This window comes from Chiloscyllium punctatum, chromosome 14 (genome assembly GCF_047496795.1).
Source record: "Chiloscyllium punctatum isolate Juve2018m chromosome 14, sChiPun1.3, whole genome shotgun sequence".
In the NCBI taxonomy this organism is placed as follows: domain Eukaryota; kingdom Metazoa; phylum Chordata; class Chondrichthyes; order Orectolobiformes; family Hemiscylliidae; genus Chiloscyllium; species Chiloscyllium punctatum.
This window is the reverse complement of record NC_092752.1, coordinates 1,647,269-1,858,699: the sequence shown is the minus strand read 5'-3', so window position 1 is coordinate 1,858,699 and position 211,431 is coordinate 1,647,269. Positions and strand designations below refer to the sequence as shown.

The 211,431-nt window shown below is 41.6% G+C and overlaps 1 protein-coding gene across 6 annotated transcripts; it reads right to left on the bottom strand.

Annotated features, from left to right (window-relative positions):
* Positions 1-4,177: 4,177 nt before the first annotated feature.
* Positions 4,178-196,032, bottom strand: LOC140485532 (sodium/hydrogen exchanger 9B2-like). Of its 6 annotated transcripts, none has more exons than XM_072583729.1 (17): positions 195,893-196,026; positions 176,094-176,169; positions 163,505-163,603; positions 162,832-162,994; positions 144,431-144,512; positions 105,350-105,446; positions 100,245-100,422; positions 97,704-97,874; positions 96,535-96,677; positions 80,244-80,371; positions 76,906-77,081; positions 47,882-47,988; positions 40,400-40,549; positions 35,725-35,833; positions 28,273-28,409; positions 16,995-17,190; positions 4,178-7,157 (listed from the first exon to the last, which is right to left on the bottom strand). In XM_072583729.1, the coding sequence occupies exons 6-17, from the start codon at positions 105,434-105,436 to the stop codon at positions 7,090-7,092; spliced, it is 1,650 nt and encodes a 549-aa protein (XP_072439830.1). In that variant the 5' UTR covers positions 105,437-105,446; positions 144,431-144,512; positions 162,832-162,994; positions 163,505-163,603; positions 176,094-176,169; positions 195,893-196,026; the 3' UTR covers positions 4,178-7,089. The 6 variants fall into 6 exon arrangements, with proteins under 6 accessions (XP_072439830.1, XP_072439829.1, XP_072439828.1 ...); XM_072583728.1 differs by lacking the exon at positions 144,431-144,512 and adding an exon at positions 106,245-106,382; XM_072583727.1 differs by lacking the exon at positions 144,431-144,512.
* Positions 196,033-211,431: the final 15,399 nt, after the last annotated feature.

Below are 211,431 nucleotides of genomic sequence, written 5' to 3'. Positions count from 1 at the left end.
AGACCTATTACAGACAAGCTGGAGCTAGGGCGCTGCGTACAAATTAAGATTTGGCTGGCAACAGGTAGAGCATTGGTCTGTGGATTAATGATCAATTATTGATAACAAACACCTGCTCCTTGGCAGAATCTGTGATTGGCTCCCAGGTAGTTGACCAGCTTGAGGATGTGAATGTTTGGGAGAAGTCACCAGATCTCTGCAGATCTCTTTTATCTGTCGTAATAAAAACACCTTAAACCTGAAGAAAGCGAGTATTTTCCATCACTAGTTGCTTTACTGTACTTTACCTGTATGGGTACATTAGATGAGGAACTTGTACTGTAAATTCCTTAAAGATTACTCTGCAAGCAAGAAACAACTAGCCTGTTTTCTTCACTAAAGCTTTCCTGGTTTTGCTTTGCAAATTATTTAACCTAGAAATGCACTTTTCTCTGCATGTGTGACACAGTATTTAAAAATTTTATTGTTCTTTTCAAGTAACAGTCGTTCTCTGGAACCTCATTCTGGCTTTAACATTGTGAAGCATTGTTTCTCAAAGGAATTAAAATCACTATTTTCAGGAATACAACCCTGACTTTACTGCAATCTTGTTCAGGAACCATGTCTTTCTAATGGCTACCAGATCATATTCATTCATTCATTTCTATTTGTGTTCAGTTCATTTGCATAAAGTGCTGTGTGCATTCAAATAGTAGTTTTTATCTGTTAATTTACTCTTAGATGAGTACTCTCATATCCTTTCCTGGACAATTTATCATTTCCTGTATTAGTACGTTTCTCTTTTGCCCTGTCTCAATTCTGATCTTCCCAAATTTGATCCCTGTTCCCCATTAAGAAGTTTAAAATCTGTCTACTTTTCTAGTTGTGTGGCCTGCAAGAACACCAGCCCCAGCTGCAGAGTTGAGCGGAAGCCATCTCATCAGTACACATCGAACTTTCCTCAGTATTGTTGCCAGTACTCCATGAATTGGAACCTATTAATCTTATTTGCCATGTGCCAATATCAGGTAATAATTCGGAAAGCCGCAGCTTTGAGATTCTGCTTCTTAATTTGATGCTTAGCTCCAAATACTGACAATGCAGAACTATCCACATGCACTTGGGTAGTTTTTGCTGATTTCATGAATTATAATATTTCTCACTTAAGATGAAATCAGGGTTCAATTACTTCAGTTTGTTCTAATATAAAATCCATCCTAAAGAAAAAAAATTACAATCATCCTGTAAGACATTGAGATTTCACACTTACTGTTTACCATAGACCACATTAGAGAGTAAGCAGAAACCTACAGTAAATACTACTTATAATATTCAGATAATATAAATTTTTTTTGTGTGCCTGTTTTTTTAACAAGACTACTTAAGTTGGCATGTCACCATTAACTTTACTCTTCATTAAGTCTATGATTCTGATCTCAATGAGATATAATGTTGCCTTGAAGTCAAGAACCTTTTTCTTTGTTGAAACTATGCCATGAGCAAACGTGTTGGCAACACAGCAGTAGTTACCTATTAAACTAGTACTAGAAGGATCTGGGAGAAAGTGAGGACTGCAGGTGCTGGAGATCAGAGTCAAAAAGTGAGGTGCTGAAAAAACACAGGCAGCATCTGAGGAGCAGAAGAATCGACATTTCGAGCATAAGTTCTTCATCAGAAAAGAAGGGTGGCCCAAGGGGACAATAAAAGGGGTGTGGGGGTGGGAAGAAGGTAGCTGGGAATGCAATAGGTAGATGAAAGTGAGGGTGAAAGTGATAGGTTGGAGAGGAGGATGGAGCGGATAGTTGGGAAGGAAGATGGACAGGTAGGGCAGATCAAGAGGACAGTGCCGAGTTGGAAGGTTGTATCTGGAATAAGGTGGGTAGAGGGAAAATGAGGAAACTGGTGAAATCCACATAGATCCAGTCGGGTTGGAGGGTCCCAAGGCAGAAGATGAGGCGTTCTCCTTCCAGGCGTAGGGTGGCTTGAGTTTGGCGGTGGAGGAAGAACCTCTTGTTCTATATCCACCTCTTGTACCTGTACACTGACCTCTGTGACATCAAGCAGCAACGTTCTTGAATGATTAATGGTTGTTATTCATTCATCAGTTTCATGCCAATGCAGCCATTTTAGCTCCTTGGCAGGAATGGTAAGAGAAGCAGGTATCCTGTCATATTAACAAAGAAAAACCTGGGATGGTCTCAAAAGCTGCACTGCCTTTCCTGTGTTTGTCATTTTACATCATCTAAATGAATTGTAATGAAAATTCAAGGAGTAGCATCTCTTTCAATTATCATAGCATTCAACAACAACAGATTAATGATAAACAGTCCTACCTTTTCAAACAGTAGCGGTCAGTAATGATTCTGCTGTTCCTATTTGTGTATCATCAAGACCTTTTCCTAATCACTTGTTCCATTAGCATTTCACTTCACCTTGCATCATGATTTCTTTTTCCACTTAATTTCCTCTACCCAATCAAAGATCTTCCTTCACATTCTATTATAGCCCTTTCCCACTTTTTATTTGCTTAAAATGTATAGCAATCCTAACTATTCCCAGTTCCGATGCCAGAGTTAATGTTCCAGGCTGATACTCAGTTTCTCCTTCTATAGCTGATTCCTAATCTTTAAATATGATCAGCGTTTCTTATTTTCAATCACCCCCACAAACTTATAAGAATGTTGTGGAGCACAAACGCTGCATTATGCCAGTAATGAACATATCGAACTTGTGCTAGAGATTTCTGCATGGATAGTCCAGCATCAGAGTCTATTAAGCTAATTATAAACTCCATGATGCACTGCACATTGTCAATGTCCTGTACAAGCAGGACATTCAAACCTGTGTATAGGAACTAAGAGAAGGAGGCCGTTTAGTCTGTTAGATTGATTTGGGACCAGACTATTCAGCCTAGAGCCTACTTCATTGGAGCAGGAGCAAGTGCCATTGCAGTCATTCAGAACCTGTTCCACGACCACTGAATTAAATCTCAGCTGATCTATGTCTCACCCATCTTTGTTCCAGGTTCAGAAATATTCTTAAGCAACAAAAATATCTCAGTCTTCTAAATTTTAATTAGCCTTCAGCTTTTCAGGGGGAATGAGTTCTGGGTTTTCACTACCATTCGTGAGGAAAAACATTTCCTAATTTCACTGCTAAATGATCAACTCTAATTTTGAGATTATTCATTCTTGTTCTGTTTTCCCAAACAAAGGAAACAATTCCTCTACATGGACTGTATCATATCAATTTTAAATAACCAACTGTCTTAAGCAAAGGGACCTTGCTCCTTCGATTCTTCCAGGATACCGTTGCAAACTTGAAGACTTTTGCCAGTCAACATCTGCTTGAACAGAAGAAACAATCCCAATGTCAAGATGTGCAAGCAACCTGTCAGATTTCACACCCTTCCAATAGGTGCAACAATGGATTAGGAACAATCTAAATACTATTTTGCAGATTGCACCCAAATCATTAGGCAGATAACCATGACATTAAAAACAAAGAGCTGTAGAAACTCAGCAATTCTGGCAGCATGTGTGAACAGAGAAATAGATGTAATGTTGAGTACAACATTTTTAGTCTCCAGCATTTTGCAGTATTTGCCTTTGTTTGGGGGAGGTAGTGGTTTAGTGGTAATATCACAAGACGAGCAATCCGGAATCTTGGGCTAATGTTCTGGGGACATGGGTTTGAATCCCTCTGTGACAGATGGTAAAATTTGAATTCAATAAAAATTAAGAATAAAAAAGAAAGCCAGTCTAATGGTGACCATGTAACCATTATCAATTGTTATAAAAAACAAATCACTAATGCACTTAGGAAAAGAAATCTGCTACCCTTTTCTGTTCTGGTCTACATATGACTTCAGAACCAAAGCAATGGAGTTGACACTTAACTGTAAGGGATAGGCAATACATGCTGGTCCAGCCAGAGACAACCAGATGTTATGAATAAATATTTTAAAAAGTCTTCTCACCCACTAGTTATAATCATTTCACTTGGCAAAACAGCACAAAATTAGGTTTAAAGAAATCTTAACATGAAAATGCACTAAGTCTGAATTTTGTAATGAGATATTTTAATTTAAAAAATAAAACACTTGGACAAACGCAGGCTATGCTCCAATTGAAAACAGTTTGGTAGTTTCTTTCTAATATTTTATTGGTGTTGTCAAAATAACCACAAATTGAAAATGTTGAACTTGGTGGAATTTTTACTTTAAAAATGTTGACCATATTTATGCAAAAGATATATGTAAAGCACAAATTAGCACATATCTTAACTTTAAATTAATTTTAGATTGACACGTAAGCCAGCACCAAGCACATAATTTTGAGGAACAGAAAAAATCCACCAGCTTCTAACAGCATTGTAAACAAATACAATTGGCTGAGTCCAATTAGAATCAAAGAGTCATAGAGATGTACAGCACGGAAACAGATCCTTCAGTCCAACCTGTCCATGCCAACCTAATATCTTAACCTAATCTAGTCCCATTTGCCAGCTCCTGTCACTTCCTATTCATGTACCCATCTAGATGCCTTTTAAATGTTGCAATTGTATTAGCCTCCACTACTTCCTCTGGCAGCTCATTCCATACACACACCACCCTCTGCATGAAAAAGTTGTCCCTTAGGTCCCTTTTAAATGTTTCCCCTCTCACCCTAAATCTACACCTTCTAGTTCTGGACTGCCCCCATCCCAGGGAAAGACCTTGTCTATTTACCCTATCCATGCCCCTCATGATTTTATAAACCTCCATGAGGTCACCCCTTAGCCTCTGACATTCCAGGGAAAACAGCCCTAGCCTATTCAGTCTCTCCCTATAGCTCAAATCCTCCAACACTGGCAACATCCTTATAAGTATTTTCTGAACTGTTTTAAGTTTCACAACATCCTTCCGATAGGAAGGAAACCAGAATTGCACACGATATTCCAAAATTGGCATAACCAATGTCTTGTACAGCCGCAACATGACCTCCCAACTCCTGTACTCAATACTCTGACCAATAAAGGAAAGCATACCAAACGCTTACTTCGCTATCCTATCTACCTGCGACTCCACTTTCAAAGAGTTATGAACCTGCACTCCAAGGTCTGTTTGTTCAGCAACACTCCTTAGGACCTTACCATTAAGTGTATAAGTCCCACGACTCTACTTTCAATTGATTGTATAATTCGCTATTCTTCATTCCAAAGATTTAGCAGCATTAAGACAGCATTCTACTTGGCTTCTGTTTTATTTCTATCTGCCATGTCTTCTGACCCTCGAAATTTTGCTTTACACATTGATATCCCAACAAATTTTAGCAACCTCTTTATAAATGGTACCTTTAAGGCTTCTTTTTTCCAGAGAAAACAAGCTTATCTTATGGAACTTGTCCTGACAAGTTACTACCCAGAATCATGTTTTACTGCTTTATTGTATTCTATGATATCTAGAAGGTACAGCATACAAGACAATTTCATTTGATAAATATTCTCATGTCAGATATGTACAGAATGAAGATCCAATACGCTGAAAAAGCATTGCTTTCTTTTAACGTTCAAGTATGGCAAGTTCTATTTCCCATGTCAGTCAAAGTGGCTTTTTGAGTGCAGCTACTAGTTTACTGGTAAATGTGGGGCAATTTTGATTTTGTAATGCACTAAGAAGTAAGTTAATGCCATTTAATTCTAATCCAGTGGTGTTTTCATGCCTGTGGTTAGAGCTACATGGTTGCCCCATTGCACTCTTTACCATTTTCTGCATCTCTTGTATTCTTAACTTTAGGCTGAAGCTGGAAGAGAAAGACTTGAGAACTTTTCATAAAACTCTAAAATTTCTAGTGTTTCTGTGGAAAGTTGTATTTAAAGGTAATTCGTAAAGAAAATTAGTTCCATCACAGATTGCTAAAGATAAACATCTGGTGATGTGTTCTGAACTGCTGCATGCATGCCAGTTTATTTTGGTTGGGAAAAGGTTGGAGAAACAAAACAACATGAACTATGGCTGTACACTCAAACTGCCCAGTGCAAAAAAAAATAATTCTATCACAACAGCTATAATCATTTTATACTCAAGTTTCCCTAATGAATCCTCAAATTCATTTGGTTACTAAGACAGGGAGATACACCAAGACGTGTTTCAACCTGGATTGCGTTGGTACAACAGTAATGAATTATTATTGCATTAATTGGGCTAAGGGTAGATCTGCTGTGCCCTTTCAGCCATAGAATTCTGATTGGGACTCCAGAACAGAAAAACAGAAAGCTAAATTTTTTTTAAAGCACGAGGGAAAAGCTAGGATTACAATATTCATCAAGAGTTTACCCATGGTTTCTTAGACCTGGCTCCCAGCAGCAGCAGTGTAAAACACAAAGCTCTTTCAGAACAGTTTCAGTTCAGGACCCAGTAGATACTTTACAGAACACAGAAGGGGGACTGTTGTCACAGCACAACATAAAAATTGGGATTCCGATTTTCCATGTTCCAGAAGCCTGTGGTGACAAATGGGACTAATTATTCTGTTAGACTTTACACAAATAATAGATATAAACTGTGATCATGGCCTGAATCAAAAACAGAAGTTGCTGGAGAAATTCAGCAAGTCTGCCAACATCTGTAGGAGGAAAGCAGAGTTAATGGTTTGACTCCAATGGCACTGATTTCTTCCCACAGATTTTGCCAGAGATGCTGAGTTTCTTCAGCAATTTTTGTTTATGTTTCGGATCTCTAGCATCCACAGTTTTTATTATTTTATATTATCATCATTACCTCTTGGGCTTCTGGGGTACAACACAATTTAATAGCTAAGGTCTTTCTGCTATTTTGAATACAATCCTAGTAATATTGATCTAAGGATAATTGCATAAATACTTTCATAATGTCAAGCAAATGTTTAAAATGCTCACGTTGATTTCTACACAAATAACAATTCCAAACAAATAGGTATTTAAGTAAATCTGGACAGTTTCTTTTAAAAAATAAATCTACATAATGTACAATTGTTAATAAAACAGTTTAAAACCATTTCCTCTGTTATGTGCAGAGATATTCAAGAATCACATGTCTGTTGAAATTCAATAGAGATCCTTCTGAAATTTAATATAGATCCATAGAACATCTTAGACTTCAATTTCATTTTCCACTCCTTGATGATGTTCATATGATGTCCTGGTCTTGCTTTCCAAGCCTATAGAACAAAACACACATCAACCATACAAATATATGAAGAAAGACCAGAAAGGCTGTCTTAGCTATTCATGTAGAGATTGAGCATCATGATCCAAGTGTTTCCACTCATGCTAGCAGCCACTCGAGATTTTGTAACATACATACGAAGCCAATGATTGAGAAGATTCTTCTCCAACACTTGAAGGCAACCGAATGAGCTCCAGGAACTCAAACTGGCAAAATGGTTCATTAAGCAACGTCCCACCTACTGTGTGTGCAGCAGGATCAGCTGTAGTGAGGAACCCTCAATCTAAATCCCTTTGATGTGGATTCAGGGACTTTGCAATCTCTGCACAAGTAGGCAACTTATTCCAGAGGCCCCTAATCCTCTATAATAAACAGAAACCTGTGTTTAATCTTGTTCTGTACATATGCAAGCATGGAACTAGATGTCATATAAATGCAGTTATCAAGGCATAGTCATACGGCATATAAGCAGGCCCTTCAGCCTACCATTCCTATGCTAACCAACAAACACCCACCAAATTAATCCCATTTGGTGATTTCAATTACCCCAGGGTAGACTGAGAAATCGCTAGAGTATAGGGCATAGAAGGGGAGAAATTCCTGCAACACTTGCAGGAGAATTTTCTGGAACAGTACATTTCCAGTCTTACCAGGCAGGGATCTCTGGAATGGTAGGTCTAACATATGATGAACAGCTGAGGATCCTGGGATTGTATTCATTAGAGTTTAGAAGGTTGAGGGGAGGTCTAGTAGAAACTTACAAAATAATGCATGGCTTAGAAAGGGTGGAGGAGAAAGTGAGGACTGCAGATGCTGGAGATCAAAGCTGAAAATGTGTTGCTGGAAAAGCGCAGCAGGTCAGGATTCCTGAAGAAGGGCTTATGCCCGAAACGTCGATTCTCCTGTTCCTTGGATGCTGCCTGACCTGCTGCGCTTTTCCAGCAACACATTTTCAGCTTAGAAAGGGTGGACACTGGGAATTTGTTTCCGTCAGGCGGGGAGCCTAGGGCCCGTGGGCACAGCCTTAGAATCAATTTAAAACGGAAATGAGGAGATAATCCTTCAGCCAGAGAGTGATGGACCTGTGGATACATTGCCACGGAGCGCAGTGGAGGCCGGGACATTAAATGTCTTCAAGGCAGAGATTGATAAATTCTTAATCTAGCAAGGAATTAAGGGATACAGGGAGAGTGCAAGTAAGTGGCTTTGAAATGCCCATCACCCATTTATTGAATGGCAGAGTGGACTTGATGGGCTGAATGGCCTTACTTCCATTCCTATGTCTTATAGTCTAATGGTCTTATGGAGCTGTGCTGGATCTGGTCCTAGAAATTGAGGCAAGCCAAGTGGAGAACAGAAGAGTGGGAAAGATTCGGGAAAAGGCAATTATAATGTAACAATGTTCAATATTAATGTGGAAAAGGATAAAAAGCAGTCAAGGATTAAGATCAAAACTGGAAGAGGGCAATTTTAGGGGTCTAAAATTTGAACTAAAACACATATATTAATATCAAACATTTAGTGAAGGGGTTCATAAGGAACCAAGCAGGGTAAACTGCTCACTGAAGCAAAGGATATGGCAGAAGTACTACATTAATACTTTGCTTCTGTCTTTTCCAAATTAGAAAATGGTGACAATGGCCCAGTTGAGCAACTGAGCAGTACAGTAACAGAGAAAGGAAAGGATCTTCAAGGCTGGCAACACTCCAGGTAGAGAAGTCGCCAGGCCTAGCTGGGATGTATCCAAGAATTCCAGGGAACAAATCGCAAAGCTGTTGACAGAAATTTGCCAGGCTTTTCTGAACAAGAATTCGTTACTCAGGACTGGAGGGTTGCAAATGTGACACTCTCATTTAAGAGAGAGGCAAAGGATAACCCAGGAAACTACAGACCCATCAGCTTGACATCAAAAGTGGGAAAATTGATGGAGGCAATACTACAGAATAAGGTAAATATACATGTATTTTTCTCCAAATTAATACTAGATTGTCAAGTTTTGTCAAAGGCAGGTCACGTCTGACAAATTCAGTTAGGTTTTGACAAGGTGACACAGGCAGTGGTGAGGGTAGGGCCATGGATGTTATATATTTGGACTTTCAGAAAGCATTTGAAATGCTACCACCTGGCAGGTTGGTCAGCAAATTAGAAATATTTGGGTTTGATGGGTCCTTGACCGCATCAATTAGAAATTGGTTAAAAGATAGGAAACAGAGTGTGAGTATAGTTGGGTATTTCTCAGATTGGAGATGAGTTGAAAGAGATTGGTGTTGAAACCCTTACTTTTTCTGATTTAAATAAATGATCTGGAGGCAGGTGTTGAGGGCAAAATCTCTGAAGTTTCACATGCTTCTAAGCTGGGGAGAATGATAAATTGTGAGGATGACACTGAGAGATTTTAGAGGGACATTATCCAAATGGGCAGACACCTGACGGATGAGTTTCAATGGAGAGAAATGGAAGGTAATGCATTTTGTTAGAAGAAACACAGGGACAGACAATACACACTCAATGGTACAACTTGTGAGGGGAGTTCAGGAGCAGAGAGACCTCGAGGTTCATATACTTAATTCTCTGAAGATGGCCAGGAAAGTTAAAAAGGCTCAAAAATAGAAATTGCTGGAAAAACACAACTTGTCTATGAAGATAAAGCAGAATTAGTGTTTCGGGCCCAGTGACCCTTCTTCAGACCATTTCCAGCAATTTCTGTTTTTGTTTCTGATTTCCAGCATCCGCAGTCCTTTTTTTTTGTTTAAGTTAAGGTGACTTACAGGATCCTTGGTTTTATAAATACAGGCATTGAGTATAGAAGCAATGAAGTGAAGCTATACTTCTACAGATTGTTAGTCAAACCACATTTGGAGAATTTTGTTCAATTCAAGGAAGGATGTTGCAAGGCCTGGAGATAGTGCAAAGGAGAGTTACAATAATGTTAACCAGGAATGAGGCATCCTAGACACAAGGAAAGATTTAAGAAATTGAGTTTAGTCTTGGAGCAGAGAAAATTAAGGAAGTGACCTTACTGAGGTGTTCAAAATTCTGATCAATTTTGACAAGGTAAAAAATAATATTCTGTTTCCACGAGTTGGTATATCAGTTAGGGGTCACAGTTTCAAGACCAGGAATGAGATGAGGACCATAAGACATAGAAGTGGAAGTAAGGCCATTCGGCCCATCAAGTCCACTCCACCATTCAATCACGGCTGATAGGCAATTCAACACCACTTACCCGCACTCTCCCTGTATCCCTTAATTCCTTGCAAGATCAAGAATTTATCAATCTCTGCCTTAAAGACATTCAACGTCCCGGCCTCCACTGCGCTCCATGGCAATGAATTCCACAGACCCACCACTCTCTGGCTGGAGAAATGTCACCTCATTTCTGTTTTAAATTGACCCCCTCTAGTTCTAAGGCTGTGCCCACGGGCCCTAGTATCCCCGCCTGATGGAAACAACTTGGCAGCGTCCACCCTTTCTTGTAACTTTCTATTAGATCTCCCCTCAACCTTCTATACTGTAATGAATACAATCCCAGGATCCTTAGCCGATCATCATATGTTAGGCCTGCCATTCCAGGATCATCCATGTGAATCTCCGTTGGACGCGCTCCATTGCCAGTAAGTCCTTCCTGAGGTGTGGGGCCCAATCCGGACACAGTATTCAAAATGGGGCCTAACTAGAGCTTTATAAAGTCTCAGTAGCACATCGCTGCTTTTACATTCCAACCCTCTTGAGATAAATGACAATATTACATTTGTTTTCTTAACCATGGACTCAACTTGCAAGTCAACCTTTAGAGAATCCTGGACTAACACTCCCAGATCTCTTTGTACTTTAGCTTCATGAATTTTCTCACTGTTTAGAAAATAGTCTGTCCCGTTTCGAAAATAGACCTCGCATTTGCTCACATTAAATTTCATCAACCATTTCTTAGACCAATCTCCTGAACTATCTAAATCTTTCTGCAGCCTCCCCACCTCCTCAGTACTACTTGCCTATCCGCCTAACTTCACATCATTGGCAAACTTTGCCAGAATGCCCCCAATCCCTTCATTCAGATCATTAATATATAAAGTGAACAGCTGCAGCCCCAACACTGAACCCTGCAGGACACCACTTGTCACTGGCTACCATTCCGAAAAAGAACCTTTTCTCCCAAATCTCTGCCTTCTGTCAGACAACCAATCCTCAATCCATGCCAGTAGCTCACCTCAAACACCATGGGCCCTCACCTTACTCAGCAGCCTCCCGTGAGGTACCTTCTCAAAGGTCTTTTGGAAGTCTAGATAGATAACATCCACTGGGTTTCCCTGGTCTATCCTACTTGTTACCTCTTCAAAGAACTCTACAGGTTTGTCAGGCACGACCTCCCTTTACTAAATCCATGCTAACTTGTTCTAATCCAACCCTGCACCTCATCCTTAATGATGGATTCTAGAATTTTAATTTTAGAATTATAGGCTAATCGGCCTGTAATTTTCCATCCTTTGTCTTGATCCTCTATTGAACAAGGGGGTTACAACAGCGATTTTCCAATAATCTGGCACTTTCCCTGACTCCAGTGATTTTTGAAAGATCACAACCAACGCCTCCACTATTTCCTCAGCCACCTCCCTCAGAACTCTAGGATGTTGCCCACCGGGGTCAGGAGACTTATCAATTTTTAGACCTTTTAACTTTTCTAGCATTTTCTGTTTTGTATTGGCTACCATACTCAACTTTGCTCCTTGACACTCCTTAATTGTTGGGATATTACTCATGTCTTCCACAGTGAAGACTGATGCAAAGTATTTATTAAGTTCTTCAGCTATTTCCTTATCTCCCATCACTAGTCTTCCTGCATCAATTTGGAGTGGCCCAATGTCTACTTTTGCCTCTCGTTTGTTTCTTAAGTATTGAAAGAAACTTTTACTATCCTTTCTAATATTACTGGCTAGCTTACCTTCATATTTGATCCTCTCATTTCTTATTTCTCTCTTTGTTATCCTTTGTTTGCCTTCCCAATCTCCTGATTTCCCAGTGCTCTTAGCCACTCTTTAGTCTCTTTTTCTTTGATACATTCCCTGACTTCCTTTGTCAGCCATGGCTGCCTAATCCCCCCTCTCTGGATAATCTTTCTTTTCTCCCAATTACACCCAGAAACTCCTGCCATTGTTGCTCTACTGTCTTCCCCACCTGGCTCTGCTTCCAGTTGATTTTTATCAGTTCCTCTCTCATGCCCCTGTAATTACTTTTATTTAACTGCAACACCATTGCATCCGATTTTGTCTTCTCTCTTTCAAACTGCAGACTGAACTCTACCATATTACGATCACTGTATCCTAAGTTTTGCCTTACTTTAAGATCTTTTATGAAGTCTGGCTCATTACATAGCACTAAGTCCAGAATAGCCTGCTCCCTTGTGGGATCCATCACAAACTGTTCCAAAAAGCTATCCTGTTAGCATTCCATGAATTCCCTTTCTTTGGATCCACCGGCAACATTATTCACCCAGTCGATTTGCATACTGAAGTCTCCCATGATTACCGTGATCTTGCCTTTCTGACATACCCTTATCTATTTCCTGGTACATCTTGCGTCCCTGGTCCTGACCATTGTTGGGAGGTCAGTACATAACTCCCATTATGGTTTTTTTTGCCTTTGTGGTTCCTCAACTCCACCCACACAGACTCCACATCATCTGACCCTATGTCATTCAGTGCCATAGATTTAATTTCATTCTTAACTAACAAGGCAACCCTGCCTCCCTGTCTTTTCGATAAGGTGTAAATCTGCTAGTCCTGAGCTCCCTGGAAAGAGGACTGTGTGATGCCTACCACATCATAATCATTCACGATGATTTCTGCTGTTAATTCATCTACTTTGTTACAAACACTACGAGCATTCAGGTAAAGTGCCTTAATGCTAATTTTCGTATCCTCATGATTTCCATCATCCCTAGTAATATGTCCTAAGTTATCCTTCCTTTTTGCTTCATTCCTAATCTGCCTTGAACTTAAACCCTGCACACTTGCTAACCTGCTGTTTATTTTCTACTTGACTCCATACTCCCTGTTGCTTTCGCTTTCCTTCCCCCTGATTCATAAGTTCAAATCCTAGTGACCACCCTGTTTATCCTTTTCACTCGAACACTGGTTCCGGATCTGTTCAGATAGAGACCGTCCCAAAGGTACAGATCTCTCTGGTTCCGAAACTGATGCCAATGTCCCATGAAATGGAATCCCTCTTTCCCACACCAATCCCTTAGCCACATGTTTACTTCCCTAATTTTCTTATTCCTATGCCAATTAGCAAATGGCTCGGGCAGTAATCCAGAAATAATGACCTTCGAGGACCTGTTCTTCAATTTCCTTCCTACTGCTTTATACTCCCCAAACATGTCCTCCTTCCTAGCCTTGCCTATGTTGTTAGTCCCAACGTGGACCACAACAACTGGATCCTCTCCCTCCTGCTCCAATATCTTTTCAAGTCGGTTGGAGATGTCCTGCACCCTGGCACTGGGCAGGCAACACACCATGTGGGACTCCCAATCCGGCTCACAAAGGATACTATCTGTCCCCCGAATTATAGAATCCCCTAAACTAACTAGTTGTCCTTTTGCTCCCCTCCCCCCCTTGAATGGCCTTCAGAACCATGGTGCCATGGTCAGCTGGCTCATCCTGTCCACAGCCCTTTCCCTCATCCATACAGGGAGCAAAGATTTCATACCTGTTGGACAAGGTCAAGGACTGAGGCTCCTCCATTCCTGAGCTCAGAAAGCAACAGGGAGTATGGAGTCAAGTAGAAAGATAAACAGCAGGTTAGCAAGTGTGCAGGGTTTAAGTTCAAGGCAGACTAGGAATGAAGCAAAAAGGAAGGATAACTTAGGACATAATACTAGGGATGATGGAAATCTTGAGGATATGAAAATTAGCATTAAGGCACTTTACCCTGTTGTCCCTGATCACTAACTGAATTTGAATTACTTAACCTAGCGAGTGTGACTGCCTCCTAAAACAAAGCATCCAGGAAGCTCTCCCCCTCTCGGAGAAACGTCTTTACTCAAAGTTTATAAGATTTGGAATACCATGTTTGGGAGAGTGGTAGATTGAAAGTGATGAGGGCTGGAGAATGGGATTAGCAGGAGATGTGACAGATATGATAGGATGAATAGCCTCCCCCTCCTGTACTGTAAAATACCATGATTCTAAAAATAATGGAAAAGAAGGTTTCCTTTATTTTGAGAATCAAATATTTGCGATCAAATCTAATTATGCTTTTACATAAATCAGATGTTTTTCTTATGTGCACTCATACTTTCAAAAGGAAACACTTTGAATTGTCTTCCTTTTTGCACTATTCAACATTCAAGACAACCGGTAAGCAAGTTGTTATTGGACCAACAGAGTTTTGGGAGACTTGTAAGAAAGTATATCATATTAACAAAGCAGAATTGTTTAATCTCATTCCTACACAATATGTTCACTGAAGATTATCTTGATCTGCTATTCAGATTCTTAAAGGAGGCAAAGTACAACTGCCATGAGTGGATCCAATATTGAGACAGTACGGGAACATTACCCATATCTTTCATCATATAGAGATAATTATCTGCCTTCCTGTTTTTGCTACCAAAGTGGATAACTTCACTTCATCTGCTATGTATTTGCCCACTTACTCAGCTTGTTCAAATCACACTGAAGATTCTCTGCATCCTCCTCACATCCCACCTTCCCACCCAGCTTTGTCACATTTCACTTGGCTCCCTCATCTAAATCATTAACATACATTGTGAATAGCTGGGGTGACTGGCTCCCACTCTGTGACAGACTTGTCTATTCCTATTGTTTCCGGTCTGCCAGCTAGCTCTCTATCCATGTCAGCACACTACCCTGATCCCATGTGTTTTAGTTTTACACACTAATCTGTTACATGGACTTTAACAAAAGCCTTCTGAAAGTCCAAATAATCCACATCCACTGACTTTCCCCCATAACCCTACAGGCTACATCCTTGAAAAGAATCCAGTAAAGTTGTCAGCATGATTTCCCGTTCATAAATCCATGTTGACTGGTCAATTCTGTCATTGTTTTCCAACTGCTATTGAATCTTTTATAATGGCCCCTACATTTTCCCAATTATTGATGTCAGACTAACCAGTAATTTAAATCTGAGATAAATAAAGTTTTGCTAAGCAAAGGTGTTCAGGGATATGGACAAAAGGCAGTGATCGAGTTAGGCCACAATCAGCCATGATCTCATTCAATGACAGAACAGGCTCAAGCGGCTGAATGGCCTATTCCTGTTCCTACGATCCCTGTTTTCTTGCTTTCTCCTTTTTTAATAGTGGAATTACATTAGCAACTGTCCAATCCTTAGGAACTGTTCCAGAGTCTATAGAATCTTGAAAAAAGACCACCAATGCATCCACTATTTCTCGAGCAACATCCTTGAGTACTCTGGGATGTAGATTATCGAGGCCTCTGGATTTATTAACTTCAATCCTATCAATCTGCCCAACACTAGTTCCCTACTAATACTGATTTCCTTGAGCTCCTCCATCTCATAAAACCCTGTATTCCTCAACTTTTTTAGGACATGTGCAGGCAGAACTAAAACATGTATTTAATTGTTCTATTGTCTCTTTGTTCCCCATTATAACCTCTCCTGGTTCTGAATATATTGGACCTGCATGTATATACTAACCCTTTTCTCTTTATACACCTATTGAAGCTTTTATAATCAGTTTGTTTGTTTCCTGCAAGCTTTTCTTCGTACTCTATTTTCCCTTCTTAATCCTTTCCTGTATCTTGGTTTGCTGCAATATAAAGTACTCCCAATCTTCAAGTCTGCTGCTCTTTTCAGCCAATTTGTATGCTCCTTCCTTGATTCTAATATTATCCCGAATTTCCCTTCTTTGTCACAGCTGGTTCACCTTTCCAGTTTTAATTTTATGCCAGACAGGAATGAATAACTACTGCAAGCACTCTTTAAATGTTTGCTATTGCCTAACCACCATCATCCCTTTAAGTAATGTTCCCAATTTATCGTAGCCAGATCATGCCTTGTATCATCGTATTTCCCTTCATTTAAATTTAGGAGCCTAGACTCAGAATGAACTGTGTCACACTCCATCTTAATAGTCACTCTTCCCGAAGTGGCCTTACACTAGATTGCCAATTATTCCTTTCTCATTACACAATGCCCAGTCTAGGATGACCTGTCCTCCAGCTGATTCCTCAACATATTGATGCAGAAAACAATTTCAGACACATTCCAAGAACTCCTCCTCTATGTTGTTGTTACTGATTTGATTTGCCCAATCTATAAGTGAATTCAAGTCATTTATAATTACAATTGTAGTTTATTGTTTGCGTCTCTAATTTCCTTTTAATGCCTTCTCCAACATTATCACTATTGTTTGGTGATCTATTGATTCCTGTCCTTGAATTCACTGCCCATCACTTATTTCCCATTCTGTCTTTTGTTTTTGCTTTCATTTCCATCTCGGATAGGTTCCCATACCCCTGCTAATTTTAGTTTAAAGTCTCCCTACCGCACTTGCAAATACGTCCTCCAGAACATTAGCTCCTGTTCCCATGATCCCTGTTTTCTCTCTCTCTCCTTTTTAAAATAGTGGCAATACATTAGTGACTCTCCAATCCATAGGAACTGTTCCAGAGTCTACAGTGTCCTGAAAAATGACCACCAAGTGCATTCACTATTTCTCGAGCAACTTCTAGGAGCCCAGATGCTCCAACCCATGCACTGGTTCCACAGAACATACCAGCTTTAGATTATTCCAGTAAACATATTAAATTGAAAGATTTTTCTGGATTTTTAAAAGACTAACCTTCTCCATGGTCTGAATCCTGCTGATTTGATTTATGTAGCAGCTTTGGCCCTAGCAAGCCAATAATAACTGCTCCGATGGGAGCCGTGATCAGGATCCCCAGAAAGGCCACAGTGAGAACACTCAACCCGTACTCTGTTGCAGTCTTGTCATTTCGAATTCGTGCCATGTCCAAAGCTACAGAGCCAATGGCAGCCTAATTCAGCACAAAGAAACAAGGTTTTCTGTGATACATTCAGCTCCTTCAATTATGCAACATATTATGAAAAACTTGAAAAGAGATCACACACCTATGACAAAGCTTAATTTGAACACTTAACATGTCCACTGAGCAACAAACAGACAACAGTTTAATAACTGTCCAAACTGAAAATGATAAGTTAAATATTAGAGATACTATACAATAATGCTAAGAAAGCATATGGTGTTATGGCTTTCATTAACAGGGGGATCGAGTTTAAGAGCCACGAGTTTTACTACAGCTTTACAAGTCCCTGGTGAGACCATACTTGGAATATTGTGTCCAGTTCTGGTCGCCCTACTATAGGAAAGATACAGAAGCTTTGGAGAGGGTGCAAAGAAGGTTTACCGGGATGCTGCCTGGACTGGAGGGTTTGTCTTATGAACAGAGGTTGACGAAGCTTGGACTTTTCTCTCTGGAGAGGAGGAAGAAGAGAGGTGACCTGATCAAGGAATACAAGGTAATCAGAGGCATGGATAGAGACAGTAGCCAGAGACTTTTCCCCAAGGCAGGATTGACTGGCACAAGGGGGGTCACAGTTTTAAGATATTAGGAAGAAATATAGAGGAGACATCCACGGTTCTTTATGCAGAGAGTTGTGAATGCATGAAATGCGTTGCCAGCGGTGGTGGTGGAAGCAGAGCCATTAGGGACATTTAAGCGACTGTTGGACATGCACATGGACAGCAGTGAATTGAGGGGTGGTGCATAGGTTAGGTTATTTTATTTTACCTAAAAATTAATCCTCAGTACAACATCGTAGGCCGAAGGGCCTGTTCAGTGCTGTACTTTTCTATATTATAATGCTTCACATTTATGGTAAGTACAGACATAGATTTAAGTTTCATCACATTTTTTTCTTTTAAAAGTTTACAAGAGTTGCTGCTCTGACACAGAAGCAATCCTTTCCCTGCTATTTCCCGAGGATGAGATCTCTCTCATACCATCACTTAAAGAACACTTGATACTTCTTTCCATGGTAGTCTTTCCTTTGTAACCTTTGCTTCTTGTGACCAATCTATGCTCCTTTTATCAGTCTCTATTAAACGCTTCGATTTTCCCAACATACGCTAACCTTATATGCTATCAGTATTTCTCCATATGCAATTCCAACCAGATACTAACTACATGTCTGACTTCAGCACACATTGTTAATGCACTGGATGTCAGTACCCTCTCCTTCAACAGCTTTGACTTGCAAACATTGCTCAGGCCAGATGTTTGAACTCAGCTGTGACAAATGTCAATGCAAACCTATTGTCATAAACACAGGGCACAACTCTATTTCACCTTTCATTCCCAAACCAAAATGCATCAACAGCCTTCAGTCCTCAATTTATTAGTAAATTGCCCTTTGAACACATTTTTAATATCAGGTTTTCGAGGTACAGAATATGGACTAAATGACCTTTGACTGTGTAACACATAACAATATGAGAAGTTGTAGAAACTGAACTGGACTGGCCATATAAATTCAATGGTTTCAAGAACAAATCAGAGGCAAGGACTCCTGCATCAAATAACTATCTTCAAGGCACAAGTCAGGATTGTGATGGTATAGTTTTCTGTTGACATAAAATGGCCACCAAGGCATTTTAGCTGACAAAAAATGGCCAAAAAGGGATTATCAGCTACAGAAAGCAGTCTTTCATAGCCAGACATGTAATCTCCATACAGAGTTACACAGGATAAGATCATGAAAGGTCCCATGAAAATCATAGTAGGGTTCTGGTGAGAAAAGACAGGGGTATTTAATAATTAAATTTCTCTAGACAAGCAGCTTTAAACACATAAGCATTGTTGATAAGGAGCATCCTTGAGAAATCTAGACAGCAGTGACCTGGGCACTAACCACAGTCCCTAGTTTGTTATTTAATAAAATATGGAAGGAAAAGTCTGACCCCATAGTATTCTGAACTTTTTAAGCAATTGTAAATTAGAAATGCAAAAATACAAACTAACACGAAGAGATTTAGCTAAATTCCTATGAACAGTCAACCTGACACAGTAAAGAGATGATTTGGAGATGCCGGTGTTGGACTGGGCTGTACAAAGTTAAAAATCTCAGAACACCTGTTCTTATAGTCCAACAGGTGTATTTGGAAGCACTAGCTTTCGGAGCATTGCTCCTTCCTCAGGTGGTTGTGGAGTACAAGATCCTAAGACACAGAACTTATAGCAAATGTTTACAGTGTGATGTAACTGAAATTATATATTGAAAAAAGACTTGGATTGTTTATTAAGTCTCTCATCTTTTAGAATGACTATGTTGGTTTCAGTTCTTTCATGTGTAAATCCCAGAACATTTTTTTTAAAAGTTACATTCTCAAGTGAACTTTAACAATAGGTGCCATTTTGGCCCAGATAGTGTATTGAAAGGTGTGAGGTGCTCTGTGTGAGGCTATCCGTGCCCTAATGTTCAGACTGATTCTATTTCTAAACAAGGGATTTACAAAATCTTACATGGATTCATGCAATTTTTGGACAAAATAAAATGTAATTCTGCAAGTACAAATTCACCCCACAAACTTGTGTGTGTGTGTCTGTATAGGAGTGTCTGTGAGAGAGAGTGTGTATGTGTATGTTTGTGTAAACTGCTAGACGTCTGTAAGAGGATGCATATGTGGGTGTGGATGTGAGTCTGAAGGTGTGTGTGTGTGTGTGTGTGTGTGAGAGAGAGAGAGAGAGAGAAAGAAAGAGTGTGTAGTGCAGTGGGGTCATCCTTGGTGTGACATGAACCCAAGGTCCTGGTTGAGACCAGTTCCATGGGTACCGAACTTGGCTATCAGCTTTTGCTTGGCCACAGTGAGTTATAGAGACATAGAGATGTACAGGATGGAAACAGACCCGTCGGTCCAACTGTCCATACTGACCAGATATCCCAACCCAATCTAGTCCCACCTGCCAGCACCCGGCCCATATCCCTCCAAACCCTTCCTATTCATATACCCATCCAAATGCCTCTTAAAATGTTGTAATTGTACCAGCCTCCACCACTTCCTGTGGCAGCTCATTCCATACATGTACCACCCTCTGTGTGAAAAAATTGCCCCTTAGGTCTCTCTTATATCTTTCCCCTCTCACCCTAAACCTATGCCCTCTAGTTCTGGACTCCCCGACCCCAGTGAAAAGACTTTGCCTATTTACCCTATCCATGTCCCTCATAATTTTGTAAACCTGTATAAGGTCACCCCTCAGCCTCCGACGCTCCAGGGAAAACAGCCCCAGCCTGTTCAGCCTCTCCCTGAAGCTCAGATCCTCCAATCCTGGCAACATCCTTGTAAATCTTTTCTGAACCCTTTCAAGTTTCACAACATCTTTCCGATAGGAAGGAGACCAGAATCGCACGCGATATTCCAAAAGTGGCCTAACCAATGTTCTGTACAGCCGCAACATGACCTCCCAACTCCTGTACTCAATACTCTGACCAATAAAGGAAAGCATACCAAATGCCTTCTTCACTATCCTACCTACCTGCGACTCCACTTTCAAGGAGCTATGAACCTGCACTCCAAGGTCTCTTTGTTCAGCAACACTCCCTAGGACCTTACCATTAAGTGTATAAGTCCTGCTAAGATTTGCTTTCCCCAAATGCAGCACCTTGCATTTATCTGAATTAAACTCCATCTGCCACTTCTCAGCCCATTGGCCCATCTGTTGTAATCTGAGGTAACCCTCTTCGCTGTCCACTACACCTCCAATTTTGGTGTCATCTGCAAACTTACCAACTGTACCTCTTATGTTCACATCCAGATCATTTATGTAAATGTCAAAAAGTAGAGGACCCAGCACTGATCCTTGTGGCACTCCACTGGTCACAGGCCTCCAGTCTGAAAAACAACCCTCTACCACCACCCTCTGTCTTCTACCTTTGAGCCAGTTCTGTATCCAAATGGCTAGTTCTCCCTGTATTCCATGAGATCTAACCTTGCTAATCAGTCTTCCATGGGGAACCTTGTCGAACGCCTCACTGACGTCCATATAGATCACATCTACTGCTCTGCCCTCATCAATCTTCTTCATTACTTCTTCAAAGAACTCAATCAAGTTTGTGAGACCTGATTTCCCACGCACAAAGTCATGTTGACTATCCCTAATCAATCCTTGCCTTTCTAAATACATGTACATCCTGTCCCTCAGGATTCCCTCCAACAACTTGCCCACCACTGAGGTCAGGCTCACCGGTCTATAGTTCCCTGGCTTGTCCTTACCATCCTTCTTAAACAGTGGCACCACGTTTGCCAACCTCCAGTCTTCCGGCACTTCGCCTGTGACTATCGATGATACAAATTTCTCAGCAAGAGGCCCAGCAATCACTTCCCTAGCTTCCCACAGAGTTCTCGTGTACACCTGATCAGGTCCTGGGGATTTATCCACCTTTAACCGTTTCAAGACATCCAGCACTTTCTCCTCTGTAATATGGACATTTTGCAAGATGTCACCGTCTGTTTGTCTATAGTCTATATCTTCCATATTCTTTTCCACAGTAAATGCTGATGCAAAATACTCATTTAGTATGTCCCCCATTTTCTGCGGTTCCACACAAAGGCCGCCTTGCTGATCTTTGAGGGGCCCTATTCTCTCCCTAGTTACCCTTTTGTCCTGAATGTATTTGTAAAAACTCTTTGGATTCTCCTTAATTCTATTTGCCAAAGCTATCTCATGTCCCCTTTTTGCCCTCCTGATTTCCCTCTTAAATATACATTGTTGCCTGTCCCATAGGTCCAAGGTCAAATGTACCGGACCGCTGAGGTGCTCTCTGACTGTGAGGGAACACTCCTGTCTGTTAATTGTTGTGGATTCATCCATTGCCGTAGCCTCTGCTTGGTCTTGCCAATGTACCATGCCCCAGGGCATCCTTGCCTGCAGTGTATGAGATAGACAACATTGGCCGAGTCACATGAGTACCTGCCACGTACATGGTGGGTGGTGTCCCTGCATGTAATGGTGATATCTGTGTCAAAACTCTGGTGCGTCTTGCAGCGTCTACCGTGACAGGGTTGTATGGTGTTGTCCTGAAAGCCGGGCTGTTTGCTGCGAACAATGATCTGTTTGAGGTTTGGAGGTTGTTTAAAGGTGAGAAGTGGTACAGTGGGGAGGGTCTTGGTGAGGTGTTCATCCTCACTGATAATGTGTTGCAGGCTGCAAAGACCATGGTGTAGTTTCTTGGATCCTGGGAAGTACTGGATAACAAACGGTACCCTGTCGGTTACAGCTCGTGTCCTGAGGAGGTCATTACGTTTTTTCGCTGTGGCACGTCGGAACTGGCAGTTGATGAGTTGAGCATCGTACCCTGTTCTTATGAAGACTTCCTTGAGTACTTCCAAGAGCCCATCACATTCCTCCTCATCTGAACAGATCCTGTGTATGCGCAGGCTTGTCCGTAGGGGATGGCTGTTTTAATGTTTCAGGTGGAAGCTGGAGAAGGGTAGCATCATGAGGTTATCCGTGGGTTTGCAGGAGAGAGAGGTGTTGAGGTGCCCATCCTTGATGGAGATGCATGTGTCCAAGAATTAGACAGTAAAGAGAAACTCACATCATTAGCAGCAGAAAGCAAGGACTGCAGATGCTGAAGATCAGAGTCAAAAAGTGTGGCACTGGAAAAGCACAGCAGGTCAGGCAGCATCCGAGGAGCAGAAGAATCAACATTTTGGGCATAAGCCCTTCTTCAGGAATTAGCAGGAAAAGTGAAGCAACAAATGGTGTAAACGGATAACCTCTAAAAGAGCACCGAGAGACAGTTAGCATGGTATAAGGAGATTGTAAAACATGGTCTATGTGACTTCAAGAGAATAAACAATTGTAGCTTCACAGTTTAGCAAACACCCTAGTTCAGACGTAGATAATTTGAGCAGATCCTTGCATCCAAAGATCAAGGGAGGGAATGACAAAGACCAATTATAAGATAAGGGTGGGAGTGAAGTCATATCCTGTTGTACACTGAGGATCCAAATTGGTATCTTTTAACAACTTGGCAAAGTTGAGGAAGTGATTGAATTTCTGTCATCAGTAGAATTCAAGTAGATCCTCTCTTATTTAGTAAAGAAAACTAGTTTAGCATAGAACAAAAACAGAACATGATGGTGTGTTGAAGTGGCAGAGTCAGAAATCACACAACACCAGGTTATAGTCCAATTGGTTTCTTTGAAATTATAAGCTTTCACAGCATAGCCCTTTGTCAGGTGAAGTGACATTTCACCTGATGAAGGGGCTACGCTCTGAAAGCTTGTGATTTCAAATAAACCTATTGGACTATAACTTGGTGTTGTGTGATTTCTGACTTTGTCCACCCCAATCCAACATCGGCACCTCCACACCTTGAAGGGACAAGCAACAGGAAGCTCAGGGTCATTTTTATGTATACAGAACAGTGGGTGGCACGGTGGCACAGTGGTTAGCACTGCTGCCTCACAGCGCCAGAGACCTGCGTTCAATTCCCACCTCAGCCAACTGTCTGTGTGGAGTTTGCACATTCTTCCCATGTCTGCGTGGGTTTCCTCCGGGTCCTTCGGTTTCCTCCCACAGTCCAAAGATGTGCAGGTTAGGTGAATTGGCCATGCTAAATTGCTCGTAGTGTTAGGTGAAGGGGTAAATGTAGGGGTTGCTCTTCAGAGGGTCGGTATGGACTTGTTGGGCCAAAGGGCCTGTTTCTACACTGTAAGTAATTTAATTTACTTTTAAGAACATATGTGTTCAGATTCATCCCGTGTGTTCCTTGGGCTCCATTTCCACCTCTCATTTACTGTCCACCTCCCTCACCTCACCCCATTTTCAGTATAAAAAACATCCTTTTCCTGCATACCATCAGTTATTAAGAAGGGTCACGGGACCCAAAACATTAACTCTCCACAGATGCTACCAGATCTGCTAAGATTTTCCAGCAATTTCTGTTTTTGTTCAGATTTTCAGCATCCCCAGTTCCTTGTTTTATTCTTGTGTTTAACTCACTGCTGCACCTCTTCCAGGTATATGAACCTTAAAGAAGTTCTGCTCCTCTCTCCAATAGGATTTCCGTTCCAATATTTTTTCTCTTTCTTGTTCACCATAATTACTTTCGCTGTCACTCCTGGTGTTTGCCAAACTCACATTCCTTAGTGACTACGTCCAGTTCAGACTCATCCACATGAATCCCAGCTCAAATTTCATCCTATTTTGAATCCACCCAGGATTATAGGCATCTCTGTGATGTTCAACACTCCTCAGGCACCTGTTCCCGCCTCATCCTGAGATCCACGCTCAGTGTCATGTGTTGCCACATGCACACTCCCAACCTCGCACTGCCTCACACTGGCTCAAAGCTGCACTCCCCCCAAGTTCCACTTCATCATCTGGCTCACTCAACATTCTAACAAGAAACGTATTGTTTTCCTTTCAGACATCAAGGATAGACCCTCACAAGATGCAACAACTCAGATTCCCATGCCCCTCTAGAACTTTCCAACCCTCCACTTCTCTCACGCCATCCCATTCTGAACCCCACCTCCTCTAGTGCATTTACTATCCCTCCTGACCCTCCGCTCTCTGAAGCTGAACATTCTGTACTTGGCAAAGGGCTCAGTTTTATCCCTCCGAGACCCAACCTCAATGAACATGATGTTTAACTCTTCTTCAATCACTTTTGCCTCTGTGACCACTTCTTTGGACAAGAGTCCTCAACCATCCCACAGACCCCTTCATCCTCGTCCAAAACTCTTCCTCCACCTGGACCCCTCCCCCTGGCCTTTACCAGCACTCCACCTGTTCAATGAGAACTGCTGATGTGAATTTCTCTGCACTCCCACCTTCCCCCGCCTTTCCCCTCCCACCCCACTTCCAAACTCTGAACTGACTGCACGCTGTGCTCTCAGATCCAACCCTGACTTTGTAATCAAGCTTCCTGACCAGGGTGGTCGTGTTGTCATCTGGTGTACTGACTTCTATATTGCAGAGGCTGAGCGGCAACTCTCAAATACCTCCTCCTATTTCCCCCAGACCATGACCCTATCATGGAACATCACGCCATTGTGTCCACAACGTTACTATTCATCACATTTTATCTAGTGATCTCCCCACGACTGCCTCCAAGCTCACAGTCTTCCAACCCCTGGTCTACCCCCTTTCCAACATCCACAAAAAGGATTGCCCTGGCAGACTCATTGTTTCTGGTTGCTCCTGCTCCACAGAACTCATCACTTCTACCTCGACTCAATTATTTTCTCCCCTTGTCCAGTCCCTTCCAACTTGCACCACGATTCCTCTGATGCTTTACATCAGTTTCACAATTTCCAGTTTGTGGGCTCCAGTCTCCATCCTTTCACGATGGACATTTACACGTCCATCCCCCATCAGGATTGTCTCAGGGCTCTAACTCTTTCCTGAAAAAAGGCTTTAATCCATTCTGAATAAGGATCACTGGTCCTGATTGATGACTGTCCCCATCAATCACCACCTTCCTCTGCTGAGCTCATCCTGACCCTGAACACCTTCTCCATTAACTCCTCCCACTTTCTTCAGGTCAGAGGGGTGACCATGGGTACCCACATGATCTCCAGTTATGTTGACATCTTTGTGGGGTATGTGGAACATCCCTACTTCCAATCCTACTCTGGCCCCCACCCACAACTCTTTCTCCAGTATATCGATGCCATCATCGGTGCTGCTTCCCTCTGTCATCTGGAAATAGAAAGGTTTATTAATTTTGCTTCCAAATTCTCCCCAATCCTCACCTTCATCTCGTCCATCTCTGACTCCTCCCTTCCTTGACATCTTCGTTTCCATTTCTGGGGATAGGTGGCTGCCAAATATCCACTACAAACCCATTGACTCCTACAGTTATCTATTATATATCCTCTTACCCTGCTTCCTGTAAAGATTCTATTCTATTCTCCTAGTTCCTCCACCTCGGTCATATCTGCTTTGCTAATTAGGGGGCGAGCAAAATGTCCACCCATCTCCCACACTTGGGCCCTTATTCCTTCTCTTTCCTCCAAAAGCAATAGGATCCCCATTGTCCTCATACCACCCTACCAACATTGATATCCAGAGTATCGTTAGTCCTTATTTCTGTCACCTCCAACAGGAGCCACCACCAGACACATATTCCCCTCCCCTTCCCTGTCAGACTTCTGCAAGGACCGTTCCCTCCAGGACACCCTGGTCCACTCCTCCTTCACTCTCAACACATCCCCACAGCCTCACTATACCTTCTCCTGCAACCATGTAAGGTGTAAAACCTGCCCATTTACTTCCTCCCTCCTCAGTATCCAGGACTCCAAACACACCTTCCAAGTAAAGCACTTGACCAAGCTTCCAGATGCCTGCCACTTTAACACACCATTCTGCTCCCTGGCCAACATCTCTGTCTCAGGCTTGCTGCAGTGCTCCAACAAAGCTCAGCGCAATCTGGAAGAACAACATCTCATTTTCCACTTGGGAACCCTGCAGCCTTCAAGACTCAATATTGAGTTCAATAGGGTTTAGGGTTTAAGCACCTTGCCCCCGCTCCCACACACTTGACTTTTTCATCACATTGGCTAGTACCACACTCTACCCATTCTTAGCTATAATAGTCCCCATCAGCAGCTATTCATTCTGCCAGACTGACTTTTAACTACCCCTTTGTGTTCAGTTGTTTTCTCTCTCCTCCCCCCTGCCTCCCCTAAACCCTAACTTGACCCCCAAACCTCCCTTCCCTCCTTCCTCTGTATAAATAAAACATCCTTTTCCTGGCTTTAATCCATTCTGAATAAGGGTCACTGGTCCTGAAACATTAACTCAGATTTCTCTCCTCAGATGCTGCCAGACCTGCTGAAATTTTCCAGCAATTTCTGTTTTTGTTCCAGATTTTCAGCATCTGTATTTCTTTTGGTTGTTAGTTTACAATGGAGACTGTAAAGTTCACCCAAGAATCAAACTTCAGTTTAAAATGAATGTACATCACGCAAATAGCAGAGCTCAAAATTGCAGCTTTTTGATCTCCCAAGGAGAGGGAGAGAGAACGGAAGTTGGGGGGGGGCGGGGGGGGGGTGGCGGTGAGGGGAGCTGCTCCCCAGTTTGTTAGCTTTGTCAAAGAATTATAATATTATGTGTGACTTTTTAATTTTAATTAGAACTAAAATAACAAATTTTACAACAATTGGTAGAAATTAGCACCTTTTTGTATCTCTTGTAATGAGATTAGTATGGAATATAAATTGTAAAATAGAAATTCAAGAAGTCATTACTGATAAGCAAGTTTCTAGTTGATTGGTAATTAACTGGCAAATGTCTGGGAAGGAATACGACTGTCAGTATTGGAATTTAACTGAATGAGATGTAAGATCAAAAAGTAAGTGATAGCAGTTATCTGGTAAACATCATGAAATCATGGGAGGACCTAGGACTGTCCGTTGAATTGTCCATCATTGATCGTGTGTTTACAGGATTGGATGTGTAGATTAGGGAGAGTGTGGCTAACAATTACAACAATGTTGCATGTAATTATTGTAATCCAGAATGTAATCCAAAAATGCTGCAGAAAGGCCAACTGTCTAGTGGAAATTATTTCCAGGGACCTCTCCTGTGCTGCGTTGGTAAGGAGCTCTGAACAAAAATTGATTTGTGCTTCTGCACATAGGACTCAAGACTCCTCTTTAAAATCTCTCCAACATCCTCACTTGCCAGAAATTCATCTAAGCTCCTTAAACAACAACTTCCAAAGCCATAGCCACATAAGAAGGACAAGAGCAGCAGATAAATGGAAAAGCCACCATTTGCAAGTTCCCTTCTTGATTTGGAAATATGTTGCTGTTCCTTCAGTGTCACTGGATCCTGAAATTCCCTCCTGAACAACATTATGGGGGTGCCTACACCAAATGGACTCCAGTAGTTAAGAAGGCAGCTCACCACCCCCTCTCAAGAGCAACTAGAGACCGGCAATAAATGCTGGTCCAGCCAGTGACCCCTGTATCCCGTGAATGAATACAGAAGGTCCATCAATATTAGCAAGAGTCAAATCTCCATTTGTTTTACAGACAGATAATACTGACCGGTAAAGCTACTTAATCATTAGACACCAACCTGAACTGTGGCTTTAGGGATCCAGGCCAAAGAAATAAATACTCTTTCCTTCATGTTAAATCCTGAGAAGTGTACCATGAGGAATGTTACCAAGATTCTGACTACAAGAGCAATGCTCAGAGTTGCAATCCCAAGTCCTAGAATAAAAACATGGTATTTAGTTTCAAGAAATGTGATACAAAGGTATAAGTGAAAATGAACAGGCACTTAAAATAATTTTCAGGCTGATCCCCAAGTTAACAGCCATAAAGAATTTGACTCCATCTCAAAACTACCATATTCTATACCCACCTCAAAGCTCCTGGAAACTTAAGTCAGAGGTACTATGAGCTGAGACTCCCCCCTGATCGTACCTTGATCGTCTTGGTGGCCAGGTTTGCTAGTGCTGCAAGGGAGGGTTTAAACTAGATTGGCCGGGAGCTGGGATAGTAAACAGCAGGAGACAGGTACGAGGCTCGAAGGAGATACAATAATCAGAAATAGTAAGTCGAAGAGACAGGTCAGGCCAATATGACAGAAAGTGAGGAATGCCTGTTGGATTAAATTGCAATTATTTCAATGCTAGCGGTCTACAGGTGAGGCTGATAAACCCAGGGTGTGGATAGGCACTTGGGACTGGGATAGTATAGCCATTACAGAAACATGGCGAAGGAAGGGACAGGATTGGCAGCTTAACATGCCAGGGTACAGGTGCTTTAGGCAGGACTGAGGTGGTGGAGGGAGGGGAGGGGGAGTTGCATTTTTATTAAGGCGAGTGTCACAGCAGTAATCAGAGATGAAATAACTGAAGGGTCATCCAGGAAGGCTTTGTGGGTGGAGCTAAGAAATAAGAAGGGGATGGTGACGTTACTATAGGCTGTATTAGGGGTCGTACTATAGGCCCCCAAATAGTTAACGGGAATTAGAGGAACAAATATGCAAGGAGATTGGGGAGACTTGCTGGAGCAATAGGGTTGTCATAGTGGGGGATTTTAATTTTCCTGACATAGAGTGGGACTGCCATATGGTTAAGGGCTTAGCTGGGGTGATGTTTGTTAAGTGCATTCAGGAAAGTTTCCTCAAGCAGTATATAGAGTATCTGACTTGGGAAGGGGCAACACATGACCTACTCTTGGGAAATAGGGCAGGACAGGTGACAGAGGTGGCAGTGGGGGAGCACTTTGAGACCAGTGATTATAGTTCTATTAATTTTACAACAGTTATGGAGAGGGTCCACAGGTTCAAGTTCTAAATTGGGGCAAGGTGAATTTTGATGGAATTAGAGAGGAGCTTGCAGAGATTGATTGGAGTAGTTTGCAGGCAAAGGGACCTCCAGCAAGTGGGTGGCCTTTAAAAGTGAGATAGCTAGAGTTCAAGGTCTTTATGTTCCTGTGAGGGTGAGGACAAGAAAAAGAATAACTAGAGAGAGAATAGGGCCGCTCAAGGTCCAAAGTGTACATGAATATGTTGAACCGTAGGAGATGGGCGAGGTTCTCAATAAATATTTCTCCCCTGTGTTTACCGTGGAGAAAGACTTGAAGACTTAGGAACTTGGGGAAGTTAGTGGTGATATCTTGGGGACAGTCCATATCGCAGTAGAGGAGGTGTTGGATGTAATAGAATGCATGATGGTGGATAAATCTCCTGGTCTTGACCAGATATATCCAAGAACACTGCAAGAGAAGAAATTGCAGGAGCCTATGGCTGATATTTTTTTCATAATCATTAGCCACGGGTGAGGTCCCAGAAGTAGCAAATGTTGCGCCATAATTTAAGAAGGGCTGCAAAGAAAAACCTGGGAACTATGGACCAGTAAGCTTAACATCTGTGGTAGGTAAGTTACTTAAGAAGATTCTGGAATGACAGGTTTTGTTTAGGAATAGTCAATATGGCTTTGTGCATGGAAGATCATGCCTCACAAATTTGCTAGACTTCTTTGAAGAAGTGACCAGGAAGATTGACAAGGGCAGGGCGGTAGACGTAGTCTATATGGATTTCAGTAAGGCCTTTGATAAAGTTCCATATGATAGGCTGCTCCGGAAGGTTAGATCACAAGGAATCCAGGGCGAGCTGGGAAACTGGATATAAAATTGACTTAATGGTATGAAGCAAAGTGTAATAGTGGAAGGATGCTTGTCAGACTGGAGCCTGTGACTAGTGGAGTGCCTCAGGGGTTGGTGCTGGGCCCATTGCTGTTTGCTGTCTATATCAATGATTTAGATGAGAATGTACAAGGCATGATTAGTAAATTCACTGATGATATTAAAATAGGAGGTATCGTGGACAGTGAGAACGGTTATCAGAAACTGCAGCAAGACCTTGATCAGCTGGGGAGGTGGGTCGAGAAATGGCAAATGGAGGTTAATATAGATAAGTGTAAGATCTTGCATTTTGGAAAGTCAAATCAAGGTAGGAGTTTCATGGTGGGGTACCCTGGAGTTTCAGGGTAGGGCCTTAAGGAGTGTCGTGGAACAGAGGGACCTTGGAGTTCAGGTGGAAGGTTCTCTGAAAGTGGAGTCACAGGTAGACAGGGCAGTGAAAAGACTTTTGGCACACTGGCCTTCATCAGTCAGGGCATTGAGTATAGAAGTTGGGAAGTTATGATGCAGTTGTACAGGACTTTGGTGAGGCCGCACTTGGGGTACTGTGTTCAGTTTTGGTCACCTTGCTATAGGAAAGATGTTATTAAACTGGAAAGAGTTCAGAAGAAATTTACAAGAATGTTGCCTGGATTCAACTGTCTGAGTTATCGGGAAAGGTTTGGACAAGCTGGAACGTTTTTTCTTTAGATCGTAGAAGACTGGAGGGGGGATTTTATAAAGGGCATAAGATCATGAGAGGCATGGATAGGGTGAATGCACTCAGTCTTTTTCCCAGGCTTGGTAAATTGAGGACTAGAGGGCATCAACTTAAGGTTAGAGGGGCAACCTTTTACCCAGAGGGTGGTACGCATATGGAATGAGCTGCCAGTGGAGGTGGTTGAGGTGGGTACATTAACAACATTTAAAAGGCATTTGGACAAATATATGGATAGGAAAGGATCTGAAGGATATGGGCCATGTGCAGGGAAATGGGGTTAGTGTCAACAAAGAACAAAGACAATTTACATCCCAGGAACAGACCCTTCGGCCCTCCAAACCTGAGTCGATCCAAATGTACTGTCTAAACCTGTCAGTCAATTCCTAAGCATCTGTATCCCTCTGCTCCCCACCTATTCATGCATCTGTCCAGACGCATCTTAAATGAATCTACCATGCCTGCCTCTACCACCTCTGCTGGCAACGCGTTCCAAATGCCCACCACCCTCTGTGTGAAGTACTTGCCGCATGTATCCCCCTTAAACTTTCCACCTCTCACCTTGAAAGCATGACCTCTCGTTATTGAATCCCTCACCCTGGGAAAAAGCTTGTCTTTAGCCACCCTGTCTATACCCTTCATGATTTTGTAAACCTCAATCAGGTCCCCCTCAATCTCCTAACCTATTCAACCTCTCTTCACAGCTAGCACCTTTCCATACCAGTCAACATCCTCGTAAACCTTCTCTGCACCCTTTCGAACGCGTCCACATCCTTTTGGTAATGTGGCGCCCATAACTGTAACAGTATTCTAAATGCGGCCGAACCAATGTCTTGTACAATTTTAACATGACTTGCCAGCTCTAATACTCAATAGCCCGTCCAATGAAGGCAAGCATATTATATGCCTGGTTGATCACTCTGTCCACTTGTGCAGCAACCTTCAGGGTACAATGGACCTGCACTTCCAGATCTCTCTGCCTATCAACATTTCCCAAGGCTCTTCCATTCATTGTATAATTCGCTCTAGAATTAGTCTTGCCTAAATGTATCACCTCACATTTGTCTGGATTGAAATCCATCTGCCACTCTTCCGCCCAACTCTCCAGTCTATGTATATCCTCCTGTATTCTCTGACAGTCCCTTATGCTTTCTGCTACTCCACCAATCTTCATGTCATTTGCAAACTTGCTGATCATACCAACAGTGCCCTCTTCTAGATCATTTATGTATATTACAAACAACAGTGGCCCCAATACTGACCCCTGTGGAACACCACTGGTCACCTTCCGACATTTCGAGAAACTCCCTTCAACTACTACTCTCTGTCTCCTGTTGCACAACCAGTTCTTTATCCACTAGCTAGAACACCCTGCACAACATGTGATTTCACTTCCTCCATTAGTCTACCATGGGGAACCTTACTGAAGTCCATGTACATGACATCAACAGCCCTTCCTTCATCTAACAACTTGGTCACTTCCTCAAGAACTCTATTACATTGGTAAGGCACGATCTCCCCCACATAAAACCATGTTGCCTATCACTGATAAGCCCATTCTTTTCTAAATATAAATATATCCTATCCTTCAGTACCCTCTCCAGCAACTTTCCCACCAGATGTCAGGCTCACTGGTCTGTAGTTACCCAGAATGTCCCTCCTACCTTTCTTGTATAGGGGGACAAATGAGCAACCTTCCAGTCCTCCGGCATCTCACTTGTATTTAAGGATGCCACAAAGATATCTGTCAGGGCCCCAGCTATTTCCTCTCTCGCCTCCCTCAGCAACCTGGGATAGATTCCATCCGGTCCTGGGGATTTGTCCACTTTAATAACCTCTAGCCTACCCAACACATCTTCCCTACTTATGCCAACGTGATCCAGACTAACCAAACGTCTTTCTCTAATCTCAAGATTCATCATGTTCCTCTCCTCAGTGAACACTGATGCAAAGTAATCATTCGGAATCTCACCCATTCTCTCAGGTTTGACACACAGCCTTCCTTCATTATCCTTTAGTGGACCAATCCTTTCCCTAGTTACCCGCTTGCTTCTTATAGAAGAATAAAATGTTTTGGGATTCTCCTTAATCGTGCTTGCTAAAGCTATTTCATGACCCCTTTTAGCCCGCTTGATTCCTTGTTTAAGACTTGTCCTACTCTTCCGATATTCCTCCAGGGCCCGTTCTGTTCTTAGCTGCCTTGACCTTATGTACGCTTATCTTTTCCTTTTGGCTAGTCGTACAATTTCTCCTGTCATCCACAGTTCACAAATCATGACCTTCCTATCCTTTGCCTTCAGCAGGACATGGCTATCCTGCACTATCTTTAATCTATCTTTGAAAGCCTCCCACATCTTAAATGTGGATGGATATTTTGGTGGGCATGAACCAAAGGGCCTGTCTCCATGCTGTAGGACCCTGTGACTCCATGCCAATCTACAAGTACAGCAAGTAATTAGGAGAGCTAATAGTGGGTTCATGCTTATTATGAGGGGAATTGAATAAAGTAAGGAGGTTATGCTTCAGTTATACAGGGGATTGATGAAACTACATTTGGAGTACTTTGCCCAGTAAACTGCACACTGCTTATTTATTATCTTATTTAAGAAAAGGATGGAAATGCTTTGGAAACTAGACTAATACTGAGAATGAGAGTATATCTCATGAGGAAAGGTTGGACAGGCTAGGTTTGTATCCACTGGAGCTTAGATAATTAAAACATACAGGCTCCTGAAGAGTTCAGATAAAATGAATGTGAAAAGAATATTTCCTCATTTGGGAGAATCTAAAGCTAGAGTCACTATTTATAATCAAGGGCTTGCCTGTTTAGGACAGAGGTAAGGAGTAATTTCCTCCCCCAGAGGGTCGTGATTCTTTGGAACATTCTTCATGAAAAGGCAGTGGAAGCGCAGCTTTTAAATATCTTTAAGACAGAGGTGGATGGGATTCTTGATTAGAAGGAAGAGAAAGGACAGTATAACTAAGTGGGAATACAGAATTTTCAGATCAACCATGGTCTTAGTGAATTGTGGAGGAGTTTCAAGGGGCTGAGTGGCCTATTCCTGTTCCTAATTCATACGCTTATATTGACCCACAGAGTTTCTCATGTGCTAGCAGACTCCAGAAGCCTCTGGTCAGTTCCTAGAGATCCTGTCACTCCTTCAGTGCTATCAAACCCTGGAAGACTTGTGTCCCCAGTACTGAAATATCCTGTGTCCTTGGGTCTAAGTGCCTGTAGAGGATGTTTCTTCAATGGCATTTTAAGGTGTGACCCTGCTTTAAATGGAACATCAGCTGTCTATCTCAAACAAAACCCAGTTATAGGACGGAATGGACTTCCATTATGTAGCAACTTGTGGCTGCTCAAATCATCCCAAGTACTTTAAATTAAAACCTTTGAAAACTCGTCATTGTTATCTGTAGGTAAAATTGACAGTCATTTGGCACCTGGTATCACCACAACTCAGTCAGTAACATTCATTTCTGGGTCACATGGTTCAGGGTTCAAGGTCTACATTCCAGGGATTGAGAAAAAACAAATCAAAGTTGACACAAGAGTTCTGTAATGAGGGAGGGCAATGTCAGAGATGCAGTTTTGTTTGGATAAAACAAACATCCTTTGTACTTTGAAGAAAAGCTGGAAGATCTCCCGGGTGACTTAGGGACAGTAATGATTCATCAATCAAAATAACAAATTATCCAGGCATCATCACATTGTTGTTTGGAGGATCCCACAACTAACTGATTGCTATGCTTCCCACATGAAAACAGTGATTACATTTAATTGATTGTAAAATGCTTTGAGACATCCAGTGCTTACAGAAAGTACATCTTTTCACAGCAAGGCCCCACAATGACGCAAACAATGTCAGTCTTGAGTATTGCTGAAAAAAGGCACATTTTGTCGAAACTTTTCTGCTTGTACTCATCAGGACAATTTGAAGAATACCAATTTATATTCTATGAGAGGAACATGCTGATTGGTTAACAAGTGGAATCTGATTGGTGGAGGTGCTGCCATGGGTAGTGCACCAGTCACTGATAATTGAAAGCATTTTAAACAAGACAGGCTGCCTCTGATTAGTCAAGGCACTTCCCTGAGAAATGAACCACAGAATAGCTGTCACCCATTTAGTTGATTCGAAATAGATGTTAATTTTTTTTTGTGTGGTATTGGTTATGGGGTAGTGATGGCCAGGACACATTCAGTTCTTTAAGATTGAGCTTTAGGATCTTTTAACTTCATATAATATGGCAATCGGGGCCTCATTTAATTCCAACTTAAATTAATCACTTCTGATTATACATAGTACTTAGTGCAAGTAGATTAGTTGTTACATTTAGGCCTAGATTCTACGCTCATGTTTCTAGAGTGGGGTTGAACCATGATTTTCCTACTCAGAGGTGAGTGTGAAATCTACTGAGCCAAAGCTGATAACAGATCAAATGATCATGAAAAAGTGACGATATTGAATATTACTGAAGAGAGATGTGTTGCCAATGCCATTCTTGATTGAGGGACCGCTTAAGAAGAATTATTCAGAAATAGAAAATAAAGCAAAACTCTGTCATTCCTCCCTTCCTAAATTACCTGCAATATTCAATCTCAATGATCATCTTACTTAGTTGGAACCCAACAGTAATATATACTCTTTAATCAAATTTGAAATCTCTTACCAACAGTATATGAGTTTAGTGAACTAACGGATATTTCTGCCCCAATCAATCCAAACAGTAATGGCTGGAAGATGGCCCAGGCGTTGGCTGTGATACCCTCTGCTCCACCCTACAAGCCAGAGAGTAGAAAGAAAATTGACATTTGTTTGCAAATATTAAAAGAAGATAGATTACAATAAATGATGGCCTTAAAGCACAACATAAACCTTGAAATCTAAGTTAAAGTCTTTCCACACACTATTGAATTCATGTCCTGCAGAGATCAAGTACATAATGTTAACTATCCGTGCATGAGTATAACAACCAATTCAACCTCTTTATATTCTGTTAGCCCACAAATATATCCAATATCATCAGAATGACTTTCTGGCAAAATCTCAAATGGCAGTTTTACTTACAATTGATCTTTGGGAAGGCTTAAACTTTGTTTTTAATGTTCTTATCACATCCAAAACAAATTCCACACCTTTGACTCGATCGTCATTCCACTGCTTGTTGCTCAGATGTTCCATAACAAATGAATATACTGTGCATTATCATCACCTAATTTCAGCTGTGAAACATTACTTAGGAGAAAGTGAGGACTGCAAATGCTGGAGATTAGTGTCGAACAGTGTGGAGCTGGAAAAGCACAGCTGGTCAAGCAGCATCTGAGGAGCAGGACAGTCGACGTTTCAAGCATAAGGTCTTCATCATCTTAACGTCGACTCTCCTGCTCCTTGAATGCTGCCTGACTGACTGTGTTTTTCTAACACCACACTCTGTAAAACATTACTTGCCCAGGATTCTACTTTATTCATACCAATACCAAAATTAGAATCTACATAATTATCACATCTGGATTGCTTATCTTGCAAGTCAGATGATCTACCATTCAAAAACTCCACATTCAACAATTTTAACCATCATTTACAAATCTCTATATAGTCCACCCCACTTTGGTAACTCAAGGGGTCAGACATACAAGTGTTCAGTTGCAAGTTGCAACAGGTAATGAAGAAGTGGTAAGCTCATTAAAACATGATTTAAACATGAGGATGAGAATTTAGTTTGAAAATACTGGAAGCAAAAGATGATTAAGACAGCTAACAAAATCCAATCTCTAGCTATCAATTCCAATCTTTTCCTTGGCCACAGTCCAAAGCTGAACAAAATTGATGGCATAGTTAACCAGATCAGAGCTCAAAAGTCACCAAGATCATCCATTTCCATTTCTGTAATATTATTTAACTCAACTTCATCTGTCTCAGTTCATCTGTTGCTGAAATCTTCATAAGAACACAAGAACTAGAAGCAGGAGCTGGCAATTCAGCCCCAATTCATCTCAAATTTACTCAAGCTCCCAGCATACAGTGCCCGCTGGTGTAATGAATTCCACAGGTTCGTGACTTTATGAGAGAATAATTCTTCCACATCTTGGTTTTAAATCTGGTATCCCTTGTTCTAATAATATGCCTCTCATTCTAGATTGCCCCATAAGAGAAAGAATCCTCTCTATTGAAAGCATGGGCCTAAACTGCTTAGTGTCTCTTCACAAGACAAACCCTTAATCTCTGGAAATAATCTAGTGAGCCTCCTCTGAATTGACTCCAAAACAATTCCAAATCTCCTCAAATAAGAAGACCAAAATTGTACATACTACTCCAGTTGCAGACCCATTAATGACTTATACAGTTTCAGCAACACTTTCCTATATTTATACTCAATACCTTTTGCAATAAATGCTAAAATTCCATTTGCCTTCCCTACTGCCTGCAGTACTCAAATACTGGCTTTTGGTAATCGAAAGCACTCGAGAGTTTATCTCCATTTAGATAATAAGCTGTCTTTCTATTCCTGTGATCAAAATGGATAACCTCACATTTAAACATTTTAAACTCAATTTGCCAAATCTTAGCCCATAAAAATACCTATACCCACTTGTAGTTTTCTTATTTCTTTACAGCATCTTATATTCCATTTATTTTAGTGTCACCTGCAAATTTGGCCATTCTATTCCTACATCCAAGTCACTAATATAGATTGGAAATTGATGGGGCCTAAGGACTAAATCCTGTGGAACCTCAGTAGTTATACCTTGCCAACCAAAAAAAGCCAATTTATCCCAGCGCTCAAGCTTTCTATCCAAGCTAATGAATTACCCCACCCCAAATGATTGTCCCATATGTATTAATCTTTTGTATGGCACCTCATCAAGTGTTTTCTAGAAGTCCAGATACACAACATCTAGAGGATCACCATTCTATGTCTACAGGATTCCCCATTATCCACTTTGCTCATTACATCTTCGAAGAACTCCAACAAATTAGTCAAACATGATTTTACCTTCATAAAACCATGTTCATTCTGAAGGATTTCATTTTGACTTTCCAGATAACCTGTTACTATAAACATTTCCCAATGACAGATGTTAAACTAACTAGTCTATAGTGTCCTTCTTTCTGCTTCTATCCCTTTTTGAATAAGAATGTTATATTAACATTTTTGCAATCTACTGGCACCTCTCCCGATCCAGGGAATTCTGGAATATTATAATCAACCCTAGAATGCAGACAATCACACTGTATGGACTTGTCTGCATCAATCCCAGTAGTTTGCTCAGTACTTTTTCCCTAGTGATGACAATTGTTTAAGTTCCTCCCTTTCTATAATCTCTAATTCTATAGTCCTAATAACCTGTTACTATTAGGAAGGTACTCATGTTATCCATTGTGAAAACTGAAGGAAAATATTGATTTAGTGACTGCCATTTCTGTGTTCCCCACTATTAACTCCTCAGTCTCATCCTCCAGTAGACCAACATTCACTTTTGTTATTCTCTTCCATTTTATATTCTTATGGAAGCGTTTGCTATTGTTTCTATATTTTGTTGATCCTTAAAAGTTTCCCAATCTTGCAGTCTGCCATTGTTCTTTGCAAGTGACATCCACATCCCATGAAGAAATTTTAAAAAAGCATGCTTTACTTTTTGTCTTTATAAAATTATAGAACATGGAAACAGAACCTTTGGTCCAACTCATCCATGTTGACCAAGTTTCCTAAAACTAAGCTCGTCCCACTTGCCAGCATTTCACCCATATCCTTCTAAACCTTTCCTATTCATGTATCTATCCAAATGTCTTTTAAGTGTATCTTATCTTTAACTTTATTGTTTAAACATGGATTTTTCCCCCTTCCAACAAATTTTCTTGCTCTGGAATATACTTTAGTTGGAAGGAATTGAACGTCTCCTTAAATATCTACCACTACTCACTGACTGTCCTACCTTTTAGTCTTCCTGACCAGTCCACTAGGGCGAAATCTATCCTCATGCCTATGTAATTACTTTTAACTTCAGAACCTAGTGTGGGAATTGAATTTCTTGCCCTCAAACTGAATTTGGTATTCTAGCATGCTATGAATTTGGTATTCTAGCACGCTATGAATTTGGTATTCTAGCACGCTATGAATTTGGTATTCTAGCACGCTATGAATTTGGTATTCTAGCATGCTATGAATTTGGTATTCTAGCACGCTATGAATTTGGTATTCTAGCATGCTATGAATTTGGTATTCTAGCACGCTATGAACACTCTTCCCTTGAGGATCCCTACCCAGTAGCTCTAGATTTGGCTATATCCCAAGGCACTCCTGACTGGTCTCCCACATTCTACTTCGGGTAAACTGAAATCATCCAAATCTTTGCCACTGCATACTGACTCACCATTACCCACTGTGCTGGCAGAGCAACACTAACTCCCAATTAAAGAATGCCTCAGTTTTAAAATACCATTGTGTTCAGATTTATACATGGCTCTGTCCCTGCCTAGCTTTATAATCTTTTCCAATTCCATAAGCTACCAAGATATTTACGCTCCTCTGATCCTGATCTTTTTATCATCACTGATTTAATCCCTCTACAAATATAGTGCCTTCAGCTGCACAGCCTTAAACACAAACCCCCTCCAAAACCTTTCTGCCTCACAACTTCTCTTTCCTCCTAAATGTTCTCCTTAAAGCCTATCCAATGTAAATTTTCTTTTTATCAAACTATGAAATGCTTTTGGAAGTTGTGCTCTGTTAAGAATGCAAGATGAATAGACGTTTTTTGTTTGGGATAGGATTAGGACAACAGAGTTTGGATCTGCTAATGTTTAGAGGGTAGAGATTCAGGGTTTCGAATAACAGATATTTGATCTTGTTTGCTGAGGGAGGAACATTGCCCTGCTCATGTCTGATGATGTCACTCTAAAATCCCATCTTGAAGACTGTAAAATCAAAACTCCAGTACTACCTTGGAGTGTTAGCCACACTACATAATACAATTTTGAGCACATAGATCTTTTACATACTTGCATTCATCATTCCTAGAACCATTGCTTTCAGCACTCTTGTGATTCCCTTTATTATATCAAAGCATGTTGAGAGTAGGGCCTATAACAGCACAGAATACTCCAAATATGGCTCCATTAATGAGATATTAGAATAACTGTTTTACTTTATAATCACATTCTGTAAATGCAAGATGAATCACTCTACTTCCAAAGTTTATTACTTCGTACTGACTGGAATTTTTCAATAAATGACTACACGCCATCACTATAGGTCACATGTTGAATCTTGTTTCGACAAGAAAGGGTTCAATTAATTAATGAATCAGCCTCCAAAAGGCTGAATTGGAAAACTGTTACACTACCTTGCCGTCAACCCATCCGACCCCAGCAAGAAAAGCCATGACAATTGTGCATAGTCCTCCAGAACCAGGAAAACCAAAGACTCCTGTAGCAAAAATAGCAAACACTGCAAGACCCAGCAGGAGGTAAGAGCGCTTCATCACAAGATCCTCCTGCAAAGAAAGAATAAAGTTTATTACACACTTGTTTTTATTTGACAATACAGACAAAGGTGCACATACTTCTGCTAAAAGATCAAACATGTAAAAAGTTGCCAGAGTAATGATTGTTAGCTTGTGTTTTGTGCTGGGCGTTTTACAAATGTTTGAATTCAGCAGTTACAATTTTTATTTGGGGATTCCAAATCTTTACTGTTCTTAACATGCTAGATTTTGGATACATGCAATTTATACTCATGGAAGAGATGTGTTCTCTACAATGAAAATATGAACTCCTTCACACTGATATCTCAGCATCTTGTTGCAGAGACTCAAATATGGTGTTGGTTTTCTGTGTTTCAGATTTTATTGACCAAATAAAAATCATCAACTATCAGTTTTAAAATTCTGTTGCTACATCAGTTCAGTTTGGAATTCACTCCTAGAAAGACATCATTTCAATGGTCACCCTTCTTAAAGTACTAATCTCGCTGGCATAGTGTCACCAGAATGAAGGAAACTCTGTGACCATCCCCAGTTTTACTCAAACCCCAAATGTAGATAAGAATTAGAATTTACTCATTGTACATTTAAAAAATAACATGTCAATGTGTCCAAATCTTTCAATTACCAAACTATTTCTTGAACTTTTATAATTTGCTACCTATATATACATAGACACACCTTATATATATTATAACAATAGCTATGACAGTCAGTGAATTGAAGTATAGTAGCTGTTATGATTTAATTTGACAGTTGCTTCCAGCACAAAAATAGCCAAAATTGGTCAAAGCACCTAGTAACAGTTCCTGTAAAAAGGTGGCACACTAATTCCAAGCTGGTGATTTGAACTCAAGGCCCAGATAGGATTTCAAATCCATTCGTGTGTTGCCCGTAGCGTTCAGTAAATCACCCAAAGCTCCAGATTAGAGTTCGATAATTTTATCTAGTTATCCATTGTTAATCAATTTAAAAATCTCACAATACTTATGCAAAAGTTGACAAAGGGTTTGAACAAATCCATATTCAAAATAAAGTTAAAAATCACATAACCACCATGTTATAGTCCAACAGGTTTATTTGGAAGCACCAGCTTTCGGAGCACTGCTCCTTCATCAGGTGGTTGTAGAGTACAACACAGAATTTATAGCAAAAGATTACAGTGTGATGCCACTGAAATGATATATTGAGAAAACCTGGATTGTTAAGTCTTTTAGAATGACCATGTTAGTTTTAGTTCTTTCATACTTAAATTCCAAAACTTTTTAAAAGTTACATTCTCAAGATAGCTTTAACAGTAGGTGCCATCTCAGCTCAGATACTGCATTGAAGTTAAAGTCTGTCTGTGTCCCAATCTTCAGACTGATTTTATTTCTAAAGTGGGATTCAAAGAATCTTACATTAATTTATGCAGCTTTTGAGCAAAATAAAATGTAAGTCTGCAAGTACAAGTTCACCCCACAAACTATATGTGTGTGCATGCAGGGGAGACAGAGTGAGTGTGAGCATGTGGGTGTGTGGGGGCGGATGCGCGTGTCTGTGAGAGAGTGTGAGTGTAATGAGGTATAAGTCTGTGAGAGGGTGCATTTGTGGGTGAGAGTGTGGGGGATGTATGTGTGAGTGTATGACAGAGGGTCTGCATGAGTGTGTTGTTCTGTAGGAGCTTTTTAAAAAGTTCTGGAATTTACATATGAAAGAATGAAAACTAACATGGTCATTCTAAAAGATGAAAGACCAAACAAATAATCCAGGTTTTCTCAATATATCACTTCAGTGGCATCTCATGTAATCTTTTGCTATAAATTCTGTGTCATATGACTTTAGATTCCACAACCACCTGATGAAGAACTGCTTCCGAAAAAACCTGTTGGACTATAATCTGGGGTTGCGTGATTGTTAACTTTGTCCACCTCAGACCAACACTGGCACCTCCAAATCATATTAAAAATACAAGGAGCTAATGAGCAGTTTATTCCCAAAATAAAAGTAACAAGATAAATACAAGTTTTAACACACCTAGGTTAATCATACAAGTCTGTCCACTGATTTGAACAAGAAGCAAATCAGTTGATACATGTTATAGTCCAACAGGTTTATTTGGAAGCACCAGCTTTCGGAGCACTGCCCCTTCATCAGGTGGTTGTAGAGTACAACACAGAATTTATAGCAAAAGATTACAGTATGATGCCACTGAAATGATATATTGAGAAAACCTGGATTGTTAAGTCTTTTAGAATGACCATGTTAGTTTTGGTTCTTTCATCCTTAAATTCCAAAACTTTTTAAAAGTTACATTCTCAAGATAGCTTTACTATCTTGAGAATGATACTCTTGATCCAGAAATTGAATAATGTTTCACCAAACAACCAAAGTTGTATGGTGAATTCAACTTGAGTATTGCTGAAGAAAAGACATTTTGTCAAAGCTTTTCATCTTGCACCCATAAGGATAATCTAAGAAATAGTGTATGATAGGAGCGTACTAATCAAGTAGACTTTGATTGCTAGAGGCATTGCCATGAAGAATGGTTCAGTTAAATGACTGGCGGTTAACTGCCAAGCTTTTTTTAAAATTCTAAACCAGGCAGGTTGGCTCTGATTGGTTAGGGCAATGCCCTGAGAAATGAACTAGAGTGTGCCTGTTACCTATTTTGTTGAGTTGAAACAGATGCAGTCCATGTACATGATCTTTCAGCCTGCAATGAACATGGTTCTGTATATTAATGTATAAAGTCTCCAGCATACACACGTATACAACACTGCGAGCTCAAATGACAATCTGAAATTGGTTCAGCAAAACTCTTCACTGACTCGGGATTATTTAGCAATTGTTGTCCAATCGCAGAATCATCGCTAGTATTGGATATGTTGTTCTGAGTTTTATAAGCATGGCTGCTTGGGTATGGTCAGCTTTGCAAAAATATGTCTTTTTCAGCAATGTTCAAATTGAACAACCTTCTTGTTCTGATGGTGCTGTGAATTTTACAAACAATAAGGAATAGGTATCTGTTTTAATTGCAAACTACTCCTTTGGCATATACATGGTGATCTGCTAAACTGAAATAAGTAGGGTCATTGCGACTGTAGTAGAGCATACATAGCCTCAGTTTGTTCACCATATTCATGTCTGGACATTCTATTTAGACAACACTGACAATGTAGTTACCATCCAATCTAAGAAAATTTGTATTGGGATTATATCAAGGAGTTATAGACTATTTCTAAATATCAACATTGCTCACTAACTCACCAGGTAGGAAGACTAAATCTGGACACAATATTCTAAACTGAACCTAGCCAAAAACTTGTACAGGAAAGAGTAGCATAGTTAATTACATACTGAATGAATGGGCTTAAAAATCCACAATAATTTAGTTGTTGCTTCACAACATTGGTTAAGAACCATTCGATAATAATGCACTAAAATGTCCCTCTGACTTCAGTTCTTTTCTTTGAAGAACGTTCACATGTTAAACATTTGTCCTGTCTAGGTACGTGACACTCCACTTGCCAATGAACAGGCCCAATCATCTAGTGCATTTGGATCTAACTGTAGTACTAAATCATCTGCCACAATTCTGTTACAATTTTAAAAAGTTTTCAAATCTGCAGTAATTTCTCCAAGACATATATCTAGATTGTTACCAAAAATACTAAACTGTAAAGATCCTAATACTAGTCCCACAGGTTACTTGTCCCCGGATAGATCCAAATCAACCACTCTCTGCAGTGAAGTACACTTGTGTGGACACTGAAGGATTCACGGTACCTCCTCCATTGTTCAACGGTCAACAAATACTCAAAGATGCTGGAAACCAGAGTTTAGATCAGAGTGGTGCTGGAAAAGTACAGCAGGTCAGACAGCATCCGAGGAGCAGGAAAATCGGCGTCTCGGGCAAAAGCCCTTCATCAGGCTCCCATTCCTGATGAAGGGCTTTTGCCCAAAATGTCGATTTTCTTGCTCCTTGGATGCTGTCTGACCTGCTGCGCTTTTCCAGCACCACTCTGATCTAAATACTCAAATAAAGATTAGAAACTGTAAAGTATTAAAGGACAAAACACATATATTAAATTGAGCACCAACATCAAACGAGGTTACAAAAGTGTATTACAAGTGATGCTTTGCTCCCAGAAAGGTGGCTCTATGAAACATTTCCAAAGCAAATTAATGAATGTGTATGTATTTCTTGACTCTTCCACCTTGGTGAAATAATCTACTATCTGAAAGAAAATAACTACCGGCAGACAGGTTTTTTTTGTTGCTTTTCACCTCTCAAGTCCAGAATTGTTAAGTGTAATCAAAATTATCATGCTTGGTGGTACAGCCTGCTGCCAGTACCATCACCTTCAGGAGGATTAGATCAAGTGCACACTTTTTGCATTAGGTCTGATTACATTTTAAAAATTGAATGCAGAAAATTGCAGCTTGTCTTAGTTTACTCAGTACTAATACCTAATTATTTGGCTAATTGCACTTTAGTCATCATACATTAATCTATTTCAGGTATGCTTCGTACAGTGCTGACTGGCAATTATGGTTAAACTCACAAACATATATAGCGCCATACTACAATAAACTGTAGGTGTATCATTACTTTACTGCATACAAGGCAACTCCTGCTTGGATTCATCTGTTTATCACACACAGACTCTTTTCAACTTGTTTGTTGACAAAATAGCATCCAAACCACTGGTATACTGTTGAACCAAATGAGTAAAAGTAGTCAGTAAGTACACATGATCTCTGATACACATTATTTAGGGATGAGTCATGAAAATCAACTTCAGGGCACTGTCACTACATTTGCAGAATACAATAGTCTAAAATCAGTTAGTACTTAGGAATATATTGCTCTCATGATTCACAAACTACAAGTTGGAGAGTTGATACAGAAGGGAAACAACAGGAAGGCGAGATAGTATATAATGAAAACAGGCAGTGGAATGACATATGCACTGAAACAATAATGTAACTCATTATATGTTGACTAATATAGCAGGATAGTGCGATGCATCTTGAGTGTTTTAATTTTTTTCTGTAATTTTCAGTGTAAAAACAACTTACTTTGGAACTTGTTAAAATGTTGAACTGGTAACAACACTGCAAAGGTATCAGGGAATCTGGGACCTTGCCACCATCTTTCCAACTCCTCCATTACTGATAAATTATCAGGCTACCTATGTGTTAGCTGGTACTGGATGAGCATAAATTTACTCCAATTAAATGTAACTGGAGAGGCCATTGACTTCCTCATTTTTTTCTTTTGTGGCCAACATCTTTGGTAAAAGCACCTGGCTATCTATCCTAGTGCCATCCTGTAGGGCTTAGTCCCAACGTTTTCTCAACATACCTCCTTAATAAAGGAGAATCAGACATTGAAAGAAAAAGAAACAAAGAAAAAGGAAATCAGATGAATTGGAGTCAAATCAGGTTCAGAAAGAAAACTGAAGAGAAGAAAACATTAATGAAGAGTGAATAAGAGAGACAGAACGGAAAAGCCTTTGATTCAAAATTTCCCATGAAGCATCTTGGGATGCTCTATTACATTAAAGCTGCAATATTTATGTAAGTTGTTGTTGAAGTTAACTGTAATACTTCGAAATGGACATTTTCAAATTTAACAATTAACTACATGAAAGAATGTGATTGAGTGGGCTAGGAATTGATTGGCATTAAGCTAATAAATGTGATGCAGTTAAAAAGGGGAAAATTATGATGCAATGGAAACGTCAATACAATAGTAATCCTGAGGCCTGGGCTAACACTCTGTGAACATGGGTTCAAATCTTTGTCCTTTAGAGGAGAAAATGTACCATCCTTACCTCGTCTGGCTTACACTCAACTCTAGACCAACAGCAAAGTGGCTGATTCACTTCGAAATGGCCCCGCAAGACAGTCAGTTTAAGGGAAATTAAGGATGAACAACAAATACTGACTACCAGCGGCACTCGCATCCCATGAAACAATAAAAGACTAAAGCTGCCTCCCTTCTTAGCAGCACTGTAGATGTAACTACAATAGACTGATTGCAGCAGTTTGAGAAAGTGGTTCACTATTCACCACTTTCTCAAGGGCAACAATGCTGGCTTTGCTAGTGAGTCTCACATCCTACTAATGGATTTAAAAATCCTAATATCCTATGGCAATTTTAATAAGTGATTAATATTGCAATTCAGTAAGTACATAAAATTAACGACAAGTCTAAACGCAAGATGTCATTTATGCGAAATAAACAGTGGAGTAACGTAAGTCAACTAGCACATTTTAGATATTCACAACTCTCAGTGCATTTCTTAAATGCCTGAGTATGTTTGCCAAACTATTTATTATTAAGAGCATAATAATTATTAAAAGCATAATAAGAGCCATTTACACATTAGTTTTCAAGCAAAATACCATTTATCATGCAATTATATCTTTATACAATTCAGTAGCCATAATATTTGAACACGCAAAGTTGGCTTTTAAAATTAATCATGTTATTTCTCTAAAATATATATAGCAAGACATCTTGGATGGTAGATTGAAAAATGTGGTGCTGGAAAAACACAGCAGGCCAGGCAGCATCCGAGGAGCAGGAGCAGAAGGGTTTATGGCCAAAATGTCGATTCTCCTGCTCCTTGGATGCTGCCTGGCCTGCTGTGCTTTTCCAGCACCACATTTTTCAACTCTGGTACTCCAGCATCTGCAGTCCTCACTTTCTCCATCTTGGATGGTGGAGGCTAGTTTGAAATAGGCAGCCAATTTTGATGTCAATCTTATGTTTACCTATTACAACATAGGAATCAGAAAGGGCAAGCCAACAACTTCAACAGTTTAAAGAGAAGGCAAGACTAAGGTCTCAAACTTGTAGCTTATAAACAGTTTTTGTGAGCAGATAGATATTCCAGAACTAAGGTAGCATGCATTGAGAAAATTTGAAGGTTGTTAATATTCCTCTGTATCTGCAGAAGAACTGTCTTATCATGATAAGAATAAAAGCAAAACACAATGAATGTTAAAGGTCTGAAATAAAAATAAAAACAACTGCCAGCAAAACTCAGTGGGTCTGGCAGCATTTATGCAGCGTCAGAAACAGAATCAGTGTTTTGAGTCTGGTCTGACACTTCTTCAGAACTGCCTTATCATGATGGTTGCTGAAGAGCTTCAGAACAGCTAGACTGTAAATGCTTATTCTAATTGTTTTAAAGCATGGGTAAAGTAACAGAATAGTTCCATATTAAATTTACTTTCATCATTAATTTGATCTTATTTCCTTTTATTAAAATGACTAACATAATGAAAGTTATATTCTTATTTTACAACATTTTCAGAAATATTAAGAACTGAACCATTTCTCCTCACCTGATCCCTGCTAGGAAAGTATCGAAGGAACAATCCAATAGCAGCTCCTGCTGCTATTCCAATTAGAACTTCAAGGAAACCTCTGAGTATATTGGAAACCATTGAACCTTTAGAAAGAAGTGACATTTAATTAATTCTATTCTCAATAAATTAGAAACTAAGAAGGCAACAAAAATAAAAGCAAAAAGACACGAGCCACATAGTATTTATAGTCCTGAAAGCACCAACCATGTTTCACATTATATTCCATACATGATTTTCTTTAAAAGACTTAATTTATGATTTAATTCAATATAATTTATTTTTTATTCATAGGATACTGCCATTCTTAGTTAAGGAGCCCTGTGGGTCTAGAGTCACCATATATAGGTGCCTCCACATCGGCAAAAATAAAGATGTCCGATATCTAACTCTAAACAATATTTGTAAACCATGTGAACTTTTATGACACTCAGTAATGATTACATGGTCTTCAGACTTCCTTTTAATTCTAGACTTTACAGAATACAAACTTCACCATCTGCTCTGGTGGGATTTGTACCCATGTACCCAAAACATTAGTCTGAGTTGATGGATGAATAGTCCAGTGATATGACCACTACACCACCGCATGTTCCAATACCATGCCTTTACGAAACATTATTTGACAAATGGAGGATGTGAGGAGCCCAAGCTTTTGGATTGAAATACCATGGAATTCAATGAGAAATGACAGTCATACTATTTTCTCTATATATTAAATAAAATGTTAATTTTTTGGAGGATAATCTTACCCTACCTTACACTGAAGTCCTTGGGCCTTAACACAACCAGTTAACATTACAGGTTTCATAATGTACGATGCCAAAATATTTCACACCAAAGCCAATATGAGGTTTGAATGTGCCTTTTTTATCATAGAATCATAAAATCCCTACAGTATGGAAATAGGCCCGTCAGCCCAACAAGTCCACACCAACCCTCCGAGGAGTAACCCACTCAGACCCATTCCCCTACCCTATATTACCCCTGACTAATACACATAACCTAAACATCCCTGAACACTATGGGCAACTTAGCATGACCAATTCACCTAACCTGCACATTTTTGGATTGTGGGACGAAACCAGAGCACCCAGAGGAAACCCACGCAAACACAGGGAGAATGTGCAAGCTCCACACAGTCAGTCACCAGAGGCTGGAATCAAACCTGGGTCGCTGGCGCTGTGAGGCAGCAGTGTTAACCATTGAGCCACTGTGCCATCCCCTTAGCAAACTGCAGATGCTTCAAAATGGAGAAAAGGACAATAAAGATTTTCTGGTAATCATAAAACAGACCTACTGTTAAAAGATGTACTTACAGCTAGAAGATGTGAATATGTAATGATATTGTTGGATAATATAGTCATGTTTACTGACCTGGAATGTAGGCAATGGGAACACTGATGGATAGAATAATAGGTGAATAAATATGTAAGGTTTTGATGGAAATTCTCTGTGGAAATAGTTGTTTGGAACCTTGTTATTGATTGAATTAGTATAAAGCCTTTGCTTGTGTAAAAAAGTTGGAGATGTATGCCATCTTATGGTATGTACATCTCCCATTAATGCATGAGTAAATGTTTAAATAACAAAAACTAAATCTCCTCTGTTCTAAAGAGGAGATAAAGACTTAAAATCACCCTTTCAGTGCCTTGACAAATGTTTTGGCACTATGGGAATCATGGAATAGGAAAAGAAAATACAGTCGATTTAGGTGTTTAGCCACGATCATATTAAATGGAGCAAAATGAAAGGCTATATGGCTTATTCACACTCCTATTTCTTATGCTATGTAAGAGAAATCCATCCAAGAAATAGCAAATGATGGTCATCCACTCCACAGTGCTTTTTTCCCCCTACTTAAGTAATCTATCATATATGTAATGTCATAGTATCATGCTGCAACTGTACAAAACAGTAGTGTGGCCACACTTGGGAAAAAGTGTGCAGTTCTGGTCACCCCATTACAGAAAGGATGTGAAATCATTTGAAAAGGTGAAGAGGAGATTTACCAGGATGTTGTCTGGTCTGGTGGGAAGGTCTTATGAGAAAAGGCTGAGAGACTTGAATCTGTTCTCATTGGAAAGAAGAAGGGTAAGAGGGGTTTTCATAGAGACATACAAGATGATCAGAGGATTAGATAGGGTAGACAGGTGAAAGCTTTTTTCCTAGGATGATGACATCAGCTTGTACGAGGGGGCATATCTACAAACTGAGGGATGATAGATTTAAAACAGGTGTCAGAGGCAGATTCTTTACTCAGAGAGTAGTAAGGATGTGGAATGCCCTGCCTGCCAATGTAGTTAATTCAGCCACATTAGGGAGATTTAAACAATCCTTAGATAAGCACATGGATGATGATGGGATAGTGTGGGGGAATGGGCTTAGATTAGTTCACAGGTCAGTGCAACATCGAGGGCTGAAGGGCCTGTTCTGCGCTGTACTGTTCTATGTTTTATGTTCTAACTTTCATGTTTAATATTAGGCTTTTTTTGAGAGAGAATCAACTTATTTTTCCCTTTTCCTTCCACAGTTCATACAAAAACTACATTTCTTGATGGCCTGACCAACATTTATCTCCCATCTAACACCACCAAAAACATCTGAGATGTTTTTTCTGCAATCAAAATGTTGATATTTCAGTTATGCTTCAAAAATAAATAATTTAGATTAGAATCCCTACAGTGTGGAAACAGGCCGTTCGGCCCAACCAGTCCACACCGACCCTCTGAAGATTAACCCACCCAGACCCATTTCCCCTCTGACTAATGCACCTAATACTATGGGCAATTTAGCATTGCCAATTCACTTGACTTGCACATCTTTGGACTGTGGAAGGAAACCGGAGCACCCGGAGGAAACCCACGAATACACGGGGAGAAGGTGCAAACTCCACACAGACAGTCGCCCGAGGCTGGAATCGAACCTGGGACCCTGGTGCTGTGAGGCAGCAGTGCTAACCACTGAGCCACCGTGCCACTTCCAAAACTTTGGCTCCTCCCAAAGACAAAAAGCTGTAGCATAAATATAAGACATTTGGGTCAATTTCCTAACTATCAGAAAAGAAGAGCTATGATCTACTCTTGACACCAAAAACTGTCTCTTTTTGTTTGTGGAATGACCACCATGCAATAGAAGATGTCTGTCGGATCTACTTGAGGTACCTCTTTTACAGAAGAATGCCTGGGGTACTGAAGGAAGGAAACATTACCACTTTTGGTGTCAAGGGAAACCTTCCCCACATTCTCCCAAAATACAGCTAATGATAAACAAGCAGCAATTGACTGGTAGTGTGTCTCATGTCCATAATGAGGGAGCAAATGAGAAATGATAACTGGGCTGAGGAAGAGTGCCAATGTACTGTTCTGCAAATACAAAACATTACCCTTACTTCCACTTCTGATGTTCTTGTCCACAGTAAAACACTTACTCTCTCCCATTTTGGTTATTCCCTTGCAACGGTCCACATCTTCACTTCCCCAAACCCAAGAAGACCCGAGTGCTCTGGTTTAGCCATCCAATGCCACATTTGACTGAAGCACATTAAGCAGTAATCATGTCTTGCTCTCTTCTGTATCACTCTTGGATTATCCTTGAAAAAGCAAAGAATGCTGCTGGCTTTCTTGTCAACTATAAATTGTCTCTGTAAACATAATTTCCTTGACTCAGCTATCCTCATTTCCAACAATAACTGGGAGAAACTTCCTAACTTCATACTTACTAGATGACATAATCCAGAAATCCAACCACCTGATGAAGGAACAGCACTCCAAAAGCTAATGCTTCCAATTAAACCTATTGGACTATAACTTGGTGTTGTGTGATTTTTAACTTTGTACACCCCAGTCCAACACCGGCATCTCCAAATCAGATATTCGTATGTTTACAATGGAAGCTGAGTTGATTGAATAGTTCAAAGAGATGACATAGTCATGCTGGGAAGAATGCCTTCCTTTCATACTAATGATTTCTTTGTCCATTCTCTGTCTCCTACTTACTAAACACACTGGTTTGATCACTCTAATCCTATCTCTCTGCACGGCCTCACCGAGCTCATCTTGTCTACATTAATCACCTATTGTTTTCAAGCCAATTTCTACCAAACCCCTCCTTACTTAACAACTTCTTTTCTTGATCCTGATGCTGTCACTTAACAGATCCTCAGTTAGTGTTTCCCCTCCTTTTCAAAACTTATATCATCATTCCCGTTTTCAAAGAATAAACCTTTCTGACCTTGCCAAAATTGAAACGGCCCCAGTGCCAAAATTAAATTTGCTTACACTGATGTTCAAATGAACTCATTGTCATGAGCCTCCTTATTCCTCTATTCCTGTGGCCTTTCTAGATAGTTTGTTCTTCTAAATCTAGCTCTTTGATCACATCTGCCATAGCTTGGCATAGATTTCTGACCGATTCCAGTTCTGTGAAGCATCTTCAGATATATTTCTATATCAAAAAAACAAGTACTTTCTGCCTGTCTTTCTTCTATCTGAAGTTCTCTTGTCCTTCAAATCGAAGTTGTGCAGACTTGCTTCTGCCGACTTCATCTGCAGGAAATGCAGTCAGCTCCTTCTCCTCACAGACCGCGTTAGGGAACTGGAGCTGGAGTTGGATGAACTGAGGATTATTCGAGAGGCTGAGAGGGTGATAGATAGAAGCTACAGGGACATAGTTACGCCAGAGAACAGAGGTAGCTGGGTAACAGTTAGAGATGGGAAGGGGAGGAAGCAGGCAGTGCAGGGATCCCCTGTGGTCATTCCCCTCAACAATAAGTATACCGCTTTGGATACTGTTGGGGGGGGAAGGCCGAGCAGGGGTAAGCTGCAGTGACCGGGTCTCTGGCATGAGGTCCGGCTCTGAGGCTCAGAAGGGAAAGGGGGAAAGGAGGAGAGCGCTAGTTATAGGAGACTCTATAGTTAGAGGGAAAGACAGCCGGTTCTGTGGACATGGGCGAGACTCTCGGATGGTTAGTTGCCTCCCGGGTGCCAGGGTCCGAGACGTCTCGGACTGTGTCTTCAGAATCCTTAAGGGGGAGGGTGTGCAGCCAGAAGTCGTGATGCACGTTGGCACCCAACGACATAGGTAGGAAGAGGGTTGGGGAGGTCATTCAGGAGCTTAGGCAGTTAGGCTGGAAGCTAAAAGCTAGGATGGACAGAGTCGTCATCTCTGGGTTGTTGCCGGTGCCACGTGACAGTGAGGCAAGGAATAGGGAGAGAGTGCAGTTGAACACGTGGCTGTAAGGATGGTGTAGGAGGGAGGGCTTCAGGTATTTGGACAATTGGACTGCATTCTGGGGAATGTGGGACCTGTACAAACAGGACGGGTTGCACCTGAACCAGAAGGGCACCAATATCCTGGGAGGTAGGTTTACTAGCACTCTTCGGGGGGGGGGTTAAACTAATTTGGCAGGGGGGTGGGATCCGGACTTGTAGTCCAGCAAGTAGGCTAGCTGTTTGTCAGGATGTCCAAGAATGTAGGGAGGCTGTGGAGAAGGTAGCACTGACAGGGAATACTTGCAGACACAGAGATGGGTTCAAGTGTGTATACTTCAACACAAGGAGTATCAGAAATAAGGTGGTTGAACTTAAGGTGTGGATTGGTACTTGGGAATACGATGTTATGGCCATCACGGAAACGCGGATAGAAGAGGGACAGGAATGGTTGTTAGAGGTTCCTGTTTCAATAAGATTAGGGAGGGTGGTAAAAAAGGAGGGGGAGTGGCATTGCTAATTAGAAATGGTATAATGGCTGTAGAAAGGCAGTTCGAGGGGGATCTGCCTTTGGAGGTAGTATGGGCTGAAGTCAGAAATAGGAAAGGAGCAGTCACCTTGTTGGGTGTTTACTATAGGCCCCCCAATAGCAGCAGAGATGTGGAGAAACAGATTGGGAAACAGATTTTGGAAAGGTGCAGAAGCCACAGGGTAGTAGTCATGGGCGATTTCAACTTCCCAAATATTGATTGGAAGCTCTTTAGATCAAGTAGATTGGATGGGGCGGTGTTTGTGCAGTGTGTCCAGGAAGCTTTTCTAACTCAGTGTTAGATTGTCCGACCAGAGGGGAGGCCATATTGGATTTGGTACTCGGTAACGAACCAGGACAAGTGATGGGCTTGTTAGTGGGTGAACATTTTGGTGATGGTGACCACAATTCTGTGACTTTCACCTTGGTTATGGAGAGAGATAGGTGCGTGCAACAGGGCAGGTTTTACAACTGGGGGAAGGGTAAATACGATGCTGTAAGACAGGATCTGAGGAGCATAGGTTGGGAGCATAGGCTGTCAGGGAAGGATGTCGTTGAAATGTGGAACTTTTTCAAGGAACAGATACGACGTGTCCTTGATATGTATGTACCTGTCAGGCAGGAAAGAGATGGTCGTATGAGGGAACCTTGGTTGACGAGGGAGGTTGAATGTCTTGTAAAGAGGAAGAAGGAGGCTTACATAAGGTTGAGGAAACAAGGTTCATACAGAGCATTGGAGGGATACAGGATAGCCAGAAGGGATCTGAAGAAAGGGATTAGGAGAGCTAAGAGAGGGCATGAAAAATCTTTGGCGAATAGGATCAAGGATAACCCCAAGCCATTTTATGCGTATGTGAGAAACATGAGAATGAGGGTAGGTCCGATCAAGGACAGTAGTGGGAGACTGTGTATTGAGTCGGAAGAGATAGGAAAGGTCTTGAATGAGTACTTTTCTTCAGTATTTACAAACGAGAGGGACCATATTGTTGAAGAGGAGAGTGTGACACGGACTGGTAAGCTAGAAGAGATACTTGTTAAGATGTGTTGGGCATTTTGAACAACTTGAGGATAGACAAGTCCCCCGGGCCTGACGGGATATATCCTAGGATTATGTGGGAATCAAGAGAGGAAACTGCAGAGCCGTTGGCAATGATCTTTTCATCTTCACTGTCAACGGGGGTGGTACCAGGGGACTGGAGAGTGGTGAATGTTGTGCCCCTGTTCAAAAAGGGAATAGGGATAACCCCGGGAATTACAGGCCAGTTAGTCTTACTTCGGTGGTAGTCAAAGTAATGGAAAGGGTACTGAGGGATAGGATTTATAAGTATCTGGAAAGACACTGCTTGATTACGGACAGCCAGCACGGATTTGTGAAGGGTAGGTCTTGCCTTACAAGTCTTATTGAATTCTTTGAGGAGGTGACCAAGCATGTGGATGAGGGTAGAGCAGTAGATGTAGTGTACATGGATTTTAGTAAGGCATTTGATAAGGTTCCCCATGGTAGGCTTATGAGGAAAGTCAGGAGGCATGGGATAGAGAGAAATTTGGCCAGTTGGATAGAGAACTGGTTAACCGGTCGAAGTCAGAGAGTGGTGGTAGATGGTAAATATTCAGCCTGGAGCCTAGTTACAAGTGGAGTTCCGCAGGGATCAGTTCTGGGTCCTCTGCTGTTTGTAATTTTTATTAATGACTTGGAAGAGGGAGTCGAAGGGTGGGTCAGTAAATTTGCAGACGATACGAAGATTGTGGAGTTGTGGATAGTGAGGAGGGCTGTTGTCGGCTGCAAAGAGACTTAGATATGCAGAGCTGGTCTGAGGAGTGGCAGATGGAGTTCAACCCTGTCAAGTGTGAGGTTGTCCATTTTGGAAGGACAAATAAGAATGCGGAATACAGGGTTCACGGTAGGGTTCTTAGTAAGGTGGAGGAGGAGAGGGATCTTGGGGTCTATGTTCATAGATCTTTGAAAGTTGCCACTCAGGTGGATAGAGCTTGTAAGAAGGCCTATGGTGTATTAGCGTTCATTCGCAGAGGGATTAAATTCAAGAGTCGTGAGGTGATGTTGCAGCTGTACAGTACCTTGGTAAGGCCACATTTGGAGTACTGTGTGCAGTTCTGGTCACCTCACTTTAGGAAAGTTGTGGAAGCTTTGGAGAGGGTGCAGAGAAGATTTACCAGGATGTTGCCTGGAATGGAGAATAGGTCGTACGAGGATAGGTTGAGAGTGCTAGGCCTTTTCTCATTGGAACGGCAAAGGATGAGGGGTGACTTGATAGAGGTTTATAAGATGATCAGAGGAATAGATAGAGTAGACAGTCAGAGACTTTTTCCCCAGGTATAACAGAGTGTTACAAGGGGACATAAATTTAAGTGTGGAAGGTATAGGGGGGATGTCAGGGGTAGTTTCTTTACCCAGAGAGTGGTGGGGGCATGGAATGCGCTGCCTGTAGGAGTGGCAGAGTCAGAATCATTGGTGACCTTTAAGCGGCAATTGGATAGGTACATGGATAGGTGCTTAAACTAGGACAAATGTTCGGCACAACATAGTGGGCCGAAGGGCCTGTTCTGTGCTGTATTATTCTATGTTTTATGTTCTAAGGACTTGATCAAATCAATTTTAGCCCAGGTTGACAGCAACACCTTACTGAGGTCTACACTTAAGCATTGCTATATTACAGTCAGCAACAAAACATTTCAGACATTGTGGACCGATATATAACACCTGTACATGAGCTACAAGAACCATTTCCTAATATCTGTTTTGGCTTGAATGGTGTTTAGATTGGTCAGTTTCTCTTTTAGAGTAAAACAAGTTGAGATGTCTTGGATGTTTGTTTTTATGTATTTTAAGTGGGAGTAGTACATTGACAGTTGATTTCCTCCCATTCAGCCATTATTCTGAAACCAACATGATACTCAGGATGAGCTTAGTAAGCAGGCATGCACTCAAGAGAAAGACAGATAACTCTTGATTAGTAAGGGGATCAAAAGTTATGGGGAAAAGACAGGAGAATTGGATTGAGTCTATATCAACTATTATGCTACACCTTACATTTAATTTGCTCAGTTATATCATTAATTTTTAATAAATCTGACTGATATTTGCAGCCTAAGCTAATGCTCAATTGGAGTGGTTATTTTGCCAATCACGTCCAGGACATAACTACAGAGATTAAGGTTACCTGCTTGACCAAAAACTTAAATTTTGTTTGGAAATCAGAACAGTACAGACAAATTAAAGTGTTGGCTAGCTTATGGAAGTGATTTAAGATGCTGAAAATGAGCAAAGTATCTAGTATTGAGCAAACAAAGAACAATATAACACAGGAATAGATCCTTTAGCTCACCAAGCTTGCACTGACATAACATCTTTCTAAATTAAAACCTTTTGCCTCTACATGATCCTCTATTCCCTGCTTATTCATGTATCTGTTAAGATTCCTCTTAAACATTGCTATTGTATCTGCTTCTACCACCTCCTCCAGCAGCATATTCCAGGCACTTACCACCCTTCATGTAAAAATCTTGTCTCTTACATCTCCTTTAAACTTTCGATAAAAGCAAATTACTGCGGATGCTGGAATCTGAAACCAAAAGAGAAAATGCTGGAAAATATCAGCAGGTCTGACAGCATCTGTAAGGAGAGAAAAGAGCTGAAGTTTCGAGTCTAACTGACCCTTTGTCAAAGCAAAGCTTTGATTTTAGCTTTGACAAAGGGTCAGTTAGACTCGAAACATCAGCTGTTTTCTCTCCTTACAGATGCTGCCAGACCTGCTGAGATTTTCCAGCATTTTCTCTTTTGGGTCCTTTAAACTTCCCCCCTTTTACCTTACATCTATGTTCGTGAGTAATTGACTTTCCTCCTGGGTAAAAGCCTTTCGTTGTCCGTCCATGCCTCTCATAATTTTGTAAACCTCTCAGGTCGCCCCTCAGCCTCCATATGTTCAAGTGAATACAGACAGAGTTTGTCCAATCTCTCCTCATAGTTAATACCCTCCAAACCAGGCAACATCCTGGTTAATGTTTTCTATAGGAGAAAGTGAGGACTGCAGATGCTGGAGATCAGAGCTGAAAAATGTGTTGCTGGAAAAGCACAGCAGGTCAGGCAACATCCAAGGAGCAGGGGAATTGACATTTCGGGCATAAGCCCTTCTTCAGGAATGAGGAAGGTGTGCCAAGCAGGCTAAGATAAAAGGTAGGGAGGAGGGACTTGGGGGACGGGCGTTGGAAATGCGATAGGTGGAAGGGGGTTAAGGTGAGGGTGATAGGCCGAAGAGGGGGTGGGGGCGGAGAGGTCAGGAAAAAGATTGCAGGTCAAGAAGGCGGTGCTTAGTCTGAGGGTTGGGACTGAGATAAGGTGGGGGGAGGGGAAATGAGGAAGGTGGAGAAATCTGCATTCATCCCTTGTGGTTGGAGGGTTCCTAGGCGGAAGATGAGGCGCTCTTCCTCCAGGCGTCGTGTTGCCATGGTCTGGCGATGGAGGAGGCCAAGGACCTGCATGACCTTGGCGGAGTGGGAGGGGGAGTTAAAGTGTTCAGCCACGGGGCGGTTGGGTTGGTTGGTGCGGGTGTCCCAGAGGAGGCCACATCGGGTGCAGCAGATGCAGTAAATGATGTGTGTGTAGGTGCAGGCGGATTTGTGACGGATGTGGAAGGACCCCTTGGGGCCTTGGAGGGAAGTGAGGGGGGAGGTGTGGGCGCAAGTTTTGCATTTCTTGCGGTTGCAGGGGAAGGTGCCGGGAGTGGAGGTTGGGTTGGTGGGGGATGTGGACCTGACGAGGGAGTCGTGGAGGGAGTGGTCTTTCCGGAACTCTGATAGGGGAGAGGAGGGAAATATATCCTTGGTAGTGGGGTCTGTTTGGAGATACCGGAAATGACGAAGGATGATTCGATGTATCTGGAGGTTGGTGGGGTGGTAGGTGAGGACCAGTCGGGTTCTGTCCTGGTGGCGATTGGAGGGGCGGGGTTCAAGGACGGAGGAGCAGGAAGTGGAGGAGATGCGGTGGAGAGCATCGTCAACCACGTCTAAGGGGAAATTGCGGTCTTTGAAGAAGGAGGCCATTGGGGTTGTTCGGTATTGGAATTGGTCCTCCTGGGAGCAGATGCAGCAGAGGCGAAGGAATTGGGAATATGGGATTGCGTTTTTACAGGGGGCAGGGTGGGAGGAGGTGTAATCTAGGTAGCTGTGGGAGTCGGTCGGTTTGTAGTAAATGTCCGTGTTGAGTCGGTCGCCCGAGATAGAAATGGAGAGGTCTAAGAAGGGGAGGGAGGAGTCTGAGACGATCCAGGTAAATTTGAGGTCGGGATGGAAGGTGTTAGTAAAGTGGATGAACTGTTCAATCTCCTCGTGGGAGCACAAGGCAGCGCCGATACAGTCATCGATGTAGCGGAGGAAAAGGTGGGGGGTGGTGCCAGTGTAGCTGCGGAAGATGGACTGTTCCACATATCCTATGAAGAGGTAGGCATAGCTGGGGCCCCTGCGGGTACCCATCGCTGCTTCTTTGGTTTGGAGGAAGTGGGAGGATTGGAAAGAGAAGTTGTTCAGAGTGAGGACCAGTTCAGTCAGTCGAAGGAGGGTGTCAGTGGAAGGGTACTGGTTGGTTCGGCAGGAAAGCAAGAAGCAGAGGGCTTTGAGGCCTTCATGATGGGGGATGGAGGTGTATAGGGACTGGATGTCAATGGTGAAGATAAGGCATGGGGACCGGGGAAGCGAAAATCATGGAGGAGGTGGAGGGCGTGGGTGGTGTCCCGAACGTAGGTGGGGAGTTCTTGGACTAAGGGGGACAGGACTGTGTCGAGGTATGCAGAGATGAGTTCGGTGGGGTAGGAGCAGGCTGAGACAATGGGTCGGCTGGGGCAGTCAGGTTTGTGGATTTTGGGCAGGAGGTAGAAACGGGCGGTGCGGGGTTGTGGGACTATGAGGTTGGAGGTGGTGGATGGGAGATTCCCTGAGGTAATGTTTTCTGTACCCTCTTCAAAGACACCATATCCTGTGGGAGAAAGTGAGGACTGCAGATGCTGGAGAAGAGAGTTAAGAGTATGGTGCTGGAAAAGCACAGCAGGTCATGCAGCATCTGAGGAGCAGGAGAATGAATGATGAAGGGCTTATGCTCAAAACATTGTCTCTCCTGCTCCTTGGATTCTGCCTGACCGGATGTGCTTTCCACACCACACTCTCCAACACATATCCTTCTGCTCGTGTGGCGACCAGAACTATACACAATATTCCAAATGTCATCTAACTAAAGTTCTATACAGCTGGAATTAGACTTGCCAATTTTTATAAGCTATGTCCTGACCAATGAAGGTAAGCATACCATATTGCCTTCTTGACCACCTTATCCATTTGCATTGCTACTTTAGAGGAGCTGTGGACCTGTAGGCCTACATCCCTCTGTATGTTGATGCTTCTAAGGGTTTTGCCATTTACTGGATACTTCTCACCTGAATTGGACCTACTAAAATACATCACCTCACATGTGACTGGATTATATTCTATCTGCCATTTCTCCTCCCAACTCTCCAGCCTATCCATATCCTGCTATAGTCTCTGGCAATCCTCCGCAGCTCCCTTAATTCTTTGTGCCATTTACAAATTTACTAATCTGGTCACCTGCATTCTCTTCCAAATCATTACATATATACAAACATCAGGAATTCCAGCACTGATCCCTATGGGAACGCCACTGGTCACAGATGTCCAGTATGAAAAATATTCTTCCACGGCTCCTCTCTGTTTTTTATGACCAAGCCAGTTCTGTATCTATCTTTCCAAGTCAGTACAGATCCCATATGACTTCACCTTGTTTCAGCCACGAGGGACCTTGTCAAAGGCCTTGCTAAATTCCATACAGACAACATCTACCACTTTGGCCTCATCAATCATCTTTGTAATTTCCTCAAAACAACTCAATTAAGTTTGTGAGATATGACCTCTCCCACAGAAAGACATGCTACCTATAGCTAATAAGTCCATTTTTTCCCCCAAATATCAGTAAATCCTGTCTCCAAGAATCTTCTCCAATAAATTCCCTACCCCAACATAAGGCTCACCGACCTGTAATTTTCAGGATTATCCCTGTTGTCCTTCTTAAACAAAGGAACAACATTGGCTATTCTCCAGCCCTCTGGGACCTCACCTGTAATGAAAGAGGATACAAAGATTTTGTACAAGGCCCCAGCAATTTCCTTCCTCATCTCCCTCAGTATTCTTGGATAGATTCCATCAGGACCTGGGAACTTATTTACCTTAATGCTAAGAAAGACTAATATCAAATCATGAACTTCTTGAAAACAAGTAACTAATCCCAGGTGTCTAATGTCGCTGACCTTCAGTAAATTGCTGGAAGGGACAGGACATTGGTTTGACTCAATTCTTATTATTTATTGTTAGTTTTTTATTATTATTAATTTGGGTGCCTTTTTTTAAGGAGGGGTCATGGAGACAAAATTATATCAGGGATGAGTCAGGCAAAAGAGTAGAGAAACTAGAACTTTTTAAATCAAGAATAAAAGGTTAGGAAAATAACTGACTGCAGTGTTTACAATTACATCTGTAATCTGGAAATACTAAATGTACTGATAGGTAAAAAAGTGTAAATTAAAGGAAAAATTAAAAAAGGCATAAATTTAAGATAATTGCCAAAAGAAATCTACTTTATTTAAATCTACTGGATAAAAAGATCTAATGTGAAATGAGCCTGAGCTTAATTTGTTCATAACAAATATAGAATAAAATGGAACTAAAAATTAGCATTGTCACTGAAATGGGATTGGCTGGTGTGGGACTTAAGAATGTCATTGTGTAGATTGGAAAACTCAGCTGAAATTTGCATTCAGACATGTAATTGTAGAGCAATAGAGTTCCGTTTTAGTCTGCAACTGTCTATATCTAGCTGAATAATACTTGGCGTTGACATTAATTACTGTCTATGGAAGGAAATAGTTCCATTCTCTAGCTCCAATAAAATCAGCCAAACAAAAAATAGAAACTGCAAAATTGGCGTGAATTCCTTAGGTCTGACCAAGATAATCAGGACATTTTTTAACAGTTGCAATTACACAAATTTACAAGACACCTTTCCAGTATTTGAGGAAATTAAAACAATTCACGGTATTTCAAGGTTGTTCTACATTGCAGTACTTGTTTCTGGTGATGCAGTGTGCCATTCATTCAGAAACACTGACAACCCCCAAAACATCGGACAGATTTGCAGAAGCTGCTAATACTTTATCAAGATGATAATTAAAACAAAAAGTTAAGTCAGTTTACCAGCCTTGTCTCCAACATCATCCAAAAAATAAAGAACATTAAAGTAAGTTTGAGAATGAATCAACATCAAAATACGTTAGGAATATTAAACGTAACCATTAACAAAATAAATACAAAAGACTGTGTAAATCAATATGTGGAACACAAGAAAATAAAACAAAGAACTGCAGCTGCTGAAGATCTGAAATTCAGATCTTGGCAGCACGGTGGCTCAGTGGTTAGCACTGCTGCCTCACAGCACCAGGGACCCAGGTTTGATTCGAGCCTCGTGCAATTGTCTGTGTGGAGTTTCCACATACTCCCTGTGTCTGCGTGGATTTCCTCCGGATGCTCCGGTTTCCTCCCACTGTCCAAAGATGTGCAGGCCAGGAGAATTGGCCATGCTAAAGTGCCCATAGTGTTAGATGCATTAGTCAGAGGGGAATGGGTCTGCGTGGGTCACTCTTCGGAGGGTCAGTGTGGACTTGATGGGCCAAAGGGCCTGTTTCCACACTGTACAGAATCTAATCTAAAAGTATCACTGGACTCAAAATGTTAATTATCTTTCTACAGATACTGCCAAACCTGTTGAATTTCTCCAGCAATTTCTGTTTGTGTGTTAATCAAGAGATTTTCAGAAATTTTAACACAATCATTGAAAGTATTGTTCATCACAATAAATTAGAAGTTCTTTCAGTTATGTTCCAGAGCATGTGAATACCATAGAATCCCATCAAGGCACAAAGTTGAGAGATGAGAAATCAATCTATACTCCCTCTCCTTTTGTTCTGCTGACTTGTGCAACCAATGCAACACTCTAACAGGAAAAGGGAACATGAGGGAAAGTCCCCTGCATATACTTGAAGGCTGTGAATCATTGTTATCCAACATTACCCAACCCAACCCAAATGGCTGATGTAATGCCAGCATATCAAACTTGGACCATGCAGGTACTGGCAAGGTATTCATACATCATTTTGTAAACAACAGGCAGAATTATAAGAACAAAGAAAATTATAGCATAGAAACAGGCCTTTCAGCCCTCCAAGCCTGTGCCAATCCAGATCCTCTATCTAAACCTGTCGCCTATTATCTAAGGGTCCGTAACTGTCTGCTCCCTGCCCATTTGTGTACCTGTCTAGATACATCTTAAATAACGCTATTGTGCCCCCCCACCACTTCCGATGGCAACATGTTCCAGGCACCCATCACCCTCAGCGTAAAGAACTTTCCATGCATATCTCCCTTAAACTTCTCTCCTCTCACTTTGAACTTGTGACCCCTAGTAATTGAGTCTCCCACTCTGAGAAAAAGCTTCTTGATATCCACCCTGTCTATACCTCTCATGATTTTGTAGACCTCAGTCAGGTTCCCCCCCCAACCCCCCCCCCAAACCTCCATCTTTCTAAGGAAAATAACCCTAATTACTCATGCCTCTCTTCACAGCTACCATTCTCCATACCAGGCAACATCCTGATGAACCTCCTCTACACCCTCTCCAAAGCACCCCCATCCTTTTGGTAATGTGGCAACCAGACCTGTATGCAAAGTTAAAAATCACACAACGCCAAGTTATAATCCAACAGGTTTATTTGGAAGCACTAGCTTTTGGTGCAGGACTCTTTCATCAGGTGGTTGTGGAGGTTAAGATCATGTTCACAGAATTTATAGCCAAAGGAGTCCAGTGTCATGGAGATGTGATACAGTAAACACTCTTAGATTAAAACTTTCATCGTTTACAAAGGTATATGCTTGTTTCTGTACTTTGATATGTAAATCCCAGAACTACTTTTAAATTACATTTTCAAGATAGATCAGCTTTTAAACAATAGGTGTGAAGTCTGTCTGTGCCCCAAAGCGATGTCAGACTGACAAACCCTCTGTATAGTTTTACAGAGTTTTAGATAGATTCATGCGATTTTTGAGCAAAATAAAATGTAATTCTGCAAAATCAAATTCACCCCAAAAGCTTTTCGGAGCATAGCTCTAAACGCTAGTGCTTCCAAATAATCCTGTTAGACTATAACCTGCTATTGTGTGATTTTAAAACTTTGCCCACCCCAGTCCAACACTGGCACCTCCAAGTCAGAGCTGAATGCAGTATTCCAAATCTGGCCAAATCAAAGTCTTATACAACTGTAACATGACCTGCCAACACTTGTACTCAATATCCCTTCCAATAACGGAAAGTATTCCCTCTTGACCACTCAATTGCCAACTTCAGGGTACAATGGACCTGAACACCCACCTCTCTCTGTACATCAATTTTCCCCAGGGCTTTTCCATTTACTATATAGTTCACTCTTGAACTAGATATTCCAAAATGCATCACCTCGCATTTGTCCGATTGAACTCCATCTGCCATTTCTCTGCCCAGCTCTCCAATCTATCTGTATTCTCTGACAGTCCCCTTCATTATCTGCTACTCCATCAATCTTAGTGTCATCTGCAAACTTGCTAATCAGACCACCTATACCTTCCACCAGATTATTTATGTATATCACAAACAACAGTGGTCCCGACACAGATCCCTGTGGAACACCACCGGTCACAGTTCTCCATGTTGAGAAACTCCCTTCCACCACTACTCTGTTTCCTGTTGCTCAGCCAATTCTCTATCCATCTAGCTAGTACACCTTGGACCCATACACCTTCACTTTCTCCATCAGCCTACCATGGCGAACCTAATCAAACACTTTAGTGAAGTCCATGTTTATGACATCTATAGCCCTTCCCTCATCAATCAACTTTGTCACTTCCTCAAAGAATTCTATTAAGTTGGCAAGCCATGACCTTCCTTGCACAAAACTATATTGTCTATCACGGATAAGCCCATTTTCTTCAAAATGTAAAATAAATCCTCTCACTCAGTATTTTCTCCAGAGCTTCCCTACCACTGACGTCAGGCTCACCTGTCTATAATTACCTGGATTATCCTTGCAAACCTTCTTAAACAAAGGGACAACATTCGCAATTGTCCACTCCTCTGGGACCTCATCCATGTTCAAGGATGCTGCAAAGAAACCTGTTAATGCTCCACTATTTCCTCTCTCGCTTCTGTCACTAATCTGGGATAGATCCCATCTTGACCTGGGGACTTGTCTACCTCAATGCCTTTTAGAATACCCAACACTTCCTCTCTCCTTATGCTGACTTGACCGAGAGTAATCAAACGTCTATCAATAACCTCAAAATCTGTCACGTCCCTCTGCTCGGTGAATACCAATGCAAAGTACTCATGAAGGATGTCACTCATTTTCTCTGACTCCATGCATAACTTTCCTCCTTTGTCCCCGAGTAGGCCCACCCTTTCTCTAGTTACCCACTTGCTCCTTGTATATAATTTTCCTTAACCCTGTTTATTAAAGATATTTCATGACCCCTTTTAGTCCTCTTAATTCCTAATTTCAGATTGGTCCTACTTTCCTGATATTCTTCCAAAACATCGTCTGTTTTCAGTTGCCTAGATGTTATGTATACTTCCTTTTTCCCCTTAGCTAGTCTCTCAATTTCACCTGTCATCCATGGTTCCCTAATCTTGCCATTTCTATCCCTCATTTTAACAGGGACATGTCAGTCCTGCACTCCAATCAATCTCTCTTTCAGAGCCTCCCACATATCAAACATGGATTTACATTCAAACAGCTGCTCCCAATCCATATTCCCCAGCTCCTGCTGAATTTTGGTATAGTTGACCTTTCCCCTTCATTTAGCCCTCTTCCTTTAGGACCACTCTCATCTTTGTCCATAAGTATTCTAAAACTTACAGAATTATGATCACAATTCCCAAAGTAATCCCCTATTTAAACTTCAACCACCTAGCCAGGCTCATTCCCCAACTCCAGGTCCAGTATGGCCCCTTCCTGAGTTGAACTATTTACATAATGCTCTATGAAACCCTCCTGGATGCTCCTTACAAATTCTGCTCCATCTAGACCTCTAACACTAAGTGAATCCCAGTCAATGTTGGGAAAATTAAAAACTCCTATCACCACCACCCTGTCTCTCCTACGCTTCCATAATCTGTTTACATATTTGTACCTCATTTTCACACCCGCTGTTGGGAGGCCTGCAGAACAGCCCTAATATTATTACCTCACCCTTCCTATTTCTCAGCTCTACCCATATTGCCTCACTACTCAAGTCCTCCAAGGTATTCTCCTTCAGCACAGCTGTGATATCCTCTCTGACCAGTAATGCAACTCCTCCACCCCTTTTACTTCCCTCTCTATCCCACCCAAAGCATCCTGGGATATTTAGTTGCTAATCATGCCCTTTCCTCAACCAAGTCTCAGTAATAGTAATAACATCATACTCACAAGTACTAATCCAAGCCCTCTGCCTTAAATTCATCTGCCTTACCCTCTACACTTCTCGCATTAAAATAAATGCATTTCAGACCACCTGTCCTTTTGCGTTCATTATCTGCTCCCTGCCTACTCTTCCCCTCAGTCATTATGACTTCATGATCTGGTTCCTTACAGGTTTTTGTTACTACTCCTTACTGTCCACTAACCTCCTCATTTGGTTCCTATCCTCTTGCCACATTAGTTTAAACCCTTCTCAACAACATTAGCAAAAGTACCCCCAACAACATTGATTCCAGTTCTGCCCAAGTGTAGACTGTCCAATTTGTAATAGTCCCACCTCCCACAGAACTGGTCCCAATGTCCCAAAAATCTGAACCCCTCCCTCCTGCACCATCTCTCAATAAATCCCCAGGACCTGATCAGGTGTACCCTAGAACTCTGTGGGAAACTAGGGAAGTGATTGCTGGGCCTCTACCTGAGATATTTGTATCATCAATAGATTAGATTACTTACAGTGTGGAAACAGGCCCTTCGGCCCAACAAGTCCACACTGACCCGCCAAAGCGCAACGCACCCAGACCCATTCCCCAACATTTACCTCTTCACCTAACACTACGGGCAATTTAGTATGGCCAATTCACCTAACCTGCACATTTTTGGATTATGGGAGGAAACCGGAGCACACGGAGGAAACCCACGCAGACACGGGGAGAATATGCAAACTCTACACAAAGAGTCGCCTGAGGCAGGAATTGAACCCATGTCTCTGGCGCTGTGAGGCAGCAGTGCTAACGACTGTGTCACCGTGCCGCCCACAAACAGTCACAGGGGAGGTGCCGGAAAACTGAAGGTTGGCTAATGTGGTGCCATTATTTCAGAAAAGTGGCCAGGGAACTATAGACAAGTGAGCCTGATGTCGGTGGTGGGCAAGTTGTTGAAGGGAATCCTGAGGGACAGGATGTACACGTATTTGGAAAGGCAAGGACTGATTAAGGATAGTCAACGTGGCTTTGTGCCTGGGAAATCATGTCTCACAAAAAAAATTGAGTTTTTTGAAGAAGTAACAAAGAGGATTGAAGAGAGCAAAGCGGTAGGTGTGATCTATATGGACTTCAGTAAGGCGTTCGACAAGGTTCCCCATGGGAGACTGATTAGCAAGGTTAGATATGGTGGAATACAGGGAGAACTCACCATTTGGAACTGGCTCAAAGGTATGAGACAGGGAGTGGTGGTGGAGAGTTGTTTTTCAGACTGGAAGCCTGTGACCAGTGGAGTGCCACATGGATCGATGTTGGGTCCACCAGTTTTCGTCATTTATATAAATGATTTGGATGCGAGCATAAGAGGTATAGTTAGTAAGTTTGCAGATGACACCAAAATTGGAGGTGTCGTGGACAGCAAAGAAGGTTACCTCAGATTACAACGTGATCTGGACCAGATGGGCCAATGGGCTGAGAAGTGACAGATGGAGTTTAATTCAGATAAATACAAGGTGCTGCATTTTGGGAAAGCAAATCTTAGCAGGACGTATACGCTTAATGGTAAGGTCCTAGGGAATGTTGCTGAACAAAGAGACCTTGGAGTGCAGGTTCATAGCTCCTTGAAAGTGGAGTCACAGGTAGATAGGATAGTGAAGAAGGCGCTTGGTATGCTTTCCTTTATTGGTCAGAGTATTGAGTACAGGAGTTGGAAGGTCATGTTACGGCTGTACAGGACATTGTTAGGCCCTGTTGGAATATTGCGTGCAATTCTGGTCTCCTTCCTATCAGAAAGATGTTGTGAAACTTGAAAGGGCTCAGAAAAGATTTACAAGGATGTTGCCAGGGTTGGAGGATCTGAGCTATAGGTAGAGGTTGAACAAGCTGAGACTGTTTTCCCTGGAGTGTTTGAGGCTGACGGGTGACCTTATGGAGGTTTGTAAAATCATGAGGGGCATGGATAGGATAAATAGACAAAATCTTTTCACTGGGGTCGGGGAGTCCAGAACTAGAGGGCATAGGTGTAGGGTGAGAGGGGAAAGATACAAAAGAGACCTAAGGGGCAACTTTTTCACGCAAAGGGTTGTACGTGAATGGAATGAGCTGCCAGAGGAAGTGGTGGTGGCTGGTACAATTGCAACTTTTAAAAGGCATCTGGATGGGTATATAAATAGGAAGGGTTTGGAAGGATATGGGCCGGGTGCCGGCAGGTGGAACTAAATTGGGTTGGGATATCTGGTCGGCATGGACAAGTTGGACCCAAGGGTCTGTTTCCATGCTGTACATTTCAATGGCTATCGGAAAGATGTTGTGAAACTTGAAAGGGTTCAGAAAAGGTTTACAAGGATGTTGCCAGGGTTGGAGGAGTTGAGCTATAGAGAGATGCTGAACAGGCTGGGGCTGTTTATTCCTGGACTGTCGGAGGCTGAGGGGTGACCTTATAGAGGTTTACAAAATTATGAGGGGCATGGATAGGATAAATGGACAAAGTCTTTTCCCTGCAGTCCAGGAGTCCAGAACTAGAGGGCATAGGTTTAGGGTAAGAGGGGAAAGATATAAAAGAGACCTAAGGGGCAACTTTTTCACACAGAGGGTGATACGTGTATGGAATGAGCTGCCAGAGGAAGTGGTGGAGGCTGGTACAATTGCAACATTTAAAAGGCATTTGGATGGGTATATGAATAGGAAGGGTTTGGAGGGACATGGGCCGGGTGCTGCCAGGTGGGACTAGATTGGGTTGGAATAGCTAGTCAGCATGGACGGGTTGGACCGAAGGGTCTGTTTCCACGCTGTACATCTCTATGACTCTATGACTACAACCATTCGGGAGTCTTGTTTTCAACCACAGAAATGCCTTTCTACTCTCCAAAGATGGGCATTATGTTTGTTTCCTTAAAGGGCTAGACATTCCTATTGCACATAAGGTGTTTTTAAGAACTTATATCATTGTAAAATGTCTGAAGGTACTCTGAACTGTTTTGGAGCTGCTGTTGTTAATGATTCAGAATGTCAGAAAATGATGCTGCATCCTGACAAGGAAGTCAGTGGATTTGGTGATCAGTTTACACAAAGGCTGTAACAGGTACCATGGCAATATCTTTAGGTTAACAGCCAACAGGATGCAGAAAGGAAAAATTCTGCATCATGTTCTCTGTTAACTTGGAGCCACACTCTTCCATTGCTTATGACAAACAACAGGTAGTTGTGGAAGATTAGGTCAGCCAAGCATGTCAACCTATAAATGTCTTCATTCCTGAGAGCGCTGCAGCAGAACAGGTCCACATTCTCATCTCTATGGTGATAACAAATTAACAATCCCATAAGCTGGCTTGATTAAAGTAATTTGTGCTGGTATGACATGCGATATGTTGATTCCAACTCCATTCTTAGCTCCACAGTGCATGTATCTCTTTATTAGTGCTGTACTTTTGCTTTGTTACTGGCTTGCACCTTATGCCAGAAAGCAAGATGTGAGTGAGGCATAGGAACAGGTCCTTTGTTCCATCATGTATTTGCCAAATTTTGAACCATACTCATCCCATTTGCCTGCATTTGGTCAATACCCTGCAATGCCCTGGCTTTTAAATGTTCATCCAAACGTTTCTTAAATCTTGCAAGAGTACCTGCCTCCACTTGCCTCTCAAGCAGCACATTCTATACTTTTATCACCCTCTGGGTGAAAACATTTTTCCTCAGATCCCCTCTAAACCACTGATTCCTCACCTTAAACCTGTGCTCCCTGGTTTCAAATATGTTTGCCATGGGGAAAAGATTGCATACCTCAATCAGATCCACCCTCAGCCTTGACTGCTCCAAGGAAAACAACACTGGCCTATTCAGTCTCACATCATAACTGAGACTTCTCATCCCAGGCAACATCCTAGTGAACTTCCTTTGCACCCTCCTCTCCAATGCAAACATATCCTTCTGATAGTATGGCGATCAGAACTGCATTCCATCTGAGTCTAAACAATGTTTTATAACTGCCACTGTGACATCAACCGCCTCAATCTGTCCAGCTTTCTCACCCACTCCAACCTCCCGCCCTCACAAAGCACAGCAATCCACTCCATCTGCTCCAACCCCAACATCACCATCAAACCACAGACAAGGTGGTGGAGGGGGGGAAACGCACTGACCTCTACACCACTGAAGGCAGACGTCAACTCGCATTCACCTCCTCCCACTGCTCCCTCGAACACGACCTCAGCTCCTATCACCAAACCATCATCTCCCAGACCATCCACAACCTCATCACCTCAGGAGACCTCCCATCCACAGCCTACAACCTCATTGTCCGTGAACCCTGCACCGCACATTTCTACCTCCTACCAAAGATTCACAAACCTGACTTTCCCAGTCAACCCATTGTCTCAGCCTACTCTTATCCCACTGAACTCATTTCTGCATACCTTGACGCCACCCTGTCCCCCTTAGTCCAGGAACTCCCTACCTACCTTCAGGATACTACCCACGCCCTTCACCTCCTCCAAGATTTTCGTTTTCCCAGCCCTCAATGCTTTATCTTTACCATGGACATCCACTCCCTGTAAACATCCATCCACCACAACAAAGGCCTTCAAGCCCTCTGTTTCTTCCTCCTTCGCCATCCCAACCAGTACCCTTCCATCGACACCCTCATCCACCTGGCTGAACTAGTCCTCACCCTTAACAACTTCTCCTTCCAATCCTCCCTCTCTCTCCAAACCAAAGGGGTAGCCATGGGCACCTGCAGGGGACCCAGCTATACCTGCCTCTTTGTCAGGCACGTGGTACAATCCATCTTCCGCAGTTACGCTGGCACCATTCCCCACCTGTTTCTCTGCTACATCAATGACTGTATCAGCACTACCGCGTGGTCCCAGTTCATCAACTTCACCAACACCTTCCACTCTGACCTCAAATTCGCCTGGACCATCTTGGACACCTCCCTTCCCTTCCTGGACCTCTCCACCTCCATCTCCGGCAACCGACTAACCATAGACATCTATTACAAGCACACTGATTCCCACAGCCACCTACACCACACCTCCTCCTGCACTACCTCCTGTAAAAATGCCATCCTTTATTCCTAATTCCTCCGCCTTCGCCACATCTGTTCCCAGGATGACCAATTCTACCATAGAAAATCGCAGATGGACTCCTTCTTCCAAGATCATAATTTTGACGATGCTCTCCAGTGCATCTCCTCCACTTCCTGCACCGCCACCCTTGAACCCCATTTGTCCCAACACAACAAGGATAGAAGCCCCCAATCCTCACCTTCCACTCCACCAACCTCAGCATACATCGCATCATCCTCTACCACTTCCACCATCTACAAACAGACCCCACCAGAGATATATTTCCCTCCCCACCCCTAACAGCATTCCAGAGAGACCATTCCCTCTGCGACTCCCTCTTCAGGTCTACCCCTCCCAACAGTCCACCCTCCACTCCCAGCACCTTCCCCTGCCCACACCACTCCCCTCACCTCCATCCAAGACCTTAAAAGGATCCTTCCACATCCGACAGACATTTACCTGTACTGCCACAATGTCATCTACTGTATCCTTTACACCCGATGTGGTCTCCTCTACACTGGGGAGACAGGATGCCTCCTTGCGGATCATTTCAGAGAACATTTCTGGGACAGCCACACCAACCAACCCCACCACTCCGTGGCTGAACACTTCAATTCCCCCTCCCAATCCGTCAAGGTCCTGGGCCTCCTCCATTGCGAAACCCTTACCACCCAATGCCTGGGGAAGAATGCCTCATATTCCACTTTGGGACCCTGCAACCACACAGGATCAATGTGGATTTCACCAGTTTCCTCATTTCCCCAACTCCTACATTATCCCAGTCCCAAACCTCCAATCTGGCATCGCCCTCTTGACCTGTCCATCACCATTCCCATTTATCTGCTCCACCCTCCTCTCTGACCTATTACCTTCTCGCTCACCTTCAGCTACCTATTGCATTCTCAGCTACCTTCCCTCTAGCCCCACCCCCCTCCCATTTATCTCTCAGCTCCCTGGCCTAGAAGCCTCATTTCTGATGAAGGGCTTATGCCCAAAACATCTATTCTCCTGCTCCTCCGATGCTGCCTGACCTTCTGTGCTTTTCCAGCACCACATTCTCAACTCTGATCTTCAGCATCTGCAGTCCTCACTTTCTACTAATGTTCTATAACTTCCTATTTTCTATGCCCCAGCAAATGAATGCAAATATTCCGTACGCTTTCTTCACCACCCTGTCTATCTGTGCTGACACCTTTAAGGGTTCTGTGGTCTTGTGCACCAAGTCTCTTTGTTCCACAGTACTCCCTAGGGGCCCACCATTCATTGTGTGTATCCTCACCTTAATGCTCCTCTCAAAATGCATCACCTTACATTTATCAGAATTAAAAATCCAAGTGCCATTGTTGAGCTCAGTTTGCCAGTTTGTTAGACTATAGCCTGAGACCATCCTTCTCACTAAAAACAACACCAATGTTTGTGCCTCTGCAAATTCACTAATTATACCTTTTACGTTCACATCCAAGTTACATAACATACAGCAAGGGTCCGAGACCCTACACCTGGGCAGCACAGTGGCTCAGTGGTTAGCACTGCTGCCTCACAGCACCAGGGTCCCAGATTTGATTCCAGCCTTGGGCAACTATCTGTGGAGTTTGCACATTCTCCCTGTGTCTGTGTGGGTTTCCTCTGGGTGCTCCGGTTTCCTCCCACAATCCAAAGATGTGCAGGTCAGGTGAATTGGCCGTGGTAAATTGCCCACAGTGATAGGTGCATTAGTCAGAGGGAAATGGGTCTGGGTGGGTTACTCTTCAGAGGGTCGGTGTGGACAGGTTGGGCCGAAGGGCCCATTCCCACACCCTAGGTAATCTAATCTAATCATTAAGCCTGTGGTACTGTGCTGGTCACAAGCTTCCTATCACAAAAACAACCCTCCACCATCACCCTTTGTGAACCATTCTGGATCCAGTTTACCAACTTGCCTTGGATCCGAGGGGCTCTTAGTTTTTGGACCAGCATTCCATGTAGCACAGCTTAAAAATACAGGGTAGGCCATTTAGGACAGAGATGAGGAGAAACTTCTTCACCCAGAGAGTGGTGGCTGTGTGGAATGCTCTGCCCCAGAGGGCAGTGGAGGCCCAGTCTCTGGATTCATTTAAGAAAGAGTTGGATAGAGCTCTCAAAGATAGTGGAATCAAAGGTTATGGAGATAAGGCAGGAACAGGATACTGATTAAGGATGATCAGCCACGATCATATTGAATGGCGGTGCAGGCTCGAAGGGCTGAATGGCCTACTCCTGCACCTATTGTCTATTGTCTAGGACTTTGTCAAAGGCCTTACTGAAGGCCATAAACCACATCAACTGCACTACCCTCATCAAAATATTTAATATGCTTTTCAAAAACCTCAATTAAATTAGTCAGACTGGATCTCATTCTTACAAATCTGTGCTGACTATCCTTGTCTTTCCAAGCATTGATTAATCCTGTCCCTCAGCATTATTTTCAAGTTTCCCTTCCACTTACATCAAACTAACTGGTCTATAATTACCTGGCTTATTCCTGCTGTCTTTTCTGAACAAAGGAACCACATTAGGTATCCTCCAGTCAAATGGCACTTTACACATGGCTAATGAAGTATTAAATATCTCTGCCAGGGCTCCAGCAATCTCCTCCTTTGACTCCAATTGCAGCTTACGATATATTTCATCAGGCCCAGGGATTTATACACCTTTATGCCTGCTGAAACATCTAATATCTTTTTAATCTTTATATGCTCTCGAACTTTACCATCCCAAGTGAAACCTCCAGCTATAACATTTTTCTCCTTTGTGAGTACAGATGAGAAATATTCATTTAGGACCTCATCCATATGGATTGGCTCCACCCACACATTGCACCTTTGGTCTTTAATAGGTCCCACTCTTTCCCTAGTAATCCTCGTTCTCTTAACATACTTACAAAATGCCTTGGGGTTTTCCTTAATTCTATTTGTCAAAGATATTTCATGGTCACTCTTTGCCCTCCTGATTCCCTTTTAAGCACCCCCTACACTCTCTACACTTCTGAAGGGCTTCCATCGTTTTTGATACTCTGTATCTAACAAATGCTTTCTTCTTTTTCTTTGTCATACTCACAATATCCTTTGACAACCAGGTTCCTGGACTTGCTGTCTTTGCCTTTTACTCTTACAGGAACATGCTGGCCCTGAACTTTACCTTTAAAAGATTTCCACTTTCCAAATGTAGATTTACCTACAAGTAGCTGCTCCCAGTCTAGGTTTGCCAGACCTTGTCTTGTGATATTGAAATTGGCCATCCCCCAATTAAGACAGTTATCAATTTCCATAGTGACAATGAAACTTAGAGTTATGATCACTATCCCCAAAGTTCTCGCCCACTATCACTTCAACCACTCGACTGACTTCATTCCTCAGATTAGGTTTAGCAATACCCCTCTCTAGGAGGACTATCTACAATCTGGATGAATTGGGAGTTGAGAAGAGATATATTGCAGGAACATATCATCATCATCGACAGTCTCAATGACACTAGATGACACGGGTTTTGTTTCAATCAGCCCCACGAAGTTGACACATCTCCTCATTGGACTTAACAATTGCAGATCTCCATGACTCTGCCAGTTCTGCCACCCTGTCTTGCAACAGAAGGAAGAATATCATTGTGTTACACTGAGTTTGGGTGCCTGCTGTATCTGAACAGTGGAAGGAGTAGCGAGAGAATAGCTGGAGGTGGAATATATGTACACTCATTCAGAATAACAGGAAGTATTGCTTGGTGAATGATGGGAGTGTACTGCATAATGTGGTGTGGTGGCTAAGATCTATCATATGATGATGCACCCACTGACTTGGAATACCAGCAATGAATCAATCATCTTCTTATGGCACCATGGGATTGAGGGTAATTTAGCAGTTCGGATTAGAAACTGGCTTTCTGAAACAAGGCAGCGAGCGGTGGTTGATGGAAAATATTCAGCCTGGAGACCGGTTACTAGTGATGTGGCACAAGGATCTGTTTTGGGACCATTGCTGTTGTCATTTTTATAAATGACTTAGACGCAGGCATAGGTGTGGTGGATTAGTAAATTTGCAGATGACACTAAAGTCGGTGGAGTAGTGGACAGTTTGGAAGAATTTTACAGATTGCAGGGAGACTTGGATAAACTGCAGGTTTCGGCTGAGAGATGGCAAATTGAGTTCAATGCAGCTAAATGTGAGGTGATGCACTTTCGGAAGAATAACAGGAAGGCAGAGTATGGGTCAATGGAAAGATTCTTGGTAGTGTGGATGTGCAGAGGAATCTTGGAGTCCATGTACATAGATCCCTGAAAGTTGCCACCCAGGTGGATAGTGCTGTTAAGAAGGCATACAGTGTGTTAGGTTTCATTTGTGGAGGGATTGCATTCCAGAGCCGCAATGTTATGCTGCAACTATACAAAACGCTAGTGCGGCCACACTTGGAATATTGTATACAGTTCTGGTTGCCATATTTCGGGAAGGATGTGAAAGAATTGGAAAAGGTGCAGAGGAGATTTACGAGAATGTTGCCTGGTCTGGAGGGAAGGTCTTATGAGGAAAGGCTGAGAGACTTGGGTCTGTTCTCATTGCAAAGAAGAAGGCTAAGAGGGGATTTGATAGAGACATACAAGATGATCAGAGGATTAGATTGGGTAGACTGTGAAAGTCGTTTTCCTAGGATGATGACATCAGCTTGCACGAGGGAGCATATCTACAAATTGAGGGATGACAGATTTAAGACAGATGTCATAGGCAGATTCTTTAGTCAGAGAGTGGTAAGGGCATGGAATGCCCTACCTGCTAATGTAGTTAATTCAGCCACATTAGGGAGATTTAAACATCCTTGGATAAGCACATGGATGATGATGAGATAGTATAGTGGGACTAGCTGAGAACAGTTCACAGGTTGGTGCAACATTGAGGGCCGAAGGGCCTATTCTGCGCTATATTGTTCTATGTTCTATGGCACAGCTGCCGAACTTTCATATCTTGATACTGGGCACTGACCTCCCTGACAGCTGCACCCGCTCTCACCTCGGTGTGATCCATGAAGGTCTCCTGAGCAACTTCACCAATACTGCCTCCAGAATCACCACAGTTATCCTAGAATCTTACTTTGCGCCTTGGTGTTACTCTTCCATAATTTAAATTCCTTCAATATTATTAAGTTCAGTTTCTCTTTTGTGAAATAACCTTCCTTTAAGCATACATTTCTGGCTACAACAGCTGATATCTGCATAATACCGCCTGATCCACCAGTAAGCACAGAAGCAACAGACAGATAATGTGAGGCAACAGTGTGAGCTACAAACAACGATCATGTAAATGAGATGGGATACACCAAATTTGCATACTGACCAAATCAAAGGGAACCAACTTAGGCAAGACGATAATGATGGCTTATCCAGAAACAGAGCATGTGAGCTTCTAGCCTTAAATCAGTGCCTGCATTTATTTACATACGTCGTAAATTGCTAAGAAGAATCTGTGGTTTGATTTTTAAAATATCCACCAATTAAGTGACAATGTTAGAAACAACAATTCCAATTACTAGTTTCAAAAAAACTTGCATAAAGGTTATACTAGCAAATCAAAAAAAAATCATAAATACTTGATATGCTTGGGTTTTGAGAGCCAGACTGCTTGAGTTTGGGGCAGCAGTATATACATTTCAATACTAAAGCTCACCTGATGAAAAGGCTATCCCAAGACATGTATTGAAACCTGTAATAGACAAGATATCATCAAAGCTGCCTGCAGCCATTAGTAGTGTTGGGATTCCTTTGTCAACACCATAGCATTCCTTCTGAAGCATCAACATGCATGGGACAACTACAGCAGGTGACACAGCTCCCATCACAAACCTGGTAACAGAAATTATAGAACATGGAGGAATAACAAGATATAAATACACAGACTGTGAATATTAAATTTATTTGGAATTACAGTAACACAAATATTTTTGATAAATTGACAATTTTAGTAGGGCTGTACATATTTCATTGCTCTATCATATGCATACATGGTTATCTTAAAAGAGGATTTTAAGATAATGAAAAAGACTACTGAATGTTCCTACATTCAATAACGATCAGTATGTACCTAGTGCCTTTACAAAAAAGCACTTCATAGGAGCATTATGAATCAAAATATAGTACCAGATCATATAAGGAGACTCGGCAGTGTGTTAAATGAACTCCTTCACACCTTTGTAAAAAATGTTTTATCACATCTATCTCTCCATCTTTTTCAGATACTATAGGAAGGAGAGAAAGAGAGGCAAAAGAGGTGAGGGAATGGTATTTTTGGTTAAGGAAAACATTACTGCTGTAAGTAGAGAACATATTTCTGGAAAATTGTCTAGTGAAAATACCTGGGTTGAAATTAGAAATAAAAAAGGAATGAGTACTTTGATGGGACCATACTATTGACACCCTAATAGTCAGATGAAAATTAAGGAACAAATATGTGGAGAGGTCTCAGATATGTGTAAGAACAATAATAGTAGGGGATTTTAATTTTCCAAACATTGACTGGGACTGCCATAGTGTTAAAGGCTTGGATGGTGAAACATTTGTTAAACATGTTCAAGAAAATTTTCTTTATTAATATGTACATGTTCCTACCAGAGAAGGAGCAAAACTTAGGGCAAGAGATTGAAGTGATAGTAGGGGAATACTTCGGGTCTACTGATCATAATTCTATTTGTTTTAAAATCATTATGGAAAAGGACAAGCCTTCCATAAACGATAAAGTTTTTAATTGGAGTATGGCAAACTTTAATGGTATGAGACAAGAACTTTCAACATTGATTGAAGTAAACTATTCGCAGGTAAATGAACATCTGATAAGTGCGAGGCTTTCAAATTGTGGTTACAAGAGTTCAGAGTCATTATGTTCCTGTTAGTGAAAGGTAAGGCTGGTAGGATTAGAGGGAGAACTAGCTATTTGGATAGAGAACTGACTCGAAGGTAGAAGACAGAGGGTGGCTCTTCAGACTTGTACACTTAATGGTAAGGTCCTGGGGAATATTGCTGAACAAAAAGACCTTGGAGTGCAGGTTCACAGTGCCTTAAAAGTTGAGTTGCTGGTAGATAGGATAGAAAAGGCGGCGTTTGGTATGCTTGCCTTTATTGGTCAGTGCATTTAGTATAGGAGTTAGGAGGTCATGTTGCAGCTGTATAGGACATTGGTAAAAGCCACTGGAATAATGGGTACAATTCTGTTCTCTCTGCTATAGAAAAGATGTTGTGAAACTTGAAAGGGTTCAGAAAAGATTTACAAGAATGTTGCCACAGTTGGAGGGTTTGAACTATAGACAAAGGCTGAATAGATCAGGGCTATTTTCCCTGGAGCTTTAGAGGCTGAGGGGTGACCTTATAAAATCATGAGGGGCTCGGAGAGGGTAAATAGACAAGATCTTTGCCCAGGGCTGGGGTAGTCCAGAACTAGAGGGCATAAGCTTAGGGTGAGAGAGGAAATGTTTAAAAGGGACCTCAGGGGCAACTTTTCCACGCAGAGTGTGGTACACATATGGAATGAGCTGCCAGAAGTAGTGGTGGAGGCTGGTAAAACTACAACATTTAAAAGGCATCTGGACAAGTATATGAATAGAAAGGGTTTAGAGGGATATGGGCCAAATGCTGGCAAATGGGACTAGATTAATTTAGGATATCTGGTCGGCATGGACAAATTGGACCGAAGAAGCTGTTTCCATCGAGAGGCAAAGAATGATTAGGGATAGTCAGCATGGTTTTGTGTGAGGGTAATTGTATCTCACAAACTTGATTGAGTTTTTTGAGGATGTAACCAAGATAATGGTAGAGCTGCAGACATTGTCTATTTGGACTTCAGTAAAGCCATTCCGCATGGTCGATTAATTATTAAAGTTAGATCACATGGGATTCAGAGTGAGCTTGCCAATTGTATACATAATTGACTTAATGATAAGAGACAAAGAGTGATGGTGAAGGGTTGTTATTTGGACAGGAGGCCTACTACCAGCAGTGTTCCACAGGGATAGGTATTGGGTCCATTTTTGATTGCCATTTATATAAATGATCTGGATGAGAATGTAGAAGGCATAATTAGTAAGTTTACAGATGACACCAAAATTAGTATAGTGGACAGCGAGAAAGGTCATATAAGGTTACAATGAGATCTTGCTCAATTGGGTCAATGGGCTGAAGAATGCAAGCTGGAGCTTAAGTTGAATAAATGTAAGGTAATACATTTGGGTAAAACAAACAACAGCAGGACTTACACAGTCAAAATTTTGGCCTTGGGTAGTCTTGCAGAATAGAGAGAACTACGGGTTCAGTTACATAATTATTTGAAGTTTATATCACATATAGATAAGGTGATTAAGAAGGCATTTAGCACGCTTGCCTTCATTGTTCAGAACTTTGAGTATTGGGAGATGGGTCTCCATATTGAGGTTGTACAGGTTGCTGGTGAGGCCTCTTCTGGAGTACTGTGTCCAGTTCTGGTCGCCCTATCATAGGAAGGATATTATTTGGCTGGAGAGGGTTTCGAAAAGATTTACCAGGATGTTGCCAAGAATGGAGGGTTTCAGCTATAAGTAGAGGCTAGACAGGCTGGGACTTTCATCACTGGAGCATAGGAGGTTGAGGGGTGATCTTATAGAGATTTATTAAATAATGAGAGATATAGTTAAGGTGAATGGCAGATCTTTTCCCTAAGGTGGGGAGATTTCAAGATTGGGGGAATATTTATAACATGAGAGGAGAAAGATTTAAAAGGGCCCTGAGGGCCAACTTTCTCACACAGAGAAAGTTTGTATGTGGAATGAACCACCTGAGGAAATGGTAGATGCAGGTACAGTTAAAACATTTAAAATACACTTGAACATGTACATGAACAGGAAAGGTTTGGAGGGATATGGGCCTCTAACTTGTAAAATAAAGTAAAAAAACCATCAAATTATATTTATTCAAAGATCCAAAAGATTCTAAAATCTACATATATTTATGTGTAGTTAATGTTCTTTTAATAAATGCACTTACCCCAAGATAAAACTCCATGACCAGGGCAGATGCAGTAGATAGTGTCCAAGAACTGCACAAACACAAGCTTCACTAAGACAAGGGCCAAATGCTAGCCTAAGACACACAGCCTTCAGTTTCCGAAGAGCCTAAGAATCAAAGTTTCTTGTGTTACCTTAAAAGGAGTAAAAATTAACACAAAACTATAGCAAAGACAATGATTTCCCCTCAGGTTAAAAAGTGATTTCACTCTGAAAATGTGTTCGATGGTGGAGTATTGACAACCCCATGGCTAGAGAAGTCTAAGGATTCACAACCCTGAAAACTCTAATTTCGTTTTTAAACGAATGACCCCTTATCCTGAGACTGTGCCTGGTGTTCCGAATGTTCCATTAAGCCCTTCAGAATCTTGTATTTTTCAATGGATCACCTCTCACAATTCTATACTTCAAAGAACATAGGATTGACTTGGTCAATCTCTTATCTTTGGACTACCTCCTCATTCCAGGAACTAAATTAGCAAACTTGCATTGCATTTTTCCAATGTATGCCTATCCCTCCTTAAATATGACATCAAATTGTAAAGTATCCCAGATGTGACTCCACAAAACCATGTACAATTTAACAAGACTTGCTTATTCTTATACTCTAATTCCCTTGCCATAAAGACTAACATGACATTTGTCTTCCTGACAGTACATAGGTAGAGCAGACAAACTTTATGTTCTTTGGACAAGTACCCCCGAGCCTCTTTGAACATCTACTTTTACAAGTTTTATGTCTTATAAAATATATTCTGTTTTTCTATTCTTACTGCCAAGTGCATAATCTCACACTTCCCAACTTTATGAAAAGTAACTAAATGAAAATGTAGGTGGTCCAATTAAGAGGGTTGGCAGATGACATGAAATTGGTGGATTTGTGGATAATGAGCAAGGTTATGAAAGGATACAGCTGGATATAGATCAGTTGGAAAGTCGGGCAGAGAGTCAGAAGATGGAGTTTAATCCGGATAAGTGTGAGGTGAATCATTTTGGGAGGTCAACATGGAAGATGAAAAATACAGTAAATGGCAGGAACCTTCCATAACTCCCTGGAAGTCACAAGTCAATAAAGTGGTAAAGAAGGCATACAGCATGCTTGCCTTCAACTGATTGGAGCATCGAGTATAAAAGTTAGCAGGGCATGTTGTAGCTGTCTAAAACTTTAATTCAGCCACATTTGGAGTACTGTGAGCAGTGCTGGTCACTACGCTATAAGAAGAATGTGGAGGCTTTGTGAGGTTGTAAAAGAGATTTACCTGGATGCCGGCTGGATTGGAGTGTTTTAACTATAAGGACAGGCTGGACAAACTTGAATTGTTTTCACTCCTATTGGAGGCTGAGAGGTGACCTGATAGAAGTATATAAAATTATGAGAGGCATAGGTAGGATGGATTGTCAAATCTTTTTTCAACGATTAAAAATCTAATACTAGGGAGAATAAGTTTAAGGTGAGAAGAGAAAAGTTTAAGGGAGATGAGCAAGGAAAGTTTTTTTTTAAAAAATAGAGGATGGTAGGTACATGGAATGTTTTGAAAATGAGTTTCTGGAAAAGTGCAACAGGTCAGGCAGCATCTAAGGAGCAGAAGAATCGACATTTCGGGCATGAGCCCTTCTTCAGGAATCAGGCTGCGCTTTTCCAGCAACACATTTTCGGCTCTGATCTCCGCCATCTGCATCCTCACTTTCTCCAACATGGAATGTTTTGCCAGGGCAGTTAGTAAAAGCAAATACACTACCAATGTTTAAGAGGCATTTAGACAGACACATGAACAGGCAGGGAATAGAGGGGTATGGATCATGTGTTAGGTGGATAAGTTTAGAATGGCATCATGGTGGGCACAGACATGACGTGCTGAAGGGCCTGTTCCCATGCTGCACTGTTCTACATTCTATATTAATACTCCATTTGCCACATTATTGACCATTCACTTAACTGTTCAAATATGTGCAGGCTCCTTTTGCAGTCCACACAGCTTAGATACTCACCTAGCTTTGTATTCATCAGTAAACTTAAATTATTTTATGTCCCTTAGAGTCACAGAGTCCTACTGCACAAGACAGGCCTTTTGGCCCAAACTGGTCCATGCCAACCAAAATGTCCATCCACGCTAACCCCATTTCTCTGCACTTGGCTCACATCCTTCTAAGGGAAAAAGTGAGGACTGCAGATGCTGGAGATCAGAGTCGAGAGTGTGGTGTCGGAAAAGCACAGCAGGCCAGGCAGCATCTGAGGAGCAGAAGAATCGACATCTCAGGCATAAGCCCTCCATCAGGAATGAGGATTGTGAGCCGGGGGAGGGGGGGAGGCGTGGTGCTGAGAGATAAATGGGAGGGGGGTGGGGTTGGGGGCAAGGTACCTGAGAATGCGATAGGTAGATGAAGGTGAGGGAGAAGGTGATAGGTCAGAGAGGAAGGTGGAGCGAATAGATGGGAAAGGTGATGGACAGGTCAGGAGGGCGGGTTGGAGGCTTGGGACTGGGATATGGTGGGGGTAAGAGAAATGAGGAAACTGTTGAAATCTACATTGATCCCGTGTGGTTGCAGGGTCCCTTTCCCTCCCATTCCACCAAGGACATGCAGGTCCTGGGTCTCTTCCATCACCAAACTCTCACCACCCATCGCCTGGAGGAAGAGCGCCTCATATTCCGTCCTGGGACCCTGTAACCCACACGGGATCAATGTGGATCTCACCAGTTTCCTCATTTCCCCTAACCCTACATTATCCCAATCTGAAGCCTCCAACTCAGCACCATCCTCCCGACCTATCCATCACCTTTCCCATCTATTTACTCCACCCTCTTCTCCGACCTATCACCTTCTCCCTCACCTTCATCCATCTATCGCATTCTCAGCTACCTTCCCCACAATCTCATCCCTTCCCATTTATCTCTCAGTCCCCGAGCCCACAAGCCGCATTCCTGATGGAGAGCTTATGCCCGAAACGTTGATTCTCCTGCTCCTCAGATGCTGCCTGACCTCCTGCGGTTTTCCAGCACCACACTCTCAAATATATCCTTCTAAACCTTTCCTATCTATGTATTTGTCCAAATGCCTTTTAAAAATGTTGTTAATGTACCTGCCTCAACCACTTCTGCTGGCAGCTCATTCCATACGCATACCACCCTCTGTGTAAAAAAGTTGCCCCTCAGGTTCCCTTTTAGTCTTTCCCCTCTGACCTTAAACTGATGCCCTTTAGCCCCCAATTCCCCAATCCTGGGAAAAAGATTGAGTGCATTCACCCTATCCATGCCTCTCATGACCTTATACACTTCTGTAAGATACCCCCTCAGTTCCTATACTCGAAATAAAAAAGTCCTAGCTTGTCCAACCTCGCTCTATAACTCAGACCATTGACTCCCAGCAACATCCTTGTAAATTTCTTCTGCACTCTTTCCAGTTTAATCACATCTTTCCTATAGCAAGGTGCCTAATTCTGAAAACAATACTCCAAGTATTGCCTCACCAACATCTTGTATAACAGCAACATACTTCCCATCTTCTATACTCAATGCCCTGACTGATGAAGGCCAGTGTGCCAAGCCTTCTTCACTGCCCTGTCGACCTGTGACTCCACTTTCAGAGAACTTTGCACCTGAACTCCAAGGTCCCTCCATTCCACTACATTCCTTAAGGCCCTACCATTCACCATGAAACCCCTGCCTTGATTTGACTTTCCAAAATGCAAGATCTCACACCTTCATTAATTTTTTAAAAATTAGCTTTTTTTTAATCAACCTATTCAGAGGTGTTTGCTGGAGTAGGTGGGACTTGAACCCAGGGCTCCTGATTCAGAGTAGGGACACTACCATTGCATCACAAGGTGGTCCTTAGTCCCTTCATTACAGTTACTAATATAGATTGGAAACAGCTGTAGTCCCAGTAATGATCCTTATAGCTTTCCATTCATCACAACCTTCCAAATTGAAAATGTTTTCTTTATTCCTACTTTTGCTTTCTGCTCATTAATAAATTTTCTAATCATGCTAGCATACTAATTATTTATTAATATATTAACCTCAACACCACATTATTAACATTTTCTGGCATTTTATCAAATGCCATTTGGAAATCCAAACATACTACATTCACTGGTTTCTTTCCCCTTAATATGCCCTACTATAAAAATCTAAAATATGTCAAACAAGATTCTGTTTTGTAAAAACACGTTGATTTAGAAAATCAGAAGGCTTCCTGACCTGCTAACCGACAACACACTAATTGGCCTGCAGCTATTTTCTGACTTCCTCCTTTCTTGAATAGCCAAGCCACACGTACTAAGTTTCAATCTGCTGGAAAGTTGAAAAATTACAACTAGTGCATTCACCAACTCTACAGCTACCTTTTTTGAACCTTTGAGTGTAAACCATTCAGATCCTGGGGATTGTTGTTCCTCTTTTCAACAAGGGTAATAGAGAAATCCCTGGCAATGACAGACTAGTCAGTCTTATGTCTGTGGTCAGCAAAGTTTTGGAAAGAATTCTGAGGGATAGGATTTATGAGTATTTGGCAAAGCATAGTGCGATAAAAGGCAGTCAGCATGGCTTTGTTAGGGACAGGTCATGCCTCACAAATCTTATTCAGTTCTTTGAGGAGGTGTCAAGACAGGTTGATGACGGTCGAGCAGTGGATGTGGTGTATATAGACTTCAGCAAGGCACTTGATAGGGTTCCCCATGGTAGGCTCATTCATAAAGTCAGGAAGTATGGGATACAAGGAGAATTGGCTATCTGGATTCAGAATTGGTTGGCTGACAGAAGGCAGAGAATGGTTGTAGATGGAAATTATTCTCCCTGGGGATCAGTGTTGAGTGGGGTCCCGCAGGGCTCTGTTCTTGGGCCTCTGCTCTTTGTAGCTTTTATAAATGACTTGGATTGGGTTGAGGGGTGGGTTAATAAATTTGCAGATGGGGGATCCAAGATGGCGGCGACCCAGCAAGTCTGAGTCTATAGTGCTCTTCCCAAGACTTGGGCAAAGTGGGTCACCCACCCCCACCACACTCACCAAATCATTCATAATAGCTGTTAAATTTAATTAGTTGCTTAGTATTATATTTAAATAGTCTAATATTCAGTAAAAATGACCAAAGGGAAGGGAGCCCACAGTTCTCAGCAAGCAGGATCCCCTCCCCCACCCTCTCCCTCTTCAGCTGCAGCAGAGACGAGCACAGCCGCCCCGGGGGACTTACCGACAGTGACAAGCCTTGTGGAGCTGATCTCCAAGCTGGATGCGAAGATCGACGCCTTTATTGAGGAGTCCCGAAATCGATGGGACTCACTCTCGGCCGCGCTGCAGAAGCACGACCGAGACATTAAGGAAATCGAGCGCCGAGTTGGAGGGGCGGAGTTAAAGGCCGCGACCTCTGAAACTACAGCGCAATCGGCCGTGGATTAGGTCCGGACTCTCGAACAGCGAGTCCGGTCCTTAGACAATTACATTGACGACCTCGATACTCGAGGTCGACGAAAAAATATTCGTTTGCTGGACCTTCCCGAATGGGAAGAGGAAGGCCAGCTTACAGCATTCCTGGAGCAGTGGCTGCCAAAGCTTTTAAATCTGGAGGCTGGATCAAGCCAGGTAAGGGTGGAATGGGCCTACCGGGTCGCAATACGCGGGCCCGGCTCGAACCAGCGCCCACGCCCAGTCCTGATCCGGCTGCAGAGCTATAGGGAGAGGCAGATACTCCTAGAAGCTTCTAGAAATCTTGGAAAAGACCCCCAAGCTATGATCTATAAAGGATCCAAGATCATGTTATTCCAGGACTTTTCCTCAGCTCTGGTCCAAAAGAGGAAGGCATTCGATGAGGCGAAGAAGCGTTTAAGGGACTTAAATATTCAGTACTCCTTACGCTACCCAGCGACGCTACACTTTAACCATGAAGGATCCGTGTTTCACCAGAAAAGGCTAAGGAATTCTTGGACTCTCTTAGATAAACTGTAAGAGATAATGGATGTTGGTTTGCTTTTCCCCCCACTTTGGTCTATATCCCCCCTTTTTTTCTTCTTTTTTGTTACCTTACTGTTTAACATTATCATGGGGGATGGGGAGAGGGATGTGATCCCCCCCCCCCACCCCCGCGGTTGTTTTCTTTTATTACTTTATGTATATATGTGGGTAGATGTGTGTGTAATATATATAATATATATATATAAGCTGGGGGGTTTGGTTAATGTTGGTGGGGGGAGGTGGTTATCTTATTATATTTTACCTCTGTCTTTAGGAGCGGGGTTGTTTCTCCCTTGTTATTTTGTATTATTATATTTAATTATTATTTATTGAGGTTGTAATTTTATAGTTATATATGGTATTAACATTACCAAATATATCCAGGTGTTGGTGTGGGTGGGGGTAGGGTGCTCACTGTTAACTCGAGCTTTGTATTATATCTGAATTCTCCTCATTTTATTGAGGAGCGGCTGGTCAAGGGTGGGGCATTGGTTGGGAGAGGATATGATGGACTTTTGGAGAGGAAGTGACACCCCCTGGGAACAAGGGGGAAAACCTCCACTTAAGTACGTTTTATATTTTTTTATTTAGAAATAGTTTTTATTATCCTGTTGTGAGTGTATTAGAGAGCCTTTATTTTTGTAAATTTTATATGCTCTATGCTCGGGATGTTCTAGATAAGGTTTCCCCTCCCGAGGGGTCTCGGATTTGCCCAGATGATTATGGTTGATTAGTCAGTTAAGTGGTGCACCTGGAATGTCAAGGGGAGTAATTCGCCAGTCAAAAGGAAGAAAATATTATCAAATCTTAAGAAAGAAAGAGTCGATATAGCTCTCCTACAGGAGACACACCTGTCGGATAAAGAACACTTGAAATTACGACAGGGTGGATTTGATCAGGCCTTTTTTTCTTCTTTTAGCTCAAAACGCAGGGGAGTTGTTATTCTTGTTCGGAAGAATTTCCCTTTCAAAATCCTAAATCAGATAAAAGACGAATCTGGACGATATATTTTGATCAAAGCCCTCATAAATGGAGAGGAATATGGGATTTTAAATTTGTATTGCCCCCCGGCACACCCCTTTAAATTTATAACGGAAGCCTTTTCAAAATTGATGGCTTTTGGTGCCCATCATACAATTATAGGGGGAGACTTTAATTGTAATATGGATCCGGAAATAGATAGGATTCCCAAGAGTGCTGTAGGAGTATCTCCCAGATCTAGACAATTGGTGGATCTAAACAAAGAATTAGGATTAGTAGATGTATGGAGATGTCTTCATCCACAGGGCAGAGATTTTTCTTTTTATTCCAATCCACATAAATGCCATACCAGAATTGAGATGTTTTTTGCCCCCTCGATTTTTTAAAATTCCATATCATCCTGTAAAATAGGTAGTATAGCAATTTCCGACCAAGCTGCTGTATATATGGAAACTAAGGCGAGGAACAATGGGACACCCCCTCGGCATTGGCGTATGGACCCCTTCCTAATGAAAGACAGTAAATTTGTAAAGTACTTCTCGCACAAACTTAAAACTTTTTTAGAAATTAATTCAGGTACGGCTAGCAACCCATCAATGATTTGGGAGACTATCAAAACGTACACGCGAGGTTTGATCATCTCCTACTCAGCGACCCAGAAAAATTGAAGGGAGAACAACAGCGTCTGCTCAAAGCTCGCTTAAAAGCAGCTGAAACAGCATATGCTGATAGACCTTCTATTATTAAATTGCAAAGGATTACGGCTCTTAGGACAGCTCTAAACACTATGCTTACTCAAACGGCTAAGAGGGAAATATTATTTGCAAAACAAAGGTTATATGAATATGGCGACAAACCGGGTAGATACTTAGCATTTCTTGCAAAGAAAAAGAAGGCCCCTCAGACTATCACGTCTATCAAGGAAAGTACGGGTATTTTGAATCATGATCATAAAAAGATTAATGCGATCTTTAGAGAATTTTATTCTGAGTCATATAAATCGCAGGATTGTGAAGATAGGACTAGGAGGATGCAGTCATTTTTAAAAAATTTGACCTTTCCGGGCCTAACTCCGGAACAGGTATCGGTCCTAAATGCTCCTAGAAATACTTGATGCAATTAGGCAACTTCAGAGCAGGAAGGCACCGGGCCCAGATGGTTTTCAAGCTGAATTCTATAAAGAATTTACAGAAATATTGGCTGGTCCACTTATGGACATGTATAACTATATATATAGTCAGGGCTGTCTCCCGCCTTCGCTGAAAGAGGCAAATATCTCTCTTATCCTTAAAAAAGGAAAGGATCCAGAAGATTGTACGTCATACAGACCAATATCTTTGCTAAATGTAGATTTTAAAATCCTTTCTAAAACGTTAGCACTGAGACTAGAAAGGGTACTGCCACATATTATAAAGGAGGATCAGACGGGGTTTATTAAGGGCCGTCTGATACTACCAGGAGTAGTAGTTTCATTAGACGCGGAAAAGGCATTTGATAGGAGAAATGGTCATATTTATTTTACACATTGGAAAGGTTTGGCATTGGAAAGGTGTTTACCAAATGGGTCTCAACATTGTATAGTGATCCCAAAGCAGTTATGGTTACCAATGGATTAGGCTCAGATAGCTTCAGTGTGGGTAGGGGCTGCCTTCAGGGATGTCCTCTCTCACCATTGTTATTTACGCTAATAATTGAACCACTAGCAGAAGCTATACGAGCTGATCCTAATATAACGACCCCGAGGATTGGTACAGGCAAACATAAAATTACCCTTTATGGAGATGATGTTCTTTTATTCCTCAGTAATCCTCTGATATCTGTACCTCGCCTAATCCAAGTTATTAATACATTTAGTGCATTCTCAGGTTATAAAAGTAATTTCTCAAAATCGGAGGCTATGCCAATGGGTGGCCTTGCTATGACACCCCACTTAGTGGACGGATCCCACTTTCCCTTTCGTTGGTCCCTGGAGGGCTTCTTATATTTAGGTATTTTTATTACTCCAGTATTTGGTCAGTTGTATAAGGCTAATTTTGTGCATTTACTGGAAAGGATAAGGCAGACCTCCGGCAATGGGGCGACCTTCCAATTTCCTGGTTGGGTAGAATAGCGCTAATTAAAATGAATGTCCTGCCCCGTCTCCTATATCCTATGAGAATGCTTCGGGTGATGCTGCCGAGGATGGCTCTACATAAATTATATGGCTGGTTGGGTTCCTTTATCTGGAATCATAGACGGCCACTCATTAAGCTGAAGAAGCTACAGCTTCCACAGGCAAGGGGAGGATTGGACTTCCCAGATTTTAGGAATTATCAGTTAAGTTCCCTATTAAGTTACATAGCTGATTGGGTCTTGTCTGATCCACAATCAATCTGGTTGGACATCGAGGCTTCTCAAGTAAAATACCCACTTATTAACCTCTTATTTTCAGACAAGAGAAAAATCATTACAGATCACTGTAAAAACCCTATAATACTAAACACAATTAAGGCTTGGAATATAATGCGGCAAAATGAGGGTAATTCACATAAAACATCCCCCTATGCACCGATAGTGGGAGCATGGGGATTCCAACCGGGGTTTACAGATGCCACTCTGGAGATCCAGGGGTATCTCATGTCTAGGGGACCTATTTAAAGATGGGGTCCTGATGTCTTTTGAACAGCTGCGTCAGAAATTCGGATTACCTAATGGAGACCTGTTTCGATACTTCCAAATTCGAGATTATATACAGAAGAAGACGACGTTATTAGATAGTCTTTATAAATCAGACAGAGAATGTAATGTTCTACGACCAGTGGGGGCATCTTCCGTCAGCACTATTTATCATCTACTACATGATGAAGTATCGGGAGATATGGACAATCTGCTTAAAACATGGGCTCAGGAATTGGGACTAGAAATCTCTATAGAAACGTGGAATGATATTTGGGAAAATGCTAGAAGAATTACTATCTGTAACAGAACTCAGGCCATCCAGCTGAAGATACTTCATAGGGCCCATATAGCACCGGATCGATTGGCAAACTTTAAGGCAGGAGCATCTTCAATGTGTCCCAAATGCAAAATAGAGGTGGGCACTCTTGTACATTGTCTATGGACCTGTCATAAGATCCATAGATACTGGACTAAAGTAGCAAGTACCCTGACAGAAATTTTAGGAACGGAAATTAAAGTGGACCCTGTATCTCTCCTTTTGGGCTTTTCGAACTTTCCCTCCCTGGACATGTACGGGAAGAGACTATTTTCTATTCTCTCTTTCTGTGCAAGGAAAAATATTTTCATGAACTGGGCGGCTGAGGGCCCCCTGGACTTTCAAATTGGTACAGATTAATTATGGAATGTATTCCCCTTGACTTCCTTACAAATATGGTGCACCGAAAGACCGAATTATTTTATAAAATATGGCAGCCCTTCTTGAATTACATAAATACAGATATTTCGACTATCCTAACAAGAGATTTTATTTAATTGAGATTAAAACCTGGCTGGTCCGGGGCCCCTTAAGAGAGGAATCCCGCACGAATACGGGTTTTATTACATTTGATGTTAACACATTCTGAGCATGTAAGAGACTTAAATGTACACTCTGGTTAGTTGTATTAGTAGAAAGTTGAGTTTTGTTTTTTTTTCTTTCTTTTTCGGTATTTTTTTTTCTTTTGTTAAATTTTGGCTATTGTATATTTGATTTAATTGTATATCAGTGTTTGTATATGAGAGTTTTGTTTATTTTTGTAAACTTATAAAAATGTTAAATTTCTAATAAAAATATCTATAAAAAAATATAAATTTGCAGATGACACAAAGATTGGAGGTGTCGTCAATAGTATAGAGGGCTACTGCAGGCTGCAGCATGACATAGACAGGATGCAGAGCTGGGCTGAGAAATGGCAGATGGAGTTCAACCTGGATAAATGTGAAGTGATGCATTTTGGAAGGTCGAACTCGAATGCTGAATATAGGATTAAAGGCAGGATTCTTGGTAGTGTGGAGGAACAGAGGGATCTGGGTGTGCAAGTATATAGATCCCTCAAAGTTGCCATCCAAGTGGATAGGGTTGTTAAGAAAGCATATGGTGTTTTGGCTTTCATTAACAGGGGATTGAGTTTAAGAGCCGCGAGGTTTTGCTACAGCTCTACAAGTCCCTGGTGAGGCCACACTTGGAATATTGTGTCCAATTCTGGTTGTCCTACTATAGGAAAGATACAGAGGCTTTGGAGAGGGTGCAAAGAAGGTTTACCGGGATGCTGCCTGGATTGAAGGGCTTGCCTTATGAAGAAAGGTTGAATAAGTTTGGACTTCTTTCTCTGGAGAGAAGGAGGGAGAGAGGAGACCTGATCAAAATAATGAGTGAAATGGATAGAGTCAATAGCCAGACACTTTTCCACAGGGCAAGATTGACTGGTACGAGGAGTCATAGTTTGAAGACATTGGGAGGAAGGTATAAAGGAGACGTCAGAGGTAGGATCTTTACACATAGAGTTGTGAATCCATGGAATGCGTTGCCAGCTGTGGTGGTGGAAGCAGAGTCATTGGGGACATTTAAGCGACTGCTGGACATACACATGGATAGCAGTGAGTTGAGTAGTGTGTAGATTAAGTTACTATATTTTACATTAAGATTAAACCTCGGCACAACATTGTGGGCCAAAGGACCTGTTCTGTGCTGTACTTTTCTATGTTCTATTTATTGGATTTTCATCCTGAAGATTTCCCCTTTTCTTTTGACGATATTAATTACTAAAATTCTTCACTGTTTTAGTCCCTTGGTTTTTGTTACCATCTATCTCTGGTATGTAACTTGTGCCTTCTAATGTTTAGAAAGAAAACATTATTTCAATATTTCATTCAAAGGTACAGCATTGATAGGGAATACTAGCATTTAAAAAATGAAGACATAGTTTACAACTTTGTGTCCTTTGGACGCAAAAATACAACAAGAAAAATGATCCAAACATAGTTAACAGGGGAGGGTAAAGGTTGCATTAGATGAAAGAAAGAGGCTTATAAATTTGTCAAAAAAGTAGTAAGCTTGAGGGTTGGGCACATTTCAGAATTCAGTAAAGGAGGATCAAGGAACTGGTGAAGAAATGGAAAACAGAATATGAAAGTAAACATAGCAAGAAACAAACGTAACACTGTGCTATAAAAGTTTCTGTAAGTATATAAAAAGGAAGTGAAAGTTTGGAGGATTCTTGTGGTGCAATGGTAGTGCCCCCCTCTCTGGACCAGGAGGTCCAGGTTCAAATCCTACCTTCTCAAGAGGTGTGTAATGACATCTCTGAAAAGACTGATTAGAGAGTATTTACTAAAAGGAAATAGCAAAGACAAATATGGACATGCATAGACAGGAGAATTTATAATGTGTAATAAAGAAATGGTAGAGAAACTAAACAAATACATTGTATCTGTCTTCACCATGGAACATAAAAATCAAAAACTTCAAAAGTACTAGAGAAGCAAGGAATTAATAAAAATTAGGAACTGAAAGGAATTAGTATTAAATATTACAGTACAAATATTCTCCTTTTGAGCTGTAAACACCCTTGAATTTGTGGGTAGTAATAGAAGCTGGTAAGCTGGTAAATGACCTGGATCTAATGGCCAACATCTGAGAGGGTTAAAAGAAGTGGCTGTAGACATAATGGACGCTTTGGTAAGTCTACAGATCCTGGAACATTTCCTGCAGATTGGAAGGTTGCAAATATAACTCCACTTTTCAAGAAAGGAGGGAGGGAGAAAACTAGGAACTACAGACATGTTAGCTTGATATCAGTAGTAAGGAAAATGCAAGAGTCTATTATAAAACATGCGACAACTGGACAGTGAGAAAATAATGGCAAGTTGGACAGAAGCAACATGGTTTTTTTAAAAAGGGTAATTATGTTTGACAAATCTGTTGGATTTTTTTGACAATGTAATGAACAGAATAGATGAGGGCGATGGGAGGGTGGCCTGTTTAGATTTTCAGAACTCTTTTGATGAGGTCTCACATTGCTTCGTAAAAAAATTAGAACACATGAGCTACAGTATTATATGCTAGTATTGATGGACAATTAGCTAATGGACAGAAAACAGAGTAAGAATAAATGGGATTTCATCTGGTTGGCTGACTGTGAACTGGTTGGGCACCACAAGGATTGTTGTTTGGACCCCAGCTATTCACAATCCATAGCAATGATTTGGAGACCTAACATAATACCTTTATGATAACCATTGACAAAATTAGTTGGTAATGTTTTTGTGAGGAAGATGCAAAAATACTTTAGGGGTATTTAGACAGACTAGCTGAGTGGACAAAGGTATGGCAGATGGCATATCATGTGGAAAGATGTGATGTTATACACTGACAGGAAAGCAGAGATGCAGAGTGTTGAGAGATTGGAAAGTGTTGATTGTCCAAAGGGACCTGGATAACTTTTGTTCACAAATAACTGAAAACTAACATGCTGTTGCAGCAAGCAATTAGGAAGGCAAAAATTATGTTAGTTGCTACTGCAAGAAGATTTGAATACAGAGTAAAGAAGTTTTGCTGTAATTATACAGAACCTTGAACAGACTGCACCTGGAATAACGTGTAGTTTTGATCTCCTACCTTGATATGTGAGATTGCAGGATACAGGGATTGCATTGAAATTTAACCACATTAATTCTTAGGATGTCTGAGCCGTCCCACAAAGACACATCAAGGAGATTGAGCTTGTACTCTAGAATTTTAGAAGCATAAGAAGTGATCTCATTGCAACATGATCTGGAATGGTCTAGAATCAGAATAAAGGATGGGCCATTGAGGAGCAAAATGAGGAGCAATTTATCTTACGCACAGGATGGTACATCTTTGGAATTTTCTACCCCAGGCCCTGAACCATCAAGACAGAGGTTGATGGTTTCCAGATATCACAGACATCAAAGGATATGGAAACAGTGGAGGTAATGGATTTGAGATTGATCAGCAAGATGTAGTTGAATGGTGAAGTGGTGTTGAAATGGCCTACTGCTGATCTTACTTCATGAGCAGCATAGATAAGATGAATAGCAAAGTTATTTTCCCAAGGGTGAAGGAATTCAAAACGAGAGGGCATTTTTTAAGATGAGAGGAGAAATGTGAAAAAAAGAGACCTGAGGGGCAACTTTTTCACACAGAGGGTGGTTCATATGTGGAATGAACTGACAGAGGAAATGGTAGACACAGGCACAGTTACAACATTTGAAAGACTTTTGAATAAATACATGAATAGGAAAGGTTTAAAGGGGTATGGGCCAAACACAGGTAAATGAGATTAGTTTAGTTTGAGAAGCTTGGTCAGCATGGACAAATTTTACCAAAGTATCTGTTTCTATGCTGCTTGACTCTATGACTCGACAACATTTAAGAAATTTGACATCATCCAGGGTAAAGTAACCTGCTTGATTGACACTGCAGCCACAAGCATTAACTCTCTCCACCACAGATGCTCAGAAGCAGTTGTGTCTATTATCTACAAGAGGCAGTGCAGAAATTCAAAGATCCTACACAGTTCCTTCCAAATCCGTGACCACCACCATCTAGAAGGACAAGGGCAGCAGATACATAGGCGCAACAGGACCTGCAAGTTCCCTTCTCAGCCACTTACCACCCTGACTTGGAAACATATTACTCTTCCTTCATTGTCAAGGGGTCAAAATCCTGGAACTCCCTCCATAAGGGCATTAAGAGTCTATCTACAGCACATGGACTTAAAGCCATCAATTTAAGAAAAACTTTAGTTCTGGATTATTAGTCCAGTAACATTATCACTACTCCACCATCAGATATATTGATCTTGCCAGTAAACTGGAGCATTGTCTATATAACATTACTATTCAAGAAAGAACCATAGGATCAATTGAACAACTACAAGGCAGCACTTGGATAATCAAGATCAGTGCGTATTTCTTAAAGGAATTATATCTATCAAATCTAATGAAATTTTTTTTCAGAAATAACTGATTGGATGGATAAAATACATTAGATAATTTATACATGGCATATGATAAGGTGATTTACAAGAGTCTATTACTAAACACCAGGGTCAATTCAGACATGAAACAGAATTAATGTCTGTTGTTTGGATTGCTAAAGGGCTAGAAATGGTCTATAGAAAAGTACAGCACAGAACAGGCCCTTTGGCCTACGATGTTATGCCGAGATTTAATCCTAATGTAAAATATAATAACAACCTACGCACCCCTTAACTCACTGCTATCCACGTGCCTGTCCAGCAGTTACTTAAATATCCCCAATGACTCTGCTTCCACCACCACAGCTGGCAATGCATTCCATGCATTCACAACTCTATGCATAAAGAACCTACCTCTGACATCTCCTTTATACCTTTCCCCATATATCTTAAAACTATGACCCCTCGTAACCATCAATCCTGCCCTGAGGAAGAGTCTCTGGCTATTTACTCTATCTATTCCACTCATTATCTTGTATAACTTGATCAGGTCTTCTCTCTTCCTCCTTCTCTCCAGAGAGAAAAGTCCGGGTTTATTCAATCTTTCTTCATAAGGCAAGTCCTTCAGTCTAGGCAGCATCCTAGATAAACCTTCTTTGCACCCTCTCCAAAGCCTCTGTATCTTTCCTATAGTAGGGCGACCAGAACTGGACACAATCTTCCAAGTGTAGAGCTGTAGCAAAACCTCGCGGCTCTTAAACTCGATCCCGTTAATGAAAGCCAAATCACCATATGCTTTCTTAACAACCCTATCCACTTGGATGGCAACTTTGAGGGATCTATGTACTTGCACACCCAGATCCCTCTGTTCCTCCACAGGATTCTGTGGAGGACCAAGAATCCTGTCTTTAAACCTATATTCAGCATTAAGTTCGACCTTCCAAAATACATCACTTCACATTTATCCAGGTTGAACTCCATCTGCCATTGGTTTACTCTATGCATCAATGCTGGGTCCACCTCAATCCCAATCTACTGAGATGATCTGGACAAGGGAATTAGGAGGATATCATCAAGATCTGCCAACATCATGAAAATAGAAAAAGGTTAAATTTGCTCAAAGGACTGCGCTTCATATGTGAGCTCAAGGAATGAACAGACAGAAAATTATTAGCCATCACAACTAAATTTGATTAGTTATTTAAGTCCTAGTCTTGTATTTCCCTCTTCTCAGACTAGAAATGCCAAGGTTGGTCTGTTTAAGATCATCTAATTTTGCACAGATCAAGGATCAAACCTACAGCCTATATGTGTTGACCATCACATAATTATAGTTCATTTAGCTTTTATTGTTTCACTGTCGAAATGAACTTGACTGTCAATATATAAACAAACAATATTTGAACAAATAAACATAATTTGTACCTTTGCGTCCAGCCCAAGTCCTGCTCGGGTCAGGATAATTGCAAGTGCTATACTTCTCAAGGATGAGGACCACTTGTAATCAATGTAAATAGCATCACTGACAACAGGTATATTTCGGAGAACAAAACCAGCTAGAAGCATTCCTAATACACAAATACAAAGAAAATATATTACAGACTAAACTGCTACTGGATAACTTAAATACAAATGCACCACTAAAGGGTAAACATTTCACTCTAGTTCAATGTTTAGAAAAAAATTGGCCAACAAAAGAGACAAAAATGTGTATAAACTGAACAGCTAAATGCAATATAAATGAAACCCCTTATTTTCAAATAAGTATTTCTTTCCAATGTTCTAAGCACCATCATGATTCAGATAAAGGCTTTGAAACTACATAAAAGATTTGAAATTGTGCAATAACAATCACACATAAAATATTTTAACAATTTTATGATAATATTTTCATCAATAGCTGGACAGAATCTTTTTTGTTCAAATGAAGGATGGAGAAAAATATTGCAATATGGATTTAATTAATACAAACACAAATACAATGTTAATGTAGACTCAAAATGTGTAAGTCAGTGTCATGGAAATTGGTCTGCAATGTGAAGATAAAAAGTCTTGAATTTATACTGTACATTTAGCTATTTTAAGACATTCTAAAGCACTTTACAGATAGTTATGTATTACTGTTGTAATGTAGGAAGCAGAGCAGTCAAGAACACAGAGGAGAATGCCCTACTCTTCTTCAAAACAGTTAACTGAAATATTTTATATTCACCTTCGATAAAAAGTAGTTAATATTACATTACAACACTCCTTCAAGCAAGGACTTATTTGTCTGCTCAAGGGAAATCAAAAATTCTTATCAATATTTAGATCACAGTTGGTCGTTCCTTGGGTGGGCCAACATTTCTTTCCTTTACAACATCCTGCAATATGGATCACCTTTTAATTAATTAATTTCCTGCTTATGGTACCACACTGAAAATTCGCTTCTGCTTTTGCCAACTGCAAAGTTATTACACTTTCAATTTGATCCATTGGTTTAAAGTGTTTCAGAAAATGATAAATATTAGTTAAAAACAAATCTTTTACTTGTTATACTTCAATATAGTCATGCAATGTTAATATTTTCATCACTATCTCTTTCATTTTCTTACCTAGAAGACCAGGTAATGGAGGTAAGTTAGGAAGTTTGATCATTCCAACAATCTTCCCTCCCAGAACTGCGCACACAAACAGAATCAGATTTCCAAACAAATTACCACCGGGAAGGCACTCTGGACCTGTAATTGACCAGACAACTGCCCACAGAAGGATCACCATAATCACTAGAAAACAAGGTAAAAACTGATTAATACAAAGAATCTGAAGTTAGTCTTTGCATCCATCGAGAAACACTCAACAGGAGTTTTCTTTTCTTTTATCCAATTTCTTTACTTATTTAAAAGGGGAAATATACAAAAAGAAAGGTAACTATAGACCAGTTAGCTTAACACCTGTCATTGAGAAAATGTTAGAATCTATTATAAAGAATGTAATAGCATAATATTCAGAAATACATGTGATCAAGTAGAGTCAGCATGGCTTCATGAAAGGGAAATCATGCCTGATAAATTTACTAGAATTCTTTGAGCGGGTAACAAGCAGGATAAAGGGGAAGTAGTAGATGTAATATATTTGGAGTTTTAGAAAGTGTTTGATAAGGTACCACACATTAGAAACACAGAAAGTAGGAACAGGAGTGGTCAGTCAGTCTTTCAAGCCTCCTCCACCATTCAAAATGGTCACAGCTGATCATCCAATTCGGTACCCCATTCCAGCTTTTACCCCATACCTTTAATTCCTTTAGCCCTAAGAATTATATCTAATCCTTCTTAAAAGCATTTTGGCCTCAACCACTTTCTGTAGGCAATAATTCCACAGGGCCACCACTCTGAGTGAAAACATTTCTTCTCATCGCAGTCCTAAATGGCATACCCCATATCCTTAGAGTGTGATCCTAGTTCTGCGATCCCTGGTCATTGGGAATATCCTTCCTCTGTTTACCCTTTCTAGTCCTGCTCGAATTTTATAAGTTTCTATGCGATTCCTCCGCCTCATTCTTCTAAAGTCCAATTAATATAGTCCAGTCTCTCTTCACACATCAGTCCTGCCACTCCAGGAATCAGTCTGGTTCTTAAGACTTAATAAGACAAGAGCTCATTGTATTGAAGATGATATGTTAGCATGGATATAGGATCAGCTCGCTAAAAGACAGAGTTGGGATAACAGGAAATGTTTAGAATGGCAACCTGTAACTAGTAGAGTACAATATAGTTCAATGATGGGGCCACAACAATTTGCAATATATATTAATAACTTTGATGAGAAATACGAACATACTGTTTACGAATGATACAAAATCAGCTAGGAAGGCAAATGATGAGGATGATATAGAATCTGCAGAGGGATACTGACAAGTTAACTGAGTAGACAAAACATTTGGTAGATAGAATATAATGTGAGAAAATGTGAGGTTGTGCACTTTGGCAGGAAGAATAAAGGAGGTAAATATTATTTGCCATGATATCTTTAAGAGACAAATCTCAAGAACCACTTCAGCCAGTGTGAGGTAAAAACTGCGCTGGGAGAAAGTGAGGTCTGCAGATGCTGGAATCGAGAGTGTGGTGCTGGAAAAGCACAGCAGGTCAGGCAGCATGCGAGGAGCAGCAGAATCAATACTTTGGACATAGAACATAGAACAATACAGCATAGAACAGGCCCTTTGGCCCACAATGTTGTGCCGAACATTTGCCCTAGTTTAAGCACCTATCCATGTACCTAGCCAATTGCCGCTTCAAGGTCACCAATGATTCTGACTCTGCCACTCCCACAGGCAGCGCATTCCATGCCCCCACCACTCTCTGGGTAAAGAACCTACCCCTGATATCCCCCCTATACCTTCCACCCTTCACCTTAAATTTATGTCCCCTTGTAATACTTTGTTGTACCCGGGGAAAAAGTCTCTGACTGTCTACTCTATCTATTCCTCTGATCATCTTATAAATCTCTATCAAGTCACCCCTCATCCTTTGCCGTTCCAATGAGAAAAGGCCTAGCACTCTCAACCTATCCTCGTACGACCTATTCTCCATTCCAGGCAACATCCTGGTAAATCTCCTCTGCACCCTCTCCAAAGCTTCCACATCTTTCCTAAAGTGAGGCGACCAGAATTGCACACAGTACTCCAAATGTGGCCTTACCAAGGTACTGTACAGCTGCAACATCACCTCACGACTCTTGAATTCAATCCCTCTGCTAATGAACGCTAATACACTATAGGCCTTCTTACAAACTCTATCCACCTGAGTGGCAACTTTCAAAGATCTATGAACATAGACCCCAAGATCCCTCTGCTCCTCCACCTTACTAAGAACCCTACCGTTAACCCTGTATTCCGCATTCTTATTTGTCCTTCCAAAATGGACAACCTCACACTTGACAGGGTTGAACTCCATCTGCCACTCCTCAGCCCAGCTCTGCATCATATCTAAGTCCCTTTACAGCTGACAACAGCCACTGGAATGAGAATGAAATCAGAAGAATTATGTAACACAGCAAAGATAGAGGCCTCTCATTGGCATATAAATATAAAATATGAACCTAATAATAATTCTATTATTAAGATAATTCATTTTTAAATTAAATTGCTGTCTAACCCTTTGTGAGGACACTAGCAATGATCCCTTGAGGTGGACAGGCAAACATTCGCCATAGCTTGCCATGATGGTGAGATTTAGGATTCTCGTTATGGCTGATTTTATTCAAAAGGGTTGTTTCATCTACTTCCACTGGTGCATCTGAATGATCTGTAGAACTTATTTTCTCCATAACAGCCTGGAACAGGAAGACAGAACAAAACACATTTATTAGTTATTTTCTTTGGTAAGGAAAATCTTGAGATATTATTTATTATAATTAAAGGGATTGTAGTTTCCATATTCCAAATAATATAAACAATAATTAGAGACATTGTAACACTCCTCCCTTTCTCCAACTTCAACAACCCTTTTGTTTTTTGCACTGGGCTTCTGCCTCTATCAAAAGCATATATTTTAAAAAATTCCAACACCTTTTAGTTCAGAAGAAGAGTCCACCGAATTTGCAACATTAACTCGGTTTCTCTCCCCACAGATGCTGCCAGACCTGCTGGTTTCTCAGCATTCTCTGTGTTTGTTTCAGTGTTCCAGCATCTGCAGTATTTTGCTTTTACAGAAATACAAAATTTCCATGAAACATGTTTGCATTCATGCAAAAACTGATTTATATGCAGAAATTACTTTCTTCAAGGTTAGCTCTGAATCAATGAACACTTAACACAGAGTAAGGTGGTTATCTGGCTTGAAATAGGATTGAAGGTCAGACATAAAATTCAGGCATTGACAATTGATTTATGGACTGCTAAGAGCCATGGAACATAACTATGTGGATGAAGTTCAGACATTTATTTTGTTGGAATGTTACCTTGTTTCAGTACTGTCCTGGAAGTTAAAAGATATTGCAATGCAATTCAAATGACAAAAAGCATTGTGGTCCAATAGAGGGCTGGGAGCACCAAATGGCCTTTTCCCATTGCAAGAATTATATTGTCCATCATTCCACATACTGTTCCTTCAGATCTTGTTTAGTTTATATATTTTGCATTTGACAGCATGTACCTTATCAACATTATTGTAAAATATAAACCACTTAAACTGTATGTGCTGATCCCAACATAATCAGACATACCATGAAGATTCAACATTTCTACAATGGCCAGTCCAATCAGCAAATCAAATCTGAAAAGATTTCTAGACATAAAGTATCAGTGCTGAAATAACGTGTACTGCATCGAGTTTAATATAAGAAAGCTGTAAATATAAGTCAGGATGGGTTGCAAGATGACGTTAGCACGTGAAAGCCTGGTCTGCATAAACCAAATAAATCATGCACACTTGTTATTGAATTTGATATTGGCAGATACGTTTATGCTGAAAAATCAGATGTAAATGAAGTTCATCATATTCAATTCTGGGTCATATCAAGGTCATATCTTGTTTGTCAAATAGAATGACATTAGATATGTTGAGCTAATCAGATCTGCAGAAACAAGCAACCTTATAAGCTTAGGTAAAAACAATGACTGCAGATGCTGGAAACCGGATTCTGGATTAGTGGTGCTGGAAGAGCACAGCAGTTCAGGCAGCATCCAAGGAGTTTCGAAATCGACGTTTTGGGCAAAAGCCCTTCATCAGGAATAAAGGCAGAGAGCCTGAAGCGTGGAGAGATAAGCTAGAGGAAGGTGGGTGTGGGGCAGAAAGTAGCATAGAGCACAATGGGTGAGTGGGGGAGGGGATGAAGGTGATAGGTCAGGGAGGAGAGGGTGGAGTGGATAGGTGGAAAAGGAGATAGGCAGGTAGGACAAGTCCAGACAAGTCATGGGGACAGTGCTGAGCTGGACGTTTGGAAATAGGGTGAGGTGGGGGAAGGGGAAATGAGGAAACTGTTGAAGTCCACATTGATGCCCTGGGGTTGAAGTGTTCCGAGGCGGAAGATGAGGCGTTCTTCCTCCAGGTGTCTGGTGGTGAGGGAGCGGAGGTGACGGAGGCCCAGGACCTCCATGGCCTCGGCAGAGTGGGAGGGGGAGTTGAAATGTTGGGCCACAGGGCGGTGTGGTTGATTGGTGCAGGTGTCCCGGAGATGTTCCTGCTAGAAGGCGCCCAGTCTCCCCAATGTAGAGGAGACCGCATCGGGAGCAACGGATATAATAAATAATATTAGTGGATGTGCAAGTAAAACTTTGATGGATGTGGAAGGCTCCTTTAGGGCCTTGGATGGAGGTGAGGGAGGAGGTGTGGGCGCAGGTTTTACAGTTCCTGCAGTGGCAGGGGAAAGTGCCAGGATGGGAGGGTGGGTTACAGGGCGTGGACCTGACCAGGTAGTCACGGAGGGAATGGTCTTTGCGGAAGGCGGAAAGGGGTGGGGTCTGTTTGGAGGTGGCGGAAATGTCGGCGGATGATTTGGTTTATGCGAAGGTTGGAAGGGTGGAAGGTGAGCACCAGGGACATTCTGTCCTTGTTACGGTTGGAGGGGTGGGGTCTGAGGGCGGAGGTGCGGGATGTGGACGAGATGCGTTGGAGGGCATCTTTAACCACGTGGGAAGGGAAATTGCGGTCTCTAAAGAAGGAGGCCACCTGGTGTGTTCTGTGGTGGAACTGGTCCTTCTGGGAGCAGATACGGCGGAGGCGGAGGAATTGGGAATACGGGTAACCTTATAAGCTTACCCTTCTTATAATATTTTCTGAGTGTACACAGTTCACCTATACAAGGAAAAGGTGCTGGTGATTTAATTTTTTGAGTCTTTAACAATGTTCTACAACCAAATAGGATTAAAAAAAAAATAAAAAACGAACAGTATTCTTGTACTTAGAAAGGTATCCTGGAGATCACTCAAAATATACACAAATACTGACCTCTGACAGTGGCAGAGTATTATCAGTAAATTAATACTCTGATAATTATGAGAAATGAATATTGGCAATAATATTAACATACTTAGCAAAATCAGGTTTCTAGTGCAAGTAGGGATTTGCTTTTTTGACATTCACAGGTTTTTAGATTAGATTCCCTACAGTGTGGAAACAGGCCCTTCGGCCCAACAAGTCCACACCAACCCTCCGAAGAGTAACCCACCTCCCTCTGACTAATGCACCTAGCACTATGAACAATTTAGCATGGTCAATTCACCTGACCTGCACATCTTTGGATTGTGGGAGGAAACCAGAGCACACAGAGGAAACCCACGCAAACACGGGGAGAATGTGCAAACCCCACACAGACAGTTGCTCGAGGCTAGAATCGAACCTGGGACCCCCTGGTGCTGTGAGGCAGCAGTGCTAACCACTGAGCCACCGTGCCACCCTGGTGCTGTGTTCTTTGCTAAAATAACTAAGAATGTACAGCATTACAACATTCAATTGCCTTAAACATATTACTAGGAATAATAACTTTTAAGGGTCTAACTCTTATGTGTTGATGCTATGTAGATGTAAAGTTCTTAAGAATATTGTATTGGTTCTGTTCCTAACAGAAAGAAACACCTTTTCTGAGATATTAATTGCATTCTTAGATGTCTTTGTGAAGTTAATTTAGTACAGTGAAGCTTACTGAATCAGTACCCTAAAGGTTTTATATACAGATGTACAGAAATTGGATTTAATGTAACCAATGAGAATTGTGTCATTCACAAATCCAGTGATCATTAGCAAAAGAGAAAGCCTACAAAACCAGAAATTGCTGGAAAGCTCAGCAGATCTGGCAGCATCTGTGAAGAGAAATCAGAGTTAATATTTTGGGTCTGGTGACCCTTCCTCAGAATCTGAAACATTAACTCTGATTTATCTTCACAGATGTTTCTTTTCCAGCAATTTCTATTTTTGTTTCTGATTTAAAACATCCACAGTTCTTTTGGTTTTTATTTAAGAGAAAGCCTACTTTGCTATGCAGGCCTGTTTGTGTTGATGGTTTGCAAGGTCGAGAGTGTGTCACTAGTTTGGGCAAAGGATGCAACAAATCCTATGAACTGAGTGTAATAAAAAGAGTCAGAAAACTGAGCACTTGTAAAGAGAGAAACAGAATTAACATTTTGAGCTGCATGACTCGTTTTCAGAAACATGAATTGAGTGACTGTGGTTCTACCTGTTTAGCAGACATATAATATTAGAAGCATGTTAAAACTTAAAGTGATAAAAGTGAGGATAATTTATCTATTTGGTAAACAGATGTTCAGCTGTAGACTTCAAAACAATAATTAAACCAGTTGCTATAAATACCAAGGCACTTAATACCAGCAAACCAGAAAAATTAACAGTCATTTGGTCGTACAGAACTCGAGTCTTGTTGCAAAAAGAAACTTTGCATCTTGCACTCATTAGGACAGTTCATAAGAATACTTTATAAGGGGGAAAAGTAACCCTTCACATTGTATGAGAGCAGACTGTTGATTGGTTGACAAGTGGACTTTGATTGACAGAGATATTGTTGTGGAGAATGTAGTTGATGTTGATTGATAGTTAACTGTCAGGCTTTGTTTAGATTTCACACCCAAGCGAGTTAACTGATATTTCTCAGGACAGTGTCCAACATTAGGTGTGATTCTGTAAGTGGACACTATTTGCTGAACATTGAGCAGAGAGTTATGTTGACAATTAATTTAGAATTGGGGTCACTGTGTAGCACACTTGTGTCTACTGCAAGCTACATATATTAATACATAGAGCCCTGTTCTTTGAAAACAGAAAGAATGTGCACACGCACTATGCTTGTTCTAACTCAACAAAATTTGGTGGTTCATTTTGCAGGGGCAATTCCCCAACCAGAGTCAACGTCCACTTTTAAAATTTAAACATGCATACAAACAAGGAGCAGGAGGCCATTCAGCCATTCAAGTCTGCTTCAATATTCACTAAGGTCAGAGAGTATTCTTGACTCCAATTCCTATCTACCGCAGATAACTTTTCACCTCCGTTTATCAAAACTCTAGCTACCTCTGTCTTAAACAAATAGTTTCTTCCAAATCAACTATTGCACTTTAGGATCACTATTTTTATAGGCAGAACTAAGAGAATTGCGGACCACTAAGTACATTTCTAAAATAATTTTAAAACAATTAAGATTACTTGAAGTATATCCAATAACATAAAGCTTATGAACAGACTTCAAAATTACTGAATAATTATACCCTACAGTCAAATATTTTTACATAGACAGAGCTGTTTGAACATACCTGAGATTCTGATATAATTTTCAGAGTTGCCTGATTTCTCTCTTCATTTGTAGCATTATTTAGGTGTTCAATATTTTTGTTTGCCATGTTGAATAAACTGGAAGAAGAAGAAAAGGATGTGAAATAGGTACCAAATTACCACAACTGCAGCATTTGAAGACTACTATCAGAAGTCAGTCAGAATAGAAATTTCTGCCATTAACTTGAGAGCTATCCTGTATTTGTCAATGTGCACATATATCCTGAAATTATGAAGGAACAGGCTCTTCTTAGGTTTTAAGCGAACACCCTTCATTTTTGTTATGGGGAAAAAAAGCATGGAAAGCATAGTGATGGATTTAGAGACGGTTGAAGGGATTTGGAGTTCTGATCAGGATAACCAGTAACCATGTCCACCCTAAGCAACTGTGATCTATTTGACATTCTGTAGAAGTTTTTCTCACTTCTGTAAATAGATTATGCAGTTACAACTCACAATTAAGCCATGCTTTTTCACTGAAGATAATACTTAAGTAAATTACAACATCCAAGCAGATGAGCACGTAATATGAGAACACAAGCCATATGAGTAAGAGTAGATCATATAGCCTGTTGAACCAGCTCTGTCATTCAATTCAATCAAAGCACTTTCCTTCCTACCCTCTATATACCTTGATTCCAAAACTAAAAATATGTTTATCCTACCAAATAATGGAGCATACACAATCTTCTGGGATAGAAAATTTCAAAGATTCACAACACTTTGAGTTAAGAAATAGTCCGCATTCCAGTCCCAAAACATCCCTTATACTGAGACCTTACCCTGGTGTTTTTGACCCCGTCAGCATATAACCTTTCAGCATTTACCCAGTCAAACCCCTTCAGAGTCTTGATGTTTCAGTAAGATCAATCTCACTTTTCTAAACTCCAGACAGTGTTGTCCCAATTGACTCAGTTCCTCATCCATTTGGCCAATCTTCTGATCTGCTGACATAGCACCGCCAATGCATATATATCCTTTCTTAAATATGGATACCAAAATTGCAGACAGTACCTAAGGTTTGAATAATAATAGTGGGCTTACTTACAAAATAATATTGAAATAGATGAGCACAATAGATTTTTAAAACTAAATAATGTAATAATGCTGTGTACATTTATTGTCCTTCAAATGCAAGACTTTATATTGCACTTATAGTCAATACCTATGGAAAAGGACATTAACTAAACTTTTAAATGTTTTCATATTATTGACTGCCTCATCCAATGCATGTTCCACACATCCCTAGTCACAAAGTCACTGCCTACAGATCCGATTCACAGGCACCAGCACCTCATCCAACTCCCCACCATTTCACACATGCAATGAACTCCATATAACTCTCCACCCATACTCAACGCCAGACTCCCGCTCCCTGTCGCACACATGCAAACAGAAGTACCTATCTAAATCTCTACCAATTCATATGTTGTGCTCCATTCAACTTCCGCCTCCTTTCACATTAACAGTGTATCCCATCATCACCCTACCCTTTTAGAGAAACCTTATCTTAACTCATAGTTCACACTGGCAACTATTATACATACCTTGGCAACCTACCTCAGCAAGTATGCTCAATTAAACTTGACATTGTCAATGCACCACTCTTCTTCCTTCCTTTCGTTACTTCCACTTTTCATTATCCTGACCCTGATTACTGTCGACTTTTCTCTCTTTTGTCCATTCATTTTCCTCATTGCCATTTACTCTTAGTCTTCTCAGATTCACCACTACACAAATCCCTGTCTATTCCCTAACTAATGAATCACCTAGAACTATCACTCCTCTTTAAACATGGCCGCCATGTAATTCTCATCCTTGCAGATATGACACAGTGCCTCTATTCATTGTTCAAACTCAGAAACTTAGTGATCAGGTTTCTGCAGTGTAAACACTCTCTGTATCTTTGGTTATCTAGGACCCCAGTGGGATGACTGATTTCCCATTTATCACAGGCCACATATTTCACTTGACTTGTGCAGCCATCTCTTAAACTTACTTAGTGTTTCTTGCTTTGTCTTAAACTTACTTCCCTTATCCTATTTTGCATAATAAATTATTTTATCACATTGACTCTGATTTTAATTTATTCCTGTTATTTCTCAGTTAATCCCTTCTTTCAAAACCTCACTTTTTAAATCATGAATCAATCAATCCACCATTTGACTTTTCATCTGTTGGGGTCCTCATCCTGGGCCTCAGTATACCCTCTCGCTGCTGTATTGAAGCCGAAGTACTGGACCTCTGATCCTGGGCCTCAATATATCCTTTCACCCTAAACACTGTTTTCACAAACTGGTGAGGTTACAGCTAATTTATTTCATTCGCCTAAGCCCTTGTATCTGTTGAGTTTACCTGAGAAGGCCCTGGTTTATTAATTCCACATCTGAAATGCTTCACTATTTTCTATTGGTTTTGCAAGTTACTTGCATTTTGCAACATTCCTTAAGTATTTACATTGCATGTTGTCCTGCAAAAATGCAGCAATGCCAAGGTACTGGATTTGTGAAAGTCCAGTGGAGTTAGTAAAACTCATTGCAATATCAATGTGTTCTTAAGATGAAGTGTCAAAAGAGACCTTAAATAACAGAATCATGGTTATTTTCATGAATTAAAAAGCAATACAAAAATTTCTTATCATGATTTTTTTTAAATTCTGACAAGCTGAATACCCAAGTAGCTTTACAGCCTGGAGGGAAGGAAAGGAATGGTGACTTCTGGGCAGTCCAAGAGAAACAGACAAGTAGTGTAGGAGTCTCTTGATGTTCAATTCACAAATCAGTTTTCCAATTTGGAAACTGATGAGAGCATAGATACCTGAACAGAGTGTAGTCAGAGCTATGTTTGTGGCACTACAAGTGGTTTAGGAGGGAGGAAGGAGGCGTGATAGTTATAGGTGATTTAGTTAGAGAACAGGCAGGCATTTCTGTGGCCATCAATGTGATTCCAATGTATATGCCAATGACTCACACAAGGAAGAGGATATGATCCTGCAATCAGAATTTCGGAAGCTATGTAGAATGTTAGCAAGCAGGACCTCAGATGTAGTAATCTGCAGATTACTCTCAGTGCCACATGCAAGTGAGTACAGAAACAGTAGGATAAGGCAGATGAAATCAAGACTGGCACAGAAAGATGATAAGGAGGGAAAGCTTTAGATTCCTGGGACACTGAAACTAGCTCTAAGGACTTTGGGACCAGTACAAGCCACATGGGCTGCACCTGAACAGAGTTGGGATTGAGTTCCTTGCAAGATGTTCTCCTGGTGCCATTGGGAAGGCTTTAAAATAACTTGATAGAGGGAGGGAAACTAACAGAGAATAGTAGAGGAGAAGACCAGGGTTCACATGATAGTTGAGAGATATCAAATTAGTAGGTCAAGTCAGAGTAAGTAAGAAAAAAAATGAAGTCCAAATTAGGGTTACTGAACATTTATGTGAATACATGGAGTATAGTAAATAAGGCTGAGGAGTCATAGGCTCAGATTGCCATGTGCAATTTTAAGATTGTGGAGGAGTAAATTAGCAGGGAAATTCTGGAAAGGTGCAGAAGTAACAGGGTTGTTGTCATGGGTGACTTCAACTTTCCTCATATTATTAGAACCTCCTTATTCCAAATAGTTTGGATGGAGCAGAAATTGTCAGGAATTGAAGGATTCCTGACACAATATGTAGATAAACTGACTAGAGGGGAGGCCATATTGGATTTGGTGCTTGGCAACGAACCAGGTCAGGTGTCAGATCTCTCGGTGGGACAGTATTTCGGTGATAGTGATCACAAATCCCTGATCTTTACTATAGTCATGGAGAGGGATATAAGCATACTGTATGGGAAAGTATTTAACTGAGGAAGGGGAAATTATAATGCTGTTAGGCAGGAACTGTGGGGCATAAATTGGGAACAGATATTCTCAGGGAAATGCACGGCAGAAATGTGGAGGTTGTTTAGGGAACACTTGCTGCAAGTACTGAATAGGTTTGTCCCACTGAGGCAAAGAATATTTGGTAGGGTAAAGGATCCTTGGAATGACAAGAGATGTGGAACATCTAGTCAAGAGGAAGAAGGAAGCTTAAGGTTGAGGATACAAGGATCAGACAGGGCTCGAGAGGGTTATAAGGTAGCCAGGAAAAAGCTGAAGAATGGACTTGAACAGCTAGAAAGGTGCATTAAAAAGCGGTTGGGATTAAGGAAAACCCCAAAGCATTCTACACTTATGCAAGGAAGAATAGGATGGCCAGAGTGAGGGTAGAGTAGAAAAATGTGATGCTGGAAAAGCACAGCAGGTCAGGATCCAAGGAGCAGGAGAATCAACATATCAGGCATAAGCTCTTCATCAGGAACATTCCAGCATCTGCAGTCCTCACTTTCTCCTAGAGTGTACAGCTGATAGGTATAATGGAGAGAACTTGTTCCTGGATTCGAGGAGATAGGGAAGGTCCTTAATGAATACATTGCTTTAGTATTCACTAGTGAGAAGGACCTTGTTGTTTGACAGGACAGTGTGAAACAGACTGATACGTTTGAAAATGTTGAAGTTAAGAAGGAGGATGTGCTGGAAACTTTGAAAAACAAGGATAAGTAAGTCCCCTGAGTCAGATGGGATATACCCAAGGTTATTACAGGAAGTGAGGGAAGAGACTGCTGTGCCTCTGGCAATGATCTTTGCATTCTCACTGTCTACTGGAGTAGTACCAAATGATTGGAGGTTGACAAATGTTATTCCCTTGTTCAGGGGAATAGGGATAACTCTGGGAATTACAGACCAGTCAGTCTTACATAGGTGGTGAGCATATTATTGGAGACGATTCGGAGAGACAGGATTTATGATTATTTGGAAAAGCATAACTTGATTAGAGATAGTCAGCAATTCTTTGTGAGTAGCAATTCATGCCTCAAATCTTATTGAATTCTTCGAGGACGTGATAAAACATATTAATGAAGGTACAGCAGTGGATGTGGTGTACATGGATTTTAGCAAGGTGTTTGATCAGGTTCCCCATGGTAGACTCATTCAGAAAGTAAGGAAGCAAGGAATACAGGGAAGTTTGGCTGTCTGGATACAGAATTGGCTGGCCCAGAGAAGACATGGGGGGGTTTTAGTTGATTGAAGGTATTCAGTCTGGGGCTTGGTGACCAATGGTGTTCCACAGGGATCTGTTCCGGGACCTCTGCTCTTACAGATCTTTATAAACAACTTGGATGAGGAAGTACAAGGGTGGGTTAATAAGTTTGCTAATGACGCAAAGGTTGGTGGAGTTGTGGACAGTGTAGAGGGCTGTTGTAGGTTGCAGTGCGATATTGACAGAATGCAGAACTGGGCTGAGAAGGGGCAGATGGAGTTAAATCTGGAAAAGTGTGAAGTAATTCATTTTGGAAGGTTGAATGTGAGTGCGGAATACAGGGTTAAAGGCAGGTTTCTTGGCAGTGTGGAAGAACAGAGTGATCTTGGGGTCCCTGTCCATAGATCCCTCAAAATTGCCACCCAAGTTGATAGGGTTGTTAAGAACGCGTAGAGTAGAATAGAGTAGAGTAGCGTTTATTTGTCAATTCTACCATATACAACTAATACAGTAAAAATTAGATGGCATCCCTGTAGGACCAAGGGTGATACATGGACAGCACAAACTACACATTCATAAGTGGCATACAGGGCAGAAAAAGTGCAAAACATGCAAAATACAGTGAAATAAAAGAATGATAAATAATAGACATTTTTCTAGCAGCAATTCAAAGTCATGCAAAGAATTTCAGATGGAATAGAGTCTGATTATATAGTGTTAAGGAGTCTGATGGCTTGGGGGAAGAAACTGTTGCACAGTCTGGCTGTGAGAGACCAAATGCTCTAGTATCTTCTGCCAGATGGCAGGAGGGAGAAGAGTTTGAGCGAGGGGTGTGTGGGGTCTTCCACAATGCTCTTAGCCTTTCTGATGTAGAATGAAGTGTAAATGTCTATAATGGAGGGAAGAGAGACCCCAATTATCTTCTCAGCCGTCCTCACTATCCGTTGTAGGGTCTTACAGTCCAAGACGGTGCAATTCCCAAACCACACAGTGATGCAGCAGCTCAGGATACTCTCAATGAACCCTCTGTAGAATGTGGTGAGGATGGGGGTGGGAGGTGGTCTTTCTCAACCTGCGTAGAAAGTAGAGATGCTGCTGGGCTTTCTTAGCTATGGAGCTGGTGTTGAGGGTCCAGGTGAGATTCTCCACCAGGTGGATGCCTCAAAATTTGGTGCTCTTCATGATTTCCATGGGTGAGCTGTCAACGTTCTGCAGAAAATGATCACTCCATGCCCTCCTGAAGTCAACAACTATCTCTTCTGTTTCCTACAATGTAATTGGCTTTCATTAACAGAGGAATTGAGTTTAAAAGCCACGAGGTTATGCCACAACTCTATAAAGACCTGGTTAGACCACACTTGCAATACAGTGTTCAGTTCTGGTTGCCTCATTATAAGAAGGATGCTGAAGCTCTAGAGAGGGTGCAGAGGACATTTAGCAGGATGCTGCCTGGACTGGATGGTAGGTCTTATGAATAAAGGTTGAGGTAGCTAGGGCTTTTCTCACTGGAGCGAACAAGGATTAGAAGTGACTTGACAGAGGTGTACAAGATGATGAGAAGCATAGATAAGAGTGGATAGCCAGATACTTTTCTCCAGGGTGGAAATGGCTATCATGAGGAGGCATAATTTTAAGGTGATTAGAGAAAGGTTTAGGGGAGATGTCAGAGGTTGGTTCTTCACACAGTGAATAGTGGGTGTGTAGAATGCACTGCCAGCGGTGGGAGTAGAATCAGAAATATCAGTGATATTTAAGCGAAACTTGGATAGGCACATGGATGATAGTAAAATGAAGATAGTCTGATCTTAGAGTAGGATTAAAGGTCGGCACAGCATAAAGGGCCAAAGGTCCTGTATTGTGCTGTAGCATTCTATGTTCTATGTATAACAGAGACCTGGTTCAGGAAAAGGCAAGACTGGGTGTTAAATATTCTAGGTACGACATATTCAGAAAAGATTAAAAAGGAAGGAAAGGAGGAGTAGCAGTATTGGTTAAGAAGTCAATTGCAGTGCTGAAGAAAGATGTCTCAGAAGTCTAAGCACATAATCAATTTGGCTAGAACTAAGAAACAAAAGGATATAGTTATATTACTAGGTGTAGTCTGTAGATCATCAACTAGTGGAAAGGATGAAAACGAACAATTTAACAGGGAGATTACAGAGAAATGTCAAAATTACAGAGCAGTTAAAACAGGAGACTTCAATTACCCAAATATAGACTGGGGTACTTGTAGTGTATGGAGCAGCAAGGGACACCTGTTCCTCGTTTGCATGCAGAACAGCTTCCATATATTTCTCATCCAGTAAGAAAGTATTCACTGTCAGCTATCATTCTTGAAAATGAGCCAAATAAATGGAGATAGGTTAAGATAAAAGGGAGTAAGTTCAAAAGAGATATGAGGCAAGTTATTTTTTTCCAGTGTCTGGAAAGCACTGTCAGAGGTGATGGGAGAGGCAGATGAAATAGCAAAGAAATAAAGGCATCTTGACAGATATATCAATGACAAAGGAATAGAGGGGTACAAACCATGTACAGGCAAAAGGTTTTTAATTTAGAAAGGCATCATGTGTCAGCAGTCTTGTTGGGCTGAAGGGCCTGTTCCTGTGCTGTTCTGTTCTGCTCTTTGATTTGATTTGATCAAGTGTCAGCTGGGGAATATTTCACAAACAGTGATCATTATATTGTAAAGTTCAGGACAATGATGGAGAATTAAATCCCGAGAGAGAAATATGAATGGATACACTTCAATAGGGCAAGAACAGAGCTGGGCAGGGTTGACAAGTTCATAGTTAAAACAGCAATGAACAATGAACCAACTTAAAAGAGGAGATGGTTCCATTTCGGTCAAGGAATATCGCCTCAACTAGAAAAGGCAGAACAAAAATTCAGGAATCCCTGAAAGACAAACAAGATAGGAATTAAGAATTTTTAAAAAATCATTCTTGGGACATCAACATCACTGGCTGGCTGACTGGCCAGCATCGATTGCTTGTCTCTAAAGATGAAGAGAAGATAAAGAAAAAAAATGTGTTTATGACAAGTGTTAAGTAGAAAGTAAAACTGAGAACCAAAAGAAATATCAAAGGTTCAGAGGGGAATTAAAAAGCAAATAAGTGAAGTAATGAAGAATTATTAGAAAACACAGACAGCCAATATGAAGTATCCTAGAGTCTTCTATAGCCATATAAATTATAAAATAGAGGTAAAAGGAGCAGTAGGACAGATTAGAGACCAAGAAGAAGATTTACATATAGGTCAGGGAGCATATGTATTTAACAAAGACATTGACACCACCTGGGCCATGGTGACAAAGGAGGGAACTCAGTCACTAGAAGGGTTCAAAGTTAATTGAGCAGAATGGTTGAACAGCCTGTTGGTACTTAATGTTGACAAGGCACCAGGACTAGATGAGATGCACCCAAGGATCTTGAAGTCAGAAGTCACACGACACCAGGCTATAGTCCAACAGGTTTATTTAAAATCATAAACTTTTGAAGCACTCCTTGGTCAGGTGAAGTTCAGGTGAAGAGACTAGGATTGACTGGGACTCTCTTAGAATTTGTTAGGAACTCCAGGAGGGCTTCTTGAAACAGTGTGTAGGTAATCCAAATAGGGAAGGAGGTGTACTTGACCTTGTATTGAAGAGTGAATCTGGCCAAGTGATTGAAGTTTTGGTGGGGGAGCATTTTGGGAAGAGTGATCATAATGCTGTAAGTTTTAAAATAGTTATGGAGTGGATAAAACTGGTCCTCGGGTGAAATCATTAATTTGAAAGTTTGAAAGACTGGAGAATATGTTCAAAAGGACAACAGGGATAATCCAGGAAATTATAGGTTGGTGAGCCTTATATTAGCAGTGGGGAAATTACTCAAGAAGATTCTTAAGAACAGGAATTATTTACATTAGGAATATTCAGCTTAAGAGACAAAAATAGAAAATGTTGGAAAAGCTCAGCTGGTCTGGCAGCAGCTGTGGAGAGAAATCAGAGTTAACATTTCAAGTGACCATCCTCAGAACTGATAGTAGCAAGGAAAATGTCAGTTGATATGCAGAAGGGAAATCGTCTGATTAGTAAGTTTGCAGATGACAAAAAACGATGGAGGTGGGGAGAGGGGGTAAGGAGTAAACAACAGATTGGGATAAAGCCCAAAGAGAGAAAACAGCAGCTGGACAGACAAAGCAGTGGATAACAATCTAGCAAAGAGGTTACATAGCTATTAATTGGCACTCTTACTGGCTAACAATTGGTTGGCAGACTGTATGATAACACGGCTTGGTTGTGGGGATTTGGGATAAGGACGTGGGAGAGCTCAAGCCATAAAATTATTCTATTTTATACTGAATCAGGAAGGATGCAGAGTCTCCAAGTGGAAAATAAGATGCTGTTCTTCCAGCTTATGCTGAACCTTGCTGGAGCACCGCAGGAAGCCTGAGACAGAGATATTGGCCAGGGAACGACATCTCCAGGATGGTGTACTGAAGTGGCAGACAATTGGAAGTTCAGGGTCTTTTTTGTGAATATAATGCAAGTATTTTGCAAAGCGGTCACCTAGGCTATACTTCATTTCCCCAATGTAGAAAAGACCACAATGTGAGCAGCAAATGCATTAGACTAGATTGCGTGAAATTCAGGTAAAGGGCTGCTTTACCTGGAACGTGTGATTGGGCCCTTGGATACTGAGGCACGAGGAGGTAAACAGAGAGGTGTAACACCTTCTGCAGTTGCAGTGGAAGGTGCCTTGAGACGTTTTTGGGGAGGGTGGGGGGAGGAAGTGAAAAAAAGAGTGGACCAGAGTGTCTCTGAGGAAACAGTTCCTGCGGAAGGCTGATAACCGAGACGAGGGGAATATGCGTCTAGTGGTGACATCATGCTGGAGGCCAGGCCTCGATATCACATCGTCTATTATTACACACCACATATTGTTAGCAACTAACAGCCCCCATTAACACATATTCATCCTCTTAGCCAGATCATTATCCACTCCATTGTCTGCCTACCTACTGTTCTCTCTCGTTGGGGTCTATTCCCACCTACCGTTTATTCCTTATCCCCTCCCAGTTAACTGATATCTCTCTACAGATGCTGCCAGACCTGCTAAGCTTTTTCAGCAATTTCTATTTTTGTCTTTGATTTACAGTATCCGCAGTTCTTTTGGTTTATATACAACTTGGATTTGTGTGCATGAGGTCATGCCTCACCAATATGATTGAGTTTTCAGAGGAAGCCACCAAGATGATTGATGAGAGTCAGACAGTAGATGTTATCCACATGGACTCTACAAACACATTTGATAAGGTCCCTCATGGTAGGCTGGTTGAGAAAATTAAGTCATATGGGATCCATAGTGAGTAGTAAGTTGGATAGAAAATTGGCTTTGTCAGAGAAAACAGAGGGTAGTTTGGAGGGATGTTTTTTCTGACTTGAGGTCTGTGACCTTTTTTCTATATAAAATAAAACAATTTAGTTGAAAATGTCAATGGTCTGATTAATAAGTTTGCAGATGACACAAAAATTGATGGAGTTGTGGATAATGAGGAAGGTTATCAAAGGATACAGCAGGATATAGATCAATGTAAAATACAGCAGGGAAATGGAAGGTGGAGTTTAATTTGGACAAGCGTGAGGTGATGCAATTTGGCAGATCAACTACAAGAGGGAAATATACAGTAAACAGCAAGACCCTGAAGAGCATTTGTATACAGAGGGATCTCGGGGTGTAAGCAGATAGTTCCCTGAAAGTGGGTAAGGTGGTAAAGGAGGCGTGCAGCATGATTGAGTACAAAAGTTGGCAAGTTATGTTACAGCTGTATAAAACTTTAGTTAGGCCCACATAGAACGTTGCATACAGTTCTGGTCGCCACAGTAAAGGAAGGATGTGAAGGCTTTGGAGAGAGAGCAAAAGAGGTTTACTAAGATGTGGCCTGGATGGAGTGTATTAGCCTTAAGGAGAGGTTGGATAAACTTGGATTTATTTTTGTTAGAATATCAGAGGCTGGGAGGTGATATAATAGAAGTATATGAAATTATTGATAGAGTGGATAATTAATCTTTTGGCCCTGAGTGGAAATATTAAGTGCTAGAAGGCACAGGTTTAAGGTGAAAGGGGAATGTTTAAAAATGATATATGAGGCTAGGGTGGTAGGTGCCCAGAACAGGCTGCCAGAGGAGGTGGTAGAAGTAGACATGAAGCAATGTTTGAGAGGCATTGAGAAAGATATACGAACATGCAGGGAATAGGGGGGATATTGACCACGTGCAGGCAAATGAAATGAGTTAAGAATGGCATCATGGTCAGCACAGACATGGTGGGTCCAAGGTACTGTTCCTGTACTGTGCTGTACCACTTTCTAAGTGCCATAACTAGGATACCAACTGTTTAGAATATTGTTTTGTGCCAGAATAGGGGCGTTGAATAGAACACCTTAATCAGCAAGATACTTCAAAATATCTTTGACAATTGTAAAAAAAATTGACATTTAAATGATGTACCCTTGCGTTAATTAACTAATTAACACTTCAGACTATTACTGCGTGGGCCATAACAAAACATGCATCATGTGGAAATCTTTTCCAGACAACTCATCTTTTCTAAGCCAGTAGTTTAATGCTGACAATATGCTTTTGTGATTTTGGATATTACTCTTATACATGCTGATTTTACAAAAAAAAACCCACAAAATATTCAACATTGACAAAACATACCTTTACCAAAAGATTTTTGTCATGAAGAGCAGAATGGCCATTACATATATTTAATGACACAGTGAGAAGTTTAAAAATAATAATTGCTAATACATGCTAAAGAGTGCATAAAAACTGCTTCACAGAAATGATGTGGAAGAAATTACAACATGCAGACAGATTGATTGCAAAAAGAAATGACATTTCAAAAATAGAAGAATGAATAATACAAAGAGTGTTACCCAATAACAGAATAAGTGAAGACAAAGGCGTTTAGTTGAACAACAAGAACACTTAGCTGAATATCTTTCAGGTGTGACGGAAAGGGATGTAAAGGAGATGTGGGAGTTGCATTATTGATTCAGGAGAATATCACAGCTGAACTAAGAGTGAACATCTTGGAGAGCTCATCCAGCAAGGCCATACGGGTAGAAATCTGGAGTACGAAAGGGACAATCATTTTAAGGGGATATACTATATTGTTCTGCAAAGTGCTGGGACCTCTGTTGTTTGTAATATATATATAAATGATTTGATTGAAAATGTCAGTAGTCTGATTAGTAAGGTTGTAGATGTCATAAAAATTAGTGGCATCGTAGATAGTGAAGAAGGTTGACAAAGGATACAGAATGTAGATCAATTGGAAAGTTGAACAAAGAAATGGCAGATGAAGTTTTATCCAGACAAATATAAAATGGTACAATTTGAGAGTCAATTGCAAGAGGAAAGTAAACAGTAAATGGCAGAACTCTTTGGAGCATTGATATACAGAGAGATCTTGGGTAACATAAGTGAATAAGGTGATAAAGAAGGTGTATAACATGCTTGCTTTCAGCAGTCAGGTCGTGGAGTATAAAATTTGGCAAGTCATGTTGCAGCTGTATAAAACTTCGGTTAGGCAACATTTGGAATATTGTGTGCAGTTCTGGTCGCCGTACTATGTGTAAAAGGAATGTGTGCAAAAGAGGTTTGCCAGGATTTTGCCTGGATTAGAGTTTACGAGCTATAAGGGGAGTTGGACAAACTTGGACTGTTCTTGCTTGTGCAGAGGCCAATGGACAACCTGGTCGAAGTATATACAATTTTGAGAGGCATAGATAGGGTGGATAGTCAGAATCTTTGTCCCAGGATGGAAATGTCAAATAGAAGTGGAAAGTTTAAAAGGGTGTGAGGTAGGTTTCTGTTACACAGAGAATAGTAGGTGACTGGAATGCATTACTGGGGAGGTGGTAGAAGCATCAACAACAGCAACTTTAACAGGCATTTTGTGGGACACATGAACAGACAGGAAATAGAAGGATATGATCCATGTGTAGGCAGATAAGATTTGCTTTGAAGAGAGTTATGGTCAGCACAGATGAAGTGGCGCAAAGCGCATATTTCAGTACTGTACCGGTCTTTGTTCTATGTTCTATGTTCTACAACAGAAGTTCATAGTGTACATAGGAATCAAACATTCTATCATCTAGGGGAATGAGAGTAGAATGTAGGAGCAAATTACCACAGATGCTGGAATCTGTACTGAAAACAGAAAATGCTGGAGATGACAGCAGGTCAAGCAGCGTCAATAGAGAGAGCAAGCTAATGTTTTGAGTCCAGATGACTCTTCATCAGAACTGACCTGAAGTGAAAGGGACAGCATTTATGCAATAGTGGAGTGAGGTGGGGTGGGGGGATGGAGTGCTGGAGGAGAAAGAGTATTGATAGTTCAGATTAAGTTACCAGAATGTGGGAATGGCTGAAAAATGGTGTGTCTGACTGCCAGACTGGAAAGAACAGACAGTCCCCACTGGGGTCCCAGAGGGCTGGGCTCAATATTGAGTTCAACACCTTCAGACTCTGAATCCACTCCCATTCCTTCCCTTTTTTTAAAAGCTTTACTTGTTACATTCTCTGTCACCATGTTCTCTTTTCCCTCCCCTCACCCCAGTGGGACTGTCTATTCTTTTGGACATAGCATCATTCTAGAAAGCACAGTAGGTCAGGCAGCATCTGAGGACCAGGAAAATCAAACTTTTGGGCATAAGCCCTTCATCAGGAATGTGGGGGTGGGGCCCAGGAGGCTGAGAGATAAATGGGAGAGGGTGGGTTAGGTAGCTAGGAAGGCAATAGGTAGATGAAGGTGGGGGGGTGATTGTGATCGGTTGGAGCGGAGAGTGGAGTGGATAGGTGGGAAGGAAGATGGACAGGTGGGACAGTTCAAGAGGGTGGTGCCGAGTTGGAGGGTTGGATCTGGGAATAAGGTGGGGGAAGAGGAGACAAGAAAACTAGTGAAATCAACATTAATGTCATGTGCTTGGAGGGCGCAAGGTGGGAGGTGAGGCGTTCTACCTCCAGTCGTCGGGTGACTAGGTTTTGGCAGCGGAGGAGGCCCAGGACTTGCACGTCCTTGGCGGAGTGCGAGGGGGAGTTGAAGTGGTCAGCCACAGGGCAGTGGGGTTGTTTACGTTCTGAAACGTTCTGCAAGTTGGCGTCCTGTCTCCCCAATGTAGAGCATCTGCAATCCTCACTTTCTCCGACACCATTGTTCTGCCACTCTCACATTCCAACCACTTAATCTGAACTATTAACATCCTTTCCCACCACCCTATTGTATAAATGCTGTCCCCTCCTCGCTTCATCTCAGCGCTGAAGAAGAGTCACCTGGACTTGAAACGTCAGCTTGCTTTCTCTCTATGGATGCTGCCTGACCTGCTGTGATCTCCAACATTTTTTGTTTTCAGTCAAGAGTACAATGTAAAATGGAAACACCACCACCTGCAACATCCAGTGAAAGTATCACAACACCCTGATGGAACATATTACTGTTTCTTCTACACTAAATGGATCAGAAACTTGAAACTTCATCCCTAACAGCACTGTAGATATATTTCATGAACTTTAGTGGAGAAAAAAAAGTGGATTACCATCCCCTTCCCAGGAAATAAACTTTGTTCTTGCAGTGATGTTCCCATCCCATGAACAATTAATTTAAAAACGAATTGCAAAGAAGCAATCAGCAATACTCAAAAAAGATGGCTTAGATATGTTTGAAAATACAAAAATTAGAACTTTAATACCGCAATCTCTCCAGATTATTCAGTCATTGTATGCAAAGTAAAATAAAAACTTCAGCCGAAATGAAAAGCTCAAGTCAGTCTGTGAAAACCAATTGTTGTGGAATGTTCTGGCAGTAAATTACACATTTAAAGTAACAATTAGCATTCAGACTGTGAATTAGATAAGACTTTTTAATTGTGAGGAACACAACATGTAATGCACAGTTTGTTCATATTAACTAGCTTAAACATGGCTTCATAAGACCATTTAAAAGTAAGAGAAGTAGGACTGAGCCTATAAAGTCTTCCTCGCCATTCAATAAGATCACAGCTGATCTGATCATTTTCAATTCTACTTTCCTGCCTTTTACCTGTAAATCTTGATTTCCTTACTGATTAAAAATCCATCCGAAAAATTTCACAGATAAATGACCCTCAGAGAAGTCTTCATCCTCTCTATTGTAAATCGGTGATTCCTTATTCTGACATTATACTCTCTACTCCCAAAATCTCTTGCAAAGGGCAACAGTCTTTCCAAATCTACCCTATCAACTCCCCTAAGAGTCTTCTATGTTCCAATAATATCACCTTTCATTCTTCTAAATTCAATGAGCACACACCAAACTTACTCAGCCTGTATTTGGAAAGGCAAGGACTGATTCAGGTTTGTCAATATGGCTTTGTGTGTGGGAAATCATGTCTCACTAACTTGGAGTTTTTTGAAGAAGTGACAAAGATGATTGTTGAAGGAAGAGCGATGGATGTGATTTATATGGACTTCAAGAAGGTCTTTGACAAGGTATCACATGGTAGACTGGTTAACAAAATTAGATCACACGGAATACAGGCAGAACTAGCCATTTGGATATATAACTGGCTCAAAGATAGGAGACAGAAAATGGTGGTGGACTTTTCAGCCTGGAGGCCTATGACCAGCAGTGTGCTGCAAGAATTGGTGCTGAGTCTCCTCTTTTTTTGTCAGTTAAATAAATGATTTGGATGGGAATATAGGAGGTATGGTTAGTAAGTTTGCAGACAACACCAAAATTGCTTGTGTAGTGGACAGAGATGAGTACAACAGGACCTTGATCAGATAAGCCAGTGGGCTGAGGAGAGACAGATGGAGTTTAATGCGAGATGCTGCATTTTGGCAAGACATGTCAGAGCAGGATTTGTACGCTTAATGCTAAGGTCCTGGGGTATGTGACTAAACAAAGAGACATTGGAATGCACAATCATAGTTCCTTGAAAATGGAGTCACAGGTTGACAGATAATGAATGAATGTATTGGCTTTATTGTCAAATGTACTCAAATGAGTACAGAAAAAAGTTTACAAGTTGAGACTTATAGGACCATCTCACATACAGAAGTACACTTGCCTTTATTGGTCGGTGCATTGCATATAAGAATTGGGAGGTCCTGTACAGGACATTGGTTAATCCACTTTTGGTTTCAATTTTGGTTTCCCTGCTATAGGAAATATGTTGTGAAACTTGAAAGGGTTCAGAAAAGATTTACAAGGATGTTGCCAGAGTTGGAGGGTTTGGGGAGGCTGAATAGGCTGGGGTTATTTTCCCTAGAGCGCGGGAAGCTGAGGGGTGAACTCATAGAAGCTTATAAAATCATGAGGGATATAGATAGGGTGAATGGTCAAAGCCTTTTCCACAGGGTACAGGAGTCCAAAACTATCAGGTACAGATTTAAGATGAGAGAAGAAAGATTTAAAAAGCGTCCTAAAGGCCACTTTTTCATACAGAGGGTCATGCACGTACAGAATGAACAGCTAGAAGAAGTGGTTGAAGCTGGTACAATTACAATATTTAAAGAGCAACTCGATGGATATATGAATAGGAGGGGTTGAGACAGATATGGGCCAAATGGGTCTAGACTAATTTTAGGATATCTGGTCAGCATGGACAAGTGGGACCGAAGGATCTGTTTCTGTGCTGTACGTCTCTATGACTCTTCTGAGGAGACTCATAAGATGGTCCCTCCATACTTTGAATCAGCTGTTTCCATTGCCAGTATATCTTTCCTTAGATAAAAGAACTAAAACTGTTCAGTGCCTCATATAGTTTTAGCAAAACCTTCCTACTTTTATACTCCATTTGCTTTACCTATTTTCAATGCAGGTTAGAAAGTCTGCTTATTAAGTAATGTTGTTCCCTTGTTTTAGGAGGGAAATCAGGACAACCCTGATAATTATAGGGCAGTGAGCCTTACTTCAGTTGTGAGTAATGTGTTGGAAAAGGTTATAAAAGATAGGATTTATAATAATCTAGAAAGGAATAATTTGATTAGGGATAGTCAACACGGTTTTGTGAAGGGTAGGTCATGCCTCACTAACCTTATTGAGTTATTCGAGATGGCGACAAAACAGGTGGATGAAGGTAAATTGGTTGATGTGGTGTATAAGGACTTCAGTAAGACGTTTGATAAGGTTCCACACACTAGGCTATTGCACAAAGTACGGAATTTTGGGATTGAAGGTGATTTCGTGGTTTGGATCAGAAATTGGCTAGCTGAAAGAAGACAGAGTGGTGATTGAAGGGAAATGTTCATCCTAAAGCTTAGTTCTAATGGTGTGCTGCAAGGATCTGTTTTGGGGCCACTGCTGTTTGACATTTTTATAAATGATCTGGATGTGGGTGTAGAAGGATGGGTTAGTAAATTTGCGGATGACACGAAGGTAGGCAGAGTTGTGGATAGTGCCAAAGGATGTTGTGGGTTACAGAGGGACGTGGATATGATGCAGAGCTGGGCTGAGAAGTGGCAAATGCAGTGTAATGTGGAAAAGTGTGAGGTAGCTCACTTTGGAAGAGATAACAGGAATGCAAAGTACTGGGCTAATGGTAAAATTCTTGGCAGTGCAGATGAACAGAGAGATCTGTGTCCAGGTGCATAAATCCATGAAAGTTGCCACCCAGGTTAATAGGGTTGTTAAGAAGGCATATGGTGTGTTGGCATGTGACTCTTGTTTGATGTGAGAGCTTAGGAACATGTCTGACATTCCTGTCTCTTAACTTGCAAGAAGTATGTCCAGCTGCAGCTCTTGTTTGACCACATGACGACTCTGGAGCTGCGGATGGACTCACTGTGGAGCATCTGTGATGCTGAGGAGGTCGTGGATAGCACGTTTAGTGAACTGGTCACACTGTTGGTTAGAATTGCTGAGGGAGACAGTGAATGGGTGACCAAAAGACAGAAAAACAGTAGGAAGACAGTGCAGATGTCCCCTGCAGTCATCTCCCTCCAAAACAGGTATCCCGTTTTGGATACTGTTGGGGGAGATGGCTCACCAGGGGAGGGCAGCAGTTGTCAAGATCATGGCACCGTGGTGGGCACTGCTGTTCAGAAGGGCAGGAAATAGACTCATAGGGCCATAGTCATAGGGGATTCTACTGTGAGGGGAGTAGATAGGCGGTTCTGTGGCCGAAAACATGACTCCTGGATGGTATGTTACCTCCCAGGTGCTCGGGTCAGGGATGTCACCAATCCGCTGCAGAGCATTCTAAAAGGGGAGGGTGAACAGCCGGTTGTCTTGGTGCATGTAGGGATCAATGATATAAGTAGAAAGCGAGATGAGGTCCTGAAAGAAGAATTCAGGGAGCTAGGAGAGAAATTAAAGGGGAGGGCCTCAAAGGTAGTGATGTCAGGATTACTACCACGTGCTAGCCAGTGTAGAAATGAAAAAATAAGCAAGATGAACATGTGGCTTGAGAGATGGTGTAGGAGGGAGGGGTTCAGATTTGTTGGACATTAGGAACGGCTCTGGGGAAGGTGGGACTATTACAAAAGGGACGGTCAACGTTTGAACCAGACCAGAACCAATGTCCTTGGGAGAGTTTTTGCTACTGCTGTTGGGGAGGTTTTAAACTAATGTGGCAGGGGACTGGGAACCAGAAGAGAAAACAAGTAGGCAGCGAGATAGAGACTGGAGACTGTAAGAATTATGAAGATAGCATTAATAAAGGGAAGAATAGGTAGATAGCAGGTGAGCGCAGACGAACTGCTGGCCTGAAATGCATCTACTTTAATGCAAGGAGTATAGTGTGTAAGGCAGATGAACTTAGGGCTTGGATTGGAGCCTGGGAGTATGACATTATTGCAATCACAGAGACTTGGTTGAAAGAAGGGCATGATGATTGGTAACTAAATGTTCCAGGATATAGACGCTTCACACAGGACAGGGAGGGAAGTAAAAGGGGGGGGGAGTTGCATTGCTGGTCAGGGACGATATCACGGCTGTGCTAAAGGAGGACATTATGGCGGTCTTGGGTAGTGAGGCATTTGGGGTGGAGCTGAGAAATAAAAAGGGTGCAGTTACATTGTTGGGGCTGTATTACAGGCCTCCCAACAGTGAGCGTGAGGTAGAAGAACAAATAGGTAAACAGATTATGAATAGATGTAGAGGCAATAGGGTAGTGGTGATGGGAGATTTTAATTTTCCCAACATTGACTGGGATACACTGAGCAGAGGTCTGGATGGAGTAGAATTTGTAAGAAGCGTCCAGGAGAGTTTTCTAGAGCAGTGTGTCAATAGTCCAACAAGGGAAGGGGCCATATTGGACCTGGTACTGGGGAACGAGCCAGGACAGGTGGTAGAAGTTGCAGTGGGGGATTTCTTTGGGAACAGTGACCTCAATTCTGTAAGTTTTAGAATACTCATAGATAAAGAAGAGAGTGGTCCTAAGGTAAGAGGACTAAACTGGGCCAAAGCCAATTATATCAAAATTAGGCAGGAGCTGGGAAACGTGGATTGGAGACAGTTATTTGAAGGAAAGTCCACATTTGAGATGTGGGAGGCTTTCAAAGATAGGTTAACGGCAGTGCAGGATAGACATGTCCCGTTGAAGGCAAAGGATAGGAAGGTCAAGATTCATGAACTGTGGATGACAGGAGAAATTGTACGACTAGCTAAGAGGAAAAGGGAAGCGTACGTAAGGTTTAGGCAGATAAAAACAGAACCAGCCCTGGAGAAATAGCGGAAGAGTAGGACAAGTCTTAAACAAGGAATCAAGTGGGCTAAAAGGGGTCATAAAATAGCTTTAGCGAGCAGAATTAAGGAAAATCCCAAAGCATTTTATTCTTATATAAGAAGCAAGCGGGTAACTAAAGAAAGGATGGGTCCACTAAAAGATAATGAAGGAAGGCTGTGTGCCGAATCTGAGAGAATGGGTGAGATTCTGAATGATTATTTTGCATCAGTGTTCACTGACGAGAGGAACATGATGAATCTTCAGATTCAAGATAAAAGTTTGGTTAGTCTGGATCATGATGGCATAAGTAGGGAAGATGTGTTGGGTATGCTAGAGGTCATTAAGGTGAACAAATCCCCAGGACTGGATGGGATCTATCCCAGGTTGCTGAGGGAAGCAAGAGAGGAAATAACTGGGGCCCTGACACATATCTTTGCAGCATCCTTAAATAAAGGTGAGGTGCTGGAGGACTGGAAGGTTGCTCGTGTTGTTCCCCTGTACAAGAAGGGTAGTAGGGATATTCCAGGTAACTACAGACCAGTGAGCCTGACGTCGGTGGTGGGGAAGTTGCTGGAGAGGGTACTGAGAGATAGGATCTATTTATATTTGGAAAGGAATGAGTTTATCATGGATTTGTGCGGGGGAGATCATGCCTTACCAACTTGATAGAGTTCTTCGAGGAAGTGACCAAGTTGTTAGATGAAGGAAGTGCTGTTAATGTCATATATGTGGACTTTCGTAAGGCGTTTGATAAGGCTCCCCATTGTAGACTAATGGAGAAAGTGAAGTCACATGGTGTGCAGGGTGTTCTAGCTAGGTGGATAAAGAACTGGTTGAGCAACAGGAGACAGAGTAGTAGTTGAGGGGAGTTTCTCGAAATGGAGAAAGGTGACCAGTGGTGTTCCACAGGGGTCAGTATTGGGGCCACTGTTGTTTGTAATATAAATAATCTGGAAGAGGGCACTGTTGGTATGATCAGCAAGTTTGCAGATGACACGAAGTTTGGTGGAGTAGCAGAAAACATAAGGGATTGTCAGAGAATACAGGAGGATATGGATAGACTGGAGAGTTGGGCGGAAAAGTGGCAGATGGCTTTCAATCCAGATAAATATGAGGTGATGCATTTAGGCGAGACTAATTCTAGAGCGAATTATACAATGAATGGAAGAGCCTTGGGAAAAGTTGATGGGCAGAGAGATCTGGGAGTGTAGATCTATTGTACCCTGAAGGTTGCTGCACATGTGGATAGAGTGGTCAAGAAGGCATATAGTATGCTTGCCTTCATTGGACGGGGTATTGAGTATAAGAGCTGGCAGGTCATGTTAAATTTGTACAAGACATTGGTTCGGCCGCATTTAGAATACTGTGTACAGTTCTGGGCGTCATACGCTTTGGAGAGGGTGCAGAGAAGGTTTACGAGGATGTTGCCTGGAATGGAAGGTGCTAGCTACGAAGAGAAGTTGAGTAGGTTAGGTTTATTTTCACTAGAAAAAAGGAGATTGAGGGGGGGCCTGATTGAGGTTTACAAAATTATGAAGGGTATAGACAGGGTGGATAGAGACAAGCTTTTTTCCAGGGTGAAGGATTCAATAACGAGAGGTCATGCCTTAAAGGTGAGAGGTGGAAGGTTTAAGGGGGGTACATGCAGCAAGTACTTCACACAGAGGGTGGTGGGCGTTTGGAACACATTGCCAGCAGAGGTGGTAGAGGCAGGCACAGTAGATTCATTTAAGATGCGTCTGGACAAATGCATGAATAGGTGGGAAGCAGAGGGATACAAATGCTTAGGAATTGACCGACAGGTTTAGACAGTACATTTGGATCGGCTCAGGCTTGGAGGGCTGAAGGGCCTGTTTCTGGGCTGTAAATTTTCTTTGTTCTTTGAAGATTGAATTTCAGAGCCACAAGATCATGCTTCAGCTGTACGAAGACTCTGGTAAGGCCACATCTGGAGTATTGCGTACAGTCCTCGTCACCGCATTATAGGAAGGACGTGGAAGCTTTGGAAAGGGTTCAGAGGAGATTTACTAGGATGTTGCCTGGTATGCAGGGAAGATCTTACGAGGAAAGGCTGAGGGAACTGAGGCTGTTTTGGTTGGAGAGAAGAAAGTTGAGAGGTGATTTAATAGAGATATATAAGATAATCAGAGGGTTAGATAGGGTGGACAGTGAGAGCCTTTTTCCCTGGATGTTGAAGGCTAACACGAGGGGACATAACTTTAAATTGAGGGGTGATAGTTTTAGGACAGATATTAGAGACAGATGTTCTTTCAGAGTGTAGCAAAGGCATGGAATGAACTGCCTGCAACTGTAGTAGACTCACCAACATTAAGGGCATTGGACATACATATGGATAATAATGGAATGGTGTAGGTTAGATGGGCATCAGATTATTTTCACAGGTTGGCATAACATTGGGGGCCGAAGGGTCTGTACTGTGCTGTAACATTTTATCTTCGAAAAAAAAAGCATTTCCCAAGGCTAATCAAAAATGCAGCAAATGTTGTTTTAGTAAAGTTCAATGCACAGATCAAATGCACCTAGTATTTTAAAACTGTTCTGCATTAGTCATGAAGTTCAGTATCTACAATGATATACCACTTTAAATGAGACAACAACAACAACCTGGAACTCAGTTCTGACTGAGCATATATTCCGGAGCTCAATGATTAAAGTTGGAAGGATTATGATTTTGGGTTGAAGATAACATAGATTAAATAGCTTTTCCTTTCTGTTTTGTAAATCATCTTCATGTCTGTTGGTAGCTTTCTGCAGCTAAATGTGTAGTATTGCAGCAAAGATGATAAGAGTGTTGATGTGATGACACAGCCTTTTTGACAAGTCTTCATTCTGATAAAGAGTATGGTGGATCTGTTGCTGAGGATCATGGTTCTCATGACATTGTGGGTTAGGTGGAGGATGGTGGTAAATTTCTGAGACCACAGGATTTGAGGACAGCATTTGAGGAACAGGATCTGAAATGCAAGTCTAAATATACTGTTCATTGGAAGTAGTGATCCCTGCACTCCTAACAGCGTAATACATATGGTCTACTTCTGCTCCTTCAGCCTATTGAGTCGTTTCTGCCTTTCAGGAAGATCATGACTGATTGATAGCCCACACCTCCGCTTTCATGCCTTTTTTCCCCATTACCCTCAACCCTAAATGTTTTGGAGATTTGGCAAAGATTACAGCAGGCATCTGAAAGCAATGCAAAACTACAGCAGCATTGATCCTTCAAGTTTGGTGTGAAGAGGGGCAGTCCAACAACAGTACCCTTTCACAAGTCATCATGCCCAGCATTACGGGTTCAAATCCCCCAATTCTGCAAGGCAGGACATCTGCATGACACCAGATTCCTAATGTAGCTGCTTGACTCAGAACTTGGTTGCAGCAGGAGATTCCCAGGAGTATAGCAAAAACACTTTTACGATATTCTCAAACAGATGCAAAAGGATGACAAATAAAAGTAGAAATTAAAAATCTCTGATGACTTATTTGAGTGTCTGGGTTCATGGAATCATAGAATCCTTACAATGTGGAAATAGGCCATTTAGCCCATTGAGTCCACACCAACTCTCCAAAGAGCAACCCATCCAGATCCATCCCCCTATGCTATCCCTGTATCGTTGCATTTCCCATGGTCTGCACATCCCTAGACACTATGAACAATTTAGCATGGCCAATCCACCTTACCTGCACATCTTTTGACTGTGGAAGGAAACCGGAGCACTTTGAGGAAACCGATGCAGACATGGGGAGAATGTGCAAACTCCACACTGACAGTCTGGGAATTGAACCCGAGTCTCTGGACACATGAACGTACAGTCCCTTGACACCAGCCCTCACCAGAATGGTTGTTGTGTCCTTAGTTTCTTGTTTGAACAGCAGCCAAGCATTCCACTTGCATCACCATTTTCCTTTGCTTTCTTGAACTTGTTCTCAATTCAAAACAAGTCACCTTTTAATTTCATTCATTTCCTCCAAATAAAAGATTGGGATACAGAAATTGTCCTGAGAACTAGCTATGCCAATTTGTATGGAAGGAATGTACAACATCTTCTTCCAATCCTATTCAGGGCTTTTTTGTGACCATTCTTGTTACACTGACAACTTTCTTCTGCTGACTTATTCTAAGCTAAGGACCTCCATTTACAATGCTGCCAATTTCCCTATCCAAACCCACATATGCAGAAACAACCAATAAGGAGATGGCACATGAACTGAACAAGCATTTTGCATTGGTTTTCACTATAGAGGATCCCAGAACTAATTATCAATCAGCAAATGGAAGTGAGAGAGGAACTCAAGGAAAATTACAGAACAAAGAATAAAGAACAAAGAAAACATTACAGCCCAGGAACAGGCCCTTCAGCCCTCCAAGCCTGAGCCGATCCAAACGTACTGTCTAAGCCTGTCGGTCAATTCCTAAGCATCTGCTCCCCACCTACTCATGCATTTGTCCAGATGCATCTTAAAGGAATCTACCATGCCTGCGTCTACCACCTCTGCTGGCAACGCGTTCCAAATGCCCACCATCCTCTGTGTGAAGTACTTGCCGCGCGTATCTCCCTTAAACTTTCCACCTCTCACCTTGAAAGAGTGACCTCTCGTTATTGAATCCTTCACCCTGGGAAAAAGCTTGTCTCTATCCACCCTGTCTATACCCTTCATGATTTTGTAAACCTCAATCAGGTCCCCCCCAATCTTCTTTTTTCTAATGAAAATAAATCTAAACTACTCAACCTTTCTTCATAGCTAGCACCTTCCATACCAGGCAACATCCTCGTAAACCTTCTCTGCATCCTCTCCAAAGCGTCCACATCCTTTGGTAATATGACGCCCAGAACTGTACACAGTATTCTAAATGCGGCCGAACCAATGTCTTGTACAATTTTAACATGACCTGCCAGCTCTTATACTCAATACCCCATCCAATGAAGGCAAGCATACTATATGCCTTTTTGAGCACTCTATCCACCTGTGCAGCAACCTTTAGGGTACAATGAACCTGCACTCCCAGATCTCTCTGCCCATCAACCTTTCCCAAGGCTCTTCCATTCATTGTATAATTCGCATTAGAATTAGTCTTGCCTAAATGTATCACCTCACATTTGTCTGGATTGAAAACCATCTGCCACTTTTCCGCCCAACTCTCCAGGCTATCTATATCCTTCTGTATTCTCTGACAGTCCCTTATGCTTTCTGCTACTCCACCAATCACTGAAAAAATCGTACTGAACAAACTTTGGTACTGGTGGATTTTAAATTAAGATCTTAAAAGTAGTGGCTAGTGAGATATTTGATACAACGGTTTTAATTTTTCAAAACTTACTTTTGTGTTTTTCTAATTGAGGTAATTCCTTTATTTACAAAGGGAAGGTGACAAAGCAGGAAACTCAAGGCCTGTTAGTTTAACGTCTGTCATCAGGTAAATGTCAGAAAATGCTAAAGTATTAGCAGAGCAATTGGAGAAGTCCAAGGTAATTGGGCAAAGGCAACTTTTTATGAAAGGGAAATCATGTTTAACCAATCTATTAGAATTCTTTGCAAACGTAACACATGTTACGAATACAGTGAAAACACTGAGGAACCAGGGCAGATGAATGCATGGCTCAAGAGTTGGTACAGTAGGAAGAGTTTTAGATGTCTGGTTCACTGAAACGGTCTCTGGGTAAAGTGAGACCTCTATAAGTGGGACAGTCTGCACCTGAACCAGAACGGGACCAACATCCTTGTGGGAGGATTTACTACTGCTATTGGGAAGCATTTAAAATTAGTTTGGCAGGGACTGGAACACAGTGCATGAGGTCAATAGTGACACAACATAACTCAGAAAAGGAATCTAGGTAGAGATAGTTCAGGCATGTTGAGTCACAAGGGACTAAGGCAAGACTGGATGGCCTCATCTGTAATAGTCCTAGCAGTAAAATAGAGGCTGATGAGTTAAGAGCATGGATTGACACTTTGTTGGTATCACAGAGATATGACTGGAGAAGGGGCATGTCTGGCAACTCAAGATTCCACAATATAAGATATTTAGACAGGACAGGAGCTCGTTGATATGAAGCAGTGGAGTTGCATTACTAATTAAGGAATTAGTTACTGTAATAAGGAAGGATGATCTCTTGTAAGGGTTATTAAATGAGGCTTCATGGGTAGACCTTAGGAATAAAAAGGGGCTAGTCATACCAAGAGGAGTGTGTGTAAAGGCCCTCAAACAACCAACAGGCAATTGAGAAGCAGATATGTCGACAATTCACTGAGACTTGTAAAAATAATGACGCCATATGAGTCATCATGGAATGGAATAAAATATAAAATACCTACAATATGGAAACAGGCCATTAAGCCCAACAAGTCCACACTGACCCTTCAAAGTATCCCATCCAGACCCATTCCCCTACTCTATTACTCTACACATCTCCTAACTAATGCACCCAGCTTACACATTCCAGAACACTATGGCAATTTAGCATAGCCAATTCACCTAACCTGCACATCTTTGGATTGATGGGAGGAAACCACAGCACCCAAAGTAAACCTATGCAGACACAGGGAGAATATGCAAATTCCACACAGACAGTCACCCGAGGCTGGAATCGAACCTGGGTCCCTGGCACTGTGAGGCAGTAGCACGGTGAGGCAGTAGCACCTTGCCTCTGGATGATCACATTAGAGGATTTCAACTTCCTCAACATTAATTGGGAAAACTAAAACTTAAAGGTTTGAGAGCTTTTTCTATCAACATATCAACAATAATGTGACTCCATTGTCTCTTATCCTCCATGTTTCTGCCCTGACTTAAGATCATATAGTCTGGAATCTTGAGTTGCCTGGCCTGCCCCCTCCAGTCACATCTCTGTGATAGCAGCAATGTGTCACACTCCTAGGAGTGATGACCACCCAATCTGTCCTGGACCACCTATGTTGATGCAACAGTCAAGGCCGCACAACAATGCCTCTTCTTCCTTGGGAGTCTAAGGAAATTACGCACCACAATTAAGACTCTCGCCAACTTTTATAGATCCACCATAGAAAGCATTCTATTTGGATAAATCACGGCTTGGTACAGCAACTGCTTTGCCCAGTTCTGGAAGAAACTACAGGGAGTTGTGAACACAGCCCAGTCCATCATGGAAGCCAGTCAACATCATCAAAGACCCTTCCCACCCCGGGTGTAATCTCTTCCAATCTCTTCCATTGGGCAGAAGTTACAAAAGCTTAAAAAAAATTACCAACAGGTTCAAGAACAGCTTCTTCCCTGCTGTTATTAGACTCCTGAATGGACATCTCAAATATTAAGTCTGAAGTTGATCTTGCTTTTTCTATACCCTCTTTGCAGCAATAATTTTGTATTTCTTGCTCTGTTCAATCACCCTACCGTCTTCGTATATTAAGATCTGTCTGTACTGCACATAAAACAAAACTATTCACTGTACCTAGGTACATGTGACAATAATAAATCAAACCAAACCTAATCAAATCCAACTGTAGATGGTCCTGCAAGAGACAGTGCAGTGCTAGACCCAATTCTGGGAGATGAAGGAGGACAGGTGTTCAAGGTGGCAGTAGGGATGCATTTTAGTGCTAGTGACCAAAACATCATAAAAAGTTTTAAGTCTGTTATGGGAAATAAAAATGGTCTGCAAAAAAAAATAGGTTTTTGATTGGGGAAAGCAGCTTTTTTTAAATAAGGCAGGATGTGGACAGGGTAGATTGTGAATACATACTTGAGAGTTAATCTACAGCAGAACAGTTGGGAATGTTCAGAAAGGGACTGAGGAAAATACAACCCAACATGTTCCCTTTAGAGTCAAATGTAGGAGCAACAAGCCCAGAGAACCCTGGATGTCTAGGGATATTCAGAACTAGATAAAAAGGAAAAAGGCATTTAACAGTTACAAAGGGAGCAAGTCAACAGAGGACCAAGTAGAATGTGCAGAGGAAGGGATTTAAGAAAACAATTTGGAGAGTAAAGAGAGAACATGAGAAAACATGAGTAAGCAAGATAAGGAAAAATCCCAAGATAGTCTTCAAGTATATCAAGGGGTAGAGAATAACCAGGGAAAAGAGCAAAGGGAAAATCTGCGTGTGCAGTTGAAAGACATTGGTAGAGTGTTAGATGAGAATTTCACATTTGTCTTCCCTTGGGAAGAGGAAGATGTAGGTACAGAATTCAAGAAGATGAACTGTGAGGTTGTTCAGCAGATTGATATAGGGAGTGAGGAGGTATTGAACCTTCTTCGCTGTCCACTACACCTCCAATTTTGGTGTCATCTCCAAACTTACTAACTGTACCTCCTATGTTCACATCTAAGTCATTTATATAAATGACAAAAAGTAGTGGACCCAGCACCGATCCTTGTGGCACTCCACTCATCACAGGACTCCAATCTGAAAAGCAACCCTCCACCACCACCCTCTGTCTTCTACCATCGAGCGAGTTGTGTATCCAAATGGCTAGTTCTCCCTGTATTCCATGAGATCTAACCTTGCCAACCAGTCTACCTTGAAGAACCTTATTGAAAGCTTTACTGAAGTCTATATTGATCATGTCCACCACTCTGCCCTCATCAATCCTCTTTGTTACTTCTTCAAAAATCTTAATCAAGCTCATAAGACATGATTTCCCATGCACAAAGCCATGCTGACTATCCCTAATTAGTCCTTGCTTTCCAAATGCATGTAATTCCTGTCCCTCAGGATTCCCTCCAACAACTTGCCCACTACCAATGTCAGGCTAACAGTTCTATAGTTCCTTGGCTTTTCCTTACTACCTTTCTTAAATAGTAGCACCACATTAGCCAACTTCCAGTCTTTCAGCACCTCACCTGTGGCTATTGATGATACAAATATCTTAGCAAGGGACCCAGCAATCACTTCCTTAGCTTCCCAGAGAGTTCTAGGGTACACCTGATCAGGTCTTGGGGTTTATCCACTTTTGTGTGTTTGAAGACATTCAGCACCTCCTCCTCTGTAATATGGAGACATCTTGAAAAAGACTGCCTTGCTGATCTTTGAGGGGTCCTATTCTCTTCCCAGTTACCCTTTTGTCCTTAAATATGTTTATAAAATCCTTTTGGATTCTCCTTTACCCTATTTGCCAAAGCTATCTCAGCTATGATCATAATGAATGGTCAAGCAAGGTCAAAGGGCCAAATGCCTACTCCTCCTATTTTCTATATGCTTTCAGCAAGAGATGTAGCATTGTGGGGAATAACATTTTTACAATGATATGACACGGAACATTCTGCCATGAGACTGATAGAACAGAAACGATCAATGATTTCAAAACAAAACTGATGAACCCTCAAGAGAAACACACCTTCAAGGTTGTGAAGACAGCAAGGAAAGTAATTGATTGGATAGCTCTCGAGAATTTGCATGGACACAATAGACTTTTTGGAATGGTTAGAATCATAGAATGGTTATAGCTCAGAAGCTATTCTTTTGCTGATTACCTTTGTCTTGCCCTTTGATCCTTCCACCAATGGGAACAGTTTCATTCTCTCTATTCTGGACAGAGCCTAAAAAATCTCCAGTCAACCTTGTTTCCAAGGATAGTAGTCTCAATTTCTCCAATCTCTCTACATAATTGAAATTCATCAAACTTGGCATTAGTCTTGCAAATTTTTGCTGAACTTTCTCTAATGCATTCACAACCTTCCCAACGTGTGATGCTAAGGTTTGGATGCAATACCTTAATTAAGACCAAACTGTGAACAAACCTTCTTTGTTCTTGTACTCTATGACCCTGCTGATGAAGTCCAGGATGCACAATGCTTTATGAACTGCTCTCTCAACCACTGGATTAGTGGTGCTGGAAGAGCACAGCAGTTCAGGCAGCATCCAACGAGCAGCGAAATTAACGTTTCGGGCAAAAGCCCTTCATCAGGAAGGGCTCTCTCAACCAGTCCTGCTGCATTCATTATTTATGCACATAAATACACCCAGTTAAGAAAACTTCAGAGAATGTTGCACAAGTATGAGATACGCAAGGTTAGTGGAAGTCTATATAGTAACCAGAGAGATTACATCAAAACTCCATAGAAACAATCAATAAAGGGGTAATGACACACAAACATAGATGGCAAACAAGTTCCTTCAGATTGTACATAAAGTATGTTATTTATAGAAATTCATGTAACTGGTTACTCAGATACAAATGTTAACATTTGAACAACTAGTAGACTTTATGAATGAATACTGAAGTAAAAGGGAAACTTTGGCTGTGATCTTAAATGGAAGCTCTGCTGACTTTGAGTTCTTTCCCTTGCCTCTCTCATGTTTAGCTGTGCTGCAATTGCTCTTTAAGGGATGATGTCCAGAAATATTCCAAGTTCTACCACTCCAACCAGCTTTATTTAGCTAAAACAAACTACTACCTTCTTGTATTCCAGTCCTCTAGATACAAAAGACAGCATTCCATTAAACATTTTGATTTTTTTTTGACTTGTTCATATTTTCATGATTTATGCACCTGAACTCACATGTCCCTTTGGAACTCCATTTTTCTACCAATCTAGCCTTAGAATATGCGCTAGTTAATCATTTTTAGATCCATTGCATTTCAAACTATTTGTCAGTTTTGCCTCTTCACTTAACCTACCAAAATGCTCTGGTGATTTTATGCAGTCACTCCTATTCTGCTTACAATTCTGCCTTTCTTTGTGTCATTCACAAGTTTGGAGAAGTGGTTTCTATCCCATCATCTAAACCATTAAAGGTGAAACATTGAGGCCCCAAAACAGATCACCGCAAAAACATTTGTCACATCCGACTAGAAGGATTACCTGTCCATCACCCTATATTCAGTCTCCTGCAACTCAACAAGGTCAATAATTTATTTGCCTTTAATTCTATTAGCTTAAACTTTAGTTAACAGTCTTTATTGAGAAACTTTATTCTATGCCTCTGGAAGTATATACAAACAAACATAACAGACATTGCCCGTCTATTGCTTTAGTCACCTCTTCAAAAATACGCACTCAGGGTCATCAAGCCCGGTTATATTTACAAATTCATGCTGGTTCTCTCTGATTTTCAAGTGATCAGTCACCTTATCCTTTACTATAGGTTCCAGTAATTATCTTCTTCCTTCAGCCTAGCTTATTGCCTGTTCCTATCTTTTTCTTCTTGCTTCCAAGCTGAAAGTTACTACTTGTTAAAATTAATGGATAGAAAATCACGGGTTGAAGGTATGCAATGTCCTGATCTATGTACCCAGGCTGGCCCTCAGAAGTTCCCCAATACATTAATTCACTAACCGTATTCATATATTGAAGGAAAAACAGAAATTAAAGTGCAAAACTTCAGCTTTTCTCATTAGGCAATACATGTGTCTTTCTGAAAATAAAAATAGTTTAGGCAAGACCGTTTTTTAACTGTATTCAACATCAAAAGCAATCATTGATGAAAATCTAGAAAAAAGTGAGGACTGCAGATGCTGGAGCCCAGAATCAAGAGTGCGGTGCTGGAAAAGCACAACAGGTCAGGCAGCATCCAAGGAGCAGGAGAATTGACATTCTTGAATTCAGGAATTCTTGATGAAGGGTTTATGCCCGAAACATTGATTCTCCTCCTCCATTGATGAAAATCTGTTCACTATAAACAATGTTTTCTTTTAACCAAAAAATACAAGCAACTGGTAATCCCACTTCAGTCCCTCACGATAACATAGGACCATAGAATCCCTACAGTGTAGAAGCAGGCCAGTCAGTCCAACAAGTCCACACTGACCCTCCAAAGAGTAACCCACCCAGACTCATCGCCCTACCCTATCACTCTACATTTACCAGACTAGATTAGATTACTTACAGTGTGGAAACAGGCCCTTCGGCCCAACAAGTCCACACCGACCCACCGAAGCATAACCCACCCAGACCCATTCCCCTACATTTACCCCTTCACCTAACACTACAGGCAATTTAGCAAGGCCAATTCACTTGACCTGCACACTTCTGGATTGTGGGAGGAAACCAGAGCACCCGGAGGAAACCCACGCAGACACGGAGAGAATGTGCAAACTCCACACAGAGTTGCCTGAGGCAGGAATTGAACCCGGGTCTCTGGCGCTGTGAGGCAGCAGTGCTAACCACTGTGCCACCGTGCTCACCCTTAACAGTTGCTTGAGCTCACACAATCACATATGTTTCTCAAAGCATTCATAAAAGAAAAGCAAAATCTATATTTAAAGCATCTATAAGAGAAATTAAGTAGCAAGTGGCTGCCACCCATTTCATTGAGTTGAAAAAGGTGTAACAACAACATCAATGCTCAGAACCTCAGACTTTCCTGAATTCAAGAATTTGTGGGCAGCACGGTAGCACAGTGGTTAGCACTGCTACCTCACAACGCCAGAGATCCGGGTTCAATTCCCGCCTCAGGTGACTGACTGTGTGGAGTTTGCACGTTCTCCCCGTGTCGGCGTGGGTTTCCTCCGGGTGCTCAGGTTTCCTCCCACAGTCCAAAGATGTGCAGGTCAGGTAAATTGGCCACGCTAAATTGCCCGTAGTGTTAGGTAAGGGGTAAATGTAGGGGTATGGGTGGGTTGCGCTTCGGCAGGTCGGTGTGGACTTGTTGGGCCGAAGGGCCTGTTTCCACACTGTAATGTAATCTAAAAAAAACTTTCCACTGTGTTTCCTCAATGATTTGCCTTTTACAGTCAGTCAAACTTTGGGAATGCTGACCCTGCTCCCAACAAACCCCAGGAAATACAAGTCATATTCTGACAGAGTGCCTTAATTCCCCTGAAGGAAACTGAGATGGCCTTCATTCTTGGACAAAGACCATCTTGAGAGCATTCAACAGGTAGTCCAATCCCTTTCCAATCCTCCACGGCCTCAAGAGTACTATCAATATAGTTCATCATCCTTGATACCAGAGCTCCCAAGCACTGGCAATGCTCTCAGGACATAACACCACAAGTTGTATTATTTTGTCATACTATTCCAAAGGATAATCAGGAACAACTGTCTTCCCTATTACTGTTAAATCTAGACCTCTTCCAATGACACTGCAGTAACCCTCACTCATTATAAGTAAGCCCATAGATTTTCACCTGAGCCACTGTTACTCATCCCAGGAATCCTTTCAGTTTTCCCAACCTTGCCAGCTTCCCTGGTGGTGCCATAGTGCTGCCAGACCAGATTCTCTCTCCTTCCAATGTTCTAAGACCAAATAAATGGTTCAGTAAGCAAAGTGCACATCCCACTCCTAGTCTAGTTCTATCAAATCTTAGCTTCCTTCTCATACGGAGTGATGTCAGACACAACAGAAGCACGTCAGTACCAAGGGTCAGAATCCCATATAAATATCTTCCACTTTCCACTGCTATATTACATATTTGTTTATAAACCTTAGTGTTACGATAGTAGTAAAAACAGATCATTAATTTTTGATTTATATGACCTGATTTTAATATCTGGGATCTTTCATGGACAAAAATGATTTTGAAAAAGTAAAAAAAAACTTAAAGTGATCTCTTGACCTGGTTTGCTCAAGCTCATGAAACTATCAATAAATAAGACCTAGTCTGATCTAAAATGAACATGTCTTCAAAATGTTAAATTAGTCACTCATATTGGAATCGCCATTTTACACCTTGCTGGAAGTTTCACATATTGGGGTTAAATTTGCCTGCAGATATCCAACTTAGAGAAAAATAATTAAGCTCGGCATGGGAATACACAAACAAACTGTACTTCAGGCTACAGCTTTTGGGCAGAAAACCAGAAGGCTTGCTCTTCCTCTCTTCAAATTTCTTTCAACCTCTCAAGAAACAACACCTGGCAACACAGTAAAGTGGAGTAATATCCATTCACCGAAAATTCAAAGGTATTTACAAATTTTGTTACTGAAGAGACAAATCATCAATTAACTACTGTGGCCACAGGTTAAATCTAACATCTCAAAGACTAAGGATTTTTTAAATTGCGTACTCTTGATCTTTCTTTTTATGCAAGATGTTTTCTCTGTTTTCTCTTTTTTTTAGACTTTATTGCCTGTGTACGTTTGATGTCGCATTTTACTATTTTTCTTAAAGTCAGTAAGTAATAAAATGCTTCTTTTTTCATTTAAGAAAATGTTGCAATTGGTTTCTTAATTTTTTAACTAGCAAACTACATTTCAATTGAAATGCAATATAACTGTGAGCTAAAAATAATTTAAAATCTTTGTTGTGGCCAACTGAGAGAGTTTAAAAAGAGAAGCCAATTCACCTCTTCTCATCTGGTTATACTACTAGATTTTTTAAAAAAAGCTAAGGTAAAAAATTGATTACCTGCTAAAAGAAATCTATAACAATCATTACAACCAGTGATTTGTCATTTTTCACTAAAATGTCAAGAACACTAGAGTACTATTTAATACAGCTGCAATTTGACATCTTATGTCACCAGAATGTGGCAGTTCTGAATCCATTCTGCACTTTAGAACACAAGTTAAAACAGCATGTTCTCCGACATACTGTAACCATAGGAATAGAAAAAAGTTATTTCTCACTTGATTCTCAAAACATTGAGCAATTTGATCACTACTAGTAACCTACTGTACTACATATTAAACCTCAACATCCAAATAAATACCTGCTATTCTAACAATCACAAAAATATACTGTGTTCACATTTTTAATCTTATTATTTATTTAAAAAGTGATTGAGAAATATTCCTCACCTAGCAAGTACTATGTATCCAGTCCCAATTCTATTTTGAAGCAAGCCTTTTGTCTTTTGCTGAGTTACACTATGGAACACAGCAGTGTGCTACTATATAATGCATTGCCAGTGCCCCACCCTGTAACTTAAAGGCCAGCATGCAAGACTCACTGGGTTGGAGCAAATGCAAAGTATAAAGGCTGATAAAGCACATTGGTTTCAATTTGCAATTATGTGTCACTATATCAACACTAAGTTTCCAGGGAAAATTATTTGCTTAGAGAAATATCTGCTAGCAATTATTTCATCAGCTTTGATCGAGTTATGTACGTCACTAACTTTAAGCAATAACTTTGGTGCACAATTACAATTATGCAGCATGTTAGTACAAAATTAAAAGAAAACTATGACAAGCAAATGGAATCTACTGAGTGGGCTCAGAAGATCTGAGCTCCAACCTTCCCATACCTGAACAATGACTTCACTGCAAAAGTACTTTATCAGCTATGAAGTGCTTTGGAATGTTCTGAAGTCTTGAAAGATGCTATACATTCTAATTTCAAAATTATTGCCTGGTTAATGCTGAACAATCACATCTACATGCGTTCCAAGTAGCAGGGTAAAAGCAATGTAGAATTACAAATGTCTCTTAGCTGTGTAAAAGGATGCATAGAAGATTTATTTATTGGGGAGTCTAGGTAGCATTTTGTTATTTGCTGCCTTACAATTCAACTTTGAGAGTTCTCTTGTGGGACTCCCATTCTAATGTATGCAATTAATTTGTCATTGTTGGAACTGAATGATCCACAGCTGAAGGTAGTACCACACATTCAGTTAAAGGCATTATTTCACACAAAGTTTGGCCTGGATGTTTTTTGGGAGACAGTGCCACACAACACGATGGAAGGTATTCTCAACATGAAGGGGAGTCTCCATCTCAATAAGGACTGTGCAGTGATCGCTCTTACTGATACTATAATGGACAGATACATCTACAGCTGGCAGATTGGTAAAAGATGAAGTGAGGTATGCTTTTCCCTCATTGGTTCCCTCACTATCTGCCGCAGATCTAGCCTAGCAGCCATGTTCTTTAGGACTCAACCATCTTAAATCAGTCAAAAATCACACAACACCAGGTTATAGTCCAACAGGTTTAATTGGAAGCACTGCTTTCAGAGCGCCGCTCCTTCATCAGGTGGTTGTGAAGTACATAATTTTAAGACACAGAATTTATAGCAAAAGTTTACAGTGTGATGTAACTGAAATTATACATTAAAAAATATCTTGATTGTTTGTTGAGTCTCTCATCTGTTCGAATACCATGATAGTTTCACTTCTTTCATATGTAAATCACAAAACTTCTTTTAAAAGTTACATTCTCAGGTTAACTGTAACAATTGGTGTCAGCCAGATAAGATGTTAAGATGCTGAAGGTGTTAGCCCCCTGTTTTCCCTGTCTGTGCCATAATGTTTAGACTGATTCTAATCTAAAAAGTGAGTTAATAGAGTCTTACATAGATTCATGTAGTTTTTGAGCAAAGTACAATGTAACTCTGCAAGTACAAATTCACCGCAAAAACGTATATGTGTATGTGTGAATGTGGGTTTTTGTGTGTGTGTGTCCGTCTGTCTATCTGGGGTGGGGAGTTGAGAGTGTGAGAGAGAATGTATATGTGTTTGTGAGAGTGTAAAGTGTCTAAGTCTGTGAGAGGGTGAGTGTGTGTCTGTAAGTGTGTGTGTGTGTCTGGGGTGGGGTTTGTGAATGGCTGTGAGAGAGTGTATGTTTGTGTGTGAGTGTAAAGTGGTCTAAGTCTGTGAGAGGATGTATGTGAGAGTGTGGGAATGTCTGTGTGCGTGTCTGTGTATGTGTGTGTATAGGAGTGTCCGTGTGTGTGTGTTTATAGTGCAATGGTGGTCACCTGTAGGGCGACATGAACCCAAGATCCCAGTTCAGGCCCTCCCTATGGGTACAGAATTTATCTATCAGCCTCTGCTCAGCCACTTTTCGCTGCTGTCTGTCCCAAGTTCGCCTTGGAGGATGGTTACCCGAAGGTCCGAGGTCAAATGTCCTGGACCGCTGAAGTGTTCCCCAAACGGGGAGGGAACACTCCTGTCTGTTGATTGTTGTGCGGTGCCCATTCATCCATTGTCGTAGCCTTTGCTCGGTTTCACCAATGTACCATGCCTCGGGGCATCCTTGCCTGCAGCGTATGAGATCGACTACGTTGGCGGATATAGACAACGTTGGTTTAATCGGTAGTATTGCTGTCGAGCCACTCTTGGTGGTGAACATTGGAGTCCCCAACCAGAGTATATTTTCTGCCAACTGTATACCACCGTGCCGCCACCTTTACTGGGTCTATCTGGCCAGTGGGACAGGTCATATTCAGGGATGGTGATGGAGATGGTGATGTCTGGGACTTAGTCATACTCACAGAATCATACCTTACAGACTATGTCAGGCTGTTGCTTGACTAGTTTATGAGACTGTTCTCCCAATTTTGGCACTCGCCCCCAGATGTTAGTGAGGAGGACTTTGTAGGGTCAACAGGACTGTTTCTGCCATTGTCTCTTCCAGTGCCTAAGTCAATGCCAGGTGATCCATCGGTTTCATTGCTTTGAGATGTTGTAGTAATTGGTACAACTGAACAGCCTGCTATGCCATTTCAGAGGCAATTGAGAGTCAATCACATTGCTGTGGGTCTGGAGTCCTGTAGGCCAGACCAGGTGAAGATGGCAGGTTTCCTTCCCTGAGGAACATTAGTGATCCAGATGGATTTTTCTGACGATCAACAATGATTTCATAGTCACCAATAGATTCTTAATTGGAGATTTTTAAAATTGAATTCAAATTCCACCATCTGCCATGGCAAGATTTGAACCGGAGTCCCCAGAAAATTAGCTGAAGTTGCTGGATTAATAGTTTAACAATGCTACCACTAGGCCACCATTTCCCTATTCCCATAGCCTCATTCTCTAGGGTGCTTATATTTATTTTGGCTTCTTTTATACATTTAAACATATACAACCTGGTGTTGTGTGACTTTTAACATTTAAAGAAGCTCTTGCTATCCATTCTTATATTACTTGCAATTTTTCCCTATTTTAAATTTTCTCCCTTTTTTGTTGGCTTCTTAAAACCTTCACAGTTTTCTAGTTTACTACAATTTTTTTTCAATTTGAGACTTCCCTTAACTTCCTTGGTTAACTATGGATGGTTTATCCCATTCCTAGAGTTATGCTTTCTCACTGGGATATATCTTTGTTGTAAGTCATGAACTCTCTTCTTAAATGTCCAACATTGTTCAACCATCATTTTTTCTGCTAAATTTTGATCCTAGTCCACTCCAGCCAACTTTGCCTGAATTCCTTTTGTAATTATCCTTATGAAGTTTAGCACAATTGCTTTTGAATAAAATTTCTCACTCCCAAATTGAATAATAAGTTTAACCATGTTATGGTCACTGTTTCCTAGGAGATCTTTTACTCTAAGATCATTTATTTATTCTGTCTTGTTACACATTGCTAGATCCAAAATAGCATAATCCCTGATTAGATCCACAACATGTTGCTCTCGGAAACTGTACTGAATATTCTTGCTGAATTCTTTCTCATGACTACCTCAGCTAATTTGATCTTCTCAATCTATATGAAGAAGAAAGTTATTCATTATTAATGTAATGTTTTTATTACATGCCCTCATCATCTTATCTTTTCTGTTCTTCAGTTAAGCGACTACTGGGGGACCTGGAGACTTCTCTCATCAGTGTCTCCTTCCTCTTGTTATTTCTTACCTCCACACACATGAATTCTACATCTTTCGATCCAAGATAATTGCTTGCTCCCACATCTACTGTATTTCACATCCCCCAGCCTTTCCCTCCTGCCACATTTATTCCATTCCACATCTCCCACCCTTGCCTTCCTGTCACATTTATTCCATTCCACATCTCCCACCCTTGCCTTCCTGTCACATTTATTCCATTCCACATTTCGCACCCTTTCCTTCCTGCCTACCTTGAAGAAAAATGACATTCCCCTGAACATTTGGTTCCCCGTTTTAATCTCCACATAATCATGTATCCATAATGGCTATAACTTCATACCAATTAAATCACTATTTGTGCTGTTAATTCATTTATTTTGCTCCAAATATTACATGATTTTTCTGTAAGGAATCATTAACTTTGCATTTTTACTCTTTTTCCCTCTTCAACCCGATTTGCTGCTTTTTAAAAATCATTTGTACACTCCATTCTTCCTGGGTATCATTAAAAATAGCTGCCCTGCATTAATGCCATGCCCTTTTGCTCTGTAAGCCTATGTACCAACTCTCCAGAATCCTCTCCCCTTCTAATTAGTTTAAAGCCATCTCTACAACCGTAGTAATTTATCGGGACAATGGTTTAAGTGAAGCTTATCTAACTGGAACATCTCCCATCTATCCCAATAATGTCATCAGTACCCATGGCCTAAAACCAATTCTTTCCATACCAAACTTTGAACCATGAATTTAACTCCTTGACTTTATTTTTACTTGCTTTTATTGCCTCAGGTAGTAATCCCAAATTTTTTTTCAAGATTGCAGGTTTTTAAAAATTCATTCAAGGGTCATGGGTGTTGCTGGCTTGCCAGAATTTATTACCTGTCCCCAGCTGCCCTTGAGGTGCTGGTGGATGCCTTCTCGAACCACTGCAGTCCACTTGCTATAGTTGATCCATAATGCCCTTAAGGAGGTAATTCCAAGATTTGAACCAGGTGATTGTGACAAAACAGTGATATATTTCCAAATCAGGATGGGAGGTGAGTGGCTTAGAGGGGAACTTGCAGGTGTTTCTGTTGCCCTTGTCCTTCTAAATGGAAGTGGTCAATATCTTTCCCAGCTCTTCCTGTCAACTCATTCACTTATTATTCTATAAATTCATCACTGGCTCAGCATCTATTGCCCCTCAGGCTAATGGCTTGGCAGGGAGATTATCACTCGTGCGATAAAGTGCTGACAGTCTGGAAGCATGGGGCCTGATAGCTGCAGTTCTTTTCCTGCTGCTTCTAAGGAAAGGAGAAGGAGGTTAAAATAGGTTGTTGAAAGCAGAATTTGCATGTGTGCTCCATGATCTAGTACAAACTGTAATGCGGGTGTAACTGGAGAAGGAAGGAAAATAAAATTTCAAGGCAATCCTGCCACTGACACCCACTCTAACCCACAACAGTAAGGTGACTATAATGAGGGTGATGACAAGTTCATGAACCAAGAAATAATGCGTAAGGGTTTTGGTGGGTTAGCATGTATATAAGGCCACTAGTGAAAGAACACCTGCAGGCAATGAATGAGGGTGTAAAGGACCATAATTCTTCCAAAATATTTATGGCAAACTGTTTACCATATTGAAGCAGTTTAAAACACTAAAGAACATTTAACCACTCAAGCCTGCCCTCCTATGATTTCACTCAGTCTCAACTCCACTTTCCTGCTCCCTATCCATCATCCTTTAATCAACTGCTAATTAAAAATCTGTTTATCTCCTCATATTTATCAAGTGTCCTAGTGTCTACTGCACCTAAGGGTAGTGAATTCCACAGATTCATGACCCTTTGAGAGAAGTAATTCCTCATCTGCTTTAGATCAGCTTTAGCCTTTCTTTTTGATTGCCCCACAAGAGGAATAATCATCTCCACATTTACTTTGTCAATTTCCTTTAGTATTTTAAGTACCTCAATTAGATCTCCTCTCATTCTTCTAAACTCTAGTGTGAACAGGCCTAAACTGCCCATTCTCTCCTGATAAGACAAGCTCTCCCTCTCTGGAATTAATCTAGTAAATCCAATCGCTCACCTTATTCCCTGCAGTACCTGCAAACTAGTTTTCTGTGATTCATGTACAAGGACACAAAAATTCTCCTACACCAAAGCATTTTGAATCCTCTCTCCATTTAGATATTAAGTTGCCTTTTTATTGTTCTGAGCAAAATGGATAACCTCACGTCTATCCACATTAAATTCCATCTGCCAAAGAGGAGTTTTATTTTTAAATTTGATTTTGGGAAGCTGGTGATGCTACAAGTTTCTAACAGTTATTAATTCTAGGTGTTAGTATTCTGAAGAAAAAATGCTGACCTAGTATTTCCATCATTATCTGATTTTAAAGTGGTATGATTTATTTCTTTTCGTAAGGCACTAAAATGAAGCAGTCTGGTTTTCACAAAAATGAATGGTAATTCTATTTTGATGTTAGCCCATAAATCACTAAACTTAATTCAAGTTCATAAGTTTCCACAGTGAGATTTGAACTGACCATTGCTTGCCAGCTCAATACTGTAACCACTATACCAGCATTAAATGCTGTGAATTGCAGTTAGAAAACAGATTAAAGTTTTTAAAAATACTTTTCCAGCTATTGCACATTGGAGTCTTGATTCATTTCTGAAGAAAAACAGCACTTCTTACATGGTAATAAATCTACCACTAGTTTGCCATTATTGTTCCCATTCAGAAAGTATACAAAATGCATTGTGTTGTTCTTGTCCACTGACTAAATTGCCTTCTCTAAAACACTGCTTAAAATTAAACATATTTTCAAATGTCTAGAAATTAGTTTTGTTCAAAATGTTTTAACAAACATTGCTAAGGTCTCTCCTCCCATTTCCGTTACATTTTGGGGTATATTTTCTTTAATCCAAGAACTCCTTAGTGATTTAATTATTTCATTGACTTCATAATAATTGTTGTATGAAAGTGTCAATGATTTCATATTCTCAAGAACCATTTGATAAAAAGGTCCAATACATTCAACTGAAGGCTTTTATTGAAGCCTGGAAAACTACTACTATCAACTCTCATCTTGCCTATTCGCCATCAATATTAAGCAGACAGTGAAGATTATATATACACACACTTTAAAGCATGTTTGATTACAGTTATTCAGTCTGGATTATGCTGTGCACAATAATTAAAATGTTGGAGTTGAAGTTTAAATGTGAAAGTTTGTGAAAGGTAAACAAGTGGGAGGTTTGTAATTCTCTAGAATCTGCTAAGCACTATATGTTAAGCAAAGCTGAAGGTCAATCATATAATAACTAATATAATTAATTCAAGTTGTGACAGGGGCAAACAAGACAAGTTCACCTTATTTTGCTGTGGATAGATATCTGACATTTTTTAAAATCAGTACCATGTTAAATTTTTTCTAACCCATTGTTAGGATAGTATAGGCTATCCACTTTTAATAACCAATTGTAACAGCATTCTAAATAACCCTATATCACCATCTAGGAAGCTTGATTCAATTCAGAATGAGATCAAGAGAAATAATCTTAAAGTCTCTTTGATAGCCTGCAGACTTATAAGTAAATGGCAGCTCAAAGGTGTTAGACAGAACGGTGCCAAGGCCTGAGCATACTCCCAAGAAAGCATAAATGCTATTTGTAGCAGTTTTAATTGTCTGATGGGAGACTAAAAACAAAGAAAACAGGTGTTAACAAGATTGATAACAAGGAAAAAAAGAAACCGAGTCGGATTTTCCGAGGAGAGGCAACATAATACAGATTGCCATTCTGCTCCTTTTTCATTTTACAGGGCTCCACATTTCTGACAGGAAATTCCAATCAGGCTCCTTCAGAAACATGGAGCCATCCCTCCATTATAACAGGTTTCTCAATGTAAAACAGTTGGGAGAAGCAAACCACACCCCTATTTCACAGCAGCCAGTTGCCTTATTTAAAAATTTAAAAGCTTGCAATCAGAGACAGCCAGATAACACAAATGAGGGTGTCAGATGGCAGGGTATCAAGTGAGTAAGGAGTGACAAGATGCAAGGAGCAAGTTCAACTGTGGAATGCTTTGGGTAGGTGGATTTGGTGGAAAATATTGGATTTTGCAGGAGACGACATTGGGTTGGAGGTGGCAGGTCTAGGAATAAGGAAAGGGAGGGTAGTACCTCGAATGTGGGGGAAAGAAAGGGTGGTGTTGGCTTTGGTGGCAGGGAAAGGCAGCAGAAACCTTGCCATCCAGGAGGTTAAGGTCTCAACACCAACTTCTTTGTGAGCATGTGAGGGTGGAATCACAAAAAAATAAAGATTTGTGAAAGAAAGCAAAGGCCTTTGCACATGGTGCTAAGGTGTGTGCTAGAAATTCTATAAATAGAAAATAAGAGATACTTGTAAAGAACTTTGAAAATTGACCTCTAAGAGAGAAAATATCACTATTTCAACCATATAAGGCAACAGAAAGGCCGGCCTATTTAGATGTCAGAGTGGTTGCAGATGGGCTATCATACATGTGTGCTGATGGCACAATACAGACAACTTTGCCATGATAGCAGATCTCTCGGGCAAGATCAGCTACAAGCAAGAACAACTGCCTAGGTGGCTACTAAGCCAAATCAGTAAATCAATTTCAGGACAAATCCAACCTGGTTAATTATCACACCGTCTGTACGTACGCAGTCAAAGTGAAGGGAGTTGTCCTTAATGGTGTGATCAAGTGGCCCCAACCTGCTCTCTAATACTTAGGCTGTCTCGGCTCCTGAGCTCATCACAAACTTGGTCCATGGGAAGAAAAAAAGAGGTGAATTCAAGAATGAAGTGAGAGCGTCTACCCTTGACATCCAGGCATCATTTAACAATGAGGCATCAAGGAGCCCCAGCAAAATTGGAGTCAGTGGGAATTGGCTGCAGTCATACCAAGCATGAAGGAAGATGGTTTTGGTGTTGGAGATCAATCATCCCAGCTGCAAGAGATCACAGCAGGAAATTCCTCAAAGTGGTATTCTAAGCCCAATCACCTGCTTCAATGACCAACTCTCCATCATAAGGTCAGCATTAGGGATGCTCACTGACAACTAGACAATGTTCAGGAACATTTACCATTACTCAGAGACTGAAGTAGTCTGTGACCAAATGCAATGAGGTCTTCGCAACACAGATGCTTGAGCTGACAAGAGGAAAGTAGCATTCATGGCTTTCATGCCAGGCAAAGACCATTTCCAACAAGAAGAATTCCAACCATCAACTCTTGACACTCAATAGCATTTTCAACACTCAATCTTCCATTATCAACATCCTGGGGGGTTACCATTCACCAGAAACTGAACTGAACTAGTCATATGACTTCTTTGCCCTGTGAACCAATCACAAAGCATAAGGCGGTACAGTCATAGAGAAATACAGCATGCAAACAGGCCCTTCAACTCAAACTGGTCCATGCTGACCATGGTGCCCACTCAGCTAGTTCCAACTGCCCACATTTGATCCATATCCCGCAAGGCCTTCCCATCCATGTACATATCCAAATGTTCTTTAAATGTCACTATTTTACCCGCCTCAAGCACTTTCACTGGCAACCCATTCCAAATGCACACCATTCTCTGCATGAAGAAGTCACCCCTCAGGTTCTTCCTAAACCTGAAACCCATGCTCTCTAGTTTTCAATTCTCCATCCCTGGGAAAAAAAACTATATCAGTTCAACCTATTGCTGCCCCTCATGATTTTATACACCTCATTCTCCAATGTTCCAAGGAATAAAGTCCTATCCTGGCCAACCTCCCCATAACTCAGCAAAAGTAAGGACTGCAGATGTTAGAGATCAGAGTCAAGATTGGAGTGGTGCTGGAAAAGCATAGCAGGTCAGGCAGCATTCAAGGAGCAGGAAAATCGACGTTTCAGGCAGGAGCCCTTCATCAGGAATGAGGGCTCATCCCTGACCAAGGGCTCCTACCCGACACGTCAATTTTCCTGCTCCTTTTGGATGCTGCCTGACCTGCTGTGCTTTTTCAGCACCACTCCAATCTTGACTCCCCATAACTCAGGCCTATTAGTCCTGGCAACATTCTTGTAAATCTTCTTTGCACCCTTTCCAGTTAAACTATGTCTTTCCTATAACTGGGTGACCTAAACTGTACACAATACCCCAAGTGCAGCCTTACTAACAATTTATACAACTGGAATAAGAACTCCCAGCTCCTGTACTCAGTGCCTCAACCGATGAAGGCCAGCATGCTAAATGCCTTCTTTACCACCCCGTCTACCTCTGACACCGTTTTCAATGAACTATGTACTTGTACCACCTAGTCCCCCTGTTCCACAATATTCCAAGACCTTACCATTTACTGTACAAGTCCTACCTCGGTTTGACTTTCCAAAGTGCAATGCCTCGCACCAGTCTGTGTTTGCATTTGCAAATCCGCAGCCCACTTCCCCTCTGGTGAAAATCCCTCTGTGATGTTTGATAACCTTCCTTGCTATGGACAATATCTCTTAATTTTGTCATCATTCACAAATTTTCTAATCACGCCTTGGCATTCACATCCAGATCATTTAATGTAAATAACCAGCACCGACCCCTGTGGCACACCACTAGTCACAGGCCTCCAGTCCATGAAACAACCTTCAACTACCAGGCTCTGCTTCTGTCCATGAGATGTCATAGTTTTAGGAGAAGGGATGGCAGATTAAACCAGAGATGAGGAGAAATTACTTCTGTCAAACGGTTAGTATTCAGTAGAATTCACTACTCCAGAGTCAGGTGTGTGCTGGGACATTCAGTAAATTTAAGGTGGTGGTAGATTTTTAAATGGTGTTGAGCTGAAGGGCTATGGATAGCAGATAGGAAAGTGGAGTGGAGGCTGAGATTAGACCAGCCTTGATCTTATCAAATGGCAGAGCACACTTGAGGGGTTGAATTATCTACTGCCTCTCCTAGAGATGTTCTTGACTAGATGAATGCATCTATAACTTAAAATCAACATCATCCACAACACAACAGCTGCTTGATCAGTAGCCTAAGTAACATTTTTAACACTCTCCCTTTCCACCACTGATGCCCAGAAGCAGCACTGTATACAACCTAGAAGATCCACTGAAACAGCTCACTACACTCCTGCAACAGTACCACTTAAACCCACAGCCTATACTACCCAGAAGGACAAATACAACAGATACATGGGAATATCGCCACCTGCAAATTCTCCTCCAAGCTACATACCATCCTGACTTTGGAAATATATCGCTGCCCTTTCAGTGTTGCTGGGTCAAAATCCTAGACTTCCACCCTAATAGCGCATTGGGTGTTTCTACACATGTTCCTTTTGTTTGCAAAGAACCAATAGCTCTCTCTTCTACTGTAGTATTACGATCAATTGAAATTTGTCATTCTTGCATTAGCCCCAGTGAGTGCAAGAGGAAATCTTTTGGCAGCATGTCTTATTTTTAAAAGACAAAAAAAATCTGCAGATGCTAGAATCCAAGGTAGACAGGCAGGAGCATGGAAGAACACAGCAAGCCAGGCAGCATCAGAAGACAGAGAAGTCGACGTTTCAGGTGTAATCCTTCTTCAGGACTGGGGTGGGTGTCAAGGATGCTACAGATATAGGGGGTGGCAGGAGCAAGCTGGTGAAGTGGGGATAGGTGAAGACAGGAAGAGGGTACAACCTGGTTGATAAATGGGAGGAATGAATCCGGTAGGTGGCTGGGAGGGTTGGGGGTGGGGGGAGCGGGGAGGGGGGGTGCTGCTGGGAAGCAAATCAGGGGAAGGGGAGGGAGGTTACTTGGAATTGGAAAACTCACTGTACGCTGCCTAGGTGGAAGATGAGATGTTGTTTCTCCAATTTGCAGTTTGGTTCATTGTGGCAATGGAGGAGGCCAAGGATGGCCATGTCGGAAAGGGAGTGGGAAAGGGAATTAAAACAGGCGATGACTGGGAGGGCCTGGCTCAGATGCTCAGTGAACTGTTCCCTAAGTTTATGTTTGATCTTCCCGTTGTAAAGAAGACCACATCAGGAGCACCTGATACAGTAAACTAGGTTGAATGAGAGGCAGGTGAACCTCTGATGGTTCAAGGGGGTTGGTGGAGAGAGTGGCGCAAACCAAGGACTGTTGAAGGGAACGGTCCTTGCAGAAGGTAGAGGGGAGTGGGTAGGGGAAGATGTCTTTGGTGGTGGGGTCTAGTTGGAGTTAGCAGAAGTATGTACGGATGATGTATTGGATGCGAAGACCGTGGGGTGTTAGGATAGGACAAGGGGGACTCAGTCTTTATTGTGTTTGGGAGTGGACGTTAGAGCAGTGGAACAGGGAATGGAGGTGGTACAATGGAGGGCTGTCTGGACAGCAGAGTGGGGAAAAGCACATTCTTGTAAATAGGTGGACATTGGAGATGCTTGGGAGTGGAATGCATCCTCTTCTGAGCACATGCAGAGGAATTGGGAGAATGGGATGAAGTTCTTGCAGGATACTGGGTGGTAGTAGGATTACTCCAGGTAGTTCTAAGAGTCTGTGGGTTTGTAGTAAACGTCCGTCTGGAGATTGTCATCGGAGATGGAAATGAAAGGGGAGGGAAGTGTCCGAGATGGACCGTGAATTTGAGAGTGGTGTGGAGGTTGTGGGCAAAGTCAATGAACTGCTCCAGTTCAGCTGGTGTGCGGGGTGCTGCATCGATATAACAGCGGAAGAGTTGTGACACAGTGCCTGTGTAGGTACTGAAGGACTGTTTGACATAGTCAACAAAGAGGCAGGCGTAGCTGGGCCGCATCCAGGTGCCCATGGCCACCCCCTGGATTTGGAGGAAATGGGAGTAGTTAAAGGAAATGTTATTAAGGGTGACGACAAGTTTAGCGAGCCGTGGAAGGTATTGGTGGAGGGGAACTGGATAGGTCTGTTGGAGAGGAAGAATCTGAGGCCGAGAAGGCCATCCTTGTCGGGAATGGACATGTACAAGGACTGCACATCCATAGTGAAGACAAAACACCGGAGGGTGGGGGAACTGGAAGTTATTTTTAAAGCAATATTCCCAAATAAATGTCACCTCCATGGTGCTAAATGTTTCTTAAATCAACCTGTTCAGAGATGTTGTGACAGATATATAGACCAGGTGGTACTTGAACCCAGGCCCTGTGGCTCAGAGGTAGACATTATAGGTGTCTTTATTTTCTAGAAATAAACATCAGGCACACTACTACACCACAAGAACCCCAAAGAGGGGGAATCTAGATGTTTTCAAATAGTCCTGAGATGTTATAACACACCTTTGGAGCAGATGGAACTTGAGCATAGGTCTCCTGGCTCAGAGGTAGGGCCACCACCACTGCACTTCAAAAGCCCCAATGTGTATAATGAAGGTCAATTAGCACAATGCCAGCACATTGCTGCAGATTTCCTCAGGCTAGATATTTTTAATTAATATGTTCAAACATGTCTGTGGGAAGGTGGGACTTTAATGTAAGCCCTCTGGCTTAAAAGGTAGGGACACTACTACCGCGCCATAAGAACTCCGTTTATACGTGCTCAAGTAGCCATCCAATGTACTCCACCTATATGTACTTAACCTCAATTCATACAATTAACATGGTCCTGTAGTGTCATAGACAACAGCACATTAAAAGGCATGGTGAATATAGTCCTGAGTTGTTTATACACTGCCAAATGTACACTCTCTGCTTTCCTTTTCCTCTTTCCATTTTTGAAAATCAGTGAAAACTGGTCTGTAGCTGATGGACTCTGATAAAATGCATTTTTCACCTGCACTATTCTTTCCTGCAACTATAAAAGTGGGGCAGGGAGCAAACAGAAACCAGATCACAAAGCTGCTAGGTGATTATTTTGTATTTTGGATATAATATTTCATGGACCTATTCTAAAAGATCAATAGTAGATAATTTTTTAATACACTTTACAGCTGAATGTAAGTTTGCTCGCTGAGCTGGAATGTTCTTTTTCAGACATTTCATCACCATACTAGGTAACATCATCAGTGAGCTTCCGGTGAAGCACTGGTGGTAGTGACCTGCTTTCTTTTCATGTGCTTAGGTTTCCTTGGGTTGGTGATGTCATTTCCTGTGGTGATGTCATTTACAGTTTTTTTTCTGAGGGTGGTAAATGGGGTCCACATCTATGTGTTTGTTGATATCAACATCAACCTGGACACTATTTACCACGCCCTGCGAGAAAGAACAGGAAATGACATCACCACATCAAATGACATCAACAATCCAAGGAACCCTAAACACAAATAGAAAGCGGGTCACTAACACCAGTGCTTCACAGGAGGCTCACTGATATTACCAAGTATGATGACAAAAGGTCTGAAAATGTACCTTCCAGCTCAGCGAGCAAACTTACATCCAGAACCTCAACCTGTGTTATTAATGTTCTCAAAATTCCCAAACTTTACAGCTTCTTGAAAACACTTTCTTGGCTTTAAAGCAAATTTACAATTTATAGATTGGAAAAGCCTTGATATTGTCACCAAGGCACAAAAGTTTGAACTTGCTTAAAAATGAATGCATGGGGGATCCAAGATGATGGCATCCTGATAGGATCACGTTTGCTGGGCTCCACACTGCAACACCAACCAGAGAGAGCCAGAACCCATCGAAAACACTTTACTGTGTCTAAGAACACAGAAAAGGAGCTGGAAACATGAAAAATTTTACTTAGATCTGTCTTGCAGCTGGAGAATGCAGGAGGGAGGAAGCTCATCCGGGGTAGGGCCCACGGCCCAGCCCACTATAACAGCAGGCTTGCTTACTCACCAGACCCTGGTTGAGGAGCTGGCCAAATCTCGCAAGGTCTTGGGGGAGAAAGATCCAGGAAAAAAATTGGAGAGAGGCTGGCTCCTGCATCTACTATGGAAAAAGGACCTATGAGCTCGAGCGCCAGGGTACAAGGGTAGAAGCAGAGACTGACTCCTTCAAGACCCAGATTGAAACCCTAGAAACACAGGTCCGGATCTGGTAGACAATCTTGAAAGCAGGGGCAGAAGAAAGAACCTGTTGTTGGCAAACCGGAGGGGACGGAAGGTGAGCAGCCGGTGGAGTTCTTCGAGAAGTGATCCCAGAATTCCTTGGTTTGGAGGCTCAGAAGGGGAGAATAACAACTTAAAGAGCCCACCGGATCACGGCAAGAAAACCAGGTGCGGATCAGCACCCATGCCCCGTCCTGGTAAGGTTCCATCATTATAGAGACAAGCAGAGGGTCATGTAAGCCTCTAGAACCCAGGAGAGGGACCCAAAAGCGTTGGTATGTAGCGGTTCCAGGGTCATGTTTTTTCAAGACTTCTTGTCAGCAGTGGTCCGGAGACGGAAGTCCTACGATCACGTCAAGAGGAGATTGAGACACCTTGGGATCCAGTATTCTTTAAGATATCCAGCGGTGCTTCGGATCAATCATAATGGATCCATACATTTGTTTGACTCGTCAGAGAAAGCGAAGAACTTTGTGGACGCACTGACTTAAGTCAAACAGCCGAATAGGCATAAAGGACAGAGCTGCTCGGGCTTGGTTTTCTTTAAAAAGGACTTGGTGGAGTCTCCTTTCTGGCAATACGTTGCGTGAAATGATGTCAGGGATAGATAGAGTATTTACTTCTAATTTCTAAGTTATGGTAAGGGATGCGTGACATACTTATTTTTAGTTTACTTGTCTATAGTGCTAATCTTGTTCTTGGGTGTTTATTTTTTCTCTACTGAGTGATCGGTGTATGTGGGTGCCATCCTAGCTGGTAGGAGTTGAGGGGGCAGTTGGGATGGTTAGTAGGGTTACAGGATTAATAAGTACCCCCTTCGAATGGGGATAAATTCCTCCAATCAGTGCCTTTGGCGATTTTTTGATTTTCTGGTTTTGCTGCATTTAGTTTTGATAAGTTTTGTAGATTTGTTGGTTGTAGTTATTTTAGTCTGTGTAATTTTTGGGTTCTTTTGGATTCTTTTGCATTAAAGCTCAGGGTTCCTCCTCTCTAAGGACTAGATGGTGCTACGGAAGGCTGTGTTTAAATGGTGTGTTTAAGAATATGTTTAAGTGGTGCACCTGCAATATTAAGGGGAGTCACTCACCTGTCAAGAGGAAGAAGGTACTTTCCAGCCTTAAAAGGGAGAGGGTGGATATTGCATTATTACAAGAAACACACTTAGACAATGCAGAGCATTTGATGCTGCAACAGAATGGGTATGGCCGGGTTTATTTCAATACGAGGAATAGAGGGGTAGCCATTTTAGTAAGAAAGAATCTCCTGCTTAAGTTATTAGAGTACATTAAAGACACATACAGGAGATTTGTAATCCTTAAAGCTCTGATACATGGGGGAAGAATATGAGATCTTAAATGTTTACTGTCCCTCGGCCCACCCCCTTAAATTCTTGACAGACGCACTTTCTATTTCTAGACTGGTTAATCTTGCATTTCAACATATCATCGTAGGAGAGGATTTCAGTTGTCTCCTAAACCCTATGGTAGACAGATTGCCCAAAGGCCCACTGATAGCTTCTTTGCGATCTAAACAATTAAAGTGATTTGTGTGCTGAATTGGGGTTGGTAGATTTTTGGAGTTACCTTCACTCTACTGGCAGGGACTGCACGTTCTGCTCGAACCCACATAAATGGATTATCAGGATTGATGTTTTTTTGATCCCTGTAGCATATCTGGGCTTGGTGGTGCCATGTACAATTGTAATATCACTATTTCCCCATCACGCCCCAGTGTAATTAATGGTTAAGAGTAAGGATACAGTGGTAGGCTCAAGGCACTGGCGACTGGACCCCTTCATCCTTAAGGATAGCAAATTTATTGAATTCTTTTCGACTGAGTTCTGGGCTTTCTTAGATATTAATTCAGGCTCAGCTAGTAGCCCATCCATTCTTTGGGAAACAACCAACCCCCTAGCAGTAGCTTTGGCTATCTCCTACTCAGCCAGTAAGAAGTGACAGGTGGGTGAGCAGCAACACTTGCTTGAGGCGTGTCTAAAAATAGTTGAAAAGGCATACCTTGGCAGACTCTCGCTGGTTAAAATGCAGAGGATCACGGTGCTCCGGTCTACACTGAACTCCATGCTCACACAGACAGCCAAGGGGGAGCTTACATTTGCAACTCAAAAGGCTGTTTGAGCATGGGGAAAAGGCAGGCAAGTACCTAGCATACCTTGCTAGGAAAAGGAGTGCCCCCCAAGCCATTACCTCAATCAGAGAGGACACTGGAAATTTGACCTACAATTCTAAAAGGATTAATGCAGCATTCCAGGAATTTTACTCTGAATTATACCAATCTGAAAGCTGTGAAAGTGGGCAGGTTGGGATGGAGGTTTTCTTTTCAGAATTTGGACCTTCTGGGAGTGATCCTTTAACAAGAGTCTCTCCTTAATGCCCCATTATCAGAGCAAGGGGTGTAGGAGGCTGTGAGGTATCTCCAGAACGGAAAGGTGCTGTGTCCTGATGGGCTCCCGAGTGAGTTCGATAAGGAATTTCTAAGTATATTGTCAGGGCCGATGCTTTGTATGTTCTAAGACCTCCAACCATCTCTAAAAGAGGCGAACATCTCTCTCATTCTTAAAAAAAAAGGGAAGGCCCTGGAGGACTGTCCTTCCAATAGACCCATCTCACTCCTGAATGTGGACTTCAATAGACAATAGACAATAGGTGCAGGAGTAGGCCATTCTGCCCTTTGAGCCTGCACCACCATTCATTTGATCATGACTGATCATCCTCAATCAGTATCCTGTTCCTGCCTTATCTCCATTACCCTTGATTCCACTATCCTTGAGAGCTCTATCCAACTCTTTCTTAAACGAATCCAGGGACTGGGCCTCCACTGCCTTCTGGGGCCAAGCATTCCACCCACCCACCACTCTCTGGGTGAAGAAGTTTCTCATCTCTGTCCTAAATGGCCTACCCCTTATTTTTAAACTGTGTCCTCTGGTTCAGGACTCACCCATCAGCAGAAACATGTTTCCTGCCTCCAGAGTGTCCAATCCTTTAATAATCTAATATGTCTCAGTCAAATCCCCTCTCAGTCTTCTAAACTCAAGGGTATACAAGCCTAGTCGCTCCAATCTTTCAACATAAGATAGTCCCACCATTCCAGGAATTGACCTCATGAACCTACGCTGCACTCCCTCAATAGCCAGAATGTCTTTCCTCAAATTTGGAGACCAGAACTGCACACAATATTCCAGGTGCGGTCTCACCAGGGCCCTATACAGCTGCAGATGAACCTCTTTGCTTCTATACTCAATCCCTCTTGTTATGAAGGCCAGCATGCTATGAGCTTTCTTCACCACCTGCTGTACCTGCATGCTTGCCTTCATTGACTGGTGTACAAGAACTCCCAGATCTCTTTGTACTGCCCCTTTACCTAACTTGACTCCACTTAGGTAGTAGGAGAAAGTGAGGACTGCAGATGCTGGAGATCAGAGCTGAAAAATGTGTTGCTGGAAAAGCGCAGCAGATGCTACCTGACCTGCTGTGCTTTTCCAGCAACACATTTTTCAGCTCCATTTAGGTAGTAATCTGCCTTCCTGTTCTTGTCACCAAAGTGGATAACCATACATTTATCCACATTAAATTGCATCTGCCATGCATCTGTCCACTCACCTAACCTGTCCAGGTCACCCTGTAATCTCCTAACATCATCCTCACATTTCACCTTGCCACCCAGCTTTGTATCATCAGCAAATTTGCTAATGTTCAAAATTCTATCCAAAGATTCTGGCATTAAGGCTAGAAACTGCACTGCCCTCCATCATTAAGAAGGACCAGACGGGGTTCATAAAAGGTCGCAGATCAACGGATAATGTCAGGAGATTAATTAAAATGATCCAAGTATGTCAACAGCAATCAGTACAGGGATTGGTGATCTCCTTAGAGGCAGACAAAGCATTTGATAGGGTCGAGTGGCCATATCTTTTTCATACTTTGAAGCAGTTTGGCCTGGGAGAGACTTCCATCAGGCGTATGGAGGTTTTGTCGCGGCCCTTACCAATGGTGTACAGTCAAGCAATTTTGATATTTGTAGTGGCAGTCGACAAGACTGTCCCTTCTCATCACTGCTCTTCACATTGGTGATCAAACCACTGGCGGAGGCAAGATACAGGGATTCCAATATAACCACTCCAGAAGTGGGGACAAAGTCACATAAGATCACACTGCATGCAGATGATGTTTTTGTTTTCTTATCAAACCCAACCATTTAAGTGCCACACTTGATACAATGTATCAACTTATTTGGTGGCTTCTTGGGTTATAAGATCAATTTTGAAAAGTTAGAGGCCATGCCCATGAGTGGTCTCTTGAGAGTGCCTGATCCTGAAGGCAGATTTCAGTTCACCTTCAGATGGTTGCAGGAGAGCTTTCTCTATATCGGCATATTTATTACTCCCGTTTCTGATCAGCTATTTAAAGTCAAATTTGCCCATTTATTCAACAGAATCAAGCAGGACCGTCATAGATGGGAGGCGCTTCAGATCTCTTGGTTAGGTCGGATAGCCGTCATTAAAATGACCATTCTGTACAGTCTGTTACTTCCTCTGCTTTTTCCTAAGCAAATATTTAGAAGACTGAATGGCTGGTTTAGTTCTGTTATCACAAGCGGCCCTTAATTAGATTGACTAAATTGCAGTTACCTTACAGTCTGGGAGGAGTGGGCCTCTCAGATATCAAAAACTATCAGTTAAGCTCATTGCTCTTACATGAATGATTGAGCCCGGGGGGACCCTCACTCACTTTGGTTGGACATCAAAGCATCTCAGGCAAGATGCCCCCTCATTAGCTTGCTGTTCATTTTGGCAATATTGTCCACCATCATAGTTGGTATGCTAGGCTTTCAGTTAGGGATGATGGATTCTGGGTTTTAACTATGGGCAGCTAGAGGTGTCACTTCCCTGGGAGATTTATTCGAAGGGGACATACTGATGTCTTTTGACCAGTTGGCTCAGAAATATGAATTGTCCTGTAGGGACCTCTTTCAGTTCTTCCAAATCAGAATCTTCATACAAAAAGAGGCCACACTTCTAACTTATAGGTCCAATATGGAGAAACGGGTGTTGAATGTTGAGGGTATATTATCTGTTAACAACATTTATCATCTATTGGGAGAGGGCCCCTCGGACGAGACCGAATGGCTTTGTACGATATAGGATAGGGAGTTGGACATTGAGATCGCTTCTGAAATATGGGAGGGTATCTGGGAAAATGCAAGAAGGATCTCGATTTGCAACAGGACCCACGCTTCGCAATTGAAAATTCTCCACAGGGTCCATCCCAGACCTCCTCGCTAAATTTAAAGTGGGAGCATCTCCAATGTGTCCTATATGTAAAGTGAGTGTGGGCATTGTCTTTGGTCCTGCCACAGAATCCGAGAATACTGGAGTGCTGTGGTGGGAGAAATAGAGAAGGCCTAGGGGACAAAGGTGGAGATGGACTCGGTATCTTTTCTTCTTGGCTTTGTTAATTCTCCTCCATTAGATGCACACAAAAAAAAAAGGCTTTTCAGTATCCTCACTTTCTGTGCCAGAAAGAACATTCTGTGAGGGTGGGTGTCAGAAAATCCTCCAGGGATGGCAGGCTGACTTAAGCTAGTTATGGAGCACATCCCCTTGGACTTTCTTACAAGTATGATGCACCATAAAACTGAGAATTTCTGTAAGACACGGCAGCCCTTTTTGGACTACCCAGGTACAGATTTGTCTGCCATACTAATAAGCGCCTCTATATAGCCCTGGCAACTCTAAGTAATGGGTTTGGTATCCAGAGGGGAGGAACTACGAACATATGAATATGTATAAACTTGTGCACTCGATGATCGAGGGCTATTGTTTTATTTTGCTGAGCTGTGTTATGGTTGTTATCATTATTGTTGTTAACTTTTTTTTAAGCTTAGTTATTAGTTAGTATTTATTTGTGTAATTAGCGGTTTTGTTTTTTAATATTGGTTTGAATTGTTTGGTTTTGTATTTGTTGTAATATTCAAAAGAAAAATGTTTTCTTTTTAATAAAAATATATTTTAAAAAATGAATGCATAGGGCATGGAGAAAATAATTCATTTAAATAATTTTGAGCCTAATTAGAATTAATCCTTATAATTAAGGCAGTGAGCATCTCTTGGAAGTTCATTGGAAAAGCAGATTTGAACAATGGACTTCTACAATCCCAGATGTGGTCCTCAAGGAACCTTCAAAAAGGAATTAGAAAGATGGAGTGGTGTGGGGATGAGAGTCATAGTGGTCCACACCACAGAGAAAGACCTCTCGGGCCTACTGAGTTTGCATTGGTCAAAAACGAGCACATTTTCTTGACCCATAGCTCTGTATGCCTTGGCAACACAAGTGAACCCTGAAATTCTGCTTAAATATTGAGGATTTCTGCCTGTACCACCCTTACAGGCAGTGTTAGAAATAGCAGTGGTTAGTAATCAGGAATTGTTGCAAGGCCAAGAACAATGACCCATCTTCTCAAATCTGCCATCAAATTTAATTTCACCGTAACTTTTAAGTAACTATCCATCTGGCTTTTGAAATAATTTATAAACTTGGTTCAACAATGACTATGCAAGATAACTCCATATTTTCACCAGCTTCAGTGGGAAGAAAATCGTCAATATTTTTATATTTTATATTTTATATATGTGGAGTCACAGGTAACCAGGGCAGTGAAGGAGGCTTTTGGAACACTTGCCTTCATTGGTCAGAGCATTGAGTATAGATGTTGGGAAGTTAATGTTGCAGTTTTCCAGGATGTTGGTGAGGTCGCACTTGGAGAATTGTGTTCAGTTTTGGTCACCTTGTTATAGGAAAGATATTAAACTGGAAAGAGTGCAGAAGAAAGTTACAAGGATGTTGCCAGGCCTCAATGGTCTGAATTATAGGGAGATAGTGGACAACTTGGGACTTTTTCTTAAGAGCATAGGAGATTGAGGGGGAATCTTATAGAGACGTATAAGAGGCATGGATAGGGTGAATGCATTCAGTCTTTATCATAGGGTTGGGGAATCGAGGACATCAGTTTAAGGTTAGAGGGGAAAGAATAAAAGGAAACCTGAGGGGTAGCTTATATTTTTACACAGAGGGTGGTACACTTATGAAATGAGCTGCCAGTGGAAGTTGTTGAGGCAGGTACATTCGCAACATTTAAAATGCATTTAGACAAATACATGAATAGGAAAGGATTAGAAGGATATGGGCCAGTGCGGGGAAATGGAGTTAGCATGGATGGACATTTTAGGCAGCATGGACCAATTTGGGCCAAAAAAACCTGTCTCTGTGCTGTAAGATTCTATGACTATCTTTTGCAATTACTGTGTCCTCTTGACAATCTCACTTTACCAACAGTAACAATGGCCTGGATTTTCTGAGGATGAGATTGCTATTCTGCCTTTTTCTTTTAGTGAAAAGGGGGAGTTCAGAATGAATGGGAGGAAAGACTGCTCACGGCTCCCTCAGGAATGTGGAGCCATACTTCTATTCTGACAGTTCTTTTGTACAGCACAACTGTCAAAGGAAGGATGCCTTTTCACAACAGTCGACTGTCATATTCTGAAAGTTAAAAGGTCCTACCATCCAAATTTTAAGTACATAAGCATGCAACATGGATTAAATGCTGGAAAGGGCTAGGGTACTAGGTAGATGGGATGTCAAGTAGAAAAAGAATAGTGTGCCAGGGTGCAAGATAATTGGGTGGAAGAATGGGGTCTGGGCAGGAGGAGTTGGGGAGAGGAGAGAGCAGATTGGTTTCAACAGGGGAGCAACTGGCTTGGATCTGGTTTGGAGAGTGTAGGAGATGTAGTTGGGTTGTGTGATGCAAGCATTGGAGTGTGTTGTATACTTATCTAACTTTTCGTGAGGAACTATTTTATTTAGTTTTATCAAAACCCTCCATTGTCTTCAGTTTAAATGGAGACTTTCAAAGAGTTCTGAGCATAGAGGATCTGCCTAGCTGAAATGGGCATTCCTCAGGATCCTCCTGCATAACTGCTATCTACACTGGCATAACAAAAGTCTAGTGGAATATCTATGCTAATGTTTCTGCTTTCTGTTGTAACCATTCATAATCTTGAAAGTCTCAGAGGTCACATGTGAGCTTTTCAGCTTGTGCAGGAAACCTTCAAAATCACAAGTTTCTCTTCATGACTGTACCCCTCATCCTTAGCAACATCTACTTAATGTATATTACAACTTTCTATTTTTTTCAAAATGTACTCATCACTATCTTTATTACAATGGACTGCCCAGATCTGTACACAAAACCCCAAATATAGCCTTAAGTCCCTTATTACAAGTTTTTTCCCTGTCCCTTACCTGCCAATGTTCCTGCCTCCTTCTTGGCTGGGTGGTATCTAGCTTCGTTCCTCCAACAAGGTGGTGTTGAAATTGCTTTCTCTTTATTGCATATGATGATATATCACTCTTCATCCCCTCCTTTCAATTCAAACTTACGCCACTGAAAATCCATGTATCTTGACTGGTTAAACAAGAGAAAAATCCAGAGAAAAATGCAGAAGACAGACAACACTCAAAAGTTTCATTGAACCATAATGCAACTAATGGAGGGATGGGAAAATTTAGCCTACAAACCTGGTTGAGTTTCAGAGCTGTTAACAGGCATCTATTTTTAGACTTCAGTTGATTGTAACATTTTTCATATTCACTGCGAACAATGTGATTTGTCGCAATGAAATTTCTCAAATCCACCATGGCACTTTAGTGAAATCCCAATAACAACAGTTTGTTACTTTTTTGCATAGCGCTCATTAAATGTCTGGACCATTAATGTTTTACTTCAGAGACTATTTCAATACCACACAGTGTATTATATACTACAACTATCACTGAAATCAAATCTTAATGGCCACTGACATATGCTTTCTAGAATACTTGAACTGTCACAAGCTATAATCAGGAAAAAGCTGAGGAACCACAATGAAAAGCTAAGCAAAATGATTTTATATAATACTTTAAAATATATATTTACCTCTCCACTCCTGGAGACGACAACCCAAGCTTGGGGGAATCTGTAAGCTGATGTAATCCTTTGATGCCTCACCCAAATGATCACTCTTCACAACAGAGCCTGAACAGTAAATGCAACAAGCAATACAATTATTAGAGCCATCAGAGCAAGTTCAGCACTTTAAAAAACTCTTTCAGTAAAAAATAAAAGAGTACAAGGCAGAAACCCAGGCTATGTTTCAACTAGTGCTACAGCCATGATTTCTCCACGTGACCATACCCACCCAATTAGCAAGGGCTCTTGCCCAAAACATCATTCTCCTGTTCCTCAGATGCTGCCTGACCTGCTGTGCTTTTCCAGCACCAATTCTCCACCCAATTAGCACCCAGGTACGAATATGATCTGACAATCAGATGAAATTCAGAAGCAACAGAAGAGTTTACCCCCCAAGACATATAGATTCTCCTCCATGGCTGTCAGCCATGAGAACAGTCACGTCTAGTCTTAAAACACGTGATAAGAAATCTGCAATGATAACAACACGAGAGTATGTCCACTGAAGGCCAATTTATATCCAATGTGAATGAGGTCATAAAGTCAAAACAATAACAAGCCTCTGATTCAAAATAGTTGCCTTCTTCCTCACCATGTTCCTCAAACTATTTTCTCTCCAGAAATATCCAGCTGCATGTTGGCTTTAACTAACTTTACTGGTAATTTACTTCATAACTTTATTGCTGAATAGGTTAAAAAAATTCTGCCTCAATCTTAATCTTCAACCTCTGTACCCTGGAATTTAAATTCGTCAACATGACGTAGATTGAAGTTAACACACACAGACCTCTGCAGGCTTCTGGACTTAGCCTCAAGCCCTAAAATTGTTGTACTTGAGATTATGTCCGTCCCTAACCCACCAGGCCTCATCATTACATGGGCTACTAACACACACATTCTATTGTCAGCTATTAATAAACCCCATTAGCACCTATTCATTCCCCCAGAATGACCTTTAACTACTCTTCGTCTGTCCAACTGTTTTCTCTCCCTTTAGCTCTACCTCCGCTTACAGTTTACCATTCCCTTGTCTCACCAAACCACCGCATCTTCTGCGTATGTACCAACTTTTTCCTAGCTATCATCAATTCTGAAGAAGGGTCACGGCACCTGAAATGTTAATTGATTTCTCTCCAAGGATAGGTCAGACATGCTGAGTTTCTTCAACAATTTCTGTTTTTGATTTCCAGCATCCACAGTTCTTTTGGCTTTTTTTGTTTAAGTCCAATAAACTAAGTTTCCATCAAAGTTAAAATTCATATTATTCTTGTTCCATCTTTCTTTCTCTCAGCTGTAGCCTCTTAACTTTAATAAAGTTGTAATTTCCCCATTAACTAAATTTATTGTTCAATTTATTAAATCATTCATTCACCACTAGCACTGGAAAATTTAACTTAATAAAACCAATAACAATACTTTAACAGTTTTTTTTCCTCAGTCTGTCTGCAACCTTTAACAAGGTTGACCACGTCATCTTCCTCCTATACCTTTTTTTTTATTATCCAGAGAATTATTCGTTATCATTGCTTTCCATCCCCAAACTGCTTACTCTAGTGTCCCCCAAGGATCAATTCTTGGCCCTCTCCCATCTCTCAACACATCAGCAATCACATCTTCCCATCCATCTATATATTCCAAAAGGACTATTCCTTCTATTATTCCTTCACCACTCCTCAGACATTAACACCAACACATTGCTACACTACCTTTCCAAGCAAGTGCAGGAAATATAATAGCTGACCTTTTATCCTCCCTTTTCACTATCTGAGTCACAAAGAGCTCTTTGAAAGTGCAATTTACTTCAGCTCACTGAGCCTGCTCAGTCATTCAATAAGAACATGGCTGATTCAACATTCTTCATTAGGAATTCCTGATGAATGGCTTTTTCCCAAAACGTCAATTTTCTCGCTCCTTGGATGCTGCCTGACCTGCTGTGCTTTTCCAGCACCACTCTAAACTTGACTCTAATCTCCATCATCCGCAGTACCAACTTCTGCCCTCAACATTCTTCATGTCTATTTTCTTGCCTTTTCCCATAACCCTTCATTGCCCTACTGATCAAGAATCTACCCACCAACTGGACTCAGTATTGCGTTCAACAATTTTAGGTCATAACCTTTACCCTTTTCCTTTTGGACTTTCTTTCTCAGTGCTATTTTCCTTTCCTGATTTCTTTCTTAATTATTTTCTGCATTCCTTCCATATCCTATTCCACACTAAGTCCCTCTGCCTACCAGTATTGCTCCCAAATTCCTTAACAGCTCCAATTTAAAATTATAATTCTTGTATTTTTAAAAAGTTAATTTAAGAGATATGGTTGCCACTGCTTGGACATTTAATGCTTATCCCAGTTGCCCTTTAGAAGGTGGTGTGAGCTGTCTTCTTGAACTACTGCAGTCCACTTTGTGTAGTAACTCCCCACAATGCTGTCAGGCAAGAAGACAGCTCACACCAATCAGTCTTACGACTGTGGTGGGCAAATTGTTGAAGAGGATTTTAAGAAAGGATTTATGATTACTTGGAAAACTATAGCTTGATTAGAGATACTCATCAGCATGGCTTTGTGAGGGGCAGGTCATGCCTCACAAATCTTATTGAATTCTTTGAGGATGTGACAAAACACATTGATTAAGGTTGGGCACTGAATGTGGTATACATGGATTTTAGCAAGGCATTTGATAAGGTTCTCCATGGTAGACTCATTCAAAAGGTAAGGAGGTATGCAATACAGGGAAATCTGGCTGTTTGGATACAGAATTGACTGGCCCATAGAAAGATGGTAGTAGATGGAAAGTATTCCTGGAGCTTGGTCACCAGTGATGTTCCGCAAGGATCGGTTCTGGGTCATCTGCTCTTCGTGATTTTTATAAGTGACTTGGATAAGGAAGTGCAAGGGTGGGTTAGTAAGTTTGCCGATGACACGAAGGTTGGTGGAGTGGTGGATAGTGTGGAGGGCTGTTGGAGGTTGCAACAGGACATTAACAGGATGCAGAGCTGTGTTGATAATTGGCAGATGGAGTTCAACTTGGATAAATGAGAAGTGATTCATGTTGGAAGGTCAAGTTTGAATGCAGAATACAGGGTTAAAGGCAGGATTCTTGATAGTGTAGAGAAACAGAGGTACCTTGGGGTCCATGTCCATAGATCCCTCAAAGCTGTCACCCAAGTTGAGTGAGTCAAGAACGCATATGGTGTTTTGGCTTTCATTAGCAGAGGGATTGAGTTTAAGAAGTATAAGGTTATGCTGCAGCTCTATATAGATCACACTTGGAATTTTGTGTTCAGTTCTCGCTGCCTTATTATAGGAAGGATGTGAAAGCTTTAGAGAGGGTGCAGAGGATATATACAACGATGCTGCCTGGATTGGAGGGCATGTGTTAAGAAATGTTGAAGGAACTAGGGCTTTTCTCATTGGAGCGAACAAGGATGAGAGGTGACAATAGAGATGTACAATATGATAACAGACATCGATAGAATGGATAGTCGGAGACTTTTTTCCCCCAGGGCAGAAATGGCTATCATGAGAGGGCATAATTTTGAGTTGATTGGAGGACGGTTTAGGGGAGATGTCAGAGGTAGGTTCTTTACACAGAGATGGGTGCATGGAATGCACGACCAGCAGTTGTAATAAAGTCAGAGACATTAGGGACATTTAAGCAACTCTTGGATAGGCACGTGGAAGATAGTAAAATGAAGGATGTATAGGTTAGTTTGACCTTAGAGTAGGATAAAAGGTCAACACACATTGAGGGCCAAAGGACCTGTACTGTACCATACTGTTCTATGTTCTATATTGACTAGCAACGTTGTAGGAATGACAATATATTTCCATGTTTGGACAGTGAATGGCTCGAAAGTGAACTTGCAGCTGGTGGTGTTCCCATGTATCTGCTGGCCTTCTATGTGGTATCCTTCTATGTGATAACAGTTATGTATTTGGAACGTGCTGTCTAAGGAGCTTCGGTAAATTTATGAAGTGCATCTTGTAGATGATTTACACTGCTGCTGATGCTTAGTGTTCAGTCCCTCGACTAGTCTGGCCTTCATATGACTCCAGACCCACAGCAATGTGTTTGATTCTTAACTGCCCTCTGGGCAATTAGGGATGGGCAATAAATGCTGGCCTAGCCAGTGATGCCCTTATCCCATGAATGAATATAAAAAAAAGGGGAAGTTACTCACAGAAGAGTTCCTAGACTCCAATCTGATCTTGTAGTCGCAGTATTTATATGGAGGGGCCAGTTTAGTTTCCGATACCGTCAATGGTATCCCTCAATACTAATGGTGGAGCATTCTGTGATGGCAACGCCACTGAATGTCAGATGTGATGGTCAGATTCTCTCTTGCTGGACAGAATGGTCCAGATGGTCAGATTCTCTCTTGCTGGACAGAATGGTCCAGATGGTTAGATTCTCTTTTGCCTGGCACTTTTATGAATAAAAGTTACTTTAAACCCATTCTTGGCTTCCTACCTCTTTTATCCTTTACTGCTATAATACTTTACCAAAGATCTCTGGTCCTTTAGTTTTATCCTTTCGTACATCAAGCTTCCCTTTGCTCCATCACTGACAGCCCCCGTACCTTCTTTAGCTGCACAGTACTTTTTGTTTCTCCACCTCCTTCTCTTCCTTCAAAACACTCATTAAATTCGAGCTCCTTGGCCAATCTTTTAAATCATCCATTCTGGTATAATCTTTTCTGATTGAACATCTCTGTACAGTATTTTGAAATACTTTCACCTTTAAGTTTATGTTATAGTTGGTCAACTGATTTTTTTTCTTGGTATCTTTCTATTCTCAGCTCTGGAATTCTCTCTATTACTCCTAGACTGGGTTGCTCACCAAATGGTTTTTGTGTACAAACGTCACCAATAAATGTCAGCAGTTAACCAGAATTTTGCACTAATCTGTATCTTGTTCTCACATGATTACAAGATACAGTATGAGACTTTCAGAGAAAGCTTAGTAGGCTAAAGCATGATTTTCTCAAGGTGGCACAGTGGCACAGTGGTTAGCACTGCTGCCTCACGCTGCCAGGGACCCAGGTTCGATTCTTGCCTCTGGCGACTGTCTGTGTGGAGTTTGCACATTCTCCCAGTGTCTGCGTGGGTTTCCTCCGGATGCTCCGGTTTCCTCCCACAGTCCAAAAACGTGCAGGTTAGGTGAATTGGCCATGCTAAATTGCCCGTAACGTTAGGTGCAGGGATAAATGTTGGGGAATGGGTCTTGGGTGGGTTGCGCTTCGATAGGTCGGTGTGGACTTGTTGGGCCGAAGGGCCTGTTTTCACGCTGTAAGTAATCTAAAAAAAATCTAAAAAAAGTAAATCAGAGTTGAGGTCAGCTATCTCTGTATAGAATGGTGCAGGAAAACATCCTGACATGAGTTCAAAGCTACTCCTTAGGTAAATCTGCTGAGCTTTTGAAGAACCGTCCACTTGCACGAAAAATTGATAGGAACTAAATGCTATAGAATGTAACAAAATATTAATTCAAAACAACAGTGTATAGTTGACCATGTTTCTTCTATTTTCTTTTAAAGCTCTATTTGTTGTTTCAGGTAAGTAGAAGACTAACACTAATTTAAATTGTGGTTATAAAATTGATTACAAATAACAAAGTACCTTCCCTATTCAAAAATAGAAGTAAAGAGCATGTCATCAGCACTTTTCCCACAAACCACATCTTGTCAAATCTTGAGATCTCAAAAGTAAACAGAACTGCATTATGTACTTCAATAACATTACACATTGATTGAAACAGATGAACTTTAGTTCCTAAGGTTGAAGATTAAGATGTAAGTGGCACTGGTTTGAACCTTTTGTTTGGCCCCTATCAGAAAACAAAAACTGCCGAAAGATTTGATTGCAGGCAAAATATCTCACTTACATAAGGTTACCTCAGACAACCTGAAAGCTTGACAGACACTGAAATGAACTGTTTTATTATCTTCAATAAAATATTAGTTACATATTAATGAAATCTGTAAAATAAAGACTGAAACTGCAGTTGAACCCTTTGCAGAAAATTTCAGCAAATCTAATAAGTGGAGAATGCTTATTATTGTGTACATTCTCATTTATCAAAACATATTGCATAGAACTGTCTCTTCAGGCATACACTTAAAATATTGCTATCTGTATGCAATGTTTTTGCAAAAAAAAAAGTGGCAGACAAAATATTCTAACTTTTCTAAACCCGTCCCTCTAATCCTCAAAGATATAATCCTGTGAGGTTTACATTACTACTGAGCTTTGAAATGCAGAGATATATCAAAACATTTAAATAATAATATTGAAAAGTTATATTACAGATAGAATATTGCCTTAAATAGATTTTTCAAACCAATAGTCACCAATATCTTAACCAATTAGAACAAACTTGCAACAAAATTATGAGGCTAAAGCATAATTCTGGAGCAATCCCAGTCATGCAAGAGGGGGTTTAGATTTTGTCACGTGAACCTAGATCAATGCATTTCTAGCCTATTTAGAAATTTCCAAGAATTTGTGACCTCTTTGGGGAACTGTGGAGAAAGGAAGGATACAATGTGCAAGAGAATTCCCATGAGAGGCTGTCTACAGTAAGTACAAGTTTCATTTAGGGCTGAAGGATGCAATGTAGGAGGATTAACGTGCAATTAATCCCCAAACAGATAATCATAACAATGTTTTTTCTGTGCCCCAAGTATATTATTTTAATATCTTCATTTTGAGTCTATTCCAACATATTATACTGGAAGACTATTACTTTGAAAGTTCATTTCTTTTGCATGGTCACAGTGGAACATTTTTAAAAAATTCTTCATGGTATATGGATGGGGCCTGCATTTACTGCCTAATCGCCAGAGACAAGATGGTAGTGATCTGACTTCATGAAAAATGACTAATCCAAACAGGTCTATTTGCATGCCCAACAGTATAAGCAGTAAATGATAGGTAGAGCTAAGTGATTGCACAACAAATGGATCAGCTCTAAGCTCTGCAGTCCTGCCACATCTAGACGTGAATGGTGGTGGACAATTAAACAACTCACTGAAGGAAGAGACTCCACAAATATCCCCACCCTTAATGATGGAAAAGCCATCACATCTGTGCAAAAGATAAGGCTGAAGCTTTTGCAGCAATCTTCAGTCAGAAGTGTCACGTGGATGGTCCATCTTGGTTTCCTCCAGTGTTCCTCAGCAGTACAGATACCAGTCTTCAGCCAATTTGATTCACTCCATGTGATACCAAAAAACAGTTACAGGCTCTGACAACATTCCAGCAATAGTACTGAAGATGTCTGATCGAGATCATGCCGTTCCCCTAGCCAATCTGTTTCAGTACAATTACAACACTGGTATCTGACAGACAATGTGGAAAATTGCTCAAGTACATAAAAAGCAGGACAAATCCAACCCAGTAAATTATCGCCCCATCAGTCTACCCTCAATTATCAGGAAAGGTGATTGATTGTATCTTCAACAGTGCTTTCAAGCAGCACCTGCTCAGCAATAGCCTGCTCAGTGACATCCAGGGTCACTCAGCTCCTGAGCTCATTACAATCTTGGTTCAAACATGGAGAAGAGAGCTGAATTCCAGAGGGGAGGGGAGAGTGACAGCACTCCACATCAAGGGTACATTCAACCCAGTGTTGCACCAAGGTGTCCTAGCCAAACTGGAATTAACCGGTAAGACGGAACAAACAATCTGGTGCTTGGAGTCATATCTGACACTTATGAAGGTGATCATGGTGGTTGGAGGTCAGTCATCACAGCTCCAGGACATCTCTACAGGAGTTCCTCAGGGTAGTGTCCGATGCCTGACCATCTTCAGCAGCTTCACCAACAACATTCCCTCCAATAAGGCCAGAGGTAGGGATGTTCGCCGACGATTGCACAATGTTCACCATCATTCACGACTCCTCAGATACTGAGCAGTCCATGTTCAAATGCAACAAGATCTGGACAATATCCAGGGTTAGACCGACAAGTGGCACGTAACATTCACAACACAAATGCCAGGGTCTGACCACCTCCAATTGGAGTTGATCTAACCACCTCTCCTGACATTCAATGGTGTCACCATCACTGAATCCCCCACATCAACATCCTGGGGGTTATCAGTGACCAGAAACTCAACTGGACTATTCACATAAACACAGTGACTACAACAGTAGGTCAGAGGTTAGGAATACTGCAGCAAGTAACTCACCTCCTAATTCCCCAAAGCCTGTCTACCATCTATGTGTAATGGGATACCCCCACTTGACTGTGTTATGAAGAGAATTACAAGAAACAGAACTATCTGACAGAACCAAGAAATATAATGTAACATTTGGTGGAACAACTTGGTTAGCTTGTTGCCTGGAAACAACAAAACAGATTTGAATTAGGCCAATTAGTTAAATTATACCCCAAAAAACTACCAAACGCCAATCCAGTTTGCATTTAGTATACTAACAATCTTAAAAGCTGAAAATGTGATGCTGGAAAAGCGCAGCAGGTCAGGCAGCATCCAAGGAGCAGGAGAATCGACGTTTCAGACATAAGCCCTTCTTCAGGAATGAGGAAAGTGTGTCCAGCAGGCTAAGATGAAAGGTAGGGAGGAGGGACTTGGGGGAGGGGCGTTGGAAATGTGATTGGTGGAAGGAGGTCAAGGTGAGGGTGATAGGCCGGAGTGGGGTGGGGGCGGAGAGGTCAGGAAGAAGATTGCAGGTTAGGAAGGCGGTGCTGAGTTCGAGGGATTTGACTGAGACAAGGTGGGGAGGGGAGGGGAAATGAGGAAACTGGAGAAATCTGAGTTCATCCCTTGTGGTTGGAGGGTTCCTAGGCGGAAGATGAGGTGCTCTTCCTCCAACCGTCGTGTTGCTATGATCTGGCGATGGAGGAATCCAAGGACCTGCATGTCCTTGGTGGAGTGGGAGGGGGAGTTGAAGTGTTGAGCCCACGGGGTGGTTGGGTTGGTTGGTCTGGGTGTCCGAGAGGTGTTCTCTGAAACTTTCCGCAAGTAGGCGGCCTGTCTCCCCAATATAGAGGAGGTCACATCAGGTGCAGCGATCTAGGAAGGGGAGGGAAGAGTCTGAAACGGTCCAGGTGAATTTGAGGTCGGGGTGGAAGGCGTTGGTAAAGTGGATGAACTGTTCAACCTCCTTGTGGCAGCACGAGGCAGTGCCAATACAGTCATCGATGTAGCGGAGGAAAAAGTGGGGGGTGGTGCCAGTGTAGCTGTGGAAGATGGACTGTTCCACATATCTTACGAAGAGGCAGGCATAGCTGGGGCCCATGGCTACTCCTTTGGTTTTGGAGGAAGTAGGAGGATTGGAAAGAGAAGTTGTTCAGGGTGAGGACCAGTTCAAACGGACCCCACCACCAGGGATATATTTCCTTTCCCTCCCCTATCAGCATTCCAAAAAGACCACTCCCTCCGTGACTCCCTCGTCAGGTCCACATCCCCCACCAACCCAACCTCCACTCCCGGCACCTTCCCCTGCAACCGCAAGAAATGCAAAACTTGCGCCCACACCTCCCCCCTTACTTCCCTCCAAGGCCCCAAGGGATACTTCCATATCCGCCACAAATTCACCTGCACCTCCACACACATCATCTATTCATCCGCTGCATCCGATATGGCCTCCTCTATATTAGGGAGACAGGCCGCCTACTTGCGGAACGTTTCAGAGAACACCTCTGGGACACCCAGACCAACCAACCCAACAACCCCGTGGGCTCAACATTTCAACTCCCCCTCCCACTCCACCAAGGACATGCAGGTCCTTGGACTCCTCCATCGCTAGACCATTGCAACACGACGGTTGGAAGAAGAGCACCTCATCTTCCGCCTAGGAACCCTCCAACCACAAGGGATGAACTCCGATTTCTCCAGTTTCCTCAATTCCCCTCCCCCGACCTTGTCTCAGTCAAATCCCTCGAACTCAGCACTGCCTTCCTAACCTGCCATCTTCTTCCTGACCTCTCCGCCCCCACCCCACTCCGGCCTATCACCCTCACCTTGACCTCCTTCCACCAATCGCATTTCCAACGCCCCTCCCCCAAGTCCCTCCTCCCTACCTTTTATCTTAGCCTGCTGGACACACTTTCCTCATTCCTGAAGAAGGGCTTATGCCTGAAATGTCGATTCTCCTGTTCCTTGGATGCTGCCTGACCTGCTGCGCTTTTCCAGCAACACATTTTCAGCTTTGATCTCCAGCATCTGCAGTCCTCACTATCTCCTCTAACAATCTTAAAAGCCAATGACACAATCTGATGCTTTGGGGGTATAAGACCTGGGAAAATTGAACAATTGAGAGGAGAACTGTCAAGCCAAAAACATCTGCACACTCCCCAGAAAATAGCTCTCTTAAAAAGGTACCTTTATCGATCATTAAACTGTGAAGCAGGATCCCCAAGAAGAAAAGAAGACCGAAATACTGAGAAGAACGAAAGCTACCTGGTTTTGATATAAGACACTTTGCTTTGTAAATCATAATCGGGAGTTTTAATTGGACTAGTGTTATAGAAGGAAAGGTAAAAAGATAGCTTAGAGTAAGTAAATAGTTGTTAGTTAATTATTCTCTGTTATACTTTAAGAAATAAAGTTGTTAATTTTTACCTTAAATGGTTCTTGGCCACTCGAATTTTCACATGGGATAAATCTTTCCGGTGTTGCTGATTTTAAATTACCTCATGTTGTAACATCTAGATGAATGCAGCCCCAATAACACTGAAGTTGTTTAACACCATCCAGGGCAAAGCAGCCCGCTTGATCGGCACCACATCCACAAGCATCCACTCCTTCCACCACCATCACTAAGTAGCAGCCGTGTATACTATCTACTGGATGCACTGCAGAAATTCACCAAACATCCTCAGAAAACACCTTCAAAACATATGACTAATTCCATAAAGAAGGATAAGAGCAGCAGATGCATGAGAACACCAACATCTTCAAGTTCCTCTCCAAGCCACCCACCATCCTGACTTAGAAATAAATCACCATTCCTTCACTGCTGCTGGCTCCAAATCCTAGAATTCCTTCCCAAATGGCTTTGTGGGTCAACCTACAGCAGGTGGATTGCAGTGGTTGAAGAAGGCAGTTCACCACCACCTTCTCAAATGCAACTAGGCACAGGTAATAAATTCTGGTCAGGCCAGCAACAACCACATCCTAAGAATTAATTAAGAAAAGAAAACACTGCAGTCCTTAGGTCGTAGGTAAATGCACTGCGTTATCAGAGAGGAAGTTCCAGGATTTTGCCCCAGTGATAGTGAAGGAACTACGATATATTTCCAAGTCAGGATGGTAAGCAGTTTGGAGGCGAACTTACAGGTGCTCTGTTCCCTCATCATTCTCCATGGTAGAGAGGTTGCAGATTTGGAAGATGCCTTTAGAGGAACCTTGGTGAGTTTTTGCAGTGCATCCTGTAGACCTTATTATTTAAATGATTTATTTCGTCATCAGAATTTGGACAAAAGTAAAATACTTAAATAGTTGGAAATCTGAAATAAAAATCAGAAAGTGCTGGACTACTCAGATCAGATAGCTTCTATGGAGAGAAAGAGAGATAACGATTCAGGTTGATGACTCTTCATCAGATTCTAAGAGGCAGGTGGGGCTTTTGCTTTCCTTTAGCCTTTCCTGGGATTTGGACATCATTAGCAAGACCAGCATTTGTGCCCTTTCCTAATTACCCTCAAACTGAGTAGCTTGCTGTGCAATTTCAGAGGCCAATTAAGGGAGAACATATCATGTGGGTCTGGTGTCACAGGTAGGCCAGACCAGGTAAGAACAGTAGATTACTGTATCTTCAGTGAAAGGATATTAGTTGGGCTTTTACAACAACCACCAGTGGTGCTGTAGTTGCAGAACATACTTCCAAATTTATATTACAATCTGACTAAGGACCAGTAACCTTGTTTTAGAAAAAGTCAGTCAAGTGTGAGGTAAAGCCCGAGACTGCAAAGTTTTAAGTGTATGACAATAAATTTTACCAAAGTTAAAACAGTAATGCTACCATATGTAACACTCAATTTAATTTCTAATATTCAGAATTAAACAGAGATTAATATGGATAACAGACAAACTGTGGTCAAGCACCCCACAGAGTACATCAGATACAGATACAGTATCATGTTCATAAAGCTACAAAATTAAACCTTTAGAGCTCAGGCACTTAAAGGCACCAGATGCACAGAAAATGGGAGGCTTGCGATCTGCAGAAAGCTATAAATGTAGGAAGCGGACAAAGCATTCAGAAGCATTTAAAACCACAGATGAGAATTTTAGAAATTAAGGAAGGAGACCAGAAGCTAAGGTAGGTTTAGGAGTGTGGCAATGAAGAACAAACTAGACTCAGTGCAAGTTTAGTAAGGATAGAGTTTTGGATGAGTTAACAAAGGCTTGAAAATAGGAGGCTCATGAGAGGAAAGTTTGAATAGTCAAGTCTAGAGGTAATAAAGTTTTGGGGTAAGGTGAACAGAGACAAATGATTTTACAGAATTCAAAGTAAGCGATCTAAGAAACAGACAGAATGTAAGTCAGAAACTCCTTTCAGGGTCAAGCAGATTTCTTAATATTTACCTGCTAAGTTTCTTGCTCCACTTTAGATGAAATGACAATTAAGTTACCACTTGCTTTCATTTAGATGTTTTTGCATCTGCAATAAAATATGACACTTTCAAATCACAATACATAGTTAGATGCAAGTCATTTACATTGATGGATCTAATAACACATCCTTGAAGGGTACTGAACTGTGGGAAAAAAAATCAGTCGAAATTAATATGTCTTTCTGCCATTGTGAGGCAGTTCCTCGTTATGGTTACCACGGACCAATGCAGAGGCATTTTCAATCATAATATTCCACAGAACAATCACTATGCTCTGAACCAATCAAATGTCTTTCTATAAAGATGTTTAGATAGTGGAGGGTGAAATTAATCAGCAGAGAATAAACTTGCTAAATTTGTACCTCCATCTAGCCTGCCTTGAGCTGTTAATCAGTTACCAATAAAATTACCACTTACATTTGAAAGGTCAGCATTACAAATGAACCAATCAGCTTTGGAAAAATAAATAAAGTAGATGGAAAATTTCTACGGTTACCAACAGTCAAAAAGATTGCTCAACATTTATTGTTGATAGATAAAAGCTAGATTCTAATGGGGCCAATAAAAAGAACTTTCCCATTTCAACACTTAAAAGGCACCTGGATGGGTATTTGAATAGGAAGTGTTGAGAGGGATATGGACCAATGCTGAAATGGGATCTGGTCAAATTGGCATGTCTAATCAGTGGACAAGTTGTACCAAAAGGGGCTGTTTCTATGCTGTATGAATCTATGAATCTGTAACACATCTACTGTGTTAAAATATAGATTCTAGAGTTTGTAAAGATGGCTATTTAGGTGATGTTGGACTGAAGAGTCTATTTCAGTGCTGTTCTTCAGGAATCATGCCCGAAACGTCGATTCTCCTGCTCCTTGGATGCTGCCTGACCTGCTGCACTTTTCCAGCAACACATTTTCAGCTCTGATCTCCAGCATCTGCAGTCCTCCACTTTCTCCTTCTTAATCTCTTTGTCTATCTGGTGTATATGTTTTATGGTAGTGGGACAAAGTCCCTTTGATCCCAAATGCATCCTAGGATCATGTATCCCCTTGTCTTGCTCGTCCCACCCAAGTGCATCACCTCACACTTACTCAGACAATTTGCTACTGATCAGCCCAGATGACCAATTCATCTGACCAGTCTGTCAATATCCTCCTGTAAACTAAGGCTATCCTCCTCACTATCTGTGTATCATCTGCAAATTTACTGATCAACCTTCCTATATTCAAGTCTAACTTGTTTGCATATACCACAAAAAGGGTCCCAACATTTCTCACTTTCGAAAACACTCAACTATCACCTTCTGCAGCCTTCCACCCAGCAAATTATGAATTCAATTTACCAAATTTCCTTGGATCTCATGGACTTTCACCGTTGCCATCAATCCCCAATGCTGGACATTATTAAAAGCCTTGCTGAAGTCCAAGCAGACTACTTCAAATTCATTGCCCTCATCTACACACGTGGTCACCTGTTCAAAAAGTTAGGAGGTTAAAATCAACTTTTCCAGCAACACATTTTTCTGTTCAAAAATGAAATCAGGTTGGTCAGACATGACCATCTGTTAACAAATATTCTTGATTAATTACTGCCTCGTTAAGTGTAGATTAATTCTGTCCCTCAGAATTTGCTTCCAATTGTTTCACCACCATTGAAGTTAGACTGACTGGCCTGTAGTTTTCTGGTTATTCTTTGCTCTCGTCTTGAATAACAGTACACACTGGCCATCCTCCAGTCCTTTGGCACCTCGCCAGTAACCAGAGAGGAATTGAAAATTATTGTCAGTGCTCTGCTATTTCCTTCCACGCCTCACTCAACAGCCTGTGATAAATCTGCCTGGCCATGAAATGTATCTACTTTTAAGCCTGGCAGACAACTCAAAACCCCCTTTCTGTCTATGCTGCTGTCTTTATTTTACAGTTCTTCTACCCGATTTCTATACCCACATCTTCCGTCTCCACAGAGAACAATGACACAAAGTATTCATTTAGAACCCTACCTGCATCCTCCAGCTCCATAAACAAATTACCACCATGATCCTTAATGGGACCTACTATTTCCATAGTTTTCCTTTTACCTGAATGTACCTGTAAAATAATTTAAGATTTTCTTTATTTTACCTTCCATTATTCTTTCATACATCTTTTTGATCTCCTAATTTATTTTTAAAAATTGCCTCTGCCACATTCTGTACTCCTCAATGGATTCTGTTTTCATAGAATCATAGAATCCCTACAGTCTCTGCCAAACAAGAGAGAAAAAGCTGGAAAATCAGACTACTTGGATTATTATTTCAAAAGGGTTAGCACAGGCATAATGGAGTCAATAGATTACTTCTGTGCTGTATCAATTATTCCTCGTTCTTTTACAAAAGTACATGAACTTCTTTACAAAATATTCTTTACTTGCTTCCTTCAACATTCTAATCTTAAAATGGAGAATTTACAAACAAGATTGTCGGAGTTAAAATTAAACTTGACTGCCAGCTATTAAAGTAGGGATAAGACATCCCCACAATCAGTAACTTGTAGAATCTAAACAATTCAATGTTGAAATGTTTCTGTCGTTTTTCACATTGTCACATCTCTCTGGAGTAATGTGCTGGAAATCAGCTCTATTATTCCCAGAATCATCACAAAAGTTAAAGATTCTATGGAAGTATGCAAAACTGCCCCATTTTTTCAGACCCAGTTTGACAAAACACAGACTGGGTTTCTGAACTTAAATCAGAATTATTGCTTATCACAAATAAATAGACTCTAGCTATCAGTGAACAATTGTGAACATTTGCAAATAGCCCTACTGGTTTAAACGCTAAACATCTTACACACACACAGGAAAATGAGAGGGTGAATAGGTTCGGGCTGCAATCATTGAAGTTTAGAAGAATGAGAGGTGACCCTATTGAAACGTATCAGATTCTTAGGGAACTTGACAGGATATATGCAGAGAGGTTGTTTCCCCTTGTGAGAGTGTTCAGTAACAGAGGGCATAATCCCAGAGCAAGGAGTTGGCCATTCAAGACAGAGTCAGAATCATACAATGTGGAAACTTACACTTCAATCCAATCAGTCCATGCCGAACATTCTCCCATACCAAACTAGTCCCACCTACCTGCTACTAGCTCATCTCCTTCCAAACCTTATCTATTCATGTACTTAGCTAGGTGTCTACAGGAAGTCCATCCCACACACAAACCACCCTCCGTATAAAACAAATGCCCATTATGTCTTTTTTTTAAGCTCTCTTCTCTCTTCTTAAAAATGTGCTTCTTAGTTTTGAAATCCCCCATCCTAAGGAAATGACAACTACCATAATGCTGTCTATACCCCCTCAATAAAGGTCATCTCTCAACCTCCCACGCTCCAGTGAACAAAGTCCCAGCCTTTCTTTATAACTCAAATCTTCCAGAGCTGGCAACATCCCGGTAAATCTCTTCTGAACTTAATAATATCCTTCCTATAACTGAGCAATCAGAACTGGACTCCAGAAGAGGCCTCACCAACATCCTGTACAACCTCAACATGACTTCCCAACTCTCATACTCAAAGAACTGAGCAATGAAGACAAGCATGCTAAATGCCTTTTTAACTGCCCTGTCTATATCTAATACAAACATCAAAAGGATTATGTACCTGAACCCAGAGGTCCCTCAGTTCTACAACACTACCCAAGGCTGGAGATGAGGAGGAATTTCTTCTCTCAGAGAGGGTAGTGAATATGTGGAATTCTTTACCCCAAAGGTAAGTTGAGGCTGGGTTGTTAAGTATATTCAAGGCTAAGTTGGGCAAATTTTCAATCGGGGAATCAAGGGTTATGGGGGAAAAGGTAGAAAAATGGAGTTAAGGATTATCTGAGAGCCCCTGAGCTGGTGGAGGCCTGAAGACTTCTCACTATCCTCTTCAGAACTCCAATCTGTTCAGCCACTTGGAAATCAATCACATAGTTGTTTGTCATTGCTAACTGAAAACTATTCCACAGAGCAATCAGCTGCTTATTGCCAGCTTAATCTCCGTTTGCACACACCCCTGGGCTCCAGCTCATCTACAAACTATATAGCAACCACTGCTTGAGCAAGCGGCTGTGTAAATGATGCTTTCAAGGAGTGTCAGGTTACTTGCTTTTTAAAAGTCATTTAAGTCCAGAATTAAAAATACGGAAAAATTGAAAAACTATAACAGTTTTGCATTTCTTAAAATAAATAAACAAACATGCTAATGCACGCAATTTGAAAAACATGACCTAACTTATTTTTTAATTGAAGCAAATTGTTTTGGTAGCTGTGGAGTTGGTTTGTTAAACCAAGAAAAAAATTTTGACCACAAATCTATTATCTCAATTACCTAACCAGGAGTACCTCAAGGGAACTAAGGATGGGCAATAAATACTGGTCTAGCCAGTGACACCCACATCCCATGAAAAACAAAATAAATTACTAACTTTCTTAACTGTGCAATATCTGTTATTCAACAGAATACAGCTTAAGGAAGATATTCACAAATTGAGTTGGATATGAATGATTTTGTTGTCATGTTCATTTTACAGTGAGTAAAATAGTAAAATACAGTGAAAGGCTTTCCCATTATTACCATGATCCAATGCTATTTTGAATAATTTAAGAAAAACAAAAAGACAGTTTAACTAGAATTCATCAGTCCTGAGCCAGCTCATCGTTAACGATGCCTACGCTGCCATCCCTCCTCCACCGCCTCGCCACAGATTACACTAAACCCAGACTGGTTAGCAAGGTCAGATCACATGGAATATAGGGACAGCTAGCCATGTGGATACAGAACTGGCTCAAAGGTAGAAGACAGAGGGTGGTGGTGGAGGGTGTTTTTCAGACTGGAGCCCTGTGACCAGTGGTGTGCTACAAAGGATCAGTGCTGGGTCCACTGTTTTTTGTCATTTATGTGAATGATTTGCAATGTGAACATAGGTGGTATAGTTAGTAAATTTGCAGATGACACAAAAATTGGAGGTATAGTGGACAGCGAAGAAGGTTACCTCAGATTACAACAGGATCTTGGTCTATCTGATCAATGTGCTGAGGACTGGCAGATGAAGTTTAATTTAGATAAATGTGAGGTGCTGCATTTTGGAAAGGCAAATCAGGGCTGGACTTATACATGTTATGTTTAAGTCCTGGAGAGAGTTACTGAACAAAGAGATCTTGGGAGTGCAGGCTCATAGTTCCTGGAAAGTAATGTCTCAGGTAGATAGGATAGCGAAGTTGTTTAGTATGTTTTCCTTTATTGGTCAGAGCATTGAGTACAGGAGTTGGGAGGTCATATTGCAGATGTCCAGGACTTTGGTTCGGCCACTTTTGGAATATCGCATGTCTCCCTCGTATAAGAAGGATGTTGTGAAACTTGAAAGGGTCCAGAAAAGATTCACAACGATGTTGCCAGAGTTGGAGGGTTTGAGCTACAAGGAAAGGCGGAGTTGGCTGGGGCAGCTTTCCCTGGAACATCAGAGGCTGAGGGGTGACCTTACAGAGGTTTATAAAATCATGAGGGGCATGGATAGGGTAAATAGACAAGGCTTTTTCCCTGGGGTGGGAGAGTCCAGAACTAGAGGGCGTAGGTTTAAGATGAGAAGGTAAAGATATAAAAGGGACCTAAGGAACAACAGTTTCACGCAAAGGGTGGTGCGTGTATAGAATCACCTGCCAGAGGAAGTGGTGGAGGCTGGTACAATTATGACATTTAAAAAAGGCGTATGGATGGGTATAATGAGTAAAAATTTAAACATCACACAACACCAGGTTATAGTCCAACAGGTTTATTTGGAAGCACTAGCTTTGAGTGCTGCTCCTTCATCAGGTGATTGTGACAACCACCTGATGAGGGAGCGCGCTCCGAAAGCTAGTGCTTCCAAATAAACCTGTTGGACTATAACCTGGTGTTGTGCGATTTTTTAAAACTTTGTACACCCCAGTCCAACACCAGCACCTCCAAAATCATGAATAGAAAGGGTTGAGAAGGATATGCTCGCAAGTGCTCGCAAATGGGACAAGATTAATTTGGGATATCTGGTCTGCATGGAACAAGGAAAAAGTGAGGACTGCAGATGCTGGAGATCAGAGTTGAGAGTTTGGTGCTGGAAAAGCACAGCAGGTCCGGCAGCATCCAAGGAGCAGGCAAATTGACGTTTCAGGCATAAGCCCTTCCTGATGAAGGACATATGCCTGAAACGTTGATTCGCCTGCTCCTCGGATGCTGCCTGACCTGCTGTGCTTTTCCAGCACTACATGCTCAGCATGGACAAGTTGGACCAAAGAATCCGTTTCCGTACTGTACATCTCTACGACTCGAACAAACATTGAAATCGCCACTCTTCAGGTGCCATCTTTCGCCACTAAATCGATTTTCCTTCGCCACCGGCTTGCTGCTACCTGCACCAGATTCACAAATGTCAGAGTCACATCTCTTGCCACTAGGCCCACTTCAATGTCAGTGTGATGCCCTTCTGCCACCACCAGACATAACCAAATCACAAAATCGCTAATCCTCCGGTCACGATGTGGACTAGGTAAGAAGTCAGACGACATCATATTATAGTCCAACAGGTTAACTGAAATCACAAGCTTTCGGAGCATTGCCCTTTCATCAGGTGCCATCTTTCACTGCTTGGCCTATGTCATCAATGTTTCCTCATCAATGTAGCAGTGACCAATCCCCAAACCAGGTCCTGTGTTTGCCCCAGCAAAGAAAACAAGGGTTCACTTGCTGCTGCCATGAAGTCCACAATGGACTTACTCACCACCACACTGAGGTCCATGCTGGGATCCCTCAATGCCACTGATTTCACCCAATCTTAGGAAAGAGGTCAGTGAAGCAGAAAAGAAAAAAAAGAAAAAGAAAAGTGGAAGGAGAAGACAAGCCTTGGCTCAGGAGCCCTACGTTGATGACATCACTGATGAACTTATTTCATTAAAATCAATAATTATACATTTTAAAAGCTTCAACCTGTGCCATTTAGCAATCTTGCACCACAGATTATTTAAAGCAGCATAATTTTGCAACTAGCTTACTGATAACAAATAACATTATCTTGATTTAGAACAATCCTCAGTTCGAACCCATATAAGGCAATGCTAAGTTTCACAGCCCCATATTCCTTGCACAATTTTGCAGAAACTTTCCACCAATTGACTAATTAATTATCATTAACTTGCATAACACTACAGATTATGTCTGGCATCCATAGGATGATGAACATTTCAAATATTTCTTTTACTCCACTTATACATAAAATCTGAAAAATCTGGTGACCACTGTGTTATCAAATTAGAAATGTGAAACAATTTCTGACCCAAGTAAGGGCAATTACATGATGTACAAGAACAAACCTCTGGTAGAGTGGGGTACTTTGTCAACTGCAGGAACCAACATTCCTTTTCAAAAACGTCTGCACACATATTTCATATTCATAAAATCATTTTTATTGGTTATTTTTCTTCACTTGTGCTCGTAAAATAACAAAAAGATACATTATGACTGATATGGGAGGAATGTACAGTCACTCTGACCCCATTATCCATGATCACAACATAAAAATATTCTATCCAAGTCCTGATATAGACAATTGCACAGTTTCTCTATTAGATTTAGATTGTTGGCAATCACTCACAAGTATGATTGTCCATCCAGGAGATGTCATATCATCAGTCTTGGATTCTTGAGTCTTTTGCATGGTGGAGAGTCCAATTCTAGAGTCACATCTCCAACCACACATTTGGCAGCTGTTTCCTAGAGGTGGAATTGGTCCTTTGCCTTGAGATCGCCGACATTGCTTTTTCTGGTTTCTCTTCAGCATTTTCTCTTTCAAAGAATGGTGTCCCTTCACACAGGAGCTTCCTCCAATGCAATTTCTTCTGAACAAAGGTGTCCCACATTGAAATTGATGTTGTATTTCTTGATGGAAGCTTTTAGAGAGATTTTAAAACACTTCCTTTGTTTTCCTCTCATTCGCTCCTTCCTTGAGCTGGATGAAGATGATTTGCTTTGGTAATTGGAACTCATATCTTTAGCATGTGGCCAGCCAGGCTGAGTTGGTTTCAGATGATCACGGCATCAATACTGGTACTACTGGCTGCTTCAAACTTTCTAATATTAGTACACCTATTGTCCTAGCTGATGCGGGAAATCTGTCTCAAACAGCTTTGATGTTACTTCTCAAGGACCTTGAGATGGCGTTTATATATAATCCAAGTTTCTGAACCATATATAGAAGAATTAGAAGAATGATTACCTTATACACAAAGATCTTGGTATCAGCACAGATGTCATGGTCGTCAAACACTTTCATCCTTAGGCATCCAAAGGCAGCATTATTAGATTGGATGTGATGGTGAATCTCCTCATCCACGTCAGCCTTAGTTCAGAGGCAGCTTCCCTGATAGGGGAAATGTTCCTTGTTTGGGAAGATTTCTGCATTGATCTCAATGGAGGTTTGGAACTGGAATTTGAGCTAAAGACAGGTTATAAAAGGATTTGAGGCTTCTTGAGGTTAAGGCTGAGATCAATTTCTTGGTATGCTTCCACAAAGGCATTAAATGAGACTTGAAAATTCTCTTCTGACAGAACAGAAATGAAATTATCATCTGAAAACTGAAATTCTTGAATTAAGGTGGATATTGTTTACTTCTTTGATTGTAACCAATTGAATTTTCTGTCCATCCTGTAAACAATGCCCAAACCACTGGGAAGCTTTATCTTGACAAAATGTAAAATGGTGGTGATGAAGTTGGAGAAAAGGATAGGGGTGATGACACATTCAGGCTTAATTCCTGTCTTGATCTCAAAAGACTTGCCAATTTACCAACAGTGAGAACAAAAATATCTCAACAACTAAGGTTATTTCATAAATACTTATTGTAAAACAAACCTCCTGGAGTTAGAAGTGCTTTCCTCCAAATACTTTCTCATCAATAAAGAAAAAAGGTATATCATCCCTATGATTTATTTCCTGGGAGGCTCACAGCAGTGACGTGAATTAAAAACTTTTAATCCCAGAATCTCAAAGACAATTTCAGAAGTGAAGACACAGAATTGGTTAACATACAATTTGTATTATGAAAATATAAAATGGTTATTCCTCCAAATAACCCAGAAAACATACATTCTCTTAAGGTAAAAGGGAAAAAAAAGTGGATTTCACTGCAGATAATTACTTTAAGAATACTTTAAGGCCAATGATTGTTATTCCTGTAAGGCAAAACATAATAAGATATAGAATGTTCCAAGGTTTGTCAATGTTGTGTTCTTGCATGTGTGGTCAAGTTACCAATCACACATTGTCTCTGGGAGATTGACAAAGGTAATCTGCTCATGGAATACTATACTTAGCACAGACTGCCAGAAAAACAATTAGGTTTCATACTGATAACACCACAAGCATGTCAGACTCAGGAGACACAAGCTGAGAAGCTCGTTTTGTAGCAGCTTTCCTCAACTGAAAATTCAAAACATAAACTTTATAAGCACTATTCACAAGGAACAGCCATAAAACCCAGTTGTGAAACAATCAGGTGTCTTCTCTGAAGTGAGTTCAAGCAACCAAGAACAGCTATTATCTGGAATCTTTCAGTTTTCAAAAAAATGCCCTGCTTAAAAAGAAAAGTTCCAAGAAGTCTCTTCATTAGAATTTTAAAAATAAGAATCCAGACATATCCACAATCCTTCAAACTCAAATCCACTTAATTAAATATGAGGTGTCTTTCTAACAAAGTTGACAAATCCAGTACTGTTAAACAAATCAATTCCAGTGCTCATGTGTGCAGGCAGGGCAACTACAATGCTTCCCATCAGATTACCAACTTTGGTTGGACTTATTTTTGGAAGTTTTAAAGACTATCCATCTTCTAATTATCCTGGTTAGTCAGTGTTATTTTTCCTCCACTTTCTAATACTTTGAATGACTGGAGGACAACTATTGTGGTACTATTTTTCCAGGAATGATGGTAGACATAAATCAGCAAAGTACAGGACATTGAGTCTAATATCCTTGGTACAGAAGTAATTGGAAAAGATTCTGAGGGACAAAGTTAATCTCCATTTGTAGAGACAAGGATCAATGAAGGATAGTCAGCAGACGGTATTACTCAAAGCATGTTTTGTGATTGGAAACCCACAGGGTTTGATGCTGGGTTACACACTGTTGCAGACATTAATGATCTAGACATTAATGTAGGAGGTACGATCAGTAAGGTCATGAAAATTGGTGGTGTGGTTAATATGACCAAAAAAGATGGAAAATGTAGGACATTATAGATGGGTCAGTTAGGTAGGCTGAACAGAAGTAAATGGAATTTAAATGCTAAAAAATGCAAGGTTAATCCTCCCAAAGTGAGTTACAAGAAATGTAGAAAGTAGAAGTATAAAGTAGGCCACTCGGCCCTTTGAAACCGTTCCACATTTCAACATTGTCACAGTCGATCATCCAACTTAGTCCCCCATTTTTGCTTTCCCCCCCCCCCCCCTACCCTCTGGTCCCTTTAGCCCCAAGAACTGTTTCTAACTCCTTCTTGAAAGCATTCAATGTTTTGGCCTCAATTGCTTTCTATGTCAGAGAATTCCACAGGTTCATCAGTCTGTAGGTGAAGAGACTTCGTCTCATCTCAATCATAAATGGCCTACCTTGTGGCCTCAGACTGTGTTTCCTGGTTCGGGACTCCCGAGTCATTGGAAACCTCCTTCCTGTGTTAATCCATTCTGGTCCTGTTAAAATTTTGTACATTTAAGAACACTGCTCATTCTTCTAAACTTCAGTGAAGGCAGTCCAAATTGATCCAGTCTGTCTTCATACATCAGGGAGCAGTCAAGCAAGGTAATAGGCATTGAATGACAGTGGAAGTACAGAAGATCAAAGGGATCTTGGTGTACATGTCCCTGGTTCCTTGAAAGAAGCAGGATATGTCGATCAGGTTGTTAAGAAGGCATATAGGATACATACCTTTATTAGTCAAGGCTAATAATGCGTATAAGATTAGTTAGGCCACAGATGGAGTATTTTGTGCAGTTCTGCTCACCATACTTTAGGAAGGATGTCATTGCACTACATACAAACAAGGAACAAGAGTAAGTCACTTGGTCCTTCAATCCTGCTCAGCCATCCAATCAGACCATGGCTGACCTGATTTTAATCTGAACTGTCTACTGAGTCAGTATGGGTGGAAGTTAGGAACAGCCACTGCATTGGGGGTTTTCTACAGACCACCTAATAGCAGTAGAGAGATTGAAGAACTCATAGGTGGGCAGATTCTGGAAAAATGCAGAAGCAGCAGAAGTTGTTGTTATGTGTGATTTCAACTTTCCCAATATCGACTGGAACCTCCTAAATGCAGATGGTTTGGATGGAGCTGTTTTTGTCAGGTGTGTTCAGGAGTGTTTCCTTTCTCAGTGTGTAGACAGGCCAACATGGGGAGGGGCTATTTTGGATTTGATGCTCAGCAACGAGCCAGGACAGGTGTCAGATCTCATGGTGGGAGAGCATTTTGGTGACAGTGATCACAACTGCCTCACATTTGGAGAGTGAAAGGAGCAGTTACCAAAGGAAGATATTTCATTGGGGAAAAGGAAATTATGACGCTATCAGGCAGGAGTTGGGAAATACAGATTGGGAGCAATTGTTCCACAGAAAGGGCACAGCAGACAGGTGGAGACTATTTAAGGAGCAGTTGTTGCGAATGATGCACAGATTTGTCCCTCTGAGACAGGTAAGAAGGGGTAAGATTAAGGAATCTTAGATGACACAAACAGAAGAGCTTCTCGTCAAAAGGAAGGCAGCAGCTTATGTAAGGTGGAGGAAGCAAGGATCTAGCACAGCTTTAAAGGATTACAGGCTTGCTAGAAAGGAGCTTAGAAATGGACTGAGGAGAGCCAGGAGGGGGCATGATAAAGGCTTGGCAAGAAGGATTAGGGAGAACCCAAAGGAATACGTGAGGAATAAGAGAATGATCAGGGAGAGGATAGGGCCGATCAGGGATAGCGGAGGGAACTTGTGCGTGGAGTCTGAGCAGATAGGGGAAGTCTTAAATGAGTTTTTTGCTAAAGTTTTCACCAAGGAGAGGGATGCTTCCATACTAAATGAAAACTTTGAGGAGCTGGGATACAGTCTTGACCGGATCAAGATTGATGAAGTTGATGTGCTGGAAATTTTGGAAAACATTAAGATTGATAAGTCCCCAGGGTCGGACGAGATTTATCCTAGGCTTCTCTGGGAAGCGAGAAAGGAGGTTGCTAAGCCGCTGGCGAGGATATTTGCCTCCTCACTCTCCATGGGAGTCATATCAGATGATTGGAAGGAGGCGAATGTTATTCCTCTTTTCAATAAGGGTAATAGAAAAATCCCTGGCAATTACAGCCCAGTCAGTCGTACGTCTGTAGTCAGCAAAGTTTTGGAAAGAATTCTGATGGATAGGATTTATGACTATTTGGCAAAGCATAGTGTGATTAAAAGCAGTCAGCATGGCTTTTTGAGGGATAGATCATGCCTCACAAATCTTATTCAGTTCTATGAGGAGGTGTCAAGACAGGTCGACGAAGGTCGAGCAGTGAATGTGGTGTATACGACTTCAGCAAGGCATTTGATAAGGTTCCCCGTGGTAGGTTCATTCATAAAGTCAGGAAGTATGGGATACAGGGAGATTTGGCTATCTGGTTTCAGGATTGGCTGGCTGACAGAAGGCAGAGAATGGTTGTAGATGGAAAATATTCTGCCTGGAGATCAGTGTCGAGTGGATCTTCAAACTATAACTCCTCGTACCAGTCAATCCTGCCCTGGGGAAAAGTCTCTGACTATTGACTCTATCTATTCCACTCATTATCTTGTATACCTTGATCAGGTGTCTTCTCTTCCTCCTTCTCTCCAGAGAGAAAGGTCCAAGCTTATTCAACCTTTCTTCATAAGACAAGTCCTCCAGTCCAGGCAGCATCCTGGTAAACCTTCTTTGTACCCTCTCCAAAGCTATAGTAGGGCGACCAGAACTGGACACAGTATTCCAAGTGTGGTCTCACCAGGGACTTGAAGAGCCATAACAGGGCCCCGTTTCTTGGGCCTCTGCTCTTTGTAGTTTTTATAAATGACTTGAATGAGGAGTGGGTTAGTAAATTTGCAGATGACACAAAGGTTGGAAGTGTCGTCGATAGTATCGAGGGCTATTGCAGGCTGCAGCAGGACATAAACAGGATGCAGAGCTGGGCTGAGAAATGGCAGCTGGAGTTCAACCTGGATAAATGCTAAGTGATGCATTTTGGAAGATCAAACTCGAATGCTGAATATAGGATTAAAGACAGGATTCTTGGTAGTGTGGAGGAACAGAGGGATCTGGGTGAGCAAGTACATAGATCCCTCAAAGTTGTCACCCAAATGGATAGGGTTGTTAAGAAAGCATATGGTGTTTTGGCTTTCATTAACAGGGGGATCGAGCTTAAGAGCCGCAAGGTTTTGTTATGGCTCTACACTAGCCTGTTTAATCTTTCTTCTTTAGGTAATCTATTCATTTGAGGTATTAGTCTTAAAACAAAAACAAAGAACAAAGAGCAATGCAGCACAGCAACAAGCCCTTCAGCCCTCCAAGCCTGCACCAACACCATTTTGCCCTTCCATATTAAAACTGTCTTCACGTACAGGATCTGTACTCCTCTATTCTCTTTCTATTCATGTTTTTGTCCAGGTGATTCATGAATGCTGCTATTGTATCTGCTTCCAACACCAAGTCTGGCAGCATGTTCTGGGCACTCACCCCCCCCCCCACTTTGTGTGAAAAACCAGCCTCACACATCTCTTTTAAACTGCTCCCCCTGTCCACAACAGCCCTCTCCCCACCAATAGTTTCATTCTAGTAATTGAACTCTTCACCCTGGGAAAAGGACTCATACTTTCCACTCCATCATGCCATTCACAATCTTACAAACTTCTTTCAAGTCACCCCTCAACCTTCTGTGTTCCAGTGAAGACAAACCCAGTCAATCCAACACTTCTTCATAGCTAAAATCACTCCATATCAACATTGTGGTAAATCTTTTCTGTACCCTCTCTAAAGCATCCACATTTTTCTGGTAGTGTGGTGGCCAGAACTATAATATTCCAAGTGTGGCCTAACTAAATTTCCATAAAGCTGCAGCATAACCTGCCTATCCTTATACTCAATGCCCCTTCCTATGAAGACAAGCATGCCAAAAGCCTTTTTTACTACCTTATCTACCTGTGCTGCCACCTTCAGTGATCTGAGGACCTTCACATCCAGATCTCTCTGTACATCAATACTCTTAAATGTTCTGTCATCACTGTATCATTTCCATCTGGACTTGACTTTCCAAAATACATTACCTCACATTTGTCTAGATCAAACTACATCTGCCGTTCCTCTGCCCATGCATCCAACTGATCTATATTCTGCTGTATCCTCTGAAAACCCTCCTCACTATCTGCAACACCACCAATCTTTGTATCATCTGCAAACTTCTAACAACTGCCGTTTGAAATATTCCCACATGTCCAATGTGGATTTACCCTGAAACAACCGCTTCCAGTCAAACTTCTCCAGTTCCTGCCAAATATTGCTGTAGTTCACCTTCTCCTAATTTAAAATCTTCACCTGAGGAATGCTGTTATCCCTATCCATGAGGATCTTAAAACTCATGGTATTATGATCACTACTCCCAAATTACTCCCCCACTGAAACTTCACTCACCTGGCTGGGCTCATTTCTCAAAACCAGTTTCAATATTATCTCATTCCTGGTTAGACTGTTTGCATACTGTGTCAAGAGACCCTCCTAAATGGTATTTATAAATTCCCCATCCAAGCCCCGAGCATGAAGTGAGTCCCAGTTAATATATGGGAAGTTAAAATTGCCCACCAGAACAAACTTCTGTTTTTTTATCTTACAAAAATCTGACTAGTGTTTTCTGGTATAACGTGACAGTTGCATTCCTCTGCAACCCCACACAATGGAAAATCACGCTATGGAAAACCACTATAGAAAATCGTGCTGTAGAAGATCACTATACAAAATTGCTATACCCATTCAGTAGGAAGTTCGCATTATCAAAACAACATCAACAATTGGTCAATCATGTTACAGCCAATTCGAGGTGATGAAACGCACATTATACCAGAACGACCTGTACATATCCTCTCTTCTATCTCCCGCTGGCTGTTGGGAGGCCGAAAGAATACTGCCAGCATTGTGACTTTACTTTTCCTGTTCCAGAGTTCTACCCGTATTGCTGCACGGGTCCTCTGATGCATCTTCCCTCAGTACAGCTGTGAGATACTCCTTTACCAGTAACAACTCCCTCATCACTTTCACCTCCCTTTCTATCACACCTGAAACATCTAAACCTGTGACATTCAGCTGCCAGTCCTATGCCTCTTTCAGCCAAATCTCTGCAATCATAATAATGCCATAGTTCCAACTACTAAACAAAGTTCTAAGTTCACTTAGATTAGATTCCCTACAGTATGGAAACAGGCCCTTCGGCCCAACAAGTCCACACTGACTGTCCGAACAGTCACCCACCCAGACCCATTCTCCTATCCTATATTTATCCCTGACTAATGTACCTTACACTATGGGCAATTTAGCATGGCCAATTCACCTGTACAACACATCTTTGGATTGTGGGAGGAAACTGGGGCACCCGGAGTAAACCCACGCAGACACTGGGAGAATGTGCAAACTCCACACACACAGTTTCCCCAGGCAGGAATCGAACCTGGGTCCCTGGTGCTGTGAGGCAGCAGTGCTAACCACTGAGCCACTGTGCCGCCCCCAATTACCTTACCTAGTACATGTATATATCTCGCATTGAAACACGTGCATTTCAGACCACCTTCCCTGCAATTTTCACCAGCGTTTCCCTGCCTGTTCTTGTTCTTAGTCATACTTGCCTTGGTTTCTACCTTTCCCTCAATTTCTGTATCTACTACCCAACTCCCCTGGTTCCCAACCCCGCCACACTAGTTTAAACCCTCCTCAACTCCTCTACCAAGTACCCCCACTAAAGACATCAGTCCCAGGCTTCTCTGAACTCCTTCCAATGCATTAATATCCTTCCATAAGTATGATAACCCGTATTGCACAAAGTACTCCAGATGCCTAGTGCCTTAAATAAGCATAACCTCCTTATTCTTGCATTCAATTTCTCTCGCAATAAATAATAACATTCTATGAGCTCTCCTGATTACTTGTGTATCCACATATTAATCTTCTGCAGTTTCTGCACTAGGACAGCAAGGTCTCTCCAGATCTCAGAGCTCTGCAATCTCTCACCATTTAGATCATTTTAATCTTTCTGCCAAATTGATTAATATCACACATTCCCCACATTGTACTCCATTCACCAGATCTTCACCCACTCACATAAGCTATTTATATTGCTTTATAGGATCCTTATGTCCTTTTCATAGCGCACTTTCCTACCTACTTTGTCTCATCAGCAACTTTAGCTATCATTCTTTCAATCCTTTTACCCAAATCATTTATATAAAATTGCCACGGGTTGAAACTCCACTCCCAACCTGCTTCACACCACTTGTGACATTCTGCCAACCTGAAAAATTACCTGAAATAATCCAGGTAATTATAGACTCGTGAACCTGACGTCAGTGGTAGGGAAGGTGCGGGAGAAGATACTAAGAGATAGGATCTATTCCCATTTGGAAGACAATGAGCTGATCAGTGATAGGCAACATGGTTTTGTGCAGGGAAGATAGAATAATATAATGCCATAGTTCCAAGTTCATAATAGAACTCTTTGAGGAAGTGACAAAGTTGATTGATGAGGGAAGGGTTGTAGATGTCATAAACATGGACTTCAGTAAGGCATTTGATAAGGTTCCCCATGGTAGGCTGACGGAGAAAGTGAAGTCACATGGGATCCAGGGTGTACTAGCAACATAGATAAAGAACTTGCTGCACAATAGGAGACAGAGAGTGGTAGTGGAAGGGAGTTTCTCCAAATGGATAACTATGACCACTGGTGTTCCACAGGGAACCATGCAGCAACCACTGTTGTTTGTGATATACATAAATGATCTGGAGGAAGATTAGCAAGTTCGCAGATGACACTAACATTGGTGGAATAGCAGATAGTGAAGGGGACTGTCAGAGAATGCAGGAAAATATAGACAGATTGGAGAGTTGGGCGGAGAAATGGCAGATGGGGTTCAATCCAGGCAAATGTGAGGTGATGTATTTTGGACGATCCAATTCCAGAGTGAACTATACAGTAAATGGAAAAGTCCTGGGGAGAGATCTGGGTGTTCAGGTCCATTGTACCCTGAAGGTGGCAACACAGGTCAATGGAATGGTCAAGGCAGCACAAGGCATGCTTTCCTTTATCAGACAGGGTATTAATTACAAGAGTTGGCAGGTCATGTTAATGTTGTATAAGACTTTGGTTCGGCTACATTTGGAATACTGCTTACAGTTCTGGTTGCCACATTACCAAAAGGATGCGGATGCTTCGGAGAGGGTGCAGAGAAGGTTCACCAGCATGTTGCCTGGTATGCGCTAGCTATGAAGAGAGGTTGAGTAGATTAGGATTATTTTCATTAGGAAGACAGAGGTTGAGGGGGGACCTGATCGAGGTCTACAAAATCATGAAAGGTATAGAGAGGGTAAATAGCAAGAAGCTTTTTCCCCAGAGTGGGAGACTCAATTACTAGGGGTCACGAGTTCAAGTGAAGGGGAAAGTTTAAGGGAGATATGCGTGGACGTCCTTTATGCAGAGGGTGGCCAGTGCCTGGAACATGTTCCCAGTGGAGGTGGTAGACGCAGGCATGATAGCGTCATTTAAGATGAATCTAGACAGATACATGAATGGGCAAGGAGCAGAGGGATACAGACCCTTAGAAAATAGGCAACAGGTTTAGATAGAGGACCTGGATCATCGCAGGCTTGGGAGGGCTGAAGAGCCGGTTCCTGGGCTGTAATGTTCTTTGCTCTTACTCCTACTCTCTGCTTTCTGTTAGCAAGCAAATCTACCCATGGCGCTATGTTACACCCTACACCAAAAGCTTTAATTTTGCACAATAACATTTGATGTGGAATGCCTTCTAAGCACAACACACCCACTGGTTCCCCTTCAACAACAGTACAAGTTACTTGTTAAAAAAATTTGATCATGGGACATGGGTGTCACTGGCTGGACCAGCAACTGTTGTCTTTCCCGATTTGCCCTTGAGGTAGTGGCATACTGCCTTCTTGAAACACTCGAGTCCACTTGTTGTAGGTAGACCCACATTGCTGTTTGGGAGAAAATTCCAAGATTTTCACCCAACAATACTTAAGGAATGACAGTAAATGTTTTGAGAAGTATACTAACCTTCTTCAAAGAATTCCAATAAATTAGATTTCTTTAACAAAACCATGTTGGCTCTGCCTGATTACCTTGAACTTATCCAAGTACCTTGTTCTAATGTCTTTAATGAGTATTTCCAACATTTTTCCCTCTGACAGAAATTAAATACAGGCCAGTTAGATTTCCTGCTTTCTGTTTCCCTCCCCTTTTGAATAAAGAAGTCACACTTTGCTATTTTCTAATTTAAAGGAACCTTTCCTGAATCTACTGCACTTTGGAAAATTAAAACCAATGCACTAGAGTGGGTGAAAAAGAGACTGCTTGTGCTGGGGTGATTCAGCTATGAAGACAGACTAGATCAACTGGGGTTAGAGAGCACAGGAAGACTGTTTAGGGGCCTGATTGAGGTATACACTGTTGTGAGGGTCATAGACAGGGAGAAACCTTTTCCCTTAATAGAGTGGTCAAAACAGGGGGCACAGTTTTAGAGCAAAGAGCAGGAGGTTTAGAGCATGTTTGGGGGAAAGATTTCACCCAGAGGAATGTGGGCTTCTGGAAATCACAGACTGTCAGGGTCATATAGACAGAAATCCCCAAGATATTTAAAAACTATTCAGATGACCATTTGAAACGCCACAGCATACAAGGCTATCAGCCAAGTGCTGGGAAATGGAATTAGAATAGATAGTTGTTGGAAGACTGCTGCAAACACATTGCGCCTGTGCTGTAAAATCTCTATGACTCGAAGTAGAAAAGACATGAAAAGTATCATCCCTATCATTTATTTCCTGGATGGCTTACGGCCGTGGAACAATAATTAAATTTTTAAATAGAGACTTCACGATAGTTCCAGAATTAGCAACAGTATTCTCCCTGCCTAATCCTGGAATTAGATCACGGGAAAGCTAATCACTTGGAACTAAAGGCAGAAAGTGCTGAAATTGCAGGAGATTTGACATAACCAACATTTTTTGACATTTAATACCTCCTGTCTTCCATTCAATCAGATTCCTTCTCTTTTGTTTGTTTCCCCACCCTCCCCGTTTCAACTGCTTAAAACCAATCACCTTTCTAACTTTTCCTTGATTGCGATACTGGGTCATCGACCTGAAACATTAACTCCATTTTTCTCTGCAGAGATGCCGACAGACATGCTGAATATTTGCAGTAATTTCGGTCTCTATTTCACATATCCAGCACCCACAGTGTTTCTCATGCGTTCAGGAAATATTAGGTAAGGCGATATTACGCGGCCAGGTCTGATGAAAGCAAAGATCTTTCTATCCAGGTGCCATTTCCTTGTCTTGAGAGAGGCTCCAGAACTCAGAGAGTCCCACTCGCGGACTGGGAAATAAGATCTAACGGTCATAGAAACCCGGACTGGGAATCGGACTACAATTCAATTCAATATACAACAATAAAGACCGCGATACAAACAATAACTGGCACTTACACACTTGCCCTGTGTTAAATTGCGACCCTAAGGATAATCTCCATACAGCGACCAAGCCGTAGGTTCCAATGCCCCTGAGGTGGACAACAGCTCGAGCTCACCACCTGTCAACCTGCCGCGTCGCCTAGCGCAACGCACATGCGCGGGCTGAGGGTCTGCTGCCTGGGGTTACGCATGCGCAGCCAGGACGTTGGTTGGGGGGGCGCTGGTGAAACTCTGCACATGCGTGTTCGTGGCCTCTCGTCGCTCACCGCCCTCCAAAAGCAGATGTCCAAGCAGTACGCATGCTCGTCTCGTGAGGGGCGGTTTCATGTTGTAATGGCGAGTACGCATGCGCGATTCTCGTCCTCCCCAGAGTCAACGAGAGATTGATGTGGAGGTAACGGTGTTGGATGTGGGATGGACACAGTTAATAAGCAGCTAGGTTAAAAACCTGGAGGAAGAACGCCTCATCTTTCACCTCGGAACACTTCAACCTCGGGACATCAATGTGGACTTCACCAGTTTCCTCATTTCCTCTCCCCAGCTCCAACCTTCCACCGTCCCCATGACCTGTCCTACCTGTCCATCTTCCTTTCCACCTATCCACTCCACCCTCCCCTCTGACATATCACCTCCATCCCCACCCCCATTCATCTATTGTACTCTATGCTACTTTCTCCCCACCCCCTCCCCCTATCATTTATCTCTCCACCCTGCAGGTTCCCTGCCTCTATTCCTGATGAAGAGCTTTTGCCTGAAACATCGATTTTCCTGCTCCTTGGATGCTGCCTGACCTGCTGTGCTTTTCCAGCACCACTCTAATCCAGACAGTTAAAAAGCACACAACACCAGGTTATAGTCCAACAGGTTTATTTTGAAGCCTAGATTACTGATATGTATGTTCAATGTATTGTTTCAGTTGCATGACAGTGTAATCATTTGCTATAAATTCTGTGTCTTATGAACCTGCTCCATAACCACCTGATGGAGCAGTGCTCTGAAAGCTAGTGCTTCCAAATAAACCTGTTGGACTATAACCTGGTATTGTGTGATTTTTAACAAGAGAATGGTGAGTGAAAACCAAAAGGATGCTGTAAATCAGAAACAAAGACAGAAGTTGCTCGAAATGTTCAGCAGGTCTGACAGCATCTCTGAAGAGAAATCAGAATTAACGTTCCTCAGAACAGTTCTGGGGAAGGGTCATTTGACCTGAAATGTTAACTTTGATTTCTCTTCACAGATGCTGCCAGATCTGCTTCTGTTTTTGTGTGGTAACAAAGTTATACAGTGTGGAAACAGACCCTTCAGTCCAAGCTGACCAAGGTTCCCAAACTAAATTAATCCCACCTGCCTTAGCCTTGTCCATAACCCTCCAAATCTTTACTATTCATGAATGTATCCAAATGTCTTCTAAACATTTTAACTGTTACTACATTCATCACTTTCCCTGGCAATTCATTCCACACACAAACCACTCTCTCCAAAAAAGGTTGCCTGTCGTGTCCATTTTAAATCTTTCTCCTCTCACCTGAATATTCCCCCTAGTTTAAACTCCCCCACCTTTTGAAAAGGATGTTGTCATTCACCTTATCTCTCTCCCTCATGATTTTATAAACCTCAAGATCACTCTTCAACCTTCTACACTCCAGTGAAAGAAGTCTATTTTATATCTCAAACCCTTGTCATTAAATACCAATTTAATATTTAGATACCTATTGAAAACACAGTGCAAAATTCAAAGAAACCATCACAGTAATGTGCTTGACTCTGAACTACTCCCTGACATAGCCTGATAAATCAATCAGTTCAAGGGAAATGATGGGTAAACAATAAAAAAAACCTCCTATTAAATATCATGGAGGAAGGAATAAAAGGTGGTGGTGTTCTAGTCACTGGGTGGCATGATGACTCGTGGTTAGCACTGCTGCCTCACAGCCCCATGGACCCATCTTCAATTCCAGCCTGGGTGACTATGTGGAGATTATATGTTCTCCCAGATGTGCAGCAATGGTGGATTAGCCCTAGTGAATGTGGGGTAGAGCAGGGGTTTAATGTGTAATGTTGACGAGGGGAATATGCTAGGCAGTCAGACAAGGGTCATATTGTGGATTAGTGGTGCTGGAAGAGCACAGCAGTTCAGGCAGCATCCAAGGAGCTTCGAAATCGACGTTTCAGGCAAAAGCCCTTCATCAGGAATAAACGCAGTGAGCCTAAAGCGTGGAGAGATAAGCTAGAGGAGGGTGGGGGTGGGAGAAAGTAGCATACAGTACAATGGGTGAGTGGGGGAGGGGATGAAGGTGATAGGTCAGGGAGGAGAGGGTGGAGTGGATAGGTGGAAAAGGAAATAGGCAGGTCGGACAAGTCCGGACAAGTCATGGAGCCAGTGCTGAGCTGGAAGTTTGGAACTAGGGTGAGGTGGGGAAAGGGGAAATGAGGAAACTGTTGAAGTCCACATTAATGCCCTGGCGTTGAGGTGTTCCGAGGCGGAAGATGAGGCGTTCTTCCTCCAGGCATCTGGTGGTGAGGGAGCGGCGGTGAAGGAGGCCCAGGACCTCTATGTCCTCGGCAGAGTGGGAGGGGGAGTTGAAATGTGGTTGATTGGTGCAGGTGTCCCAGAGATGTTCCCTAAAGCGCTCTGCTAGGAGGCGCCCAGTCTCCCCAATGTAGAGGAGACCGCATCGGGAGCAACGGATACAATAAATGATATTAGTGGATGTGCAAGTAAAACTTTGATGGATGTGGAAGGCTCCTTTAGGGCCTTGGATAGAGGTGAGGGAGGAGGTGTGGCCGCAGGTTTTACAGTTCCTGCAGTGGCAGGGGAAAGTGCCAGGATGGGAGGGTGGGTTACAGGGGGGTGTGGACCTGACCAGGTAGTCACGGAGGGAACAGTCTTTGCGGAAGGCGGAAAGGGGTGGGGAGGGAAATATATCCCTGGTGGTGGGGTCTGTTTGGAGGTGGCGGAAATGTTGGCGGATGATTTGGTTTATGCGAAGGTTGGTAGGGTGGAAGGTGAGCACCAGGGGCATTCTGTCCTTGTTATGGTTGGAGAGGTGGGGTCTGAGGGCGGAGGTGCGGGATGTAGACGAAATGCGTTGGAGGGCATCTTTACCCACGTGGGAAGGGAAATTGCGGTCTCTAAAGAAGAAGGCCATCTGGTGTGTTCTGTGGTGGAACTGGTCCTCCTGGGAGCAGATCTGGCGGAGGCGGAGGAATTGGGAATACAGGATGGCATTTTTGCAAGAGGTAGGGTGGGAAGAGGTGTAATCCAGGTAGCTGTGGGAGTCGGTGGGTTTGTAAAAACTGTCAGTGTCAAGTTGGTTGTCATTAATGGAGATGGAGAGGTCCAGGAAGGGGAGGGAGGTGTCAGAGATGGTCCAGGTAAATTTAAGGTCAGGGTGGAATGTGTTGGTGAAGTTGATGAATTACTTAACCTCCTCGCTGGAGCATGAGGTGGCTCCAATGCAGTCATCAATGTAGCGGAGGAAGAGGTGGGGTGTGGTGCCGGTGTAATTACGGAAGATCAACTGCTCTACGTAGCCAACAAAGAGACAGGCATAGCTGGAGCCCATACGTGTGCCCATGGCTACCCCTTTGGTCTGGAGGAAGTGGGAGGATTCAAAGGAGAAATTGTTAAGGGTGAGGACCAGTTCGGCCAAACGAATGAGTGTGTCGGTGGAAGGGTACTGTTGGGGACGTCAACCATTTCAATTCCCCCTCCCACTCTGCCGAGGACATGGAGGTCCTGGGCCTCCTTCACCGCCGCTGCCTCACCACCAGACGCCTGGAGGAAGAACGCCTCATCTTCCGCCTCGGAACACTTCAACCCCAGGGCATCAATGTGGACTTCAACAGTTTCCTCATTTCCCTTTCCCCCACCTCACCCTAGTTCTAAACTTCCAGCTCAGCACTGTCTCCATGACTTGTCCGGACTTGTCCTACCTGCCTATCTCCTTTTCCACCTATCCACTCCACCCTCTCCTCCCTGACCAATCACCTTCAGCCCCTCCCCCACTCACCCACTGTACTCTATGCTACTTTCTCCCCACCCCCACCCTCCTCTAGCTTATCTCTCCACGCTTCAGGCTCACTACCTTTATTCCTGATGAAGGGCTTTTGCCCGATTTCGAAGCTCCTTGGATGCTGCCTGAACTGCTGTGCTCTTCCAGCACCACTAATCCAGAATCTGGTTTCCAGCATCTGCAGTCATTGTTTTTACCACAGGGTCATATTGTGTTTAATCAGGAACGTCTGGGAGCTTAAGCCTGTGATTTGCATATCCTGCACCATGTGGGTAAATCTGAGATGATACCCCTGGTGGTTTAAATGACCATATGTGCATGAGATACCTTTGGTAGGAGGAATTCAGAACTATCAGTTTGATGTATTCTGAGAGATGATATAATGGATTTGGCATCCTGAGAGATCTGTAATACTCAAGGAATGTAAGGTAAAGATTACTAACTGGCTAGGGTTAGAGAGAGAAAAATAATAATGAAGCTATGAAATAGGAAGAGTGAAACGGAAGATAATGGAAGGAAAATAATCGAATGAAAATGGATAATGAAAGAAAGTACAAAAGAGGAAAATCTGGGATGTCTGGGAAAAACGGACAACAAGGGGACTTAATATAACATTCTAGAACATTGATATACACATTGTAGAACATTGTTATACAAATTCTAGAACATTGTGGGTAGCAGAAGCTCCAACCATATATTTTCTAATAAGTTTATATGTAGTGGTTTTGGCAGTGCACACGAAGGTTCTAATATTTTATCTGCGTTCTTGAATAGGGAAAATGATAGATTGAATAATTAGAATATTCTGCCTAACATGAGTTAGCGAGTAAGCTTCTAGCATCTGTGACACAAGATAAAAATAATATTCCCTTTGGAAAATGAAAAGTAATTAGCAATAGCCAGCAGAGATTTGTAAAACTCAAAACACATTTGACACATTTAATCAAGGAAAAAAAGAATATGGCCATAAAGAAAAAGGAATGCATATCATACAAGTGGATTTTCAAAAAGCATTTGAAGTGTCACATAAGCTTTTCCTTCACAAGTATTAAATTCCCATTAAATGGGAATGTAATAACGTGCATTGAAACTTGATTTGAAGAAATAATGGTTAAGGAATTTAAAAAAAAGAAAAGAAACTGATGTAAATTCTCAGTGTGTGACATCTTAATTGGAGGAAGGAACAAAGTTAATTAATCAAGGTTGTGGCCTATCATCAGACCCTGTAAATCTGAAGAGTTAGGACTTTTGTTGTGCAGTGATAGGGTCTCTATCCCTGGACCAGGGCTCGAGTTCCAACTGTTTCAGAGGTGTGCAATAACGTTCCTGAACAGTATAATCAGAAAATATCTTAAACCTGTGTTGAATTCTAGTTTTCTCTCCACAGATGTTGCCAGACTTGCTGAATATACTGTATCCAGTTTATTTCCTGTTTATGTTAATGGTTTTTATTTTGCAGAGCCCTCCAACATTGGCTGATGATCTCTCTCAAATCCATACATAGAAGTCACAGTGTGGAAACAGGTCTTACGGACAAAGCAGCTCATGCTGATATTTTCCATCCAAATACTACTCAATCTAATCATGAATGTTGGTGTGAGAATTCTTAAACCAAGTAGAATAGCTGACATTAAATAGATTGCAAATATTTTAATTATTAAAACAGCTAATTGTATTCTGGACAGAGATACCTGGATATGCAGGTGTGAGATGATGCCAATGCAAACTTTAATACTTGGTCTGGTATATGTCTGAGACATCATAGGGAGTGTGGAAATAGAAAGGGCTCTCTGTACTGAATATCAAAATGATTAGGACAGAAGTAGTCACTCATGGATGAAGAATGTCTGAGGAACAATAAATCGATCATAACACAAGTAAGCATGAAGTGGAGGTCAAAGAGTCCCAATGTTGATGTCATTGATATACATTTTCTTTCTCTTCACAGAAAGAGCGGGAGCAGCAGGGGGAAGTGACGACGACCAGAGGGGCAGCCGGGAAGGAAAGCAGTGAGTATAAATACTCACTCTTCGATGCCAATGGTCATTTTGAGTGCGAGCAGCAGCTGAGTTTAAACGAACGCAGAAGGCTATAGCTAAGGTAAGACAGTTTGTTTTGAAATTACTTACCGGTAGCGGGCAGCAGTGTTTTTTTTTGTCTCTTCACAGAAAGAGCGGGAGCAGCAGGGGGAAGTGACGACGACCAGAGGGTCAGCTGGGAAGGAAAGCAGTGAGTATATAAATCAGGAAGGCACCATGGTGCAGAAGGCCATTCAAGAGGGGGGAGCAAAAAGACAAGTAGTTATTATTAGGGGGACAGATAGTTTCCTTTGTGAGCCGGATCAGGAGTCTCGCATGGTGTGTTGCCTACCCGGTGCCAGGGTTCGGGATATCTCTGACCGGCTTGAAAGGATATTGGAGCGGGAGGGGGAGGATCCAGTTGTTGTGGTCCACGTTGGTACTAACAACATAGGCAAGACTAGGGTGGAGGACCTGTTTGGGGATTATCAAGCACTAGGAATGAAATTGAAGTACAGGTCCTCAAAGGTCATAATCTCCGGATTACTGCCCGAGCCACGTGCCAATTGGCATAGGGATAAGAAAATTAGGGAAGTAAACACATGTCTAAGGGATTGGTGTGGGAAAGAGGAATTCCACTTCATGGGGATTGGCATCAGTTTTGGAACCGGGGGGATCTGTACCGTTGGGACGGTCTCCACCTGAACCGATCAGGTACCAATGTTCTAGCGAAGAGGATAAATAGGGTGGTCAGTGGGACTTTAAACTTCTGAGTTGGGGGGGAAGGGAAAGTGAAAGCAACAGGGAGTATGGAATTAAATGGAAAGATAAGCGGCAGGATAGCGTATGTGCGGGCAGATTTAAATTTGAGATAGACTGGGAATACAGTGAAAAGGAAGGATAACTTTGGATATCTTATGGCTTCCAATATCTCTAATGATAAGAAAGTTAGCATTAAGGCACTTTACCTGAATGCTCGTAGCATTCGTAACAAAGCAGACGAACTAATGGCACAGATCATCGTGAATGATTATGATGTGGTAGGCATCACAGAGCCGTGGTTACAGGGGGGTCAGGACTGGCAGATAAACATCCAAGGATTTACAATTTATCGAAAAGACAGGGAGGTGGGCAGAGGGGGCGGGGTTGCCTTGTTATTTAAGAATGAAATTAAATCTATGGCACTGAATGACATAGCGTCGGATGATGTGGAGTCTGTGAGAGTGGAATTGAGGAACCACAAAGGCAAAAAAAACATAGTGGGAGTTATGTACAGACCTCCTAACAGTGGTCAGGACCAGGGACGCAACATGTACCGGGAAATAGAGAGGGCATGTCAGAAAGGCAAGGTCACGGTGATCATGGGAGACTTCAATATGCAGGTGGACTGGGTAAATAATGTTGCCAGTGGATCCAAAGAAAGGGAATTCATGGAAGGCTTACAGGATGGCTTTTTGGAACAGCTTGTCATGGAGCCCACAAGGGAGCAGGCTATTCTGGACTTAGTGCTATGTAATGAACCAGCCTTTATAAAAAATCTTAAAGTAAGGGAACACTTAGGAAGCAGCGATCATAATATCATAGAGTTCAGTCTGCAGTTTGAAAGAGAGAAGGCAAAATCGGATGTAATAGTGTTACAGTTAAATAAAGGTAATTATGAGTGCATGAGAGAGGAACTGACGAAAATAGACTGGAAGCAGAGCCTAGTGGGGAAGACAGTAGAGCAAAAATGGCAGGAGTTTGTGGGTAAAATTGAGGACACAGTACAGAGGTTCATCCCCAAGAAGAGAAAGATTATCCATGGAGGGATTAGACAGCCATGGCTGACAAAGGAAGTCAGGAAATCTATCAAAGAAAAAGAGAGATCCTATAAAGTGGCCAAGAGCACTGGGAAATCAGAAGATTGGGAAGGCTACAAAAACAAACAGAGGATAACAAAGAGAGAAATAAGGAAGGAGAGGATCAAATATGAAGGTAGGCTAGCCAGTAATATTAGAAATGATAGTTTAAGTTTCTTTCAATACATAAGAAACAAACGACAGGCAAGAGTAGACATTGGGCCACTTCAAACTGATGCTGGAAGGCTAGTGATGGGAGATAAGGAAATAGCAGGAGAACTTAATAAGTACTTTGCATCAGTCTTCACAGTGGAAGACATGAGTAATATCCCAACAATTAAAGGGAGTCAGGGGGCTGAGTTGAGTATGGTTGCCATTACAAAAGAGAAAGTGCTAGAAAAGCTAAAAGGTCTTAAAATTGATAAATCTCCTGGCCCTGATGGGCTACATCCTAGAGTTCTGAGAGAGGTGGCTGAGGAAATAACGGAGGCGTTGGTTGAGGTCTTTCAAAAGTCACTGGAGTCAGGGAAAGTCCCAGATGATTGAAAGATCGCTGTTGTAACCCCCTTGTTCAAGAAAGGATCAAGGCAAAAGATGAAAAATTATAGGCCAATTAGCCTAACCTCGGTTGATGGTAAAATCCTAGAATCCATCATTAAGGATGAGGTTTCTAAATTCTTGGAAGAGCAGGGTCGGATTAGAACAAGTCAACATGGGTTTAGTAAGGGGAGGTCATGCTTGACAAACCTGTTGGAGTTCTTTGAAGAGGTGACAAGTAGGTTAGACCAGTGGATGTTATCTACCTAGACTTCCAAAAGGCCTTTGATAAGGTGCCACACGGGAGGCTGCTGAGCAAGGTGAGGGCCCATGGTGTTCTAGGTGAGCTACTGGTATGGATTGAGGATTGGCTGTCTGAGAGAAGGCAGAGAGTTGGGATAAAAGGCTCTTTTTCGGAATGGCAGCTGGTGACAAGCGGTGTCCCGCAGGGTTCAGTGTTGGGGCCGCAGCTGTTCGCATTATATATTAATGATCTGGATGAAGGGACTGGGGGCATTCTAGCGAAGTTTGCTGATGATACAAAGTTAGGTGGACAGGCAGGTAGTACTGAGGAAGTGGGGAGGCTGCAGAAGGATCTAGACAGTTTGGAAGAGTGGTCAGGAAATGGCTGATAGAATTCAATGTGAGCAAATGCGAGGTCTTGCACTTTGGAAAAAAAAATACAAGCATGGACTACTTTCTTAACAGTGAGAAAATTCGTAAAGCCAAAGTACAGAGGGATCTGGGAGTGCTAGTTGAGGATTCTCTCAAGGTAAACATGCAGGTTGAATCTGTGATTAAGAAAGCAAATGCAATGTTGTCAATTATCTCAAGAGGGTTGGAATATAAAAGCACTGTTGTGCTACTGAGACTTTATAAAGCTCTGGTTAGGCCCCATTTGGAGTTCTGTGTCCAGTTTTGGCCCCCACACCTCAGGAAGGACATACTGGCACTGGATCATTCACACGGATGATCCCTGGAATGGTAGGTCTAACATTTGAGGAACGGCTGAGGATCCTGGGATTGTATTCATTGGAGTTCAGAAGATTAAGGGGAGATCTAATAGAAACTTACAAGATAATACATGGCTTGGAGAGGGTGGACACTAGGAAATTGTTTCCGTTAGGCGAGGAGACTAGGACCCGTGGACACAGCCTTAGAATTAGAGGGGGTAAATTCAGAACAGAAATGTGGAGTCATTTCTTCAGCCAGAGAGTGGTGGGCCTGTGGAATTCATTGCCGCAGAGTGCAGTGGAGGCTGGGACGCTAAATGTCTTCAAGGCAGAAATTGATAAATTCTTGATGTCACAAGGAATTAGGGGCTACGGGGAGAATGCAGGTAAGTGGAGTTGAAATGCCCATCAGCCATGATTGAATGGCGGAGTGGACTCGATGGGCCGAATGGCCTTACTTCTGCTCCTATGTCTTATGGTCTTATATTAACACTGACTACATGTGGTAGAAACAACCTTATCTGTTAATTTTACATAAGCTTTACATGATTAGCCATAAAAGACAAACATACAGGACGTAATACAAGTCTTACTTGTTGTGATTTATATATGTATTAGTAATATTTAATTTACAGTTTGGATTTTGAACTAGTGACATGTGGATTTGCATTGTAATGATTAACATACAAATATTTCTGTAGCTATATTGATTTTTTGAAAAACATAGTATGAGAGAAAGACTCCCTAAAGAGTAGTTTTCTTCTGTTGGTGAGTTTACAAGTGGATAGAGGAAACAGTTGTGCTTGTCTATAGATAGATCCAGAAATCACCTTTTGTTTGGCTTAGGGAAAACAGCCATTGCTTGACGAAAAATTTCAGGTTTGCAGATGTCTTGACTGAAGCTTAATGTGTAAGACAGTTGCTCCTAGAGAAATGGGATAATTTAGAACTGTTACAAAATAGACTGCCTCAGTGTAAGCAGATTATTTGAAGGTATCAGACCAGAACTGTTTTGGTTTAAACCCTGAAGGGCTTATTTGAAGCTGAGAAAGTCAAAACTCAGTTGTATGGAGACTCAAAACAAAAGAGGCCACATGATTCTTAAGACAGGGAATTGAAGCCACGGTTAAATTAGGCCCTATAGAGATGCTATAAAAGGTAATCACTTCTGAAGAAGAGTCGCTGGACCCGAAACGTTCACTCTGCTTTCTTCCCACAGATGCTGCTAGACCTGTTGAGTTTCACCAGTAATTTCTGTTTGGAGGGAAACTTGCAGGTGGTGGTGTTCAACAGCATTTTTTGCTTGTGTCTTATTGAAAGATGATTTCGTTAAAAGAGAAAAAAAACTAAATTTGATCCATTAAGATTTCAGTCTAGAATGTGAATTAGCTGGGTGTCACAATACTTGTGAGTAATGTTAGTTATGGTCTCCTGACCGCTCTATGTAATAGCTTAAACTTGCATAATCATCAATAAAGATCATGAGTTTCATGTCCACATGCCTCTATTCATAAGAAAAGGATATTGAATGTGCATACCCAACCTTGCTGATACAATATGCTGAAGACCTTCTGATTCAGAGAAGGACAAAAAAAGACACATATACACAGGCACATATAACCAGAAAACAAGTAATGTTTGCAGAGGAACACAAATAAATATTTATATAGAAATAGAGAAAAATAGATCAGTGGAAACATAGGAACAAAGTTACATATGAAGAGACTGATAAAGACAAGAAATAAATTGAGGATACTTGTGCAGACAGAAATAGAATGAATGCAGAGAAATATAAAATAAAGATAAAAGTAGATGCAAGTACTGATGCAAAGCATGGAATACAGCTTACCACAACATTGAAAGGCACAGTCCTAACCATAGAATGAATGCCAAGAAAAGAAAGAAAGAGTGAACACACAAATCTAGCTACAGTCCTTGAAATAACTCCACAAAGTCTGGTGTCCTGTCATCAAGTCACCTTTTATTTAGACATTAAGAATTATTGGCTATAATACTGCTTCATACAGAGTCAGGTATTAGTGTTATTAGCTCTGAAACTCATCCATTTTATATGTCAGCTCTCTGGGGATTGGACCAGATTGACTGCCTCAGTTAGAGAACTCATATTCTAAGAGGTTCAGCTGGCTGATCTTGTTACAATCATTATTTCCTAATTCAAGAAAAATACAAATGCATAACGCTCTCTTTTGGACCTTGCTGTGCACACACTTTGTAGGGCATTTACAGCAACAATGCCTTGCATTTATTACACAGTAAAATGTTCCAAGGAACATCCATAACAGTGACTGCTTTTCAAAGGTAACATTTTTAAAGTGGCTCTTAAAGAGGCCTTCACCTTCATAGAGAAATAAGTAATATACAAGGAATTAAAATTCAGGGATTGGCATAATAAATATAGAAACAGAAACAGAACAATGCCTAAAAAGAACAGAGGACAAGAAAGGGACATCAGTTCAGAAACAGAGATAATGAGAAAGAGAAAGAAAAATAATGGGGTAAATGCAGAAGGAGAAAAGCATAGGCATAAATGGAGAGGAAAAGCAAGCAAAGTCAGTAATGAATATAAAGAAAAATAAATATATCAGGTCCATCTTGTGATCAAACTCTAGAGCTATATCACCCGATGTTCTGTACACTCAAACACGGGAGCTTGATTTACTGGATATTATCATCTTATCTCATAAATAGTATTTATATAACCTCAAATAAAAGAGAAAATGTTGGAAAAATTCAGGTTTGAAGGTAAGGTCATATCACTGTGAGCAGAATCTTCTGCTATCACTGGTAGTGAGCTTGGAAGTAGAAGGGCACATAATTAGGGAGGATGGTGGTGTGTCATACCTAATCATTGTCACCTTTCTGTCTCTGTCTGAATTAAATTCTGGGCAAGAAAGTTCATGGCCAAGCTTCTTGCCTTGGCGTCAACTGAGGCCCAAGTGGCCAATCGATGGATTACTGTTATAGGTAGGCCTGTTGCTATGCAGCATGCTCATTACTTTCACAGAGTGGGTGAGTCACTTAAATCAATAGCACTGTGCCTGATCCAGGAACAGGACATCAGGAAGAGGGCCACTGAAAGCCATTAGATTACTTTCAGCGTGGAAACAGGCCCTTCGGCCCAACAAGTCCACACCGCCCCGCCGAAGCGCAAACCACCCATACCCCTACATCTACCCCTTACCTAACACTACGGGCAATTTAGCATGGCCAATTCACGTAACCTGCACATCTTTGGAGTGTGGGAGGAAACCGGAGCACCCGGAGGAAACCCATGCAGACATGGGGAGAATGTGCAAACTCCACACAGTCAGTCGCCTGAGGTGGGAATTGAACCCGGGCATCTGGCGCTGTGAGGCAGCAGTGCTAACCACTGTGCCACCGTGCCGCCCCTCATTGATTGACCCTTACTACTGAGTCCCTAATATCCTCCCTCCCGCACCCTTATCCAAGACAACCTTTTGAAGCACCTCCAAGCGCACATTACTTACTTGTCATCTTGGTGTTTCTGCAATCATTGCACTCTGGTCAGTGTTTTTCCTGTAGCAGCTATAGCCTCCATAATGGCATTGTTGAGCACAATAGCTGCTGGCCTCTAATTAATCAATATTTCTTAGTAGGTGAGACTCCTGTCTCACCGGGTCTTAATTCTCTTGGAAGGCTCACCAGCAGCCTCCACTTACTGACTGGCTAGTGATTCAGTCTGCTTTCCTGTGGAAATAGTTAAAAATCACACAACACCAGGTTATAGTCTAACAGGTTTATTTGGAAGTATAGCTTTCAGAGCACTGCTCCTTCTTCAGGTAACCTGTTGGACTATAACCTGGTGTTGTGTGATTTTCAACTTTGTCCACCCCAGTCCAACACTGGCTCCTCCATATCATTCCTGTGAAAAGGTTATCTGGTTTCTCATTGGCTGCCCATTCGGTATGCAAGATTCCTGACACTTCAACAGGCTCCTGCCTAAGAACTTTCTTTGCTTCTTCTCCAAAATTGCTTGACGTTGAGTATTTCCAGCAGTTTCTATTTTTATTTTAGATTTCCAGCATCCATGGTATTTTGCTTTTGATTTAATAATCTCCCTGCATTTCTGGCATCTTGAATAGTTTCTTCATGTTTACTCTATCCAGTCCCTCTTGATTTTGAATACTTTATTAGATCTCCTCAAAAGAGAAAATTCACCTTCTCCAATTTATTGTCTTAATTGAAGTCCTTCACCCTGGAGTAATGCACATAAATCATTTTTATCCTCTCCAGTGCATTCATATTGTTTCTAAAGATTAAAGTGTGGTGTCCAAAATTGGATGTGCTTCTCCAGTTCAGCCTGAATCAGTGTGTATAAATGTTTGCCATAACCTCTTTGCTTTTGTAGTATATGCTTTCATTATAAAGCACAGAATCCTATTTGTCCCACTAATCACTTTCTTCCCTTTCGTGATTTATACGTGTAAATCACATATTTTTCCACATTATCTTTTGTTTCTGGGCCCATTTTAGAATTGTACCTCTTATAATGTCCCTCCCTACCAAAAAAGCATCATTTTGCAGCTCCCCACATTAAATTTTACCTGCTATAGAGTCATAGAGATGTACAGCATGGAAACAGATCCTTCGGTCCAATCTGTCCATGCCGACCAGATATCCCAACCCAATCTAGTCCCACCTGCCAGCACCCGGCCCATATCCCTCCAAACCCTTCCTATTCATATACCCATCTAAGTGCCTCTTAAATGTTGCAATTGTACCAGCCTCCACCACATCCTCTGGCAGCTCATTCCATACACGTACCACCCTCTGCGTGAAAAAGATGTCCCTTAGGTCTATTTTATATCTTTCCCCTCTCACCCTAAACCTATGCTCTCTAGTTCTGGACTCCCCAACCTCAGGGAAAAGACTTTGTCTATTTATCCTATCCATGCCCCTCATAATTTTGTAAACCTCTATGAGGTTACCCCTCAGCCTCCGACACTCCAGGGAAAACAGCCCCAGCCTGTTCAGCATCTCCCTATAGCTCAAATCCTGCAACCCTGGCAACATCTTTGTAAATCTTTTCTGAACCCTTTCAAGTTTCACAACATCTTTCTGATAGATTGGGTTGGGATATCTGGTCAGCATGGACGGGTTGGATTGAAGGGCCTGTTTCCATGCTGTTCATCTTTATGACTTTATAACTCTATGCTCCTCCTTCCAAAGTGGATCAACTCACACGTAGCCACGTTACATTTCATCTGCTACATTCAGCTTGACAAATCCCCTTGAAACATGTTTGCGCATCATCCTCACCTAGTTTTGCATCATCTGTAAACTTGGAAATATCTACGTTGATGTAGATTAGAATCATGAGAAAGTGAGGACTGCAAATACTGGAGAGCAGAGTCAAAAAGTGTGACGCTGGAAAAGCACAGCCGGTCAAGCAGCATCTGAGGAGCATGAGAGTCAACGTTTCAGGCATAAACCCTTCATCAGGAATGTGGGATGGCTGGGCTGTGAGGGAAGGGGACTGAGAGATAAATGGGGTTGGGAGAAAGGTAGCTTGGAAGGCAATAGGTAGATGCAGGTGGGGGGGGGGGTGATGGTTATATGTCAGAGCAGAAGGTTGGGTGGATAAATGGGAAGGAAAATGGACAGGTTGGAGTTGAAGGGGCCGATTTGGAGGGTTGGAGTTGGGATGAAGTGGGGGAAGGGGAAATGAAGATACTGGTAAAATTGACATTGATACCATGTGGTTGGAGGATCCCAAGGTGGAAGCTGAGGCGTTCTTCCTCCTGGTGCGGGTGACTAGAATATGGTGGTGAAGGAGGCCCAAGACCTGCATGTGGCAGAGTGGGAGGGGGAGTTGGAGTGGTCAGCCACAGGATGGTGGGGTTGTTATGTACTTGTGCCAGAGATGTTCCCTGTGTGGGCACAGGTTTTACACTTCTTGTGGTGACAGATGAGGGGCTAGGAGTGGAGGGTGGATTAGTGGGGGAATGTGGACCTGACGAGGGAGTTGCGGAGGGAATGGTCTCTGTGGAATGCTGATAGGGATGGGGAGGGAAACATATCTCTGGTGTTGGGTCTGTTTGTCGGTGGCAGAAATGGCAGAGGATGATGTGATGTATCTGGAGGTTGATGGTGTGGAAGGTGAGGACCAGGGAGTTTTGTCCTTGTCGCGGTTGGGGGGTGGGGTTCAAG

Bases quoted from the DNA above. Each gene is read 5' to 3' on its own strand.
- LOC140485532 (XM_072583730.1), bottom strand. From the start codon at position 105,436: ATGGCAAACAAAAATATTGAACACCTAAATAATGCTACAAATGAAGAG. The intron at 80,372-96,534 runs GTACAAATTATG...TTTGATTCTTAG, and splicing joins GACTTGGGCTGGACGCAAAG to GCTCTTCGGAAACTGAAGGC. The intron at 28,410-35,724 runs GTAAGAGATTTC...TTTTTATTCTAG, and splicing joins ACTAAACTCATATACTGTTG to GACTTGGGATTGCAACTCTG.